We start from the raw sequence: 288358 nt of genomic DNA on the forward strand, positions 1-288358 counted from the left end.
AACTGTCATTGGATCAAAGAGATATTCACAAGCAGTTTCCAGAAGCTTCTGCTAGCACCAGATGGAACTATGGGTAGGTCAGCCATAAAAAAACAGGAAAAGAAAGGCTGAGGCCGATAAAGATGGAGCAGACGTAATCACAGTCAGGGGACCGGAATCTGGCAGAGGAGCTGTGTATTTCTAGCCCATAACATAGCCTTCCAGGGCATCCAACTGCAAGATGAATATATCAGTGTGATACTGTGATGTCATAAGAAATATATATTTGGTCTTTGTTCTCAGTTCCTACCACAGCGCTCCTAAACGCCTTGTAATTTTCTGAATGATAGGGGTAATAGAAGCATCTTCTGTTATCATATTTTGTCTTAGCCTCTGGTTCCGGACACAAAACCTTCTACCACCCTTGCAATCTCCACAGTAATAAGAGTGTCTTTTCATATGCTAATGAGATGATTCGTGGCTAGGCTCTTAGATAGCTTTAGGATGGGAGGCTGGTCACCAGAAAGACAAAGGCCGGGTATCAGCCCCACTCCCCAAGCTCCAAGGAGAGGAGAGATTGAATTAATCACCAGCAGCTGTTGATTTAATCAATCATGCCTACATAATGGAATCTCCATAAAAACTTTGAACAGTGGGGTCGAGAGAACTTTCAGAATGTGGAACACATTTGGGAGGGTGATGTGTTCAAGAAGGGCAAGGAAGCTCCATGGCCCCCACTCTCCACCATACCTTGTCCTATGCATTATTTTGTTTGGCTGTTCTTGAGTTATATCCATTATAGTAAACGGGTAATAGTAAGTAAACTACCTTTCTGAGTTCAGTGAGGTTCCTAGCAGATTACTGAACCTGAGGAGGGGTTGTAGGAATCCCTAATTTATGACTAGTCAGTCAGAAGTTTAAAAGGCCCAGACACATGACTGTCTCTGAAGGGTAGCAGTCTTGTGGAACTGAGCCCTTAAACTGTGGAGTCTTCACTAAATCCAGGAAATTAGTATCAGAATTGAATTACATTTGACACCCAGTTGGTGTCTATAGAGAAACTGAAGGATTTTTTTGGTGTGGAAAACCCCCACTTTTGGTGTCCCAAGTGTTTTGAGTATAAATGGATCATATTAATCAGCGTCTTAAGCTTAGAGCCAGAGAATCTTCTGATCGTCCAGCTCCCCAGGTTCTGTGTCCAGGCTCACTATGCCCTCTCTCACGGGTTGCCTACAAGAGAACGACATGCCAGCTGAAGGACACTCTCTTCAATGAAGCCTGTCATTGCAGTTCTTCCAGAAGCCCATGACCTCTGAGGTAGGCCACTCAGCCATAGTTCACACTTCTTTCTCACCATAGAGCCTTCTGCTTAGCTGTTTCAAGCAGAGAGTAGGAGCTGATAACAAGTCCATAGCCCAAGAGGTTTCTATCATTGGACAGGATTTCTCATGGTTTTCCATGAAGTTTTGACCATAGGAAGTGAATGTGCCGAGTGAATATTGAGATGTGACATTCAGAGTTGAGTGACCAGCAGAACTCATGGACTCTGCTTGGGCCCAGAAATTAGATTAAACAAAGACTTCCAAGCAGCTATTATAAATATATTCAAAGAATTAATGGAAACTATGATGAGAAAGACTGCATATATACAGAGCCTTGATAGAGAAGGTAGAAACTACTAAGAAGAACAAAATGGGACATTCATTTATGGCATGATGGAGTGAGGAGGTCAACACTTCCTCTCACAGAAAATATCAATCAGGACACAACTGTCAAAACATATACATTTACTTCTTAAAACTGAGGAACCCTTTGCTCAAACAGAAATGTAGATGGCAACTCACTTGGTAAATGGAACAAATGAAAACCCCTGATGGTGAAGCAGATCACCCCCTACCCCCAGCTTAACTTGCTGCCTCCCTTGATTAATCTGCAGCACCCTTCTCAGAACCATGGCAATGAACCAGTAAACTGACATTTGGGAGTCGACCTCAGGTTCTTAGGGCCTTTAAAGCTGAGGGTCAGGTTCTGGATTGTCTAATAATAATCCCACCCCCCACTGGCCTTGGTTTAGCTCAGTGGATGTCATTAGAACCTGTTCCCCCATAGGTCTTTTTAGAAATTTGCAGTGACTTTTGGGGTAATCTAACGGTTGGAGGGTACTGCTGGCCTGCAGCAGGCGAGGGCCAGCATTGCTGAGCACACTAAAATGTGCGGAACTGCGCCCCATGTGAAGAATTGTCCTGCAACCTTTGCAACTTTTTTTTTTTTTTTGAGAGAGAGAGAGAGAGAGAACGGGGGAGGGGCAGAGGGAGAGAGAAAGGGAGAGACAGAGAATCTTAAGCAAGCTCCATGCACAGTGCAGAGCCTGACATGAGGCTCCATCGCATGAACCATGAGATCATGACCTGAGCTGAAACCAGGAGTCCAACACTCAATGGACTGAGCCACCTTGGCATTCGCCCCACCTTGAAACTTTTGAATGTCCTTTCAGTCATTCATTAGGTGAAAATTTTGTTTATAATTATTTGAACCTAGAACCAAACGTACCTCATATATAACAAAAAGTATTTTTTGCAGAATTTTAATAGACACTGAATTGCTAAGAATGAGACTACTACATAAATCAAGGTAAGTTGTATTTTTTTGTTTTGTTTATCACTTAGATTGTTTATCATTTGTCATTTCAGAAAGTCCCATCACAAAAAATGCCATGGCCTATGGAATTCGAGCGGCCAATACCACACACTGGATCTGTGTGCTTTGTCTCAGTAGTTCATTGTGGCTTCTACAGCATTGGTGACAAATTTTTTTTGTCATATTGATATACATATTACATATTGATATACATATTGATATACATATTACTTTACATATTGATATACATATTACTTTATCATAAGTTGCTTTTCCTTTTCTTCTCTTATACCACAGCAAGGGCATTGAATTGATAAATAGATGACCCTTGAATAACACAGGTTTGAACCGCATGGGTCCACTCATATGCAGATTTTTTTTCGATACAGTATGGAACTGCACATGTATTTTCTCTTCCTTATGATGTTCTTAATAATGTTTACTTTTCTGTAGCTTATTCGATTGTAAGAATACAGTATATAATACATGTAACATACAAAGTATGTTAATCGACTGTGTATGTTATTAGTAAAGCTTCCCGTCAACAGTAGGCTTTTAGTAGTTACGTTTTGGGGGTGTCAAAAGTTACACAGGATTGTCAACTGGATGGGGTTGGCGCCGCTAACCCCAGCATTATTCGAAGCCCAACTGTATTTTGAAGGTATATGTGTAGGCCAGTTACCATATCTATGAATGTCACACTAGATAAAGGGGTGTTACGGAAGTATTTCTTATAAAATGGGTTTGTTGGGTTAGACAGAGCTGAGAACCACTTACCTGGACAATACTCTTATCATGTCCACCTTCCTTCCACTCCTTTCACCCAACAGGGGACCTAGACAAAACACAAACTAATGAGAAAATGTAGGGTGTTTCAATTAAATGGCAGAATAAATGGTTCCGACTGGGCATCCGGGAAGAATCCTTTGGCAAGGCTGTTGAGTGGAGGCTGGAGTAACTGGGGAGGTTCCCCGGGGATGGACTTCAGCAGGACTGGGATGGGGAGTGGGACTTGGAGCAAAGGAGAGGAGCCTGCCCAAGTCTTGCACACGGGGAGAACTCCATACAAACTTGCCGAAGGCCAAGGAAAGAACAGTCCTGGCCCAGACAACGTGCAGCACACGCCGGGCAACCACAGGGAGACACGGGGCTGCTGCGTGCGTTCGACTTCCTTCGACTCTGGGGATGGCAGTCAGTTACGGATTTCACTGTAACAGCACTTTGATGATTGTTTCTCAACTTAGCCTGTCCCCACTGTGAAGGAGTAAGTGTTTCCTTTTCTAATTTAGAGACACTAAAAATGGTAGTATTAGAGTCGTTCATTTAAGTATAAAGGTTGCAGATCCTGGTGATAATGGCAGTAGACACTCAGCTTGTAATAACCTACTGCTTTTTAATAATTAACATTTCAAAAAAACACATTTAACATTTCCAAAAACAATCCTTTGAATGTTTTGTAATTGTGCCAATGGCATATAAGGCTCTGACTAGTTAGAACCCCATGTCTGGATGATTTTGACTGCATATATTAAAAAAGAAATTGATTTTTAAAATAAGGACTATTTATACTGTTCCAGAAGAGAACTCCAGAAATAGGGCAGTCCCAAGGCTGGTAAAATCAGTGATTCAATGCAGTTCTCAAGGATCCTGGCTCTTTCCACCTTTTTTCTTTCTTTTCTTTTTTGAACGTGATTTTAAAGATTCATATTTTCTTAGTTGTTTCCAAGCGTTCGAGTTCTCGGTCAGACTTGAAAACACTTTAAAACAAGTCCTTGGGGGGCGCCTGCGTGGCGCAGTCGGTTAAGCGTCGGACTTCAGCCAGGTCACGATCTCGCGGTCCGTGAGTTCGAGCCTCGCGTCAGGCTCTGGGCTGATGGCTCGGAGCCTGGAGCCTGTTTCCGATTCTGTGTCTCCCTCTCTCTCTGCCCCTCCCCCGCTCATGCTCTGTCTCTCTCTGTCCCAAAAATAAATAAACGTTGAAAAAAAAAATTAAAAAAAAAAATAAAACAAGTCCTTGGCAACCTTCAAACTATTGTTGGTGACCTGGATATCCTTGTGGCCATAATCTTGGGACAAGAGGGCATATAAAAAGTCACCTTTCCATCTCTCCTTTCAGTGGTCCTTGCTATTTCTGAGAGGCCTCTGAGGCTGGCTCCCTTCATGGTCTTGAGATGGTTGCCACAGCTCATATTTAGAAGGCCAGAAATAGAAAATGGAATGTTGGTGTCTTGGTTATCTTTTTAAGCTTAAAACAAATCCTTCTAAAAACCCTTCTGGAAAGTTTCCCCTCAAATTTTAGTGGCCAGAATTGCATTACATGCTCGTGCCGAACCAGTGGCTTAGCAAAGGGAATGAGACCAGTTGTTTGGTTTCATTCAATCACTATTCACCGTCTGGAGCTGAGGAGGGGTCCAACCCGCAGGGAAGGAGAGGGCCACTCTGGACAGAGTGAACAAATCAGGCTTCCGACAGCAAGGAGGAAGCAGGGAAAGGCCCTAAAGGTGGCAACAGCATTGTCTGCCACAACCAGGGATTTCCAAGTTGGTTTCTACAGAGCATTTTTTGAAGGAGAAAGGAATTCTTCGGTCAAATAAGTGTGGGAAAGAGTTCAGCAGATCACCTTCATGGGATATTACAATATTACATCATGTTAAAGGCTCTGAGAAAACCTATACTTCGTGTTAAACCCAGAATTTCCCAGATGTACTTGACCATGTAAACGTCTGTTTGTGAATACCTGTGAACAATCCAACAGAAGTAATGTTTCATGAAACGCCTGCTTGTGAGATACCGGGTTGGATACTGGATATCTGTTCAGCTTTTGTAATAATATTTTAAGTTGGATTTGGATGTTAATGAGTTTTAGGTGCCAATGCCCTTTTAAGAAAATTTTCGACAGTTTTAATTTAGAAAGTTTGCTTCAAGAGCAAAAACATTGCAGAATTCATTTGTTCCCTTCTCCAAATCAGAAAGGGTGTGGTGGTGGTAGACTGGAGACTGACTTGTTTGTTGAAACTAGAGCTGGTGTAAAGATCTACATTCTAGATCTATTGTTTTCATTACTTAGCCTTTGGAGCAAACAAAACTTAATTCCGTTGGCCAGGGTCAGCTCCAGATAAGATGTTCAGACTTACTCTTATTTTGTTTTCCCGCAGAACACAGGGACAGGAACAATCCAAAGAGACTATCCAAGTCACGTGGCACCTAAACCACTCCAAGGACAACATAATGGTTAAAAGTTTCCAAAATGAGGGTGTGTGGCCTCACTTAGGTCACCAGCCAATTAGAAAGTCTTAATTTAGGAAGTTGTTTCATCTGCTCACTCTGAATCTTCTGTAACTCACTAACAAATGTCATTCAATGTTCATTCCATGCACAGGGCCCTGGGAATTTCCAAGGTGAACAAAACCAGAGGCGTTGGTCTTGCTTTAAACACGTGCACTATCTAGTTGGGTTCAAGATGCAAGTCCGAGTGTTAAAATGATACCAGGAGAGCTAACTGGTGCCGGGCAACTTCACCAGAGAAGTTACCAGAGACTATTAATCATGACTACATGAGACACACCCTGAATTTCTGCCTAAAAACTTATTTTCCTTCGTCCAATCCTCACTGGAAATAAAGAACATGTTACAACAAGTTGTACAAGAATTTTTCACATAACTCAGTTGAACCTATAGAGGTTCCTAGAAGAACCTGTAGTTCTTCCTTGGATCATTGTTGTACGCAAGTTCCTATGAGTGACAAGTAATTATATGTGAAATCTGTGTACACACATATATTACAATCAATGCTAAGCTCTTTGTTCGTGCCCAAAGAGCTTTTATATACATAGTGTAGATGGGAAAGTGAACATAAATCATTCTCTTGTTTACATGGAAAAAACATGTGGAATTTTTTAAGCCACTGGAAAAATCAAGAAAGTGTTTTTTGAAAAGATTTTTAGATACATGTGTAGAATTCAAATGCTCATGATACAAATATCTTGTGGCGGGGGGGGAATATCTTTGGATTTTCTGGACCCATCTCCTCTGCTCCCTTCCCTGTTTTCATTGGGACCTTCTTCTCTTTCCTTTGGCCCCGTAACCCATGCCCTGCTCAATTTGGATGATGCTTCCGGCAGTTTCTCCTAAGCGCAGGGCTTTCTGGAAAGGAACTTTGTTTTTTTTGGTGTAGAGTTTGGGCCCAGACGGCTCCAACTCTATCAGGTTTTTCCTCCATGGCACTCTCCAGCCTGGAGTCTGGGAACTGCCAGACCCGCTAAAGGCTGCTCTTCTCAGGGGACCCCTCCTGTTGTGTCTGTGCAGACAGAGGATTTCTTTCCCTCTCTCTCTCTTCCCTCCTGTCCCTTGAGTGGCAGAGACCTTCCAAACCCAGCCTTGGGCTAAAAAGGCAAAAGTCAAGAGCTATTTTTATTCCTGGTGATCTTTCTCATATGAAGCATACAAAAGTATTGGTAGCTGAGGGGTCTTGCAAATCTCTGGACCATGCCTTTGTGAGATATGATCACTCAGGAGTTGAAAGTACAGATGGCGCTTATCGGAACCACGGTGGGGAAATGGAGGAAGTATGTTCTCTTTGGATCCAGACGATGTGGGCGGCTTCTGCTTTATGCTGTAATTGCGTGTCCAGAAAAGACAGTTGCTCTCATTGGTCTAACTACAGCTATAAGCGGCATGGAAACTCAATTTAATGAACTTATTCTCTTTTTAAAGGTTTTTATTTAAATTCCAATAGTTAACATATAGTGTAATATGAGTTTCAGGTGTACAATATAGTGAGTTGAACTTCTTTTATTTTTTTAATTTTTTTTTTTTTTAATGTTTATTTTTGAGAGAGACAGAAACAGAATGCAAGTGGGTTAGGGGCAGAGAGAGGAGACACAGAATCCGAAGCAGGCTCCAGGCTCTGAGCTGTCAGCACAGGGCCTGATGCAGGGCTCAAACTCACGAGTTGTGAGATCATGACCTGAGCTGAAGTCAGTCGCTCAACCAACTGAGCCACCCGGGCGCCCCTAGTTGAACTTATTTCTTATTGCGGTAGGAAAAAAAGAGAAAAGGTAATGGGTGATGCCACTGAAACACAATGAAAGAGTCCCTTGGTTTTTGATCGTATTTCATTAAAGAATGAACCCAGTGCCTGTTACATAGCCCTCTGCTTATAAGAGTGCTCCTTGCTATGACAGGTGGCGTCCTTCTTGCCATTCAAATGGCGGACGGGTAACCTGCGCAGATACAGATGTGTCATCCTCTGTGAAAAGAGAGATCATCAAATGAAGGAGATAAAGGATATTAAGCTTCCTACTTATACTACGAACACACATTCAAGCATATAGAAATTTCAGTGGGAAGTGAAAACCAATGGAATCCACATTCCCTGAGAGCCTACTATGAGGCAGGTGCCCTGCTGGACACAACGCATATTATGTCATTTAATCCTTAAACTGTATGAGGTAGATGCTTTTTTTTTTTTTGGCATTTTATAGGTAATAAAGTGAGATCAGAGAGAGGTTCAGTAACTTGTCCAAGGCTCCACAGCTCAGATGTATAAGTACTAGGTTTCAAACCTAAGTTTGTCTCCAAAACCCATGTTCTTTCTGTCATGCCATGTTGATATGACTGACGGGGAGGTGAATATCACGACTCAATAACTACTTGACACTATAGATGATAAGAATTTGCCCTGTGATTTTTTTTTTTTTTGAAAGTAATCTCTATGCCCAACATGGGCCTCGAACTCACAACCCTGAGATCAAGAGTCTCATGCTCTACCAACAGACCCAACCAGTTGCCCCAGCCCTGTGATATTTAGCCAGCTAGTTTTTATGGGGTCTTTTCTGCAATGTGGTGAAAATACAATGGGAAACACCATGAAATCAAATCATGGGGACCTTTGGTCAATCAAGGTTTTCTGTTCTTGGACATAAGAAAGGTACTCCCTCCTCCAAAAATGTCAAGGTCAGAGATTAGTTTCCCCCAAACACTTCTTTTTTTTAATGTTTATTTATTTGTGAAAGAGAGAGAGAAAGAGAGAGAGAGAGAGAGAGAGAGAGAGAGAGAGAGAGAAGTGGGGGAGGGCAGAGAGGGAGACACAGAATCCGAAGCTGGCTCCAGGCTCCGAGCTGTCAGCACAGAGCCCCACGTGGGGCTTGAACCCACGAACCATGAGATCATGACCTGAGCCAAAGTTGGACGCTCAACCGACTGAGCCACCCAGGTGCCCCTCCCGCAAACACTTTTGAGGTTACCACTTGGGGTAACTACAGATCTCTTCCACTCCTACACCTATCATCCTTGTTGATGTTCGGTACACTGGCACCACAGTGCTGAGACGTATACAGAATTTCAAGAAAAATGCACAATTTAGGAAAGGATTGTTAGTAACAAAAGCTGAAGAAGACTTTGTATTTCATGCTCAGTAAACAAATACAAGATTTTTATACTTCTAGAAGATAACCTATTTGCTTCTCCTTACTTGTAAAGAATGAGATTAGTTTAGCACTCAAGCACCACATGGTTGCCTGGCAAATTCAGAAGGGTTAGACTTGAAAACCCACCCCCAGAAAAGGAGGGTCAATGGAGCCAAAGGCCATGCAGAAGAAGGGGACGCCCAGGAGGGCAGGTAAAAGGACAGAAATGGACTCGCACTAAAAGGAGGACCAAAATAGTTTTTTAAAGCAACAAGACATGACTCTCTGCCTATCAGATTGTAAATCTGTAATGTAAAGATTGCTCAGTTTTAGGAGGGCGAAGGGACAGGGGCGCTCTCATATACGACTGGCGAAAGTAAATTAATACAATTCTTGTAGAAGGTGATTTGGAAATCTATGTGAGAAGTGTATGGTACAAGCCAGTGGTTCTCAAACTTTAGTATGCATCAGAATCACCGAGAGGCTCATTAAAACACAGCTTCCTGGGCCCCACCCCTAGAGTTTCTGAGTCAGCACTATGGGGGAGAATCTGAGAATGTGCATTTCTAACAAGTTCCTGCAAGATGCTAATGTGGCTGGTCCAGGGAATACATTTGGAGAACTACAGGTATAAAGGGTTAGGCATTTGGCTCTGATGCTTATCAGCTGTGTGACTTATACAAGTTACTTAACCTCTCCCTCTGTTTTGTTTTTCATTTATTAAAAATTGGAGACAATGGGGTGCGTGGTCAAACTCCACCCTGGGTGTAAAGATTACTTAAAAATAAAATATGTGGGGGACGCCTGGGTAGCTCAGTCGGTTAAGCGTCTGACGTCAGCTCAGGTCATGATCTCATGGTTTGTGAGTTTGAGCCCCGTGCTGGGCTCTGTGCTGACAGCTTTGGAGCCTGCTTCGGATTCTGTGTCTCCCTGTCTCTCTGACCCGCTCTCTCTCTCTCTCTCTCTCTCTCTCAAAAATAAGACATTTTAAAAGATAATAAATTATTTTTTAAATCTGGGGACAACAATAGTGTCTACCTCATACAGCTGTTGTGAGAAGTAAAAGAGTTAATAAATGTAAAATGCATGTAGGAAGTGCTGTGTAAATGTTAGCTCAATACATGTTTTCATAATTTAAAATGCTCATTCTGGGGCACCCGGTGGCTCAGGCAGCTGAGCATCAGACTCTTGATTCTGGCTCAGGTCATGATCTCACGACTCATGAGATCGAGCCCTGCGTCCAGCTCTGCACTGGCAGCACAGGGTCTGCTTGGGATTCTCTCTCTCCCTCTCTCTCTGCCCCTCCTGCTTGTGCACTCTTGCTTTCAAAATAAATAAACATTTTTTTAACGCTCATTTCTTTTGACTTGACAATTCCAATGTCTAAGTATATATCTTCAGAGAAACATTTATATCACAACCTAGATGCAATAAATTCCTTAAAAAAATTTTTGTTTAATCTTTATTTTTGAAGGAGAGAGAGAGTGCAAGTGGGGGAGGAACAGAGAGAGGGAGACACAGAATCTGAAGCAGGCTCCAGGCTCCGAGCTGACAGCACAAAGCCTGACACAGGGCTCGAACTCACGAACCGTGAGATCATGACCTGAGCCGAGCTTAACCGACTGAGCCACCCAGGCGTCCCAATAAATTCGTTTAAAATACAACTTTATAAAATGAACTCAAAAACAGCAAATCTGTATGGCTCTATAACCTTTAAAGTAATTCAATTTGTAATTAAAGTGTTTCTCATAGAGAAAACTCCAGAAGTCCTCACTGGTGTCTTCTACCAAACCATTTAAGGAAGAAATAATACAAGTATTGCACAAACTCTCTCAGACCACAGAAGATAAAACATTTCCCTGATATCATTTTATGAGTCCTGCATAACCTTGACACTAAACTTGAAAGGAACATCACAAGAAAATTATAGACCAATATCCTTCATGAATATAGATATGAAAAGTCTTAAAATATTAGCAAATCTGTCGTCGAAAACCAACCTCTGGAGCCAAAATATGTAATGGGAAGACAGAGTTTGGGTATAAAGAGGAATAATAGCTTTATTGCTTTGCCAGGCAAAGGAGGCTGCCTTCAAAACTGCAAGCCGGCCTCTAGGAACGGGCTGTGGGTTTTATAAGGAAATACAGTATCTAAATGGTTTTGACAGGAATTTTGTACTACTGCCAGATTCCTCTGTCCTGTCTTCAGGGTAGTATGGGGTTCCTGAAATGAAAGGAAAGACAGGAGGAAGGGAGGCTGGGGGAAGAGAGGGAAAAGATTAGTGTAAAATCAAGCTTTGCTGAAACATTAGTGCAGCCATTTTGACTTTGGTTCCACTTTATGCTTTTAATTGGTTTCAAATCAAACCCAGTAAATTAGGAAGACGATAATACACCATGACCCAAATCTGTATTTGTTTCCTATGCCTGTTGTAACAAATTACCACAAATTTGGGGGCTTAAAACAACAGAAGCTTATCCTCAGTTCTAGAGGCCAGAAGTCTGAAGTCAAAGTGTCAGCAAGGCCACATTCCCTCCTGAGGCTAAAGGAGAATTTATCCTTGCCTCTTCTAGTCTCTGGGGGCTGACAGCACTTCTTGGCTTGTGGCTGCATCACTCCAACCTCTGCTTCCATCTTCACATTGCTTTCTCTTTGTGTTTATCCCAGGAACGCAAGGCTGTTTTAACATTCAAAAATCAGTCAGCGTAGCCCCAGATACACATCCTATATAATTCCCCTCACTTGAGCAGGACTTGTGAATATGATGAAATAGTCATATCAGTGATTACATTATATTATATAAAACTCTGCTGTAGCAGACTAGGTAGGAATTTTCCTGATGACCTTGAAGAAGCCAACTACATGTTGTGGATGGAGCAGGCCACATGGCAAAATAGTCTCTAGGAGCGAAGGATGGCCCTCCACAGACAGCAGACAAGTCCTATAACCACAGAAGCTGAATTCTGCCAAAACCTAGTGATCTTGGAAGAAAACCCCAAGCCTTAGATGAGATCAAAGTCCCAGTTACCACCTTGAGATCTGGTAAGACCATGAGCAGAGGACCCAGTTAACACATGACCACACTCCTGACCCACAGAAACTGTGAGATAATAAATTTTGTGTTGTGTTAAGCCAAAAACTTTTTAAAGTTTATTTATTTAAGTAATCTCTACACCCAAAGTGGGGCTCAAACTCACAACCCCGAGATCAAGAGTCACATGCTCCTCCAACTGAGTCAGCTATCCACCCCCTGCCAAAAAAATTTTTTAAGGTAATTCATCATTGTAACAGCCTAAAGGAGAAAAATCATGTAATCATCTCATATGCAGGAAAAGGGATTTCACAAAATGCAGCACCTGTTCATGATTAAAACTTGTCAAAATAGAAGTAGAAGGAAACCTCCTCCATTTGACTAAGGGCATCTATGAAAAACCTTTATCTAATACTACCTAATGGTGAAATATAGAATGCTTTCTGAGGCAGAACATTACAAGGTGTTCACTCTTACCAGGTCTATTCAACATTGTATTGGAACTGCTAGCCCATGCATTTAGGCAAGAAAAGTAAATAAAAGGTATTTAAGTTGGAAAGGAAGAAGTGCAACTGTCTTTATTCACAGATGACACAATTGTATATGTAGAAAACCTAAGAGAATCCTCTCCCACAAAACAAAAACAAAACCACAAAGCTATTAGAACAGTGAATTTGGCAACGTCACAGGATATAAAGGCAATATGCAAAATCCAATGTCTTTCTCTAACAACAAATAACTACAAAATGAAATTTCATCCATCAACAATTCTACCTTCCATAAAACACTAGAGCACAATTCAGCCAAGTTATTTGGAAATCTGTAACAAGGATTGCCTTTTCTCCAGTCTCCAATTACCTGTTTCTTATTTCCATATGATACCTTTACCGTCCGTATTTCCTTTTTTTTTTTTTTTTTTTTTTTAATTTTTTTTTTCAACGTTTATTTATTTTTGGGACAGAGAGAGACAGAGCATGAGCGGGGGAGGGGCAGAGAGAGAGGGAGACACAGAATCGGAAACAGGCTCCAGGCTCCGAGCCATCAGCCCAGAGCCTGACGCGGGGCTCGAACCCACGGACCGCGAGATCGTGACCTGGCTGAAGTCGGACGCTTAACCGACTGCGCCACCCAGGCGCCCCATTTACCGTCCGTATTTCTACCAACATTCTGTTCGTGATTATTGATGTGTTCCCTAAGAAGATTCTCTAAGAGGACCTTTCTCTCCAGCTCTCTTCTTTTCTTTCAGAGCAATCACCAGAGTTGCCTCTAACATTCCATGTTTCTAGCCTATGCCTCAGATTCCTCCAACCTCCCCCCACCCACCAGTTCTAAAACCGCTGCCACACTTTTAGGTACTTGCTACAACAGCACCCCATTTCTTGGTACCAAAGTCTGCATGAGTTGCTGTAACGAAATACCATAGGCTGGGTGACTTAAACAATGAAAACTTACTTTCTCACAGTTCTGGAGGCTGGAAAGTCCAAGATCAAGGTCTGGCGGGATTTGGTTTCTGGTGAAGGCTGTCTTCCTGGCCTGCAGATGTAGCCCTCTTGTTGTGTCCTCACATGATGGGGAGAGAAGGCTGTGGGGAAAGAGAAGAAAAAGGGGGGAGGGGGAGGGTGGCATGCAAGGAAAAAGGGAGAGGGGAGAGAGCTGTCTGGTGTTTTTACTTACAAAGAAACTAATTTCATTAGATCAAGGTCCTATCCTTATAAATTCACTTGACTTTAATTACTTCAATAAAGGCCTCATCTCCAAATATAGCCACACTGGGGATAGAGGCTTCAACATAAGAATTTTGAAGGAATAGCAATAGCATCTTTACATCACATCAAAATAGCATCTTTATGTGAAAAAGCTCAGCAGTACTTTATGAAAAAGTCTAAGCAGCAGAAAAAGTCTGAAAAAGAAAAAGGAATGTACTTAATACATCTTAATGTTTTAAGTCAGTATTTTCTTTTCTTTTCTTTTTAATATGAAATTTATTGTCAAAGTGGTTTCCATACAACACCCAGTGCTCATCCCAACAGGCGCCCTCCTCAATGCCCATCACCCACTTTCCCCTCCCTCCCACTGCCCATCAACCCTCAGTTTATTCTCAGTTTTTAAGAGTCTTATGGTTTGCCTCCTTCCATCTCTGTAACTTTTTTTTCCCCTTCCCCTCCCCCATGGTCTTCTGTTAAGTTTCTCAGGATCCACATAAGAGTAAAAACATATAGTATTTGTCTTTTTCTGTATGACTTATTTCACTTAGCATAACACTCTCCAGTTCCATCCACGTTGCTACAAAAGGCCATATTTCACTCTTTCTCATTGCCAAGTAGTATTCCATTGTGCATATAAACCACAATTTCTTTATCCATTCATCAGTTGATGGACATTTAGGCTCTTTCCGTAATTTGGCTATTGTTGAAAGTGCTGCTATAAACATTGGGGTACAAGTGCCCCTATGCGTCAGCACTCTTGTATTCCTTGGGTAAATTCCTAGCAGTGCTATTGCTGCGTCATAGGATAGATCTATTTTCAATTTTTTGAGGAACCTCCACACTGTTTTCCAGAGCGGCTGTACCAGTTTGCATTCCCACCAACAGTGCAAGAGGGTTCCCATTTCTCCACATCCTCTGCAGCATCTATAGTCTCCTGATTTGTTTAGCCACTCTGACTGGTGTGAGGTGATATCTCACTGATGAGGAGTGACGTTGAGTATCTTTTCATGTGCCTGTTGGCCATCTGGATGTCTTCTTTAGAGAAGTGTCTATTCATGTCTTCTGCCCAATTCTTCACTGGATTATTTGTTTTTCTTACTTGACACATCTCCAAAGGCAAGGGAATTAAAAGCAAAACTGAACTATTGGGACCTCATGAAGATAAAAACCTTCTGCACTGCAAAGGAAACAGTCAACAAAACTAAAAGGCAACTGACGGAATGGGAAAAGATATTTGCAAATGATATATCGGACAAAGGGGCTAGGATCCAAAATTTGTAAAGAACTCACCAAACTCCACACCCGAAAAATAATTCAGTATTTTCATTTCTTTCCCTTATATTCTCTCATTTAGAACAAATGAACAAATGTTCCTGTTAGGCTTTTGCTGGTCCAAGCTGGCTTTCTACTGCCTGCAAAACAGATTGATGCTATTTGAGGCTTTAAAATTCCCACCATTTAAAATGATCCAGCATTCTTCAGATCTAGAACAAACAGTCCTAAAATTTGTCTTATCTGGTTACAACCAGAAAAGAACCCGAATAGCCAAAGCAATCCTGAAAAAGAAAACCAAAGCCGGAGGCATCACAATCCCAGACTTCAAGATGTATCACAAAGCTGTAATCATCAAGACAGTATGGTACTGGCACAAGAACACTCAGATCAATGGAACAGAATAGAGAACCCAGAAATGGACCCACAAACGTATGGCCAACTAATCTCTGACAAAGCAGGAAAGAATATCCAATGGAATAAAGACAGTCTCTTCAGCAAATGGTGCTGGGAAAACTGGACAGTGACATGCAGCAGAATGAAGCTGGACCATTTTCTTACATCATACACAAAAATAAACTAAAAAAAAATGGATGAAAGACCTAAACACAAGACAGGAAGCCATCAAAATCCTAGACGAGAAAGCAGGCAAAAACCTCTTTGACCTTGGCTGCAGCAACTTCTTACTCATATGTCTCTGGAGGCAAGGGAAAGAAAAGCAAAAATGAACTATTGGGACCTCATCAAGATAAAAAGCTTCTGCACAGTGAATGAAACAATCTGCGAAACTAAAAGGCAACCGACAGAATGGGAAAAGATATTTGCAAATGACCTATCAGATAAAGGATTAGTGTCCAAAATCTACAAAGAACTTACTAAACTCAACACCCCAAAAACAAATAATCCAGTGAAGAAATGGGCAGAAGACATGAATAGACACTTCTCCAAAGAAGACATCCAGATGGCCAACAGACACAGGAGAAAATGCTCAATATCACTCATCATCAGGGAAATACCAATCAAAGCCACACTGAGATACCACATCACACTTGTTGGAATGGCTAACATTTTTTTTTAATTTTTTTTTTTTAACATTTATTTACTTTTGAGACAGAGAGAGACAGAGCATGGACGGGGGAGGGTCAGAGAGAGGGAGACACAGAATCCAAAACAGGCTCCAGGCTCTGAGCTGTCAGCACAGAGCCCGATGCGGGGCTCAAACTCATGGACCGCGAGATCATGACCTGAGCTGAAGTTGGACGCTCAACCGACTGAGCCACCCAGGTGCCCCGGGAATGGGTAACATTAACAGCTCAAGCACCAAAAGGTGTTGGCAAGGATGCGGAGAAAGGGGAAATCTTTTGCACTGCTAGTGGGAATGCAAACTGGTGCAGCCACTGTGGAAAACAGTATGGAGGTTCCTCAAAAAACTAAAAATAGAATTACCCTACAACCCAGCAATTGCACTACTAGGTATTTATCCAAAGGATATAGGAGTGCTGATTCAAAGGGGCACATGCACCCCAATGTTTATAGCAGCACCATAGACAATAGCTGAAGTATGAAAAGGGCCCAAATGTCCATCGACTGATGAATGGATAAAGAAGATGTGGTGTATATATACAATGGAGTATTACTGGGTAATCAAAAATAATGAAATCTTGCCATTTGTGACAACATGGATGGAACTAGAGTGTATTATGCTAAGTGAAATTAGTCAGAGAAAGACAAGTATCATATGACTTCACTCATATGTGGAATTTTAGATACAAACAGATGAACATAAGAGAAGGGAAGCAAAAATAACAACACGGAGGGAGACAAACAATAAGAGACTCTTAAATACAGAGAACAAACTGAGGGTTGCTGGAGGGGTTTCGGGTGGGGGAATGGGCTAGTTGGGCAAGGGGCATTAAGGAGGACATTTGTTGGGATGAGCACTGGGGTTATATGTAGGTGATGAATCAATGAATTCTACTCCTGAAATCATTATTGCACTATACGTTAACTATCTGGTATGTACATTTAAGAAAATTAATAAATGAAAAAATTGAAAAAAGAAATGATCCAGGAAGTCTATGCCAAGATACAAAAGTGATGCTAATGACGTGTCCTATTGTCTGCTCTGTGTTGGGCATCACGACAGGTGCTGAAAGTGCAGAAGGAATGGAATCCAGGCCCCCTGTCCACAAAGAACTTACAGTCAGCTATGTACATAGTCCTGTACTTTCAAAGTTACTTTCCTAGGAATGGTAAGGAGTTTATACAGTCATGCACTTTCTCTCATCCAGGTGGCTGGTTAGAAAGGCAGCTATGTTCAAAGAATAGTATGCCAAGAGAAGTTCTACCCTACAAATAGCACGGTATTGAATAGATATGGTCAAGGCCAAGCAGTGAAGCAACCGGATGGGTGCTGTTATCTATTTTAAAGAGAAATGGAAGTTCTGTGTTTGTGCCATTTAAACATTCTTGAGTTCACTCCATGATGCCTTTGACTATTGGAGTAACTGTATTAGATTCATCAAGTAAATCATAAGGGGCAGTCAGGTAAAACAGAATGTCCTTATAAAAACGGGAAAAAAAATCCAATGCCACTCTAACCCACAAAATGCTGCCTATTTTGTTTTTTCTAAAACGTCATTCTAATTTTCATTTTTTTTTCTAGAAAGGATGTTTTCCTTAGAAATGTTTTCAAAACTACTGCTTTGCTTCTGAGGTATCTGTAAGCATTGCATCTGTGGTTTGTGACATCATAAGCATCCTGAATAAAATAACATATTGCAACTCACAAGGAGACTGCATCTCCGCAGGACAATTGTCATCTGAAAAGCTTCTAGGTGCACAGATACAATTTTAACGCCACGACTTATTAACAGGAGTTTTGCTGTACTTAAAAAAAATCCACATAGAAACAAAGTCAATTAAATTTTATTACAACCAAGAATATAAAATAAATGCAATGTAATTTATTTTAGTTTTAACAGTCATTTCAAGAAGGATGTCAGGACAACTCAAAAGCGGGAAACACTCAGCTCCAAAGCGGTTGCCCTCCTGCACCCCACGGAACACGCCCCACCGGAGCGCAGCCGGCTCTGAGCGTGCACCTCGCAGCAGAGTGTAAAGCATATACACAGTCATCTCTATAATCATAGAAAGAGGGGTGCGTGCAGAAATGGACTGAAAAGAGAGACAAAGACAGGTACACTTCACAAGTAGGAATTATGAGAATTACAAACTAGGCAGTTTAGAAAGGGTATATACTACATAACATATATAAAAAGTACTTTAAATTGTTGTTAAAAAGGACATCTTCAGTCCAGATTTTGTGTAATACTTTTAGTGTCTACACAGACAAGTCTTTAAAAAAATTAAATAGTATTAATTTACTAAATATTTAGGAGATAACAGTGCATTAAGGATTTTTTTTTTCATATAATACATACATATCACTCCTTTGCAGTGATAGCATAGAAGAGTAAGTATGGCCTTAGGTACAACACATTTTTAAAAAATCCTAAAACAATGAACTTTGTTTTATGACATCTGTGACTACTCTTGAAGATTACGGGGGCCTAAACTGCTATGTTTGATATAAAACATTACTTATATTTGAATCCTTCAAGCCTCCTTTAGGCTACCTGCCATTTCGCTGCCTTTCTCCACTCCCTAGAAAGATATCGCCAGAGTTTAGGATTTGCAATTTTCATAGAATTCTTCCTTCATCGTATAGTTTCTGCTCCATGGTTTTATTCAAAGCAGATTAAGCTGCAAATCTTATCATCCAACATTTTTTTTCTTTTACCCTTAGCAGAGAAAACAGCATCGTTTTAGAGGCATACAACCAGCAGTTGCTTCCCTGGGGATGAGGCAGGGAACATGTAGGCAAATATTGTCCCTTTCCATTCTTACATGTAAATTATGTTTATAAGAGCAAAAGAGTAGTGCAGAAGACCAAAGTTCTAAGTACTAAAATTTTAAAACCACACAGATATAAAAATATACATGTCCTTGGCTTTTGTATGTTACTGCAGGATCCACTTTCATCACAAGGATTGCTTCAGCTCATAGTAACAGCCCTGCCGCCAGACTCCCTTACCCTTGAGCTCAGCTGTCCTGAAACTTCTAGAATCCCTTTATCCCAAACACACTTCTCACCAGAAAGCTAATTCGAAAACTGATTTGAATATGGAGGGCAGAAAACCTTCACTTTTATTCCTTCCTTCCTAATTTTTTTAAATGTTTATTCATTTTCGAGAGACAGAAAGACAGAGCGCCAGTGGGGAAGGGGCAGAGAGAGAGGGAGACAGAATCTGAAGCAGGCTCCAGGCTCTGAGCTGTCAGTCTGGAGTGTGGTGTGGGGCTCAAACTACTCACGGAACTGTGAGAAGTCGGGCGCTTAACCAACTAAGCCACCCAGCTGCCCCTCCTTTTTTCCTTTCAATAACCTTTCTTGGTTTGGGTGTTCTCATGGGCTGAGGGATGTCCCCCTCCCCCTGCATCCTCAGGGAACATGACAGTAATAAGTTTTCTGGAATGAGGTCACTTGGGGACCACAGAGGTAAATTTTAACGTCAAAAAGCTTCACAGATCTCCCCCGAGGTCCCAGTTTAGGGTCCATACATATGTTAAAGGCTTTGTTCCCCTTTACGGGGAAAAGGAAATCATGAACCACGACTATTTCAAGGGTAATGGGCACCAGTGGGCATCGCCAACTCCAAGGCAAGAACAAGAAGAAAAGGGCCAGTATGAGCACAGTGACCAGAGGAACGGGGATACCTGGCTGTATCTTGGAGAACACTGTGTATTAGGAAAAACTGATGAAATCCCCTCACGGTTTGCCTATCAGTTCTGACAATAAAATTAGCTATATGCAAGGAAAGCAGGGTAGTCCTGTGATTATACAAACACATATCACAAGAACTGTATATCAAAGTTGCTTATAAAGTATCAAGGGGCATGGTATTTTGGTCCATGCACATATTTTATTTGGGCTTTTCTCTTGTTAAATGTAAGGGCCCCCTTAGGGCAGCAACAGGGCTTCTGCTTTCATTTAATTTCCTACAACCGCTTAAGGAGTGCGTTCTGCCTATAAGGTCCACCCCATTGTTGTTGAAAGGCTGCTGTGAACATTTCAAACCTAAAGTAATGCCTGTTGTGCTATTTCATCGCTGGCTTTCTCAGAGGTGGACGAACACCTCTTGGTAACAGTTTATTACACAGCAGAATTTGGAATAACTCTATCCAAGTGAGTTTAGAAGTAAACAAAAGGACCTCCACACTCATAAGCCATTCCTATCATCCCCGGAGAACTTTCTGTCATGGAATGGATCATAAGTTCCTCAAAGACAGGAAGCATGTCTTGCCCTTTGTGGCTTCCACCCAGCATGGCATTGGGCACATGGTGAGGGTGCAGTGAGCATCTGATGACCAATAACTCTGGACAGTGAGGCTTCAGGGCACAGGACAGAACTATATACAGGTAGCTACATTATGCGGAGGGCTATTAACTTCTCCTTAAAACAAACAAACAAACAAACAAACAAAAATGGAAGGGGTGAATTATCAGAGAGACAACTAGAAATTCCTTCCAATGGAGTATGTCAACTGTTTCATCTTCAATGTTTGATGAGTGTCACTATACAGCTTTTATTATTAATAAGCATTATTCTGCTGAGATCAGTAAGGTCCTTGCTGGCTACAGTATCACATCAATAGTGCAAAATGTATACTGGCTTCTGTCTAAAATCTTACTTTACTTGTATATGGACCCAGAGTATCATTACCAGGTAGATAAGTTCACAAAGAATCGTTTAAAAAATGCATATAACTTGCATATACAACAATCAGCTATTTCTTCTAGCTCAAGAAAACGTTTAAAACAGGGCTAGTGCTGCTAGTAGCATTCAGAAGAACACAAATTTCTTGCCCCTTACATTACAATGGGAGCTCTAAGACTCTATATTTCCTGTGACTCTGGGGGGTGAGGCGGTCCTTTCACTGGCTAAAGAACTCAGCCTCTAATTCATAGATCATGGAAATGCAAATATGCACTTTATCTCGTATAGTCGTGTATACTATCTGCCCATAGTTTTTTAGGCACAATTATTAAGTTTTCTCCTAGGGGCAAAGAAAGCATTCAGTGCAATGAAAAGATTCTTGATAGAATTAAGTCTCAGTAACAACAGCAAAATTATGCATACATAATACATACTTCAAACATGAATAAAACCTAAATTCTTAACATGCTTTAAAAATAGTCACTCTATGTCTAATGCAAATATGAATGGAGAACAACTGCTCTTAATTTTAAAAGCAGATTAATTTGCAAATTAATTTTGCAGGCTTCTATTTGAGTACTCTTGATTATGTAAGGAAGTGACTCAAGCTGGCCCAGATGCGAAGAAACCAACAGTTCTTTAGAGAAGCCAACTTTATGTACAATACACACTCAAAGCTTTTCCTTCAAAGGTAAACGATACATCATCCTTTGATCAACATTACTCCTTAAAGAAACCCTAGTGCAGTTAATACTCTCTTCCACTTTCTGGTGTGGGGCACCAGAGGGCTGTATTTCATCGAAGCTCTTGAAACCCTTTTTCAAGGCAGACTTAGCTACATGAAGGTTAAATTAGAATTCTTACTGAATACTCTTCAGAATAAGGTGATTCTGGGAACTACGTTCCATATGGATGATTGATTATGTCAAAATTACCACACAATTCAGTTCTTCAGAGCATAAAGCATAGTAACTGCGAAGATCTAGGCTGTTTTTGGTTGTAGGTTCCCTCTGTCCCACTGTGTGTCTTTTCTTAGACCTTCCCTGAAACTAGATAAATAAAAACATAACAGCAAAGTACTTTGGGACAGTAACAGTTTCTGTTTAAGACTTCCATGAGCAAAACAGTCATATTCTGTGAAAACAACGTAGTGCTTTAAAAGGTGCATTTTTACCTGTGTTGCTAGATCAGTTCATGAAGTAGAAAACTATACACCACTGGAGTCTTGTTTCTAAAACATTAAAATCCTATTAAAAGAGCTTTGAAAAGATAAATCATAGTGATTGCTACAGCATGAGAAAGGTGCACCAGGAAATCCTTCCAAAAAATGCTGAAGGTTACAGAAGTTAAGTGCTGGGATTAGATCAGACGCTGTATCAAAGTCACAATGGAACACATGCAGGGAAAGGGTGTCGGGGAAACTTCACAAAAATCTTCTTTAAGTCAGTAAAGAAGAGACGTCCGTCCGTCCTGCAAAATGCTCAGTATGTAGTCTTCCGCCCAAGTGGGTGAGTTTTAAACGGCAGCATCGTCTGCATTTTTGGTTGCTTTCCATGCGGACATCATATTGCTGGGGTCTGTGCCCTGGGCCGCGGCGGTCAGTAGCGGTGGCCCTGGTGAGTCGGGTGGTACTGCGCGCTTTGCTGGGACGAGGAGGAGTAGCCGAGTGTGCTCTGGGACTGGGAGGATCCCTGAACGCTGCTTTGGTAATTCAGGCGAGAACTGGAGTGCTGGGGGAAGGAGAAGGAAAAGGGAATCACCGGCTCAGGACTTAATCACAATAGGATGGGCACAGGAGCCATTTTCAGAGGCCCCTGGTTCCCATCCACGGCAGCTGACAGCTAACTTGAGCTCCTTAATATGGTTCGCTTCTTTGAAATGACAGGGTGCCCTCACTGTAACATGTTCTGGCAGGCATGAAGTTTGGCTGGATTTCTTTGGGACGTGAGCTGCACTGGCAAGAGAAAGGCAGAGGGGAAACCTGTGCTGACCCACTGTTCTTTATACGAACTCTGCCTATTCTCTGTAAAACTGAGATTTGCAAACGAGAATGATCGATTTGGCACACTGCATTAGTATTCATAGTGCATACTGATATGCTGTTAATTTTCTCGTTATAAATAACAACGCTATGATCAAGAAGTCATTTCTAGAGAAGAGAATTTTCAGAGGTAGAGGCTGGAGTGGCAATCGCCAACACGACAAAGCAAGGCAGGCTGGGCAGGATGTGGCGGCAATAAGTGGGTTTTATAAATTTCAGGTAATATTTAGAATAAAGAAAAAATGTTCGTACATGAAAATGCCCTTCACGGAAAGCAGAGACAAATGTATTTCAATTCAATGTCTTGTTATTACCTTAAATGGAACATTTACCTTCATGGCGCCAAGGGCAAATATGAAAAATTATGCAAAAGGAAGAATTCATCTATAGAATAAGAACATGGGGTCTAGTTAAAGGTAAGCATAGCTGGAGCCTGTGTCCTTAACTAAGCTCAGAACGCTGGTTCTTTCCATGAGCAAAGTGGAAAAGATCTTACTAATAAAATTATTACTTGGAGTAAAAAATATAAATGACCTTGAGGTGGCACTATGGATTTAAGGAGGGACAAATCAGCAGGGTTCCCCAACTCAGTGTGCAAAGGCTGCCAAACATGATGTGGGAAACAAAGGTAAAAGAAAAAAGTAAATTTCCCTACAACCTACAGCCCACTGACAAGTCCTTGAGACAGGCAGAGTGACCTTACTCTAGGAACTCAGTTGCCTGGATGTTAACACTTTGCTAAGGGCAAAAGGCAACCTTAGCTTAACATTATCCCAACCTCTAGGATCCTGTGAGCTACTTTAACATATAAAAATGCCTTTGGAAACTTCCTTTATCTCTACTCCCCAAGATATATGTTAGCCATCATCCTCCAAGCATATGGCCCCCTGGTATACATCTGAAGGGTCTCCTGACTAAGGTTTTACTAGACACTAGTAAATGACCTTTTCCTAACAATAGTTAGCCTGCTCAAGGTCCTGAAAATCTTGCTTCCAAATTCCTTAGGGACTTATGCTATCCGTAACCCCCTCCCAACTTGAAAGTATGCAATCATTCACCCATCACAACCCCAGTGCAGCTCTTTCTACCCACAGGTCCTGTCCCTGTGCGTTAATAAAACCACCTTTTTGAACTAAAGACTGCTCAAGAATTCTTTCTTGGCCATTCACTCCAAACCCCAACATTTCCACATCATTTTGGTGCTCAATGTGGGGCCTGGGTTTTCGCATCTGGACGCCAAGCCTCGGTGCAAACTTGGCACCAAGTACTTGGGTAAGTACTTCCTTTTCTCTTCCTTTACTCTCATTTCAGGGGCTTTTCAGGGAGTATGGTCTTATTGGAAAACTTTCATGTTGATTGCTCAGGCTGCAATCCTCTGTGGCTACTACTCTATGGGAAGGAGAAAGCCTACCTTTTGGATGAAAGTTAGTATCATGGCCGAAATGATAATGAGACTCAGAAACTTGATGCCCTCCCTTTATTCCTATCTGTCTTGGGCACGGGACAGCCACCTAAGTCACTAGCACGGTTGCCGATCTTAAGACTTCTCATTGGTCTAACCAGATCCCCTTGACATCCCTGGTCTAGCTGCTTCTGGCCAGAAGACCTTCACTTGGAGCCAGCTGAGAGCAGTACCCAATTTAATTAAAACCCAACTGGGACTGTTTCCTAGGGAAGCCGGCTGTAAAGACTACGTGTGTTGGGATGTCGCTTAGACCATGATGGATTTCTTTTAAAAAAAACCCCTTTTTAAAAAATGTTTATTTATTTTTGAGAGAGAGAGACAGACAGAGGGGCACAGAGCCTGTCAGCACAGAGCCTGACACGGGGCTCAAACTCGTGAACCCCGAGATCATGACCTGAGCTGAAGTAGGACGCTTAACCGACTGAGCCACCCAGGCGCCCTCTGATGGATTTCTATCTTTACTGTTTTCTGTCAATGTCTTCTACTCACTACTTAAACTAAAATTGGGGAATTTCTCTTTGTGAAACTTTTCTAGTGTTTTCCATGGGTTAAAAACAGTGGGTTCTTCATGGCAAGGCAAGGCACAGCCTGGCCTTCACAGAATGGCAAGGCAAGGCCCAGTCTTCATGCCCTTCACAGCACAGCAAGGCATAGATACCATGGCAAGACAAGGCATGGCACAGCACCTCAGTCCATATGCTGGCACCCGTTTCACAGTCTAGAATGTGATGGGGAAGCAGGAGGATGCTAGCCTCCCTCCTACAGGGCCTTTACAGCAGGGCAGTGATCATAGCTATTTTATTTGAGGAACTCTCCAGGTGGCTTTGACACCAGGAATCTCTGGCATATCCTGCATATGGAATGCCACCCAGGAGTCAGGGTGGATTTTCTTGGATATAGACCTTCTTCTCTCTTCAGTTCCCAAGGATTCTTCCCTTGCAATGAATACCTTTTAACCTACTGGGACTAGTTTGTATTGTAAAATTTAAGAAAGGAATGATCTCCTGTAACAAGGCATGGCTTCAGTATGATCTATCAGATCTCTTTTGCAGGAAAACAGGGTAAATGGATGGAGATACCCTAGGTCCAGGCCATCATGGCTCTAATCAGCACCTGGACTAAGGGCCTCTTTGCAGAGCTTGTTTGCTCATTTAACCATGCCAGTAAATTCCCTACTGATATACTGGATGATAAGTATCTAAATAGGGTTACTGCTAATAGAGCCCAAATTGCTGAAGGAAATAAAGGCCATCCCTAATGAAGGGGATGCTGATTCTCTCTCATTGTCCCTCCTCCTAATAGATGTGGGGGCTTCTTCCTCATTCATTTCCTGGGTTAATGGCTATAACTGGAGCCAACTGTGGTTAGTCTAGCTCAGGACAGGGACATTAAGGAGTATTCTCAAGCAGCTGCCTCAACTCCCTTTGTTTCAGGGAAACTCCCTGTCTTCTTCAGGGAAGTTCAGACTTGGACTGCATATTTCTACATTGGTGGAAAAAAACATGGCGTCTGCTCATCTGTCCAAGCTGACCAGGTTTACAACCAGGAACCCTCTTTCTCTGTCGTCTGGTAGCACCTCACCTCTTTTGCCTCCCCCTGCTCCTGTTTCTGCACCACCTTGGGTGCGGTCTGTATAACTGGTTCCTATACCATCCTCGGTGACTCAGGCACCATTGGCCCCTCCTTTTATCCTTACTGTCAAGAAGCAAAGAGTACCCCCTTGGACCACCCACCTCAGATTTCCCCACAGGTGCTCCAAGTAAAAATTGACTTTAAGTAGAACATAATTTGGTATTTAAACTAATTTAAGTTTGTTGTTTCATTAAAATGGACATGTCTTTAGAGTTACCAGTATTAAATACGAAACTTTTATTCTACCAAGGTTTACTAAGGTAAAATAAGCTCACGTTAGCTCTGTTGCAATTTGTTAGCAAAAAGATGACTTAGAATGATGGTTAATTTTGTCTGTCTCAAAGTTTTCATGGGTAATTGCTAAGACAGCTTTCAAAGTCTTTGGTAACCTAAAACTTTAAAAGTTTTGCTTGGATGATAAATGGGATTGAATTCGTTGGACATCTAGGTCTTTCCCAAATAGGATAAAGTGCTAAAGCACTGGTTACTGAACATAGGTTTGCACTTTTGACTTCTTATTGTAGAGAAACTAAGGATATTTGGGTCTGTTGGAAAACATGCTGTGTATTTAAAAGTATCCATAAATTTGCCATCTAAAGAATTCTGGTGTAACAGTCTACAATTGGTTACTACTTAGTTTTCATTGGAGACTAAGGTTTTTAAGAGTTAAAATTTTGCTAAATGTAATTAAGACTGATGGAAATAAGGGCAGCAATGCTGTATGTGTAAGAAAGATATAAGGAATGGAAATACATTTTTGTTGAAGGTAAAAGAAGGTAATTTTGTCCTAAATGAGACTGGTTGTTTGGAAAGAAATGGCTTGGGATAAAATGTGAATGCAAAGGAAAGTTGTACAAGGTTTGTGAAGGGAAATCTTTGGAAAGAAATTTTATGCATGGTCAGGACTAAGGCTGAAATGGATGGATTTTTAAAAGTACACTGGTATAAGATTGAAAGTCTGCTTTCTCTCTGTTAAAAAGACAAAGTTTTCTTGGAAGTTGGTCTGCTCTTGATAAGAAAGTGTAAATAAAGTTGTTTCTCCTTTGCCCAGAAAAACCAGTTTCTATGTTTTGTCTTTATCAGGTCTTTGATGAGCTGTAATCCTATTTAGACACGTGCGTTAAAACTTTCTAGGTTTTAACAAACTTCCCCAAGATTTAAATCCTAAACGAAGTATCTGGCTAATTAAGTCTCTGACTAATTAGGCTTATTTGGTATGTTACTGTTCTGATATAAGGTCATCACTCAATATTCTAATTACTGAAGTGTTATGTATCACAGAAATAACTGGATTCCTTGTCAATTGCATCATAATGAGCTCTCCTATCAGATCGTTAACAGTGTCCATTTCTAGTTTTTTTGTCATTTATAGTTACTGTTCTGATGCTCTTGCAAAATGAGTTTTACCTTCAAGGAGATTCATAAAAAGATTATTTTTTGATGAATACAGGTATTTGATATCTTTAAGATCAAAACTGAAATGGGTACGAATTTCCAGTACTAAAAAGCTGCATTCAAAGTGAACAAGAATTAATAACATGGCACTAAATGAACCAAAGATGATTACAGTATTGTGTGTGACTCTTGTTTGAAACATTGCTGGTTCTCTAATGTTTGCTCTTCCAGGTTAAGAAAACCTTCTCTTAAAATATCTATGACTTATAGAAATGGGAGAAACTATTCATTTGTGACCAAAGTGAAGCATTTAACTTTTCTCTCTACCTGAACCCTCTGAAATTCAAAAGGCCTCAGTAAGTATTCCTTCTTCCATGGCAATCATAGTTATTTATGTAAGTTTAATAAGAATCTGTTCTCCTTGCAATAGGACACCAATGGAAACATTGGTTATTTTACCAAGGCCTTGACTGGAATGTCATATTTGAGAGAGGCATGCATAGACTCAGATATGACCAGACAGCTCTAAGGAATGGAGCCAACAGAGTCCATTAGAAATGCTGGCCCGATACCTTGCTTACAGAGTTCCCAGCGGCTTTACCAGGTGAGTAAAAAAAAAGTCACTTTCTGGCAGGTGCAGGAACCTCAGGATGCTTTGGGGACTTTGGGAAGAGGGATTCACCCAATTCTACAGGTATTGTAGGCATGTCTGATGGCAAATATTTGGCTCAGCTTCTGGCCTAGAGGGACTACTAAAAGTTCAATCAAGATTCCTTATAAAAGTTTCCAGCAAAACAAGATTTTAAAAGATCTGTATCACTATCCTTGCTGACCTTATGTAAATAATTAGGCCAAGTTGGTTAAAATTGGAACTGTTTTATGACCAAATTAGTCTTAATTTGGCTATCTCTGGAAATAAGGGTGATTTTAGAGAGAAAAATTATGTGGATGTTAAATTCTAGTTCTGATTGTCTTTGCAAATGTTTGTTGTTTGTCTAAGCTAGACAATTTGAGGTAAACTTCAGAGAAATTGCCACAATCATTCATGTATAGACAATCTTTGTGCTTATTATTCTGTGGAGATAATAACAGGACCCCATGTGTATATGATTATTTAAACAGCTGGAAAAACAGGATGAATTCCCTAACAATTGTATAACTTAACTATTACCTTGACCAATTCTGTGTGGATGGGATGACAAAATCACTCCTTAAAAGCCCAAGTGTACCCCACTCCGTGGAGTTAACTATGGACTTGTGGAAATAATGGATGGCCCCACTTTCCCTATGACTGAATTAGATGATGCACTTGGGAATGCCCTTATTCCCTGAGACAAGTCTTCCATTTGCCAGCGATTCCTTGTAATTAGGATGTTATTTAAGGCTAGACATCAAACAAAGAGGGATTCTTGATGGTTTTATCTCTTAACCATATTTGTTCCAGGAACTACCTCTATTGATGTAAAATTGCAAAATTCTTCTTTCTACTAGCCCTCCTGGTAGAAGAGGCCTCAAAATTTACTACATAGGCCAGTCCTTGACAGTAATGATCCCATATCAGGTACAGAGTGTTTTAGAGACCAAAGGCCACCAATGGATGACAGGAGGCCAACTTATTGAATAACAGACTACGCTTAAGGTACACCTGAAATAATGTTTAAAACCTGTCAAATTTTAAACCCAGCTACTCTTATGCCTGGGCCTGACCATCATACTTCCATGTTAAAACATGACTGCTCAAAGATTATTGATCTTGTTTATTCTAGCTGATCAGACTTAAGAGACTCCCCTATTGAAAATGCAAAAGACAGTTAGCTTACTGGTGGCAATAGTTTCATAGAAAAGGGGATAAGAAAAGTTAGGTACGCTATAGTCATCTAACTCAGACTGTTGAGGCCAAAGCCCTCCAAGCAAATACATCTTCCCCAAAAAGCAGAGTTAATAGCACTCACTCATGCTTTACGATTGGCCAAAGGCCTAAAAATTAACATTTATATTGACTCCAAATATGCTGTTCTGGTGCTACAAGCACATGAAGCAATTTGGAAGGAAAGGGGGTTATTATGAAGCCATACTTCCCCAATCAAATATGGGCCTCAAAGTATTACTCTTCAGAGGTAGCTGTCATTCACCTCAAAGGACATCAAAAGGATATGACCTTAGCATCTAAAGGGAACAATTTAGCAGACCATGCAGTCAAGCAGGCAGCACAAAATAAACAAATATTAAGTCTTATACAAGTCTTAACTCCAGTAAAATCCATAATTCCAGTCTATTCAGACCAAGAAATCCACATAGCCCAGGAATGAGGATATTCAAAAAATGCACAGGACTGGTTTATTAATAATGAGGCAAAAATCTTTATATCCAAAAATAACCAATGGAAGGTAATACAGGGTTTACACCAGGCTACTCATTTGAGTAATAAGGCCACCAAAATGACAAAAACTTTGTGAAGAGAAGTTGTCCCTAGATTTGGACTCCTTTGGTTCCTACAAAGTGACAACAGATCGTCTTTTATTGCCCAAATAACTCAGCAAATAGCTTAGACTTTAAAAATTAATTACTATTTACATTCGGCCTGGCATCTACAATCCTGTGGGAAGGTGGCCCTCTAAAACTGAGAAGTCCTTGCTATCCTGACTGCAGTTCAAGGAGGCCCAGGATTAGATGGCTGGCTCTTAAGGAGACCCAATGGCTATGTGGCTCTAACTTGTGTCCATGGCTTCCCCCAGGCTTGACAGACTGCTGTACTTTGGGTTTTGCTCGGATGCACTGGTGCATTATTAAAACCATTACCAACTCAGCTGACCTTCCAAATTTAAAACAACAGTGGACACATTCTGTGTTTCATTGGGATGACCACCCAGCATCCATCTTTATTCCCTCTTTAGGACTGGAGGATGTCGTTTGGCACATGGAAGCTCTTAATTTAGGCTCACAGCCCTCAATGGCATTCACAATAGCATTTCTCTATTAAATATTGAAGTAACACAGATGCGTAAAGCAGTTTTACAAAACAGAATGGCATTAGATGTTTTAACTGCTGCACAAGGTAGAACTTGTGCTATCATAAAAACAGAATGCTGTGTACACATTCCAGATTACCACAAAGTATTTCTGCATTTCTAACTGACATGAATACTCAATTGGTGCTTTAGAAGATTCCTCTCTTTCTTTTAAAAAAATTTTTTTTTTCAATGTTTATTTTTGAGAGATAGAGAGAGACAGAGCACAAGCAGGGGAGGGACAGAGAGAGAGGCAGACACAGAATCTGAAGCAGGCTCCAGGCTCTACACTGTCAGCACAGAGCCCGACGCAGGCTTGAACTCACCAACCATGCGATCATGACCTGAGGTGAAATCAGATGCTTAACCGACTGAGCCACTTAGGTGCCCTGATTCTTCTCTTTCCTTTAATGATTGGTTAAACTCGTGGACTAGAAGAGAATTTTTGTCAACTACCAAACGACTCTTATTTGGGCTTCTTTTTGTGTGTGTGTTTCTAAACATGATTTACTGTTTTTTTCCCATGTTTTTTCCCTTTCCACGTGGTGTCGAGACTCCTTCAGTGGTATAACTTCAAGTTGAAAGATGATCCTTTCCGCTTGGGAAGATCCATACATGCAGTCTCCCTTGGGCCTTTCGTAACTTCTGTATATATAAGTCCCCAACTGACCTATGTTGACCCCTAGGCAGGGACATCTCTATGCCCCTATTCATCAGGAAGAAGTTAGAAGACAAGACTTTCACCCTCAGCAACCATGAAGATTTAAGGGTCAGAATTGTTCAGGGGGGAATAATTCGGTAAACAAAGGCAAAAAAAAAAAAATTAATTTCCTTACAACCTACATATAACCCATTGACAAGTCCTTGAGACTGGCAAAGTGACCTTCATCTAGGAACTCAGCTGCCGGATGTTAATACTTTGCTAAGGAAAAAAAGGCATTCTTGGCTTAACATTATCCCAACCTCCAGGATCCTGTGAGCTACTTTAACATACAAAAATTCCTTCGGAAACTTCTTTTATCTCTACTCCCCAAGATGTATGTTAGCCATCATCCTCCAAGCATATGGCCCCCTGATACACATCTGAAGGGTCTCACCACCACGGGTTTTACTAGACAATAATAAATGACCTTTTCCTAACAATAGTTAGCCCCCTCAAGATCCTGGAAACCTTGCTTCCAAAATTCCTGAGAGGACCGTGGTCTTCGAATTTACTCTTTCAGATTTTGATTTTCAACAAGTGGAACCAATGAAAGTGCCATTATGTACTTCTCTGCTTGCAGGGACTCTTCCAAGAGAAGATTTCAGGGAAGTGGTTGTGTGAAAACACATGAGTTTGTAGAGATGTATTCAAAATGTAAAGCCAGTTTAGGCAGCTCTTTATTATGTCTTTCTTGTTAATGTTTCTCTCGATTCCAGTTCCTTATCAGTGAGTTTATGGCTCCCTTGCCGGTGGTTTTGTTTTGTATTATCTCCATGCCCCCCTTCCACTAGAACCCTGAGGTTCTAATTCTTTTTTTTTTTCACGTTTAAGCCAACCCCCCCCCTCCCCCCAACTTCTTAGATCTTAGCTGGTTACTATCCTTGAAATTTTGGGTGTTTTTGTGTGTGTGTGCAAGATTCCCTATGCTTATCACAGGTATTTTTACCTCTCTCCCCAAATACTAATCCTTACACTTTTTTCCCCTTTAATTTCCCAAATTAGCAGTACAATGTATAGAGGCCGCTTTTAGACATCAGCCTTGAGCAATGGAAACTCATCAAGGCAAGAGGGCCCACAGCAACCCCCTGGATGAATATAGACAGGCCCATCAGACGACCCACCTCAAAATATCCATAGGCCACAAGTGACCAATGGGCTATGTACAACCAGGCACGTTACCAAAAAAAGGGAGAATTCCTTACACCCCCATCCATACCTCCTCATCTTCCCCTTTTTAAAACAGCCCCCCAGGGACACCTGAGTGGCTCAGTCGGTTAAGCTGTCCCACTCTTGATTTCGGCTCAAGTCATGATCTCAGTCGGAAGACTGAGCCCCATGATGGCCCCCTTCCTAGGCATGGAGCCTGCTTAAAATTTGCTCGTGATGCTCTCTCACTCTCGCGCCTCCCCCCCCCCACCATGTTCCTCTCCACCCCTCCCCCCTAGCTGGCAGTCCTCTTTCTCAAAAACAAAGCAAAACAAACAGCCCCCACCCAGTGCCTCCAGGCTGTCCTGCCTACTGCTCTGTACTCAATACCCACTGCCTGGGGCAGACAGTCTCTCCCCTGTGGTCCAGGCTGCTGCTCCCTGGAGGTGGATCCAATAAACCTCTACCTCCTTTGTTCTTTCACCACACCAGTTTCCATCACATGGGGTCCCACATCTGGCGGCCCCCATCCCATCAAGAGAGATACCACATTTAGACAGCTGTAGTTTTTTTTTTAATCTTAATAATAAAAAGTGTCTTCTACTCTCAAAAATGCTTCTAGTGAGATTTAACACTGATTTCTGAGAAGTCGCAATCTTAATCCCTTTCTGTGTTTACGCTACTTCCTATTTCCTCTCAGTGGCAGCAAATCTTTCTCTCCCTGTTGTCGAAAATAAATCTTCCTCTTACTGTTGTCTCTCTTCCAATTGCTTGTCTAGTTCTCTTTTTCTGACCCCAACCTGACTGACAGCTGGAAGGGGAAAATGAGAAATTTTCTTTGAGGAGGAAGAGGCCTGTCTCACCCTCTCTCCTCAGGATGTCAGGAGAAGCAAGTCAAGAAATGAAATGTTCTCCAGTTACATGAAATACGACCCAAACCCTCATTTTCATGTCACGTCCTAGAAACAGGATTGTACCATTTGCACAGTGAAACTCTGGAGTTAAGTACTACTTAATGCTAAGAGGATCTATTACAAAATCCACTTCCCATTTCTTGTTTGAGCGTGAACAAGAACAAATTCGGCGCAGTACCTGATAATCTGCCGGCATAACGGGCCCGCCGGAGTTGGCGCCCGAGGGCGCGAGGCGGGGCTTCTTGTTCGGAGGCACCTGATTGAGGCCCGAGTCCTGACTGTGCTGCAGCCCGGCTCCCGCACCCCCGGCGCCCGCCCCGGCCCCGCCCGCGGTCCCGTTGGTCTGGGTGCTGTTCTGCTGCGGCGGGGGCGCCTGCGGGGGCGCTGCTGCCTGCTGCGGGGGAGCTGCGGGCTGCTGATGTTGGTTCTGCTGCTGCTGCTGGTTCTTGTAAGAAAAAGAAAAAAGGCAAACTTGGTATGGTACTAAATCAACAGGCCACTGCTGTCGTTTACTTGATGGGCACCCGCGACGGCCCGCCAACCTGGGGAGCGACCTACGGGGGACACCAAAGTGACTGCCAAGACCAGAGAAGGAAGCAGACCGTGGGGGGGGGGGGGGGGGAGGCGGGGAGGCGGGAATACAGCATCCCCAAAGGTCAGAGCACTGAGTCCTGAACGGGATTCATTCTGTAAAGTTCATTTACATTGCACAGTGGTCCTCCACATCAGCCACAGACATCCCACTGGAGAGCACACAGGGCACACAGGAGAGAGTTCTGCATTCATTAAAACAGCTGTGGGTGCCTGGGTGGCTTCATGTTAGGCCTCCCACTCTTGGTTTTGGCTCAGATCATGATCTCAGGGTTGGTGAGATCAAACCCTGCCTCCCGCTCCGCTCCGCGCAGAGAGCGTTAAGTAGGCCGAGCCAGTTTGGGATTTCTCTGTCTCCCTCTCTCTGCCCCTCCCCTGCTTACTTGGGCGCTCTCCCCCAAAATAAATGAATAAACCTTAACAAATAAATAAATAAAACTGCTGTTAATAGTCTTCTCGATCATGATTTTGGAAGAGTGGAGGGATATGAGCAAAGAACAGAATGGTGCTTTGAAGGAAGCCTGAATCAAGCCATGGTGATGACACTGAACAAACAAAACACAACCATTAAGGATCGGGGAATAAAATAGGCTATAAAACAAATCAGAAGTTCATTCATCTGTAAACTCATGATATTTCAAATTGCAAAGTACATCTACAATAAAGTAAGCACATAATTAAAATAGAAGGCAGCCAAATACATAGGAATCATTAAATTGTACTTCCCTAAATTGTCTTTTTGCCTCCCTTACTCCCTGGAAATAGAAGTGTACCGCGTAGCTTATACCTTGTCGCCTTTCTCTTCAGGTTCATCTTCATTAAGGAATTCTCGTTTGGGGTATGGAATCTGGCAGCCAGCAAACACACTAAAAAATCATTTTTTTAAAAAAAGAATACATATCAGGACCTAAAATCCACAGTATCATTGACCTTGTTAATTTAAAATTCCACTTTTTTTTCCTTAACATATTGCCTACTCTTCATCAATAGCTACTGTTTGCTGAATGTCTCCCAAGACAACTTAATTTAAGCAAATAAAAAAAGAATTTTGGGGGGTATCTGGGTGGCGCAGTCGGTTGAACGTCAGACTCTTGATTTCAGCTCGGGTCCTGATCCCAGTGTCACGGGATAGAGCCCTGAGTCTGGCTCCACACTGACCATGGAACCTGCTTAACATTTTTCCTCTCTCTCTCTCTCTCTCTCTCTCTCTCTGCCTCTGCCCCTCTCCCCTACTTGTGCACTCTCTCTCTAAAACTTAAAAACAAAACAAGAATTTGTTGTCTAAGTCTTAGACTAATTACCGCTTTCAATAATAAATCTTAACTGCCATTAGATAGTTGACGTATATGATGTAGAGGTTTCTCCACACAAACTTAATTAGTACTAAAAAATAACTGAATTTGTAATTGCCTCAACAATGAAAATACTTTTTTTTTCTTCAACAAAAGCCACATCTCTAATAAATACAAGCATATGGGTATAACAAGGGTGGGAAAATGCAGGGGTTTTGGTAGCACAGTGGATGCACAGACTTTTAAATTCGCAGTTCCCTACTGATTTGGTTTAAACTCATCTGCCTGGCTCTAAACATCCCACCTGTTCTCAGCTGTAGTTTTCCCTGTAACACTGAATGATGGTCATTCCTAAAACACCTGTTTTCATTCACGCCTCTCTAGAGCACTGCCTGTTTCAGAATATAGTCCCTTTTGGGGCGCCTGGGTGGCACAGTCGGCTAAGCGTCCGACTTCAGCCAGGTCACGATCTCGCGGTCCGGGAGTTCGAGCCCCGCGTCAGGCTCTGGGCAGATGGCTCGGAGCCTGGAGCCTGTTTCCGATTCTGTGTCTCCCTCTCTCTCTGCCCCTCCCCTGTTCATGCTCTGTCTCTCTCTGTCCCAAAAATAAATAAACGTTAAAAAAAAAAAAAAAAGAATATAGTCCCTTTCTCTCCAGAAGTTCTTCTCTAAGGTAGGATTAATGGAAAACTTCAGTAACCCTATAGGAACAAGTGCTTCTCTTACTTTAGTCACCATCTGACATCCTCAACCCGGAGCAAAGGACACGGAAAATGTAGCATACATACTCTAACGTTGGCAAGGGGTCCTCCTGAAAATAGGGATCCTGTAGAGCTTGCTCCGAGGTAATTCTCTTGGTTGGATCCATAGTAAGGAGTTTCTGAAGCTAAAGTAACACATAAGAAATCGATAGCACATGGAAAGGTTGTTTATAAATCAATGTTTTGACTTTTTGTATTAATGTCTAGCAGGATTAATATCAAATGTCATTTCGTATAGCTCACCACAGATTAGTATGGAGCAATTGGCACACTATATACATTTATGTAAAATTGGTAGAAATCATTAGCATTAAAGCCCTTTTGGTATGTCATTTTTTTTTCTGCTGATAAATCAGAAAAATTGGAAAAAATTAAGTCTGGAAGTCAAGAGTGACATCTCAAAAGAAAAATATTTGATTTTGCCTTAGCATCCACCAATTTCTTTTCTTTCTAAAAAGGAGGAGGGGGGCCTGCGTGGCTCAGTCGGTTAAGCATCTGACTCTTGATCTCAGCTCAGGGCTTGAACTCATGACCTCATGAACACCATGCTGGGTGTGGAGCCTACTTAAAAAAAGGTGGGAGGTGCCTTGGGGGGCTCAGTTTGTTGAGTGACCAATTCTTGATTTCGGCTCAGGTCATGATCTTGAAGTTCATGGGTTCAAGCCCCACACAGGGCTCTGCACTGACTGCTCAGACCCTGCTTGGGGGTGTCTGTCTCCCTCTCTCTCTGCACCCCTGCACCCCCCCCCCAAATAAATAAATAAACTTAAAAAGAAAAATCACCAGTTTGGGGCACCTAGGTGGCTCAGTCAGTTAAGTAAGCTTCCAGAGTCTTGATTTCAACTCAGGTCCTGATCTCACGGTTGTGGGATCAAGCTCTGTATGGGGCTCCCTGCTGCGTATGGAGCCTGCTTAAGATTCTTAAGATTCTCTGCCCCTTCTGGGCTCACGCATATGCATGTGTGTGTGCATGCATGCATATACTCTCAGAAAGGAAGGAAGGAAGGAAGGAAGGAAGGAAGGAAGGAAGGAAGGAAGGAAGGAAGGAGAAAGAAAGAAAGAAAGAAAGAAAGAAAGAAAGAAAGAAAGAAAGAAAGAAAGAAAGAAAGAGAGAGAGAAGGATAGCTAGGACAATTCCATGAATGAGACAAGATGGGTCTGTGCTATGGACCCAACTTCCCCATCTGGCAGAGAGGCACCTACCAAGAGGAACACTTTGCTGTCAGGCTTGACCTTGTGTTTCTCCATGTACTTTATGAGGCTACTGTTGGCATACCTGCAAGAACATAATAATCACACATCACGGGAAACACTCACACTTTTTTTTCAAATAATGTTTATTATTGAAGTACAGTTTACACAATAAAACTCCCAGATTGGTTTTCCTATAAGGTACATGTTTAGGCCATTGTCTTTTCTAATGATTAGTGAAAGAATACGTAACCAAATATTGGTAAATGTGTGCAGTGGGAATTGTTAAACACCGTATGTAAGAGTTTCTATTGTTATAATCGCTTTGGAAAATAATTACACATTAACCACTAGAGCTGAAAATGTGAACAACCTATAACCTAGCAATTCCCTTCCTAGGTACATACTCTAAGAGATTCCTTTGTGCATGTGTATCACAGGATGTGTGAACAAGAATGTTCTTAGTATTCCTGTAATAGAAAAAACTGTAAACAACACAAACGTCTACCAATTAAAGAATGGGTACATTGTTACATATTCACAGAATGGAATATTGAACAATAGTTAAAATGAATACAGAGGTTGAGTGGGAAATAAAACTACAAAAGAAAATACAAACTGTAATATAATTTATATGAAGATAAAAGATATATTAAACTGAGCAATAATTTATTTGGAATACATAACACCTGTAGCAAAACTATAATGAAAAATGTGGAATGACAAATACAAATTCAGAATATATGTTCTTTCCTATATACGAAATATTTCACATTTAAAAAGGTCAAAAAATAAGTAACATGTATGTTCATGGTAGAAAATTTAGAGAATATAGAAAAGTATAAAGAAAAAAACTGAAATCACTCGTAATCAAGCCACTCAATGATTAAAACAAACAAAAAAACACTGCTGAGATTTTGCTAATTTTCCTTTGACATTCTTGCTATGCTTTTATATATATGACACAGACACAGAGGGATTTCTGTTTTGTTTTGTTTTTACAAAATTGGGATCACACTATACAAATTGTCCTCTTTTCACTTAATATTGTTTCATAAACATTTTTCCTTGTTCAGTGCTCTCTAAACTACTCATTTGTAGTGGTTATATATGTATATTCCTAGTGTTACTGACGTTGTTTGTTTCACAATAGTTAAATACAGGTCTTTGTAGGTTAATCTGGTCCACATGGTAGGGAAACAATACTGCACATAGTTGGGAAACAGAGATCCCTTCCAGACCCTGACTCAGTCATTTACCAGTTGTGTGACCTTGGGCAGTTAGTTAACCCTTATGAAAGCCTTAGCTTCGTCATCTGAAAACTAAAGATTACAATTATACCTCTCTTATAGAGTGTCGTGGGGACCATATGAGAAAATGTAGGTAAGGGCTTAGCACCACACCTGACACATAATAAACACTTGGTTAGCTACCTGTAGCTGCTCTGATTGCTTCCACAGGATAAATTCTTGGGTTTATTAGGTCAAAGAGTATGTGCATTGCAAAGCCAGTTTTATGTGCTCTAAAACCTTGCTACATGAACCTGGCCCTCAGATCAGCAGCATGGGCCCCGAGAGCCCACGTTAGAAATATAGATTCTCAGGCCCTATCCCAAATTCTGAATCAGAATCTGCATTTTTAACAAGGTCTCCAGGTGATCTGTAGGTACATTAAAGTTTGAGAAACATTTTTATCACCAGTGGCATACAAGGAAGAGGGCCCATTTTATCATACCCTTGCCAGCCCTAGGTATGTTCATTTTTAAAATCTTTGCCATGTGAGCCTGGGTGGCTCAGTCAGTCAGTGTCTGACTTTGGCTCATGTCATAATCTCATGGTTCATGGGTTCGAGCCCCGTGTCAGGCTCTGTGCTGACAGCTCAGAGCCTGGAGCCTGCTTCAGATTCTGTGTCTCCCTCTCTCTCTGCCCCCTCCCTACTTGAACTCTCTCTCTCTCTCAAAAATAAATAAAAATTAAAAGAATAAAAATAATAAAACAAAATCTTTGCCATGTATATATAAAATTTTTTCGGGGCTCCTGGCTGGCTCAGTCAGTAGAGCATGCAACTCTTGATCTCAGAGTTATAAGTTTGAGTCCCATATTGGGTATAGAGATTGCTTAAAAATAAAATCTTAAAAAAATTAAAAAAAAATTTTTCCCTCCAATACTAGGAACATTTTTATTAGCAAGGTAACCACTAAATTTATTAATGGGAAGAGATTTTAAAGTTTATGCAGAAATGTAGTTTGTCTACATACATGTCTTTGGTCTTTCTGTCGAATCATTGATTTCTCTGGGTTAACTCCAGATTCTAAATTATTTGTTTCTATCATAAGATCAGACCATGCTTATTGTAACATTCAATTTAAAGTCAACTTCTAGATTTCCTTTTAATCCTATTTTCACGTTGCCTTCTACTTAGCTAATAAAAGCTGACACTTTAGAAAGATTACAGAAACTTCTATCACTATTCTTCCTGATTCACTTTAAGAGTAATTTTTTTGGTTCTTTTCATCTGATATAATGAAAACAAGTTATTTTTCCTTTATTTGAGATAATTTTTTCTGGAAAAAAATTTTTTTTTAAAATGTTTATTTATTTTTGAGAGACAGAGAACGAGCAGGGGAGCAACAGAGGGAGAGAGAGACACAGAATCCGAAGCAGGCTCCAGGCTCTGAGCTGGACTCAGACACAAAGCCTGACGTGGGGCTCAAACCCACGAACCATGAGATCATGACCTAAGCCGAAGTCAGTTGCTCAACTGACTGAACCATCCAGGTGCCCCCGGAATTTTTAAATAATATTTTACTTCAGTGGCTTGTATGTACTACTACATTAGATTTAGCTAATTAAAAATTTTTTTTTAATGTTTTATTTATTTTTGAGAGAGAGAGAGACAGAGACAGAGTATGAGTGGGGGAGGGGCAGAGAGACAGAATCCAGGAAGCAAGAGCCTGACGTGGGGCTCGAACCCATGAACCACGAGATCATGACCTGAGGCAAAGTCAGACACTTAAACAACTGAGCCACCCAGGCGCCCCTAGATCTAGCTAATTTTTAATAAACTCCTTTCATCTTATGTATTAGTAGCTGCTTTCATGGGGTACAATTGTTTGCTTAAGACATATGGGCTCTTATTGCTGAGCTTTTCCTATGACTTTTCTGAGTTTCATTTATCCTTTAAAGCTCTCCTTTTATTTCTAGTTACTGTAAACACTGTAATTTTATGTGAAAATTTTCCTTTGGTCTTTAAACAATAAGTGTTCACTGCCGACATTAATATTCTCCATCTTTTATATTATTAGCATGTCTTCAATTACTTGAACCACTTTCATATAATGTCCATTTGACAGTAACTAATGAGCACGTACTAAGTACCAGGCCTGGGTATACATATAATGATGGATAAGAAAGACATAACCCATACTATCTAGAGGGAAGGCAGACAAGTATTCAAAAGCTAACTGTAGGGGCGCCTGGGTGGCTCAGTCAGTTGAGCGTCCCACTCTTGATTTCGGCTCAGGTCATGGAATCAAGCCCCACATTGGGTTCTGTGCTGAGTATGGAGTCTGCTTGAGATATTCTCTCTCTCTCTCTCTCTCTCTCTCTCTCTCAAAATTTTTTTAAAAAAAAGGTAACTGTAGGGCAAAGTCATCAGTGCTGAGAGAAACAGCCCAGGATGCAAGAGAGGAGTACGTGACTCAGACCTAGAAGGTCAAGGGAGGCCTCAGCAGGCAAGTGATGCCCAAGGCAAGGCCTAAAGGACAAGTAGAAAGGAAAAATAGGAGTTAATCTGAGGAAATGAGTGGGAGTAAAGTACATCCTAGACTGAAGAAACAGCATGTGTAAAAACCCAGAGGTCAAAAAAAAGCTCTGGGTTTTCAAGCTTCTTAAAGAAATTCATGCTGTCTAGGCTGTAGAATACAAAGTGGACAGTTGTGTAGGAGATGAATTTGGTGATGTAGAAGCCAGAGCTCTGTAAGCCATACTAAGGAAGTGAGAGCAATAGTGAATTGAGAGCAGCGAGGAGACCAACAAGATCAAATTTGCTTTGGGCAATGACTGTGGTATAGACAGTGAGTTGGAATAAAGACTGGAGGTAGAAATACCACTTAGGAGGCCACTGCAGGACCCTAAGCGAGAGAGAGGTCGGTCTAGACTGTAATAGTGGCAGAGTAGATGGAGAGAAATACAAAGAACTGACTAGATTTACTAGTTTTTTGGATCCTGCAGGGTAACATGGAAGAGAAGGCGATAAAAGAAGGATCAGGGATGTCAGGTCTTGGGCTTGAACAACTGGGTGAATCATGGAGTCGTTTCCTAAGATTGGAAATACAGCGGGAGGAAGGTATGGGAGGATAGATGATGAGTTCAATTTTGGACATTTAACTTAACGTATTTATAGAAATTTCAGGTTGGGATTCCATGAGGCAATTAGACAAATGGGTCTGAAATTTGGAAAAGAGATCTGAGTCGGATGCATAAACTGGGAATTATTAGCATCATCGATGGTAAATTGTGGCCAATAAGATCAGAGGGACTGCCCGGGACAATGTCCAGAGTGAAAAGACAGCCCAAGACAGAACCTTGAGCAATACCAGTGCCATCTTTAAGAGAGAGAGACAGGAAAAAGACCCCACCAAGGACTGTGTAAAAGAGGGGCCAAAAATGACAAGTGCCATTCCCTCCTCCTCTTTATCATGTCTGCTTTTGTTCCTACAAGATATCCTGTCTTGAAATTTCCTGTTAAGTCGCCCAGAAGAAAACCTCTTACACCTCTTCCTCTAGGTGTGTGCATTTGTAACAAACTCCTCGCACTCTGTCACCTTTATTCCCTCACTCCTACTCAATATACACATTCCCACCAGTGTGTTTTACCCCGCTTCCAGGCCATGTGGCCTTCCTTCTGTTGTCCTTCCTGGTTGCCTCACCCGGCATTTCAGTCACTAGTCATTATTCAGATAAAGATCAAATCACAGTTGTAGCCTTGAACTGAGCCCTCATCATGCTAAAACAGGAGACACATTTAAACATGATACTGACCCTTAAAATTCTCAAAAGTTTATAAAATACTACAGCCTAAGCCTAACATGTATGTTAGCAACATCTGGAAAATCTTCTTTAAATCATAAGCATAATTAATATATTAAAATCTAATTTTCTGGTTTAAATACTAATCTATATCTGTTTTTTAAAGGATTAATTTTAATATTCCCAGTGAAGTTACTACTTATATTTAATATGAAATTACTTACGTTGTTCTTCTAAAGTCTTTCTGAAGTGTAGGGTATTCTGGCATCTTTCTAATATCTTCCCAATCTTTATCTTACAAAAAAATATCAAATATTGTTATAGAAAATAATGTTACTTCTATCAAAAATCTATTTTAGCTTAAACATATACATAAAAATACTCAAAATATGCTTTTGAAAAGGAATTATTTTCAAATATGACTCAAATATTATTTTGAAAAGAAAAATAAATTACCTGCAGGAAACCCCATGACACTAAATATCCGATCTAGTTGATCATGATGAAAGGGATTGCTTGTTTTTATATCTTCCTGACGACAGTGAAAAATAGGTTCTGAAGTCAACAATTCAGCAAATATGCAACCTATTGCCCATATATCTATGAAAGAAGAAGAATAAGTGTTTGCACACATTTATTATATTTCTTGGGTTATAACTCCTAGGTATAATCATAACCTACATGTAAAAATACTTTTCAGTGATGAAATATACAAAGTATGATAACTATATTAAGAAAACATATATATGACATGAAATAGCTGTATCATCATATAACAGATTGAAAGCCAAATAAAAAACATTTACTTGTAAATTTCCTAATGAAGATACACTTGGGAAACTCAATTTAGCAAGCAAGGAATTTACATTTAGGCAAAGCCTTTCTAACCACTATTAACAATGTAGTCAGTGAAGCATTCAATTGAAAATCTAATACAGGGTATAAAATTCATGACCTGGCAGACTAAAACAATATCATCATCAGGTATATAGCGATTCATTCCTTTAAATCAATTACCTGCATAATGATAGAGCATAATTTCTGATTTAGGAGTCTAGACAACCAGGATAGACCATATAAAATGATTTGCAAAAAACAACTTTTGTTTGAAAGACTACCAACTTCAGTTTTTCCAACAAATTGTAAGGTCTAGAAGCTAATAAATACAAGTATATATGGGTACAGCATGACACCAGGAGAGAAGTTATTTGAACATAATCACTTGGATTAAGCTGTTCCATTGCTCCAATATTCCAGGAGAAAGTTAGGCATCTTTAAAAGTTTTACTAGCCATTTCAAATCACCAGTTTTAGATTATTCTATTTGGATTTTACACATTGAAAAATTGTAATTTAGATTCTAAGACTATAATATTATATTTACAATGCTTTGCCAAATGTATAAGTGAATTTTTATAAGATCTATATTCACACTTGCCCACTTAAATAAATGCTATGTCGTATTTTTTTTTTTAAATAATAATGCACAGACTACAGTATCGGATAGAAAAGCAGTGTTTAGTAGCCTACTAAATGTGGGAATCACATTCTGTAGACAAGCTAATTAAGAAAAAAGTCTAATTATAGCCATTAGCTAGAATTAACATTGGTATGTTATTTCATAAAACAAATTGCTAAATGAAAAAAAAAAACATAGTGTAATGTCTCACTCCATTCAGGAACAGTTTCCTTTCACGTAAGTTAGCCTTTTGGATAACGGAAACAAATCACTTCAACACCCATTTTTTATCACACCATTCATTACCTGCCATCTTAAGAGGTTATAAAATATCATTTACTCTTTCTTAATGACTCAGAAGGGTCATCATCATCATAAGCATCCATCATGAAAGAGTAGAGTAATAACTCTTCAGTGTCTACTATTAAATTCTTTTCTCTCTCCCACATCATGTTGTTGTCACTCTTGCCTCTGACAGAGCTGTCTCTGACAGTCCCATCTCTCTTCCTGCTGGCTGCCTCTACTATGCAGTCGGCTGGGACTAGTGCTGCATGTTTCTGGTCATGCCAATTTCTGGTCTGCCTTCCATTTAAAGGACAGGAGCCAGGATCTAGATCTCCTGAGAACTGCTAAGAGAAGGAACCTCAGAGTAGCAGGTAATGTTAAATTTTAGGGTTTCTTGCCTCATATTAGCCTCTAATTTTAAATGGTCATCTGGTTCCTGTATCATCTATACCCATTTCTCAGCTCTCAGATCTCAAGACTGTTCCTCCCTCCTTCCTTCCTTCCCTCCCTTTACACACACACACACACACACACACACACACACACACGCTGTCATTCCCCAACCCCCCTAAATGTCACTCCATAAAACTTCACTGATATCAAATCACCGAACTCTTTTTTTTTAAAATTTTTTTTTTCAACGTTTATTTATTTTTGGGACAGAGAGAGACAGAGCATGAACGGGGGAGGGGCAGAGAGACAGAGAGAGACACAGAATCGGAAACAGGCTCCAGGCTCCGAGCCATCAGCCCAGAGCCCGACGCGGGGCTCGAACTCAAGGACCGCGAGATCGTGACCTGGCTGAAGTCGGACGCTTAACTGACTGCGCCACCCAGGCGCCCCTTCTTTTTTTTATATGCTCTGAATAGAAATAATACTCATTTCTGACATGAACCAGCTATGAAGAAGAGTAAGAATAAGTGAATGGCTATGTATTTACTCTATGTATTTATGTCTGCTAGGAATGTATTTCAAGCCTGAAAATAACTTATTTGGGGAATATTCTTTCTCTGGGTCTTCTTTCTTAGTTTCTATCCAGAAGAGATAACTGCAACTTAACTAAAATTGAAAATCAGTGATTATATTTTTATCTTTATCTGTAAGTTGTAAACTCATTTAAACTTAATTTCAGTTGTCCTTACCCTCAGGAAATAGGAAATATAGTGGATTTCTAATTCATACTCAGCTTTACTTCCCCCAAAGATATCTACTTTTATTTCAATGGTAGAACAGCTAATCAGAAAATATTCATAGAACTGTGCTTCTCAACGTCTGGGCTGTCAAAGTGTGTGGACCATGTGCAACAGAACCATTTAACGGCACGTACTACATATGGGACTTACTGCCACAGATTGGCTCTATCAGAATCTCTGAGAGTGGGACAGGCTTTGGTGGGAAGTCACTTAGTTTAACAGAAGGTTTTGGCTGAATCTGCCTTTTCTTACTGGAAATCTCCCTTGTAGATCTAGACTGTGAGCTTGGTAAGAGCCCAGCGCGTGTGGATTTCTACTGTTAGCACATCCCCTACTTGCTGCCTTGCGTTCTGGGTTATCTCATCATCAGTTCTGTGCTGAGGCACCAACCTGGTGCTGCTCAACTAACATGCCTCTTTCTCTGGCGTCTCTTCAGTCTCCTGCTATCCCCCGGTGCCTTCTGAGACTGTCTAAGAGACTTTACTGCTCTGATTGAGAGATCTAAGAGAAAAAGCAAACGCAATTCTCAAAGTTTCAAAGACACAGCTCCTCAGTAAAAATCACTCCCTGGAATGTAAGTAGAGTCAGGTTCTGATTTTAACCCCTCATTCTGAGAGCCCTCTACTCCTTCCGTCTGCTTGTGCAGTTCTGAATTTTTCACAGACAGCTGACCCTGTCCGTGGCTGAGAGCGTGGCCTCGGTAACCTCTGAACGCAGCCTCACTGTGGGCTCAGCTGCTGGTGGAAGGGTCTAAGGTCGGTCTCAGACTCCTCTACTGTCAAACACTCATGGGATTTTTCACTAATTGAACAAAATCTTTCGGCAATATTTACAAAGTATTACAAGATTCCAGCCCCTTGCTAGCGTCGCCATCCCTGGACAAAGTATATGTACGCTCGGCGTCTCAGTTTTGCAGAAATCAGACCTGATGAATAAGGACATCACTATATTTTACTTTTTGTTTCTCCTTTTACCCACGTATAGGTTAGTTATCTATCGAATCTTTTCCAACATGGGAGCTTCCTTTGTAGTTCTTTGCATGTTACCAGGTTTTTCAGAAGTTTAACAGAGAAAGGTTTGTGCTCATCTGTTTTTAATAATTTCGTATTTTTGGTGCCTTTATTAAATAGAACTCAACAAATGCAGCTAAATGTAGTCAAAACTGGTACCAGTCTAATACCAGTAAACAGAAAATTCCACACAAGGAAAATTTCAAGAAATACACGCAGGAGATTTCGGCACCTCATAGAACTAGCCCATCATAGTGACAGTACTACCCACCTCCTCTCTTTCCACCTCATTTTGAGAAATCTCTAGGTTTGAGTACAGCTCCCTCTTCCTGACTCCCTCAATTTGTAGCTGGGCCCACTGAGGACACTGTAGTCATCAGGTAGTAAAACCCTTGTCTGTTCTGGAGCAGACTTTAAATCCTACAGAGAGTGTATTTATAACAGGTTTTCTTACCCCATTTTTTCTCTTGGCAAAATGGAAAGAGGCTCAGCACAGCTAACCTACCCAGACTCTTATTTCCTCCTGTAATGGAGAAACTGCTATTCTGATCAGCGTCATGGCGGGAGAGAAAAATTAGTCACGTTACTTCTGGTTTAGGAAAGGACGGACGGACTGACTTTCCCCCAGTAGAAGGGCCTTTTGCCAACACCACACTATTCTTGTTTTCTGTTTTTCTTTTTGTGGAGAAAACAATTCTAGAAATCTCTCCAGTTCTTCTGATCAATGGTGGGTAAGTGCAAAATAAAACTTGTATGTTATCATTTCCGTGGCAATTCAACAGGATCAGATAACTCTATTCTCTAAAAGAAAATGCTTTCTCCTTTTACAAGAACCATATTCTCCTACACGGTTAAAAATCCTAATCTACCAGAATATAAAATGCAGGAATACAGATGACAATAGGACTTTTACAAAGAGATATAAAGCGGTTTTTACAAAGCAGCTTCATAATTATGACACCATTTGGTATTTATGATAATTTGATGCTAAGATAGTAAATCATTTTAGACTAACTTACCAATGGCCTTTGTATAATGTCTTGCACCAAGCAGAAGTTCTGGAGCCCGATACCAAAACGTCACAACTACTGGATCCAAATCTGCTAGTGGCTTTAGAGGAGAATTGAATAATCTGGCAAAACCCATGTCCGCTAAAAAATGAAATAAGTTAATATAAAACTCAGTCTGGCATACTACTAGAACCATGCAAGGTTGATGACAACAGCCACTATTGAAGACAATAACTTTATAAAGCAATCCTTTTATTCCTTTTCAACCAGGGGTCTGCACCAGGCACCAGATCCCCCTTCTGAGTAGATATTATTATCATGCCTATTTTACTGATAAAGAAACCGAGGCCTAAAGATATTCTGACTTGCCCAAGGCCACAGAGCTAGTAAATACAGAGTCATAATTAGAATCCAGGTCTGACTTCAGATCCCTGGCTTTCAGAGACATAATATTCTTAAATGTTTTTTTAAACTGAAACAGTCTCAAAATTTCCATGGTTAATTATGACCTCTGGACGCCTCTGCATCTAAACACTGACTATATCTGAGTGTGGCGTGAGCTGGAATTGGCTCGTGGATGCATGAGAGCCAGTTTGTACACATTTCTCCCCAACACTGAGTTGAGTGATGTCATGCGACTTGAAATTGGCTATCATGGGAATATTTACATCATAGAAAACAACAAACGCTACACACTGGGGATTTTTTTCCACCCAGGGAGCCATTGTTGGATAATTACCAGCACACCGTATACATGTTTCCAGGAAAATGTACACGATATGTACGAGGTAATTTGTTATAATTTGTTATAATTCAGGGTGTAACAAAGGTCTATGCCAAAGCTAACTGAGTTAAATATTAGAGGTGTACACAAGTAGTAAAAAGAATATTTATTACTCTAATAAGTTCCTGGGTGCCTGGCTGGCTCAGTCGGGAGAGCATGTGACTCTTGATCTTGGGGTTGTGAATTTGATCCCCAGGCTGGGTGTAGAGATTACTTAAAAATAAAATTAAAAAAACAATCTACCATATAATAAGTCTTTGAGACTATCTAATTTTCTTAAGATTTAATAAATAACAAATACCTTTCATTTATCAAGTACTTCAGAATTACAGATGGTTTTCACATATATCATGTATCACTTCATCTAATCCTCATGCTGGTTTAATAAGTATTTTGTTCCCCACCTCTGAGATGAAGAATCTAAAGTCCAAGGCACTTAAGTGACTTTCCCAAGGTCACAGGGATAGCAGTAAAAATGCTAGTATTCAAACAAACCATGTTATAACTTAGCAGCTATATTCTTAATCATTGATCTGACATCCAATAGATTATACGTATGACAATCACATATCACAGAGGTCAAATCACAAGAATGAAAAACCTCCGTAATTTGAAATATGTAATGTACACAGTATATTTTGCAGTATATTTTGACTGTATAAGGGGTCCCAATGAACTATGTAATAGCACATTAAGGTTTAATGTACTATTTAATCATTTAATCTAAAACTGCATGCTATAACATACATTAAAATTTTAATTTACAGTGATTTTGTTTCTTTAGAATTTGAATATTTTACAAGGCTTTCTGAGAATGCTTTGGAGAACACAGGTCATAAAAAATAAGGCTATCCAAAGAAGCCTGTGCTGATGCCTACTGTTTCCTAACTAAATTTCCCCCATAGCAAAGACATTCAAAATCTTTCTACCAATATTACGCCTACTTCAAAGCACTGCTTTATGTATTTAATACATGCTGATTGTTGCTGATGGCAAAGTAATGTGATGAAATGTTTCACCCATTGAAAAGTATGTTATTTTTAAGTAAAAGCTGAAGCCAGTATTTCTCCCTTTATTCCCTACCTTCTTAGTTTTATATAAGCCTCATCTATTCAGTGTCAGATGAAATCAAGTCCAAAGGACACCATAAACATTCTTAAAAATAATTCCTGTCTATTATTTGAACTTTAAAGGAGTTTCAAACCATTTCTCAAATAATCACCAATGTCGACAAAAGGTAACTAACCTAAAACCGTTCCATTCAACAGATTGCAGTGATAAAATTCTGGTGTGAGTGCTAATGAGACAGTATCAGATGATGAAGAAAAGCAGGAAAACCATGGTGTCTACCACCAAGGAACTGACATGAAGGTGAGGTGACAAAATACACAGAGTAGATAAAAACAGAAGTGCTGAAGACCAAAGGTGAGTTACCACTGGCTTCTACTAGACTCTAAGTCCTATGAGGGGAGGGCATGTATCTCCTTCCTGGCTCTATGTGGCACACTGGTAAACATTTGTGGAAGTGGACCAAACTGAACATGGAACTTGAGCTGGATCCTCAAGGGTGAATCACTGAACGGTAAAAGTGGCAGGAAGCATTTCAGGTAAGACCTGAAGTCTTCAGGTTGCTGGGGAGGGGGAGGCTTAGGCACAGGGAAGGGTGCAATGCATTTCTCATTTGACTGTGCTTTTCTTTTCACTCAAAAAAGGACTGTGTGGGGCGCCTGGGTGGCTTAGTCGGTTGGGTGTCCGACTTCGGCTCAGGTCACGATCTCGCGGTCCGTGGGTTTGAGCCCCGCGTCAGGGCTCTGGGCTGGTGGCTCAGAGCCTGGAGCCTGCTTCCGATTCTGTGTCTCCCTCTCTCTCTGCCCCTCCCCCGTTCATGCTCTGTCTCTCTCTGTCTCAAAAATAAATAAACGTTACAAAAAAAAAAATTAAAGAAAAGGACTGTGTTAAAGTGTTAAGCACAGGCATCAGAGCATTACTAAGTTTTAAAAAGTAATGTGCTATTACAACAAAAATCAAAAGCAATTTACTCAACTAAATTGTTTTCTAGACTGCTGGTATTACTTCTTGCTTACTTTTAACCCTGACTGTATTCCTAATGGTGAACAGAATTACCATCCTAAAACTCTGAACAGTAGGGTAACCAACTGGCCTGGCTAGAATACAGAATTTCGGGTGAGGAGTACTAGAGATATCTGGGAGTAGTAAGAGAAAGACAGTGAGTGCGAGGGACCAGGATAGAGGGGATGACTGGTACAAACGAGGGGAGAGTACAAGATGACCATGATGAATTTGGTTTGAAACAATGGAGCAGAGGTTGCCAGCAGCACATCCAAATTAAGGTAAAGATTCTGGCTAGGGGGAGAGAAGAGAATGAGACTCAGATCTTAGAATGATTTTTACAGAATCCAAGATTTTTAGGCCACACTCATCAATTCCTTAAAGTCGCAATTGTAGAGAGAGGCCACGCCCTGGCCAGTGCAACACAAGGTTAATAGGAGTAGAAGCCAGTAATAAATAAAATGCAGAAGTAAGAGCAAAAGTGGTAAGTAGAAAAACAGAATTATGTGATGTCACGTAGACCAAGGAAAAAGACAGTCTCAAGGCCAGACTGGTCAGAAGAACAAATGACTAAGGCAATAAAGGAAAACCGTGACTAAATACAGGCCACTAGATCTGATGAGACAGAGGTCGTAGGTGACCTTTTTGGAGAGCAGTTTCGATAGAGGGACAGAATTAGAGGACAGATTAGGGTGAGTGGAACCAGTGGGTGAACATCGTATGTTCTAGCAGTAGAGGAACAAGGAGGGGAAATTGAATGAATAGTAAAGAAAACAAAATGGGTATGAGAAGATTTATTTTAGAATTGGAAAAGGATTATGAAGGTTTAAAAGTGAAGAGGAGAAACTGGGGAAGCAGAGAGTGGAGACACTGCGGTGTGAGAGTTTAAGTACAATGGGAAGCTATTTAGAAGCTAGGGGGACCCCACATAGGTAGGCCTCGGGAGGGGAGAGTCACTCTTTCTCTGAGACCGTTTCAAAGGCAGCGCTGTGCCGACAAAAAGTGGTCAGTGAGGGTACAGCAGACAGCTTTGATATGGCTGGGCAGCAACATTTGTAGGGAAAGAGACTTTGGACTTGAGAGGCTGAGTAAGCCACAACCTCTCTAAAGTCAGCTCTCCTTCTCTGGAACATCCACCTTACAGGGTGGTTGTATAAAGTGAGGGAACATATGAAAGCGTTTATGACACTGGGTAGTAAACTAATTATTTCACTGTCTGTCACAGGGAGGGACTGCCCTTTACCACCCTTTCCCTTTCACCAATGTCTAGCAAAAAGTAGGTCCTCAAATGCCTATAAGGAAAAAAGAGTGCGAGCGTGAAACAGAAAAAAAGTGAGGAGTGGTAGAGAGGGGTGGGGAGGGAAGCAAAACGGAAGGGGGGGTAAAGGAAAGCAGCTACTTGGTTCTTAGTGACCATCAACAACATTTTTTATGACTCTGAATCTCAGTAAACTTAGCGTAGAGGTTGAAAGGAAAGGAATTTGGTTTATAACCAACCAAATTTGGTTTATAACCAACCAAGGAGGACGCTTGGGTGTAGTAGGACAGAATGGATGTGCAATAGGTCAAGTTAGCACAATTCTGCATCACCCCTAGCATGACATATCCTAACAGCAAAGAAAGCAGGTTGATGAAACAATATTTATTTTAAAATCCTTCTGAAAACCATTGGAACATTTAATAAATGCAATTTCTATTACAAAAAAAAATTAGAATGAAGCATTTCTTCACCTCATTCTCTTCCCAAATACGTCAGAGGTATAAATGATGCCAATTTCTTCTAGAACGATCTTCAGGGTTGCAAAGGGAATCTTAATAAATGGGAAGGACTCCTGTGGGTGCCTTAACCTAAGACCACCACATAAGAGGGTTTATAAACATGTATATTTCATTTGGAAAAAATATGTTGGTACCTGGCACGGGCATGCAGGGCGCGGGGGCAAGGTATGTGGGAAGATGTGCGTGTGTTAGGTCAGGTGGGAGAGATGCCTTCAGGGAAAGAACACTGGTGAAGCGGAGACAAAAGCAAGACTTAGAAGATGACATTTAGGGCAGCTGTGCAGGAGAGCAACCACGGCAAAAACACGTGCTTGGGTACTGTATGAGAATGAAATTTTTGTGTGCTTGCTTGCCTCAGCTTACTTGGGGAAGAAACCTGAGGCGTTTTATCAACTATCTACCTACACCTCCCGACATATTTTCTAAAAACATGACGAGGAAGTCATTTTAAAATGAACTGCTTAAATAAGAGTCTTAAAAAGGGGAAACCATCTTTGAAGTCACTTCAGTTTCTTGATAAATTATTTGAGAAATAATTACCTACCTATTTTGACTCTCCCCCTTTCAGGGCCTTCTCCCATTACTAGGATATTTGCTGGTTTCTAGGAATAAAAATAGAGCATTCAAATTACTATGTTTATTCTTTTGACATGCTCTAAAATGGAGAAAAGTTCTTAAAATATGAAAATATCACTTCTGTATTTTCATCAAAACCATAATACAATATTAAATACCCTCTATATAGTTAAAGCATTTGACATACTTGAAGTTAGCACTAACCTTCTATAAACATCTTTGCTTTGAAAACATTTATTTTCAAAATTATACAAATAATTACAAAGAAGTTGAAGCTATCATTTCTGTTTACCCCACAGCAGTCACAAGTGATGTATTTTTTTTTAAAAACCTACACATATTATAACTGTCCACTTGCTGCCCACAAGAAACAGTTTTTTGTGGTTGAAAAATGTTTTGTAAAATTTCAAACCACAGTATAATTACCTTCATTTAAATGAATTCAATGAAATATTCCTTGCTAAATATTTCTTAACTACTATAGGAAAACATGATCAACATTCAACAGACTCCATTCATATCCATATGCATTTCAGCTGTAGTTCATGCAAAAGTGCAAAATTCCAAATATAATTTCAAGATGTAGGAAAATAAAAATCAAGGCTAATACAGAACTGTATAAAGAAAAGAATAGATTGCAAATGTATCCATTGCTTTTAAGTCATCTTCATTTGTAGATATTTGGAAACAGAGAACTATGGAAATAGGCTTTTGGGCAAGTCAGTCTCCTCTGTAAACTAGCAAGAGAGAAAATTTCGGATTCAATCAATGAACATATTTTTGTGTCTTAGGGACAAAAAACATATTGACAATCAAGAGGAAAAACAAGCACATGATGAATTAAATCCCTAGCCTCCAGATGCTCTTTACATAAGTAGAAAGAAAAAAACAGAAGCTTTGTATAATATTAGAAGCTAATGCTATGTGTGAGCTATAGAAAGGACTGACGTCTTGGGTTAGAGGTTAAACCAGATTACTTTTAGATCCCTTCCAATTTGCTGGCTCTTTTTTAAGTTTCAAAGAAAACAATTAGCACTTAAAAAAAAAAAGTTCAAAGGAGGAAGTGATAACTAGAGTTTCCACTGTTGAGGGAAATGTTCATTGGAGGGGAGGCGAGGGTGGTGTCCATTATCCAGATCCTGAAAAATGAACAGGAACTGGCATGTCAGGGTAGAAGGACAAGGGCGGTGGAGGAGGTGAAAAGGCTATGAACAAGGTAGGCTTAGGAGACAGTAACCCAGACAGAACTCTGGACAGAAACCAGAGGACCCATGTTGGGGGTAGCAAAATTAACCTAGACTCTGGGTAGTCTTAAATGCCAGGTGAAGTAATCTGATCTTTAAATGGCAGGCTGTGAGATCCCAGGAGACGGGGAGCTATCAGAACTAGGTATAAGATAATAAAGGCTTTGTCCAAGGCCTTCTAAGCTGAAATGGAGAGGGAGTTATGGAGCTGAGTAACATTTTAAGGGAGAAATTAACAGGACTTTGTGACTAGTTGAAGTCAGAAGACTAAGACAAAGGGTGATAGAAATTTCAGCAAGGTTTTGAGTTTCTGCAACTAAAAGAATGATGGTGCCTTTATTGTGGAACAGTTATGAGAGGTACTGGTGAGGGAGGGGGAACAATGTGAGATCCCTAAGTCACACTATTCAGAAGAGGATTTGGAAATTATTGTCACTGGAGTATGAGGACTGAAGACACCAGACAAAATTAGTTTATCGCAGCAGAAAGAGAAAATAGCATCGGTCGAAACCCAGAGCTTCAAGATTCAAGTTTGATAATGATTTATCAAAGATCCATTATAGATAAAACACTATACTGCAGACCTTCAGGAAATAAAGAGAAATAAAACATGAAGCTCAAGACTTCAAAGAGCTTCAAAAATCTAATAAGGAAAGAAAGACAAACTGCTTTTTAGAATACAAGGCAGGTTATGAAAAGTACCAAAACAGCAAAAGAAAATGTCAGGAATGAATGATTCTTCTCACTGAATATCAGGATAGACTTTAGGAAAAAGACTTTGGATGAATGAAGGATGACTAAGATTCTGATGGGCCTAAATGAAAGAATGACTTTTCAGGCTCTGAGAACTCTGTAAGTAAGGGCACAGTCACATAAAAATAGAGACGTGGCATACTGGGAGAACCTGCACTAGAGCATAGGATGCTGGAAAGGGGCACCTGGGTGGCTCAGTCAGTTAAGCGTCTGACTTCGGCTCAGGTCATGATCTCGCGGTCCGTGAGTTCAAGCCCCACGTCGGGCTCTGTGCTGGCAGCTCAGAGCCTGGAGCCTGTTTCAGATTCTGTGTCTCCCTCTCTCTCTGACCCTCCCCCGTTCATGCTCTGTCTCTGTCTCTGTCTCAAAAATAAATAATTAAAAAAAAAATAAGACTGGAAACTACACTGGGAACAAAATGCCACATTAAAGAAACTGGAATTGATTCTATAGGCTAAGCCAAGACAGGACGGTGAGATAATCAGATTTATATTTAGGAAAAAAACTGGTAGCAATGTGAAGGCTGAATTGGAAAGGGTGGATGGATCACAAAGCAGAAACAGAAACCAATAGTCTAGGGAAAAGTAAGGGCACCCTAAATTGTGACAATGGTCATGGGGGAACATATAAGAGCATTTTAAGGTAAAAGTTCAAGACTTGGGATTGCTTTTTTATACCACCCTCTCCACCCTCCATAGTCATGCATTCAACAAATATTGATTAAGCATATTCTATGTATCAGCCTAGATGCTAGAGATGCAGCAGTAAAAATCCATCTAGGAAAAATCCTTGCCCTCATGGAGCTTACATTCTAGTGGGAACAGAAGGGCAGTAAATAAACAAATGTACATTATATCAGATATTGGAAAAGAAACCAAGGAGAATACAAGAGATTTCCACATCTGATATTATGGCCGACTAGGTGCTCTAGGGGACCCTGCCATTACAGAACCATATGCTGCATAAGAAACCTCCCTTAAAGGATTCCTTGATCTCACAAGAGGTCAGGGATTATCTACAACTCCAAGTGCGGGCCCAAATAATGTATCCTTGTAGCTAGAGACTAAAGGAAAGTCAGGATGGGCCTAAGAACAGATGCCAACAACACTTCAATGGGGATACTGAATCATGGGCCACCAGCAAAGTAAGAAAGCTGAGCCTGCGACCACAAAGTCAGCTAAGACTCTCAAATGGACTAAAATAAACCTAGATACTACCAGTAGAAGCAAAAGAAAACTCTCTCTGGAGGAAAAACTTCTTAATTTAGGCCTAAGGACTAAAACAAAACAGTTTCCTGCTAAAAGCAGATTATTTCCATTTTGAATTACAAACAAAATCTATTCCTACACTATTTACGAGAGATCCACCTAAGCACAAGGGCCATAAAACCTGAAATAAAAGGCTATTAAAAGGTGTATCAGGCAAACTGCTAAGAGTTAGATCAACTATTAGTAATGTCAGATGGAATAGCTTTTAAGATAAAAGCATTATTAGGAATACAGATGGTCACTAAATAATGATACAAGGTTCAATTCACCAGGAAGAGGCAACATTCCTAAACTTGCCATGGACTTGAAATATATATAAAGCAAAAGTTGATATAACTTCAGGGAGGGAAGAGAACAATGATAATGTTAAGATATAGACTATCCAGAAGACACAGTTAACAAGGTTCATCTAGTGGGTATATACACAACTTTTTATTCAATAATTAGAAAATACACATTTTTCTCAAAGACACATGGAACGTTTACAAATGTTGATCACATACTAGCAAGTCTCAAGAAATTTCAAGGAATTGTTATCAAACAGGCTATGTTCTCTGACTACAACGCAATGAAGTTAAAGGTCAATCACCAAAGTATAAACTTAAAACTCCATATATTTGGAAATTTAAAAATACTTCTATTGTGGGTGGCTCAGTCGGTTAAGCATCCAACTTCGGCTTGGGTCATGATCTCAGGGTTCACAGGTTCGAGCTCCGCATCGTGCTCTGTGCTGACAGCTCAGAGCCTTGAGCCTGCTTCGGATTCTGTGTCTCCCTCTCTCTCTGCCCCTCCCCCGCTCATGCTCTGTCTCTCTCTCTCTCTGTCAAAAATAAACTAAAACAACAACACCACCAACAACAACAACTTCTATTGTGTGTCAACTATACTTCAATTAAAAGAAAGAAAGAAAGAAAGAAAGAAAGAAAGAAAGAAAGAAAGAGAATCAAGGCAGTAGCATTTAGACTGGTGGCCACTGTATTCTTCACAGCCATTACCCCATAGGACAAACAGTGCAACTTAATTAAGAATATCCTTGATGAAAGAGTAAAAAATATTAATTAAATCTCAAACCTTGAGTATACGTATCTTTTTAATACTCTGATAAAATGAGATGTATACATAAAGCATTTCTGTTGCACTATGAAGCCAACAGTTGTCTAGAAGAAAAAGGAGTTGTGCAGTTGTATGCTGCCTAGTTGTTTCTCACTAAATATTTTTGTTTTATTAGATATAGTTATATTTTTAAAGATTTTATTTATTATTTTATTAAAAATTTTTTAATGTTTATTTTAGAAAGAGAGTGCAGAGTGCATGGGGGGGGGGGGAGAGATTGAGATTGAGAGAGAGAGAGAGAGAGAGAGAGAGAGAGAGAGAGAGAGAATCTGAAACAGGATCCAGGCTCTGAGCTGTCAGCATAGAGCCCAATGCAGGCCTCAAACTCATGAACTGGGAGATCATGACCTGAGCTGAAGTCAGATGCTTATTAACCCACTAAGCCACCCAGGTGCCCCTTAAGATTTTATTTTTAAGTAATCTCCACACCCAACATAGGGGTCAGGCTCACAACCCTGAAATCAAGAGTCATATGCTCTACTGAGGGAGCCAACCAGGTGCCGCAATAGTTATTTTTAGTAAAATATGTTATTTCGTTAATAGGAAAAAAATTTCCTCTAAATCACTCAGAGGTAAAAGGAGAATCTATGAAGAAATTAAAAATACTCAGAAATGAAATAATGTAAGTATTACCTATCAAAACCGTGAAATGAAGCTAATGCAGTATTTACAAGGGAAATTTATAGAATCCTTAAATATTTATGTTAGGAAAAAAGGAAGGCTGAAAATAATGAGGTACCCAAGCTAAGGGGAGTGGTGGGGGGCGGTGGGGAGCTCAAGAAAATACACCAAAAGAAAGTAGAAGTAAAAAGATAAAGGTAAGGGCAGAAATCTATGAATGAGACAGGATTTATGAAGCCTCTAGGACAACTATTATGAGAGGACAGAAGGTGCAAATAAACATTACAAATTACAAGGAGGATCATAAATCTAGGGCCAATGGAAGTTAGAAAGATAACCCCACAAAGAACTTTATACTGATTATTCTTAAAATGTATACAAAATGGACAAAGTTGAGAAAATGTAACCTACAAATTGACTCAAGATGAATTAGGAAATCTTAACAAACCAATAAGTGCTAAGTAAATTGAAACTATATTTAAAAATCTCCCTACTAAGAAAACACCAAACCCCAAATGACCACAGATGCAAGTTCTCCACAAATTTTCAGTGAACAGGTTATTCAATCTTATTCAAACATTTGCAGAGAACAGAAAAAGAGGGAATGCTCCCAATAAGTTCTGGAAGGACAGTATAATCTTGGTAGCAAAAACAGACAAAGTATGGGAAAGAAAAAAATTTCAGGCCAACCTCACTCACAAGTATAGATGCAAATATATTAAACAAAATGTTATTAAGCCAAATCCATTAACAGGAATGCCAGGATGGCTTCACATGAGAAAACCTACATAAGTCCCTCAGCATATTAACATATGAAAAAGGAAAGATGATATAATTATCTCGACAGAGGCTAAAAAAGCAGTTAATAAAATTTAATACCCATTCATGATAAAATCTTTCAGCAAGTTAGACTAGAAAATTACCCTCTTAACCGGATAATGGGTATATATCAAAAACTAAGAAAGTAACATTGGAAGGATTCCCTTTAAAATTGGGAATAATGCAGTGATATCCACCATTACCACTTCTAAAATCAACATCGCACTGTAAGTCTGGTGCTATAAAACAGTAATTAAAGGGATACGAATTGGAGAGGCAGGAACAAAATTATTGTTATTTGCAAATGATGTAATTATTTACATAAAAAACACAAAGTATTTACAGACAAATTATTAGCAATAGTAAGGGAGATTAGTAAGATGTTTGGCTAACTGAACAATATGAAAAAGTCAGCTGTATTTTTATATACCAGCAAAAGAAAAAAAAGGGTAGGAAATAAAATTTTTCAAAGGCAGCATTTCTACAGTAATAAAAAAAAAAAAACTATAAGGTACCTAAGAATATATACACTAAAGGATGTAGAAGATATTTATACAGAAAATCTTGAAACTTTATCTTAAATGACATTAGTAACTCTCAAATAAATTAAGAAGTCATGTTTATAGATAAGAGGACTCTATATAGTAAAGACATCAATTTTCTCCATTTTTATCTATAAATCCAGGGAATCTGGCTTAGGACATGACATCCAGATTTATTTTATTATTTTTTCAAGTTTATTTATTTATTTTGAGAGACAGAGAGAGAGAGAGAGCAGGGGGTAGGACAGAGAAAGAGGGAGGGAGACAGAATCCCAAGCAGGCCTCGTAGGGCTCCAACCCATGAACCGTGAGATCAAACCAAACCGTGAGACCTGAGCCAAAATTAAGAGTAGGACACTTAACCAACTGAGCCACGCAGGCGCCCCCAAGATTTATTTTAAAGCCATAGTAAAGACAGTATGATACTGGTACAGAGATAGACGAAACTGATCAATGTGATAGAATGGAGAACCCAGGCGGAACCATGATGCTGTGAGAAGAGCAACTTCAGAGTCAGTGGAGAAAAAAGGAACTAGTCAATAAATGGTGCTGGCACAACAGGTATCCCAGTGGGAAAAAAAATAAAATGAATCTTTGTAATCTTTGTCTCATATCATCCATACAACAGTTTCGAGCAGATTAAGGAATTAAACATGAAAAGCAAAACTTTAAAACTGTGTGTGTGGGGAGGGGGGGGGGATGCAGAATATAGCTAATATCTTTCTGACCCTCAGGTAGGAAAGAATTTCTAAAACGAGATATAAAAAATCATCCCGAAAGAGAAGACCGACAAATCTGGCTATTAAAATAACTTTCAGGGGCGCCTGGGTGGCGCAGTCGGTTAAGCGTCCGACTTCAGCCAGGTCACGATCTCGCGGTCCAGGAGTTCGAGCCCCGCGTCAGGCTCTGGGCTGATGGCTCAGAGCCTGGAGCCTGTTTCCGATTCTGTGTCTCCCTCTCTTTCTGCCCCTCCCCCGCTCACGCTCTGTCTCTCTGTCTCTGAAAAATGAATAAACCTTAAAAAAAAAAAATTTAAAATAACTTTCAACCACCAACAATAAAGAAAAGAAAAAGACAAAGCACAAATGGAAGAAGTTTGCAACAGATAAGTAACAAAGATTCTGTATCCAGAATAAAGAACTCCCACAAATCAATATAAAAACAACCTAATAGAAAATGGGCAAAATGTCCAAACGGGCATTTAACAAAATAAGAAACATTTAACCATTAAGCATATGAAGATGTTCAGTCTCATTAATAAAGAGGGAAATGTAATTAAAAGCAAAATGAGATACCATTTTATACCTAGTATATTGGTTAAAAATTAAGAACTGCTGAGTAGGAAGTCAGGGGGAACTCCAAAACATTGTTGTTAAGAGAATAACTTGGTACAACTTCTTTGGAAAACAATGTGACATCATCTTGCAAACCTGAACAATTGCATACCCTTCGACTCAGTTATTCCATTTTTAGACACACCAGAGAATGTTCCTAGCAGCATAGGTTGTCAAAAAAAAAAAAAAGAAAAAAAGAAAAAATCTGAACACAACCCAAATTTCTAGCTAACAGGAAAATGGAGAAATTAATTGTGGTAGAAGCACACAATGAATTTGAAAACAGCAATGAAAATTTGGAGGTTACTAATAAAGGTAAAAAAACATTTGCGTCTTAGCAGCATTATGCTGAGTGAAAAAAGCAAGTTTAGAAGACTATATACAGCAGAATGCCATTTTCTTAAAACTTAAAACCAAGCAAACCTAAGAATATACTATTTAGGCACACATACAAATGTGATAAACCTATTTTTAAAAAGGAGTGCATAATGTAGGGATGCTTGGGTGGCTCAGTCAGTTAAGCATCTGCCTCTTGATTTCGGCTCAAGTCACGATCTCATGGTTTGTGAGATCGAGTTCCTCCTTGGGCTCTGTGCGGACAGTAGAAATTGGGATATTCTCTCTCTCTCTCTCTCTCTCTCTCTCTCTCTCTCTCTTCCTCTCTGCCACTCGTGTTCTCTCTCAAAATAAACAAACAAACAAAAAGTAGTAAATAATGGATTCAAAACAGGATATTTGTTTTTCTTGACAAGGCAGGAAGATGGGATGGGGGGAAAGGCATAAATAGAAGCAAGCTATGGGTGATGTTCCAGTTACTGGGGTAAGTGACAGGCTCTCCAGTGTTACACCTTGTAAGGCACATAGTCTTTGTAAAGACAAAAAATAAAGCAAAGAATGGGGATATGCACTGCTGGGAGGGTGTCATTTTCAACAGTAGTAAGTGCTATTTAAATTGCTCAGAGAATGTCTCCTTGAGAAGGTAACACTCGGGATAAGACCTGAAGAAAGTAGAGTAATAAGCTGCTGGAATATAAGGGAAGGGCAGTGTAGGCAAAGAGAAAGAGAAGCTGGAAAGGCCTGAGACAGGCGCTTGCCTGGAGAACTGGAGACTTGTGAGGGAGAACAACGGGCATCAGGAAGGACAGAATGATAAGGCACTGATGATTCTAGAGACAAGGAAACCAAACAGAAGTCCGGCCTGCTGTTCCCAATGCTTCTGCTTTGGGCACACGTCACTTGCGTACCAGACTTGGAGCAGTTCTTGAGCACTGTCTGGCCTGCACTCTGAGAGTAGGTGAGGGCCCCCAGAAGATCTGCAGAAGGGCAAGGCCATGGTGGATAGCAGTGAGAGGAAACCTTGGTGAGCTAGCAGGCTGGCTAACTGGAGAAAGAGCAAAGAGGTCAATGCAGCTGGACTCAACATGACAGGAGAGTTAGTATAGGAGAAGCAGCGGAGAGGTAAGGTGAAGATGGGCGGGGCTGTCAATCATACAGAATGATGGTTTTACATGACTAGAATTGGCATCATTTTATATTACTTCATCTTACCCATAATTTTTACAGGTTGTACAATGTGGATTTTGGCATTTTGCTAAATTTCTGAGAACAGAATATGGAGAGATTATCATTTTCTACATTATATATTTTTATAATGTTTGATTTTATATTTTTTGGTATTGTTTCTAATTAAAGAAATGGCATTTTTTAATAAAAATGAATAATGCTGAGAGGAATAAAGGGTGTTTAGAGGAAAAAGAGCCCAGGGAAAAACCTATGAAGGAGGAACCAAGGAGAGAAAACAGCATACGGTTCTAGAAGCTAAGAGAGCTTAAAAAGGAAGAGGTGGTCTTCAGGTGCAATAGAATGAAAGATAAAAAAAGGCAACTTCCTGGCATTTACAGAAGACAGACACAGGGAAAGAGACCCAAATAAGTGGGAAGAAGGTAAAGGCAGAATTAGAGTATACTTTGGAAGGCCTTAGGGAGAATAGACTCTCTGGGATATAACAATTCTTGGGGTACCTGGCTGGCTCAATCAGAAGGGCATGCGACTCTTGATCTTGGGGTCATGAGTTTGAACCCCACATTGGATATAGGGATCACTTAAATTAATAAAACGTTTAAAAAAATCTTAGAATTATCAAATCAACCATCTTATATATCTTCTGCTACATTATTTGTAATCTTACATTTTGAGCTTAAATCCTTCCAAAATAAAGCTGTAAGATAAAAACACACAGTATATGATACGGGAGCAAAGTTGATTCACGTAAGAAATGAAAATAGATGATGAGCATTTGAATGGCAGAAGAGCAGGAAGCTGGTCTTAGATCACTGTTAGCTAACTCTCATTAGAAGTTCCTGCAGTCATGCTGTGTAGAAACAGAGAATAGCTTTCAACGACCCCTTCCACAGTGGAATGAGGATACAGAGAGAGAGAAACAGGGATTCTAACTGGTACTGAAGTTTGTAGAAATATCTTTTTTTTTTTTTAAGTTTATTTATTTTGAGAGAAAAAGAGAGAAAGCACGTACAGGAGGGGCAGAGAGAGAGAGAGAGAGAGAGAGAGAGAGAGAGAGAGAATCTCAAGCAGACTCCACCCTCAGCCACACTTGGAGCTTGAGCCCACGACCCTGAGATCATGACCTGAGCTGAAACCAAGAGTTAGGGCACTTAACCGACTAAGCCGCCTAGGTGCCCAAAAATACCTTTTACAGAGGATACTTGAAGCCTATGGAATCTCTAACTGTGGGGTCCCCATGTACAGTGGGGAGCAGTGGCTATAAGCTCTTTCATACAGTCTGAGAAAGGAATGCAGAGTTTGGGCAGTATCCACAGAGAAGGGCTCCTGTAGTCAGGTGACGATCTAGAATTGCACAGGATGTTATTTTTATTTATTTATTTATTTTTTTTTTTTTTTTCAACGTTTATTTATTTTTGGGACAGAGAGAGACAGAGCATGAACGGGGAAGGGGCAGAGAGAGAGGGAGACACACAGAATCGGAAACACAGATGGCTCCAGGCTCTGAGCCATCAGCCCAGAGCCTGACGCGGGGCTCGAACTCACGGACCGCGAGATCGTGACCTGGCTGAAGTCGGAAGCTTAACCGACTGCGCCACCCAGGCGCCCCACAGGATGTTATTTTTAAATGCACACCTTGGGGCACCTGGGTGGCTCAGTCAGTGAAGCATCCGACTCTTGATTTGGGTTCCGGTCACAATCTCAGGGTCGTGGGACTGAGCCCCACGTCAGGCTCCAGGCTGAGTGTGGAGCCTGCTTGAGATTCTCTCTCTGCCCTTCCCCCACTCTCAAAATAAATAAACATTTAAAAAATATATACACCCCGTAACTGGGATTACACATAACAAGTAAATAAATGTTAAGAATAAGTAAATACATGTTCAGCTCATAAGATATTTGATGGTTCAAAAGAACAATAACAACAAAATAAATGTCATGACCACCAATAAAAAGGATTTAAATATTCAAAGCATTTTCATATCAATCATTTCCTTTTTTATAACAGGAATTCTCCAAGGCCCACAGGGCTGGGGCAAGTCTCAGAACTCCACCTAATCTTCAAGATTCCAAATCAAGTCATTTTTCCAGATATTATGCTTAATTTTCAAAAGATTAACTTTAATAGTGATTGATCTAAGTGAGCGTATACCCTTTAAAAAAATATAAAGGGAACTGCAGCTCACGCACATGCACCTACACCCACACACACCAAAAAGAACGAGGAGAGGATACCAAAGTCGTTCTGACCTACTTACATCCCAATTAACACAGACTATGCTTTACTAAAACTCCTCTTACTGCGAACACAAAACGCCAGCTGTGAAAGAAAGTGATACTGCTGGGTTTGCACACTTTAGTTACCATAGAAACCGCAGAAATGGCAGGAGTTGGATGCTTCGCATTTAAGTTATCAGCAATAAAATCGGATAGACACATCAAGGCCGCAGGGTTCATTTTAGTTAAATTGCATTTTAAAGGCCAAAGTCAGGGAAATCATGTGATAAGCAATATGATTACTTAAAAACTATTCTTGAAATACCTGCATTTTAGCAGGATTTAGTTATTAATTCTTGAATTTACATTCATGAGGCTTTACATGTACTTCAGATTTGCTTTTTCCTCCTATAGAATCAGTTTTTTTCCACAGGGTTAAATTTAATTTTAGTTAATTGGCACCTCATAAATAGAATGGCCTAAAGATACACAAATGCCCTACTACATTTGCTTTGTGCTCCCCACCCCAGGACATTTGGGACAAAAATATGAAGCCACAAGATGACTCTTATCAGCACCAATAAAGAGAGGAAAATACAAACACAACTGTCTACAACCCTGAATAATAAGGACAAAACCAATCAGAACATCAATCAGACTAGTTTTTAAACAATGAATAGTGCTAACCTAGTATTGATGGCTACAACTATTCTTTTATTTAAATGTAGTTGGGGTGCCTGGGTGGCTCAGTCGGTTGAGCGTCCGGCTTCCGCTCAGGTCATGATCTGAGTTTGTGAGTTCGAGCCCCGCGTCGGGCTCTGTGCTGACAGCTCAGAGCCTGGAGCCTGTTTCAGATTCTGTGTCTCCTTCTCTCTCTGTTCCTCCCCTGCTCATGCTCTGTCTCTCTCTCAAAAATAAATAAACATTAAAAAAAATTTTAAAAATAAATAAATAAATAAATAAATAAATAAATAAATAAATAAAAATAAATGTAGTAGCACACAACTCTCCTCACATCTGATACAAAACTACATTCCAGGAGAAAACCATCAGTGTTTGTGCCTTTCTTTATTCTGTTCTCCATTGTTCAACTTGAACAAAAAAGATTCTGTGTTGTAACAAACCGAGCAGCGAACTAAAGGGGAGATAAATATGTTGTTGTTTTTTTTATCATTTAGCAAACACAACAGTCATTTGCTAATAGAGTCAGTTTATCATCACCGTTTACCCCTTAAAATAACCTCATTGATAGTAGAGGGTTTACAAATATGAAGAATCTGATCATTATGACTGGAACCTCCCAAAGGGCAGGGAGGATATTTCTGTCACTGCTTTTTGTATCTGCTGAAATCCAGGGACTTAACATTTAATAAACATTTATTGGATGAGTGAATAAAAATTGTCAGTGGTTAGTACGCATGGTCTTTTGGTAGGCAAGTTTTCAATTTTTAAAAAAAAATTTTTTTTAACCTTTATTTAGTTTTGAGAGACAGAGACAGAGCGTGAGCAGGGGAGGGGCAGAGAGAGAGGGAGACACAGAATCCAAATCAGGCTTCAGGCTCTGAGCTGTCAGCACAGAGCCCAACATGGGGCTCAAACCCGTGAACCGTGAGATGGTGACCTGAGCCGAAGTCGGCGCTTAACCAACTGAGACACCCAGGTGCCCTGAAAGTTTTCAATTTTTTTTGGAAAGTTTTCAATTTTAAAAGAAACTGTGGGGCACATGGCTGGCTCAGTGGGTGGAGCATGTGACTCCTGACCGTGGGGCTGCGAGTTTGAGCTCCACATTGGGTGTGGAGATTACTTAAAAATAAAATCTTGGGGCGCCTGGGTGGCTCAGTCGGTTAAGCGTCCGACTTCAGCTCAGGTCACGATCTCGCGGTCCGTGAGTTCGAGCCCCGGGTCGGGCTCTGGGCTGATGGCTCAGAGCCTGGAGCCTGCTTCCGATTCTGTGTCTCCCTCTCTCTCTGCCCCTCCCCCGTTCATGCTCTGTCTCTCTCTGTCTCAAAAATAAATAAACGTCAAAATAAATAAATAAATAAAATCTTAAGGAAAAAATAAAAATATAAATGAATGCATGAATGAAGTTGTAAGAAACTAGAGTCAGTACCTTCCCCAAAATATGCCAAGCTCACTTCTGAATATGGGTATCCCCTGCTTTTCAAAAGTTCAGTTACACCACTTTACTTTCACAAAAAATCTGCATTAATACCTATTTCTTTCGAACTGAAAGATACATGAAGAGGATTTTTGTTTTTAGGAAAAAAGGTGAAAAGTGAAAACAGCATTTAGCATTTGCTTTGCAGCAGCCCTCACAGAGCCAGCACGCCCCGGGCGGGGAGACGGCCCCCACCGGGCTCCTTCCCCAAGACCACACTCAGCATCAGCCTGCCATAGCTTTCAACTAGGAACATCTGTTCTTTCTCTGGATTTATTTTGTGCATCTGTTAGCGAGATGTGTCCTAAGGCATCAGAAAAGCCTAAGAGAGGTTATTTTGGGGGTCTGGGAATGCTCAAAAAATTTTCCATGTAAATCAGTGGTTAGTACTTCTTCACTTTCCTCCATTTCAGCTTCCAAAAGATTTCATAGGAACACTCTGTTTGTGGATAGAACAGGTTTTTAAAAAATCTGATTTTGGTTTATTCTGGAGTTTCAGCAACCACCCATATGCTAATGACTCTCGAATCCATAACCATACATCTCCAAACTTCTATATGGCTTACGGTTACGTCAAACGGTACGCTGGCCTTCTCCACAATCCTCTCAAACTTCCGCTGGCCTTCTCCACAATCCTCTCAAACTTCGTGTGTTCAAACTGAATTTTTCCTGTTTTTCTGGTATTCTCTTCTCAGTCAACAAAAGCAGAAGTCGGAACACCCTGTCCTTTATCCCTCACATCTATCTAATCCTCAGATCTGATTATCTTACTTCCTAAATATTTGTCGACTATTTCCCCTCCTCACTTGATTACCTCAGCCAGGCCTTCATCATTTCTCAACCCGCTGATTACAACAGCCTGATAAAACTGCCATCCCTGCACCCTCCGACCCACTCTCCGTACCCCGGTGTGAGTGGTCTATCCTAAGCGGCAACCTGACCGGCTCAGCTCCAACTGACCACGGGAAAAGTCCATGCTTCAAAACATGCCGGTGAAGATTAACCGTGATTGGGTCCCTACTTTTCTCTTCTGCTGCTTCTTTCACCATTTCTTGCTTTGCTTCAGTGATACCAGCGTGCTTGCAGTTTCTTACCCCGTGCCCTTATTTCAGCTGTCTCCTCTGCCTGGAATGCCCCCTTCATCTTCTAAATATCTACTCATCCTTTAGATTCAGCTCAGTGTGAGTCCTCAAAGACGGCCCCCATCCCAACTGGTCAGGTGCTCTCCTCCTGTGCTCTCAGTACTTTATGCACAGCCAATCCCTGACTGCACCTCATAATGTCTTTTCAAAACCTTTCTGTTTTATGCTGATCCGTTTGTGTATCTTCTCCACCATGCATTCACTGAGGGAAGGGATTGTATTTTATTTATCCGTGTATACCCAGTGCCCAACATGGCGCCCGGTACATATTAGGAGGTCAAAGTGTTTGTACAGCAAATATTCTTAACTCTGTAAACCAGCACTTCCTTCACAGAAATCCTGTTATAAATAATAATGTAGTTAAAATGACAACTAGGTTTCAGAGTTCTATAAGTGTCACACTTTATAGCTATATTGTGGGTTGAACAGGCCTTTGTATTCAGAGAACGTAACTGTTTCTAAGCAAAAATGCCTTTCTCAGTTCAAAATTACGTATCTACAACTAGGTGCAAGCTATCTGTAACTCAGGAGTAGACTATAATATTAAATGCTGTGATTCCTTTCATGTTACCTTAAAATGGTCTAGGGGGATCTGTAGTAGGTCAATCTGAATAATCTATGTTAATCAAACCTGGGTGTTCATAATAAACAATGCCTGCCACCCCAGCACCAAACAACAGTTAACAATACACTTCTTTGTTCCAGCCTTTTAGGAGTGGTTATAGGCCTGAACAGCAGAGATAAGGTTTTCTTTTCTCGAACAAGAACCAATAAAAAGCAGCCATTATAAAAAAGCTTAATGCAAGACAAACACAGGTATCTAGAAGGCTATTTACCTAACTAACTGCAAGGTCACTAAGAGTATAATCAAGATAAATCCCACACTGATGGCAATGCCAGCACGAGTGCTGCACAGACATTCAGATTCTATCTTACTCATTAATGGGTACAATCCGTCCTCAGAGAAGCAATGCTAGTAGAAAGTAGTTTTCGATTTACATTTGTGACATTCATATTCAAATCAAATAATTCAGTCTTATTATCATGACAATTAAGAATGTCAGAGGTAGAGCTCCTTTCTCCTTTTCTCCACCACGGTGATGGGTGCTGGGTGCGGATGACTTTTCCTGGCCAAGTCTTCTCACGAGACTTTCAGAATCAAAAGCAGAATTGTCCCATTCCCCAGTGCCTGCAGGTGAAAACTGGAGAGAAAATCAGGTGCGGCTCCAAAAGGAGACATGAGAGAAGAACCAACCTGGGTCTATATGGGATTGCACCTGTGTTTCTGCTGCATGAAGGTCATGTGCTCACATCCTCTCACTCTGTAAACATCACGCCTACCTGAACAATAGACATGTTTTATCCAGGAAAATGATCGTTCTCTGTTACTATGCTTTTGCACCAGTAGGTTGGTTCAGTAATAAATATGTGAGAACTTTTGCCCCAAAAAAAAGGATGTCACAGGTAGAAATTATGAAACTGAGCCCTCTTGCGTCACTCATGAAGACACCAAGGGGAAAGACCTACAACCTTAACCAAGCTCACTGTCCCTGGACAGTGGCAGATCCAGGATTAGAACTCAAGTCTCTAAGAAATGCACTGCAGGCCAGGGTTATGAGAACAAAAGCGGACCTGGAAAATGCACAACACTTAAGTGATTTATGGCCCTCACCTCCAGAAGGCTTCTACTTAGGTGAATGCTTAGTCGAGAATCTTATCACCCAAAATAATCACCATATGCAATCTCCCAAAGAAATAATCAGTTCATGCATATAAGATCCCTTCTTGATGAAGACACCATCACTTTCAGTAAGAGATCCTGAATCATCCTACGGTGCCAGTCACACAGGATGCCTGTGGTAGTGATCACCCTGGTATATACATTTGTCCAAACTGATCAATTTGTAACTAAAATGGGTACATCTTGTTATATGCAAATTCTACCTCAATAATAGTAATTTAATAAAATAGTATGCCTGAAATGGTTCTTCAGTTTCAAACACAGGCCTCAAAGTGCTGGGGGTCCTGTCTGTAGCCCTTGATTCTTAACCAGCTCCTGCTATTCCTGCCACTGTGGAATGTATCTGGACTATCACCTCTTAGCGACTTTGAAGTTAGTTTGGCAAACCACCTTCTAGATACGTGGGTTTGTCAGTACAGGCTACGGTACTGTGTTTGTCTGACAGGGATCATCAAAAGAGCCCTGTCCCTGAGCTGAACCTTAAGAGGCCTCATCCCCTTTGAAGCTGGCCCTCTTAGAAGTGTAATTCTTCGTGTGTATCACCTGTCTACGGAACAGATGGGACATTACACTTCAACTCAAATGGACAGACGTGTATTCTGCAGAACACTCCCATGACTGGGCTGTGGGTGTGGATGGCGGAAAACCTGTCATGCCAAAAAAATGACAGCCCACCTGTGACACAGGTATATGTCACAGTATCTAGAGCACCTTGAGAAACACTATCTCACCTGATCATCACAAGGCCCTGTGTACTGGCAGAACAGGAGTCCCTGCACAGGGATGACATCACTACCATCAAAGGCCTTCAGGCTGGAGACATGAACTGCTGGGCCACAGACTCTCAAGGGCCCAGCTCTAAGGAACTAGTAAGGAACCAAAGGTCACCAGCAGCAACCCCAGTGTAATTCTTCAGCATGACAAGATCTATAATTGTCCAAAGTCACCTGAAATTGCAAGTTAGAAAATAACCAAGCCATATTTTCCTTTTTTGTTGTTAGCTCTGAATTCTAAATTATAATGATTAAGTCATATTAAAATAAATACCTCTTTCTGCCATAATTCTTTAATTAGCATGTTAATTTAATAAATCAAATAAAAAATAATAAACAGATAGGGCTCCACTTTGTAAAGAAGAAAGGGCTAGAGTTGTAGGCTAAAGGAACTGTGGTGGCGGGGCGGGGGGCGGGGGAGGAGAGCGGGACACCTGGGTGGCTCAGTCAGTTGAGCATCGGACCTCAGGTCATGATCTCACAGTTCGTGAGTCTGAGCCCGGCATCAGGCTCTGTGCTAACAGCATGGAGCCTGCTTCAGCTTCTGTGTCTCCTCCTCTCTCTGCCCCTCCCCGACTCTGTTTCTCTCTCTCTCTCAAAAATAAACATTTGAAAATTTTTTCAAAATAAAATTAAAAAAATAAAGGAATCCTGGGAAAGGCAGTTGAAAGAATGGGCATCTCTGGATTGCTGGTGGGATCCAGAATAATGTACAGAAGCTTCTACAGAATGGAAATTAGGAGGAATTCAGGAACTCTGGAGCTAAGACTAGGAGATGAACAACTGTACAAAGTCCCTATCATTATTCCAATTTTATAAATGAGTAAACTGAGGCTTATGGATCAAGATTAGCTTTCCTAGAAATGTATGTATGTTTTTTAAGTTTAAGATCTCCAAGCTCCCATTTCGTAAGAACTAAGCAAGGCTAAACTCTGAAACAGTACTAAAATTCTTCAAAATGCCAGCATGATGGCTCCAGTCAGATTTTAAGGGTGTCTTTGCAGTGTGGCACATTCACCTTGTCAGGCCCTCTTTAGTATACACAAAATTAAAGACTTAATGTACCTCCCTGTCGGACAAGGTATGAAGAGCTGCGCACAGATATTTCTAGACCATTCTCCAACCGCCAAGCACTTATTTTAATCAAACTTTCACAAAGATTAACAGTACAGTACTTCTTCCCCAGCTGAGTAGAAAAGAGGCCATCTGTGAGTTTTGTACATTGGGCTTTCATACATGACATTCCTAAAGAGTCTTCAAATGCTCTCTCTTAGCTGAAGAACTATAACATTTCTCGTCAGCTACCTGTTACAACTCGGCAGCACTAGCGACCGTGGGAAACTTAAATTTTTCTTTGCATTTTTCCCTGTTTGACACAAATGCGAGAAAAAGAGAATAGAAAGTAGCAGTGATAAGCGTAGGCCTCAGACAGTTTAACAAAGATGGGATCTCTAGATAGGTTCAAAGTGAAAAATCCTGGATCTCCGTTGAACACACCCTCTAGATTTAAGATTAAACTTGTGGTTCAATAATGGGTGCAGGAGGAATGGAGGGCACAGGAGAGGAGAGGAAATGCAAGGAACATATGCCAAATTCTGGAAATAAATCACTAAAGAATGTTTGTAAAAGGGAAGGGATAATTGGTACATTATAATATTTTTTTAGCTCTTTAGAACCAGAACTATCCTCTTGCCACTCAAGCAACTTTTTAATATGGAAAGGAGGGACTTGTATTTTTCTTTTATATTTCTACTAAATAGGACAATAATAGGATCCATTTTAAAGTCTCTTAAAGTTGGTGGTAGGCAGCTTCGGACATGGTTTCCAATATCCCTGCCCCCAGTAAACACACCCTTGTGTAATTACTTCCTGTGAGTGTGGGCTGTAAAAGTGACCTCTGGTGATGGGATGTCACTTCCATGATTCACTAACAGAAGACTGCGACTTCCATCTTGCTAACACACACTCTCCACCATCTTGTTTGCTCACTCTGGTGAAGAAAACTGCCATGTTGTAAGATGGTCTGTGGAGAAGCTGAGGTGGCAAAGAACCAAGGAAAGCTTTCACCTTCCACCGATCAGCTCAGGAGGAAATGAAGCCTGCTAACAACCACGTGACTGAATAAGGAAGCAGATGCTTCACAGTCAAGACTCCAGGTGACTGCAGTCTTTTAAGGAGACTGTAAAACAGGATCCAGATAAGCCACACCTAGATTCCTGACCCATAGAACCTAGGAGATGATAAATATTTAAACGTCTTGAAAGCCACTGAGTTTTGGGGCAAATTGTCATACGACAATAGGTAACTAATACAGACTTACAACATACATAGCCAACATGTCATAGACAACCCAGAATGCTGTTAAAAAATCAAGTATTCTGGGGGTGTCTGGGTGGCTCAGTCGGTTAAGTGTCCGACTTCAGCTCAGGTCATGATCTTACGGTCACGAGTTCGATCCCCCCCCCCGTAGGGCTCTGTGCTGACAGCTCAGAGCCTGGAGCCTGCTTCGGATCCTGTGTCTCCCTCTCTCTCTCTCTCTGCCCCTCCCCCACGCATGCTCACTTGCGCGTGCGCTCTCTCTCTCTGAAAAATAAATAAGCATTAAAATAATTTTTTAAAAAAATCAAGTATTTTGCCTGAACGAGCAGGTATCATGAGGAAAAAAATAAAACAAAACTAAAATAGCTCTTCATTAGTTAGTATGACAAAGTATCCAGGGTCATACACTACACATTTCTCTATAGCTAGAGTATCTATTACATCATTTCCTTTAACCAGCTGAATTACATTTGACTCTAAGAATTGGCAAGTTTATTATTATTATTATTATTATTACTACTACTATTAACCTCTAATAGAATAAATAAGTCTTTAGGTCTGTGTCAGAAGTGATTTTTTGACAATCCAAAAGTGCAGTAGATGGTAACTAATAACAAAACCCAAAAGATTACTGGCTACAAAATTATTTTCTCCCTCAACTAAATTTCCATGTACCATGTTTGCAAAAGATATAGTTATCTGTGCTCATAGACTTCAAAAGAGTACAAATTCACCCACTATTATGGACAATAATTACCATTCAAAACTAAAGTTAGAGTTTTGGTTTGGAACCACCACAAATATTTTTTAAAAGTCAGAGCAGGTCAGGGCCCTAGAGCATTTACTCAGATCTTTCATTTGATAAAGACCTAGCATTTATCATGTTTTAGGTACTGAGATATGATAAAGTGATGAAGAGATGGTTTAACGCACAGTTCAGTTTATGCCACTGATCCAGTAGCAAAACTCATAACCAAGAAGCCGTAAATCTACTTAACAATACAACCATTTAGCCACTATTTCTCTTTGCTAAAGAATAACGTGCAATTGCCAGATGCCTTGCTGAAATTCAAGTAACTTATGAGCACAAACAATATGCCAACACTAGGAATACAAAAATTAGTAAGATATGATCCTTACTCCCCAGGAGCTCATAATTTTGAAAACAGGATCAACTATTTATCTTGGCATCCTTCCAACCTACCCGAACAGTAATCTCATAAAAGTGAGTCATCCTATATTTCATCTTCTTACTCTTAGCTATATCCTGCTATAAAATTAAAATACATCTTTTTTCCCTTGGTGTTTACAAGTTCCAAATATTTATAGACTTATGTCTCTACTTCATTGTCTCAGCCAAGATAAATATATTTAGCTCCTCTTCTCCTTTCTTTTTAAAGCAATTCCTCAATGTAAGTAATATTTTTAGTGACTTTGTTTAAATTCTCTACTTCTGGTAAATTTTAGGATCCATATGACATAGCTAACTACTATTACAGATATATAATCAATCACAATGAAAAACCCCAACCTTGGGGCGCCTGGGTGGCTCAGTCGGTTAAGCGTCCGACTTCAGCTCAGGTCACGATCTCACGGTCCATGAGTTCGAGCCCCGCATCGGGCTCTGGGCTGATGGTTCAGAGCCTGGAGCCTGTTTCCAATTCTGTGTCTCCCTCTCTCTCTGCCCCTCCCCCGTTCATGCTCTGTCTCTCTCTGTCTCAAAAATAAATAAACGTCAAAAAAAAATTTTTTTTTAAAAAGAAAAACCCCAACCTTCTTTGATGGTATAATGCTTCTTTTGTAAAGTCCAAAACACTGATTTTTTTATTTACTTTTTAAATTTGGGGGGTTGTATTATTACATTGCAAATTCACATTTACTCTAACACCTTTAACTCTGGATCTTGCAGAGACAGTATATACTCTGAAATAATTGTGACTAACAAATAGTGTAAAGGCCCAATTTCTTATGTCAATGGGAAATGAAGCATTAAGAAAAAACACTCACCGACTGAAACTGCAACTCTATTGCACAAAAAATAATTTTTTGCATGTCCCCATCATGCTTTCAACACCACATTCATATGTGATACGCTTTGTATTTCTATACTTACTAGAGAATCTATCTCAAGTAAACATACAGTTTAAATCTTCTACTCCTGAAAATACTTTGGCAAAACCATGACAATGTGGTCCAGCTATCAGTACTCATGATCAGCGAGAAGAACTGAGTAGGCTCTCACAGGGTAGATTCCGACTTCAACGTCTAGCTCAAGTGGCAGCTCTCTTGAAACTTTCCCTCATCCCCTCCTCATAACCTCTTCTAAGCTTGAGTAGCATTTAATCTGTGCCTATCACGTAGCCATGATCACCATCTTTCTCACCTATCTTACAGCATAACTGTTTATGCGTATGTCGTGTTTCTTCTCTGAGAGTAAACTCCGGAGAAGGTCTTTAATGCAATCGTATGTGTACTGTCCCCATATATCCTTGCTTTAAACACACAAGGTAATAATAAATGTTTATTGAGGACAGTGTGTTGAAATATAAATATGTTACTTGATCCAGAAGCATACCGTAAGAATCTATTCTTACTCATATTAATTCACTGAGGAAATATTTACTCAGGACCTGTTGTGTACTCGAGTACTGCTAATGTGCCAAAAGGATTCGTAGACCCTGCTCTCTCAAGAAATGTATGGTCTAGAAGATGATCTAAGACAGCCACTATAATACTAACAGATAAGTGCCGTAAGAGAAGTAAAGAAGTACCACGGCAACCAACAAGAAGGAGAGATTATTGGGGCGCCTGGGTGGCTCAGTCGGTTAAGCGTCCGACTTCGCCTCAGGTCATGATCTCACAGTTTGTGAGTTCAAGCCCCACGCCGGGTTCCGTGTCCAGAGCTTGGAGGCTGCTTTGGATTCTGTGCCTCCCTCTCTCTCTCTGCCCTTGCCCAATTCACACTCTGTCTCTCTCGTTCTCAAAAATAAATAAACATTAAAAAAAAAAAAAAAAGGAGATCTTATTTCCAAGTAGGAATGGATATGAGGATAAGTTTTAACATTTGTGCAAGTCCTCACAGACAAGTAGTATTTGAATATGTACAGATGGGGTAATAAATAAAGGTCATTGAGGCAGGAAATCTCAGGATGACACAGGGGACAATCAATAGTTTAATGGTATAGTGTAAGTGAAAGATTACAGGATTGGGATAAAGAAAAATTCTAAAGACAGTTGGAGCTATATCTGCTATGACCTTGAAAGCCCAATAAGGAACTAGAGCTTTGGTCTGTAGGCAATGAGGAACTATTTCAAAGTTCTTGATCAGGAGCTGTGTAATTATCCAGAAGGTCTACAGTGGATGGAAGGGAAAGAGATTGTTTGCAAGGAGACAAGTTAAGAGGCTAGTACCATACTGCAAGAAAGAGATAATAAAGGCCTGAACTAGGAATGAGGCACTAGAGATGGAAATAGACAGATGGAAGAGAGAGCTTAGAGATGAAACTGACAAGACCAGGCAAGGCCTAGATGTACAGTGCAAGGGTTTGCAAGGGGTAAAAGAACCTTCTAGGCTGAGAAAAGGGTGATGCCGTAACTAATATAGACATTAAAGCAGCAGCAAGCCAACAAAGAGAAAACCAGGTCCTAGTCATCCTGAGTTTTAGTCCCAGTGGACACTCAGGCGACAACATCAGAAATAAAATCTGTGAATCTATGCTATTGAGAATAAAATACACAGTGTTGTGAAAAAAGAGAAGAGTTGAAATTAGTCTTCAATAAAAGATTTTGATCGATGATTCAAACGTGATCATGACCTCAAAAATAACTCACATAGCTTATGTTAATTACATAAAAAATTAATGAAGGAGAGGGTTTGATTTAGAACAACCTCATGTAACCACAGAAAAATGTGCTGATTCATGGTTAATAGTAAAGTGGATAGGTGGAAGTCTTTGAGAACTTTACAGTTCAGAATTATGAGGTGAAATGCATCTGTTGAAATGGTAAACCCATCTTTGTGGTCACTGGCATTTGGCTCCAATTTATCTTCAATGCCACGGCAACAGACGGTCAAGTCAGATGACAAGGCCTGACAATGTAGCCACAGGTACTAACTAGATCTTCTTGTGTATTCATTCCTTTCTATAATAAATACTTTTCCTCAATTAGTAAAACTGAGTTGACCTAGATTCATCCCTACCATATCCCTAGAATCTCCAAAAGCCTAAGAAATAATGATCTTGAAACCATTTTTTCAAGGAGAGTTAGGAACAAAACTTCCAATTTTAAACTCATGATTATTACAACTATTCAGTACCCATATTTTCTTACAAAGAAACAAAAAAAAATCTCATCAACATAAACTAAAATAACAACAATGCAAAGATAACTGGCATGGAATCTGACACGAACAAATGTTTGTTACATGTGTACTGAAAAAAAGGTAAAATCAAACATTTGATTTGTTCATAATACTGATAACAACCTTTATTGATAATACTGACAGCGTTCTATTTACTGGATGCAGGGTCATTATTTCCGTTTAGCTCTTAAGGGAAAAAAACAGTAAGAACTCAATCTTTAATTAATATTTTTACTGAAAATGAGCAATAATGTGAAGAACAAAATGGACTGAAAGGTACTTATTTTACATGTGACTATTCCATTAAGATTATACCAATTATGCATTGAAAACCACACAGACATTTTATAGCTATGCATAAATGTAATGAAAGAACATATACCAAATGTTAATAAGGGTACTCTTTTAAGCGTAGGCTTATGGGTGATTTTTATTTCCTTCTTTTTTGGTTTTATGTATTTTCAAAATTTTCTATAATCAATGTTCATAATAGTTGTACCAAGAAGAAAAGGTATTTTTAAAAAGAGGTCAAAAAAACCCATATTGATCAATTTAAAAGAAACATACTTACCAGATCTCTGTGAAGCACCCAATTTGCATGGAGGTAATGGATACCATCAAGAATCTGGTAAAGTAATGATTTGACCATAGATCTTGGCAACTGCATGGGCTTTTTATTTGCTTTTGATGCACGGTGAAACTTAATAATGTGCTAAAAATTAAAAAAAAATAAAACATACTATTATATAGTCTCTGCTAATATTTGTATCAATAAAACACAATCAAGTCTACAATAAATTCTCTACATTTAAAAATTACTTATTAAAGGCCAATAATGACACAAAGAAAAATAATTTGAATGATAAGGGACCTATACTGGGGGTGAGTGTGACAATGTTATTGTGGGTATAATAACTAGATTTACTGAAACCAGTAAGATTTTCATTAAATAGAACCAAAAGGTAAAAAGCACTGATACTTAACAGACTGCATAAAAACAGTACTAGTATTTTTTTTTGAAAAAAAAAAAATAGTATTGTATTCTCCACTGACAGAATGAAAGATTAAAAGAGAAGAAAAAAATACTCTATAATTCTTTACTATATTTTAAAAAATATTTTATTTTAAGTAAACTCCATGCCACACATGGGGCTCAAACTCATGACCCTGAGATCAAGAGTTACATGCTCTACCAACCGAGCCAGCTACATGCCCTTAAATCTTCACTAGTGTATAAAAAGTTAGCACTTAGTAAATTTGTATAATCTCACTGACTATGTGTACATTTGAATTATTGCAAAAGTCCACCTTCTTTTGGCATAGGATGAAATTAGGATATATTCCTAGTAGTTAATATTAAATAGGAAATCACTAGAAAGGAGGAAGGAGAGAAAAAGGCGGAATTCAACCTCATTGAAATAAATACAACTGGATCACTATATTCAAATTTTTATGACCACATGTTATTTTGTAGGTTATGATAACATCATTTTGATAGGGAAGATATGCTACCTGTCCCCCAAACCTCCACCTCCATCTTTGCCTCACCCCTGTGCAAAATACAACATGATGGGTATTAAAGGTCATGTAGGGGTGCCTGGGTGGCTCAGTCGGTTGAGCGACCAACTTTGGCTCAGGTCATGATCTCACAGTCCGTGAGTTCAAGCCCCACATCTGGCTTTGTGCTGACAGCTCAGAGCCTGGAGCCTGCTTCAGATTCTGTGTCTCCCTTTCTCTCTGCCCCTCCCCTGCTTATGCTCTGTCTCTCTCTGTCTCAAAAATAAATAAAAACATTAAAAAAAATTAAAAAAAAAATAAAGGTCATGTAAACCCCTATTGAACAACACTGGTAAAGCTGTCAGTAATGTTCCACTAACTTAAAAATGGCCAAATGGCATAGAAAAATTTTAACCTATTAACAGAGCTTTCTTGCTTTTTCATAAGCTGTTTAACAACATGTACTTTATTTAAGGAACTAATAGAAAATTAGGGTTTATGTGGAGGGGCAGTATCCAGAAAATATATAATAGGAGCTACACATATATAACTTTCAACATTTTATAGCCACAGCAAAAGAAAAAAAAAAAAAAAAGAAACAGGTAAAATTAATGTAGTATATTTTAATTAACCCAGTTTATTCAAAATATTATCATTTCAACACAGAATCAATATAAAAAATACTAATGAGATTTTTTTTTTCATACTAAGTCTTCAAAAGTCCATGTGTATTTTATATTTACAGTACATCTCAATTTAGAACAGCTACACTTCAGGTGCTCACTAGGCACACATGGCTAAGGGCCATCATGTTACAAACGACATGGTTCTACAGGACCCGATCAGTCCAATGCACTGCATGTTCTTTCATCATACCACTGATGTTCAAGGTGAAGTACGTACATTATCAAGTAAGTCTTGGATCCAAACCCATAAAGAACCCGGAGAAATGGGGAAAACATCATTTTTATGAATATCCATGAAAAGAATGGAGAAAAATTCACTGGACACTGTTATCAATATGCTGTAATAGCATAAACTCTGAAAGCTCCTTAAAGACAGAGAAGTCTGTCAAAGTTATTCCTAAACAGATGTGTGACTTTATGTAGATGACAAACCGCACTATGTTAAGTCAGAATTTAATTACCCAAAATTTGAACTTCTGGCCAAGTTTTTTTTTTTTTACTTTTAGCAACTCCTTGGATAAAATGTTTAAGCATCTTGATTCCCAACTCAAAAACTTTAGAATTGGAATTTGGGGCTAATATTTCTAAAACCATGTATGTACCTCTATTTTGTGGAGTCGGTTTTAAATGCCAAAATGTTGCAAGAGATTGACCTTAACTTAGGGAAATTATTCACAAGTATATAATTGGTGAAACTTGAACTACAGTGTGTACCACAAAAGAAAGCCATTTTCACTACACATATCAGTAAACTGCCATTAATTACTTGCATAAAATCACAGTTTCATACACATTAACACTTTCTGAAGTAAAATTTCTGAATATTACAAATACTATCTTCTCAGTATAATAACATGATAATGTTCATTGCTCAAATTCTTTTAAATCTGCATTTGCATTTATTTTTTTAAAATTTTTTTATATTGCATTTGCATTTATTATATTTATTTTGAACTCTGGTCAACAGAGCAAGTTTTGTTTTACGTGCATTAGTAATATGCAGTGCATACATTTGTTTCTCCATACCCAGATGAAAAGAGTCCTAAAAATAAAGTGAATTTAAACTTACCCACAAATCATGTTCTGCATAATCAAAGAGCAGCCACACCTTCCTGTCACTGTGAGAAAGGAACACCTTCTGCAATGCGATCACATTAGGGTGCTTCAATTCTCGCAAAAGCTGAATGCAAGAGAAAGAAGAGGGGTCACTCTCCTGCTAGCAAGGAGGGGGGAATGATGAACTTTCTATAAGTTGAAAGTGAAATCTTTGAAAATTTAAGCAAAATAAAAGGAAAAAAAAAACCCTACTGGGGCGTCTGGGAAGCTCAGCTGGTTGTCCGACTCTTGATTTTGGCTCAGGTCATGATCTCACGGTTCCTGGGTTCAAGCCCCACATCGGGCTTTGTGCTGACAGTGTAGAGCCTGCTTGAGATTCTCTCTCCTCTCTCTGCCCCTTCCTACTTGTGTGTGCTCTCTCTCTCAAAACAAATAGATAAACATTAAAAAAAAAAATACCCCTACTCAGAGATAAGTTCTGTCAACACCTTGGTGCATATCCTTCGATTCTTTTTCTATGTGTATGTTTCTAAGTGGGATCACTTTGAGTCGCCTGGGTGGTTCAGTTTGAGCACCTGACTCTTGATTTCAGCTCAAGTCATGATCTCAAGGTTGTGAGATCAAGCCCCGCAGCGTGGAACCTACTTGGGATTCTCTCTCTCCCTTTCTCTCTGCCCCTCCCCTGCTCATGTTCATGATCTCTCTGTCAAAATAAGTAAATAAACATTTTAAAATAAATAAAATAAAATGGGATCATTTTAAGTAGTAATATGTAAAATGGTAAACAAAAGTAATATCTTATCACTAAATGATTAAATATATTTTGGAATGTGCCTATCTTTTTTTACTGTTGGGGGACAGGAACCACATATTAATACTATCTATATCTACTCTAACACAGTATGTGCTCAATAAATATTTGACAAAAGAAGGAAAGATATTTGACAATCCCTACACTAGAGCATGTGGTTGAGGTTTTTTTTTTTATGAAAGCAGTGAGTATAAGATAATCTCTCATACCCACTGATTAAAAAAAAAAAACAATTGGTGTGGAGAAGAGGTCCTATAAATAGAGAAAGGATAAGCCCGCACAGAGTAGAAGCTGCACCGTGATAAACAAGGAAATCATAAAAAGATAGACCAGATCAGCAAGTGAAAACTTAGCACCTGGCACTTAACAGGCAGTTGCCTGATAAAATATTTAGCAACAATAACTTTATCTGTCCAAGATGAAAGCCTATAAACATGCCTGCCACAGGCTGTCCTTAACCAGGGTTCAGATTTAACACAAACATATTCAATTTGATATTTTGAATGTCTTTTATTTATTTTTTTGATTTTTTTTTAACCTTTATTCAGTTTTGAGAGACAGAGAGAGACAGAGCATGAATGGGGGAGGGGCAGAGAGAAAGGGAGACACAGAATCCAAAGTAGGCTCCGGGCTCCGAGCTGTCAGCTCAGAACCTGACGTGGGGCTCAAACTCACGAACAGTGAGATCATGACCTGAGCCAAAATCGGACGCTTAACCGACTGAGCCACCCAGGCGCCCCAGTCTTTTATTTATTTTGTATTTTATTTGAGAGAAAGAGAGAGAGTGTGTGCATGTGAGCAGGGGCAGGGGCAGAGGGAGAGAGAAAATTCTAAGCAGGCTCCATACTCAGTGCTGAGCCTGACACAGGGCTCGATCCCACAACCCTGGGATCCTGACCCAAGCAGAAATCAAGAGTTGGACACTCAACTGACTGAGCCACCGAGGTGCCCCTGAATGTCTTTTAAATATAAAACTCTGTGGCAGATACAAAAAGGGAGAGGGAGCGACATTTCTACTGAATACTTTGTAAGATGATTACACACACACACACACACACACACACACACACACACACACGTTTTTCTCTCATTTAATTCTTACAACTACCCTATGATGTACATGGAACCTGAAATCCAGTGTAATAAAAATAACTTGACTAATATCAAACACCTAGAAAGAGAAGAGGTTCGGATTTAAATAGATCTGCCTAATTCCAAAGTCCATGCTTTTTCCATTATGGCTGAAGTCCTTGTCTTCAATTCCTACAGTGTACTGGGCAAGACAGACATATAAACAGATCAACGAGACAAGAGAAAGATGAATTGCCTACCCATTCTAATAACTTTAAATGAGTAAAGTATACCTTGCATGCCTGTGCTGGAATTCTGTAAAAATCGTGTGAACTCCATCTCTGGAACTTTTATAAATTACTTCCCAGCTCCCTAATTCTTCACTACTTTTGACGTCAGGTTTCCCAGTTCTTCAATTCTCTTATTTTGGCTCTATACTTCAGCTCTTTCTCTTCACCTGCACTTTGACCACCTTCCTGGAAGGTGCTCTACCAGCTCTAATCTGGGCGTGGTTCCCAGATATGACTCCCTGGGTTCTCCCTCAAACCACATGCCCCGAAACAGAGTTAGGATGGACTGAGCTGCCTAGACAGCCGTCTACTTTTCACAGTCTGCCTCAGGATTCTATCCGTATTTCCTATCGGATCTAGGTAGAAGGAGGAGCTGGAAGGAAATATCCGGGGAAGTTATAATAGTCCCACTACCTTGGTGGGGAGGGAGAGAGGAGGGCGATTAAATGGGTGCTCAGCTATCAGCTGCTATCTGTTCCCTCTGCCTCAGAAATGTTAAACAACCCTGCTTCTTGCTTCAGATGCAAATATTCGACAAAACAGGCTCCTAATTAATGACTGAATCAGAGAAAGTGGCATTTTGGAGGGATGCAGAGCTATATCCAGTTTCCTGCTTTTGAATATTTTAGGCTCCCAGACTCAGTGGGTTAATACATTTAATGACCCCACTTGCCATGGTCAACCTTCAAGCGCTTGAACACTGGTAAAAAGCCTCACTGCAGGTGCAATGCCTTGTTACCCTCTCTTTCTCTCGATACTGATGAACTTAGAAAGTTTGGCTTTATTATGCCTCTACCCAAAATACATTGTCTTTGTTGCTTGCAGTGGAAGGGAAAGTGAGACTCACTTCTGCATCTAAACCAGGCTCTGACTTGTATGGGGGAGGAGATATCACATGTAGCAATATTTAATCAATATCTCTAAAAAATTATGTTTTCTGTGACTACAAATTGGTGATCCCTCTACAATGAAGCCACTTTAACTCCCATATTTCAACATTATTTTGAATAGGTAATACAATCCAAAAATCAAAAGTACTTAAAAGATACCTCATTACCACTCCTGCCCCTAGTGACCCTAGTCCCTCTTGCCTGCTGGAATTAACAACTTTTATTAATTAATCCTTCCAGTGTTTCTTTATGGAAATAAAGCAAATGGAATACATACTTTTAATCTGTTCTTATTTACTCAAAAGATAGCACTTAACTTTTTCTTAGCACAATCTATCTTAGAAATCCCTCAATATCAGAAATCGCTCAATTGATCCCTCAATCCATCAATGTTAGTATGTAGAAATCTTTCTTTATCTTTCTTACAGCAGCAATGTATTTCTAGGTCTTTCGCTTTCTAGGTTCTTTTTTTTTATTGTGGTAAAATATACATAACACAAAATTTATCATTTTAACCATTTTTCACTGTACAGTTCAATGGCATTAAGTATATTCACACTGTTGTGCAACAATCACCACTATCCTTTCTTCAAAACTTTTTTAGCATCTCAAACTGAAACTCAGTACCATTAAACAATATAGCCCCTGAGAAACTCTACTTTCTACCTCTATGATTTGACTATTCTAGGTACCTCATGTAAGTGGAATCATACAACATTTGTCTTTCTGTGTCTGGCTTCTTTAACATGTCTCCAGGGCTCATCCATGTTATAGCATATGTCAGAATTTCTTTCCTTTCAAAGGCTAAATAATATTCCATTGTATGTACATACCACATTTATTTATCTATCCATCCCTTCCATCATTCCATGGATATCTGGGTTGATTCCACCTTTTGGCTATTATGAATGAATAATGCTGCCTTGAACACTGATGTATAAATATCTCTTAGAGTATTTTCTTTTATATATCCAGGAGTAAAACTGGTGGATTCTATGATAATTCTATGTTTAATTTTTTGAGAAACCACCGTACAGGTTTCCTTTTAATATGACCTACAGAAGAGAAAAGTGTAGAGTTTTCAACTGCATGCATTTAGTAGAAATTTTTTCCTAATCCCCAAATTTGCATTTTCTAGCACAGCAATATATACTTTGTATTTCTGCAGATCTGCCGAGTCTTTCCTACCCTACAGGTCTCTATAAGTCACTAACATCAATGTGAAAGCAGATAACGCAAAGAAATAGCAAGCTAATGTTACTTATGCCTATTCTGTTCTTTCTTCAAATTTGTCCTTTAATCGACAGCCAAAGTGGTGTTTCAAAGATACAATACTGATCATCTCCAACCCCAGGGACAGGTCTAAGGAAGTAAAACAAGAGATAAGGCAAAGGCCAAATACTGAGGAACCTTGCAATCCATGCAGAAGTGTCACCAGTAAGGTTCTTTAATATCACTGGAAACTTGCTGGGCACAGGGGGTTAATGGAGAAACCAGCTGACACTAAAGGTACCACAGTCTGGCTTTCTTCTGTGTGTGTCTCATGGTCAGACCACCGAACAAGCAAGTTTGAGGGTGAGTTTAAGATGACTGTCAGATTTGGCCTCACGGGATCATCTGCACTTTATGTATATTTATATTCATATATTTTTATATTGCTTTAACGGTTTACAACTGCCTCCCTCCTTAAGCCTTGAGGACAATTTTTAAATTATACCTATATCTCCAGGGACTAAACACAGCCTGAAACATAAAAGGAGCCCTGTTTTTAGTGATCTCCTCTAGTTTGAGGGCTTCAAATGTCACCTATGTGCCTGAACTCCCAGATGTTTATCTCTAGCTCACACCTCTTCCCTGAACTCCAGCAATGTGTATCAACATCTCTACTTGAATGTCTACGAGCCAAAACTAGGGTAATGATTTCTAGGTACCCTGCCCTCTACCTCAACTGCTCTTCCCCAGGCTCAGTTGATAGCAACTTCATCGTTCCAGTTACTCAGGTAAACAACTTCAGACTTTAGCTCTATTTGCAATATACCTCCCCAGTGAGTCCTTCCCAGGCCTTCTATTTGAAATTATAACCTCCCTCGCCACCTTTATTTTTTTTTTCTACAAAGTACTATCACTACCAAACATATTACAGCTCTATACCCCTTATCTATAATTCTAAAGAGCTTGGAAAACCTAAAGCTTGGGGCACCTGGGTGGCTCAGTCGGTTAAGGATCTGACACTTGATTTCGGCTGAGGTCATGATGCCACAGTTTGTGAGACTGAGCCCTGCATCAGGCTCTGTGCTCAAAGTGCAGAGCCTGGTTGGGATTCTCTCTCCGTCTCTCTCTGCCCCTCCCCTGCTCACTCTCTCTCTCTCAAAATAAATAAATAAACGTTAAAAAAGGAAGGAAGGGGGGCACCTTGGTGGTTCAGTCGGTTAAGTGTGACTTTGGCTCAGGTCATGATCTCGCAGTTTGTGAGTTCAAGCCCCGTGTTGGGCTCTGTGCTGACAGCTCAGGAGCCTGCTTCAGATTCTGTGTCTCCCTCTCTCTCTGCCCCTCCCCTGCTTCTGCTCTGTCTCTCAAAAATGAATAAATGTGAAAAATAAATAAAAATAAAAAAGGAAGGAAGGACGAGAAACAAAAACTTTCTAGGAACTCATGTAGGAAAAACAAATTTAACTTCAATGGTAAAATAAATCCACTGTCAAGGGCACATCCTTTCAGGTTATCAGATTCTGATTCTATGGAAGCTGTTTTACAACTCTGTACGTTATAGCTAACTGATAATATGCAGAATAATTCTTGTCTATACATATGCAAATTGTCCTGTCCAGTAGAGGTTCATTGACTTCCCTCTCTCATTATGGAAGAGGCCAGTTTTGCCTCACTTGCACATCATTTTAACCTTCCTGATCCATAAATATGCCTGTTCTAGGGAGTCTCCTTTTAATATATATATTTTAACGTTTATTTATTTTTGAGAGAGAGACAGACAGACAGAGCATGAGCAGGGGAGGGACAGAGAGAGAGAGAGAGAGAGAGAGAGGGAGACACAGAATCTGAAGCAGGTTCCAGGCTCTGAGTTGTCAACACAGAGCTGGACGCGGGGCTCTAACTCACAGACTGCGAGATCATGACCTGAGCTGAAGTCAGACACTTAACCGACTGAGCCACCCAGGCGCCCTAGGGACTCTCCTTTGAATGGGCTATACCATCTGCTTGGTTCCTTCATTTAACAAGTTAAATAAAACCTTGAAGATGTGTTCATCTTATATCTGTATCGCATCATAATTTAACCTTTTTTTTTTGAAAAGTATCCTTTAATACTCATTTTGCAGAAATATCTCACTTGCATTCACATGAAGCTGTTACAGTCTTTATTCATCCAAGTGTGAATGTTCATACTTCTATACTAAAGAATATTAATAGGTTTGATTACTGCTTCCCTGGGGGTTAGATAACATAATATATATACCATATTATCTTTCAAAAATCTTTTTAAAATTTTTGAATCTAAAATACATCTGTTCCTGGGGCTTTATTTAAGAAATTGTGGACCTAGCTATTGTTTATTTATTTTATCTTGTTTATCATCTGTCTCTCTCCATTAACATATAAGCTCCCTGAAGGCGAAGTTTTTGTTGGTTTTATACCCCCAGTGCTTAAAATGGTTCCTGGCACACAGTGAGCACTCAAGAAATGTCAAATGTCAGAAGAATTAAATCTGCTGAACGTACCTGGTTTTTACAAAATAAACCAGTAAAGAGCTTGGAGTATTGTAAGACTTTGCTATCGTTTCAAAAGGTGTTTTGAATGATTCTGTTTTTAATAAACTGAACAGACTGTGTCTACAAATAGTTTTTCTAAGGATACTCACTTTCCTCAAGCTACATTTATTTTAAGCTTAAAAAGGAATGGTTATCTCCACCAGCGCCCACACTACCAGAAGTACAAGTGTGGGGCCTTACTGTAAAGAGCAGAAACAAGGCTCTTAATAGCTCAGGGTGAAATATTTAACCTGCATAGAACCTGAAAAGCCAAAGGATATGATGAGGGTGTTTCCTGAAAGGGAAGCACTACAAAATTCTAAAGAAAATGTACACAGGAAAAAGGGACACAGGGGGACACACGCGAGGAACTAAAGGAAAGATTTATCCAATCACTGGTTACCCTCAAGGTGACTTTACTAACCAAATGCTGGACCCGAAATAATTGCCACTCAAGAGTGTATTCTCTACCCTTATTTACGGAAGCAAACAAATGAAAAGAAGGAAATTTCTCAACCACTATTTACTGAAGAAACAAATGAACAAAAACAGTAAATATAAATGTCCAATAATAAGAAGACTGAGAAGTAAACTATGTGGATATCCACATATTGTTGACTCATAGGCATATGCCTCGAGTTTTTAAATACATGAGAAAACACTTATACAATAATATCGTGATGTAACATAAAAGGGCTTCAAAATAGGAGCGCCTGGGTGGCTCAGTCGGTTGAGCATCCGACTCCAACTCAGGTCATGATCTCACAGTTTGTGGATTCGAGCCCCGCATCAGGCTCTGTGCTGACAGCTTGCTCAGAGCCTGCAGCCTGCTTCAGATTCTGTGTCTCCTCCTCTCGCTCCGCCCCTCCCCCGCTCATGCTCTGTCTCTCAAAAATAAATAAATGTTAAAAAAAAAATTTAAAAATATTTTTAAAAAAGGCTGCAAAATATTAAATGTTTACAAAATAGAAAATAGATCAAAACATTAATATAGTTATGTCTGGATGGTGGGATTACGTGTGACTTTTAGTTCTTTCTATTTTTCTATTTTACAGGTTTTCTATAATGAACATTACTCTTGGGATTTAAAAACTCACACACATGCACGCACACACACACACACACACACACACACCCGCAAAAGGCAGTTCTTTCTCTCCAGAAATCTACCTGCTAAGATAAGATGACTATCAAACTATCACAGCTTCTTATGTGGTTGATCTGAAAAGGGACACAAAGAAAGAAGGAGATGGTCGTGCTTTTACTACCTTAATTCTTGGAAATATCAGATTTTACCAATGGTACCTGTGACAGATATGCAGAAAACTAAAATGATCTCAAAGGAGCTAATGAAGAATGTGCAGTAAACATGCCAAGATTTTATCTGATCTTCCTTCAAGGGCATATAAGTGATTATAAAGAGTATCCAGTTTTCACTGTTCTAAACATATAATAATTCAAAGTTATAATACTAAACTTTTATCTCTAAGTCACTACTTAGGATCCTGACTCACTACAAGGAGGCTTGGGCTAGACTAACAATTACAGAACCCAGTTTTTATTTTTATCCACACATCTTTCTTCCCCTCTTATCCCCTCTTTCTGTTCTCCAAGTCTCTGATGCCCCCACGGTTCCAGATTCCTCTTTTAGGGTATCTGAATGGAAAGGGTCCTCTTATACTTCAATAACTCACTTATCTCAAAGTAAATTCAATTTTCGATTCTTATTTGATCTGTTGAAAGTAACTGCAGGATTCATTTGACTATCAATCTTTCCCCATAGTGAACATGGCTTTCCTTTAGGAAGCACTGAGTATACCATTCTTTTTAAGTCTCTCTCTCTCTCTCTCTCTCTCTCTCTCTCTCTCTCTCTCTCTCTCACACACACACACACACACACACACACACACACACACACACACGAAACTGTTTATTTTATGGCAAACGGGATTCACCTAACTCCAAAATGCCCCAATATTCCTAAACTGAAATCTAAGAATTAGCATTTTGAAATCTGACACTTGCACATCTGTGACAGCAGCCCTTCTGGAAGCTGGTCTTTGCAAACACAGAGATACATTATAACCTTCCAGCAGGTGGCACTCATACTCTGAAAAGGGGTCTATAAAACAGTAACCCAGCTCTGGTTAAAGGTGGCCCTACATTTTCTTGCTTTATTTTACCTTAGGGACACTACTTAGGTACCAGTCATAAGCTTCAGGAAGGTCAATGATCCACTTCCACAAAGAGGAAGTGACAGTGAGGCAGCAGGCACAAGGCAAAAAAGTACAGGTTTTAGAATTCTGAGATCTGAATTTGAGTCCTGACTGATTAACTATATGACACAGAGCAAGGTGATTTAAAAATCCTTCTGGGCCTCATAGAATGATAAATATCTACAGTGAAACATAAACACAGTTTCTGTAAGAATTAAATGAAATACGAGCACATTATGTAACATAATGCATAGGACATATTAAGAACTTGATAAATTATAGTTATTACTCTTATTAATTAACTCTTATTAACAAGAATGTGATGAGGACTACATGACATAATATATGCAGAAAGCCTGGAATACTAGAAGTTCTTGATGAACAGTAACTGTTATTGTCATTACATATAAGTGGAAGGGACTGACCACTCCAGACAGAGACACCTGTTAGAGGGAGATGTAATGAGATGGGGAATGCTATAGCATTTCCTTACCAAATTTCTGAAACTCTCCCTGGGTAGAATCTATTATAATACTACGGCTATGGGAAAGTTACTTTCCTTTCCATTCTGCAACAATCTGGTTTCCTCTTCTCGCTGACCTCAAGCACAACAAGGTACTTAACGACGGAGCCATTTTTGAAACCAAGTGAGGTCTGTAATAAATAAATAAATAAATATCTCCTCAATTATGATAACATATATGTTCTTTTTAACGTATGAGTGTTTGGGGGTGCCTGGGTGGCTCAGTCGGTTCAGCGCCCGACTCTTGATTTTGGCTCAGGTTATGATCTCACAGTTCATGGGTTTGAGCCCCTTGTTAGGCTCTGCACTGACTGAGCGGAGCCTTCTTATGATCCTTTTTCTTCCTCCCTCTCTCTGCCCCTCCCCTGCTTGTGCTCTCTCTCTTAAAATAAACTTTAAAAAAATTTAAATAAATAAGTAAAGTATGTGTGTTTAATCTTGCATGTAACATAGTCCATAGGAGAAAACCACATATTTCTTATAAATCACTGGCACTCTGAATATATAAGGTTTAAATATGAAACATGAAACAGATGGAAATCAAAATGAAGAGTTTACAAAGTAAAACCTAAAGAACTACAATTCTCAAGAGCTTTCTGATTCTTTGAGGAGGTAATCAGAAAATCTTTTCATGTTTTGGGGCGCCTGGGTGGCTCAGTCGGTTAAGCGTCCGACTTCAGCCAGGTCATGATCTCGCGGTCCGTGAGTTCGAGCCCCGCGTCAGGCTCTGGGCTGATGGCTCAGAGCCTGGAGCCTGTTTCCAATTCTGTGTCTCCCTCTCTCTCTGACCCTCCCCTGTTCATGCTCTGTCTCTCCCTGTCTCAAAAATAAATAAAAACGTTAAAAAAAAAATTTTAGAAAATCTTTTCATGTTTCAATGCTCTTGGCTGAAAATCTTCCCTACATTCACAATTATTGAAACTAAATTTGTCTTTCACTCTGGACATTGTTTTAGTGCCTTGGGGTTTCAGTAGTTAAAACTCTTAACAAATGTTTATTTCCTTCTCATCTATCCTTTTTATCTCCTAGAAATAAAATGAGGAAGGAAGAAAACTAATTTAAAACTCCTTATTTAGGAGGCACCTGGGTGGCTCAGTCTTGCTTAGGAGTCCAACTTTGGCTCAGGTCATGATCTCACAGTTTGTGGGTTTCAAGCCCCGCACCAGGCTCCGTGCTGATGGTGGGAAGCCTGCTTGTGATTCTCTCTCTCCCTCTCTCTGCCCCTTCCATGTGCTCTTTCTCTCTCAAAATAAAAAAATAAAATCAAAACTCCTTATTTAGACCCTTGCTTTTTTTTAAAAAAAGTATGTTTTATTCCCCATAATTCTATCTCTAGTTCTCTTTTCCTTTTCTATTCCGCAGTCTCTCTTGACATCTTACACGTGTCTGAGGTTTAGCTACTATTTTTATAGAGAATCCCAAATCTCAATCTCTAGCTCTAATCTCACTCCTAAACTCTGACATCAAATTCCAACTATGCATATATACATCCACATGAAAATCCCACTGTACCTTCAAATCCACAGATCCAAGACTGAACATAGCTTGCCCACCTCAACCTCTTAGTGTGTCCACTATCCTTGCAATTACACTAATATTTCCTAATCACCAAGGCAGGCTCATAACTTACAATCAGTCAGGGCTCAGCCGCTGGACAAGTGCTACACACTCTGTCCCTTAAATATCACTCATGAATTCGCACCTTAATAATTAAAAGAAACCTTTAACTAATATTTACACATGTGCTCCTGTCTCTGCCCAGAAAGATCTTCCCCATCCTCTTTGTCTGATTAATGCCTACTTGCTTTTTCAAAGGAGTAATTTATCCCTGCTTAAGAAGCCTTCTCTGAAACTCCTAGTCAGAAGTGGGTGTCTCTTCTGTTTCCATCCGTACTGTATATTTCTGTTAACATACCACTAATTAAATAAAATTATGATGTAGTTTAATTATCTATCTCTCTTAATAGATTGTAAGGTTCTGGAGTGCAATGACTATGCCTTCCATCTCTACATTTTCATTGTCTTGTACAAGCCAGACACATGGTAGGTGTTCAACAAATGTTGGCTGAATTAATGAGGGATGACTTATCTCCTACCTCTTCTTCTAATACATCCTATGTATTGACATCAGAATATCTTCCTAAAATAAAAAGTCTGATGATGTTAACTCTCCCATTCCAAAATCTTAAATGGCTTCAAAGTGAAAACTCCTAAGTAGGACATTCAAAACTATCCACCCTAGGGACACCAGGGTGGCTCAGTCGGTTAAGCATCCAACTTCAGCTCAGGCCATGATCTCCTTGTTCATGAGTTCAAGCCCTGCGTCAGGCTCTGTGCTGACAGCTCAAGAGCCTGGAGCCTGCCTCAAATTCTGTGTCTCCCTCTCTCTCTGCCCCTCCCCCCATTCGCACTCTGTCTCTCTCTCTCTGTCTCAAATATAAATAAACGTTAAAAAATTTTTTTTTAAAAACCATCCACCCCAAAGGCTAAATCTATTTTTCCAGAAATAATCTCTTTGGTGGGGGTGAGGGTACTGGGGGTGGGGAGCTGAGACTCAAGATAAAACTGCATTGTAAATGAGGCAGGTGGATAGGATAGGACCCAAATTAAGGACTAGTGAGCTTTTCCCTGATAAAGAGAGTATCATAATTGCCATATGTTGTAGCCTTCACCTTAAGGATATTCCCTATGCCATCATCATGAATGGGCAGAATATGCATATACAGCAAACCTAACCTGCTCTGGAAAGTCCCAGAAGGTGCTCCTAATGAAGTATGCTTGTTGGAAAGAGAACTGAGAAGTACAGAGCCTCAAACAGCAAGGCAGAGCACTAACAAGTATTCTCATTATGCCATGGAGACACCAGTTCTAAGGACTCCTTCACTATTCATCTTTTAGGAGCAAATATCAAATGAAATCCCTATTCTATTCTAAATTTGCTGTGGCAGACTTCTATCACTATGTAACAGAGATGTTGCTTTTTTTTCCCCCAGATGAATATTTATAAAACCACCTAGCACTGAACCTGGCACAAAGTAGAGAGAATCCCATCAAGTTTTGTTGAATGCAAAAATGAAAGCAACAGAACATGTTTGAATTGGGTTTCAAATACATTGGGTAAATGACATGTATTCCACATTGAAAAAAATATTATTTTTAAAACTAAGAAAATTTCTAATAAGGAATTTAGGAAGTCTGGAAATTGAAACTAGAGCCTTTGATTAATTAAGCAAATAAAGTAGTAATTCTATCCTAAATGGCCATAATAAACTTCATTTTTATCTCAGTGCACTCTGATGCTATCTGGGTTCACACCTAACCCATACTTATACTTCTAAAATATATGGTTTAGGGATCCCTGGGTGCCTTAATCAGTTAAGCATCTGACTCTTGGTTTCAGCTTGGGTCATGATCATGCAGTTCATGAGATCAAGCCCCATGTCAGCCTCTGCACTAAGAGCATGGACCTTGCCTGGGATTCTCTCTCTTTCTCTCTCTCTGCCCCCCACCTTAAAATAAATAAATAAATAAACTTTAAAAAATAAATAAAATAAAATATACGGTTTGTATTTTCTTTAGTAAAAGCAGGCAACCAAATAGCCCTGAAAGTCATCTCCTACCCAGTTCCAACCTCCACCCTCCCTTCCCACCCCTTGCCTCTGGCTAAGGATCTTCAGAGAGAGAGGGGTCTGCTCTCTGAAGGAACTTGTTTAATACATGTTGGATGTTTTACTTTTCAGAATTATTGGTATTATCAATGGTCAGACACCCCTCCCATAAAACTATAAGAAATTGCACTAACGTTTACAATTTATAGCTAAGGGTTTTGATTAATTATTAATAGCTAAAATACCAATACCAGTAACTCAACGTATTTCACATCACTATGCTTCTAGAGAAGATAAACACAATGAAGTCAAGGCTCAAATAAATTAATCATTTATAGCTCCTGAAGACCTCACAGGAATTTAAACAGCAGTAATAAGTAAAGCTACTAAACGATCTGACCAAATCCAGGAAATGTCTACTGTATTGTTTCCATTAAACAGAAAATCAACTTCCTTCCTACTCTGTTAAAAAACCTTTGTATGTATTATAAGCAAACACAGAGGGGGGTGAGTTTCCACAATGAAATAAATGACTCCTTTATATTAAACATCTACTAGAATTAATAAATCCTAAATATTTCCACTGAGTATTAACTTTAACATTTAAAAGAGCTTCATTGTGACTAATGTAGCTTTTATGAAAATATGTTAAAACAATGAGGGGGGAAAACTAGTAATTATGATATTATAATAGTGAAAAATAATCCAAATACTATAACTTTCGATAATGTTGTGTTTAGGGGCACCTGGGTGGCTCAATCGGTTAAACATCTGACTTTGGCTCAGTCATGATCTGGCAGTTCACAAGTTGGAGCCCTGCGTCAGGCTCTGCAGTGCTTAGTGATGTGAAATACGTTGAATTACTGGCATTGGTATTTTACCTATTAATAACTAATCAAAATCCTTAGTTTTGTGGCACAGAGCCTGATGAGATTCCCTCTCTCCTCTTTTTCTCTGCCCTTACCCCACTTTCTTTTGCTCTTTCTCCAAATAAATAAATAAACTATTTTTTAATGTTTATTTATTTCTGAGAGAGAGAAAGAGAGAGTGAGCATGAGTGGGGGAGGGGGAAAGAGAGAGGGAGACACAGAATCTGAAGCAGGCTCCAGGCTCTGAGCTGTCAGCACAGAGCCCGACGCACGCCTCAAACCCACGAACCATGAGATCATGACCTGAGCCAAAGTGGGACGCGTAACTGACTGAGCCACCCAGGGACCCCAATAAATAAACTTTAAAAATAATAATAATATTGTATTTAGCAGAGCACATATGCAAAAAGGACAGCATTAATTTTAAAGTAAGCTTTCTTTGAATAATATTGGAACTTTGAAATGTCTTGATTCAAGACTGCTTGAAAAAATACATATGAAATTCACATCTCACTAGACTCTCCTCTTTGAAATGTTATTCTCCAACATAAGTTCTGGTCACACTTAAAACAAACATCTGCTATAGGGAAATCTCCTTTTAAATAAAATTCACAGGGAAAAGGTCAATAAATTTGACTACAAAACTATCTTGTACAGAAAATACACCCTAAACAAAATCAAAAGGCTTACAACAAACTTGGAAAACATCACCAAATTGTAAGACACCAACATTAAAAGGCTAATTTGCTTGATTTGTAAAGCTTACAAAAATCATTAAGAAAAAAATACTTCAATAAAACAATGGGCAGAGAATATGGACATTTCACAAGAAGAAATACAATCTAAAATAGTCAAAAATTATATGAAAACATAATTATCTTGCTTAATTGAAGAATGCAAATTGAAGCAATGTTTACAGCAGCACTATCGACAATAGCCAAAGTATGGAAAGAGCCCAAATGTCCATCGATGGATGAATGGATAAAGAAGATGTGGTATATATATATATATATATATATATATATATATATATATATACACAACAGAGTATTACTCGGCAATCAAAAAGAATGAAATCTTGCCATTTGCGACCACGTGGATGGAACTGGAGGGTATTATGCTAAGGTGAAATTAGTCAGTCAAAGAAAGACAAAAGTCATATGAATTCACTCATATGAGGACTTTAAGATATAAAACAGATGGACATAAGGGAAGGGAAACAAAAATAATATAAAACAGGGAGGAGGACAAAACATAAGAGACTCATAAATATGGAGAACAAACTGAGGGTTACTGGAGGGGTTGTGAGAGGGGGATGGGCTAAATGGGTAAGGGGCACTAAGGAATCTACTCCTGAAATCATTGTTGCACTATATGCTAACTAATTTGGATATAGATTTTAAAAAATTAAATAAATAAATAAATAAATAAATAAATAAATAAATAAAGGTAGTAGAAGGGGGGAAAAAAGAATGCAGTAAGAAATAAGACAAATCTGTATTGCTGGTGTGGAAAGATTATCAAGACATTATATTAAGTAATAAAGATGGAACAGAATATATAATATCTCTTAGTACTTTTAGAAGATATACATATGCTGGAATATGCATAAAAAAACATTGGTAAGGCCATAAGTAGTCATTTATAGTAGCTACTTTTGTGCAGAAGGACTAGGCCAAGGAAGACAGAGGTTTAAAGTTTTTTTGTTTTAAATCTTTCTATATATTTTGAATTCTTACGCATATATGTCTTCATCATTTCTGAAATATCAACAGTTGTTACCTGAAGGAACAAAGTATGCATAATTTGAATTTGCTACCTTGTACGGCTCTGCATTTTTTAAATTAATTTTTGTAAACACCTACTCTAAGATACTGTTTTTCTCCTGCAGCTTATAACCATTAATAGATTATGGAATCAGTTTAGTGAGTTGCAACCAGCATTTCCCACCCACCAAGGGAAGTCACTGCAACCAGACTACCAGACTAGAAAATCACTGAAGACACCAGTGCACCTCATAGGTTACGAGCAAGAGAGAGCCAGACCAAGAGAGGATCACAGTTGAAAAAAGCCTGAAAACCACTGCTCTAGGATAGTATGTGAACTGTATTTTGAATCAGGAAAAATCTTAATGACCTCATAATTACCATCTCAAAACCAAGAATCATTTTATACTAAACTGAGTTTTTGTATGTCAATTCTTAGTATGACCAACTTGAAAAAAATACTATTAGTTGAAGTGATAAGAAAAAATATAATTTCTGAAAAATCTTAAAAGATGTTTTTAAGCCTGTCTTCATGTATATTATATAGATGTCTTACTAATAACAAGACATCTATACAATATACATGAAGACGGGCTAATTTTTAAAAAATGAGTAAATTTTTAAAAAAATGAATCTACATACATATATTAGGAATAGCCCCACATTATAAGTTATAAATATTAATAATCTCTGAAATTGATAAGGTTGAAATTAAATAAGTTTGGGTCACCTGGGTGGCTCAGTCGGTTGAGCATCAACTTTTCATTTCGGCTCCGGTCATGATCTCACGGTTCGAGGGACTGAGCTCCGTGTTGGGCTCTGTGCTGACAGTGTGGAGCCTGCTCAGGATTCTCTCTTTCCCTCTCTCTCTGTCCCTCTACTGCTCATGCTCTCTCTCTCTCTCAAAATAAATAAACATTTTTTAAAAATGAAATTAAAGAAGTTTGGTTAAGATTGTTTGTCTATAAAGAAATCACCAAAATAGCAGACGTCTTAAAAATGCTAGGCTAGGGGCGCCTGGGTGGCGCAGTCGGTTAAGCGTCCGACTTCAGCCAGGTCACCATCTCGCGGTCCGTGAGTTCAAGCCCCGCGTCAGGCTCTGGGCTGATGGCTCAGAGCCTGGAGCCTGTTTCCGATTCTGTGTCTCCCTCTCTCTCTGCCCCTCCCCCGTTCATGCTCTGTCTCTCTCTGTCCCAAAAAAAATAAATAAACGTTGAAAAAAAAAATTAAAAAAAAAAATGCTAGGCTATCAAAGAATTTCAGAATATTGACAAAAGACCACATGGCTCAAATACATATACAACAGATTATTTGTGAGGTCATGCATTTTAAAGTTCTTTTTCGTATCAAAGGATGTGTTGTTTTTTTTTTAATTTTTTTTTTCAACGTTTATTTATTTTTGGGACAGAGAGAGACAGAGCATGAACGGGGGAGGGGCAGAGAGAGAGGGAGACACAGAATCGGAAACAGGCTCCAGGCTCCGAGCCATCAGCCCAGAGCCTGACGCGGGGCTCGAATTCACCGACCGCGAGATCGTGACCTGGCTGAAGTCGGACGCTTAACCGACTGCGCCACCCAGGTGCCCCTCAAAGGATGTGTTTGTTCTGATTACAAACACAGTCTATTGCCCAATCACCTGTTTGATCAGGGTAGATAACTAAAAAATTATTAGCCAGGATTAGGAACATAGTTCAGTCACTAAATTAGGTACAACTAAAGAACTACAGGAGAATGAAACCAAAAGACCTTGTTTTCACTAACATGGCAACCAAACCATGTATATTACGCAGTCACTGCATCCATAGAAAACTTATTTTTTTGTAATTTCACAAACTAATTTCAGGTGTCTTTACTACTTGCATCTTTTTCTCCCTTTCAGCCATGCCCCATCCTCCACTAATCCTTGCTTAGCTTTTTGCTTCCTTTGTTCCTTTCCATTCATTAAGGGCTTTACTGTTAATGATCTCTCACTCTTCCAAATCCCTCTGGCAATTATACATACCACTCTTTTGGAATTTAACATACAGTTTCCTGTATTATTTACCTTTTTATACATATCCTAATATTGTTACATATAGTTATATACTTACATTAACTATTTGGTAAACTATATTGTCATTCCATATGATGAATGAGTAAATATCAATAAACACTTTTAGTTGTATTTTTAAGTTCTCATATAACCTAGAAGCCAAAAGTTGTTCAGGGCATGGGTTCCATGACTAAATAGATTCTGGTAATCCACATATGTCCCAGAAGTGTGGGACCATAAGCCAAAACTAATTTTGGAAGCAGTGAGTCCAATAAGTCTAAAAAAGAGAGTCAAGGGGGGCGCCTGGGTGGCTCAGTCGGTTAAGCATCCGACTTCGGCTCAGGTCGCGATCTCACGGTTTGTGAGTTCAAGCCCCCCGTCGGGCTCTGTGCTGACAGCTCAGAGGCTCCTGCTTCGGATTCTGTGTCTCCCTCTCTCTCTGCCCCTCCTCTGCTCATGCTCTGTCTCAAAAATAAACAAAAACATTAAAAAAAATTTTTTTTAAATAAAAAAGAGAGTCAGGGGAGGAAAGATATTACTGGACACAGACAATGGCAATAAGGATAGGAAGAAGGTGAATAAAAAAAAGGGCAGGACAAAATTAATATGATAGGCTAAAGGCAAATGATCCAGGATGGCACAAGCCACTGAATAGACAGTGGTGCAAATGAGAAACAAGGAAAATAGTATAGCTTTGAGGTGGGGAGAAATGTTCATTTTAGTATCAAACATTATCAAGTTTGAGATGTTTGTGGGGCACATTGATAGCAGTCTTGGATATGTGGATGTGGAACTCAGGAGAGTGTGAGCAACTGAAGACCAAAAAACAAAAACAAAAACAAAAACAAAAAACAAAAAACAAAAAAACCGTGGAGTCATCAGCACAGAGTTGCCCCAGAAGCATTTTGCATGAAAAGATGAGAAGGGCAATTAGCAGAGAGCACTTCTAGGAAATAAAAACCTTAAGAGTCTGTAAAAGAAACATTTAAGAAAAAGGGGATCACACACAGACTCAGAATGTGTGTACTCAGAAGAAAACTTTCTTCTCCCAGGAGCGGATACTGGTATGAAAACTAGAGGGTTTCCTTCCTCTCGCAAAGGGGAACAGATAATGATTTCGAGTGTTGATTTGTTAGCCTCTGTTAGGCTCTGTTAGGCTCTGTTAGATTTGTTAGCCTCTAACGGAGGTATTTAGGAAGCTTAGAAAGCACAGTTTTCTCCACTGAAACTAAATTCCACAAGGAAAGGTCTCACACCTGTCTTGTTCATTGTTATTTACTGCGTGGAGAACAAGGACGGAAGGGGGTGGGCATCAGAAAAGTATTTTTTTTTTTTTTAACTAAACTGAAAGTGGAAACAAAGTCAGATTGCAAGGAAAGCTGGGCTGCCCTTGACAGTGAATGGTGAGGAGAAAACACCGGGCTATGAATGAGGGCACTGAGGGCTCGAGGAGATGGTTTTATGCTGTTTTGCTTTGTATGGTAGAAGAGTCTTCAACATTTTTTAAGGATGGAGAGAAAAGAATCCATGGGAAAGAAGGAAAAAGTAGACATCTGCCCAGACTTCATATATGACCCTTCCCAGAATTATTTGCTAAATTTAGCCCAAATGAATATCTAATCGGTTGAAGATCTGAAATTTTGTTTTAATAAGTAGGAAAAAAAAAACGCACCATAGGATTATGATACAGAACAGAATAGCCTCCTTAGGAGCGGGTGAACGTGGCAAAACCAGCTACTACACCACATCTTTTCCCCAGCTTCCTCCCTTCCTTTACTTCTCCCTCACAAATACTTTAAAGGTGTCCCTATCGTAGGGGCAACAAGACCTTGTGGGAGTCAGAGCTTGGTAAAGGTGGGGTGGTAAGAGGGGCAGAACTAGGGATAGAGAAGGAAGAAGGATCAGAAAGATCCTTCAGGAAGGCTATTCTTAAATAAGGAAACAGACCAACACAGTTTCAGTTGTCAATATAGTGATATGGTAAGATCCACATCATGAAAGAAAGGAGAAGACCAGACCAGACCAGACCATAATCTCATATAAACTTCCATGGTTCAGAACACCTCAAATCTAAATCTGTGGAATCTATTAAATGTGAGCACTTTTTTTTAAGGTTTATTTATTTTTGAGAGAGAGAGAGTGTGCGCAAGCAGGGGAGGGGCAGAGCGAGAGGGGGACAGAGGATCTGAAGCAGGCTCTGTGCTGACAGCAGTGAGCCCAGTGTAGGGCTGGAACCCACAAACCGTGAGATCATGACCTGAGCTGAAGTCGGATGCTCAATCGACTGAGCCATTCAGGTGCCCCTAAATGTGAGTACTTTTTAAAAGGTCTGATCAAACAAACAAACAAAAATGGTCAGCAGTTTCTCTTATCCTAAAAATATTTTGGAAAGCATCAACACTGAAGTTCCTTGCCCTGATTCTCCAGCATTCCCATTGGCTGGCCTCTTGGTTGTATTCCACCTCAAGCCATACCAAACCACTTTCAGGCTGTCCAGTGCACCTTCTGGGGCCTGCTGCCTCAAACCACGGCTGCTTCACTTCCAGAAAGGCCTTGACCCCAACCTGCAAATACTCAGACACTCACCTTTAAGATTCAGCTCCACATCCTGTCCTTGGGAAAGTCTTTTCCCGATAGTCCCCTTTCACCTTTCTCTGCCCACCACCCACCCTCCCTCAAAATAGAACTGACCACTTCTTCATTGGCACCCTGTGCCCACCTACTTCTATCACACCACTTATAACATCTTACTGTTCTAGTTGTTTAACTGCCTACCTGGCCAGACTGCCACCTGAGGGCTGGAACCCCCTTTCTCACTCATCTCATTCCCCAGAGCCTAAAATAGAACCTGACACATCGTGTAAGTTTGAAGCAAAGTGAAATATAAAAAGATTGCTGCCAAAAAAATTTTGAAAATCCAAAATTCGAGGCTATCCACCAAAGCAATACCCTAACTAGACATCTATAGCTTTGCCAACAATCTACAACACCATTAGAGCTACCGAATTTGAACCCCAGAAATAAGCAATCACAAACAAAACCATTTCCAAACAGAATTAATGTACCCTTTTGCCCAGATTATGAAGGACACAAGTTAAAACATAACTTGCCTTAGTCTTCCCAGATATAAATGTGATTAAAACTAGAGTTCTACATTTAGGACTGTGTTTCAATTACATTACTATATTTCCATTGGCCTAAATTTTACAGATTTTCTATAACCACAAAAATAGTTGTGCACCTCTAATAACAGTGATGAAATCCGTGTTAGAAGTCATCCACTTACCATGAGTCATTTTTTGTGTAGCTGGTATCATCTTATGTTAATTACTTAGGCACACAGAAAGTTTTAAGCATTTTAAAACTATGGATGTATTATATGTTCAAATGCAATGCCAGAATCAGGAAACATAGAAAAGTACGAAGAAGAAAACGCAGACCACCTGCAATCCTACCAAAGACAACTTCTTAGTATTTTTTTATGGACTCGTAAATTTTCTCCTATGCACATCTACATATGATGACAGTAACGATCACCATGACCATGAAAAAGCTGCTGCTTGATATGATCTTATCACAGATAATACAGTCACCCAGCTAAGCAAGTCAGCCACATTATTTCATTTAATCTTTAAAATAACCCAATGAGATGGGACTATTTTTAATCCCTCTTTTACAGTGGAAAACCTGAAGGGGCTGAGAGGTTAAGTAACTCACACAATGTCACACAGCTAATAAATGGCAGGATGAGGATTAAGATAAATCTTTTAATGCCTAAATTCCAGATCCATTTATCTATGTACGTGTGTATGCACACACACACACACACACACACACACACACACACACACACACCTTTCAAATATTTACACAAAACTATGGCAACACGCTAACCACATGGTTTTGTAACCATTCTCTTTTCACTTACCATATGGGAAACACTTTGCTACATAAATGTCTATCTACATCAGCAGTTTTAATGGCTGCATACTATCCAATGTCTGAGTATGGAATAGACTGCTTTAAACAGTACGTTTATGTTACTCCAATATTCTATACGCTGTTTGATATTATAAACAATGCTGTGATAAATAGCTTTTGTCTGATCAACTTCTTAAGATAAAAATAACCAAAAGAGGAAAGCCTTTTTTTTTTTTAATGTTTCTTAATGTTTGTTTATTTTTGAGAGAGAGAGAGAGAGAAAGAGAGAGAGAGAGAGACCAGAGGAAGGGCAAAGAGAAAGGGAACACAGAATCTGAAGCAGGCTCCAGGCTCTGAGCTGTCAGCCCAGAGCCCGACACGGGGGTCGAACTCATGATGAGCTGAAGTTGGACACTTAACTGACTGAGCCACCCAGGCACCCCAAGGAAAGCCATTTTTAAAGGCTTTTGGTAGCTATTCAGTTCTTAGCTCCATTTCAAGTGCTCAGAAGTTCTGTGACTGTGGCTTCCATACTGGACAGCACAGACATTTCCCTAATTGCAGAGTTCTATTGGACAGCACTGGCCTAGATCATACTAGATCATGCGGATCTGAATAGGGCAGTCTCCCCGTTCAGCCTGAAGCTGGTAGCAGTAGGAAACTCCTCTATAGTCACTTAACTACTGAGGACCATACTCCACGGTGACTTCTGCTCTGACCCTACAACTACAGCACACAGGATATACACTGAAGAGTCAGCTCCCTCCTGCAGCCCCGCCCAGGGTAGGATACAGATTTTACCTACTGATTACTGATTTCACTGTTCCCGTTTTTGTCTCCAGCCCTAGGTCCCAGCCTGGACATGTTACTAGGCTTAAAAGGAGAAACAGTCTTTCTGACCAACCCCCTTGGCAAATTTCCACTGAATGTGCCGGCTGGCAAATTGCAGGCTGACGTGTACCCTCACCCTGCTCTTACCTTTACTGTTTCCTACCAAAGGTCTTCAACAGGAGGATACTGGGAATGAGACTCTTTGTTAATTTTCCAAAGGTGATACAAATTTTTCTGCATTCTACCATTTGGGTTGTTTCCAAAGGAAATTGGTAAGAGGGTGAAAATAATAAATAATCACCACCACAGACTCAGAAGTTAAAGCTTTTAAAGTTCATAGATATTACAACAGTTTTAAATAACAACTTGATATCTCAACAATCTCTCTCTACCTTACCATTTAGAATCTGCTCAAGAGGGGTGCCTGGGTGGCTCAATCAGTTAAGTGTCTGACTTTAGCTCAGGCCATGATCTCACAGTTCATGGGTTCAAGCCCCACATGGGCTTTGTACTGACAGCTCAGAGCCTGGAGCCTGCTTTGGATTCTCTGTCTCCCTCTCTCTCTGCCCCTCCCCCACTCACGCTCTGTCTCTCTCAAAAATGAATAAACATTAAAAAAGAAATTAGAATCCACTTAAGAAATAAGTACCTATGGGGTGCCTAGGTGGCTGAATCAGTTGAGCATCGGTCTCTTGATTTGGGTTCAGGTCATGATCTCATGGTCCTGAGATTGAGCCCTGCATGGGGCTCTGCACTGTGAGCACAGAGGGATTCTCTCTCTCCCTCTCTTTCCGCCCCTCCCCTGCTCATGCTCTCTCTCGCTCGCTCTCTCTCTCTCTCTCAAAAATAAACATGGAAGGGAAGGGAAGGGAAGGGAAGGGAAGGGAAGGGAAGGGAAGGGAAGGGAAGGAAGGAAGGAAGGAAGGAAGGAAGGAAGGAAGGAAGGAAGAGAGAGAGAGAGAAATAACGAACCTAGAAAGGTCTGCCTTGGCAAAGCGTCAGATTATATTAAGCAAGAAATAGTAGACTGTCACAAATTTATTACGTAAACAGCAACTAGACTTTACATGAGATCTTTATTCATGGCAATGCAATTTCTTTGAAGTACAAAGGAAAGAGGTATTTTCTAATTTTCAACGTAAAAAAATACCAGTCCACATGTAATTACAGAATAAAAAAGGAAAGACTAAAAAACAAGAATTATAATTCACAGTTCTCACTCACAATCATGCTAGAAAGCCTTTTTTAAGAAGCTGTATTACTCTTTAAATTTTTACATACCATCAAAATATACATACAAGAGTAGAATCTGACCAAAACGAACATTAAAGATAAAACTTCCTATGGGCAATTATCTATTTGCTAATGATATGTGTATATATATGTATGTATGTATGTATATACACACATACATATGTGTGTGTGTATATATATATATATATATATACATACATATATATGTATATATATAAACACATATATATGTATATATACATATATATTTATATATATATTTATATATATATTTATATATATATTTATATATATATATCTGTGTATCAGCATGTGTTATTATTCCAAACAAATAGGATTTTGACTTTAGGAATTCATCATCACAAAAAAAGATTAGAGTATCAATTCTAATTTCATTCTCAAACCCACTCTAAGTCAGACAACAAAATATGTACAGAACTGAAAATATTATGACGAATAGCTAGTAGATCACATATAACCATGCAAAGTACAAGACACCATTTGAGAAGGTGCTCTTGCCTACAGAAAGCAAATACAATAGAAAAAACATTAATTCCTAAGCATACAAAATTAGTCTCAAAGCCAGCTCAAACAAAAACAAAAAGCCACTTGATGCTTTGTCAACGTGCCAAGACTGTCTTGGTGAGAGAAGACCTGTTCTGGTTCTTAAAGAACTCATCTGGGAGTCATCTTTATTTCATCTGGGAGATGCCCTGAAAGCACCATGTTCTATCACTGCCAGAGGTGGCTCACTTGTGTGGGATCAGGAGCCAACCACGTAGAAACAACTCTGAACAGAAACCTGGGTCATCAGTCAAAAGGCAGAGCAGGTCTAAATGGAAATATAATACATCCCTAAAACATGCAAGAGGAATCCAATCCACAGTGCCTGCCATAGGCCTTATTTCCCTCATTAGATTCAAGCACTGCACCTAAAAAAAACAAACAAACACAACACAACAAAGGGGCAAGCCACAACAATCTAATCTTATCCTGTCTGTAATAAAAGAACTCACAAATTATTTATGAATATTAATGATATCTATTATAAACTATAAAGTTCTCAAAGACAAGAAAGACAATGTAATGAGAAGCATTTTATAGATAAAAGAAATTCAAGTACATGAAAAGGCTAAAACCTTTTAAAGCTAAAATCCTACACTAATTACACCTAATGAAAAAAGAAGTAATGATACCTACTATGTATTTCTTAGGAATATATTGTGATACATAAAATTAGTGTCTACATATTTATATGTTAATAATGGATAAATGCTGAGTTCCAGCTGTTTTCTGTAGAGAAGAATTAACAAAGTAATTGTTTATTTATTAATTGTACCTTCTATGTCCAAGGCTAATTACTTCTTTAAGAAAGGGCTTGTCTCGACAAAAATTCTTACTAAATGAAAACATGACTTGGATTTCAAAGGGTGTTTGAATTATACAAGTCTTAAATTTTATACTAGGCCCAACAAATACTTGTACTACAGCTTTAACAGAGGTTATTTCTTTATCATTTAAAACTGGGGCACCTGGGTGGCATCCGACTTCTGCTCAGGTCATGATCTCACAGCTCGTGAGTTCGAGCCCCACGTCGGTCTCTGTGCTGACAGCTCAGAGCCTGAACCTGCTTTGGATTCTGGGTCTCCCTCTCTCCTCTGCCCCACCCCTGCTTGCACTCTGTCTCTAATAAAAGTTTAAAAAAAAATAAAAATAAAATAAAAATAAAACTGAAAATGCTCTAAGTACTTTAGTCACCCTTCAAAACAATATTTTGATCTGATTAAATAAGAAGGAGCAAGAAAATCAGTGAAAGACAACAATCTGACACTTGTAAGGGAAAAAAAATGAGGTCTACCTTGAGAATTTATAGGATAACTACATGCATATAATGTATATTAAATAGAACATATGAACATCAGGTAGTTTTTGGTACTAGCTGGTAAAAGTAGCTCCTTTTTGGAATTAAAAACAAAAAAAATCATATAACTATATGTTAACTAGAATTAAAATATGTACATGCATACATATAAAAATAGCTACTTTAAAAAAAAAAAAAACTCAGTTGCACAAATTTACAATGCTCTAAGACAGTGTCTTCCCAACTGATGTTATTATGTAAGATATTAATAGCTATGCTGTCACTTCCCTCCCCACCAAAAGCTCTGGGCTCAAATAAGTTTGGAAATGCTGAGTCAAATGAGTTTCTTGACTACTACATTTCAGAGTACTAAGCAGGCTAAGGTATGCTATGGACCTCCAAGAGGGGATAAGCAGCTTTTTCTAAATACATTTGACCAGAGGATGCTCCCCCTTCGAAAGCAGAGCTTCTAGTATTATTTCCAGGGACTACTATTCTGTGGAATATATTTTGGTAAAGAAATACTACTCTTAAGACAGCTTACATGTTCTACATTGAGTAAAAACATAAATTTACTTTCATTCAGGTCATGATCTTATGGTTTGTGAGTTTAAGCCCCCACATCAGGCTCTCTGCTGTCAGTGCAGGCCCACCTCAGATCCTCTGTCTCCCTCTCTCTCTGTCACTCGCATTCTCTCTCTCAAAAATTAGTAAATATTAAAGAAGAAGACAGGGCCTTTGCTTCATTAGCTCTCATTCGCCCTTCCTCCTTGTTCCTGTCTTTGGGGTCTTTGCTGTCCAGGTTTCTTTGGTAAGGTCGAAGACGTGAGGATGCCGAAACATAAAAGGATCTAGGTAACTGACCACCACCGTGGGAAAGCAAGATAAACAAGGTGCTTATCTAAAATGGCTGGAAACAGTGTCATTGAAGGAGCAGGTTAAAAATAGAGAGCCTATGAATGCTAACTGAGCAGAATACAGCTTTGTGGGGTTTTGTTTGGGGGGGGGTTCATTTGTTTGTTTGTTGTTGTTGTTTTGTCAGAAAGGCACGCGTGAAGCTCACAACAGTAAGAAGTCAAGCAGATCTCGAATGAGATGGCAAGGAAGTGTACGAGGTTGAGACATACTGCCCGTGACTGAAAAGAGGGCCAGCCAGTTAAGAACATACGAGGCACAGTGCCCGGCATGAGACTGCCTTGTACTGTTTTATTCTACCTAGCAACACTCCTCTGAATGAGGCCCAAAACACATATATCTTTTACTGAAACCTGCTCTAAAGAATACTTATTTGACTTCAAATATATTTTCACCTAACGTAATGGTTTGTGATTTTTCTAAGCAGAAAATAACAAACATGGAAATACAGTTTCCTTAGAGTTTAAAATTTTTACTTTGGTAATATTCACGAAGATAAGAATTACAATCATACTGAATATTCTTTTTTTTACTGAGCTAAAATTCCTAGAATATAAACTTTACCAGTTTCAAGTTTAAATTCAGTGACTTCCAATATAACCATAATGTTGTACAAACAGCACCACTAATTCCAGAAAACTTTCACCATCTCAAAAAGAAACCCGATACCCATTGAGCCACTACTCCTCATTCCTTGCTCATCCCAGCCCCTGGCAACCATTAATCTGCTTTCTGTCTCTACAGATTCATCTATTCTTATCATTTCTTATAAATGCAATCACACAATATGTAGCTTTTTGTATCTGGTTTCTTTCACTTAATATATTATTAAGGTTCACCCATATTGTAGCAAGTATCATCACTACTTTGCTCCTTTTTATGGCTGAATTACATTCTATTGTATGGATAAACCACATTTTGTTTATCCACGCATCAGCTGATGGACATCTGGGTTGTATCTCTTTTTTGGCTATTATGAATGGTACTGCTACAAATATTTGTGCACAAGCTTTTGTTGGAACACCTGTTTTCAGTTCTCTTGGGTATTTACCTATAGGAGTAGAGTTGCTGGGTCATATGGTAATTCTATGTTTAACTTTTTGAGGAACCACAAAAATGTTTTTTTCACAGCATCTACACTATTTTAGGTTTCTACCAGCAATATATGAAGGTCCCAATTCTCCACATCATCATCAACAGCTGTTATTTTCTTTTTATTATTATTATTATTATTGCCATTCTAGTGGATAAGAAGTAGTATCTCATTATGGCTTTTAATTTCCTTATAACTAATGATGTTCAACATCTATTCATGTGCTTATTGGCCATGTGAAAAGCTCCCTGGAAGAAATGTCTATTCAAATCCTTTGTCCATTTTTAAATTAAGTTGTCTTTTTTGGTGAATATTCATTTTTAAATCTATTAAGCAACTATCTTTTCTTTAATTCTTCAGGTCTACAGACTGGCTTTATCAATAATTTGGTAGGATATTTCCTGCTTTCCTCTAATATTTAATACTTTCTTCACCCTTCACCAAGCTTACATCTTACAAATGCCTTCTGGGGCACTGAGGACCAGTTCACAAGATCTAACATATCTCAGAGTAGCTTACTAAGTAAAAAAAAGGCAACATTATGTTATTAGTTTAACTAATTAAACTCAGCCAACATTTTCTGAATACTCCTATATACAAGGCACCGCGTGGGCTTTGTTAAATTACTTAATTAAGGGGTGCCCGGGTGGCTCAGTCGGTTAAGGGCCCAACTCTTGGTTTCAGCTTAGGTCATGATCTCACATTTCATGAGCCCTGCATCTCGTTTCCACACTAATGGTGTAGGGCCTGCCTGGGATTCTCTCTCTCCCTCTTCCTCTGCCCTTCCCCTGCTCTCTCTCGCTCTCTCTCAAAAATAAACTTTAAAAAAAATAATAAAAATTAAAAAAAATTTAAAGTACTTAATTAATTATAATTCTAATGAGTATTGAAAATCTTCACGATGGTGCTACCATTCATTTCGTGTGTTCAATTCCTTGGCAAAAACTGTATTTAGATGATCCAATCAAATCTCTGAACCCTGAAATGCCATGTAGTTTGCTTTTCACAGTACTTTTATGTGATTAAGTAATAGACTAAAAACAATGGAACATCTTCCTAAGAATAATCTTAAAGTATTTTTGGATTGTAAATATTTTTATTTTAGTATCCTAAAATAGTTGGCACTACTCAATGACATTCTTCATGAACAAAAACATATTATATTTATTTAAAAAGCATACATTTTCTCTATGGAAGGAAATGCAACAATGCTAATTGTGTTTTAAATCCATGGGGACCATTAAAAAGAGTTACATAAATAATGCCGTAACTTTTCTGAGCTTTCAGATAGCCAGATTATGAAAAAAAATAATTAATTTACAGATGTAAAACATTTCCTTAATTCCACATCTACCATTTAATTTTTTTGTTGTTTTTTAATGTTTATTTATTTTTGAGATCGGGCGGGGGGGCGCAGAGAGAGAGGAAGACAGAGAATCCCAATCAGGCTCTGAGCTGTCAGTGCAGAGGCCAATGCAGGACTCGAACTCAGGAACCATGAGATCATGACCTCAGCCACAATCAAAAGTCGGATGTTCAACCGACTAAGCCACCCAGGCGCCCCAACACTCAACTTTTAAGAACTTTTTTTTAAATTTATTTTTTTAAGGAACTTTTTTTAAATAAAGGATGCTCAAGTATAAGGAAATCACAGATAAAACAACATATGTTATCATTTTTATAAGAGTGTGTAACATGGTATTATACCAGAGAATTAATAAGTACTCTCTGTATAAAAAAATAAATCAAGTCATAAAATTCATACTTCATCCATTTATAAAAAGTGTCCATCACTGGAAAACCTATGAGCTCATACATTTTATCAAACTTGAATTTAAAAAACATGATGGGGGAGGGGCACCATGGGGGCTGAGTCAGTTTAGCAACTGATTATTGATTTCAGCTCAGGTCATGATCTCATGGTTCCTGAGATTGAGCCTTGTGTAGGGTTCTATGCTGATAGAGTGAAACCTGCTTGGGATTCTCTTTCTCTCCCTCTCTCTCTCTCTCTGCCCCTCCCCTGCTCGCTCTCTCTCTCTCTCTCAAAATAAATAAATACATAAACTTAAAAAAAAAAAAAAAGCATGACAGAGGCACCTAGGTGGCTCAGTAAGTTAAGTACCCAACTCTTGATATCAGCTTGGGTTGTGATCTTGCAGTCGTGACACTGAGCCCTGTGCAGGACTCTACACTGAGTGTGGAGCCTGCCTGGGATTCTCTCTCTCCCTCTCTCTCTCTCTCTGCCCCTCCCCTGCTCATGCTCTCTCTCTCTCTCTCTCTCTCTCAAAGTAACATTTTTTAAAATAAATAAAAAGCACGACAAAGAAGAATATCTAATGAACAAGGGAATGACGTATACCGTGTAATCCCGGGTAATGCTGGCACTGAGGATTCAGGAACCACACTCTGAGAACCACTACCTTAGATCACGGCAAAGAGTCTTTCTATACAAAGATTCATTTAAAGAAGTATTAAAGAATCTTTCTAGGAGAGTTAGCCAGCCATTATTTGAACATGCTTAGGATGGTTGTAGGCTTTGATAGACTTCTCAGGTTAAACAGGAAGGAGGGGCTGGAAGATATCAGTCTGCAAGGGCTAACTATTATCAAAATAGCACTTTTAATCTTTTGGTTGAATAAAGCAATCAGTCAGTAAGAATTTAGAGCTTTGGACCTATTACACACTCCAACTAACATTTATAATAGCACTCTGGAAATCTCCCGAGATGGAGAAATAAATGTCCTGTTTTCAAGATTCTCTCACTTTTTGTTTCCGACTGTTAAACACATGTTAAACAGGGATTCTGAAAAGACAAAAAGGAAGATTCCCAGGAGCCAAGAACACAGAGAAAAATCGAATCAGAGCCAAAAGGACAAGCTGCTGTACACCCCATGTTGAACTGAGACCTGGATACGGGCCCTAGGAGCTGGGGTTCTAAATCCCCACGGGAAAAAGGAAGACGACATCTTAGGTGTCTAAAACCGGGGTACTGGGACCAGCGCCTCCGCAGAACCCAGAGCCCAGGAGCCACTTCAATGAGAAGTCAGTGAAAAGAGGACCAGAAATGCTGTGCCCTGGCTGGAGAAGCAGTAAACGAGCGTGCTCAATGTCCTGGGCCCAGTGTTGTGCAGTGTGCAGGACATGTCAAAGGCAAAGGGAAAACCCTAAAACCAGAGAGAAAATGGACGACCCAGAAAGGCAAAACCATTACGCTGATAGCAGACATGACATCAGCCCAAACCAAGGCCAGACGACCATGGAGAAATCTTCAAAGTGCTGAAAAAACTGATTTCTAATTCTTTATCTACCTAAATTACATTTTAAAAGTGAGGGCAAGATAGACATTTCCAGCCAAAGGTAAAAAAAAATTGGTCAAACAAGCCCTTGCTGAAAGAACCACTAAAAGCATACCTCAATAAGGAGAATATGCAAAAAAAAAAGAAGAGTCATATAAGTAAATCTAAATAAATTCTGAATGTAAAGAAAACCTAAAATGTACAAAGTTTGGGTGGGGAGAAGACAGGGTAAGTAAAAACAATAACAGAAACAAGAGGAGGGAGAGAGCTGAGTTAGAGTTTTGAAGTCCTTCTTGGAGGAAGTCCACTTGGAGGAAACTGGGTGAATTTGACAATTTAAGTCAAATATGCATTTAAAAATGCATGCAGGGGCACCTCGGTGGCTCAGTCAGTTGAGCATCCGACTTTAGCTCAGGTCATGATCTCACAACTCTTGAGTTCGAGCCCCACGTCAGGCTCTGTGCTGACAGCTCAGAGCCTGGAGCCTACTTCGGATTCTGTGTCTCCCTTTCTCTCTGCCCCTCCCCCACTCATGCTCTGCCTCTCAGTCTCTCAACAATAAATAGATGTTTAAAAAAATTGTTTTTGGGGCGCCTGGGTGGCGCAGTCGGTTAAGCGTCCAACTTCAGCCAGGTCACGATCTCGCGGTCTGTGAGTTAGAGCCCCACGTCAGGCTCTGGGCTGATGGCTCGGAGCCTGGAGCCTGTTTCCGATTCTGTGTCTCCCTCTCTCTCTGCCCCTCCCCTGTTCATGCTCTGTCTCTCTCTGTCCCAAAAATAAAAAATAAAAAATAAATGTAAAAAAAAAATTGTTTTTAATGCATGAATTTAAGAGTAATTGCTAAATTAGAAAAAAAAGATGTGGTTTTCAAACCGTAAGTTCAGAAAAATGAAAGAAATAAAGAAAACTCAACCAATACTTCAGAAGTCAGAAAATAAGGGGGAAAAACATCAAAGCGTGAGCCATACAAAACACAAAAATTAGAAATAAACTGAGATATATGAATAAGCACATTAATGTAAACATAGTAAACCCTCCCAACTTAAAAAGGATGCTTAGATGACGAAGGATATTAAATTTAAAAGAAAATTAAAATTAGGGGCGCCTGGGTGGCTCAGTCGGTTGAGCGTCCGACTTCGGCTAAGGTCATGATCTCACGGTTTGTGAGCTCGGAGCCCCGTGTTGGGCTCTGTGCTGACAGCTCGGAGCCTGGAGCCTGCTTCGGATTCTGTGTCTCCCTCTCTCTCTCTGTCCCTCCCCCACTTGTGCTCTGTCTCTCTCTGTCTCTCAAAAATAAATAAATGTAAAAAATAAAAAAAAAGAAGGAAAGAAAACAAACATTAAAAAAAATTTTAAGAAAATTAAAATTAATTACACAAAAATCGATTTCAATTAGAAGAGTACTAGTTTTTTCTCTTGAATAGAGAGTGGTTTAGCAATCCAGTAGATTCCTACAAGTGTTCTGAAAACTCTGATTCACAAAGTTATGTAACAGCAAATGGAATCAGAATTCCGCAATGCTTTGAAACTTGTTCTTTGGAGAATCAATGAACTTCTCTGCAACAGAAAACAACCTTATATTCCACTCCCATCTCTCAAGAGAAGCTCTTGACAAGGCAGTGATTCAAGGCCCTGACTGGGATAAAGTGTGACTTTCAGGACACCGGACAAGACTTCTTTCATGATCTTTGGCAGAGTCTTTGATGCTAATGTAAAAGCAATGATTCAGAGAGACCTATGGAGCTTCTTCCTTCATCAAAACAGCAAAACCAGATGTGTTACCAGGTATTCCATCAGTTTTGATGGCAAGCCACTTTTCACTGTTTTATCTCTCAATGGTCTTTCCAGTTTCCAAAATAGGTTCACAAAGCAAGAATCTTGATGACATTAGCATGCTCTTCAAGGACAGAGAAGAGAAACAAGCTTTACTAAGAAACATCAGAGTTTCATTTGGTTACACGCTGCAAGAAAATGACATAACTGCTAATTCCTTTAAAACCTAGATTTGAGAGAAAACAAGGACAATATGTCAACGGTTCTAGAACAATGTCATCTGAAAGAAGACTTCATTGTTTGGCTCTCGGTCACAACCCATCAGGAGTTCAGAAAGCACCACTAAGGCCTCTCCAATCGTATCACTACTTTTGCTTCCAAGATTTTGTAAGATAAGGCTTATTTGTGCTGGGGCAAATCCAAATTTAGGTAAGGTTCAAGACTTTTCAAAATAAGCCACCTTCCTGTCAAAAGAATTCACACTACCCACTATGTTTCCGGCTGGGCAGACATAGAGGCTCCTTCAGCTTTGCTGGCTTCAGGATTCCATTAGCAAGAATCTTGCCAGAGAAAAAGCATGGCTTTGTATCTCTGCTCAGTCAATCTTTAGACTAAGATCAAAGGATGCCCAAGTTTTGTCCTACTTTTTCTTTTCTTTTTTTCCTTTCCTAGTCTTTTCAATTTTTTTTTTAATGTAGACTCTGCATTAATACAGATAGCATGATAAATTTGTATTGATTCTTATCAATGGGACACTGTTTGACATTGTCTCCACATTCAGCAACAATGAAAACTGAACATAATCTCACTGGATACACTGATGATCCACCACACTATACTTGTTTAAAGTAAGAGAAGAAGAAAAAATACCTAAGCAATTTTGACTTTAAGAAGCAGGGAAAGGGTTTTAAAAAGACAATCATCAGGGGAGCCTGGGTGGCTTAGTCAGTTGAGCAGCCTACTTCAGCTCAGGTCACAATCTGGCAGTTCATGAGTTCGGGCCCTGTGTCAGGCTCCGTGCTGACAGCCCAGAGCCTGGAGCCTGCTTCAGATTCTGTCTCCCTCTCTCTCTCACCTTCTCCCCTATTCACACACACTGTCTCTCTCTCTCTCTCAAAAATAAATAAACATTAAAAAAAATTTTAAAGACAACCATCAAAGTAATAGACAAATATACTTTTTAAAATCTTTTTTTTTTCATGTTTTCAACCTCCAGTTCACAGATTCCTAAAGTCCTAAACTCCATTCATGTAAACAGGTAAAGAATTCCTGGCCTTTACTTTCTTACACCATACACAAAAATAAACCCAAAATGGATGAAAGACCTCAATGTAAGACAGGAAGTCATCAAAACCCTCGGAGGAGAAAGCAGACAAAATCCTCTTTGATCTTAGCCACAGCAACTTCTTACTCGACACGTCTCCAGAGGCAAGGGAAACAAAAGCAAAAATGAACTACTGGGACTTCATCAAAATAAAGGGGCTGGGACTACACTGGGACTTCCTTCTGCACAGTGAAGGAAACAAGCAGCAAAACTAAAAGGCAACCGACAGAATGGGAGAAGATATTTGCAAATGACATATCAGATAAAAGGTTAGTATCCAAAATCTATAAAAAACTTATCAAACTCAACACCCAAAAAAAACAAATAATCCAATGAAGAAATGGGCAAAAGACATGAACAGACACTTCTCCAAAGAAGACATCCAGATGGCCAACCGACACATGAAAAAATGCTCCACATCACTCATCATCAGGGAAATACAAATCAAAACCACGATGAGATACCACCTCACACCTGTCAGAATGGCTAACATTAACAACTCAGGCAACAACAGATGTTGGCGAGAATGTGGAGAAAGAGGATCTCTTTTGCATTGTTGGTGGGAATGCAAGCTGGTGTAGCCACTCTGGAAAACAGGATGGAGGTTCCTCAAAAAACTAAGAATAGAACTACCCTGCGACCCAGCAATTGCACCACTAGGCATTTATCCATGGGATACAGGTGTGCTGTTTGAAGGGACGCATGCACCCCCATGTTTACAGCAGCACTATCGACAATAGCCAAAGTATGGAAAGAGCCCAAATGTCCACCGATGGATGAATGGATAAAGAAGATGTGGTACACATATACAATGGAGTATTACTCGGAAATCAAAAAGAATGAAATCTTGCCATTTGCAACTACGTGGATGGAACTGGAGGGTATTATGCTAAGTGAAATTAGTCAGAGAAAGACAAAAATCATATGACTTCACTCATATGAGGACTTTAAGAGATAAAACAGATAAACATAAGGGAAGGGAAACAAAAATAATATAAAAGCAGGGAGGAGGACAAAACAGAAGAGACTCATTAATATGGAGAACAAACTGAGGGTTACTGGAGGGGTTGTGGGAGGGGGATGGGCTAAATGCATAAGGGGCACTAAGGAATCTACTCCTGAAATCATTGTTGCACTATATGCTAACTAATTTGGATGTAAATTTTAAAAAATAAAAAATAAAATAAAATAAAATATATCAATAATAAAAAAAAAGAATTCCTGGTCTTTTATTTATTTTTATTTATTATTTATTTACTTATTTATTCATTATTTATTATTTACTTTTATTATTTATTTATATGCATTTGAAATGAAAAATACTAGCAAATATCGGACTTGACTACTGTGGCAGAATGTATCTTCCAAAGATGGCCATAACAGTATCTCTGGGACCAAATGCTCTCTAGAAATTGCCACCATCCCAGCAAGAGGTGAAGTCTATATGGATGCAGATATGCCTCACTTGTAACCAACCAAATGCAGCAGATATGAAATGCATAGCTTGTGAGGCTTTATCCAAAAACAAAACAATGCAACCTTCTTCTTGTTCACACTGACACTTAAGCTTGATCTGCCTATGCTGAGGCCACCATGTTGCACAGAAGCAAGGCCACATGTATGTACTCTGGTCAATGGCCCTCGTCTCTTCAAGTCCTCCCAGCCCAGATGCCAGATATGAGAGTGACAAACTTTAAAATTATCAAACATTTATCCAAAGTATTCCAGCCCCCAACAGTTGATCCCAACCTTCAAATTTTTTCAACTGCAACCCCCATCATCAGAAGAGCTGAGAAAACTTACCCTCACTGTGCCCCTTTGGAGTTCCAAACTCATAGTACCTATGTGCATAATAAAAAGTGTGTTTTATGCCACTGAGTTTTGTAATAGGTGTTAGGCAACAATCCTTACTGGAATAATTATCTCAAGGGAAGAGAGGGGGAGTTAATCTCATTTCTAAACTTGCATGTTTTTAACCTAAACAAAGTTAGTCTTCCTATCTACAAAAGACTGGAAAAGTGTGATAAAATTATGTCTACCACCAAAATATTTAAATAAATAAATCAAAACTTACACTAACCATTCCTGATTTTCACAAATGACATTAAAGGTATTTTATGCTTCAACTCTTAAGTAAGTCCCACAGAAATTATATGAATAGGTCATAAGCTAGATAAGTTGCTTATATAAATTGTGATTTCTTTTCCCTTGTGAGAATTAGAATAATCTCTTCCCACTATTTAGAAAGAATGATTAACAAAGTGCAACAACACCTGATATATCTTCTACATGTAGTCTACAATTGATGGTGAACTTTTACTGCACAAGCTAAAAGACTAGAAAATATATAAACATTCTAAACAAACTAGTTTTAAAAGAGAATAATAAAAACTAGCCATTATAAATGCAAAAAAGTAAATGAAGTCTTACTAAAGTGTAATCACGGACTCAAGGCAATAGAAACTGGTTCGGAAATAACCCATCTAGCTCAATTATCCAGAAGATTCCTATCTGTTCTAGTGTCTGGAAATAAAGAGAGAAAAAGAAAAAACACACATCAAAGAAACAAGTACTGGGGTGTCTGGGTGACTCGGTTAAGCATCCAACTCTTGATTTGGGCTCAGGTCATGATCTCACAGTTCACAGGATAGAGCCCCGTGATGGACCCAGCGCTGACAGCACAGAGCCTCCTTATGATTCTCTCTCCCTCTCTTTCTGCTCCTCCCTGCCCCTCTCTCTCTCTCTCAAAATAAATAAATAAACTTAAAGAAAAAAACAAACAAACAAGTACATAACTTGGTGAGGACTGAAAAGCATCACTAACCTGGGGTGGCTATGGCTCAGTTGGTTGAGATTCTGACTTTGGCTCACGTCATCACCTCACGGTTCAGGCTCTGTGCTGACACCTTGGAGCTTGGAGCCTGCTTCAGATTCTGTGTCTCTCTCTGCCCCTCCCCCCCACTCTCTCTCAAAAATAAACAAACATTAAAAAAAAAAAAAAGCATGACCAACCACTGGCCTGCTGATCCTCAGGCACAACAAAGTTGGGTTGCCCATCCCTTCCTCCTCCCCAAATCTTAACAACATATGGTTCTTGTTCCACTGTGGAGTAGGGAAGGGATACGATCACATCTACAGTTTAAGAAGACTAATCCAGTGGCTGTGTTGAGGCCAGGACAGGCAAGAAGGGAGAATACTCTGCTGCTAAAGTTTAGGCACAAAGAGGGCTTAGATGAAGGCAGTAAAAATAAAATGAGAAAGGTGAAGAGGAAAAACTTTTTGAGAGAAAAATTAACAAGGTTTGGTAATCAAGTTGGGTACATCTTGAGCTATTACAAAAAAAGGCATCAGAGAAGATACATAGTTAGATAAGATTAAGTTTTGGTTTCTGTGCCTGAATTAAATATGACTGAAACTATAGTGCAACATCAGAAAGTACTAATATATAGACATCTAGCTAGAAAATGAAATATATGAAATCCCCCAGAATTCTAAATTATACAGACATGAAGAAGGTATCAGCCAGTGGGGTCTTCCAAATTGGCACTGTGAAATATAGAGATATGAATAGAGAGCCAAGTGAGCAAAGGCAAAGGGTATTCACAAAAAGTATTCAAAATAGTAAGTCTCCAGCTGAAATCCACTTTGTAAACTCCATCAGGACAGAATTATTACTCTCAGTGTTGTTTTTCACTATTATATCTACACATATGGAATTTATTGAATGAACCAGTAATTGAAGTACATTAAATACAACCTCCATAAATGTATCTATACCTCCAAAAATATAATCTACGGTGGCTTCAAAGGATTTCTTATGGATTCAAACCTTTCAAAAATTCCAGCAAGAGAATGGAAAGAGAACGGTAGCCAAACTAGAACATATGCTTTTGGAATTTTGAAAAAGCCAAAAATTCTCAGTTAATAAGAATTAAACCAAATTTACAGCAAGAAAAGTAATTAGAGAATATAGTGTTAAGTAAGTCAGAAAAAGACAAATATCATATGACTTCACTCATATGTGGAAATTAACAAACAAAACAAATGAGCAAAGGGGAAAAAAAGAGGGAGGCAAACCAAGAAACAGACTCTTAATTACAGAGAACAAACTAATGGTTACCAGATGGGAGGTGTGGGGGTAATGGGGGGAACAGGGGATAGGGATTAAGGAGGGCACTTGTGATGAGCACTGGGTGATGTACGGAAGTGCTGAATCACTGTACTGTATACATGAAACATACACTGTATGTCAACTGAATTTAAATAAAAACTTAAAAAAAAAGAAAACTAAAGTAACTAGAAGAGGAAAACATGGATTTAATAATTTTATAAACATGATGTCTTCCCTAAACCTTCTTCAAAAAATAATGAATTAAATGCTGAGATGAAACGGAGTATCACCAAAAGTCAACAGATAGTAAGAAGCAGCTTAAAATGGATGATCTAATTTTATAAAATTTAAATGTAAAAATATTTAAGGGGCACCTGGGTGGCTCAGTCAGTTAAATGTCTGACTTCAGTTCAGGGCATGATCTCACTGTTCACGAGTTTGAGCCCTGCATCGGGCTCTGTGCTGACAGCTCGGAGCCTGGAGCCTGCTTCAGATTCTGTGTCTCCATCTTTCTGCCCCTCCCCTGCTCACACTTGGTGTCTCTCTCTCTCTCTCTCTCTCTCTCTCTCTCTCTCTCTCTCTTTTTCTCTCTCTCTTTTTCTCTCTCTCTCTCTCAAAAATAAACATTAAAAAAACATTTTAGTAAAAAATACTTAAAATTACTTGACATCGCTTTTACAAATGGGCAGACACATGCACACACAAATTAGAAGAAAAAAGAAAAGAAATCAGAGGTATAGATCCTGAACAAAATCTACCATGCCGCCTAAGAGGTTGGAAAATCATTACAAGAGTATTATGGGCATTGCTCTTGGCTCAAACAATCTTATAAGCAGCAGACAAACTTCTGGGTACAAGTCTTGCATTAAGAAGAACTTAAAAATTATTTAACTGGAATTTTGAAGGATTTCCGTTTTTTATTTAAGCTGTTCAAGTCTAATTATGAGGGGCAAATGTCAATTTAATACAAATTCAAACCTGAACTTTTACATAAGCAAGAAACCCACTGGGAAGCTCACTTTACGTCGATGTGTAAAATCCTCTGTTACAGTCTGCTTAAAATGCTTTTTTAAAAATAAACAGTTATGTTCTGTTGGCTTGATTTTATAAATAAACTCTTCCTGAAAGCATTTCTCTTTCTCAACCCAACTTGTGAAAGACACAGTGTTTGCCATAAGAAATTGGTAAGGTGTTGCTATGGGAACAATATTTTAATACCATTTTAAAACACCAGTAGCTTCAAAGAACAATGAGGTAAAGAAAAAGTAAAGAGAAAAGGGGGGTGGGAAGAGTACCCGAATATTTCACATTGCAACTATTATAATCATGCTGCAACAGAGCTTCATACACCTTTTTCTTCCTGTACATGGTAGGGAAGGTAGTAGGAGACATTTTAGGAGATAATAGGAGAGTAGTAGAGAAGGCAATTGATGCCAGCTGTTTTGAGTAAACAGCTGTAATCAGATCCTTCTTCCAAGAGTTAAAGAAGAAAAGGACAAAGATGTAGGGGAAAACTATTAAAAAGCCATTCCCATTCATAATTTTGGAAAGCCCTCAGAATCAAAGTAAAGTATTCTTTCAACTCTAGCCTGAAGAAAATTGTGCTGGGGGAATTGATTAAGTAATAACTCATAACAGGTAAAACCTGAATATGTTCCCTACCTAATGAAAGCTATTGAAGTGGGTGTTTTCCTTAAATCTTATCTTTATTGGGTAATCAAGAAAAAATTTGTTGTTGTTGTTGGTTTAATGTTTATTTTTGAGGGGGGAGGGTGCGGGCAGGAAGAGAGGGAGACAGAAAATCCAGAGCAGGCTCCTCGTCATCAGTGCAGAGCATGACTGGGGGCTTGAACCCACCAACCGGGAGATCATGACCTGAGATGAAACCAAGAGTCGGAGGCTTAACCAACTGAGCCAGCCAGGTGCCCCAAGAAAAATGTTTTCAACTAGTGGCTTAAGTTTATTTTATCTATGTTAATAAAGAACTATATATTTGCTTATAGCAAACAGTTTATACTTAAGTGAAAAAGAAAGAGCACTATACACTTCCAAAATATATCTTGCCACAAAGAATGACGCTCTTCAGATCCCTAAAACAAAGACTTAGAAGGAACAAAGTCCACTGATGGCAATCTTTTTGCTATAGAGCAAATATTTACTTGCATGTTCTAAATAGTAACATGGTTGGGGCGCCTGGGTGGCTCAATCAGTTAAGCATCCAACTTCAGCGTCATGATATGTTCGTGGGTTCAAGCCCACATTGGGCTCTGTGCTGACAGCTCAGAGCCTGGAGCCTGACTCTGATTCTCTGTCTCCCTCTCTCTCTGTCCCTCCCCTGCTTGTGCTTTGTCTCTCTCTCTCACTCAAAAATAAATAAATGTTAAAAAAAAATTAAAACAAAATAGTAACATGGAACATATGAAAAGGTTAATAACAATATTTTATGCTAAAGTATTAGCATAAAACCATAAAGTCTACAAGGTACTCTGATATAAATTAAATCAGATGCCATTTTTTCCCTAAAATATCAAGCTGGAAAGGATAGCCATTACTACATGGCATATCTGAAAAGTATTAATAACCATATTACAGGTCAACAATATAATACTGAGTTTAAACAATATGAACTTTTAAGTAAGCAGGAAAGGCAGAACCATATAAGATAGAATTATGTTATAGAAGACAATTTCTCATGAAGGATATAAAAACACATGATAAAAGTCAACTTAGATATAGAAAACATTTGGTTGAGTTGTGATTAATGATAATCTAATACTAATATTATCTATGAAACTTTGAGAACCCCATGTCCAAAGTAGCCTCACTCCACTTACTACTCTACTAGTCTTTCAGAATTAGTAACTGACCACCCAGACCCCTGCCACCCCCTCCTTTCCACTGACTACCTTATTTCCCCACTTACTGTTAGAATGCTTTCCTGTCCTCCCCACACTCCTCATCCTTTAAAGTCCATCTTAACTACTTTCTTACCTGTGAAACTTTGAGAACACCATGACCAAAGTGGCCTCACTCCACTTACTCTACCATTCCTTCAGAATGGATTCATTCACAACCTGGTAGCATTTACTATACTCAAAAATGTGTCTTATCTCACCTAACCAGCATATGACCACATATAAGCTCAGTGAGGGAGAGAACCAGGTCATATATTGCTGTCTTTGAATAGGATCTCCAGGTCATATGTAGGCCCATGAAGTTTGAGAATTTCTGGACTATAGAATGATGAGCTATGATGATAATGGAGATAGGCTAATATAGAAAGAATACAGGCAAATCCATAAAGACAGAAAGTAGATTAGTGGTTGCCAGGGCTGAGAGGAATGGGGGAAGGGAAATGACTACCACTGGGAGGCGCAAGTTTTCTTTATGGTATAATGAAAATGTTCTGGAATGAGACAGTAGTGATGGTTGCACAACTGTGTGAATATACTAAAAATCAATGAACTGTGCACTTTAAAATGATGTGTTTTATGGTATGTGAATTATATCTCAATATTTAGAAAAGAATATAATAGCACTGGGCTCTTTGTAGTCCCTCCCATAAGGGAGTCTGATAACTTCAATACTCTATGGTTGACTATTAAATTAAATATGGAGGGGCGACTGGGTGGCTCAGTCAGTTAAGCCTCTGACTTCAGCTCAGGTCATGAGCTCACAGTTCATGAGTTCAAGCCCCACGTCAGGCTCTGTGCTGACAGTGCGAAGCCTGGAGCCTGCTTTGAATTCTGTGTCTCCCTCTCTCTCTGCCCCTCCCCTGCCCCTGCTCACACTGTCTCTCTCTCTCTCTCTCTCTCTCTCTCTCAAAAATAAACACTAAAATTTTTTTTTTAATTTTTTTTTCAACGTTTATTTATTTTTGGGACAGAGAGAGACAGAGCATGAACAGGGGAGGGGCAGAGAGAGAGAGGGAGACACAGAATCGGAAACAGGCTCCAGGCTCTGAGCCATCAGCCCAGAGCCCGACGCGGGGCTCGAACCCACGGACCGCGAGATAGTGACCTGGCTGAAGTCGGACGCTCAACCGACTGCGCCACCCAGGCGCCCCTACACTAAAATTTTTTTTAATTAAATATGGAGAGTTACCTGGAAAACCATTCTCTTGAATAAAACCACCCAACTTCCTCTTTTCTATTTGTATAAACTATCTTTTTTTTTAAGTGGTTGTATTTTGTATAGACTATGAATGGCAAATCATGTATGTCTGAAGAGAAAAGAGAAGGGTAATGAACAGCTTGAGCAGAAAGAAAGAAATAATAATTTAGACTGTAATAATTCCTTGAAATTTTAGTCTTATTATACTTCTAACTATATTACTATTATATCATCTTTTGTATCTTTCCCAAAACTAAGCAATCAAATCTGTGAAATCAGGTCACCATCTTCCCCTAACCTCTGCACCTCTTGCCTACCTCTGCTCTTCTGCTCAGTATATCATGCCATCAACCACCTAGCTGATCAAGAGAAAAACAACGTGGTCAGCCTTGTCTTCTCTTGCATTCCCCATCACTAAATGTCTGCTTCCTCCAACCCCTTTATTACACTCCAATACAAACCACTATCATCTTTCATTTTGGCTTCAGCAAAAGCTTCTTAACAAGTCTCCCTATGTCCATTCTTGCCCCTCTCCAGTGCACTGAGAAGGCAAGGATGGTTTTAAAATCGAACTTAATACTGTCTCTCTTAAAAACCTTCAATGGCTTCCTGATATTCTTAGGATAAGTCTTAGTAATTTACAAAGTCATTCGAGATGGCCCCCGCGTAACACTAACATTCCTACCTCCAGCTCTTCCTCTCGACCCAACCATATTAGACTTCTTTTGTTCCTGTAATGCCTCAAACTCTGTAGCTTTTATTTTGTGTTTTTTAGACTACTAGTATTTTATTGAGGGATGATTTACTTACAGTAAAATGCATAACTCTTAAGCGATCAGCTTGAATTCTGACAAACAAATACAGCTATTTAACCATCAACCAGATCAAGACAGAATATTTCCATCACGCCATAAAGTTCCCATGAGCCCCTTTCCACTCAACCCTTCCCCCAACTCCAAGCAACCACAGTCCGATTTCTATCACAATAGGTATTTCTATCATTCCTGAATTTCATAAAATGAGATCATACGCATACGTATTCTTTTGAGTCTGGTTTCTTTTATCCAACTTAACATTTCTGAGATTTATCCATGTTACTGTATCAGTTTTCTTTTTTCCAGTTGAGTAGTAATCTTCTATAGATATACTATAAACTGTTTATTCATTTTCCTATTGATGGACATTTGAGTTATTTTTTGATTGGGGCTATTATGAACAAAGCTGTTAGGAACATTCTTTACAAGTATCCTACACGCATAGGTGTTATTTTTCTTGGATATATACACCTACAAACGGAACTGCTGGCTCATACAATAGGTATATGTATAAATTCATCAGAATCTGCCAAATTTTTTACCAGAGTGGCTACACCATTTTATGCTTTCACCTGTACCAGTTACTCCAATATGGAGGATATCTCCCCAACAACAGTATAATCACTCTTCTGAATTTTAGCCATTCTTTCATTTTTTTCATCAACATAATATATTTATAGTGTTCAAAAACAAAACAACATAGCAGAGACTATAATTAAACAGTCCTCTGATCCACCCCTCCCCTTCCCTATATTCAACTACTTTTAACTTTTTCTGGTTTGGGTTCTCTGGATTATTCCCTATTTCTAAGTATTTATTATCACCATATTGACTTACCAACTTTAAACATTATTGATTTTCTGATATTTTCAGATGGAACTACAGTTCACTTACCACCTCCCATCGCCATGTTCTCTCTCCATCTTCTAATACTCAGGTGATCCATTTTAGTTCATCTACTGTTACTTAAAAAACTATCCTAGGGGTGCCTGGGTGGCTCAGTCGGTTAAGCGTCCGACTTCGGCTCAGGTCGCAATCTCGCGGTCCGTGAGTTCAAGCCCCACGTCGGGGCTCTGTGCTGACAGCTCAGAGCCTGAAGCCTGTTTCACATTCTGTGTCTCCCTCTCTCTCTGACCCTCCCCCGTTCATGTTCTGTCTCTCTCTGTCTCAAAAATAAATAAACGTTAAAAAAAAAATTATCCTTAACACCAATTTTTTGTTTCAACTTTGGATACTACCTTCATTATTCATACAATACTGAAGGTGACCCTAGTTACTGCAGTGAATAAAATAAACCCCAAAATTCCAGTTGCTTAACACAACAGAAATTTGTATAATGCTGTTATACTAATTAATTAGGCTTAAAAGAATTAAAACAGTATGCTTCTCCACAGTTGTTCATAAAGAAAACTAAGAGCATGCAAGCCCACTCTGTCTCACTTCTGGGCCTTCCTACATATTGTTTCCTCAGGCCAAATGCTCTTCCCCACTCCCTCCTTCTTCCTCTACCCAGCCAGCTCCTATGTGTCTTTCGAACGTATACTACCACAAAATCACTCTGGAGCCCTCCCAGAATCCCGAGAATGGGCTAGGTGGTCTTCTGGCGCTCTGCGTTTAACTGTCATAGCGTTGACTACATAGTGCTGAAATCTGTGTTCTCTTATCCGTCTCCTCCAAAACTAAACTTTTTGAGGGAAAGGGAAGATTTCTCTTCATTACTTTTTCCTCACTACTTACACAATGCCTCGATTCCAACAGATACTCAAGTATTTTGTGAAAAATCAAACTTATTTGAATAATTATTCATATAAATATTATTTCTATTATTTATCCACTAAATCACACATGTATAAGGGAAGGAGAATCAAAATGGATCCCACAGGGCGCCTCGGTGGCTCAGGTGGTTACGCGTGGGACTCTTAATATTGGCTCAGGTAGTGATCTCACGGTCATGGGATCAAGCCCTGAGCCACAGAGAGCATGAAGCCTGATTGGGATTCTCTCTCTCTGCCTCTCCCCCGTTTACGCTCTCTCTCACTCTCTCAAAATAAATAAATAAATAAATATTAAAAAAAAAAAAAAAAGAATGGATCCCAAATTTTAGATAATACAAACAGTCCACAAAATCTAATTTTATATTTCAAATAATAATTAGCCTAAGCAGAAAGTTTAAAATCTACTACTGGGAAAACATCAGAACAAACACCACAGCCTTCAACTGTTAATACTGTTAAAGTAACAAATGGAAATAAACTTGCATTTATTTAATAATTTATTAAGAGCCCACTTTGTTCCAAGCACTGTACTAGACAGATTCCAAAGATTCAAAAGGGAATATATCAGACACAATCCCTGACCTAAATATTATGAAGGCAGAGCAAATCTATACTAAAAATAACTTTAAAATGCTAACATATACTAAAAATACCTTTAAAATGCTAACGTATGAACAACAACAAAACCCCGCAACAACGAAAATCTCAATTCCAAAAAGTCCAATGGCTGGTTAAATTTTTGTTTTCAAGAAAGCATTTCAAATTATTAATTAATAACTTAATTGAGCAATTGTTTATGTAATGAAGGACTTTCTCATGCTTCTGGGAAGTTTTTGAGTATGAACCTACATACCTTACATAACTGGGCAGATAGGAAGACAGTCCTAGATAAGAAGAAGAAAAACAGATAAAACAAGTACAAACAGTCTTTGTGGAATCGCAAACAGCTACAGTCATGGAACAGACCTGCTATTAGCAAATGGTAGAAAAAAAAGATGGAAAATACCTAAGAAGTAAGGCAGAAATACAAAGAGGAACAACAAATGGGAGAAGCAATAGGAGAAAGAGAAGTGAAATGAAACAGCGAAGACGAGATAAAAATATTTAGCATACAAATAAGCTTCACACTTACATTCTGGATTCAAGGTAAGAATCTGGGGAACAGTTAGAATTTCTTTTCAGAATCTCCTACTGAATTGGGAAGCCCACAAGTCAAGCAATTTACAGATACCACCGTATACATTTAGCACAAAACAAAAAACAATGGTAATTCAAAGGTACCCCAAACCACATGTGTATCACACCTCAATTACATACACGGTCCACAATTAGGTATGCATCTCGGATCTGATTAGCATTTAGATATTATCATAAAAATGCCTGATTCTTAATAGACGTAAATAGGTTATGTCATCTATGAATTTCAGTTCAGGGTAGTAAAGGGAACTATAGAATAATTCTTATAAAGGGAAAATTAGGTCAGCTGGGATTGAGAAACACTGCTATAGTTACTGGACAACAAGGTATGTGTATCTTAACTTCACTAGACAAACTGTTTTCCCCAGTGTTGTAATAATTTATAATTTCACTAGCACTGTATTACAGTTCCAGTATTCCAAATCATTGCAAATACTGGATACTGTTACCAATCTGGTGGGCAAAAAAGTATATCTTATTGTGGTTTTAGTTCCTATTTCTCTGACAATATAATTGAGTATCCTTTTTATTTACTGGCCATTAATGTTTCACTTTTTTTTTAAGTTCTCATTTAACTTTTTAGCCTCTTTTTCTATTGGATTAAAAATACCTAACTTTAAGAATTCTTTCTGAGGGGAATAAATTAAAGTGAACACCATGCCAGCAATATCCAAAGAGCAAAACCACAAATAAAATTAGGCTTATTAATCAGATCATTTTAATAAAAGGTGGTATGCACACTTATCAGAAAGGGAGACAATCTGGAAGGAAAAAAAGCTTCTATTTTTTTAAATTAGAACTTAATTATAGAGGAAAAAAAGTGATAAAACAGCTTATACTCAAACCTCAGTTGCTAACTACACTGCAAATAAGATTTTCAAATATCTTTTTCTTTTCTTGATATAATTTTTTAAAATTTCTTTTAATGTTTTTATTTATTTTTGAAGGAGAGAGAGACAGAGCATGAGCAGGGGAGGAGCAGAGAGAGAGGGAGACACAGAATTTGAAGCTCTAAGCTGTCAGCACAGAGCCCAACGCGGGCTGGAACCCACAAATTGTGAGATCATGACCTGAGCCGGAGTTGGATGCTTAACCGACTGAGCCACCCAGGTGCCCCTTTTCTTGATGTCATTTTAATAAAGAATACCTAGCATGTTCTTGGGCAAATTTTAATCCTCTGGCAATTATTTTGTTTCAAATGCTAATTTACTTTCAACTACCTGAATGCTATATTGTCTAACAATATCAGTAAAATCTGTAAACTGTAGAATTTCCAATTAATTAAAACAAATGTCTTCTAAGAAAAGTAGTCTATTCAAAGTTGCTCTTTGAGTATGCTCAAAAACTTGTAAAGCAACATTTATGTTCTATCAGTTTATCTCATTCCCATTACATGCTGCCCTTTATAATAAAATAGAATTATCTGCTTTTGAACAATAATCTCCATCCTTTCAAAATACAGTCTATTAACTCTAGCTTGTTATCTGTTCAAGTTCTACTTTATCTTGACTTTGCAACATTCTGATTGGTTTTTTGTCATTTAAGTGAAAGACCTATATTAAAAATGTGAACAGCTTATGTCACCAGAAAAAGAGATATAAAGCTAAAGGAACAGAATAACGTGAGACTATGTCATTATGATAATCCAGTGGTACTTGAAGTAACTAAATTCCTTTACCTAATTATGCTAACTTCTTTGCGGCTTTCCCCTGTTTCTGATGCCTATCACTTTAGATTACCCTGTTCACTAGCTCTCTCCACTGACTCAAGACAGCTAGCTACTGACTGGCCAGGGACCTCCATTCCTCATTTACCTGGTTACTACCTGAAACCCCACCAGCTGCCAGGTCCCCTGGACTGCCGTAGCTCCCTCATTATCCCCTCCCTCCTTTTTTCCTCCCAGGCAAAATCCTTGTCCCCAGTCCTCACTGCTTGGATAATACAATTTCTATTCTTGCCTCTGGCTGCTGTAAAACTCCACAACCTCTGACTAATCTTCTCCAATCCCTACTCTAGTTTCTAATGCCTCGGACCCCTGGCCAGGGACTTGGACCTGAAGAGCCTGTTTCCATTTAGAAAACTATGACAAGACACAGCCTCACGTGTAAGATTTTAATTATGAACATGTTTCTCCACCGAAACAATAAGTAGTTCTCGTACTGCAGTACTAGAGTACTATAACTCAGTTACCTATAGGCTAAACAGGTTTTGGTGTGGTAGGCTGGTAACCTGGGCATGATTTTTATCAGTGTTCCCTGAGGCAAAAGGCATTTCAAACAACCGGCTTAAAAATAAAGCCTTCCACCTTCCCCAAAATACCAGTTCTATATTCTCTCAACAAGCAACACTATGTTACAAAGAGTCGTAATCAATTTCTGTTAATTGACTGAAATACTGGAAGGAATGGGGGGGGGGAGGCAAAACCGTATCTGCTGCTATAAGTATATTGTAAATATAATTCAGCATTCACAGACCACAATAAAGTAACTGAATTTTTAAGGGCATATTTACTGGCCCTCTACTTATTATTATTGATTTAAGCTAAGGCCACCAACAACTTCCTTTCCTATCACATTAACAAATTCAATTTTAGAAAAAGGAGGAAACCTAACCTTCACTGAAACTGACTATGAACCAAAAGGCTTACGGGCTTTATCTTTACTACAGTTCTGTGATACTAGGTACCATTAATCCCATTTTAGACATGAAGAAATTAGGGTCCACAGAAATCAGATACATTCACAGTTGGTTTATAGGATTAATAATTTTTATTAGGCCAAAAAAGAAAAGAGAGATTGGATGTTTAATTCCAAATCCAAATAAATCAGAATAGTCTGAAGGATGAATTAGAAATAAAATTATAAATTAGACATATTTTAACCCAAAAGTTTGGGTGCATTGTGCACCACTAAAATGCATACAAGGATCAGACTCTCTGCTCCCAAAGGCAACTCCTCCCTCCTAAGAACTTTTAAGATTCTTGAACATATTTGGAAAGAAACACTTTGTCAAAATACTTTGTGCAATTTAGCTGATATTCCTGTTATAGGGTAGAGCTGAGAATGACCTAGAACATTAGCAAGAACCTCAGAGAATCTGAGAAACCCAGACAACCTGTGGACTGTTGTATGGCCCACTTCCTTGGAAACGTCAACCCTAGAAGCAAATCAAGATGTAAGCTGATTCCCTGTTAAAATAGCTTCATCTTTAAATCCCAAGTATACTTAAATGTAATTAATTAAAATGGTTTCATTTCTATAGCTATCTAGAAAATGGGTCCTTGTACTAAGAGCCACTTGCTCAAGATGTTCAAAAGTAATGGTGAAGTCTAGACAGGACTCCAAGTCTACCTGAATCCAAAGTCCGTATTCTCTCTCACTTTACAATCTGAAACCAAAGGCTTAGGTCTTAAAATACTGTGTTTTCCTACGTCGATCTCTTATTCTGAATCTAGAATTACCAAATTTATGTTAGATTTTATAATTTTGTATTTTCTACAGTAATACATTTTAAAACTTAAATGTATAGCCTCTCACAAATAATCCACTTTGGGAGCACCTGGGTGGCTCCATTGGTTAAGCATCCGACTTCGGCTCAGGTCATCACCTCATGGTTCATCTCATCTCACAGGTGGTGCAGAGCCAGCCTGGGGTTCTCTCTCTCCCTCTCTCAGCCCCTCCCTCACTCTCTCAAAATGGATAAACTTAAAAAGTAAGAGTAATGGGGTGCGTAGTTGTCTCACTCTTTTTTTTTTTTAATTTTTTTTTTTTTCAGTTTACTTATTTGAGAAAGAGTGCATGTGCGAGTGGGGAAGGGGCAGAGAGGGAGGGAGAGAATCCCAAGCAGGCTCTGCTCTGTCAGCACAGAGCCCGACCCAGGGCTGGATCTCACCAACCGTGAGATCAAAACCTGGCCTGAAACCAAGAATCAGACACTCCATTGACTGAGCCACTCACCTGCCTCTAGACGATTATGACAGACGATCATGTTAAAAATCTACTGGGGGAAAAAAAAAAAAAAAACAACTTTCTACCCTTAGTGGTTTTCACAAAAAATTTTTAATACTATACTTTGACTTTGTCTCCTTCATAGAAAGGATCAAATACCTGAATTACACATCTATTTGCACAAATCTATACTTCTATCGAGCTGGACATATATTTAAGGAAAAAAAATCTGTATTCTGTACAACATAAAAGCAACTGAGATATAATTTAAAAATCTTAATGAGAATAAGCAGCTATTTCTCGACTTTCAATATATGAAATTTAACGAAATAGTTTTAAGTTTAACAAAAAGAGCGGGCCTGGGTGGCTCAGTCATTTAAGCGTCCGACTTCGGCTCAGGTCATGATCTCACAGTTTGTGGGTTTGAGGCTCACGCCTGGCTGCACGCTGGTGATGTGGAGGCTGCGTTGAATTCTCTCTCTCCCTCTCTCTCTGCCCCTCCCTCACTTGTGCTTTCTTTCTCTCTCTCAAAAATAGATAAACCTGAAAACAAAAAAGTTGATGAAAAGAAATATTTTAGTAAGAATTGCAGCCTTACCCATAGACATGTTAAAGTTTTTCTCAAGGAATCCCCAGCAAACACACATTTTATCAATTCCAGTTCATAAAGTTAAGAAAGCAAAAGCTTGGGGTGCCTGGGTGGCTCAGTCGGTTAAGTGTCCAACTTCAGCTCAGGCCATGATCTCGCGGTCCGTGAGTTCGAGCCCCGCGTCGGGCTCCGGGCTGATGGCTCGGAGCCCGGAGCCTGCTTCCGATTCTGTGTCTCCCTCTCTCTCTGCCCCTCCCCTGTTCATGCTCTGTCTCTCTCTGTCTCAAAAATAAATAAACGTTAAAAAAAATTTTTTTTAAGAAAGCAAAAGCTTATTCCTTGATGACAGGGGAGAGTTCCAGGCATTCCACTGAGGTTTACATAGTGGCCTGTTACATCACCAGCGTGGCAAGGGAGGTGAAGAAATGGTGGCAAGTCTTTTAACTGCCACTCCACTGTGCCTGCTCTGTGCTAGGCAGGGGCAGTCCACCTGTTATAGGAGAGCATCAATGCTGGGGTGCCAGTGGTTACATACGCTCTGGAAAAAACTGTACAGAAATGAATGAGGAAGTGGCAAACGAAAACCAGCAGTCAGGAAGACAGCAGTCTGACAGGAAGTCAGGTTTTCTCGAGTTCTCTTCCCGCCTCAGCCAATGCCCTCTGCCCTACTTCCCCTGACTAATTTTCCTGTAAGTCTGTCTTCACTTTCTTTCAGAACATCTCAATATTTTGGAGAGTACTCATGAGGGTTTTTTAGTTTTTACTTTACTTTTTAAAGACTGTATTTATTTTTAAAAATGTTTATTTATTTTGAGAGAGATAGAGTATGTGTATGCAAGTGGGAGAGGGGCAGGGAGAGAGGGAGAGAGAGAATCCCAAGCAGACTCTGTGCTGTCAGTGCTGAACTCAACGCAGGACTCAATCTGACGAACCATAAGATCATGATCTGAGCCAAAATCTCGTTGAAACCTTAACTGGCTGAGCCACCCAGGCACCTGAAGATTTTATTTTTAAGTAATCTCTACACCCAACATGGGGCTCGAACTCACAACCCCAAGATCAAGAGTCGCATTCTCTACTGACAGCCAGCCAGGTACTCCCTCGGGAGTTAGATTTTTAAACCTTTCTTACAGCCCACAGAACCTAGTATGATGAAGAAATGTTCTACCAATTTATTTTGATAGTTGAAATTTACCTTTGTATCACTCCAGATAAAATTACATGTTATATAAAATTAATGGAATCTCCACTCTTATGGGGAAAAAAATCTTCTATATTTTTGCAAAGAAAAAAAGTCTAGAAGACTATACACAAAATGTTACTAGTATGTCTAACTTAGCATAATAGATGCTTTCAACATGCTTTTCCCATACTGTCTGAGAATTTTATTTTCTTTCTTTTAAGTCTATTTATTCAAGTAATCTCTACTCCCAATGCAGGGCTCAAACATACGACCTGGAGATCAAGAGTTGCATGCTCCTTAGACTGAACCAGCCAGGCACCCCCTGTCTGAGAATTTTATAATGAACATATCTGAATTTCATAACCAGGATGCAAATTAATGAGATGTGAATTAATGGCATTCACCACATTTCTAATCCAGCAACCTTATGATTACATAAGACACAAAGGTAATAAACTTTACATTAGAACTTCCCTTTAATCTCAGGCTAAAAATGTTAATGTTCACATGTTCCTGATATGTCCATCACCCAGAATTACTCCCTGTGATGGCATATCATAAACTGGAAGCACTATACACAAGTACAAATAAGGTTCAAATGAAATTTAAATGTGATATGGCTGGGACGCCTGGGTGGCTCAGTCAGTTAAGCATCCAACTGCGGCTCAGGTCACAATCTCACAGTTCATGAGTTTGAGCCCCGCATCAGGCTCTGTGCTGACAGATCAGAGCCTGGAGCCTACTTCAAATTCTGTGTCTCCCTCTCTCTCTGTCCCTTCCCTGCTCACACTCTATCTCTCTCTCTCTCAAAAATATATAAACATTAAAAAAATTTTTTTATGTGATATGGCATTCTTTATAAATGAGACTTGAAGTAATAACACATTTTAGTTCTTTTTAAAAAATTTTTTATGTTTATTTATTTCTGAGAGAGAGAGAGAGAGAGAGAGAGAGAGAGCATGAGCAGGGGAGGAGCAGAGAGAAAGGGAGACACAGAATCTGAAGCAGGCTCCAGGTTCTAAGCTGTCAGCACAAAGACTGATGCAGGACTTCAACCCATGAGCCCTGAGATCATGACCTGAGTTGGAGTCGGACACTTACCTGACCAAGTCACCCAGGCACCCAACACATTGTAGTTCTTAAACATCTTCCCATTCTGTACACATTCTTCCAAGTTCATTCCATGGCTGCAAGTTCTTTGACTTCTTTTCTCATCTTCCAACCCTGCTCTCTGAAATTCTATGGACAACAGTTCCACTATTTTGAGTAGTGAGTGAAATGCTCCTAATGTTCTCCACATGAAGAGCCTCTTGCCTATGTGAGACTATATGAACTAGAAAATACTAGGAGTTATATATATCATGGGATAGAAAAGAAAAAAAGTAGAAACAAGCTCTATCTACACTTTAATTTATGGTGTTGTCTACATTCTCCTCCATCTAGCCGTCCCTCTTTACCCCTTGACTCTCAACCAGCTTACCTTCTCTGTTCTACCAAGTCAAACAGAAAAATCCAATTCTGCCTTCTTACACTGGGCTGCTAACGAAGAGAACTGTACAATCCTGCAGACTGGTCCCATGACTCACCACCTACTTTAGATGGACTACAATGCTTCTATAATCTTATCTTTGATCAGCAAATTTTCACATATCCTTCATCAATTACCTCAAAGGCTCATCGCTTAACAGCACACCCACAAGAAAGAGGCACACAAAAATGTAACTACCTCATCATCCCCCTAGCAAACTGACAATACGTTGACACTATCCTGTCTTCTTTCACTGGAGTTTCAGAAGACAAACTAGCTGTTCCATTTCCTATTCAAGGTCAAGACCTCCAGCTATGCTTGTGATCCACTGGGTTTTACAAATTCCTCATTTACAGACCCTTTACCCACTAATAAACCCATATAGCTTTATTGGTTCTCCCCCAAATTTTAAGCATAGCATTTATGAGCTTTTTTTGTACTACACACCCATGAAACCATCATGACAATCAATATGATGAAGACTTACATTCTCCAAAGACACCTCATACTCCTTTGTAATATTTCCTCGTTTCCATTCCCATCCTCAGGCAATCACTGACCTACTATCTACCACAATAGATTACTTTACATTTTCTCGAATTTTTTATAAATGGAAGTGGGTAGGAAAAATATAACTAGGGGAAAAAAAGACTGTTAGCTATGCCCATGTGCAGAGCTGTGGGCATGTCCAGGAAATAGCTAAAAAAGGCTCTAATTTCTCACCTCTTAAGGCTATACCAACACGATATGAAGGCTAGAGCAGAGTCTCAAATTAAACAGCAATAAGCCACCACTACATACCTATTAGAATGGTTAATATCCAGAACACGATGCTAGCAAGGATGGAGAGCAACAGGAATTTTCATTCATTGCTGGTGGGAATACAAAATGATAGAGCCACTTTGGATGATAGTTTTGTGGTTTCTTACAAAAGTACACAAACTCTTTCCATACAATCCAGCAATTGTGCTCTTGGGGGTTTACCCAAAAGAACTGAAAGTTATGTCTACAAAAAGCCTGGACACAATGTTTACAGCAGCTCTACTCATAATTGCCAAAACTCGGAAGCAACCAAGATGTACTTCAGTAGATGAATGGATATACAAACTATAGTACACCCAGACAATGGAATATTATTTAGTGCTAAAAAGAAATGAGCTACCAAGCCATGAAAAAGATGGAGGAACGTGAAATGTCCATTACCAAGTCCAAGAAGCCAATCTGAAAAGGCTACATACATACTCTATGATTCCAACTATATGACATTGTGGAAAAGACAAAACCATGAAAATAGTAAAAGGATCAGTAGTTTCCAGGGGCCAGGGAGGGGATGGGGGTAGGGGTATAGGATAAACGGCAGAGCATAAATGATTTTTAAGGCAGTGGAACTATTCTGTATGCTACAATAATGGAAGATACATATCATTAAATATTTGTTCAAACCCATAGAACATACCATACCAAGAGTGAACCCTAATGTAAACAATGAATTCTGGATATCAACATAGGTTCAACAATTATAACAAATCTACCACTCTGGTGGGGGATGTTGATAATGACGTAGGCTATGCGTGTGTGGAATAGGGAATATATGGGAAATCTCTAGACTTTCTACTCAATTTTACTGTAAACTTAAAACTGCTCCAAAAAATAAAGCCTGTTAAAAAGAAACATACAGCAGGGCACCTGGGTGGCTCAGTCAGTTGAGTGTCTGACTCTTGGTTTGGGCTCAGGTCATAATACTAGGGTCATGGGATTGAATCCCACATTGTACACTATGCAGAGCAGGGAGTCTGCTTGAGGCGCTCTCTCTCTCTCTCTCTCTCTCTCTCCCTCTCCCTCTCCCTCTGCCCCTCTCCCCAGTTCATGCTTGTTCTCTCTCCCTCTCTAAAAGAAATTTTAAAAAAAGAAGAAGAAAGAAGCATATGGCAATTTTGGAGTTGAAAAGTACAATAACTAAAATAAAAATTTCAGCAGCATATTGGAGTGGGCAGAACAAAGAATAAGCAAACTTGAAGGTAAGCAATTTAAAGTATCTGTACGATAAATAGAAAAATATAATTAGGAAAAACAAACAGAGCCTCTGAAACCTATAGGACACCATCAAGCCTATAAACGTGTATATGATGGGAGTCTTAAGAAGAAAGGAGAGAAAGAAAGAGGCAGAAAGAACATCTGAAGAAATGATGGCTGAAAACTTCCAAAATTAGATGAAAAACAGTAATCTACACATTCAAGAACTCAACAAACTCCAAACAGAATCTACACTTACACACATATAATCAAACTGTCAAAAGACAAAAAGAGAATCTTGAAAGCAACAGGAAAAATAACTCCTCATGTACAAGAGATTCTCATAAAATTCACTAGTGACGTCTCATTAGAAACTATGAGGACCAGAATGCAGTGGGTTAATATAGCCAAAGTGATGAGAAAAAGACTGTCAAACAAGAATTCTGTATCCAGCAAAACTATCCTGCAAAAAATCAAAGGAGAACCAGGTGAGGAAGGAAAACAGAAGAAGCAATTATGACATTCCCAAATACAAAAATGAGAGACAATTCATCACTAGCAGATTTGTTTTATAAAAATATACTAAATGGACACCTTCAGTTAAAATGAAAGGACTACAGACATTAATTCACCTACACAGAAAATAAAGAGCTCTGGTAAAGAGGAAAACATGGATTAAAAAAAAAAAAAGCACATATTTTTGTTTGTAACTTTTTTTTTCTTCTGTATGATTGAAAGACAACTACATAAAGTAATAATTATACAACTGTGTTAGCAGGCTTATAATGTCCAAAGAAGGATGTATGCACTTAGCCACTACATAATAACATCCATGTTAAACTTGTGTCAAAATCACTATCACATTGGGGCTAGGTCACTTAGGTAGTGATAAAATACTATTCAATCTAGAAACTACATACTTTCTGAAGGTCTATTAAGCAAATTCTCAATAAAAATATGAAGACTGTGAGGGGTCATGCTTTTCCAGCTTCTGCACAGCAAAATAAACAATCAACAAAATGAAAAGGCAACGTACAGAATGGGAGAAAATATTCACAAACCATACATCTAATAAAAAGTTAATGTCCAAAATATATCAGAAACTCCTACAACTCAATAACAAAAAAGAAAGAAAAAATAGGCAGAGGAACTAAACAGACGTTTTTCCAAAGACAAAATGCAAATGGCCAACAGGTATATGAAAAGGTGCTCAATATTGTTAATCATCAAGGAAGTGAAAAGCAAAACCACAACTAGATACCACTTCACACCTGTATAATGACTACCATCAAAAAGACAAGAGAGAACAACTGCTAGTGAGAATGCAGAGAAAAGGTAACCCATGGAGTCCTCATCATAGAGAAGTCTCTGTTTCAAAAAGAACACCTACAACTGGGTTTTCACTTCCTAATAATTAATACCTTACATATCAGGGTTTTTTTTTTTCCCCAATGAACTTAGAAGAAGTGAACTCATGTTATACTCAGTTATGGTACAATAAAATAGCAAAATTGCACACCATATTCATATTGGTTGAGATAATAATGTTTAGGATTTTAGAAAATTAAAAATCACTTACCAAATGCTTATTCTGATAGGCCATTACAAATACCACTTAATAGTTAATAGAAAACTGCCAACTTGGAATTTTTTAAACAATATACTCTAAAGCAAACTCAGGATCATGGACTGCCAGTAGAATTTTTTTTATTGATGGGGTGCCTGAGTGGCGCAGTCGGTTAAGCGTCCGACTTCAGCCAGGTCACGATCTCGCGGTCCGGGAGTTCGAGCCCCGCGTCAGGCTCTGGGCTGATGGCTCAGAGCCTGGAGCCTGTTTCCGATTCTGTGTCTCCCTTTCTCTCTGCCCCTCCCCCGTTCATGCTCTGTCTCTCTCTGTCCCAAAAATAAATAAACGTTGAAAAAAAAATTAAAAAAAAAAAAGAATTTTTTTTTATTGTTTATTCATTTATTTATTCAGCAAACATTTATGGACCACCTGCTATATGCCAAGCACTATGGTAGGAATTGAGGATGAAAAGACAGAGTCCCTGCTCCTTAAAGTGTGCACAGTCTAGTGAGAAGTTCCCATTCTGAAAGCAAAGAGTTTATGACTAGAAGAGACTTTATAATTCCCTTATTTCACAAATAAGGAAACTGGCACTCATAGCTAAGTAGCCATTCAGGCCAACAGACACTTAGGTCTACAGATTTCCTGCCTCATGTGTTCTTTGCACTACACTTTTCTTTGACCAAGAGTGATGATGGAGTACATCCATTTGCGTAATAAGAAACATGCAACTGTGGGCAGCATACGCAAGTCACCAAATTAGAAACAGAAATACCTAATGGATATAGACAATATAAATATTTAACAATTTAGAGACAAAAATCCCTAATAGATGCGTTATCATGATAAAGTCCCAATAAGAAACTGAAGAACTAAAATAAGAAAGAACTAAAATAAGATAATAGTAAGCCTTCTAAGTCATAATTATGGTTTTCCCTCTGTTTATTGATCTGTTAAATGGGCATATTAAAAGTACTTATTTCATAAGATTGTTGTGAAAATTAAATTAATTAATTAATACTTGAACGCACTTAGTAAGCCTGGTACCTACTGAATACTTAGTAAATGTTAGGTATTCTTATGGACAATCATTTCTTAAATGCACAAGTATGTCATATAAAGACAAAAAAAAAAAAGAAATGATCTTTCTTTAAGAAATTATCCTATTATTATGACAGTCTTATTTTTCTAGCAACTAGTAAAATCTAGTACTAAAACATGTATTTCAGAAAAAATAATTTATATGTACAATATCTAATAACATCACTCCTTTCTCTATAAACATATATATATCAGTCCTAAAATTATAAGGAAAATGGACATTAATTAAATTATTAATTTAAATTATTAATTATAGTCATTCATAATTTAAATTAATGAAATCATCATTTAGTTCAGTATTCCCAATATTATACATCCTAAATATCATTAAGAGAATGTTTAAAGATAACTTTCAAGTAATTAAAAAGTTTATGCAACTTTTCTCATATAAAACATCATTAAGCTACTTGACATCTTTGAAATAACTATGCATGGAAAACATCAATGAAACTATTTTATATTAATATCACTCATCATCCAATATCCATAACAAAATAAATAACACATTGATATCCACTTACTGCAATCTCTCTACAAGCCGACATGGATATTCCTGTGCCTTCAATTTGCTTCAATGCATATTCCTTTTCATCTTTTCTGCATATGAACAAAAAAAATTATTTTTTCTAAACATTATTTTTAGACTCAAAATTATAACTACAAAAACAATAAAAATGCACTAGTCTCTCAGTGATATGTAAACACTCTCACTATGCATGCACTGCTTACTGCTTCTGATAATATTTCAACTACAGAAATATGAAATAACAAAAAAAAAAAAAATTCATGTCACAATGAAAACACTAGACAGAGCCAAAATACAAAATTCAAAATTGAAACAGGATACTAAACACAGCACTAGTTTCAAAAAATAAACAAGCATAAATATAAACGCAAGCATATTGCAAGATAATTCTACTGCTGTCTTAATTATCTGGAATCTATGAAAGCATTCTGTTATAAACATTAACTGCAAAAATAAATGATAGATGCAAACTTCTATATTTGTTTAAAGTAACTTTATAGTATAAGATCTATTTAATAGGAAGGAAGAGCTATAGCCATTTGGACACCCTAGTTCTAACCTAGGATAGGGGGCGTTCAAAAGCCATAAGACCTCAACCAAAAGCCTTGGAAAGACTTTAAAACTCTAGCCACCAACATCTCATTCTCAAGAACTCCAGGAAATCCTAGTAGTTACAGCGAATTTTCCAAATAATGTAGGTAGGTTTAGGAATTCTGGGAAATGCCAGTAGTTACCAGGGTGCTCAACCAAGGGAAGACAGCAGTTCAATAACAATAATAATAATAATAATAATAATAATAATAATAATAATAGTGACACCCTCCATGAAAAAACAGTATCACATGAGCAGCCAGAGAACACAATATCCGTGGAGTATTGACACCAGAACCGGCCACAGCGAAATGTCAAAAATGTGGTTCATATTGTGGGTTGTTCTAATAAAAGTATTGTCCGTGCCCTCTGAGTTTTGTCTTTGATTATACTGGAGCCTCAACAAGCTTTATCATGTCACGATGGTTCTCTCAAATGATAGCACCTAAATGGTGCCACCTTGGTGCTATGTACCTATTCCTTATTTTCCCCATTCTGTGTTTACTAGCAGATGAAGCAGTTTAAGAGGTTTTTGACAATATGCATTTTAAAACATCATTTTACGCGCCTTTTAAAGATTTTCACAATCATCTGTTTTGGGCAAATAAGTGAATTATAGTTACTTCCTCCCATAATCCGTTTGAAAATTACATCCATTTTTCTTCCACTATATGGCATTCAGGAAATAATTAAGCCTCATTTTAACAAACAGAAAACACACCAGATACATCAACAGAATAGACTGTTATGCAATTATTAAAACGATAATCATGACTGTCATCAGAAACATGGAAAATGTTTACTATGTATTAGTGAGAAAACACATATTTTACCATATAAAAATATACATATATATAGACATATGCTGAAAATGATATAAAAAATGAAAATCAGTTGTGTTGAATGTAGGAACTTAAGCTAATTAACTTTCGTGCTAATGTTATATTGTCTTTTAAATCAGAATTAGAGGGAAAAAGAAAAAAGCCAAAATAATTTGACCCTCTGAAAACAGTTCCCTATTAAAACAGTCTTTAGTATTTTCAAAGTAATATCTTATTCATGTTTTAAAAAGCAAAGTCAAAACTAGGGAAAGTTTAAGTGATCATTTTATCCTTTTTCTCTATCCTGTTTCCTCCAAACATAAAGCTAGACTTTTTTCAGACCAGCCAGAAGCCACTAAGAAGTACACACAGCAGGTGACTGAATGTAATTAAAGCCAAATGTCCCCACCACCTTAAATGTATGTGTGGGTATGCGTGGAGAACACTTATATCTGAGATGCTTAACGCAATGCTTACAATGTGAATTTCACATTTAGTAATTAATTTAACTACCAAGTATATATTGCTAAATATTTAAGAAATGTATTAAATTCTGAAAACAAAATTACATAAGCTTTTTGGCAAAACTTTCAATGAAATCATAATTTTTTCAAACAAAAATATTTCAATCCCCAGTTCCCTAAATGAAGTGCTCCAGAAGCTCATGTAATTGCATGGTTTTATTTTTAATACAGTAAAGAATATTACACAATCTGGATAGGTTATCGTTGCTATGGAAACTATAAGATTTTTTTTTTTTTGCAGTAAGTCAAAAAGTGCAAAATTAACACATCACATTAATGACTTTTGAATTTCACATCCAGTCTGTCAAAAGAATTTGAAAGCTTGAGCAGAAGAAACTGAAGCATGGGCCTTTACTATGAATTATATGGATGGGATCTAGGAACAAACCCGGTAATTATTTCACTTAATAAGTTTAAATATAACTTCCATCTGCTAAATTAGCTAAATACTCAAAGATCTGCAAACTTAAGATTTATCTGCAGCTTTGGAATTGAGGGGGAAAAAAGTGCGTGTATCCTGACCGTGTCTCTTGTGTATTAACTGTCAGACAATAAGTGATAATGTGGCACCTCTGAGGTTCAAAGGTTACAAAGAAGTGGCAGAACCCAGCAGGCACATGGGACTCACGTTCACCACTGTACTATGTCAATGCCAGTCTTTGGTCAGATGCCAATAACTTAGTTTTGAAAACTACAGATGCGTCCTTTCCCACAATGCCCACAAACATTTCAATGATTATTAGCACATGGGGCAGAGACGCTTTATTGCTCTCAGTCGATGGGAGTGTTGCCCCTCTTGGGGACCTTCTCCAAGTGGTGACAATTCATACCCCACAGCTTATGTGTCTCAGACACACATAACATTAAGTATCATAAAGATATAATTTGTTCTTTTATATGACAAGGCTGAAAAGCAGGTGAACCTAGTGAACCTGCCCTGCACTGCTATGACAGCCTGGCTTTTAGAGGCAGCTTACTTCTTTCTTAAAAGTATTTCAACATTACTTTTACTTTTAAATAAAATACTTTATTATTGGGGTGCCTGGGTAGCTCAGTCGGTTGAGCGTCCGACTTCGGCTCAGATCATGATCTCGCGGTTCCTGAGTTCCAGCCCCGCATCAGGCTCTGTGCTGACAGCTCAGAGCCTGGAGCCTGCTTGGGATTCCGTGTCTCCTCTTCTCTCTGACCCTCCCCTGCTCATGCTCTGTCTCTCCGTAATAAATAAATGTTAAAAAAAATTTATAAAAAAATAAAATACTTTATTATTTACTGTAATAAAGACAGACAAAGCAATTGCAAAATCTTCAGAGAAACTGCTTTCTAAATTTTAGTGCACATTAAGTATTATGGTTAGAGTAACTGCTTATTGAAAATAATCAAAGGAAAAAAAATTTTTAAAAAGGTGGGGGGGAGGTGGGCACTGGGGTCTCTCAGGTGGTTAAGTATCTGACTGCAGCTCAGGTCATGATCTCCCAGTCCGTGAGTTAGACCCCCGCATCAGGCTCTGTGCTGCAGCTTGGATGGAGCCTGCTTCAGATTCTGTGTCTCCCTCTCTCTCTCTCTGCCCCTCCCCACTCATGATCAGTCTCTGTCTCTCAAAAATGAATAAATGTTTTAAAAGACTAAAAAAAAAAGAAAAAAGAAAGGAGGTTACTAAATAAATCCAGGAAGAATCAAAAATATATAAATCTTGGGGCACCTGGGTGGCTCAGTTGGTTAAGTGCCTGACTTCGGCTCAGGTCATGATCTCACTGTCTGTGGGTTCTAGCCCCGCATCGGGCTCTGTGCTGACAGCTCAGAGCCCAGAACCTCCTTTGGATTCTGTGTCTCCTCCTCTCTCTGCCCCCCCCCCCCATGCTCATGCTCTCTGTCTCTCAATAATAAATAAATGTTAAAAAAATTAAAAAAAATATATATATATATATAAATCTGTAACATAAACATGGATATATTTAATATGTAACTTTTTAAATTTAAAGACATTTCTTCTATATGGCTGTAATGTATATCAAAACCATGTGGGCTTCACTCTCAGTAGTGACAAAGAAAAACAATTATTCAACAGGAACATTATGTAATAAAATAGAAAAACAAATTTGGCAGAGACTGCAATTCTATTAAATTTTCCATCGGAGACACTATGTTCTGGAAAACCCATGATGCAAGCAATTCTATAGTTAGTAGAAAATATAAGAAGCACGTATTTGCGCAAATTGTAGAAACTGTTGTCTTAAAATGAAAGCTTTGTCCCAGGCAGAAAACCAGGCTCAGTAGAATTTAAATGTAATTCAGGGAAGAATTTTTCAAGCCTAAAGAAGCAAGTTCAGGAACATCTCTTAAATAAAATATTAGGAACTGGTTTAACGAAAAAAGATAGTCTTATACCTTTCATTCATGTCCCAATTTGGTAGCCAGCCTCCAATCACTTTTAGCAAGGTGAAGCACCATTCAGCAGCCTATATGTACAAGTATAGTTAAGGTCTGGCCAAAACTTTATTTCTTGGCCCAAATCATGGCCCAAAGCTTTTTGATTCCTATCAATAATACTACCAGGGCACCTGGGTGACTTAGTTGATTGAACATCCAACTCTTGATTTCGGCTCAGGCCATGATCCCAGGGTCGTAGGATTGAGCCCGCATCAGACTCCACACTGAGTGTGTAGCCTACTTAAAATTCTCTCTCTCTCCCTCTGCGCCTCTCTCCAACCTGTGCTTTTTCTCACTCTCTAAAAAAAAAAAAATAATAATAATAATAATAATAACGTGTCCAGATCAGCCCTGGACCATCTTTGGTCCTAAGGATCTATGACAGACAAAAAAAATTAGAAGCATCTTTTAAGATAAGATGAGGAAATTCAAACTCAAGCAAGGCTGAAATAAAAATTTAAGTCTTCAAACTAACAGAGTTAAATCCCTTTGTTGTTGTTGTTGTTTAGAAGGAAAGCCAAAAAAGGCTTACTATTTTAACATCAGCCAACAAACAACTACTGAGTAAATATTACATGTCCCAGTATGTGCCAAATTCTAAGGATGAACAAAATTAGAGACTGACTACCCAGACATCATGGAGTTCACAATCTACCTGGAAAGAGATTCTGGGTGGGTAGGAAATATAAACAAATAACTCTGATATGACTTCCACTGTATCCAAGAGGTATGCATAACAGGCACGGAGAGAATGAGAACAGTATTTCTTTCAGAGCTTTAGGGAAGGTAACTTAACTACACAAGTGATGCCTTTAGGGGAGGAGTTTCCCCAGCAGAGAAGTGATGAAGGGGTCAGAGAATTGGAGGCAGAAGTATAGCATGAGAAAAATAGCAGAGGAAACTACTAATATTCAGTATGGCTGGAAGCTGGGTCATGATACCAAGGAGCAAGAGAAGGTTAGAAAAGTAAAGGGAAGGGACCCTGTGAGTCCTGCAAAAAAGCCTGTGTTTCATATATCAACAGTGGGCAGCAAAATGTTTTTAGAACAAAGTATGTGTTAACAGATCTTTGCTCAGAAAGATAACTGTGGTAACTACAAACTGGTGGCAAAGCAAACATTTGGGAGTTTGCATCAAATGTCCAGATAAGAGAAGATGAAGAAGCAGATTAGAACAGTAGCAGAGGAGAACAAAATGGACTCAAAAGACATTTCTGAGTCAGAACTGACAGAACTTAGTACAAATTTGATTCTGTAGGTGAAAGGAAGACTCTGAAGACAGATAAAGTTTCCAATTTGTCTAATTATGTAAACAACACCCCCACCCAGAAAAATGATGGCATAAATAAATGGAGACCAGGGAATATCAGATTTTATTGTAAAGACAATGAAAGTCATGTATGAAGATTAATCTTATTAGGAAGGACTGAGATCAGAGGTGTGAAAAACAATTAGGACATTGCAGCAATGTAAGTGTGAGCAGGTAAGGACCTGGAATAGTTTTCTACACCTTAGCTCCAAAACAGGTTTAAGACAACTCTGTTAAACCCTCTTCCTTTTATTTTTTTTTTTTATTTTTATTTTTTTTAATTTTTTTTTCAACGTTTATTTATTTTTGGGACAGAGAGAGACAGAGCATGAACGGGGGAGGGGCAGAGAGAGAGGGAGACACAGAATCGGAAACAGGCTCCAGGCTCTGAGCCATCAGCCCAGAGCCTGACGCGGGGCTCGAACTCACGGACCGCGAGATCGTGACCTGGCTGAAGTCGGACGCTTAACCGACTGCGCCACCCAGGCGCCCCTAAACCCTCTTCCTTTTAAAGATGGGGAAGCTAAGCAAGCAGCCAGGAGAAGAGCTGAGACTAAATCTTCCAGTTCCAAGTCCAACACTCTCCCTAACAGAGTGGTCACAGTAAGACTGGAGAAGAGAAGGGACACTTGTGACCGTCATTCTATTTTGTGTTTGTTTTGTTTTCGTTTTCGTTTTTTTAGAGAGCAAGAGCATGAGTGGAGAAGAGGGGCAGAGGGAGAAAGAAAGAATCCCATGCAGGCTCCACACTCAGCATGGAGCTCGATGCAGGACTTGATCCCACAACCCTGGGATCATGACCTAAGCAGAAATCAAGAGTCGGACACTCAACTGACTGAGCCACCCAGGTGCCTTGTGACAGTCATTGTAAAAAAAATTTAATGTTTATTTATTTTTAAGAGAGAGACAGAGACAGAGTGTGAGTGGGGGAGAGGCAGAGAGAGAGGGAGACACAGAACCCAAAACAGGCTCCAGGCTCTGAGCTATCAGCACAGAACCTAATGTGGGGCTCATAAACCCATAAACCGCAAGATCATGACCAAAGCTGAAGTCGGATGCTTAATTGACTGAGCCACCCAGGTGCCCCTTGTGACAGTCATTCTAAAAGAGGAATTGGTAGGACCAAATTAGTAAGTAATGAAGATGAAGAAGGCTAAAGCAAGAAGTGTGAGGTTCTGGGCTTGGTTGATGATATCATTAATAACAAGACTTGGGCAGATCTTAGAAGGTTCTTCAGCTCATTAAGGATTCTTTTAGATAGAAAGAAACTCCAGTGGGGCAACTGGGTGGCTCAGTCGGTTAAGCATCCAACTTCAGCTCAGGTCATGATCTCACGGTTCCTGAGCCCAAGTCCCACATCCAGCTCTGCACTGACAGTGAGTAGCCTGTTTGGGATTCTTTCTTTCTCTCTCTCTCTCTCTCTCTCTGTCTCTCTCTCTCTCTCTCTCTTTCTCTCTCTCTCTCTTTCTCTCTCTCTCTCTCTGTCTCTCTCTCTTCTCCCCGCCCCCCCTTGTGCTCTCTCTCTCTCCAGATAAATAAACTTAAAAAAATGTGTTTTAATAGGGGCGCCTAGGTGGCTCAGTTAAGTGTCCGACTTTGGCTCGGGTCATGATCTCACGGTTCATGAATTTGAGCCCCGCGTGGGGCTCTGTGCTGCCAGCTCAGAGCCTGGAGCCTGCTTCTGATTCTGTCTCCCTGTCTCTCTGCCCCTCTTCCGCTTGTGCACTGTCTCTCAAAAATAAATTAATTTAAAAAACATTTAAAAAATTTTTAATAAAAAACAGAATTCAGATAATGACATCATCGGAAATACAGTATCCAAGATAGTATAGTATTACCAGTTTTTATGAGTAGGTGCTATCAATAAGGCACTCTTCAAACAATATGACACCTGAGTCTTGCCAACAAATTTTTCTTCAAGAATGCTGACATAAATCAATATCCTATCTCTTTCTTTTAGTATATGGTAATTTGGCTTAGCAGATTGAAAGGCTTGCACATCACTCATGGAAAAGAAAAAGATACATGGAATAAAATTTGGAAAAACAAAAACCAAAAAAGATCATTTAGCTTTATGTTGGTATCATTCTGAGTGACCCGATACCATTGATTCAGTATTCAGCCAGCCTAATAGTAACAATTCCTTATTTGGAAACTCTTTCCTTTATAATACCATAACATTTTTAAATTTCTTACCATGAAATTTTCCGAAAATGAAAAACAAATGGCAGTGATATTCTATGTATCTGTCTACACAGCTTCAACAATTATCACCACATGGCCAGTCTCACTTCCACTGCCTCCCCTCTTCTTGATTATTTTGAAACAAAACCCGGCATGTCATTTCACTCATAAGTAGTTCAACACCATAATATTTTTAATTTATCAGGAGTATTTTTGTTTAAATAATACACTTAAAAGAAGTCTGAAATATTAAAGATCTTGTTAACACAAGTTACTCTTAATATTTTGTATTCCCCTTGGCACAAAAACAGACACATAGACCAATGGAATAGAATAGAAACCCCAGAACTAGACCCACAAACGTATGGCCAACTCATCTTTGACAAAGCAGGAAAGAACATCCAATGGAAAAAAGACAGCCTCTTTAACAAATGGTGCTGGGAGAACTGGACAGCAACATGCAGAAGGTTGAAACTAGACCACTTTCTCACACCATTCACAAAAATAAACTCAAAATGGATAAAGGACCTGAATGTGAGACAGGAAACCATCAAAACCCTAGAGGAGAAAGTAGGAAAAGACCTCTCTGACCTCAGCCGTAGCAATCTCTTACTCGACACATCCCCAAAGGCAAGGGAATTAAAAGCAAAAGTGAATTACTGGGACCTTATGAAGATAAAAAGCTTCTGCACAGCAAAGGAAACAACCAACAAAACGAAAAGGCAACCAACGGAATGGGAAAAGATATTCGCAAATGACATATCGGACAAAGGGCTAGTATCCAAAATCTATAAAGAGCTCACCAAACTCCACACCCGAAAAACAAATAACCCAGTGAAGAAATGGGCAGAAAACATGAATAGACACTTCTCTAAAGAAGACATCCGGATGGCCAACAGGCACATGAAAAGATGTTCAGCGTCGCTCCTTATCAGGGAAATACAAATCAAAACCACACTCAGGTATCACCTCACGCCAGTCAGAGTGGCCAAAATGAACAAATCAGGAGACTCTAGATGCTGGAGAGGATGTGGAGAAACGGGAACCCTCTTGCACTGTTGGTGGGAATGCAAATTGGTGCAGCCGCTCTGGAAAGCAGTGTGGGGGTTCCTCAGAAAATTAAAAATAGACCTACCCTATGACCCAGCAATAGCACTGCTAGGAATTTATCCAAGGGATACAGGAGTACTGATGCATAGGGCCACTTGTACCCCAACGTTCATAGCAGCACTCTCAACAATAGCCAAATTATGGAAAGAGCCTAAATGTCCATCAACTGATGAATGGATAAAGAAATTGTGGTTTATATACACAATGGAATATTACGTGGCAATGAGAAAAAATGAAATATGGCCTTTTGTAGCAACGTGGATGGAACTGGAGAGTGTGATGCTAAGTGAAATAAGCCATACAGAGAAAGACAGATACCATATGGTTTCACTCTTATGTGGATCCTGAGAAACTTAACAGGAACCCACGGGGGAGGGGAAGAAAAAAAAAAAAAACAGGTTAGAGTGGGAGAGAGCCAAAACATAAGAGACTGTTAAAAACTGAGAACAAACTGAGGGTTGATGGGGGGTGGGAGGGAGGAGAGGGTGGGTGATGGGTATTGAGGAGGGCACCTTTTGGGATGAGCACTGGGTGTTGTATGGAAACCAATTTGCCAATAAATTTCATATATAGAAAAAAAATAAAATAAAATAAAATTTACATCACAAAAATAAAAAAAATATTTTGTATTCCCCTTATTAATAGAAAATGTCAAATACTACTAGCATCTTCTTTATGCTTTCATCTATCAAATATTTCATCTACTCATTCTCCAAATACCACCAAAATACAATAATAGTCCCCTTATTCAAGTTCAGGATTCTCTTGCAACACAGAAATTTGACAACAGTTTTTGTTTTTGTTTTTGTTTTGCCTTCATTCTTAGAAAAATTGCCTTTATTTAGGTTCTTTTCTCAAAAACGATTAATGCATCTCTTTCTCTAAAAAAACAATCCTCATTTTATACTATGCCTTCATTTAGAATTCCAATTCCGATAAACATTTACTATTTAATTTAAAGGCTCTAAAATGATAAAATTTCAGAAACTCCTATTATGGCAAATTCTTATTGCTCAGAAGTGATTTTAATTAAAATAGAGCTACAGTAATGCTTTAAGATTTAAGGTGTCAAGGTGTTAAGTTTAAAATATAAATAACTGGGACGCCTAGCTGGCTCAGTTGGAAGAGTCGTGACTCTTGATCTGGGGACTGTGAGTTAGAGCCCCATGTTGGGTGTAAAAATTACTAAAAAAAAAAAAAAAATTAAAACATAAATAAGGACTGTATTACACAGAAAGCGATTATTAGCAAATATGTAGTGTAAACGAAAGCTTTAATATATTATCTTCCTAAGGAGAATTCATGAATCTCAAGTCATACTTCCTTGCTAGAGTTTAATATGGCAAGTAATGCCAGACTCTCCTTCCAGAAATATTTTACTAAGAATGTGCTATGCGCCAGGCATTGCATTGCGCTGGGCTCTAGGAACAGTAGATGAACAAGATGATCCTTTCCCTTGTGAACCTTTACACTGAGACACACAAGCAAGTGACACGATCTGATAAGCACTATAGAAGATGCATATGCAAAGCACATCAGATAAAGAATGGAAAGAAGGCTTTGGTTCTGGTGGAGGGGATAGATAGAGGGCTATCAGCTACATAATTTTCAAAGGGAAAATGTGAGTGGACCTTAAGAGATGAGCAAGATTTCATTAAGCAAAGAAGAGGTGCCAGGGCCTTATGGACACCAGAAATGCAGGGACAGTCCGAAGATTAAAATCTATGCTATGTTCAAGAAACTGGCAGGAGACCTGCATAGCTAGAACATAATAGATGAAATAAGAATGAAAAGAACAGAATAGAATTAGCAGAGTCTTATACAGTATGCTCATAAGTTGGCATTTTTACTGTATAATGGGAAGCCATCAGAGGCTTCCAAGCAAGAGAAACATATGATCAAACAGGTATTCTCAACAAGCAGATAGTGTGCAGGATGGATCAGCAGATTTAAAACCAGAGGTTGGGAAAACATTGTAAAAGTTCTGGCAAGCATTGATAAGGACCAAAATCAGAGTACATATAGTTAAGAATGGAAGGAATGCATGCTAGAGGCATTCCAGAGATAGACTCATCTACTGTGGCCAAATATATATAGGCACACTGTAGGCATTAAAGAAATATTTGATGAGTAAATGCGCATGCACATGTGTGTATGTACATGAGAGAGAGCTGAACAGCCAGAAAAGCAGCTGAAGATCACTGCCGTTCCTAGCCAGTGTTGTCACAGTGAAAACAGGGCCATTTATACTATACCTTCTACAATCCGCCTCCTCAATAAATAATAATACCGACAATGAGCCAGTTTGCAAGTAGAGAATAAGTTCATTTTGGACATGGTGATTCTGAAGTGGCTACCGGATAGCCAGAAGAAGATGAACAAAAGGTAATAACAGAAATGGAATTGGGAAAAGAAAATATTACTACACAGGCAACTGTTAAAACTATAGATGTAAATGAGATTACAAGTTGGGGCGCCTGGGTGGCTCAGTCGCTTGAGCGTCTGACTTGGGCTCAGGTCATGATCTCATGGTTTGTGAGTTCAAGCCCCATGTTGGGCTCTATGCTGACAGCTCCGAGCCTGGAGCCTGCTTCAGTTTCTGTGTCTCCCTCTCTCTCTGCCCCTCCCTTGCTCGTGCTCTCTCTCCCTCTCAAAAATAAACATTAAAAAAAAATTAAAAAAAAAAAAGTAAATGCGATTACAAGAGAAAGTGCTCAGTAGAAAAAAAGAGCTGAAAATGGTGACCATTGCTCTTTCACATCATGGTACCTAATTACCAGGGTAAACTGACAGTGTTCATGGCACAGGTAAAGGGACTCATAGGCTTCCTCTGCTCCAAAACCCGCTGGTGGCCAAAGAACTTGAAGAATTAATAATAGGACCCATAACCCATTGATAGCACCCATGCCCCTGGGGTTGGTAAGCCCTTCTCTAGTAAATGCCACCTTCTAACAGGCTGCAGGAGGAGAAACGTTCAAAAGACCTTGATATTAGGCAAATCTAGATGTGAGACACTCTACAAGAAAATTGGCCTGGCTCCTAAAAAGAAAAAAAAAAGGGTAAAATGGGGAAGGAGTCTATTTAAGACATGTAACAACCAAATATTGTGTATGAAAATCTTGACTAGACTGTGGTTCAAATAAAAACAGCTACCCCGAATAGCCAAAGTAATGCTGAAACAGAAAACCAAAGCTGGAGGCATCACAATTCCAGACTTCAAGCTGTATTACAAAGCTATAATCATCAAGACAGTATGGTAATGGCACAAAAACAGACACATAGGTCAATGGAACAGAATAGAGAAGCCAGAAATGGACCCACAAACGTTTGAGTGCCGCATCAGGCTCTGTGCTGACAAGTTCAGAGCCTGGAACATGCTTGGGATTCTGTCTCCATCTCTCTAAGCTCCTCCCCAATTCAGGCACGCGCTCTCTCTCTCTCTCTCTCTCTCTCTCTCTCTCTCTCTCTCTCAAAAATAAACATTAAAATTTTTTTAATTAAAAGAAAAAAGAAATGGACCCACAAACATATGGCCAACTAATCTTTAACAAAGCAGGAAAGAATACTCAATGGAAATAAGACACTCAGTTCAGCAAATGATGGTGGGAAAACTGAACAGCAACATGCAGAAGAATGGATCTGGACTATTTTCTTACACCATACACAAAAATAAACTCAAAATGGATGAAAGACCTAAATATGAGACAATAAACCATCAAAATCCTACATGAGAAAATAGGCAACAACCTCTTTGATCCAGCCACAGCAACTTCTTACTCGACACGTCTCCACAGGCAAGGCAAACAAAAGCAAAAATGAACTTCTGGAACCTCATCAAGATAAACAACTTCTGTACAGCAAAGGAAATAATCAGCAAAACTAAAAGGCAACCAAGAGAGTGGGAGAAGATATTTGCAAATGACATATCAGATAAAGGGTTAGTATCTAAAATCTATGAAGAACTTACCAAACTCAACACCCAAAAAACAAATAATCCAGTGAACAAATGGGCAAAAGACAGGAATAGACACTTTTCCAAAAAAGACATCCAGATGGTCAACCAACACATGAAAAGATGCTCAACATAACTCATCATCAGAGAAATACAAATCAAACCACAATGAGATACCACCTCACACCTGTCAGAATGGCTAAAATGGAAAACTCAGGCAACAACAGATGTTGGCGAGGATGCAGAGAAAGGGGAACCCTTTTGCACTGCTGGTGGGAATGCAAACTGGTGCAGCCACTCTGGAGAACAGTATGGAGGTTTCTCAAAAAATTAAAAAAGAGAGCCACCCTACAACCCAGCAATTGCACTAGTAGGTATTTATCCAAAGAATACAAAAATGCTGATTCAAAAGGGCACATGTACTCCAGGTTTATAGTAGCACTAACAACAACAGCCAAATTACAGAAAAAGCCCAAATATACATTGACTGATGAATGGATAAAGAAGATGTGGTAAATATATACAATGGAATATTACTCAGTAATCAAAAAGAATGAAATCTTGCCATTTGCAACAACGTGGATGGAACTAGAAGTGTATGATGCTAAGCGAAATAAGTCAGAGAAAGACAAATATATGATTTCACTCATATGTGAAATTTAAGAAACAAATCAGATGAACATAGGGAAAGGGAAGGAAGAATAAGATTAAAAACAGAGAGGGAGGCAAACCATAAGAGATTCTTAAATACAGAGAACAAACTGAGGGTTACTGGAGGGGTGTTGGGTAGGAGGATGGGCTAAATGGGTGATGGCCATTAAGGAGGGCACTTGTTATATATAAGCACTGGGTGTTATACGTAAGTGACCAATCACTAAATTCTACTCCCGAAACCATTATTACACTATATGTCAACTAACTTGGATTTAAATAAAAGGAAAAAAAAAAAACAGCTAAAAAGGTTTATTTGTAGGACAGCAGTGAAAATCCATAGACTAGATGTTATTTTATCGTGGCTAATTTAATTTTTTAATTTTTATTTTATTAATTTTCTTTTTTTTTTTAAGTTTCTGTTTATTTATTTTGAGAGAGAGCAGAGGAAGGGCAGAGAGAAAGGGAGAGGGACAATCCCAAGCAGGCTTCATGCTGACAGCACAGAGTCCAATGCAGGGCTCAATCCAATGAACTGAGAGATCATGACCTGAGCCAAAATTGAGTCAGATGCTTAACTGACTGAGCCACTCAGGCACCCTGTGTTTTATTAATTTTCTTAAGTAGAGGATAATGGTATGATGGTTATACAGAATATCCTCATTGTCAGGAGATACACATTCAAGTATTTTGGGGTGGCATGTCATGACACTGGCAGCTTAATTTCAAATGGTCAATGTCAGCAAAAGACACACACACACACACACACAAAATACACACACACACACACACACACACACACATATATATATATATATGTATGTATATAGACACAGAGTGAGAGATAAAGAAATACAGAAAAATGGTAACAAGACTGAAATCTAGGTGGAGGGTGTGTGGATGTTCATTGTTCTACAGTTTAAACTTTTCCGCTTTTACAAAACTTTTCTTAATTAAAAAAAAAAAAAAACAAAGAACAAAGTAACAAGCAGTAGTTAGCAAGTTAAAAGAAAAATAAGGAAGTTGTATACAAAAGCCAAAAGACAAGTATTAAAACGTAACTGGGCAAAAGCATCCAATGTAGAAGCAAAGACAAAGAGGAGGGAATGGAGGAAAGCTGGTCGTATTTGGCAGCTGCTGGTGTTTGACGAGACCATGGACCAGTAGATTATGCACTTTGCGCTCAAACTCTCTCAAGGACTGTACTGTACTCTACTTTGTTATTAGAATTACTTGGAATTGACTCATGTCTTTTTTCCCCATCTCCAAATGAGGAAGGAGACTATCTTACTCATTTCTCTTTATTTTTTAGGAGCTAACAAAGTGCCTTGCAAATAGTAGAAACTAAACATTTGTTGCACTGAAATAAATGTTTTTATTAGTCTCGATCAACTTAAAAAATATTTTCAGCATAACAGAAAATCTGGAAAATTTTATTTCTTTAAAAGTTTATTTGGAGAGAGCAGGGGAAAGAGAGAGAGGGAAGGAGGGAAAGAGGGAGAGAGAATGAGTAGGGGAGGGACAGACAGAGGGAGAGAGAGAGAACCCCAAGCAGGCTCTGGGCTGTCAGCACAGAGCCCGATGTGGGGCTCAATCTCATGAAACCTGGGATCCTGACCTAAGCCGAAATCAAGAGTTGGATGCTTAACCAACTGAGCCACCCAGGCTCCATTTAAATTTTTTTTTTTAAGTGAACTCTACACCCAGCGTGGGGCTTGAACTTATAACCCCAAGATCAAGAACCGCATGCTCTACCAACTAAGCCAGCCAGGCACCCCACAAACACCAGTAGTTTTAATGGAAAAGTCATCATATCTAAAAAAAAAATAACCAGAAAGCAAACTATCTCCTTCTAGGAGGAAAGGAGAAAAATAGAAATTACTTTCTCATTCTCAAATCTAGCACTGTCAGGTGAGATACAAGAACAACTTGCTCCTTTTAGGCACATTTTCCTATTTCTGTCTTCACAAGATCATCCCAAATCATAAGTCTCAATGAAAAATAAATACTCAAAAGACAAATTAAGAGTCAAGATTGTGACCGGGGCACAGGGGTACAAGAGCACCTGGCTCCAGGGGTCCCAAACAGAGCAGGATCGGCCACATGCCGATCTCTCTTTCACCAGAGAAAGGGAAATAAGTGGTGAGGAACAAGAAAGGAATTCCATTCCAGGAGGCCAATGCCCAGAAGACAGCGGACTAGCATCCCGAAGACTGTCGCCAAAGTGCTGAAAATACTTCCAGCTTTATATAGGGAAAATGTGGGGCAAAGATGGGCGGGTACGTGCAGGTGGGCAGTGAAGGTCAAATCAATCACTGCTGGAGTCAATCACGGGTGGGGGTTTGCTGGCTCAGGGCTGCCCTCATTGCTCTAGCGGGTTGTTTCAGTTCCCATCAGAGGATGCTTTGCCCTCAGGGTCTTCCGCTTGAGCCACAGACAAACTGGAAAGAACCCAACTGGAAAGTTTGAAGTCCAACCGGAGGCAGCCAAAGTCCTCTTTTAAGATGTGAAAATCAACACTTCAAATTGAAATACATGTTTTTCACCATACTACTTAAGTTTCTGCCAAACCTATACCACTGAGGAATCTTCTTTTGAGAAAATTTCAGTTTCGCATGTTTTCCTGGCTGACCTTAACTACTGTGATAATAGAAAATGTGATATTGTGATATAATAAGAAATATATATTTTGGTCTTCCTCCAGGATTCCTGGCTCATAGCTCCTAAAAGCCTTGCAATTTCCTAAGTGTTTAGAGCATAGAGTCATCTTTTATTATAATATTTGGTTTGTGTTCCTGGAATAGCTCCAGAAGGATAAAAGTGAAAGAACCGCTTTTGTTATTCATAACAAGCCCCTTTCAACTACACTGCGTTAAAGAGGTGATGCTTAGAAAGTCCCTGGATAACCACTGGATGGGGGCTGGTTGATAGGGGGAAAACCAGGTGATGAGAACTTTCACTCCACCCCTCAACAGTACCCACATCCCCAAGAAGTTGGTTGGAAGTGGAAACCAATGGTCAACAACTCATTCCATCATGCCTACATAATGAAGCCTCCATAAAAAATCTCTGAAGTACACAGTTCTAGATTGGTCAACGGGAATACATCTGCTTGCCAGGAGGGTGGCACACCTCAAAACTCCATGGATACAAAAGTTCCTGTACTCCAGACCTTCCAGACATAGACCTAGCTCTATTTATTCTTCATGTGGCTGTTCGTTTGTATTCTTTAATATATTCTTTGTAATAAAGTAGTAATCTAGTAATGAAACTGTTTTCCTGAGTTCTGTGAGCCATTCTAGCAAATGACTGAACCTGAGGAGAGGGTCCTTGGAATTCTCAATTTGTAGCTGAGTTGGACAGAAGTTGTGGGTGACTTGAGAACCCACCACCTTCTACTGGGGTCTGAGGTTGGGGGCAATCTTGTGAGACTGAGCCCTTAGTCTGTGGAGTCTGCACCAACTTCAAGCAGTTAGTGTCAAAATTGAGTTAAATTGTAGGATATCCAGCTGGCGTCGGAGAATTTGTCAGGATGAGGGAAAAAACCCACACATCTAGTGTCAGAAGTGTTCTGGAAAGTGTCGGATTTAAGCAGAATTGTGAATAGAAAGAGAAATAGAGTTTTACCTTTCAGACAGTCTATTTAATAACATAGTGAGTATCCCTGCTAGAACCCAAACCATTCAAACCATTATAATCCACAATCTCTGAACTACATTTGAAAGAAAAAAGAGAAGTCCTTTAAAGGACTTTACTTGAAACTTTAACCAGCAAGGCACATAAATCATAAAGTAAAAAGTCAGCTCTTAGCTATTAAGATTTAATTTTCTGGAGCACCTAGGTGGTTCAGTCAGTTGAGAGTCTGACTCTTTTTTTTTTTTTTTTTTAATTTTTTTTTTCAACGTTTTATTTTATTTTTGGGACAGAGAGAGACAGAGCATGAACGGGGGAGGAGCAGAGAGAGAGGGAGACACAGAATCGGAAACAGGCTCCAGGCTCTGAGCCATCAGCCCAGAGCCCGACGCGGGGCTCAAACTCACGGACCGCGAGATCGTGACCTGGCTGAAGTCCGACGCTTAACCGACTGCGCCACCCAGGCGCCCCGAGAGTCTGACTCTTGATTTTGGCTCAGGTCATGATCCCAGGGTCTTAGGATCAAGCCCTGCATTGGGCTCTGCACTGAGTATGGAGCCTGCTTAAGATTCTTCCCCTTGCCCCTCTCCTCTACCCTTGTTCTTGCTCTAAAATTTAATTTTTTTTTTTTTTTTTTTTTTTTTTTAGTGAAAAAAGAATTAGGGGCATCTGGGTGGCTCAGTCAGTTGAGCGTCCAACTTCGGCTCAGGTCATGATCTCGCGGTCTGTAGATTCAAGCCCCATGTTGGGCTCTGTGCTGACAGCTCAGAGCCTGGAGCCTGCTTTGGATTCTGTATCTCTTTCTCTCTCTCTCTCTCTCTCTCTCTCTCTCTCTCTCTCTCTCTCTCTCTCTCTGTACCTCTGCTGCTTACCCTCTGTCTCTCTCAGAAATAAATAAATATTTTTTTTAAAAAAAGAATTAATTTTCTTTTAAAAGTTTCCATGAACAAAAACTAATTGGCTTGTATAAAACATCAGGTAAACCTAATGTTGTCAAATGATCCATTTCATAAGAATGTCAACCTAAGATCAAATTTTAGTCACTAAAAAGCTAAAAAACAAGAAGTTAGAAATATAAAGCTGCTGTTCATCCAAGAAAAAAGATAAATACCAATAATAAGAGCCAGCCAAATCAACTTAGAGGGAAACAATATTTTTTCTGTTATCATTACATCACCTTCAAAACATAAAAATTAATATAATCCAATAGCACAGCACATTTATAATAAGAGTTGTAATAATAGTTACATTTATATAGTACTTAGTACGAGGCAGGCACCACTTTAAGAGTCTCAACTGTATTGACTCTTCTAATCCTCACAATATGCTATGAAGCAGATACTATCACCATCTCACTGTACAGAGGAGGACACTGAAAACAGGGAGGTTAAGTAACTCACTCTAGATCACACAGCTAGGTAAGTGGCAGATTCAGGATTCACCTGGATCCAGGAAGTCTGTGCCCAGAGTCTGTGCTTTTAATCACGATAGCTTCATTTCTTGTTCCCCTTCTGGAAAAAGGGAATAGCGTGTGTCAGATGCAGAAGAGTAAGATGCATTGGAAGTTCAGTAAGGCTGGTTGAAAACAGGTGAAAGCAAGTTAAAGCTGAAGGAGAAAAGAGGCAGGGCCAGAGCAAACAGAGCAGGTGAACCACATTAAGGAAACTGGACTTAATCCAAGAAAAGAAGGTTTTAAGCAATCTGTGTGTTTGATTCCGTGTTTCAGGTAAGTTGAAGTTGAAAGGACTGTGGTGTTGTCTAAATGGAGATGCCCAAAAGGCATTTGGATGAACCAGTATCTTAGAAGGGAGATGTGGACAGGAGATGGAGAGGTGAAAGCATTTAGAAAATGAAAGCATGAGAATAGCAGAGGACAGAACCCTGAAGAACATCATTTAAGAAAAAGGATCCTACAGTATTAACAATGTAAACTACGTGATTTGGTGCTTAGCACTGCTAAGTGGTTTCTAATTCTTTACTTTACGCTTCTCTTTCCAACTAAACACTAAGTTCACTGAAAACAATGAATGATACCTCCTATAGGCCTTTGCAAATCCACAGCATTTAGCATATTAATGGCTATTTGTGGGATACTTAACTAAATGAGATACAGCAAAGGGATAAATACTTGATTTTACTTGATTTTAGGAAAATCCTTTTTAAAAGATTCCTTTGATCTTCTATTCCCCCCCCCCCCCCCCCCAGGCTTTTGCTCTTTCTGCACTTGCTACACTGACTGCTCTAACCCAGCAAAGATAAGCTTCGGGACTGAGGACATGTTCCCATGCAGTGGTTCTGTGATCCACTCTCATACTCAAAACCTAATAAGCAAATCCAGTTGAAATGATTTTAAGAGGAAAATGGAGGAGAGGGGTTCTCATTTAAAATAAAAGACATGGGGGGCGCCTGGGTGGCGCAGTCGGTTAAGCGTCCGACTTCGGCCAGGTCACGATCTCGCAGTCCGTGAGTTCGAGCCCCACGTCGGGCTCTGGGCTGATGGCTCAGAGCCTGGAGCCTGTTTCCGATTCTGTGTCTCCCTCTCTCTCTGCCCCTCCCCCGTTCATGCTCTGTCTCTCTCTGTCCCAAAAATAAATAAACGTGGAAAAAAAATTTTTTTTAATAAAAGACATGGGGCGCCTGAGTGGCTCAGTTGGTTAAACACCCGACTTTGGCTCAGGTCATGATTTCACAGTTCTTGAGTTCAAGCCCCGCGTCAGGCTCTGTGCTGACAGTTCAGAGCCTGGAGCCTGCTTCAGATGTTGTGTCTCCCTCTCTCTCTCTGCCCCTTTCCTGCTTACGCTCTGTCTCTCAAAACTAAATAAACATTTAAAAAAAATTTTTTTTAATAAGTAAAAGACAAAATTTGTTCTATTGCATTTTTCTACTATAGCAGAAATTTTTCTTACATTTTTATATTATACTGTCAAATCACAAAATACCTCCTGTTTGTGGCCCTCTGTCTTTCCCATGGTTATGAATCCCCCTGATCTGTCTTTCCCCTTATTAATCCTATCCATTAAGACAAGGTCAAGCTTTTCAGAAATTTTGTGAACACTTTATCTCTTCTCTGCATTCACCAAGCACATCTCTGTACTATACACATAACATTCATCACATGCCACTTCATATGGTACTTTTCCACAATGTGTGACTTAGAGAGCATGGGATATGGAATTATACACCTATTATATATACTAAGTCACACAGCTAATAAGTTACTTACACCCTCAGGTTACCAGTTTTTGCATTTATGAATTGAGAATAATAGTAACAACACTACACAACTATTTTGAAAATAATTGAGATCACATATATAAAATGCTTAGCATGTGTCCAGCTAGAGGCTCAATAAATGTCAGTTCTTTTTTTTTTTTAAGATTTTACATATATGCGCAATCTAAAAACCAAAACAAATGAAGAAATAACCCCTAAAATAAACTTAAATACAGAGAACAAACTGGTGGTTGCCAGAGGGAAGGTGGGTGGGGAGATGGGTGAAATAGGCGAATGGAATTAGGAGGTAGGAACTTTCAGTTATAAAATAAACAAGTCATGGAGATTAAAAGTACAGCATGGGGGGGTGGGGCGCCTGGGTGGCTCAGTAGGTTAAGCGTCCAACTTCGGCTCAGGTCACGATCTCACCGTCTGTGGGTTTGAGCCGCGCGTCGGGCTCTGTGCTGACTGCTCAGAGCCTGGAGCCTGTTTCAGATTCTGTGTCTCCCTCTCTCTCTGCCCCTCCCCCGTTCATGCTCTCTCTCTGTCTCAAAAATAAATAAATGTTAAAAAAAAAAATTAGGGGCGCCTGGGTGGCGCAGTCGGTTAAGCGTCCGACTTCAGCCAGGTCACGATCTCGCGGTCCGTGAGTTCGAGCCCCGCGTCAGGCTCTGGGCTGATGGCTCAGAGCCTGGAGCCTGTTTCCGATTCTGTGTCTCCCTCTCTCTCTGCCCCTCCCCCGTTCATGCTCTGTCTCTCTCTGTCCCAAAAATAAATAAACGTTGAAAAAAAAAAATTAAAAAAAAAAAAAGTACAGCATAGGGAATACAGTCAATATTTTAATAACATTGTATGGTGACAGATGGTGACAACACTTATCATGAAGAGCACCGAATAATGTATGGAATTGTTGAATCACTATGTTGTCCACCTGAAACTAATATAACATTGTATGTTAATTGTACATCAATTAAAAAAACATATAGTGCAGTATGGGGCGCCTGGGTGGCTCAGTTGGTTAAGCATCCAACTTTGGCTCAGGTCATGATCTCCCAGTTTGTGAGTTCGAGCCCCGCGTCGGGCTCTGTACTGACAGCTCAGAGCCTGGAGCCTGCTTTGGATTCTGTGTCTCCCCCCTCTTTCTGTCCCTCCCCTGCTCATGCTCTGTCTCTCTCTCTCAATAATAAATAAACATTAAAAAAATAAAAAAAAACATATAGCACAGTAAAGCAAAACAAGAATTCAGGCACCATGGAAATTCACCCTTTTAAAATGTATATTTCAGGGGCGCCTGGGTGGCTCAGTCCATTGAGCATCCGACTTCGGCTCAGGTCATGATCTCACAGCCCGAGAGTTCCAGCCCGCGTCAGGCTCTGTGCTGACAGCTCAGAGCCTGGAACCTGCTTCAGATTCTGTATCTCTGTCTCTCTCTGCCCCTCCCCTGTTCATGCTTGCCTGCTCACTCTCGCTCTCTCTCTCTCTCTCAAAAATAAGTAAACATTAAAAAAATTGCAAACTTTCCTTAAGATAATATGAAAGAAGCAGCCTGTGAGTAAACATTTCAATTAGAATGCTTAGGAAGGGATACAGGAATATGAGTTTTTGGCAAATATCAGCAAAAATGAAACGTAACATTTGAAATTAACATTTCCTATATGGATAATAGTTTTCTGAGTGGAGGTGTCATCATGTGTGCCTTCACAGACATCACAATACCTAGCAACTAACAATGAAATATTTTATGGATTAATTGATCAGAGGGCTGATGTTATTGGTTATCTACCTTTTCTAATAAAATGGAGGTTTACAGTAAGAGTCTCAAATTAAGTTTTTCATTCAACAAATAGTTTTGCCTATGGCAGTGCATATTGGACCCTATAAGGATTATAATAATATATTGAGGTAAAATCTTCGTCCTACAGAAGTTCACAAAAGAGTGGAGGAACTAAGTAATGTGTGCAGTTACGATATAACATAAAATATAAAAAACTGCCTGAATCCCATGATTTAAAATATTTTTAAAACCATCGATTTAATCCTTTCTTACAGAAGATTCAATGAGAGGAAGAGAGTGGGAGGAAGAGAAAGAGTCCTCCTATGACCTAATATGAGCAGTACATTACATCTCTTATACTAATGATTAGGATAATCTATTAAGATTGTTATACTCCATGGAAAGAAACTAGATGGCTTCCCTAAGATCAGAAAAAGGCACTCCTATTCAATATCATACTGGAAGTCCTAGCTAATACGGTAAAATAAGGAAATAAAAAGTATACCAATTAAGGAGGAAGAAATAAAACTCTCTGTTTACAGATGATATGATTATCTTTGGAGAAAATACCAAAGAATCAACCAAAAAAAAGAAAAAAGAAAAAAAAACCTCCTGGGACAAATAAATGATTATAGCAAGGTTTCAGGATACAAGGTTAATATACAAAAGTCAATTACTTTCTTGTATATCAACACTGAAAAGTTGGAGTTAAAATTAAATTTAAAACATAATAACATTTACATTAGCTCCCCCCAAAATGAAACACTTTTGTATAAATCTAACAAAGGATGTACAAGATCTATATAAGGAAAACTGAGGAAAGAAATCAAGAAAGATCTAAATAAAGGGAGAGAGATTCCATGTATATGACTATGAATACCCCAATTGACAAGATATCTGTTCTTCCCAACTTAATCTATAGATTCAACACAATCCCAATCAAAATCCCAGCCAATTATTTTGTGGACATTGACAAAATGTCTCAAGTTGACATGGAAAAACAAAAGACTCAGAATATCCAACACAATTTTGAAGAAGAAAAAGGCAAAAGACTGACATTATCCAACTTCAAGATTTACTATAAAGCTACAGTAATCAAAACAGGGTAGCATTGGGACACCCGGGTGGCTCAGTTGGTTAAGCATCAGACTTTGGCTCAGGTCATGATCTCATGGTTTGTGAGTTTGAGCCCTGCATTGGGCTCTGTGCTGACAGCTCAGAGCCTGGAGCCTGCTTCAGATTCTGTGTCTCCCTCTCTCTCTACCCCTTCCCTGCTCGCACTCTGTCTCTCTCTCTCAAAACTGAATAAACGTTTAAAAAAAAAAAAAAAAGACAGGGTAGCATTGGCAAAAGAATAGGAAATAGATTGACAGGATGGAATGGAGAGCCCAGAAATAGACCAACACAAATACAGTCAAATGATCTCTGTCTGACAAAGGGACAAAGGACAACATGAGAGAAAAAACAGTATTTCAACAAATGGTGCCTAAACAAATGGGACATCCACATAAAAAAAAAATTAATCTAGACACAGACCTTACACCCTTCACAAAAATTAGTTCAAAATGGAACACAGATCTAAATGTAAAATATAAAACAGTAAAACTCCCATAAGACAATGTAGGAGAAGATCCAGATGATCTTGAGTTTGGAGATGACTTTTGACTAAAATTAAAAATTTCTCTGCAAAAGATACTTTCAAGAGACTAAAAAGACAAGTCACAGACTGGGCGAAAATATTCGCAAAATATATATCAATTAAAAGACTGGTATTCAGGGGCGCCTGGGTGGCTCAGTCGGTTAAGCGTCCAACTTCGGCTCAGGTCATGATCTCGCGGTCCGTGAGTTCAAGCCCCGCATCAGGCTCCGTGCTGACGGCTCAGAGCCTGGAGTCTGTTTCAGATTCTGTGTCTCCCTCTCTCTCTGACCCTCCCCCGTTCATGCTCTGTCTCTCTCTGTCTCAAAAATAAATAAACGTTTGGGGCGCCTGGGTGGTGCAGTCGGTTAAGCGTCCGACTTCAGCCAGGTCACGATCTCGCCGTCCGTGAGTTCGAGCCCCGCGTCAGGCTCTGGGCTGATGGCTCAGAGCCTGGAGCCTGTTTCCGATTCTGTGTCTCCCTCGCTCTCTGCCCCTCCCCCGTTCATGCTCTGTCTCTCTCTGTCCCAAAAATAAATAAACGTTGAAAAAAATAAATAAATAAATAAATAAACATTAAAAAAAAATTAAAAAAAAAAAGACTGGTATTCAAAATATACAATTTGATATTGTTAAAACTCAATAAGGGACCCCATTTATTGAGGTGAAATGACCCCACTTTAAAATGGGCAAAAGACAGGCACCTGGGTGGCTCAGTCAGTTAAGTGTCTGACTGGGCTCAGGTCACGATCTTGTGGTCCGTGAGTTTGAGTCCCACATCGGGCTCCATGCTGACAGCTCAGAGTCTGGAGCCTGCTTCGGATTCTGTGTCTCCCTCTCTCTCTTTCCCTCCCCAACTCACACTGTGTCTTTGTCTCTCAAAAATGAATAAACATTAAACAAAAATTTTTTTTAACAGGCAAAAGACCTACACAGACATCTCACCGAAGAAGATATGCAGATGACAAATAAGCATATGAAAAGATGGTCAACATCATATGTCATTACAGGGCTGCAAATTAAAACACAAGACAAGATAGACCCACTTAAATATAGTCAAATGATCTCTGACAATGGGACAAAGGATATACCTATTGGAATGGCCAAAACCCAGAAAATCAAATGCTAACAAGGACGTGAAGCAACAGGAGAGCCACTTAATTGTTGGTGGAAATGCAAAATGATACAGCCACTTTGGAAGAGTTTGGCAGTTTCTTATAAAACCAAACATTCTCTTATCATACGATCCAGCAATTACACTCCTTGGTATTTACCCAAATGAACTAGAAACTATGTCCACACAACAACTGGCACATGAATGAATGTTTACAGTAGCTTTCCTCATAATTGCCAAAACCTGGAAGCAATCAAGATATCCTTCAGTAGGTGAATGGATAAATAAATTGTGGTCCATCCAGACAATGAAATGTTATTCAGCACTAAAAAGAAATGAGCTATCAAGCCATAGAAGGGCATGGAGGAAGCTTAAATGAAGGAAGCTAATCTCAGGCTACATGCTGTATGACTACAACTATGCCATTCTGAAAAAGGTAGAACTATAGAGACAGGAAAAGATCAATGGTTGCCAGGGACCCAAAGGAAAGAAGCCAGGGATAAATAAGTGGAGCCCAGGATATGTTCAGGGCAACAAAATCACTCTGTTTGATATCATATTAGTGGATACATATGATTATACATTGTCAAACCCACAGATTATACAACCCAAAGAGTGAACCTGAAGGTAAACTGTGGGCTTTAATTAATAATAATCTAACAATACTGGCCCATCAATTATAGCAAATGTACCACACTAATGCAAGATGGTTAAGGTGGGGGAGTAAGGGGGTATATGAAAACTCTCTGTACTTTCCACTCAATTTTTCTATAAACTTAAAACTGCTCTAAAAAATAAAGACAATCATTTTTGAAAAAATATTTTAGAACCATCTATTTCATCACATCCCATCTCATAGAAATTGGGGGATAAGGACATGGGGAGGAGAGTCTTTCTCTGCCTTGATAGAAGCAGAACTTTTATCTTTATAAAAGTTCTTTTGGGGCGCCTGGGTGGCTCAGTCGGTTAGGCGGCCGACTTCGGCTCAGGTCACGATCTCGCACTCTGTGAGTTCGAGCCCCGCGTCAGAGCCTGGAGCCTGTTTCAGATTCTGTGTCTCCCTCTCTCTCTGACCCTCCCCTGTTCATGCTCTGTCTCTCCCTGTCTCAAAAATAAATAAACGTTAAAAAAAAAAAAATTAAAAAAAAATAAAGAAAGAAAATAAAAGTTCTTTTATCTTTGACTTTATATCTTATATCTTTTATGCTAGTGCTTAGGGTAATATATTGAGATTCTCAACTGGTAACAAAATATACCACACTCAGGTTAGTTAAGCAAACATAAGGCTGCATAATTCAACAGTAGTGAATATAGCCAACTAGCCTGAAAATGAAGCATGAAAAGGCCTTCAAGAAATTACTTCTAATATTGTCAGTAAATAGAAAATATCCTCCAACCGGCCACTGAAAAGTAAAAGAAAGGAGAAATGGCCTAAGGGGTAAAATTGCAGCTAACTACAATAAACGGTCTGAAACTCATTTATCTCCCCATTAACTATCTCCTAGTTAATAAAAGCTTCTCTGAATAGGAGGAAAGAGAAAGAAATAGTTACACTCGGTTGATTATAAAATGGAATGATCCGGGGCGCCTGGGTGGCGCAGTCGGTTAAGCGTCCGACTTCAGCCAGGTCACGATCTCGCGGTCCGTGAGTTCGAGCCCCGCGTTGGGCTCTGGGCTGATGGCTCAGAGCCTGGAGCCTGTTTCCGATTCTGTGTCTCCCTCTCTCTCTCTGCCCCTCCCCCGTTCATGCTCTGTCTCTCTCTGTCCCAAAAATAAATAAATGTTGAAAAAAAAAAAAAAATTATTAAAAAAAAAAAAAAAAAAAAAAAAAATGGAATGATCCTGTGTTGGGCACAGAGTAGAAATTTACCAAATATGTACTACCCTAACTTTGCATAAGGTGTACAACCTGCATTTAAAATATAAGATATAGGGGTGCCTGGGTGGCGTAGTCGGTTAAGCATTCGACTTCAGCCAGGTCATGATCTCGCGGTTCGTGAGTTCGAGCCCCGCGTCGGGCTCTGGGCTGATGGCTCAGAGCCTGGAGCCTGTTTCCGATTCTGTGTCTCCCTCGCTCTCTGCCCCTCCCCCGTTCATGCTCTGTCTCTCTCTGTCCCAAAAATAAATAAACGTTGAAAAAAAAAATTTTTTTTTAAAAATATAAGATACAGCCACTACAGATGAAATTTCCAGAAGAAATAAGAAAGCCATTCCTCTAATCCCATTCAGAATCTATCTAAAAACTAGCCACATTACGAACATTATGTCTAAGAGTACAACATTTTGTCAGCTGCTATAGATCTTTAAAAGCAAAACAAACGACAACAAAAAGCCTCTATTCAAGCATCATCGAAGAAAGTTCGTAAGTGGTTTTACAAATTCACAGAAAGTACTATCTATACTAACTGGCACATAAAAGGTAAAACATTTCTATTGTTTAAAAAAAAAAAAAGGGGGGGGGCGCCTGGGTGGCGTAGTCGGTTAAGCGTCCGACTTCAGCCAGGTCACGATCTCGCAGTCCGTGAGTTCGAGCCCCGCGTCAGGCTCTGGGCTGATGGCTCAGAGCCTGGAGCCTGTGTCCGATTCTGTGTCTCCCTCTCTCTCTGCCCCTCCCCCGTTCATGCTCTGTCTCTCTCTGTCCCAAAAATAAATAAACGTTGGAAAAAAAAAAAAAGTCAAAGGAGCATTACCCCGGAAAGGTGTGTCACATTATTTTCTTTAAAAGTAACTCATTAAGAAGGTCTCTATAAAAACATATTTTACAAATATGTGGGATGTGTTTGTTTCTCTCCTGAGACAAGAACTAACTTGAGAGAAGAGCATATTAACACATTCTGAAGAGAGAAGTAATTAACATATTGGAAACTAACATTTTTGGCACATGGGACCTACAGCAAGAATGTCTATCCTCTAGTCATGAGTCATGGACTAGGCTGCCTCTATTGTGAAGCAATCTTTCAGTAAAAGGAGCAGCAGGGAAGAATACAACATATGAATAATGCCTTGGACAACTTCCCAGGAAGAAATCATCACGAAGCTAGGTCTGAGAAAGCGAGGCAGTAGAAACCATACATTATGATGCTCTCTTTTCTTAATCACTCCTACTCTTTAGTTAACAGCAGAGAGTGAAATTCAGTCTTTAGTTCTATCTAAAGTTTTATATTTTGTACGGATTTTAATAATACTAAATAAAATTATAGAACCTGGTCTTTAATTTTGCGAATTATTTAATGCATCATTATAAATTATTTTGTGGCGACATTTGTGACGAGTTCTCACCTGTCACATACCCACCCCAGCACACACACACAGTGACACCAGAAGGCAACACTCTGCTTTACCTTCTGCTGAAAAGTCTGCTACCTCCAACGCTTGAGGTCCATACACGAAGCCCTCCTGGAATCTATGAACACAGCAGAGGCAAAAGGCAGAGAAGTTTATGTAGATTTAAAGTTACACTGCCCAAAACATAAAATGCCAAATGCCTATCACAAGTCTACATATCTGCCAAGGAAATCAGATCTCAGATTTGACAATGAGCAAATCAACAGTATACTGATAATATTCAGAGTTCATTATATGTTATGCAGCTAATTGCATGAAAAAAAAAAAAAAAACAAAAGTTGAGCCTTATTTAATTTATATTCTCACCAAAAGAAGTGACTTGTACTACTGGAGACACTAAGAGGAGCAACAAGGTAGGAATTCATATATGCCAAAAGTAACAAATTAATTTTTAAAGTTACATGAGAGAGGGGGGGCCTGGCTGGTTCAATTGGTAGAGCATGCAACTCTTGATCTCAGGGTCCTGAGTTCAAGCCCCATGCTAGATGTAGAGGTTACTTGTAAATAAATAATAAGTATTAATAAATTAATAAATAATGAAATAATGTGAAGAGCCAATACATACATTAAGAATATAAGAGCAGTTAAGCAGAAAAATATTCTTCACATCATGAAATGTGATAGACCCTACAGCTCAAGGTACATTCTTTCTAGGACCCGAGATTGTTGGGGCTACAGAAGAAAAACAATTAGAAACAGATCTGGAAGAGGACAAGGCAGAGGAAAAAGGGAAAAGTAGAACCGTAAAGATATTCTAATGCCAAGATTTAATTTAAGTTGGACAGTAATGTTGAAATGAGCAAGGTACTACATATGCTAGGCAGTAAGGGAGAAATCTACCTTTTCCAATATTATAAAATAAATGTAAGTATGAAACATGAAAAGCTTTTCAGAGAACACCCTTGTAAAAAAAAATTAAGGATATAATCAGGTAAAATCTTTAGAACTCAGATTTCACTCATTCTTTTCTTTTGTAGGATAAAAGACATACAAAATGCAGCTGATGTAGATGGGCAGGAATTAGATAATTTTACTAGCTATTAAATTTAAAAGGGGGGGGGGGTGCCTGGGTGGCTCAGTCGATTAAGCGTCCAAATTCGGCTCAAGTCGTGATCTCACAGTTTGTGGGTTCAAGCCCCGCACTGGACTCTGTGCTGACAGCTCAGAGCCTGGAACTGTTTCGGATTCTGTGTCTCCCTCTCCCTGCCCCTCCCTGGCTCACACTCTGTCTCTCTGTCTCTCAAAAATAAACATTAAAAAAATTTCTGTTTAATTTAAAAGAGGGGGGGCATGTTATTTTTATGTAATATTTAGAAATCCTTAAAAATGTCATCAAATAATTAGGGAAGAAGAAACAAAGTGTTGCCTTAAAACATGTTATGTCAAGGAAGAAATAATATTATAAAACATTTGCCCTAAAGTCAGATGGCTTCCGTTCAAGTTCCAGATAAACCATTCAATTACTTTGAGACATCAAGCAGGTCACTTAATCTCTTAGCACAACCAGAGTTGTTCAATGAGGACTCCTTCACCATCTCACAGATTTATACTGAATATCAAATGAAATAAGATATTAAAAATCACAGAATGCTATATTTTGTAAAAATTTAAATCGGTGCATCTGACTTAAATTACCAACTTAATAAAAGCTGTTATAGGGGCACCTAGGTGGCTCAGTCGGTTAAGCATCCGACTTCAGTTCAGGCCATGATCTCATGGTTCATGAGTTCAAGCCCCGCATTGGGCTGTCTGCTGTCAGCTCAAGAGCCCACTTGGAATCCTCTGTTTCCCTCTCTCTCTGCCCCTCCCCCACTCATTCTTATTCTCATTCTCTCTTTCTCTCTCAAAAATAAGTAAGACTTTTTTTTTTTAAGTTGTTAGAGGGAATACAGAGCACCAAACCAAGGAATCTGGGGAACCAGATGGGGAAGGAAGCCCAAAGCAAAAAGACTAAGCTGACCAGAAGAGCCTAGAGTAGTTGTCAGGGCTAAATGGCAGCCTGAAAAATCACAGTCCCCAAGAGACGGTTGTACCATATTACTAATTTAGCTATTTGCCCAACATTATCTGCTTCAGATTTATCTTCTCTTAATTCCCAAAACAATCTTATAGACTGCACCCTCCGCTAAAACACTGCTTGTGACATTCTAAGCTAAGGATCTAAGACACTAAGTTACTTACTTGCATATTGCATATATTTCTAAAAACCAAGCTGATAAAATCCTCCCCCCCATAAAACAATAAGGGCAGCAAAGTCTACTATGAGATGCATGATGTGCCACGAACAATTCCAAGAGCTGCACAGGTATTAAGTCATTTGGTCTTCACAACTCTGAGATATTATCCTCACTTTACAAATAAAGAAACTGAGACACAAGACCTTAAGAAACTTGCTTAAACACACACAGCCAGAAGTAGCAGATGTGCAATTCAAACAGACTACTTAGTTACCGTATCATCCAGACTATGGAACTAAAATCATATAAACCAGGCACTTCTCTATATGTAAGAAACCAAACAATTATAAATGTTCGTAACTTCAATCATGCTATATAGATTCTTCAGCATTTGTAACATTTTCCTGGGAACTTAAAATTCAAATGATTGTTGTACAAAACATGTTAAAAAAAAAAAAAGGGAAATGTTTATGACTCCAATCATGAGTAATACATATATGGTCATACATCTCCAAATAACATTAAAATAATACTGGTGTTAGAGTAGCACCGGTGATTTTGTTCCATTTTTTTAAATCGCTGCCATATGGGGCACCTGGCTGGCTCAATCAGTAGAATATGCGACTTGATCTCAGGGTTGTGAGTTCGAGCCCCATGTCGGGCAAGGAGCCTAAAGTTAATTAATTAATTAAATAAAACTGCCGCCATGTGATTATATAACTCACTCTTAAATATTTTATAAGCTTTAAAAAAAAATTCAACACCAAAGCATAAGAGACTCTTAAAAACTGAGAACAAACTGAGGGTTGATGGGGGGTGGGAGGGAGGGTGATGGGTACTGAGGAGGGCACCTTTTGGGATGAGCACTGGGTGTTGTATGGAAACCAATTTGACAAGAAACTTCATATATTGGAAAAAAAAATTCAACACAATGAGATACTATCACACGCCCATTAAGATGGCTACTAACAATTTTTTTTTTTTTTTAAGGTGGAAAATAGTGTTGGTGAGGATATGGAGAAATTGGAATCCCTGTGTGTTGTTGGTGAGAATGCAAAATGGGGTAATTGCAAAGAAAACAGTATGGCAGTTCCTCAAAAATTTAACAATAAAATTACCATAGTATCCAGCAATTCTACTTCTGGGTATATAGCCAAAAGGATTCAAAGCAGGGACTCTCAAAGAGATATTTATATGCCCATATTCATAGCAGCATTATTCATTATAGCCTAAAACTGGAACTCAACCAAGTCTCCATTGATGGGTAAATGGATAAACAAACTGTGGTATAGTTGAGGCATACCTCCTGTAATCTCCAGTGATGGAGGCACCCACTTCACTGGGCACATCATACAAGCCTTAATGAAAGACTTGCAAACTTCTCTGAATTTTCATTGCCCTTATCACCCTCAGTCATCAGTCAAGGTTGAAAGAACTAATGGGATCCTCAAACTTAAAACTTCTAAACTTGACGAAACTCCTGGACTTTCCTGGCTAAGCTATTGCTTTTGATCTTGCTGACTGTTCCCAGTTTCCCCTTTGGAAAACAAACTCATTCCACATGAGAAAATCACCAAGAGACCAATGTCTATCACCTTCTGCTGATCCCTTGTTATTTCAGCCTAGTATGACCAGCTACTATAAGTCTCTAATGTCTTACGCTCAAGCCTATCATTAACAGGTTAAAGAAGCCATCCCAGATCCCAATTCAAAGGATCCCATTGGTCACATTCTAGGCCTGGTGATTCGATATTCCAGAAACATCATCAGAGGACACCAGCCCTCAAACCTCGTTGCAAGGGACCTTACCAAGTGCTCCTGACCACGGACACTGCTGCAAAATTAAAAGGTGTTGAGCCTTGAATACACATCTCACAAAAGGCTCCACCCGACATCCAGTGCTGCACAGACAGGGGAAACCCGCCAAATCAATTTGATGAGGAAGAGAAGTAGCTGACATCAGCTACAGTCTTGTTACTGTAACAGTCAGTAACTAACTGACTAACAGTCTTGTTACTGCCCAGGACCATGGATCAAGATTTCATACTTTAACTAAACATGAAACTCTTTCTTCTCTTCCTTTCCTTTCCTCGGGCATTGGCTTGGAAAGATAACATACTCATCTTTACCTCCCAGGCCATAACTAAGGAGGTAACTTCTGGAAACTAGAACAACCATTTATATCAGGCTAGGAGAAAATCTATGCCTCTAACTTTTATTAAGCAAAATAAGACATCTCACTGGCAGGCTCCCCTATACTTAACATTGCTGACTTAAAAAGGAACTAGCAGGAGATATTCACGATTCAGGATTCACTTCTTTGACAGGTCCCTATTTCCCTGGTTAGGGATAAATGTAATGAGGCTATGATCAAGAACTTCTCCTTAATTCTTAAAATTATTGCAAAATCTGCAAAAGCAATAGCAGCCCAAAAGAGATCCTTAGACTTTCTAGCCAGAGTTTTTCTTGATAATAGGATAGCTCTTGATTATCTTTTAGCTGAGCAAGGAGGTGTTTAGGCTATAGCCAATACCACTAGTTAGTTATACCTGGATTAACATTTCTGGAGAAGCTGAAACTTAACTACGTAAGATCACTGGGCAGGCCACGTGGCCAAAAAAAAGGTGACTCATTCAGCAGGTCTTTCTTTGATCCATATGATTTAATTTGTTTGGGTCTTGGGGACCATGGCTCCAAAATGCACTCCAAACATTAGAAATTATCCTGTTTATAGTAATCGTAATAATCTTACTGGCAAATTGCATTCTCAAAAAAACTCTAAACGCCTGTTAGCAGCCACTAACCACCAAGCAAATGATCTCCCTAAGATGGGGATGTCAAGAAAAACAACAACAACAACAACAACAACAACAACAAGGATGACTGACTTAAAAACCGCAAACCTGAAGCTGTTACTTGTGAATATCACAGAGATTAGGCCAAAAACATGACCTATGGATACCACACAAAGAAACAGCAACAACAACTGTGGGAACTTGGCAGAGCAATAGCTGAGAGTAGTGCCAATGCCTTAAATTTTGAGCACATCTCTCAGTTAAACTGAGAGTCTAATCCCAAGGAGGTAATTATTAAAAAGAAAATCAAAAGTCCTAAGAGGCATCACTTAGTTTAAGGCCCCAAGTCAATAAACCAGGGCTTAACACCAGATCTAAATGTAGTTTCAACTTCCCTAGAAATGTAAGTCTTAACTAGTCAGTCAAAAATTTTCTGATCATCACCACTGAGGTGTGCCACGGGCCTTCTCCATCCCTCAAAAGAAGATATGGTGATCTGCATAATAAGACCTCCAGCCCATTCCTTTAAGGACACATGATCTTGCCTGAAACAGTCCTTTCTTCTGTTTTGCTTAGAACTCTCTTGCCCCACCCTCTTTCCTATAAAAACCTTCCATTTTGTTCAACTCCTCAGAGCACCTCTCTGCTTGCTGGATGAGATGCTACCTGATTCATGAATCATTTAATAAAGCCAATTAGATCTTCAAACTTTTTTTTTTTTTTAATTTTTTTTTTCAACGTTTATTTATTTTGGGGACAGAGAGAGACAGAGCATGAACGGGGGAGGGGCAGAGAGAGAGGGAGACACAGAATCGGAAACAGGCTCCAGGCTCTGAGCCATCAGCCCAGAGCCTGACGCGGGGCTCGAACTCACGGACCGCGAGATCGTGACCTGGCTGAAGTCGGACGCTTAACCGACTGCGCCACCCAGGCGCCCCCAAACTTTCTTTTTTAATGTGGTATAAACTTGGGGCACCTGGGTGGTTCAGTCAGTTGAGCACCTGACTCTTGATTACCACCCCAGTCGTGATCTCCTAGTTGTGAGATCAAGCCCCGAGGGGGCTCCACAGGGGGCATGGAACCCGCTTGAGAGTCTCTTTCTTCCTCTCCCTATACCCCTCCCCCACTCACACTCTTGCTCTCAAAAATAAATAAACATTAAAAAAATAAAATAATGTTTTAAAATGTCTAAATGTGGTGTATGCTTTCCGACACATACTACAACATAGATTAACCTTAAGGATATTATGCTAGATGCAGTAAGTAAGTCACAAAAGGACAAACACTGTGTGATTCTACTTCTATTGAGGTAGTGGGCAAACGCATAAAGACAAAGTAGGATGGAAGTTGCCAGAGGCTGGGGGAAAGGGAGAAATGTGGAGTTATTCTTTAAAGATACAGGGTTTCCGTTTTGCAAGATGAAAAGAGTTCTGTGGATGGATGGTGGTGACAGCACACAGAACTATGAATGTACTTAATGCCACTGGACAGTTAAGAATGATTAAAATGGTAAATTTTGTGTGCATTTTACCCCATTTAAAAAAAAAGTCACAACGTGCCAAGTGTACAAAACCTAAAGTATAGAGCAGAAAAATAAAACCACTCATTATTTCATCTTCGAGAAAAACTAATTGCAAATCCCCTTTGAATGTATGTTACCCAGTTGAAAAAGCCACGTTGGATAGTTTTTTGGAATGTAATTCCTATCGATGCCATTCTTATCAATGTTCCTCGTTAGTACCGAAATCCTTAATTTTTCTAAAAGCGTGGAAAGATTTGTAACTCAAGGATTAAAATCATTCAAGCACGATTTTTACTCCCAGAACTTGAACAGTATGGTATCAAAACCATGGCTTCCACCCTCTAGGTTTCCCCGCAGAATAGCTTCTCTACTTAGTTACCAAACAGTTACATTTCTTGCATATCAAGACTATCAACCAAATCTCTTCTGTAAGAGACTAAGCTACTACTACTTAGCAGCTGTACTAAATTGGTCTCCCCACCTCCAGTCTCAATCCTCTCTGTGGCAGACACTGCTGGTGGTCTATTCTCCCTTTACTGCTCAGTAACAGACTCTGGTTTTATCCTGGGCACCATGCCCCCAAGTAATAGTGTACCCTTTCCAGCCTTCCCAGCTGCTAGGACTGGCCAACGAGCTGTAAGTGGAAGTCATGGATGTGACCTTCCAGAAAGGCTACTTGAAGGGAACAGACTTGGCTGGGAGTGTGTCTGGTACTGGGACACGATGGGTGGCACTCTGGCCATCATTTTGGACTGCAAGGTAATAGAAGCAATGCCAACGGACGGTGAAGCAAACAGAAGGAACTCAGTCCTTGATGATCCCAGCTTCATCATACAAAGAACAACCTGTAGGCTTCTCATACCACCCTGCCTTTGCACAGGTGCTTGCAATGGCTTTCTCCCGAACCTTCCTCCCCTCCCCTCCTTCAAATCCCAGCTCCTCCAAAATATTCGCCTGCTGCAGCCACCACCAACACAGGTACAGACAACACATTCATGTACCAAATGTGAATAGAGTCTTCCTATGTTTACCTTTTCTAGGCAGGTACTACAATATTTCTCCATTATAATATACGGTTGGTTTTCTTGTCTGCCTTGTCACTAAAGTAAAATTCCCTGAGGACAGAGACCATCAGAAATTCTTTGGCTTTTGATAGCCCTTCACACAGGGTCTAGACTATACAGAAGTACTCAATAAATGTCAGGTGAATGAATCAAGTTCAGAGAAATAGTCATTCTTGAGCCCTACAAAAACTTCATATTCTCAAACATTTAAAAGCACGCTATTGCCTTCATTTCAAGTCATAAAAACTCTGATAATAAGGAATATATCAGAAGACATCAGGATTTTAAGCCAGTTGGTAATACTGTACTTAATTTCCTTAACTATAATGTATCATTTCTCTTCCAAAACAAACCAACTATCCTGAGAGGATAAATAAATCTATTTTTTTTTCAGTACAACTTTTGAGGTGTTCAAGAGGAGAAAGCAATAGAGAACATTTTCTCTCTTTGCAAGACATCCCTCCGACAAATAGGACCATTTCTGTGCCAAGCATTATACTAAGCAATTAAAATACAGAATAACGAGCTCTTTGAAAGAGAAAAAGCCCCAGGGTATTATTGTGAGTGCATCTATCCCCATCTCCACAAGATGAGAAAGCCTAAAGGAGATGGCATTTAGATTTTTTTTTTTTATTTTTAAGGGAAAAAATGAAACTTTTAAGAGATTTTGGTTTCCCACTTTTTATGAGCTCAAGTTTGTTTTTATGTAAAACAGAAGGAGCCAGTGTCTTTTAGTGCCCCCTATATATCACTGTACCAAGTTCTTTATATACATAATTTCAACTAAGCCTCATAAAACTTCTGTGAGATAGTTCTCCACCTCATTTTAAAGGCTTCACGAAGTACGTGATTTGTGAAGTTAAACAGCTAGGATCTGAACTCAGAAATGCCTGCTTCTAACAAATGCTGTCCATTACATGCTAGCTCATAAATTCTTAGATATAAACATAAAATACAGGAGCCAAGAGAAAGTTATCAGTAAATAACTCACCAGTTAACTAAGCTTGCATATGCTTCATCGCTGTTTATCACTTTTTGGTTGGGTGCAAGGAAGCCACTTTTTAAATGATGAGAAAAAAACTGACTTTAAAGAGTGGCTCAGCCAGTAGAGTATGCAACTCTTGATCTTGGGGTTCTGAATTCAAGCCCCACACTGGGTGTGGAGTCTACTTAATTTAAAAAAATGATAATAATAAGTAAATAAATAAATAAATAACACAACTGATAGAACCAAAATTCAAGTTTCTGAAATAAGCTTTAGAGTATAAACAAAAACCAACAGCAAAATTTCAAAATGTATCTTTCTCATTACTATCTTAATTCCTTCCAGTATAAATACAAGAAAACATTGCAGGGGGCAAGGTCTCTCCTAAATCCTAGGTATCTGTTATACAATTTCAACCCGTGACCCTAAGGAAAGCCTGCCTATTCTCACACATACTATTTAGAATAATACCTCAGGTGAGTAACTACATCCATTAAAAGGTTACTAAAAACGGTAGTAATAATTATAATAGAGATAAAGCAAGAATATAACTCCAGGGAAAAAGATTAACTTAACACTGTGTTATAATTCAATAACCTTCACCCATGTCTTCTCAAACCTCTATCCACATCTTCTCAAACCCCAAAAGTAGTGTATTACTGCGATACTACATGTATATTCCAGGCAACATTTCATAAGAGGTTCATGAAAGGATATAACATAAAACTGAACAAGAAGTGTCCTGAAATGGCAGCATTTCAGCTAGGTTAAAAAATGTCCCAACAATGAGGGCTGCTCAATGCACAGATAAAAAACCAAAAGAAAAAAGGACTGAAATTTCCTTCTATGGGACCATTTAAAATGCAGAATTTCTTATCTGTATGAAAGTTCGTGGTTAATCCTATCTGAAAAAGCAAGAGAGGTCGGCATTGGTGACCTAAGTCTTTTTCACCAGGAAATGAATGCCTCGGTTCCAAAAGCCCCAGCCATCAACCAACCAATCATCTTTTAGTTACCTGGATACTGTGGATCCTTCACTGTGTCCCAGAACTCAGAGTCTATGCTAAAAAAAAGCCTGGAAACACAGGATGAATGTAAGAACTACGGACACACTTCCCAGTCGAATTATGCCATTGGCAAAACTGCTATTTTCCCTTTTTATACCACTTCAAGTGACCCCACAATTTGATCCCAAGTTCTGAGAAATCCACTTAACCACCATTCCGGCCACTTCTCTGGGGGATCCTCCAGCCCATTCATCCAACTGGTCATTGAATCCCATCTATCTCCTAAACAGCTCTTGAACTGTTACCCTAGCCTTGCCCATTTCCTACTCCCACAGCTGCTACTAAGAAATAGGTCATCATCATTTCTCACTTGGACCTAACAGCCTCCTACTTCTACTCTCACCCTCTTGTCTTCTCCACCATCCACACCACTGCAAAACTCATCATGCAATTCCCCACCATGAGGCTACACACCTAACTGCTAGCAGTGGAGAATTCACTCTCGTGAATGAATGCCTACTTTTTGTACTATTAATCTGCATTTTACAACAGTATGTTGTTCCTTTTACAATCAGAAAAAAAATCTACTATTTCCATTTGGGGAAATATTAGAATCTCTTCCATGTGGAATCCATTGCTCCACTTCTCCATCAGGCTAATGGCCAAATTCTGAAGTCAGGCGCACACCGATCATGTTCTGCCTTTCTCAAACATACTTCCAACCTCCATCCCAAGTACCTACACAAGCCATCCTGAATTACTTGCTGTTGTGTTTCTTTTTTTAGAACTTTATACATTTTGCTTATTCTGTGTAGAATACAGAGATGTAACAATAATCTTGAGTCTGTTCCTAATAATCGACCTGCCTCCTACTGGTAGTTATTATCAAGACAGTAATCTAGAAGAAAATACTCTCATTTTTACCTCATTTTGCGCATGCTATTCCTAACTGTAGCCTACAGTCCCACAGCTATACCAACACACCAAATTCTTTCCTTGTAATCCAGAAAGCTGATGTTTCTAAAAGGATAAAATAAGATGATGCTTAGCATCTGTAGCCTAAGAGATAATATAAGAGGAAGACAACACAAAGTGCTGAATCTGGGAAGAAGATGCCAGTGGAGTGGAGAAAAATAAAGCAAGGACGCTGGACAAATGTGCAGCATAACTTTTCACAGAGTAGAGGGTTTTACCAGAAGTGTTATAAATTTTCTTATCAAGTAAAAGCACATTAAAGTTAAGCTTGAAAACAGTGGGAATACCCATATTACTTGCCCTCCTTCTTTTAGCGTGAAAATTCAAAAGTCGGCCACTTTTTAAACGCACATGATTGGCTTTACCTTCCTTCAGTTCCTTCCACTACATAACAAGTACCAACAATCAAATGGAAATCAGACACTATGTAAGATCGCTTCTTTTGATTATAAATTACAAAATTGTCTCTTTCAAATCATATAAAATATAGAAACAAAACCCAGATTTTAAAAAATACAAACCAAACACATGAAAGAAATCACAACATTTCCTTCATTTGATTGTGCAATTGGGTCAAATGAAAGCAGCAAACAGTGTGACACAATACAAATATCTACCTAAAGAAAAAGATAGGAAAAGAACAGGGATAAAGACAGTTCAATGGGTTACAATGGTTGAGAAGCAAATCTAAGGATTTTCATACTTTATGTGCTACATTACAGGCTTGGTTCTGTTACAAATTACAAAATTATAATGTTCTTAGCTCTAATGATGATATTATGGTTATGCAGAAAAATGTGTTTATTTTTATGAGTGCATACTAAAATGTTAAAGTATATAGCACCATGATGATTGCAACTTAACTTTCAAGTGGTTCACAAAAATATAGATGCATACATAAACACATTTACAGAGAAAGCAAATATAGCAATCTGTTAACTGTTTAATATGGATCCGGGGAAGGCAAACTACAGCCAGGCCAAATCCAGCTGCGCCTGTTTTTGTAAATAAAGTTCTGTTCAACACTGCCATGTCCATTCATTCACCTGTTACATGGCTGCTTACTCACTACAACTACAGAATTGAGTAGTTGTGACAGAGACTGGCCTCTAGAACCTAAAATATTTACTGTCCCTTTACAAAAATACAGAAAATATCTAGCCTTTCACAGAAAAAAAAAAAAAAATTTGCAAACTCCTAATCTAGACAGTGAATATACAGGTGATCATAGGACTAAGTCTTTAAACTTTCCCGTATGTTTAAAATACGTACAATTTTATACACGAATCTTTTGATTTCTCAAGAATACAGATGATTATAGGGGCACCTGGGAGGCTCAGTTGGTTGAGTGTCCGCTCTACACTTTGGCTCAGGTCATGATCTCAGGGTCATGGGATCAAGCCCCACGACAGGCTCCACACTGAGCATGGAACCTGCTTGGGATTCTCTCTCCCTCTTCCTTTGCCCCACCCCCCCCCCCCCCGGATGTGTACAGGCATGCATGCACTCTCTATATAAAACAAAAAGTCTTTTAAAAAATAAAGAAAGGAAAAATACAGATGAATACAGAAACAGATCATTGAGATGGCTTGGACGCAATCATAATCCTGATATGACACTGAAAAGAGTTATTATGCAGGTTATAGTACAAAAGGAATGACTCTTTAAAACAGCAATTCAGTGATATCTATTTTCACACAGAGCTATCCTAGTAGGAATTTGTCCTATAGAAATACATGAGCATGAAAAGACTAATAGTAATAGCAGTGCTTGTTATCTGCCAGACCCTGTTGCAAGCACTTTGCCCATCATGCGATCCTTGCGACAACCCTACAAGGTAAGTACTACCATTATCCCCACTTTACAGATGAGGAAACTAAGACACAGTTAACCTGCCCAAGTCAAACAGCTAAAAAGTGGTATAGCTGCGATTATGAATCCAGATAATACAACTTCAAAGCCCAATCTTAATTGCCATACACACTGCTTATTGAAAAAAGCACAAAGGAAATGAATGCAAAATACCCAAAAGATGAATACAAACAGCCAATACACAATGAAGGCATTTAACTTCCCTAGTAATAAAACAATAATAATATAGATAAAGGCAAAATATCATCTGCCTATGAATTTAGGTAAGCAAGCAAAAGCCACGTGGGCAAGGACAAAGAGAAAGAGAGAGCACTGAGCCCTTTTGGTAGTGTAAGTTGGTTCATCCTATGTGGAGAAAGTATTTGGCAATACATTGCTAAACGGGCAAACCCTGTGATTGAACAATTCTGCTTCTAAGAATTTATTATAAAGGAATAATGAGACACAAGTGGGCAAACATACTAAGCATTATTTATTCAGTAAAAATAACGAGAAAACAACATATTCATCAATAGGGAATTAATCATATTAAAATATTGCCAGACAATGGAATACCATAAAGCAAAATGATTATATGGATCTATATTTGCTAACACAGAAAGATAACATCATTTAGCGTTTAGATTTTAAGAAATAAGATTAGGGGCACCTGGCTGGCTCAGTCAGTAGAGCATGTGACTTTCGATCTTGGGGTTGTAAGTTCAAGCCCCACGTTGGGTGTAGAGATTACTTAAAAACTCTTTTTTAAAAAAGATTGAAACTGGGCACCTAGGTGGCTCAGTAGGTTGAGGGTCTGACTTTGGCTCAGGTCATGATTTCACAGCTCATGAGTTCGAGCCCTGTGTCAGGCTCTGTGCTACAAGCACAGAGCCTAGAGCCTGCTTCGGATTCTGTGTCTCCGTCTCTCTCTGCCCCTCCCTTGCTCACTCTCTCTCTCTCTCTCTCTCAAAATAAACATTAAAAAAAAAGAAGATTAAAAAAAGATTACCATTACACATGTAAGATAATCTTATTTTTTTAAGTTGTTTTTGTAAAGGTGAATATGTGTGTTTGTGTACGTGCCACAAATGAAAAGACAGAAAGAAGGAAATGCACCAAAATATGAAGTAATTATCACTTGGTGGGATTTTGAGTGTTTCTTACTTTCTTTCTCATAGCTTTCTTTACTATTTAATTACTTTTGCAGATTATATGACTTCTATAATTATTTTTTAAGCAATTTTTAAGTTTATTCAGAGAGAGCGTGCACACACAAGTGGGGGAGGGGCAGAGAGAGAAGGAGAGAGAGAAACCCAAGTTGGCTCAGTGCTCCATGCTGAGCCTGATGTGAGGCTTGATCTCGCAACCATGAGATCATGACCTGAGTCAAAACCAAGAAGCGGATGTTTAACCAATTGAGCCACCCAGGCACCCCTTATAATTATTTTAAAAACCATATTCAATTTAAAATATTTGCCTTTTACAGCTCAATAATCATCAGTTCCATATATATAACATGCATAGCCATTTCCTTTTATAATATGTGGTGTGTTTTTAATTAAGAAATGCAGAAGAAAATAAAAAGAAATTCAGAACAATTTGTCTTAAAGACTTCATGATACTCTAAAAATAAAAGACACTATGGGGCGCCTGGGTGGCGCAGTCGGTTAAGCCTCTGACTTCAGCCAGGTCACGATCTCGCGGTCCGGGTCACGATCTCGGGGTCCGTGAGTTCGAGCCCCGCGTCAGGCTCTGGGCTGATGGCTCGGAGCCTGGAGCCTGTTTCCAATTCTGTGTCTCCCTCTCTCTCTGCCCCTCCCCCGTTCATGCTCTGTCTCTCTCTGTCCCAAAAATAAATAAACGTTGAAAAAAAAAATTTTTTTAAAAAAAGAAGGACACTTGTTAGGGTGTTATATGGAGGGGATGAATCACTTGATTCTACTGCTGAAATCATTATTGCACTATATGCTAACCAACTGGGATGTAAATTAAAAAATAAATAAATAAATAAATAAATAAATAATTTTTTTTTAATTTAAAACTTTTGTGCTTCAAAGGACACCATCAAGAAACTGAAAAAGCAATCCACTAAATGAGAGAAAATATTTGCAAATCATAAATCAGTTAAGAGCCTAGTATCCAGAATATATAAAGAACTCTTACAACCCAACAACAAAAAGAATAAAAAGAAAACCCAATGAAAAAATGGGCAAAGGGCTTAAATGAACACTTCTCCAAAGAATATACGCAAATGGTCAAAAAAGCACAGGAGAAGATATTCAATATCACTAGTTATTAGGAAAATACAAATCAAAACCACAACGGAATTCCAGTTTTCGCCCACTAAGATGGTTAAAATCAAAAAGACAGACAATACCAAATGTTGGGATGTACAGAAATTGCAACTCTCACATTGCGCATGAGAATGTAAAATGGTGCAGCTGCTTTGGAAAACAGTGTGGTAGTTCTTCAAAATGCTAAATACAGGGCAAACATAACCCAGCAATTCCACTTTTTTATGCCCAAGACAATTTAAAATATAAATAAGTAAAAACTTCTGCACAAATGTTCATAGAGAATTACTCGCAGTAGCCAAAAAAATAAAAACAACCCAAATGTTCATCAACTGATGAATGCATAAACAAAATGTGATCTATGCATACAATGGAGTACTCTTCAGCCATTTAAAAGAATGATGTGCAGTTGACCTTCAACAAAGGTTTGAACTACGTACGTGGCTCCATTTATATGCGGATTTTTTCAAATATATGAATAGTACTGAAAATGCATACTCTTTATGGTTTTCTTAACTTTTTCTTTAGTTTATTGTAAGAATACTACATATTAAACATAGAACATACAAAATATGTGATCAACTGTTTATGTTATCGGTACAGCTACTGGTCAACAGTAGGGGAGTAGTAAAGTTTTAAAGAAGTAAAAATTCTAAGTGGATTTTCAACTGCATGGGCGTTGGTGCACCTAACCCATGCATTGTTCAACAATAGTCATACATTCTACAACATGGATGAACTCTGAAAATATTATGCTAAGTGCAAGAAGCCAGACACAAACCACATATTGTATGATTTCACTTACATGAAATGTCTAGAAGAGACAAATCCAGAGACAGAAAGTAGAACAGTGTTTCCAGGAGCTAGGAGAATGGGGAAACTGGGAGTGACTGCTAATGGGTACAGGTTTTTTGGGGAGGGGGCATGAGGGGGGAATCATGAAATGTTCTAAACTTGGTGGTAATGATTACACAACTGTGAATACACTAAAACCACTTAACTGTTGTGGGGAAGGGAGCATCTGCCAAGATGGATCTAAATAAATATTTCATCAGTGAAAAATCCAGTACTTATCAATCAATATCTTAGAAAAATTATAGAAAAGTGCACCCTGACAAATGATGATAATTAATTTGCCGTCATCAATCTCTTCATTAAAGATTATGGACGGGGCGCCTGGTGGCTCAGACGGTTAAGCATCCAACTTCGGCTCTGGTCATGATCTCACAATTGGTGAGTTTGAGCCCCATGTTGGGCTCTGTGCTGACAGCTCAGAGCCTAGAGCCTACTTTGGATTCTGTGTCTTCCTCTCTCTCTGCCCCTCCTCTGCTCACACTCTGTGTGTGTCTCTCTCTCAAAAATAAACATTAAAAAAAATTTTTTTTAAGATTATGGATACTCAGGGTGCCTGGATGGCTCAGTCAGTTAATTAAGCCTCTGACTCTTGATTTGGGCTCAGGTGACTATCTCACAGGTGTGACCACAAACCCCACTGTCAGTCTCCCCACCAGGGATGGAGCCTGCTTAAGACTCTCTCTCTCCCTCTACCTCTGTCCCTCCCCGACTCAGTCTCTCTGCTCTCGCTCTCTCAAAGTAAAACAAACTTTTAAAAAATCCATTAAAATAATAATTTTTTAAAAAAAGAGAAAGATGCCATTAAGCTCTAAAAGCTTATGTTGTGTTTTTATTGCTACCCATAAGTACATCCAGGAAGAAATCTTTTAAGTTTTTAATCATATAAGTTCTTAAAACCCCTACTTTATGCAGATCAACAGAGTAATACTAGGAAACACTAGTCCACTTTGAAGTTTCCTAATGGTGATCTCCATTTTAAAGTCAGTTAAACACACTTTGATTTATGTATTCTTTCCTTTCACTTTATGTATTTTTTTGATTTTTTAACGTTTATTTTTGAGAGAGAGAGTGAGAGAGAGAGAGAGAGAGAGAGAGAGAGAGAGACAGAGAACAGGAGAGGCGCAGAAAGAGAGGAGACACAGAATCTGAAGCAGGCTCCAGGCTCTGAGCTGTCAGCACACAGCCCAATACAGGGCTTGAACCCACAAACCATGAGATCATGACCTGAGCCCAAGTCAGACACTTAACTGACTGAACCACTCAGGCGCCCCACTTTATATATTTCACTTTAGAAAATTCCCTCTCAGAAAACCAAAGTTTTAACTAAATATCTGTTGATCATAGTGTTGTCTGTACTAATAAAAAGTTACAAACAACATAAGCATCGATCAACAGAGTTACACAGTAAACAAATAGTGGTACATCCATACAGTGGAATAGCATCACCAAAAATAAAGACAAGGGTTTTCGGAGGAAGGAAGATGAGAAAGCAGACTTTTTTACCCATACCCTCAAGAATAACTGCATTTCATTAATGATATTATTGGTAGAAGAGTTGTATATGCGAATTGTACAATTTTGTTTTGTTTTATTTATTTTTGAGAGGGAGAGAGCGAACAGGAGAGGGGCAGAGAGGGGGGACAGAGGATCCCAAGCACCTGTCAGCACAGAGCCCAACGTGGGGCTAGAACTCATGAACTATGAGATCATGACCTGAGCTGAAGTCCAACACTTAACTGACCAAGCCACCCAGGCGCCCCTCCATTATATATTTTTAAATGGAAAATTAAGGTTACCAAAATCATGTAGAATACAATCACATTCTTGAGAAAATAAAAGCATATGTTGTCCAGAAAAACATATAGAAAAATGTATACCATACCATTCATAGTGTTCACCTATGAATTATTTTACTTCTTTTTGCTTATCTTTATTTTTTTCCAGCTTTGAGACATAATTGACATATAACACTGTTTAAGTTTAAAGTATATAATGTGACGATTTATGTATGTATTGGGAAATGATTGCCACAATAAAGTTAGTGACATCTGTCATCTCATAGTTACATTTCGTATGTGTGTGTGCTTATCTCTACTTTCTAATTTTTCTTAAACGTGTTCTATTTATCATAAAAGTTTTTAATTTAAGAAAAAATAAGGTTCTCCTCTTTCATCTGTTTTCTTTATTTTGAAGGCTTAAAGTAAAATAGCCCATCACGGAACCCACTTTTCTTTCCTAATATGATAAAGTTTTTTTGTAACAATTCATTATAAACGGGGAAAAAATTCTGTCTTCCTAATGAACCTAACAAGGTTAATCTTCATTCTCAAAACGAAGGTGAATTTTCATCAGTACCCCCCCCCCTTTTTATTTGCTGATTTAATCTTCAGGGAAATTTATCCTCGAAATCCCTTATATATTTGGAGAATAAGTAAACGAGTACTTTGCTGGGGACTTTTATACATTATGATTTAATTACTCCTCAGCAACCACCTGAGACTGTAATTTATCATCATACAAATTTTAACAGGTAGGGAAATTAAGGCTTAGAGCTATTACAACAATCTCATAGCTAGCGAGTACTAGCTCAGATTTGAAGGGTTCCAGTTCCAAGATTTCCTGACACCACAGTCGTGCTTGTCATTTATACGTATATTCGTGGAGGATCCGAAGTAAAAACCCCTCATGGAGAAAGGAAATTCAAGTAGTTCTTTAAGAAGGAATAAGTTTATTTAAATCATTTGGACCCAAAAGTACTTTGTTTATTCAAATGTCATCCTGACAAAAGTACTGAATCTGCAACCTTGATAAAGTAAACAAAGAAGCTTAGTTAGTTGGCCTAGAGCAAAGGTCACATGTAAAATGTAATATAACTAAATTCTGTCCTCTTTTAAGTACCAAATTCTCAGTTGTATTTTCCTACCATTTATATACAGAGATAAGGACTCCCATAATATCATATGGCTTTACTTAAGAGCCCATCTTTATCTCTCTAAATTTTAAACCTCTCTATGGACTTGAGAGTCCATTTAACAGGCCCAAAATAGAATCATTTATGCTATGCCTCATATCACCCAACTAGTTTTATTTAATTACAGTTTAGGTTCTCCCAGAAATGGAATCTTAAACCAATGAAAAATCTTTTAATCAGCACTAGTTAGAGGTAAGCTGCCTGTTAAACCCCTGCCATCCCCTAAAGGAAAGTAACCTTGCCATAACCAACCCACTTTTTTTTCTGCTATAACTTTCTTGTTCCCTCTCCAACCTGCCTATAAAAGTCTTTCCTTTTGTACAGCTTCTCAGAGCTCCTTTCCACCTGCTAGATTGCATGCTGCCCAATTCATGAGTTGTTGATTAGGGTCAGTAAGATCTTTAAAATTTACTTGGTTGAGTTTTGGTTTTTAACAGCTTAAAATTAATTCAAAGGTTTCTTTCTCCTTCACCACCTCAAAGTGAACTCTGTCCCACGTTGTGTTACAAGTTATTATTAACTAGCCTCCCAGAAGCCATTCACAATCTGCTTTTCTTTTGCTTTCCTCTATTCCGGAGAAGGCACTTGCTTACCACTTGATGGGCACAGCCCCTTCCGTCTTTCAGCCTTTGCCTCTTCCCCTGCTTCCTACCTAGAACTTGGAATCAATACCTGGAGGTACAACAATCATTGACCATGTGTACAAAAACCACAAAACCGGGGGAAGGAGGTGGATCTTTGGTAATATTCTTGGCTAGCTGCACCCGCACTGTACTCTCCAACTCTGGACTTTTTGATACAAGAGGAAAATAAACCCTTTACTGGTTTAAGCCATTATTGATTGGTTTTTCTGTCATATGAAGTCTGACACAGAAACACATCTTAGACATGGAAACACATTCTTTCCAGCATTTAAAGGACAGCTAGATCTGCTTCTCTTTCAGGTAGTTTAACATTTTGATAATTTCTATATGTAAAACACATGTCATTTTCTTGGACATGCAAGTAGGAAAAACGTGGATGTTAAGATTACTTAAATACATCGTTTTCCAAGTGAAAAAAATTCTTTTTCTTCATAGCCAGAAATATTTATCAACTATAAACTGGATAAACACTGGTGACACAGGTAGAAAAAGAAGTATCTCAACCATGAACCATAATCCCCAAGGAACTAAAGAGAGATGTAAATTGTAAAGCTGGCCAGACCTTTAACTGAGTTTCAGGCAAAGGATAGAAAAAATATCCCTAATTCCTATCAAGCTAAGACAGAAACCATCACATCTATCAAACTGTGATTAAGAACATTCAAAATATGAAAAGTATTTGAGTTGGCTGGGAAGATGATAGAGTAGGAGAACCCTCATCCCACAGATATGACTAGATAACACTGACATCAGCTTAAATAACCCAGAAAACAATGGAAAGACTAGCGGAACAAACTCCACGACTAAAGCTAGGGAACAGGCCACATGGAAAAACATAGGAAGGGCGAAGACTCGGTCTGGGAGGACAAGACAGGACCTCTTCTTCATAAGGCTATTATCCTTAAGAGCAAGAGAAGTAGTTGACATTCCTAACACACACACACACACACACACACACACACACACACACACACACACACAGAAATAGAAAGTTAGACAAAATGAAGAGACAGAGAAATATCTCCCAAATGAAAAAACAGGACCAAACCACAAGAGACCAAAGTGAAACAGATACAATATGCCTGATAGAGAATTTAAAGTAATGATCAGGGGGGAGGAGCCAAGATGGTGGAACAGCATGGAAGCTTTTTGTGTGTCTCGCGTCCATGAAATAAAGTAATGATCATATACCTATCAAAATAACACCAGCATTCTTCACAGAGCTAGAACAAACAATCCTAAAATTTGTACGGAACCAGAAAAGACCCCAAATAGCCAAAGCAATCTTGAAATAGAAAACCAAAGCAGGAGGCATCACAATCCCAAACTTCAAGCTATACTACAAAGCTGTAATCATCGAGACAGTATGGTACTGACACAAGAACAGACACTCAGATCAATGGAACAGAATAGAGAACCCAGAAATGGACCCACAAGTGTATGGCCAGCTAATCATTGACAAAGCAGGAAAGAATATCCAATGGAATGAAGACAGTCTCTTCAGCAAATGGTGCTGGGAAAACTGGACAGTGACATGCAGAAGAATGAACCTGGACCACTTTCTTACACCATACACAAAAATAAACTCAAAATGGATGAAAGAACCTAAATGTAAGACAGGAAGCCATCAAAATCCTCAAGGAGAAAGCAGGCAAAAACCTCTTTGATCTTGGCCACAGCAACTTCTTACTCAATATGTCTCCGGAGGCAAGGGAAACAAAAGCAAAAATGAACTACTGGGACCTCATCAAAATAAAAACCTTCTGCACAGTGAAGGAAACAATCAGCAAAACTAAAAGGCAACAGACAGAATGGGAGAAGATATTTGCAAATGACATATCAGATGAAGGGTTAGTATCCAAAATCTATAAAGAGCTTATCAAACTCAACACCCCAAAAAACAAATAATCCAATGAAGAAATGGGCAAAAGACATGAACAGACACTTCTCCAAGGAAGACATCCAGATGGCCAACCAACACATGAAAAAATGCTCCACATCACTCATCATCAGGGAAATACAAATCAAAATTACAATGAGATACCACTCACACCTGTCAGAATGGCTAACATTAACAACTCAGGCAACAACAGATGTTGGCAAGGATATGGAGAAAGAGGATCTCTTTTGCATTGTTGGTGGCAATGCAAGCTGGTGCAGCCACTTTGGAAAACAGGATGGAGGTTCCTCAAAAACTAAAAATAGAACTACCCTATGACCCAGCAATTGCACTACTAGGCATTTATCCACGGGATACAGGTGTGCTGTTTCAAAGGGACACATGCACTCCCATGTTTATAGCAGCACTATCAACAATAGCCAAAGAATAGAAAGAGCCCAAATGTCCATCGATGGATGAATGGATAAAGATGTGGTATATATATACAATGGAGTATTACTCGGCAATCAAAAAGAATGAAATCTTGCCATTTGCAACTACGTGGATGGAACTGGAGGGTATTATGCTAAGTGAAATTAGTCAGAGAAAGACAAAAATCATATGACTTCACTCATATGAGGACTTTAAGAGGCAAAAGAGATGAACATAAGGGAAGGGAAGCAAAAATAATATAAAAACAGGGAGGGGGACAAAACAGAAGAGACTCGTAAATATGGAGAACAAACTGAGGGTTGCTGGAGGGGTTGTGTGGGGGGGGGATGGGCTAAATGGGTAAGGAGCATTAAGGAATCTACTCCTGAAATCATTGTTGCACTATATACTAATTTGCATGTAAATTAAAAAAATAAAATTTAAATAAATAAATAAATAAATAAATAAATAAATAAATAAAATAAAGTGATGATCATAAAGATACTCACTGGACTTCAGAAAAAGAGTGGAGGACATCAGTGAGACCCTTATACAGAGATTTAAGAAAAAAAAAAAAAAGGAAGACAATAAATTAAAAATACACTTGATGGAGAAGTGCCTGGGTGGCTGAGTCATTTAAGCGTCAGACCTCAGCTCAGGTCATGATCTCACAGTTCATGAGTTCAAGCCCCACATCAGGCTGTCTGCTGTCAGCATGGAGCCCACTTCGGATCCTCTGTCCCCTTCTCTCGGCCCCTCCCCCACTGGTTCTCCTTCTCTCTCTTTCTCTCTCTCACTGTCAAAATAAATAAGCTTAAAAAAAAAATACACTTGAATAATTAGCAGGCTAGATGAACCAGAGGAACAAATTAATGACCTGGAAGACAGAGTAATGGAAAGTTACCAAGGTGAGCAAAGGACGGAAAAAAACTACGCATATTGAGAACAGTCTTAGGGAACTCAGTGATTCCATCAAGTGTAATAACATTCACATGATTGAAATCTCAGAAAAGACAGAAAAGGGGGCAGAAAATTTATTTGAAGAAATTATAGCTCAAAACTTCCCTAACTGGGGGAAGGAAACAGATACCCAGATGCAGGAGGCACAGAGATCACCCAAAGATTCAACCCAAGGAAGTCCACACCAAGACATATAGTAATTAAAATGGCAAAAAAAAAAAAAAAAAAAAAAAAAAATAGAAACAGAAAAAAAATTTAAAAGCAACAAGAGAAAAGAAGACAGTTACATAAAAGGGGAATGCCATAAGCTATCAGCAGATTTTCCAGCAGAAACTTTGCAGGCCAGAAGGGAATGGTATTATCTATTCAAAGTGCTGAAAGGGAAAAATCTGTAGCCAAGAATACTCTATCCAGCAAGGCTATCATTCAGAATAGAAGAAGGGAGAGAGTTTCCCAGACAAACAAAAACTAAAGGAGTTCATGACCACTAAACCAGCCCTACAAGAAACATTAAAGGGGACTCTTTAAGTGGAAAGGAATGACCACAAGTTAGAGTATGAAAAGTACAAACAACAAAAGCAGTAAAAATAAATATTTCTGTAAAAGTCAGTGAAGGGATTCATAAAATAAAAGGACATGAGGGGCACCTGGCTAGTTCAGTCAGTAGAGTTTGTGGCTCTTGATCTTGGGATTGTCAGTTCAAGCCCCATAGTGGGTATTCAGTTTACTTTAAAAAAAAAAAAAAAAAAAAAAAAAAAAAAAAAAAAAAAAAGATGCAAAATACATACCTAAAATGGAATGGGGAGAAGAGTAAAGAATGGGTTTAAATTTAAGCAAACATCGGGACGTCTGGGTAATTCAGTCAGTTAAGTGTCCGACTTTAGCTCAGATCATGATCTCACAGTTCATGGGTTCAAGCCCAGCGTTGGGCTCTGTTCTGACAACTCAGAGCCTGGAACCTGCTTCGGATTCTGTGTCTCCTCCCTCTCTATGCCCTTCCCCGCTTGTGTGCTTGCTCACTCAAAAATAAAACATTAAAAATATTTTAAAAACAGGGGCACCTGGGTGGCTCAGTTGGGCATCTGATTTTGTCTCAGGTCATGATCTTGCAGTATGTGAGTTTGAGCCCCACGTCGGGCTCTGTGCTGACAGCTCAGAGCCTGGAACCTGCTTTGGATTCTGTGCCTCTGTCTCTCTCTGCCCCTTCTCCACTTATGCTCTCTTCTCACTGTCTCTCAAAATAAAAACATTAAAAATTTTAAGAAAATTTTAAAAATAAAAAATTAATTTAAATTAAAAATTTTTTAAAAAGACTGTGACAGGAGACAAAGAAGGACACTGTAATAATAGAGACAATCCAACAAGAGGATATTAATAATAATAAATATTTATGCACCCAACATGGAAGCAGCCAAATACATAAAACAGTTAATAACAAACATAAAGGAAATAATCCATAGTAATATAATAACAGCAGGGGACATTAACACCTCACTTACATCAATGAACAGATCATCCAACAGAAAATCAACAAGGAAAACAGTGGCTTTGCATGATACACTGAACCAGATGGATTTAACAGACATATTCAGAACATTCCATCCTAAAACAGCTGAATACACATTCTTTCCAAGAGCACATGGAACATTCTCCAGAATAGATCACATATTAGGCCACAAAACAAGTCTCAACAAACTTTAAAAAATCAAAGTCATGCCATGCATCTTTCCTGACCACAATGCAATGAAACCAGTAATCAACCAGAAAAAAAAAAATCTGGAAAGACTACAAATACATGGAGGTTAAATAACACGGTACTAAGCAATGAGTGGGTCAACCAAGAAATCAAAGAAATCAAAAAGTACATGACATGGAAACAAATAAAAATGAAAACACAACAGCCTAAAATCTTTGGGATACAGCAAAAAATGGTTCTAACAGGAAAGTTCACAGCAATACAGACCTACTTCAAGAAGCATGAAAAATCAACTAAACAAGGTAACCTTCACTTAAAGGACCTAGAAAAATAAAAACAAACAAAACCCAAATCTAGCAAAAGGAAGGAAATAATAAACATTAAACCAGAAATTAATGATATAGATACTAGGTGTGGTTGGCTGGCTTAGTCAGCACAGCATGCAACTCTTGATCTCAGGGTAGTGAGTTCAAGCTCCATGTTGGGTGTGGAGCCTATTAAAAAAAAAAAAAAAAAGATAGAAACTAAAAAAAACACAGTAGAGCAGAAACCAGGAGCTGGTTCTTTGAAAACATCAACAAAATTGATAAACCTCTAGTAAGACTCATCAAAAAAGAGAGGATCCAAATAAATAAAATCACTAATGAAAGGGAGAAATAACAATCAATACCACAGAAATACAAACAATTATAACAGAGTATTATAAAAATCTATAGACCAACCAACTGGACAACTCAGAAGAAATGGAAAAGTTCCTAAAAACATAGAACCTACCAAAACTAAAGCAGGGAAAAAATAGAAAACTTGAACAGACCAAGTACTAGCAATGAAATTGAATCAGTAATCAAAAAACTCCCAAAACACAAAAGTCCAGGATCAGATGGCTTCAAAGACAAATTCTACCAAACACTGAAAAAGGAGTTAATACCTATTCTTCTCAAACTATTCCAAAAAATATCAAAGGAAGGAAAATGCCCACATTTATTCTTTGATTCCAGTATCACCTTGATACCAAGACCAGATGAAAACACCACGCAAAAAAAGTGAACTAAAGGCCCATATCTCTCATGAACATAGATGCAAAAATTCTCAATAAAATACTAGCAAACTGAATCCAACAATACATTTTTAAAAATCACACAACACAAACAAGTGAAATTTATTCCCAGGATGCAAGGGTAGTGCAATAGTCACAAAACAATCAATGTGATATATCACATCAATTAAAAAAAAAAAAAGGATAGGGATACCTGGGTGGCTCAGTCAGTTAAGCGACCAACTCTTGATTTCGACTCAGGTCAGGATCTCACAGTTCATGAGATTGAGCCCCACATCAGGTTCTGCACTGGCATCTTGGAGCCTGCTTGGGATTCTCTCTCTCCCTCTCTCTCTGCCCCTCCTCTGCTCACTTTCTCTGTCTCTCAAAATAAACTTAAAAAAATTTTTTTAATAAAAGAAAGGATAAAAACCATATGATCATTTCAATAGACGCAGAAAAAAGTATTTGACAAAGCACAACATCCATTCATGATAAAAACCTTCTGCAGGGAGGTCCAGAGGGAATATACCTCAACATAATAAAGAACAGATAAGAAAAACCCACAGCTAAAATCATATTCAAATGGTGAAAAACTAAGAGCTTTTCCCATAAGATCAGGAACAAGACAAGGATGTCCATTTTCACTGCTTTTATTCAGCATACTACTGGAAGTCCTAGCCACAGCTATCATACAGCAAAAGAAATAAGTTATCCAAATTGGTAAGGAAGAAATAAAACTCTATTTGCAGATGACATGATACTATATAGAGAAAACCCTAAAGATTCCATCAAAAAACTTCTAGAACTGTTAAGTGAATTCAATAAAGTCATAGAATACAAAATCAATGTACAGAAATCTATTGCATTCCTATATACTAATAATGAAGCAGCAGAAAGCGAAATTAAGAAAACAATCATATTTACAACTGCAGAAAAACAATAAAATGCCTAGGAATAAACTTAACCAAAGACGTGTGAAAGACCTGTACTCTAAAAACTATAAAATACTGGAGAAAGAAATTCAAGAAGACACAAAGAAATGAAAAGATATTCCATGCTCATGAGTTGGAAGAACAAATATTTTCAAAAGGTCTATACTACCCAAAGTAATCTACAAATTTAATGCAATCCCTATCAAAATACCAACAGCATTCTTCACAGAACAAACAATTGTAAAATTTGTATGGAATGACAAAAGACCTCAAAGAGACAAATCAATCTTGAAAAAAAAAAGAAACCAGAGGGGTCACAATTCCAGAATTCAAGTTATGTTACAAAGCTGCAGCAATTAAAATAGTAGGGTATTGGCATAAAATCAGACACACTGATCAGTAGAACAGAACAGAAAACCCAGAAATAAACCCACAATTATACGGTCAATTAATCTTCAACAAAGGGGAAACAAATAGAGAATGGGAAAAAGTCTCTTCAACAAAGGGTATTGGGGAAACTTGACAGCAACATGGAAAAGAATGAAACTGAGCCACTTTCTTTCACCATACACAAAAATAAAATGGATTAATAAAAACCTAAATGTAAGACCTGAAACCATTAAAGTCCTAGAAAAGAGCACAGACAGTAATCTCTCTGACATAAGCCACAGCAACATTTTTCTAGCTGTGTCTCCCGAGGCAAGAGAAATAAAAGCAAAAATAAACTGTGGGGACTATATCAAAATAAAAATGTTCTACATGGTGAAGGAAAAAATCAACAAAACTAAAAGACAACCTACTGAATGAGAGAAGATACTTGCAAAAAACGTATCCGATAAAGGGTTAGTATCCAAAATATATAAAGAACTGACACAACTCAATACCCGCCCCTAAAAAAATAATCCGATTAAAAAATGGACACAAAACATGAACAGACATTTCTACAAAGAAGACATACAGATGGCCCATAGACACATGAAAAGATGCTCAACATCACTTATCATCAGGGAAATGTATATCAAGGCTACAATGAGAAGGGTGCCTGGGTGGCTCAGTCAGTTAAGCATCTGACTCTTGATTTCAGCTCAGGTAATGACCTCACAGTTGTGAGACTGAGCCCTAAGTCAGGCTCTGTGCTGGGCATGGAGTCTGCTTAAGATCATCTCTGCTCCTCTCTCTCCCTGCCCTCCCCCTCCTCAAAAAAAATAAATAAATAAAATAAAAAACTACAATGAGGTAACACCTCACACCTGTCAGAATGGCTAAAACAACAACAACAACAACAACAACAACAACAACATAAGTAACAAGTGTTGGTGAGGACAAGGAGAAAAAGGAACCTTCCTGCAGTGTTGCTGGGAACATAAACTAGTGGGGCTACTGTGGAAAACAGTATGAGCTTCCTCAAAAAATTAAAAATAGAACTACCATACAATCCAGTGATCACACTACTGGGTATTTACCCCCCCAAAAAAAAATAATAATAATAACATGCACCGGTTTGTTTATTGCAGCATTACTGACAATAGCCAAACAATGGAAGCAACCCAAGTGTCCATAAATAGATAAATGGAAAAGATGAGGTACACAGATACAACGGAATATTATTCAGCCATAAAAAAGAATAAAATCTTGCCATTTGCAACAACATGGATCAAGCTAAGTCAGTAAGAGAAAGACAAATACCATATGATCTCACTCATATTTGGAACTTAAGAAACAAACCAAATAAGCAAAGAAAAACAAAAAAGAGAGACAAAGAAACAGACCTTTTTAAGTTCTTATTTTAATTCTGATTAGTTAACATACAGTGTTATATTAGTTTTAAGCGTACAATATAGTGATTCAATAATTCCATATATCACCCAGTGCTCATCACAGGACAAGTGTGTTGCCTAATCCCCATCACCTACTGAAACAGGCTCTTAACTACAGAGACACTTACCAGAAGGGAGGTGGGTGGGAGGATAGGGAAAATAGGAGATAGAGACTAAAGAGTACACTAATCACAGTGAAAAAAAATAAAATAAAACATTTATAAAATAAAATAAAAATGATTTAACAAAAGAAAAAAGAACATTCAAAACTACTAAGGATGAGATGAGAGAGGCACATATGTACTATCTATGGTGGTGAATAAAACTATATGTGAAAAGCAATTAGGAAATATATATTAAGAGCCTTAAAACAATACATTTTGACACAGTAAATTTCTTTATAAGACTACTGTAAGAAACAATCAGATATATGGACCAAAATATACATACAAAAACATCTATCAGTGTTGTTTGTATTATCAAAATACTGGAGGGGCACCTGGGTGGCTCAGTTGGTTAAGCATCTGACTTCAGCTCAGGTCATGATTTCATGGTTCATGGGTTCAAGCCCCGCGTCAAGTTCTGTTCTGACAGCTCAGAGCCTGGAGCCTGCTACGGATTCTGTGTTTCCCTCTCTCTATGCCCCTCCCCCAATCTCTCTCTATCTCTCTCTCAAAAATAAATAAAACATTTAAAAAAAATTTTTTTTTTAATACTGGGAAGAACTTAAATGTTCACTAACTAGAAAGGGGTAACTAAAGCATTACATATCCACATGATAAAAGAACATAGACATCCATTAAAAATCAAGTCTTTTGGGGTGCCTGAGTGGCTCAGTCGGTAAAGCGGCCGACTTCGGCTCAGGTCATGATCTCGCGGTCCATGAGTTCGAGCCTCACGTTGGGCTCTGTGCTGACAGCTCAGAGCCTGGAGCCTGTTTCAGATTCTGTGTCTCCCTCTCTCTGACCCTCCCCCGTTCATGCTCTGTCTCTCTCTGTGTCAAAAATAAATAAACGTTAAAAAAATTTTTTTAAAAATCAAGTTTTTGAAGGAAATTTAATACGGGTAAAAATTCTTCATATCTTAAGTAAGAGGATCCCAAACTTACACCCAGTGATCTTAGTATCTTAATAATTTGTTCATGACACCTCTAGGTCAAAAGAGACACCTAATAATTCCAGTTTGGAGGTTCCTCAATTGGTAAAAGTAGAACAATAAAATCTAGCAATTCCACTTCTTGGTATATAGCCAAACGAAATGAATTGCCATCTCAAAAAGATATCTACACCCCCATCTTCACTGTAACATTATTTACAATGGCCAAGACATGGAAACAACCTAAGTTCCACTGGTAGATAAATGGATAAAGAAAATGTGGTATACGAGTACAATGGGATATTATTCATCCATAAAAATAAGAAAGAATCCTGCCATTTGTGACAATACAAATGGACTTTGAGGGTATTATGTCAAATGAAATAAGGCAGAGAAAAAGAATCTCACACTTGTACTGTAAAACCTTGGGTTGTGAGTAACTTGTTCTGCAAGTGTTCTGCAAGATGCACAAACATTTCTAGTTTTAACTTGATAAACAAGCAATGTCTTGCAATATGAGTAGTACGTGACGCCAAATGTCACACGATCACAACTGAGCCAATGGTTCTTGAGATTCGCTTTGATAAACAAGTGCTTTGGATTATAAGCGTATTTCCAGAACGAATTATGCTCACAAACCAAGGTTATACTGTATGTGGAATTTTAAAAAACTAAAATGAAGAGAACAAATTGATGATTGGGGGAAGAAGCAGAGCACTGAAAAGAAGGTTAAAAGTAGTCAAAAGACTCAAATTTATAAGATGGATAAGCTAGGGGTGCCTGGCTGGCTCAGTCGGAAGAACACGCAACTCTTGATCTTGGGGTAGTGAGTTCAAGCCCCACATTGGGTATAGAGGTTACTTAAATAAGTAAAACTTTAAAAACTTATTTTATTTTATTATTTTTTTTTTATTTTTTCATTTTTGAGACAGAGACAGAACATGAACAGAGGAGGGTCAGAGAGAGGAAGACAGAGAATCTGAAACAGACACCAGGCTCCGAGCTGTCAGCACAGAGCCCGACATGGGGCTCGAACTCATGGACTGTGAGATCATGACCTGAGCTGAAGTCGGACGCTTAACCGACTGAGCCACCCAGGCGCCCCTAAAAACTTATTTTAAATAAATAAGTAAGTTCTAAGGATGTAATGTACATCATGATGACTATACTTAACAATACTGTATTGTATATTTGAAAGCTGCTAAGAGTAAATCTTAGAAGTTCTCATTACAAGATAAAAAAAATGTGTAACTATGAATGGATGATAACTAAACTTATTATGATAATCATTTCACAATATATACATATATCAAATCATTATGCATTATGCTATATATGTTAAATTAATACAATGTTATATGTCGGTTATATCTCAATAAAACTGGGAGTGGAGGGAGAGAAACCCACAGTGAGATAACTACTTTACACTCACTAGAATGGCTATAATAAAAAAATAAAATAAATTAAAAAAAAAACAGAAAATAGCAAGTGTTGGTGAGGTTTTGGTGAAAACAGAACCCTTATATACTGTAGATGGGAATATAAAATGGCACAGTTACTGTGGAAAACATTGGCAGCTCCTCAAAATGTTAAACAGAATTACCATATGACCAAGCAGTTACACTCCAAGAGAACTGAAACCAAGTTAAAACAAAAACTTGTCCACAAATGTTCACAGCAGCACTACTCACAATAGCCAGAAAGTGGCAACAACCCAAGTTTCTGAGTGGATGAATATAAACAAAATGTGGTATATCCATACAATGGTACATTATTCAGACATAAAAAGTCATAGAGTACTGATATACACCACAACATGGATGAACCTTGAAAACATTGTGCTAAGTGAAAGCCAGCCAGCCACAAAAAAGCCATGGACTGTATGATTCCATTTACATGAAATATCCACCACAGGCAAATTCATAGCAAAAAGCAAACAGTGGTTGCCAAGATCCAGGGAAGGGGAAATTGGAGAATGACTGCTTAACAGATATGGGTTTCCTTTTGGTGTAACAAAAATGTTCTGGAACTAAAGTTTCTCAATAAGGAACTAAGTGGTGGTAGTGGTTGCACAATGCTATGAATATACTAAAACTCACTGAATTGTACAACTTTAAAAGTATGAACTTCATGTTTCGTCTATTTTACCTCTAATAAAAAATAATTACACATACTTAACCGGTAGAAAACACCAGGAGAGAAGTGGAAGGAATTGGAGGAAGGTGGTCAAGAGGTACAAACTTCCAGTTATCAAATAAATAAGCACAGGGACAACACCATGACTGTAGCTAACACTGTTGTGTATGACATACAAGAAAGTTAAAAGAATAGTTCCTAAAAGCTCTCATCACAAGGAGAAATTTCTATTGTACCTTTATGAGATGATATAGTTAAATACACCTATTGTGGTAAATCATTTCACAATACATATAAATCAAACCATTATGCTATACACCTTACCATTATGCTACATACCTTATTTTTTTAAGTTTTGTTTATTTAAGTAATCTCTGTACCCAATGTGGGACTCAAACTCACAACCCCAAGATCAAGAGTCACATGCTCTCCCAACTGAGCCAGCCAGGCACCCTATGCTATACACCCTAAACTTCTACAGTAATATGTGTAAATTATTTCTCAATAGAACTGAAAAAAAAAAAAACAGCAGGAGATAAATATTCCAAAATATTATCAATGCTCATCTCTGAGTGGTCTTATTATGAGTGATTTATGTTTTCTTCTTTATGTTTCTATAATTCCTAGCCTTTCTTGCACGAACACATATTGGATTTTTTAACACACTGATTTGTATAAGATAATAAAAGATATATATATATATTTAAGATATTTGCCATTTTTTATGCCTAGCTGGCTCAGTCAGTAGAGAATGCAACTCTTCGTCTCGGGTTCATGAGTTCAAACCCTCTTTGGGTATAGAGTTTACTCTAAAAAGAAATAAATATTTATTAAAAAACAAAAAATAGGGAGCACCTGGCTGGCTCAGGTCAGTGGAACTTGCGACTCTTGATCTCGGGGTCATGAGTTCAAACCCCACTTTGGGCATGAAGCCTACTTAAAAAGAATAAATTTTTAAAAAATTAAAAATAAAAAAAATTTTTTACGGTATTTGCCTTTTTCCCATAAGTTATATATACTCTACAGTTTAAATATTTTACCATTTTAATAAGTAATATAAATATATTAAAATAATATGTATAGGTATTTTTCAAATAACACATGAGTATATACTTTTTTCAAAAAGTCTTCCTGTCAACCCAAATTTCCTTCCTGTAGACAATCACTATTAGCAATTTGTTGTGAATACTTCCAGTCTCAGTTTTTGCAGTCTGAGATGACATCTCATTTATCCTTGTATCCTCGCATCTATGGCACAATACTTGGCTCACGGGAAGGAATCAAATGATAAATAGTAAACAATGGAATAATGAAAATAGCCAGAAAAATGAAGACAGATGAAAAGAGATAATAGGTGGACAGAAGATAGACAGATGAATAGATGGATGAAAATTTGAATAGAGATAGGTTGATGAATATGTGAACAGATGAATGTTGAGAATTTACTATTAAAGTAACAGTAAAACCAATATAATTTCTCTATATATGAAAACAGAAAAACATTTCCATTATCTTGGTCTAGCACTCAGATTATAAGAAAAATATTAAGAAGGAAAAACTGAAAATAGCACATGGTACACACACAAAAAATAACTTAAACACTAAAAACAAGCTAAATATTAATAGGGAATTTATTTACTTTATTAAACCAATGCCCTATTGAACTTAGGCAGTTAGGCTTACACTGAATAAAAGAATAGCAATCTCAATAAAGACCAAATTGGTAATCTAGAAGATTCAATAAAGGAAATCTTCCAGAATGTAGAGAGAAAAAAAGAGTTGCAATTTTTGCAAATGAATTTAAGAGATGTGGAAGACAGAGCCTAAAAGGTCAACATTTCCTAATATGTATATTTGAGGAAGAGAACAAGAGAAGCAACAGAGGAAGAAGGAAAAATAAATAAATAACAGGTAATAAAAATTGCCCTAAACCAAAGACAAAAGAGAAAGCTCAATAAAGATTCCTAAGAAACCGGCAGGATTGGAAAAGGGGAGTGAAAGAGTAGGGGATCAGTTAGGAAGAGTCCAACTGGACTAAATACCACTTTTTACCTGTGAAGTTCAAATTATATGAATGGGTTATCTATTCAAACAATAAATACTTTGTTAAAGATGCAGAAAACCTAGCCACATAAATCAGAAAAAAAAAAAAAGACCTACATTTTTGTTTTTATTTTTTTTAATATTTATTCATTTTTGAGAGAGAGAGAGAGATAGAGCGTGAGTGGGGGAGGAGCAGAAAGAGAAGGGGACACAAAATTCAAAACAGGCTGTCAGCACAAAGCCCAAAGCGGGACTCAAACTCCCTGACCACGAGATCATGACCTGAGCTAAAGTCGGGCACTTAACCAACTGAGCCACCCAGGCACCCAACCTATATTTTCTAGGTAGACTTTGGTGAAATTTTAGAATGCATAAAGTAAAAAATCCTGAGATTGCAGACAAGCTTCCAATAAAGAAACTTCCCATAAGCAACAAGAAATAAATGAAGCAATAGTTTCGGGTTCTGAGACAAAAATTATTACTTTTTAAACGTTTATTTATTTATTTTGAGAGAGAGAGAGAGAAAGTGGGGAGGATGGGCAAAGACAGAGGGAGGCATGGAATCCCAAGCAGGCTCCACACCATCAGCACAGAGCCTGATGTGGGGTTCAAACTCATAAACTATGAGATCATGACATAAGCTGAAATCAAGAGTCATGTGATTAACCAACTGAGCCACCCAGGGACCCCTCAAAAATTATTCTTAAAACTATAAATTCAGCCAACCTATTAATCAAGTATGAAGTCAAAACACATTATCAGACACACAAGAACTCTGAATATGCACACAAATCCAAATGAAAAAGCAACTCAAAAAGATGTCCTCATCCTCAACAAGATATTAGCCAATCGGATCCAACAATACATTAAAAAATTATTCACCACAGCCAAGTGGGATTTATACCTGGGATGCAGGGCTGGTTCAATATCCACAAAACAATTAATGTCATTCATCACATCAATAAAAGAAAGGACAAGAACCATATGATCCTCTCAATAGATTCAGAGAAAGCATTTGCCAAAATACAGCATCCTTTCTTGATAAAAACCCTCAGGAAAGTAGGGATAGAAGGAGCATATCTCGAGATCATAAAAACCATATATGAACGACCTAACGCTAATATCACCTTCAATGGGGAAAAACTGACAGCTTTCCCCCTAAGGTCAGGAACAAGACAGGGATGTCCACTCTCGCCACTGTTATTCAACATAGTATTGGAATACTTAGCCTCTGCAATCAGACAACACAAAGAAATAAAAGGCATCCATATTGGTCAGAAGGAGGTCAAACTTTCACTCTTTGCAGCTGACATGATACTCTATATGGAAAACCCAAAAGATTCCACCAAAAAACTGCTAGAGCTGATTCATGAATTCAGCAAAGTTGCAGGATATAAAATCAATGCAAAGAAATCGGTTGCATTCCTATACACCAACAATGAAGCGACAGAGACAGAAATCAAGGAATCGATCCCATTTACAGTTGCACAAGAAGCCATAAAATACCTAGGAATAAATCTAACCAAAGAGGTGAAAAATCTATACATTGAAAACTATAGAAAGCTTATGAAAGAAATTGAAGAAGACACAAAAAAATGGAAAAAGATGCCATGCTCCTGTATAGGAAGAACAAATACTGTTAAAATGTTGATACTACCCAAAGCAAGCTACATATTCAATTCAATCGCTATCAAAGTAACACCAGCATTCTTCACAGAGCTAGAACAAACAATCCTAAAATTTGTACAGAACCAGAAAAGACCCCAGATAGCCAAAGCAATCTTGAAAAAGAAAACCAAAGCAGGAGGCATCACAATCCCAAACTTCAAGCTATACTACAAAGCTGTAAGCATCGAGACAGTATGGTACTGACACAAGAACAGACACTCAGATCAATGGAACAGAATAGAGAACCCAGAAATGGACCCACAAACGTATGGCCAGCTAATCTTTGACAAAGCAGGAAAGAATATCCAATGGAATGAAGACAGTCTCTTCAGCAAATGGTGCTGGGAAAACTGGACAGTGACATGCAGAAGAATGAACCTGGACCACTTCCTTACACCATACACAAAAATAAACTCAAAGTGGATGAAAGACCTCAATGTAAGACAGGAAGCCATCAAAATCCTCAAGGAGAAAGCAGGCAAAAACCTCTTTGATCTTGGCCACAGCAACTTCTTACTCAACACGTCTCCGGAGGCAAGGGAAACAAAAGCAAAAATGAACTACTGGGACCTCATCAAAATAAAAACCTTCTGCACAGTGAAGAAACAATCAGCAAAACTAAAAGGCAACCAATAGAATGGGAGAAGATATTTGCAAATGACATATCAGATGAAGGGTTAGTATCCAAAATCTATAAAGAGCTTATCAAACTCAACACCCAAAAAACAAATAATCCAATGAAGAAATGGGCAAAAGACATGAACAGACACTTCTCCAAGGAAGACATCCAGATGGCCAACCAACACATGAAAAAATGCTCCACATCACTCATCATCAGGGAAATACAAATCAAAATCACAATGAGATACCACTCACACCTGTCAGAATGGCTAACATTAACAACTCAGGCAACAACAGATGTTGGCAAGGATGCAGAGAAAGAGGATCTCTTTGGCACTGCTGGTGGGAATGCAAGCTGGTGCAGCCACTCTGGAAAACAGGATGGAGGTTTCTCAAAAAACTAAAAATAGAACTACCCTACGACCCAGCAATTGCACTACTAGGCATTTATCCACAGGATACATACAGGTGTGCTGTTTCGAAGGGACACATGCACTCCCATGTTTATAGCAGCACTATCAACAATAGCCAAAGTATGGAAACAGCCCAAATGTCCATCGATGGATGAATGGATACAGAAGATGTGGTATATATATACAATGGAGTATTACTCGGCAATCGAAAAGAATGAAATCTTGCCATTTGCAACTACGTGGATGGAACCAGAGGGTATTATGCTAAGTGAAATTAGTCAGTCAGAGAAAGACAAAAATCATATGATTTCACTCATATGAGGACTTTAAGAGGCAAAAGAGATGAACATAAGGGAAGGGAAGCAAAAATAATACAAAAACAGGGAGGGGGACAAAACAGAAGAGACACATAAATATTGAGAACAAACTAAGGGTTGCTGGAGGAGTTGTGGGAGGGGGAATGGGCTAAATGGGTAAGGGGCATTAAGGAATCTACTCCTGAAATCATTGTTTCACTATATGCTAACTAATTTGGATATAAATTTTTAAAAATAAAAAATGAAATTAAAAAAAAAAAAGATGAACCAAAAAAAAAAAAAAATCCAAGAAAAAGCACCTAAGAGATATAAAGAAACACTATTAGCTAAGTATGATCCAGATACTTGAAGGGCAAAAGAACTTAAGAAGACCCATTAGGCCTTAATACCTGGAAGACCAGCAGCAGTTATTTAATGCACAAGATTATATTTCCTTCTCCACGGGTCTCAATATACTAATTCATCCCACAACAAATACTTTCACAATCATAATATTTTAAGGCTATTAAATGGTTTTCAGTGTTCACTTTTTAGAATCAACTCATAGACAAAAAGCAGGATGCTATAAATGTCTACTTTAAAAATTGGAAATTTTATTAGAGATAGAGAAAAAAGAGTAAGAGAAATATATCACTTTTCTTAATATCCATATCAGGAAGACAAATAGTATCTAAACTGATAAATCAAGAAAAAGAAATCTGGGCACCTGGCTGGCTCAGTCTGTAGAGCATGAGACTCTTGATCTTAGGGTCATGAGTTCAAGCCCCATGTTGGCTGTAGAGATTACTTAAAAAAAATTTTTTTTTAAATAAAAACAGGTTTAAAGCCTCTATAAGAAGGGTGTGTTTCTCCTTTAGAAAGACTTATTATATCAGAAATTAAAGATATTTTAGAAGAACACCAATTATTTTTTTTAAAAAGAATAAAAGAAAAAAAGAAAGAAAAAGAAATTTAATGGAATAGCTGACTAGCTCAGCTGGTAGAGCATGTGACTCTTCATGTCAGGGTCGTGAGTTTAAGCCCCAGGTTGTTGGGTGTAGAGATTACTTTAAAAAAAGAAAAAAAATGTTAAAAAAAAAAAAAAAAGAATAAAAAAATTTTTAAAGACAGAAAGAAAAAGAAATTTAATGGAGTGCCTGGCTAGCTCAGTCAGTGGAGCATGTGACTCTTGATCTCAGTCCTGTGATCAAGCCCCACGTTCAGCAAGGAGCCTAATCAAAATTAAAAAAAAAAAAAAAAAAAAAAAGATTTAAGTTTATGATTTAAAGTTATAAAAGTATTTGCCACAAAAAATGTAAAATAACAAAGGTAATAAATTTGAATGTTGAGATGGGAAATTGCTCAGCTTTTCTAATGGAAAATCAACAAAAAATGCCTAACGTTGATAAGTCAGAACATAGAATTATATGCATATTATTTTTTACATGCATATTACTTAAAGTTATACTAGTAAGCACCAGCAAAACTTAAAACAGAAACAGTCAACACTGGCTATCTTTGAAAAATGAGGGAAGCTTGGGAGTGGACAATAAGAAGGAAGACTTTTACTTTTCATTTTATATATAGTTTAACTGTTAGAATTTTTTAAATCATGTACAACTATTATCTGATAAATTTTAATAGCATAAAAATAAAAATATTTCCACTTTGACACAAATATATAGATCAAAAGATTGCTGAGAAATCAGTGAACAGAACTCTGGTTTTATAAGTTACTAACATAAGTTCAAATTACATATAATTTCTTCAGAAAAAAAGGAAGCTCACATTTTTTTAAATTTGCGCCTAAATCCAAAACAACTGGATTCACTCAGTGTCTAAGTCACTCTTAAAATGCAAGTATAATAATTACATTACAAAAGGGAAAGAGAAAAAGGAAACTATCTTTTGTAAAAAGCAACACACTTTGTGCCCCAGATCACAATCCTAAGGAGAATAACTTTCCCACAGAAAGATGCAACTAGCCCACCTATAAGGCAAAAGTTTTACCTTACTTTTCCAGCAACCATGAACTCACCTTTCTGTCCAAACGTATATATCTACAAATATCTGCAAAATAGTTTGCCATGACACGGTTTTGGTCTGTGGTCACAATAAAAACAAAATTAAATCCATTTCTTAATCACGTTCCACTTGGTAACTGTCACAGAAATATTTTTAGATAGAAAACACACAACAGGTTTAAAGCCTCTATGAGGAGCATGTGTTTCTCCTTTAGAAAGACTTATTATATTAGAAATTAAAGATACTTTATAAGGACACCAATTATTTAAGGACTTTACAGGGTTTTACTTCTCTTTGATCATTCACTCACTTTTGGATAAGAATTCACACCCTCAATAAAAAAACTACTGCCGCACACTTGTATCCTGAATTACATCCTGTCTTCTCTCTTGAGACTCTCTTTTATCCTGCACAATGCATGCTCAAAAGGGCTATTACAGGAAGTGTTGAACTATCAGCTATTTATAAATGGACAAGAATCTTCAAATAGCTTTGTCGGCTACCTCTTCATGGTTCTAGCCCTTAAAAACTACCTGCTTTTTAAAGAAATAGTCATGTTAATAATTCAAAATATTAAAATGCTCTCTTTAAAATATATATATATATATATATATATCTTGTTCCTTTGTTTTGGAATCCAAAAGCAGCACTAACATACAGTCCCGACGTCACAAGAGAACAGGCTGATCTTTATATACACATTAACCAAGCAGTCTTACTCTCATCCTTTACCACCAAGAAAATTTCGAATTGTACTATATTGCCTTCAAGTCTTCTATACTGATGTCTAAACCTCATTACACTAGTTAAACATTTTGCAAACCAAGCACACAGTTTAACATCACATACTAATTTTTTACCCAGCATATTCAGTCCAAACATATAGCACACAAAAGTAAAATTCCTTAATTCATCAATACTGACACCCCTATCAAAAAAACCTTTCCATAGATCTACTTTTTGCCTGCATAAAACTCAGAGGCAAGCCTTTCTCGTGCTGCTAAAACGGTAACTTGTATTTCCTATGGAAACTAATGATTTGGAACTCATTTTTATGTATGAATAATTATTTTTAAAGCCTTTAAGGAATAAGACTTCCTTATTCTCAGCCCCATTGTTTTCAATCTTTAGTGATTTATATCTCATATATCACCATATTAGCAAATCATTTCAAGCCAGTACTTCCAAAGGTAAATAGCTTACAGGAGTTTAAATTAGCTACACTAATACACACAAAAACTGTACCTACTAGGTACAGTTCACTACAGTGTTAGTACTAGCAAAAGACTAGTAACAGCCTAAATGTCCATCAAGAGGGATAGTTAAGTAAATTATGTAAGTCAATACAGTGGAATACAAGTGAAACTATTATTAAGAGGAACCAGGCATCTCTGCATATCAATTATGTAATGATCTTCAAATTACATTTAAGGTGAAAAAAATATAGAGAAATGTACAGTAAACTATTTACCATTAAATACACACACCCCAAGAAAATGTCTAAAAAGGAAAACCGAGAATGGCCGTCTTTAGAAAGGGAAAAGGGTGGTTGGGAAAGGGAAGGCTTACTACCACATTGTATATCTTCTTATGCACATGCACGTACTACTCACTGAACAACATTCTTTTTTTTTTTTAACAAAAATACTTTTTTCAAAAAGTGATCAAATATCCTTGATTCCATTCACAAATTGACAGTTTATGGATTCGAGTATCGGTTTGCATTCTCAAACTGTTTCAGCCTCAAAATTCTGCCTGTAACTGAAAAGACATGAGCTTTGTGCAGGTTTTGGCAGAAAAGAGAAAAAAAAAAAAGAAAAGACGTGGGCTTTCCTATTTCATTTGTCCACACCGTCAATTACACATTTTTATTAAAAGTTCTCTTCAGGGGCACCTAGCTGGTTATGTCGGTGGAGCATGCAACTCTCGATCTCAGGGTGCTGAGTTCCAGCCCCACATTGGGTGTAGAGATTAACCAAGTTTAAAAAAAATTAAAATGTCACTTCATGGATTTGAAAATTACAAATGTTGTTGCTAAGCTACTCGTCCCCAAGACTAAACCTTCCGAGTCCAACATCACAGCTACTAGCCAGTGTCTCAGTCACAGTAATCACATTCCTTGAGCCACATATGGCTAGTGGCTACCATACTTTACAGCATAGACGCACGTTCATCATTGCATGAAGATCTATTGGACGTCACTGTTCTAGACTAAGCAGGGCAAACTACAGCCTGCCCGCCAAAGCGAGCTCACCGCTTGGTTTTATAAATAAAATTCTATTGAAACACATTCTAATTTGTGTTCATTTACACATTTGTGTGTGGATACTTTTGACACTACAACAGCAGATTCAAGTAATTATAACATATACTGTATGGCCCCCAAGGCCTAAAATATTTAGTATCTGCCTCTTTGTAAAGAAAGTTTGTCGACCACTGCTCTAAACAATCAAATTTTATTGAAAATATTTCTTTTCCTGGGCTTCAAAAAGTTCTTGTAATACATAAATGAAGAACCAATTAAACATAAACCAATGTTTATTTGATTTACTAAGTGCTAAAGATACTAAATTTATTAACATAAACCCGTAAGATCAATAAATTTCGTAAAATATGTTCGAATGCCTACATTTTTTTTAATGTTTATTTACTTTTGAGAGACAGTGAGAGAGCAAGGGAGAAGCACAGAGAGAGAGAGAGGATTCCAAGCAAGCTCTGAGCTGCCAGCGCAGAGCCCAACATGAGGCTCCAACTCACAAACTGTGAGATCATAACCTGAGCCAAAGTCAGATGCCTGACCCACTGAGCCATACAGGTGCCCCAAATGCCCACAATTTCTAAGCATCTCTATAAAATAGATAGTGAAAGCAAAGAACGCAAGATTTCTATAATAATTTTACAAGAGCTGGCCTAAAAGGGAAAAATGCTTAACTCAAAACAAAAAAATTACATACGTTCCTTATCAATCTACTAAAAGAAATGTATCAACTGTCTTAAAAAGCAGCACATAATTTCTTAGAAAAAAATTATACTAGATCTAATTAGTGCTAGAAAATTATTTATGGTAACCACTTATGTAACATCACTGCATTGCAGGCTTTCAAAACAATTACTGAAGGGGCACCTGGGTGGCTCAGTCAGTTAAGCATTTGACTTTGGATCAGGTCATGATCTCACAGTTCATGAGTTCAAGCCTTGTGTCAGGCTCTGGGCTGACAGCTTGGAGTCTACAGCCTGCTTCAGAATCTGTGACTGCCTCTCTCTCTGCCCCTCCCCCACTCATGCTCTGTCTCTGTCAAATAATGTTAAATTTTTTTTAAAAAAAACAAAACAATTACTGAAAACATCAGGGCAGTATTACCAATATGGGACCTTTTTTTTTTTTTAATAAAATTTCTGAGTGTCCATTATATGCCAAACTCTGTACAAGACTCTGGAAATAAATGATGACCCATTTGTAGCTAATAGTTTATGGGGCAGATTAATATTACTTATAGTGATATTATACACCTAAGAACAAAGAGGGGCACAAGCACAACTAATAAAGTGAATAAAGGAAGGCTTCTAGAAGAAAAGCTATCTGAATAGGGTATTGAAGTATGAGCAGGAGTTGGCCAAGTTTATGGGAGTGAGGAGAAAAGGGAGGGAGGAATGGTAGAGCAATACCACTTTACTTTGAATGTAAAAAAAAAAAAAGACATGAAAAAGACTTAGTAAGTGCTAAAAAATGCTACAGAAACATGGCTTGCACCAACTCTGGGAGTTGGTGGCAAGTATAAAGGCTATAAAGACGAGAAAACTTTAGGATCCTAATGCAAATAGCTTTATATGCCAAAGTAAGGAATTAAAATTGGATATGATGGTTTGAAAGATAGAGAATGTAGTTTTCCAAGATGTTTCATCATTGATTTTATTTGCAGAAAAATGACCCTGAGCAACTTGGATGTTGGACTATCACAAGGAAAGACTAGCCTAACAGCAGAGACCAATTCAGCTACTATGCAAAAATGGTGGGTTTTTTTTTTTTTTTTTTGAAAGATGGTGGCCAAAAGTAATGATAATGAGGATGAAGAGAAACCTGATGAAGAAAAGCAACTACACATGGTAGAATCTATAGGCTGGCACTCCTTCTTTTTTCTTTTTTTAATATCCATGCAATATTTTCCCTTTTCCATATTTGTTGGTATAGATATATCCTTTGCATGGAAAAAGCTTATACAATAAGTTTGTCAAAACTGGAGGTTTAACGTGGCCTTTTTGGGTTTTCCCCGTATGGTATTAAGAAGTAGGACACATTAGAAAATGCAACAACTCAGTCAGGAGAGCTGGATTCCTACTATCTTGTAACTTCTGTGAGGCTTGTCTTTGCTGTGAGACTATGGGCATGATAACCTCTAAAAGCTCTGGTTTTCTCATTTGTAAAGAAGTGAGACTAAATGATCTAAAACTCTTGAAAGTTCTAAAATGCTACGATCACAGTGCTACATCTTTAATCTTTGTACATTCCCCCCCACACACACAAAAAAATGCAAATACAATCGTCTATTCTAACTACAAACCAAATATGAAAAATCCATCAAAGCCAGGCAGATAGATCCATACCTATTATTTACCTGTATGCATCCATATGTACCTACACTTATTTGTGAAGGATTTTATGACATATATCAAGATGTGTAATCACCAATTACTCATCTAAAACTTTATACACTAAGATGTATAGTCACAAACTACTCATCTGAAACCCTAAGGCAAAACTGAAACTGTTAAGATGTCAGCCATTTCACTTTCAATTATGAAGTATCTTTTAAAGACATCTCAAAAAGGAGTAATCTTTTATTGGAGTGGTTCAAAAGACTAAATGAATGTCTGCAAAACTGAATAGTAGTACTGTTTGGTGTAACAGTTTTCAGACATATTATCCTATGGAATCATGTTTGTTTGACTCTCTTATTGACAAAAGAACCTTTTAAAATATTCCTTTATCAATCAAAGTTTTTCAAATTTGAGGAATATGGTCTTGAGATTTGTAACCATAAACTGTTATATATCCTTTTTTTACAAATTTTAAAAGGAAAACTATTACAAATTCTTGTTCATACTAAAAAGTCTAGAAATATTCTGAACTTGTTTCTCAGGAATAACATTTAAGCCTGATTTATTTAAAAAGGATGGTTGGGTCAAAAGATTCTCTTCCTTCAAAACAAAAAGAACAAATGACATTTTTATTAAAGGTGAAAAACCCAAATGTAATCTTTCATTTCCACTGTCACAAATTTACATAGTATAATTAACACAGCCCAAGTTAAAGTCATTATTTTAATGGAAATATCACTCTAAGATTTTTTTAAAAGGTAGTACTAAACTATAAACAGAGGCTTTTCTTTTGTAAGTTACATTACTTCTTCCAGTGTTTCTTCAAAAGACCCAAATGATTTTGGTTATATACTACATTATATACATCAGAATAACTTCTCTTAAATGTACGCACGTGATTTCTTTCTTGCTCCCTAAAGTAGCATTATACATTTTTTTCTGAATTAACCAAAATAAATTCCGGAAAGAGCTAAACTGTAACTAACTATGATCAGAGTGTAAAATCTTTACTATGCAAATCTGCATCACAATTTAGAACGATCACTAAAAACTTTAAAAACTTTTTGTTCTTTAAAATCATCGCTACCAACCCACAAGAGATGTGCTATTAACATAGAGCCTCAAATCTCAACTAGACCCCTAGTGCAAGGAAACCTACCTTTATAATGATTTTTCTTAGAATATAGTGATATCAACTAATGCTTTCAGATCCTAAAAATTTCTTTAAAAAGCATATTTTGAAGATACACAGACTGATCTTACTATATTAAAGAAACTTTATTAATTCTAATCAAACAAATTTCACTCAAGAAAGTGCAGTCGAATCAAAAACTTTATTAGAGGGGAAAATATTCAAAAAGAACAATTAGAAGCAGGAATTAAATTATGCTTTTTGTTTTATCCCATGCTATCAAAATACAATTCAGAAGCAGATTTTTCTTAAAAGTTGCCTACTAAAAGGAAGTTATTTTAACAACAAAAAAAAAGAAAATACATTTAAAAAATTTCAAATCAAGTACATTATAAAGTTAGCATGAGGAGTATGAAAAACACCACATATAATTTGTTTTGTAATGCCAATGTTCAAATAGGAAAACTAGATGTGCTTTCCTCAAATATATCTGATAATAGTCCCACAGAAACACCAGTATAACAAGTAAATATTCCAAAAACAAAATACAAGTTAATTTTAAGTACCTGACATTCCAAGATACTCATTCAAGGACACCTGGCAATTAACTAAAAGAATTATGAGAGAAGTTTCCAACTGACTACTATGGAGCCCTTTCAGTTATAAGACCAAAACTACTTGCAGTAACAATCCTTTACACGTGTATAGTACCTTGTGATTTTCACCATACTTTATGATAAAACAATTTGTAAAGTTGTGTTTTCATTCTCTATGAAATTAGCACACACACCTTAACAACTTTCGTCCTCGAGTTCATAAATCAACTGTATCAATTACAACAGAGTGCGCAGAACGTTAGGCAGCATTTCAAATCTTACTAATGTCATTGTGACTGATATTCACTTTATTCAGAAATGTTCCGCTAGGATGCTAAAAACTCTCTTTCTCATACTTTTTGACCGTCTTTGAAATCTAAGCGGGACAGGTAGATAAATGTTCCTGGGCTCCCTTACTCTGGGGGAGGAGAATTCCTCCCAGGAAGGGCGGTGAGCAGGTGATTGGTTTAAACCTACCCTTCGCCGGCAGCTGGTTCCACCTGTCCTAGAGCCCGTCTGCCCTACAGGACGAAGGATAGGCGTTCTCAATACAGAATCCAGCTCGCCATCTCCTAAGAGAACAATCAATAAAGGCTTCCTAAGAGGTTACTAAGGTTCTCCCTCAAATCCCAGGTAAACAAAGATTCAGGCCCAGATCTCTGTCACTCTGCATTCCGTTCCGGATAATCTAGGTGCTGGATAAACCCCAGCACGCAGTCATTTAGCCAGGGGATGGAGTGGAAAGCATAAGAATATCCAACAGGGGAGGGGGGGGGGGGGAATACGAGTTACCAAAAAACTAGGCGAACTCTGAAGTTCTGCGGGCAAAACGCGGTTAGTCTCCGAGGAGGTCCTACATTCGAGTTAAAGTGCGGAATTCAGAATGTGAAAAAGCGAAATCGGGGGCGAATGAGCAGGGATCCAGAAGTCGCCGAGTATAGACAGGGACGCGGGACTACGCTGAGAAGCCAATGGGCTGGCTGGCCCCAAGGGCAGAGATGCGCGGTGGGTCAGACCCTAGAGTCTGGCTAAGACCCCAGCAGCCCGACCAGCTCCTCCGCTAGGTTTCAAACCGCCGCCCCCGGGAGGCGCTTAGCCGATTGGAAGTTCCACAACGACCGTCACCAGCCCAGGGCCGGAGCGGCAACTCGGCAAAGCTCTCCCAGCCCTCGGCGTCTCCCCAAGAGACCAGACCCCACAAACTCCACCTCCAGCCGAGGTCCCAACTCGAGTCCCGCCGCCAGCTCCATGCACGCGGAAGGCGCCCTCCGGAACCGGACCGACGCCCCCCGACTAGGCTGCTGCCGCTGGAGTTCGAGGGGCGCGACGGGGCCGCGCGGGGAGGGCAGTCAGAACCCGCGTCCCTCAGTCCGCGCTGGGACGCGGCCCCGCGACCACCTCCGCCTCGCCCTTCGGGAACGGCCCGACCCGGCTCCAACCCACCCATCCCGCGCGGTCGCGGGCAGGGCGAGGACCCGAGCGAGCCTACTCCCCCCGCCCCTGCTCTTACCCATCTTTCCGCCTCGCCTTGTAGACGTGCCCGTAGGTGCCGCGTCCCACTTTGCACCCTTCGTACTCAAACAAATCCTCCACCCGCTCCCGCTCCGCCGCCAGCTTCGCCTTGAAATCATAATCCATTGTCTGCTTTCCCCATAGAGGCACCGGGACGCGGGGGCCGCCGCCGCTCAGTCCCTCCTCCTCCTCCTCCCCCCGCGACCGCCGCTCCACTTCTCCAACAGCCGCCTCTCGGGCGCGCGCGCGCCGCCCGCCGCCCCGCGGTCCGCCTTCAGCAAGGGACTCCTCGGCGGCCGCGGCAGCCACCTCCTCCTCCTCCTCCTCCTCCTCCTCCGCGGCGGCGGCGGCGGCGGCGGCTCCCGCAGGCAGCCCCAGTCCCGCCTCCCCCCTTCATTTCCTTGTTTTGGAACCTGGTGGGCCGCGCCGCGGCTTCCTCGAGCTCATTAACCAACCATCCCGCCCACCTCGAGGCCGTGGGAGCTGCGGGGAAATGTAGTTCCGGAGGCTACAGGAGCAGTTCAGTTTTGCCAGCAAAAGAAATACAGCACCCAGGATGCTTTGGGCCGCTACAGCCCCGCCTCCACAAGGCATGCACGCCTGCGCACTGGGGCTGCCCCTCCCCCTCAGGTAGCTCCGGACTGCCAGTTCCTGTGAAGGTAGAAAGCTCAAAGTTACTGTATTCTTTCTGCGAGTCTTTGGGAGCTGGTGGAAAGAAGGCCCTTGTTCTAGTATGAGGAAGGTACTCCAGTGTAACTGCCCCCGGGCTAGAAGGAAAGTGGAAAGTATTTAACAAGTGCTTTGCTCAGGAGTTTGCTCCAGTGGTTTGAGAGGCGAGGGCTGTGGTTAGGACAGTTGTGCTGCAGATTGTTTGTTTTTCTGTGGCAATTGGTCCGCCCGTTGCCCCGCCCCCTTCGCCCAATCTCTCATTGGCTGAGACTTAGAGAATGACGTCCTCCTTGGTGCGTGGGTATCCCCTGGCTTTGGCTCCTTTCCCGTTCTTGATTGGTAATTGGATGTGCTCCGTTGTTCCTGATAGGTTAATCTTTTTTCTTTACGATGCAAAAACGGTATTTCAAAAGCTGAACCATCAGCGGTTTCCTAGTTCTAGCATCCGTCTGAGGAGAACTTCTGAACCCTAGCAGCCAATCATCCTTTCCCTCGCGCTCTAGTCATGGTCTCCTCCTACACTGTGCGGTTCCCATAGCCAAGGTTTGGCCATCTGTCTAAGGACAATTAAAGTGCCAGGATGCATCGTTTTAAAAACAATCATCAGGGTTGGATTGTAAAAGATTTTTTACGGTCTATGCATAATGATGACGTTCTCCTAGAATGTTTAAGAAAGTTTCTTTCATCAAGGTGAACATTGATTCATTTAATTGTTGCATACTTAACGTGTCAGATGCTTGGGATACAATCCTAAACATGATTGGTGCTAGGATAAGACTAATATACCACATTTATTGAGAGCAAAAAGGAGGAAATGGTCACTTTTATCTAAAGTGATAAGGAGGGGCACCTGGGTGGCTCAGTGGGTTAAGGTTAAGCTTCCCACTTCAGCTCAGGTCATGATCTCATGGTTGGTGAGTTCCGTTGGCATCTGGTTCTGTGCTGACAGCTCAGAGCCTGGAACCTGCTTCAGATTCTGTGTCTCCCTCTCCCTTTGCCCCTCCCCTGCTCGTGCTCTGTCTCTCTCTCTCAAAAATAAGTAAACATTTAAAAAGTTAATAATAAAAATAAAGTGGTAAGGAGAATTAGTAGTGACCTGCCTGCTAGGTTTTGGCAGAAACCTGGAAAACTTGGAGTGTTGGGGAGATCATTTATTTACAACAGTAAATTTCCTGAGAAACTAACTCAGATCGTGAAGTCAATCGAAAATATCTGAGTATATGAGTGTCTCTTATTTCCAGGAACTATGATAAGTGCTGGAGATACCAGATGAAAATGGGTCTCTTTCCATCGGAGAACTAAAACCTATTGAAGAAATAAACATGCAAGCAAATTAAAAATAAACTATGTGGGTACAGAGAACAATAGTAGAATAGGAAGAATTCTAGAGGAGTCAAGCTAGGCTTCACAACAGAGGGAAATTTTGAGCCAAAATTTAAAGTACTTTATGTGAAGGGCAAGTAGGCAAGTAGGGAGCAGAAATTATTTAAGGCAGGATGGCTGAATCATGTATCATGAGAGAACATGATATATTCTGAGAAATGCAACTAGTTTGAATGTTACAGATTAAAGCAGGGAAAGGGGATATCTAAGAAGAGATTGGACAGATAAGTAGAGGTCAAATTATGAAGATATATATATATATATATATATATATATATATATATATATATATGACTAGTGGAAGTTTTAGATTTCATCATTCTATAGGCAATAGGAAACCATTGAAGACTCTTGAGCTAAAGAGTAATATAATCAGTGTCGTGATTCAAAAACTCCTCCTGACAACAGTGTTCAGGATAGATTGGAAGAAGGTGAGAACAGTAAAGAAGTTACTGCCTTGGATCATCTGGCTGGCTCAGTCGGGAGAGCATGTGAGTCTTGATCTCAGGATCTTGAATTCAAGCCCCACATTCATTATGGAGCTATTTAAAAACAAAAAGAAGAAGAAAAAGAAGCTATTCCCTTAATACTTACAAAATACAGAGATTAAACCATCAAGTGGCAGTGCTGATCATAAGAAAAAGACAGATACCAGAATTATTTATGAATCAAACTCAACAGAACCTGAGGATTAATTAAATGTGGGTTTAAGGGAGAGAAAATAATCTGAAATGACTTACAGGGTTTTGACTTCAACAATAAGGGAAATAAAAGAATAGGAGCAATTTTTAAGAGAAAAATGATGAGTTTCATTGGGGCATGTTGTAATTGAAGTGCTTGTGGGGCATCAAGATGGAAATAAGTATTGGGGTGCCTGGACGGCTCAGTCAGTTAAGCATCTGACACTTGATTCCAGCTCAGGTCATGATCTCATGTTTTGTGACAGTGTGCTTTCTCTCTCTCTCTCTCTCTCTCTCTCTCTCTCTCTCTCTCTCTCCCCCCCCCCCGCCTCCTGAAAATAAATAAATAAACATTAAGAAAAGAAATAACAAGTAAGCAGATGAATATTTGTACCTGCCAACAAAAAGTCTGTATAGATTTGGAAATCATCAGTATGTGACGGTGGAGTGTGGAGAATGTTTATCCATTGGTTGCTGGGTTTTTTTTTTAATTTTTTTAAATGTTTATTTATTTTTGAGAGAGAGACACACAGAATACAAGCAGGAGAGGGGCAGAGAGAGAGGGAGACACAAATTCTGAAGCAGGCTCTAGGCTCTGAGCTGTCAATACAGAGCCAGACGTGAGGTTCGAACCCACAAACCCTGAGATCATGCCCTGAGCCGAAGTTGGAGGCCCAACCAACTGAGCCACCAAGGCGCCCCTGTTGGTTGCTGTTTTTAAACATGGAGTTTTGCATTCATTTTATCCTCAAAATATTCCTATTAGGTATGTTGATTTAGAATTCTTATTTTACATATGAACAAACTGAGACAACTAGTAAATTGCAGAGCCAGAGCTTAATGAATATGTACTAGGGAGTGAGTGGAAGGTAGGAAAATGTGTAAGTAAAAAATCAAATGTAGGTTATGAAAAGGTTAACTAAAAAAAATCAAAAGTTTTGGGTGCCTGGATGGCTCAGTCAGTTATGCATCTGACTTTTGATTTGGGTTCGGGTCATGATCTCACAGTTGATGAGATTGAGCCCTGTGCTGACAGCAAAGAACCTGCTTGCGATTCTCTCTCCCTCTCCCTGCCTCTCTCTCTATCTCAAAATAAATAAATAAACTTTAAAAAAAAAAGCTTGACCACACGCTGTGTTACTAAGGATATGAGAAAACAGTCTCCTGCCTTGCTGGTGGAATACACGTTCACAAAATATATACCAATATATACATTAGATTTTGATCTTGGCAGCCTCTATCATTCTTTAATTTTTTTTTAACGTTTATTTATTTTTGAGACAGAGAGAGACAGAACATGAATGGGGGGAGGGTCAGAGAGAGAGGGAGACACAGAATCGGAAGCAGGCTCCAGGCTCCAAGCTGTCTGCACAGAGCCCGACGCGGGGCTCGAACTCGTGAACCACGAGATCATGACCTGAGCCGAAGTCGGACACTTAATTGACTGAGCCACCCAGGCGCCCCTTGGCAGCCTCTATCAAAACCACATAGTAGTTTCCTACAATTATACTCCTTGTGGTAGATACTATGATATGTCTCTCATAATGGACAAAGTATGGCACATCCTTCATTGGATTATTATGCAGCCCTAAAAATAATATGAAGGCTATGAAATATTCCTCCCAGATGTCTTCCCTGAAGGGAGGGTCCAGCTTCTAAGCCCTGAATCTAGCACTGCATTTGCAATGAGGCCAAACTCTCCATGGGCTGCTCCCAGCCAATGACTGAGCACAGCAGGAAGTTCACAAAGGTCCACTCCTACAGGATACAGGATTCCTCTGATGTGTGACTTTGTCTTAAGGAATCCCCAGGTTTAAGCCCATCTGAAACTTTTTTAGAACTATGGTGCAGTCTTAGTCCCTGCCTACCCCAACCCTCATGCCTTCCTTCCATCCTTCACAGGGCTCAGATCAGCATCACTATCTGATTCATCTCCAGCTGCCTCCTTTTCTCTCTCAAAGGCATTTCCTTTAGTAAGTCTCTTGCATGTCTAATCCCATCTTGGCACCTGCTTTCCAGAAGACTTGAAACAATGAGAAAATTGTTTAGACACTGATACGAAAAGACCTCCAAGACATATTTTTAACTGAAAAAAAAAAAAAAAAGCAAGAATCAGAAGAGTGTCCATAGTATGCTAAAATTTTTATACAGAAGGAAAAATACATACTTGCTTGCATATGCCTAAACCGATATCTAAAAAGACCACAGGAAACTCTTTGCTCAGGGAAGGGAAACTGTTTGAGAATCAAGGATAGGAGACAGAATTTCTAATGTATGCTTTTTTGAATTTTGATCCAAGAAATGTTGCCTTTTCAAAAGGTAAATAAATAAAATTTAAATGAAAAAAAGGGGTGCCTGGGTGGCTCAGGCCATGATCTCACAGTTGGTGGGTTCGAGCCCTGCTTCAGCTCTGTGCTGACAGCTCAGAGCCTGGAACCTGCTTCAGATTCAGATTCTGTGTGTGTGTGTGTGTGTGTGTGTGTGTGTGTGTGTGTGTCTGCCCCTCCCCTGCTCGTGCTCTCTCTTTCTCTCTCTCTCCCTGTCTCAAAAATAAACATTAAAAAAAAAACTTTATAAATGAAAAAAAGTAGGAGCTTGGCTGAGAAAGGAGGAGGATAGGATTTTACCTATTTTACCTCAGGAGAGGCTCAGAGTTTAGTTTTGTTATTAGTTCATTTTTAATAGGAGGAAGAAGCTTTTCATATACTGGGGGCAAAGAACCGGTAGAGAAAGAAAAGGTAAAACTATGGGAAACATTGGGGCTAAAATATGGAGCTAGAAAACAAAATCCAAACAGAGGTGGCTTCACACAGAAAGGAAGAAATCATCTTCCGAAGGTGAGTGGGGAGAGTAAGATTGGGCCCACATGAAGAAGAGGGAATTGAAGAGCTGAGAGAGTCATAGCCCCATTATAATAAAAATAAAAACTTTCCTATATGACCTAGGAGAATGATCAAATATAGAGAAGGAAAAGCAATGGGGCACCTAGGGGTCTCAGTTAGTTAAGCATCTGACTCTTGATCTCAGCCCAGGTCTTGATCTCAGAGTTGTGAATTCAAGCCCTGTTTTGGGCTCTGTGCTGGGTGTGAGGCCTACTTTAAAATTAAAAAAAAAAAAAAAAAAAGAAAAAAGCAATGGGGCTTGAAGTAATGGTGGTCTTGATATATTTTTTGGCAAGTAAGCAGAGTGAGAATGAAAGCTAACATTTATTGAATCCTAGGTATTTTATATAAATTAGCTAATATGATCCTTACAACCGTCCTATGAGGAAGATATGTATTATCTCCATTTTACAGATTAAAAAAAACCCCGAAGTTCTAAAAAGATAATTTATAGTGTTACTATCACTGATAGGATTTAACCCCAGGTTTCTATGATACTGAAGAACAACACTGCCAAGTATTAACTGTCCCATTTATCAAGATCAAATGATCCTACTGAGACATTCCGTCCTCTTTGTCTTAAACTCTACTTCATATTTGTTACAATTACTACCTCTGCTTCCTTTACTTCATATTTGATTGATGTCATTTATCTATTTCTGTTTCTCAGTGCACAGAAGAGTCATAGGGCTTATGCAATGTAGAGAATGAGCATTGCCACAGCCATTGAGATGTTCATTGTCTTAGTATGTTAAAGAGCCCTTCCTTGCCTTTGCTTTTCCCCCCCCCCCCAAACAGCAACAGATCTCTGGCCTACCAAATTTCAGAGTATGAATTCCCATCTAAATACCTGTTACTCTTCTGGGAGCCATGTTCAGACTATTTAAACATTGATTAAAGATCTGAGAAGAAAGCTCTTTTTATTTTTTTTTTTTAAGATTTTTTTTTTTTTAAGAGAGAGAGAGAAAAAAAAACATGCTCAAGCAGGGGAGAGGGGCAAAGGGAGAGAGAGAGAGAGAGAGGGAGAAAATCTTAAGCAAGCTCCACGCTCAGCACGGAGCCCAACGTGGGGCTGGATCCCACAACCGTGGGATCATGACCTGAGCCAAACTCAAGACTCTACGCTCAACCAACTGAGATACCCACACACCCTGAAAGCTCTTTTTTTTTAATAGTTTTTTTTTTTTAATTTATGTTTATTTATGTTTGAGAGAGAGGAGCAGAGAGAGAGGGAGACAGAAGATCCGAGACAGGCTCTGCACTGACAACAGTGAGCCTGATGTGGATGTGGGGCTCGAACTCACAAACCACAAGATCATGACCCGAGCCAACATCAGACATTTAACCGACTGAGCCACCCAGGTGCCCCAAAAGCTCTTTTTAATAAGGATGGTCTAAGCTAAAAGGCTGGTGGAGAAACAGATTCTAGTCTCTTTTGTACAGACTCGGTGTCAGGGAAGCTGAAGAAGAGGAATGGGAGGCAATGGGGTTAAGAATCAGACCTCTTCCTGCTAGATCGGGGTATAGACGGAACTAAGGGAGGGATACCCACCTGCTGCTGATAGGGCATGGGAAGAGCTGGATGCCTCTGTCAGATTAGGACTGCTGTAACAGAGTAGCATAAAACAATAGGAATTTATTCCCTCACAGTTCTGGAGTCAAGAAATCAAGGTGTAGGCAAGGTTGGTTCCTTCTGAGAGAAGCTGATACATGCCTCCCTCCTAGTTTCTGGTGTTTGCCAGAAATCCTTGGCTTTCCTTGGCATGTGACAACATAACTCCAATCTTTGCCTCTGTTTCCACATGGCCATCTTCCATCTGTGCCTGTGTCCAAATTCCCCTCTTCTTAAAAAGACATTAGTCATATTGGATTTAGGCCCCACCCTAATTCTCATTGTGCAAGTTACAACCTCATTGTAACTTTTATACATTGGCAAAGATCTGATTTCTAAATGAGATCACACTGTCAGGGTCCAGGTGGGCATGAATTTGGGGGGAACACTATTCAACCAGGAACAATGCCCAGTTTTGACTGTCACTGAATGAGGGGCTCTCCTGAAAAAAAGGAAGAGAATGACCTTTTCCCTCATCCCACACAACATTCAGTGGAAATGGGAGGGAGTTTCTGGGATCCCCAGTCTGGGCTTTCTTATTTATATTTTTCTTTTCATAAAGAAGAGTCTAACTATAGGAATGTTATTAAAACACTCCCTCTCCATCTTTCAGCCATATTTCTCTGCTCTAATGACAAAAACATGTCATGGTAAATAAATCTGATTCTTAAAACTTAGCCTCGTAGGGGCACCTGGCTGGCTCAGTTTGTAGACTATGCAACTCTTGCTCTCAGGATCTCAGGGTTGTGAGTTCAAGCCACATGTTGGGTATGGAGCTTACTTTAAAAAAAAAAATTAGCCTTATAGACAGATTACAAGATCTTCTTGTTCTTTTTATTGTCATTTTTTAGTAGATCACGTATGGGAAAATATAGAATATCTTCAAATACACAGTAACTACAATATGCTATAAAATAACAATGAAGTAGGTTTTCAGTCCCACTATTGAGCTGATGCTTATTTCAAAGAGAGCTGGGACATATTTTTTTCATTCAGGAAAGGAAAAAATCAAATTCCTTCCAAGTAGGAGCAAGACTACCCTATTTATCTTTTTGGCTTACTGTGTTTTCAGAAAAACAGAAAAAGAAATAGAAAGTCCACAAGTACGACTTTGCCAATTACACTTTCATTCTTTAAACTTCTTAACCCGAATATAGCATGAATTATTCTCTGATATCTGAATGTAGCCTGCCCTAGGTTCTAAGAAAAAACATATAAATGATAATCACACAGAAATTAATAAGACCTAAATCAAATGCCAATAAAGGATTTGAAAAGTTTGCTCTAAACATTTTAAAAAACTTGGCACAAAAACAGACACATAGACCAATGGAATAGAATAGAAACCCCAGAACTAGACCCACAAACGTATGGCCAACTCATCTTTGACAAAGCAGGAAAGAACATCCAATGGAAAAAAGACAGCCTCTTTAACAAATGGTGCTGGGAGAACTGGACAGCAACATGCAGAAGGTTGAAACTAGACCACTTTCTCACACCATTCACAAAAATAAACTCAAAATGGATAAAGGACCTAAATGTGAGACAGGAAACCATCAAAACCTTAGAGGAGAAAGCAGGAAAAGACCTCTCTGACCTCAGCCGTAGCAATCTCTTACTCGACACATCCCCAAAGGCAAGGGAATTAAAAGCAAAAGTGAATTACTGGGACCTTATGAAGATAAAAAGCTTCTGCACAGCAAAGGAAACAACCAACAAAACGAAAAGGCAACCAACGGAATGGGAAAAGATATTCGCAAATGACATATCGGACAAAGGGCTAGTATCCAAAATCTATAAAGAGCTCACCAAACTCCACACCCGAAAAACAAATAACCCAGTGAAGAAATGGGCAGAAAACATGAATAGACACTTCTCTAAAGAAGACATCCGGATGGCCAACAGGCACATGAAAAGATGTTCAGCGTCGCTCCTCATCAGGGAAATACAAATCAAAACCACACTCAGGTATCACCTCACGCCAGTCAGAGTGGCCAAAATGAACAAATCAGGAGACTATATAGATGCTGGAGAGGATGTGGAGAAACGGGAACCCTCTTGCACTGTTGGTGGGAATGCAAATTGGTGCAGCCGCTCTGGAAAGCAGTGTGGAGGTTCCTCAGAAAATTAAAAATAGACCTACCCTATGACCCAGCAATAGCACTGCTAGGAATTTATCCAAGGGATACAGGAGTACTGATGCATAGGGCCACTTGTACCCCAACGTTCATAGCAGCACTCTCAACAATAGCCAAATTATGGAAAGAGCCTAAATGTCCATCAACTGATGAATGGATAAAGAAATTGTGGTTTATATACACAATGGAATATTACGTGGCAATGAGAAAAAATGAAATATGGCCTTTTGTAGCAACATGGATGGAACTGGAGAGTGTGATGCTAAGTGAAATAAGCCATACAGAGAAAGACAGATACCATATGGTTTCACTCTTATGTGGACCCTGAGAAACTTAACAGGAACCCATGGGGGAGGGGAAGGAAAAAAAAAAAAACAGGTTAGAGTGGGAGAGAGCCAAAGCATAAGAGACTCTTAAAAACTGAGAACAAACTGAGGGTTGATGGGGGGTGGGAGGGAGGAGAGGGTGGGTGATGGGTATTGAGGAGGGCACCTTTTGGGATGAGCACTGGGTGTTGTATGGAAACCAATTTGTCAATAAATTTCATATAAAAAATATATAAAAAAATAAAAAATAAAAAATAAATAAACATTTTAAAAAACTGAGTTCAGGGGCACCTGAGTGGTTCAGTCAGTTAAGCATCCGACTTTGGCTCAGGTCATGATCTCGAAGTTTGTGAGTTCGAGCCTCGCATCAGGCTCTGTGCTGATAGTGCAGAACCCACTCCAGATCCTCTGTCCCCCTCTCCCTCTGCCTCTCTCTCTCTCTCTCATTCTCTCTCAAAATAAATAAACATTTTAAATAAATAAATAAGTAAACCAACTGAGTTGATTTGACACAGGTAGGAAACCACAATGAAAGAAAAAAAGTGAGGGGCGCCTGGGTGGCTCAGTCGGTTAAGCGTCCGACTTCAGCTCAGGTCATGATCTCACAGTTTGTGAGTTTGAGCCCCGCACCCGGCTCTGTGCTGACAGCTCAGAGCTTGGAGCCTGCTTCTGATTCTGTGTCTCCCTCTCTCTCTGCTCCTCCCCCGCTCATGCTCTGTCTCTCTCTCTCCTTCAAAAATAAATAAAAACATTTTTTAAAAAAGAGAAAAAAAATGATGATGGTTTCAACCATTTGTTCAAGTCAGAAGAAAAGGTAGGTATGCCTCACTTCCAATGGATTAGTCATGAGGATACCTGAGCTGCAAATCTTGCAAATCAGGTTCAGTACATAGGTGATGGAAGCAGTAAGCAAAATTGTTGACTATTTTTTAATGCTTATACCATTAGTCATCACCATTTATAAGCTATGTGAAAGTCGAATTTGAATTTGGAGATAAAATTTCTCTTTCCACAGTCTTATCTAGGTCAGTGAAATTTATTGAAGAGATTTACCAAGTTGTTTCCTCATGGTTGAAGGCTCAACCCAAGATCATCTTCAAGAAGTCTTTTCTGGCCTTTCCAGACTGGGTTGGGTCCCCCCTTCCATGTTGGTAACACCTGTGAGACCTCCTTACACTTTCTTACCTTATGTATATCATGTTTACCTGTCTTTCTTCCCAGATAGGCCTGTGAACTTCTCAGTGAGCAAGGATTTGATTGGCTGCTTTCCAAACTACGTGTTTGATTATTTTTTGGCTGAATATACAATTCCAAGTTAAAAATGAATTTTTCTCAGAACCAAGAGGGCATACCCCCACTATTTTTTAACAGTTTTTCGAATGTGATAGAAGTCTGTTTTCCCCTTTTTAGGTGTCCTAGTTTTTCCACAGCACTGTTTAGGATCTATTCTTTTTTTTTTTTTTTTTTTTTAAGTAATCTTTGTGCCCAACGTGGGGCTTGAACTCAGGACCCCGAGATCAAGAGCAGAATGCTCTACCAACCAAGCCAACCAGGTACCCCAGTTTTTATTCTTTTAGTAGACTTTAATTTTTTCAAGTTTATTTATTTAGAGAGAGATAAAGAGGAGGGGAAAAGGACAAAAAGAGAGGGAAACAGAGAATCCCAAGCAGGTTCTGCACTATCAGTGCAGAGGTAAATGCAGGACCTGAATTCAGGAACTGTGAGATCATGACCTGGGCCAAAATCAATAGTTGGTCATTTAACCAACCGAGCCACCCAGGACCCCTGATAAGCTTTATTTTATAGAGCAGTTCTAGATTCCCAGCAAAATTGAAAGGAAGAACAGAGATTTCCCATGTATCTTCTATCCCCACAAATGTGTAGCCTTCTCCATTATCAAGAGATAAAGAGCTAGTTTTGAGAATGTAAATACATCTAGAGAAATTAAACAAATACGGGGCACCTTGGTGGCTCAGTCGGTTGAGCGTCCGACTTCAGCTCAGGTCATGATCTCATGGTTCGTGGGTTCGAGCCCCACATCGGGCTGTGTGCTGACAGCTGAGAGCCTGGAGCCTGCTTCAGATTCTGTGTCTCCCTCTCTCTGCTCCTCCACCACACTCTCTGTCTCTCAAAAATAAATAAACATTAAAAAAAAGAAATTAAACAAATATGATTCTACTAGAGAAAAAAAAGAGTGCTTCAGGTAGCCTAATTTTAAGAACTAATTAAACTGAAATTGAAGAGAGAACTGAAATTGAGAGAGAATCCCAAGCAGGCTCCGCACTGCCAGAGAAGAGTGAGACATGGGGCTCGAATTCATGCACCGTGAGATCATAACCTGAGCCCAAATCAAGAGTCAGATGCTTAACCGACTGAGCCACCCAGGTTCCTCTAAAGTTGTTTTTTAAAACAAGACTCATGGGGCTCAGTCAGTTAAGCGGCTGACTTCAGCTCAGGTCATGATCTCACAGTTCATGACTCCAAGCCCTGCATCAAACTCTGAGCTGACAGCTCAGAGCCTGGGGCCTGCTTCAGATCCTGTCTCCCTCTCTGTCCCTCCCCCTTTCACTCTCTCGCTCTCTCTTTCTCAAAAAAAAAATAAATAAACAAGGGCGTCTGCGTGGCTCAGTTGGTTAAGCATCCAACTTCGACTCAGGTCATGATGTCATGGCTTATGAGTTCGAACCCCACATCGGTCTCTGTGCTGACAGCTCAGAGCCTGGAGCTTGCTTTGGAGTCTGTGTCTCCCTCTCTCTCTGCCCCTCCCCCGCTCATGCTGTCTCTCTCTCTCTCTCTCTCTCTCTCTCTGTCAAAAATAAATAAACATTAAAAAAAAAAGTTTTTAAAAATTGAGGATCGCGACAACATTTGTGTGTGTGTGTGGGGGGGGGGGGTTATATTTATAAATATTAGGCTCTAGAAATAGACCCTAATCAAATTTCAACTCAGGTCATGATCTCATGGCTCATGAGTTCGAACCCTGTGTGGGGTTCTGTGCTGACAGCTCAGAGCCTGGAGCCTGCTCAGATTCTGTGTCTCCCTCTCTCTCTCTGCCCCTCCCCCACTCACACTCGATCAAAAATAAACAAACATTTAAAAATTTTAAAAAAAGGAAATAGACACTAATAATATTTAAATAGTTTTTATCCGAAAATAACAATAATATGTGTACTAGCACATTTATATAAAAAATAACTTTTCCAGGGGGGCGCCTGGGTGGCTCAGTCAGTTGAGCATCCGACTCTTGATTTTCGCTCAAGTCATTATCTTGTGGTTCATGGGTTCAAGCCCCTCATCAGCCTCTGCACTGATAGTGTGGAGCCTTCTTGGCATTCTCTCTCCCTCCCTCTCTGTCTGCCCCTCCTTTGCTCACACTCTTTGTCTCTCTCAAAATAAATAAACTTAAAAAAAAATACAATAACTTTTTTTTTTAATTTCTTTTTTCAACGTTTATTTATTTTGGGGACAGAGACAAAGCACGAACGGGGGAGGGGCAGAGAGAGAGGGAGACACAGAATCGGAAACAGGCTCCAGGCTCTGAGCCATCAGCCCAGAGCCTGACACGGGGCTCGAACTCACGGACCGCGAGATCATGACCTGGCTGAAGTCGGACGCTTAACCGACTGCGCCACCCAGGCGCCCCTACAATAACTTTTCTAAAACAAAAATAAAATTAGTGAAAAGAATGTCAGTGTACCTGGTTGGCTCTGTTGGTTGAACATCCAACTTCCATTCAGGTTATCATGATCTCATGGTTTGTGGGTTTGGGGTTTGAGCCCCATATCGGGCTTGCTGCTGTCAGTGTGGAGCCTGCTTCAGATCCTCTGTCCCTCCTCTCTTTCTGCCCCTCCCCTGCTTACTCGCATGATCTCTCTTCTCAAAAATAAACATTAAAAAAATATATAAGAATGTCATTGTTCTACATGTTTGTAAATCTCTGTATCCAGATATTACAGAATACAGGCAAATTTCCATATCTGTTTTTTAATTCATTCTGTTTGGCTATATTTTGTTTTGTTGATTATGTTTTGCAATGAAGAAAATCTAGCATCACACAGACATATAATTTTTTAAAACGAGGGGCATCTCTTTTTTTTTTAATGTTTATTTTTGAGAGAGAGAGAGAGATAGAGAGTGAGCAGGGTAGGGGCGGAGCGAGAGGGAGACACGGAATCTGTAGAGGACTCCAGGCTCTGAGCTGTCAGCACAGAGCCCGATGTGGGGCTCGAACCTACGATCCGTGAGATCATGACCTGAGCTGACCTTGGATGCTCAACCAACTGAGCCACCCAGGTGCCCCAGGAAGGACATCATAATAGACTCTTCAGATAATTATGTGGATATTATTCTCTGATACTGTATCAGAACTTAACAAGTGGTGGTTTATTAAAGGATAATTACAGTGTAGAATCTGAAGCCAATAGCAATGAGGTTTTCATACTCCATTATCTAGAAATCAACGTTGGTCTATCTTGAACTTGAATGTATCTTTTTCTTAAACATTAATTTGTAGCATCATACATTAGTCATTTGGAAAATGTTTCCTGGAGTTATGTAGATCCAACAAATGTTGATGCATTTCATGATCATAAAAATCATATTTGTTAAAAAAAAATCACATTTGTTAATATCACCATGGCTCTCATCAGGAAACCCTTTAAGCATTGGGACAATACCAAGCTCACAGCATCAGATAAGTTTTTCAAAATACTAATTTTTTTTTTAAGTAGGCTCCACACCCAGCATGGAGCCCAACACGGGGCTTGAACTCACAACCCTGAGGTTTAAGACCTGAGCTGAGATCAGCAGGCAGACATTTAACCAACTGAACTACCCAGGCACCCCTCAAAATACCAATTTGTGCTTGAAAGCTCAACTGCTTTCATTGGTAACAAACACCATCAACTCTTCTCCTTGAAGTAACAGTCTCATTTCACTCATTTCTAAGAAAATGCCCCCAAATACCCAAGTCCGAATAATCATAGTGTTTCAGGAGGTCATTCTTTAAAGTAAAAATGATAGTCTGTGGGAAAAAGTGGTCATTTTAACTCACAATTCCAGTGATTACACAAGTGTTTTCCTCAAGACAACCATTACACTTCAATGTGCAGAAGTACTTTGTCACACAAAATAAAAAGATATGTACTCTAAGGTCAAGATCTAATAAAGCTAATAATTTTTACGCTGCCCCTTCAGTATGGCCTGAACTTCCCTTTCCATCTCTTTACTTCCCATGAGTAAAACTTGAGAACATTCATTCTTTTCTTAACATTCTGTTCCCCACCTGTGTGTCCTCTCATGCTCTTTTCTGTGCCTAAAAAGCCTGTCTCCATGCCCCGATCTCTGCCTGTAAATCTCATACCTACTTAGGGGATAATCCATCTCAAAGATACCGTCAAAGCAAAAGAGACCAACATTTGCTAAGTTCCTACTATCTTTTGGGTGCTGCACTAAGGAAAGCCACATAAAATATGTTTAGACTGGCATTTTCTTTATTGTGAGTGTGGCAGTAAAGAATTCAATGACTACTGGTAGAGTTTGGTGCCACTGTCTCATACATGCTGAGACAGCAGCAATTTTACCCACCATTGATTGCTTTTGAATCCATCCTGAAACATCAACACAGTAAAAAGAGGGGAGGGGAGCAAATAGAGTCAGAATATCATTATAAAAAGGTTGCTGCTTTATAAAAAGGTTGCTGCTTTAAAAAAAGAATTTAAGGTTTATTTTACTTTTGAGAGAGAGAGACAGAGCATGAGCAGGGGAGGAGCAGAGAGAGAAAGGGAGGCACAGAATCCGAAGCAGGCTCCAGGCTCTGAGCTGTCAGCACAGAGCCCGATGTGGGGCTCGAACCTACGAACCGTGAGATCATGACCTGAGCTGAAAGCAAATGCCTAACTGACTGAGCCATCCAGGCGCCCCTAGTTTACTTTTTTTTTAATGTTTATTTTATTTTTGAGAGAGAGACAGAGCATGAGCAGGGGAGGGGCAGAGAGACACAGAATCTGAAGCAGGTTCCAGGCTCTGAGCCAGCAGCACAGAGCCCAAGGCAGGGCTCGAACTCCTGGACTACAAGATCATTACCTAAGCTGAAGTCAGCACTCAAGCAACTGAGCAACCTAGGTGCCACCCCCCCCCCCCAGTTTGCTTTTTTTTTTTTTATGTTGTATTTATTTATTTATTTTGAGAGAGAGAGAGAGAGAGAGAGAGAGAGAGAGAGAGAGAATTCCAAGCAGGCTCCACACTGTCAATGTAGAGCCCCATCAGGGCTTGAACTCACAAACCATGAGATCGTGACCTGAGCTAAAACCAAGAATTGAACACTTAATCACCTGAGGAGCCCCTATTATGAAAATAGTTTTAACCTTATAGAATCCCAGAAAGGGCATTAGGGATTTCCAGAAGTCCATGGTCCATACTTTAAGAACTGCTTGGGGTGCCTGGGTGGCTCAGTTGTTTGAGTGTCCAACTTCGGTTCAAGTCATGATCTCACAGTTCACAGGTTAAAGCCCCATGTCAGGCTCTGTGCTGACAGCTCAGAGCCTGGAGCCTGCTTCAGATTCTGTATGTCCCTCTCTCTCTGCCCCTCCCTGACTCGTGCTCTGTCTCTCCCTTTCTCAAAAATAAATAAATATTGAAATATTTATTTCAATAGATCTAGAGGCTAAAGGTCTAAAATCAACAAAGCAGTAGGGCCATGTTCCCACAGATGGTTCTTCCACCTTCTGGTGGCCCCAAGCATTCCTTGGCTTAGGACAGCATACCTCCAATCTCTGCCTCCACCTGCACATGGCTTTCTCTGTGTGTATCTCTGTGTGCTCTCCTCTTCTTATAAGCACACTGGTCATTGGATTTGAGGCCCACACTAATCTAGCATGAATTTTGGGGGAAGAAAAAGTTTTCCTTGACCCTCTTAGGGTCCCTAGCTGGGTCTGAAAATAACTTTCACGTGACACAGGAGAACTTCATGAGAAAATGAGGACCCATAGAAACAGACCTGAGATTTTTATGCTGGATTTGATGAAGAGTAGACAATTGGGGAAGAGTATGGTAAGTTAAAGAGTATAAGTATAGTAAACTGGGGGAAATTTAGCAAAGCCTGTCTGTGCACATTCTTCTCAGGGTCCCTTTGTTTTCCTTCAAAGATAAGGATACTCCTTTCCTCTGGGTACAGGGAGGCCTCCTTTCACATGAGAGTTTTATGATCTATTTCAGAGGATGAGAGAGGGTGGTCGGGATGACCTTTCTGCTTCTGCTGTTTTCTCAGACTCCTTCAGCTTAAAGTATGAACTATGCCAAGGTGTCATATTTTGAGGCAATGTGTCCTAAACCCTATCAACCTCACCTTAACTAATAACATCTATAAAGACCCTATTTTATTTTCTTTTTTATAAAGTTTATTTATTTATTTTGAGAGAGAGAGAGTGGGGAAGGGGCAGAGGGAGAGGAAGAGAGAGAATTCCAAGCAGGCTCTGCACTGTTAGCACAGAGCCCAATGCAGGGCTTGAATTCACAAACCATGAGCCACCCAGGGCCCCAGATTCTGATTCTTAAAACCATGCTTTCTACATTGTGTTACACAACCTCCAAATTTTGACTGCTGGAGTCATCAGCAACAACTGCACCTTATTCGAAGCATGTTTCTAGGGCAATGCTTCTCAAACATTAATGTACAAAGGAACCACCTGGGAATCTTGTTAAAAGGCAGATTCTGATTCAGTAGGGCTGGAGAGAGGCCTAAGAATCTGCATTTCTAGTTGCATCCAGGTAGTGCTAATGCTGATGCTGTTGATCATGGGCCACACTTTGAGTAGCAAAGTTTCAGAGTCTGTTAACACTGGAGTGATCCTAGTAGTTACTATTTCAAAGCTATAAAATCAAATATGTGCAATATCTCTAAAGTTGCTAACAAAATAATCAACTAATGCAACTGTGCAGTGACTATATACAACTTAGAGAATCCTGAGGCCTTACTGGCCTGTGTTTAGCAGCCTTACTGAACACCCTTACTAACCTTTGGAGTATTACTCCCAAAGCAGGTGATTCTTTAAATAACTGGGAGAAAAGTCCAGTTAACTAAAAAACCTCATTTCCTATCATGTTGGTTAAGTATATTATTTCAAACCTACCAGCTTTCTGGATGAATTCAGCATTCATACAGGTGACTCATGCTACCTAAGCTCCAATTATGATTACCTCCCTGCATTTCAGCCACCCTGGCAGTAAAGGAGATTAGAGACACAGAATAACCCTCTCATACAAAAAAAAAAAAAAAAAATTCTCAACAGGACATAAAAAATGTCTGTTGAAATACATTTCTGAGATACCAAAAAGTTAAGGAATACTCAGAGACCAAAAATCAAGGGAAAGCAGAAATCTGGAGAGGTAAACAAGCACAAAAGGAAGATTTTATGGGACTTGAGGGAGGTGTCTTCTAAACTCTAGTGAGCGTGGACTAGAGTTCTAATGGCTATGAAAGCTATGAAGAGACAAACCCAAGACTCCCACTAAGGTAGGGAGTCTAATAGGAGATGCTTACACAAACACAGACACATGCACAAACTGGAACACAAAGGTCTGCGCTTTCATCAAACAAACAAAAAACAGCTGCCATATACCAGAGGATAGCAAGAAAATGTATCTGTCTTGATCTTGATAGAAGATAGAAGGGAGGATAAAGCTACCTTAATAATTTGCCAAACACAGGCATAGGTTCATGGCCCAATTCAAATTATCTATTGTTAGAAGACAATTCTTCATGAGTTGCTCAAGTTTCTGCACATCTTATGAGCAGAGGTACTGACTGTCTTTGTTCCAGACTCTTTTCAACAATTTATGTAGTGAACAGTCTTAGAAGATAATGATGGCATCTCCCTCTGGACCTGAAGGCAGATTTGTGTACAGCCTCGTAAGATAGCCATAAAGTCTTCCTCTGGAGAAGAAAGTAGGCATGCTTATGGCCCATTTTAAAATATGCAAGCTCTGTAAGTTTAGTGTTCCTTTCCTGTCATACAACCAACTGCATATATAGATGTCACCTGGCCTGCTTTGTGTTGCCCTGTGGAAACTGAGCCTAACATATTCACAGGTTCTGAGGATTAGAACATGGACATCTTTCAGGGTCCATTGTTCCAGTACCATTGAATCTACATGTCCAAGAATCCCAATCAATTTTAAGGAGAATAAAAAGAAGCCATATCTAGTCAAAATTCCCACCTACTTATGTCATGATGAAGTCTCAGAATGCCAACAACAAAGAGAAATTCTGAAAACAGCCAGAGAGAAGAGAGATTTCCTGCAAATGGACAATAACTATAGTTGACCAAATAGCTACAACTAAAGTCAGAAGAAAGAAGCATAATATCTTCATTCTGTTGAGAAAAACTATTGGTCAACCTACACTTAATGTCCCAAAAATTATACTTTAAGAATAAGTGATAAATAAAGAAACTTACTGTATAAACTCAGAATTTTCCACTCAAAGATTCTCAGGATGTTCTAGAGGGCAAACATTAGGCTGAAAGAAAGCACACATCAATCTGAAATGTAAGAAGGAATGATGAAGAAAGAACTGTAAAATATGCATTAGCCACACTTTTACTACAATATGCTGCGTAACAAACTACACCAAAAACTCAATGGCTTACCAACAATAAGCATTTATTCTAATGTTTTCTGGTGTGCAGGCCCACTGTGGTTTAGCTGATCTAGGTTGACTTAGCTCTACACCACACCTCAGGCTGCAGGTTGGGCTCAGATTTGCTCTTCTCTCATTTTGGGAGCAAGAGCTGACAGGGAAGTAGCTATTATTTAGCAGTGTGTGTGTGTGTGTGTGTGTGTGTGTGTGTGTGTGTCTACCACAAGATCATAAGTACTTTGGGAAATGGGAGGAGCATACTTTATTCATTGTTGAATTCCTGGTAGCTAGTACTTTACCTAATACGAAGTGGCAGTTCAAGAAGTTTTTGCCAAAGAAATTCGTAAATCAACTATAATTGCCATTATGAATTACAGTTATGAATTGCATTCGTAATTGCCAAAGAGCCCAGCAAGTATTAGGTACTTTGTAAACGTTTAATATTTTTAACCACATTAAAGGAAGGATGGAGGGAAGAAAGATGTATAAAGGGAGACACTGAAATCTGATTGATTCTTTAAAAAAAATTTTTTAGTGTTTATTTTTGAGAGAGAGAGAGAGAGAGAGAGATAGAGAGAGAGAGACTGCGTGAGCAGGGGAGGGACAGAGAGAAAGACACAGAATCTGAAGCAGGCTCCATGCTCTGAGTTGTCTACGCAGAGCCCTACTCGGGGCTCGAACTCACAAACCATGAGATCATGACGTGAGCTGAAGTCAGATGCTTAACTGACTGAGCCACCCAAGCGCCCCTGATCAATTTTTTTTTTAATTTTTTTATGTTTATTTTTTTATTTTTGAGAGAGAGAGAGAGCGAGCATGAGTGGGGAAAGAGCAGAGAGAGCGAAAGACACAAAACCCAAAGCAGGCTCCAGGCTCTGAGCTGTCAGCACAGAGCCCGACACAGGACTTGAACCCACGAACCGTGCGCCTGATCAATTTTTTTTACGTGAATATATCTAAGATGATCTATACTTAGCTATTAAACCTTTCAATCCATTTAACCTGTGAATAACAAAATAATTTCTTATGTTATTATGGCCTTTTGAAAATAGCTGTACAAAAGACAAAGAGTCATTTTTTTAATTCCTAAGTTACTCCTCTACTTCTGTATTTGTACTTAAGATGTTTTTTTAAAGTTTTATGGGAAGTTCTGAAATTGGACTTTATAAATTTACTTTGAAACATGACTGTTTATGCCTGAAGGCTTTTTTGAAATTAAAAACATAATGAAAATCTCATTTTGCTTTTCTCTAAGCAAGGGTTTTTAGTTTTTATATATTTAGTTTTTAGGTTAATATTTTTTTAGGTTAATATTTTTATATTACCTAGATTGAAGCTACCTGATTTCTCACAGAATCACTGAATGTGAAGGTTTTCCCTCTACCCCTGTTCCCCCTCCATTTATCTTTCACAAACATTGCCCTTCAATAAATCTGTTGCATTCCTAACTCCTTCTTGACAGCTACTTCCTGGAAGACCCAGTCTTCACAGGCACTGACCATATTTTCCTTATATAGTAAACTAACTCTCAAGAAGGGAATTTGAGGATTGGGTTGCTCGCCTAGTACAGCACAAATGAAGTGAAATTGGGATACTAATGATCCATGCAGGGCTGCTTCGTGGGTTGATGGGCCTCACATTCAGAAAGGCCTCATACTTAATTTTATATTTGAACTTGGGTTTTGTGAGTGAAGTTCGGTAGGGCAATGAAACATTGTTGTGAGCAACCAAAATACACTAGGAGGGAAGGAGGCAGCATGTGCAGAGAAGGGGTCAGACCCGTGGGCACAGCAGGCCATTGGGGTATTGAGCAGTTGGTCCAGCGGCCCAGTGCACATGCTATGCCTGGGCCAGGGTCTGGGCCCAGACTGGTGTTGGTGATAGTCCACAGCAGCACGAGAGATGAGGTGGCAGCACATATTGTCACCAAATTACTACAAAATGAAAGTGTGCCTGTGGATATTGTAATAAAACATTTCAGAGACTTATTAAAGTCTTTAAGAGAGTCTAAATTTCAGAGGTTTGAAAACAACAGTATTGCAAAGCAAGTATTCATGGGTTTACAAATAAAAACTTAATTTAAAATTTAAAGATTGTCACATTTGATGGAAAAGAACACTACTTTCTTTTTTTTTAATATGTATTTATTTTGGAGAGAGAGCGAGAGAGAGAGAGACAAGAGTGTGAGCAGGGGAGGGTTAGAGAAAGAGAGAGACACAGGATCCGCAGTAGGCTCTAGGCTCTGAACTGTCAGCACAGGGCCTGATGTGGGCTCAAACCCACAAACCCTGAGATCATTACCAGAGCTGAAGTGGGACACTTAACTGACTGAGCCACCCAGGTGCCCCAAGAATACTACTTTCATATGAAGCTTTAAGTGAACAAATTATTAAGGAGGAAGAAAAATTGAAAGTTAATTTTTCCCTTTTCATTGAATATACAATAATAGAATGCATAAACATTCTTGGGTTTATAACCCATTCTTGTATATAACCCATCATCTTGGGTTATATACAAATCACAAAGCCACTTTCAATTTCTTGTATGACCATTACAAATTCTAGTTATGTCAGAAGAAACATTAAAATACCATTGCATAAATTTGCATTTGCAATTAAATTCAGACTTACATGAAACTGATATATATGTAGAATTACATCTTTTTTTTTTTTAGTTTATTTATTTTACCAGTAATCTCTGTACCCAATGTGGGGCTCGAACTTACAACCCCAAGATCAAGAATCACATGTTTTTCTGACTGAGCTAGGCAAGTGCCCCATAAGTCTTTTTAGGAAAATTATTTCATGCGAGGGGTGCCTGGGTGGCTCAGTTGGTTGAGCGTCCAACTTCAGCTCAGGTCATGATCTTGCAGTTCTTGAATTTGGGCCCCACATAAGCCTCTCTGCTGTCAGGGCAAAGCACTTCAGATCATCTGTCCCCCCCTCTCTCTGTCCCTCCCCTGCTCGTGTGCACTCTCTCTCTCTTTCAAAAATAAATAAAATTTTTAAATTAAAAAAAAACTTATTTCATGTGAATCATTAGCTCTAAGTGAATTAAAATAGACATTTCACGGGTCATGAGTTCAAGCCCCTCATTGGGCATAGAATCAACTTAAAAAATATATATCTTTTGACATCATGTTAATGTTTCCACTGCTACCATGCTAACACCCAAGTAAAACATCCTGTTAACTGAAAAGGTTCTGACTCCAGAACTTCTTTCTCAGTTTCCACTGTTTTGGGAGAGTAGGGAAAATGGGAATGTATGGGTGTTAACAGCAGCAAAAAACACCATATTTTTGTAACCTTTCAAAATTCAAAAATGCATTTAAAACTAAGTAAATAAGACAAGAGCCTTTCTGAGGGAATACTTCCCCATATATATATACATATACATATATGTATATATGTATATATATGTCTGTCTATATATACACATATACATACACACATATATATATATCTTTTGGGGCACCTGGGTGGCTCAGTCGGTTGAGTGTCCAATTTCGGCTCAGGTCATGATCTCACAGGTTGTATGAGCCCTGCGTCGGGCTCTGTGCTGATGGCTCAGGGCCTCAAGCCGGCTTCCAGTTCTATGTCTCCCTCTGTCTCTGCCCCTTCCCCACTCGTTCTCTGTCTCTCTCTCTCAAAAATAAACATTCAAAACAAAATTAAAAATATATACATTTATTTATATTTATACTTATATATGTAAATAAATACATATAAATATTTTCAACATAAATTATCAGAAATTTACCCCAGTGTTGTCAAAGTCTATAAAACATTTTTTATTTTTTTATTTTTTAATTTACACCCAAGGGAGTTAGCATATAGTGCAACAATGATTTCAGGAGTAGTTTCTTTAAGGCCCCTTACCCATTTAGCCCATCCCCCCCCCCAACAACCCTTCCAGCAACCCTCTGTTTGTTCTCTATATTTAAGAGTCTCTTATGTTTTGTCCCCCTCCAATTTTATATTATTTTTACTTCCCTTCCTTTGTGTTTATCTGTTTTGTATCTTAAATCCTCATATAAGTCATAAGATGTTTGTCTTTATCTGACTGACTAATTTCACTTAACGTAATACCCTCTAGTTCCATCCACGTAGTTGCAAATGGCAAGATTTCATTCTTTTTGATTGCCAAGTAATACTCCAGTGTGTGTGTATGTGTGTATACCACATCTTCTTTATCCATTCGTCCATCGATGGACATTTGGGCTTTTTCCATGCTTTGGCTATTGTCAATAGCACTGCTATAAACATTGTGGTACATGTGCTCCTTTGAAACAGCACACCTGTATCCCTTGGATAAATATCTAGTAGTGCAATTGCTGTATCATAGGGTAGTTCTGTTTTTAATTTTTTGAGGAACCTCCATACTGTTTTCCAGAGTGGCTACACCAGCTTGCCTTCCCATCAGCAGTGCAAGAGATCCTCTTTCTCCGCATCCTTCCCAACATCTGTTGTTGCCTGAGTTGTTAATGTTAGCCATTCTGACAGGTGTATGATGAGGTGGTATCTCATTGTGGTTTTGATTTGTACTTTGCTGATAATGAGTGATGTTGAGCATTTTTTCATGTGTCGGTTGGCCATCTGGATGTCTTCTTTGGAGAAGTGTCTATTCATGTCTTTTGCCCATTTCTTCACTGGATTATGTTTTTTGGGTGTTGAGTTTGATAAGTTTTTTATAGAGTTTGGATACTAACCCTTTATCCGATATGTCGTTTGCAAATATCTTCTCCCATTCCGTCAGTTGCCTTTTAGTTTTGCTGATTGTTTCCTTCACTATGCAGAAGCTTTTTATTTTGATGAGGTCCCAATAGTTCATTTTTGCTTTTGTTTCCCTTGCCTCCAGAGACACATTGAGTAAGAAGTTGCTGTGGCCAAGGTCGAAGAAGTTTTTGCCTGCTTTCTCTTTGAAGATATTGATGGCTTCCTGTCTTACGTTTAGGTCTTTCATCCATTTTGAGTTTATTTTTGTGTATGGTGTAAGAAAGTGGTCCAGGTTCATTCTTCTGCATGTCGCTGTCCAGTTTTCCCAGCACTATTTGCTGAAGAGACTGTCTTTGTTCCATTGGATATTCTTTCCTGTTTTGTCAAAGATTAGTTGGCCCTACGTTTGTGGGTCCATTTCTGGGTTCTCTATTCTATTCCATTGATCTGAGCGTCTTTTTTTGTGCCAGTACCATACTGTCTTGATGATTACAACTTTTAATACAGTTTGAAGTCCGGGTTTGTGATGCCTCCAGCTTTGTTTTTCTTTTTCAGTATTGCTTTGGCTATTCGGGTTCTTTTCTGGTTCCATAGAAATTTTAGGATTGTTTGTTCTAGCTCTGTGAAGAATGCTGGTGTTATTTTGATAGGGATTGCCAAAGTCTATAAAATACTCCTAATAGCTCCAGTAACAGTTGCATCAGCAGAATCCTTCTTTTTTTTTTTTAATCTTTTAATGTTTATTTTTGAGAGAGAGAGAGAGAGAGAGAGAGAGAGAGAGAGAGGCAGAGCATGAGCAGGGGAGGGGCAGAGAGAGACAGAGTCACAGAATCTGAAGAAGGCTCCAGGCTTTAAGCTGTCAGCACAGAGCCTGACGGGGGGCTTGAACTCATGAGTGGTGAGATCATGACCTGAGCTGAAGTCAGGCACACAACCAACTGAGGCACCCAGGTGCCCCAGGATCCTAATTGAAAATTATCAGAAATTATCAATCTGGCATTTGCCAAGATCAACTGATGTTACTTTCCATTATACTGATTAAAAATAAAGTTGCTAAAGGTATAAATTTTGATGACCTAGCAAATGAATTTGCAGAAAAACCTTATGATCAATTAAGATATCATATTAATAAAGTATTATTTATTTAAAATTATGACACCAAAAATACATTTTTATAATTAGTAAGTTTATGTTCTTACTCATGTACTATCGACTCCATATGTTTTATAAATAATAAGGAAAATTTTAAGTTTATTTATTTATTTTGAGAGAGAGAGAGCACAAGTGGAGTAGGGGCAGAGAAAGAAGGAGAGAGAATTCCAAGCAAGCGCCACACTATCAGTGCAGAGCCTGCTGCTGGGCTCAAACTCACAAACCATGAGATTACGACCTGAGCCGAGATCAAGAGTCAGATGCTTAACTGACTGAACCAACCAGGCACCCCTAAATAATAAAATATTTTTTTAATGTTTTTACTGCTTATTTATTTTTGAGAGAGGGAGAGAGAGACAGAGCATGAGAAGGGAAGGGGCAGAGAGAGAGGGAGACATAGAATCCAAAGCAGGATCCAGGCTCCGAGCTGTCAGCACAGAGCCTGACATGGGGCTAGAACTCACGAACCGTGAGATAATGAACTGAGCCAAAGTAGGATGCTTAACCAATTGAGCCACCCAGGTGTCCCAATAATAAAATATTTTTAAAGGAAAAAGTTTTCTATTTTAATATCTTTAATGGCACTTGTTTCCTGCTTTTTTAATGAGGGTCCCTATATTTTCATTTTGTAGCGGGCCAAACAAATTATATAACTAGCTTTGAATCAGCAGCATGTGTACCAGGGTTCTAAGGTACCAAAGAAACAGAATCTATTATATCTATTTCTCTAGTACTTATATAAATATATATATTTCAAGGAACTATTACTTTAAGCAGTTTAGGCAGCTGGCTGGGCAAGTCTGAATCTATAAGACAGGCAGGCTCTCAGGGTAGAAATTCAGGCAGAAACTAAAACTGAAGTCCATCCAGTGAAATTTCTTCCTCAGGCACTTTGCTCTCAAAGGCAGTCAACTGATTGGATGAGAATAATTATCCAATTAAATAATAATAATAGAGAATAATCTCCTTTACTTAAAGTCAACAATTATAGAACTTAATCTCATTCCCACCTACAGAATTTGTGGATTAGTGTTTGAATAACTGGGTTCTGTTGCCTAGCCAAGTTAATGCATGAAACTAACCATTACAACACGGGATGACATCATGATTTCTCAAAATGTGATCTGTTTGGGATGAAGGGTCTGAAAAGGGCAAGGCTTTGAGAATTCAAGTACTGACTAGCCTAGTGTGATGATAAAGATGGACACAAAAACTGAGAGGTGAGATTTCTTCTAGTTACACTAGTCAATAAAAGAATATTAAGTAAAAATAAGAAAATGTCGGAACACTGAGGTCTGAGCTCAAGAAACAGGTAGAAAACCACAGAAATTCTATGATAACCTTAAAAGAGTTAACCTCTTGCAAGTGTCTGGCAGACAAGGCCCCAGTTTAATTTTGCAGATGACAGCATTATAGCAGCACATACAACCTCACCAAGTCTTTTATGTTAAGATTAGTATATTAGTTGGGAAGGAGGGAAACCCTTGAGACTTGAGTTGGAGATATTTGGATGTGATGAGGGAGCATAGGGCAAGCTGAGGGCAAAGTACAGGCTAACAGCCCCCCCCCACCCCCCCACCCCCCACACCCCACCCCCGCCCCGTCCCGATCCAGGTGAGATATGTGTGATATTCCTCAAACACTCCTGGCTGCCCAAGAACAGGGAAAAGGAAAGAAAGCAGATGGTTCACTGATAGAGATCACAGTCATCCAGGACAGGAGTCTCCTTCAGTTTACAGATAACTTAGTAAAAGGCTCTCATCCATAGCCTAATCTCCAGAAATCTGTAGACTCCGTTTCCTTGAGCCCTAATATGATCCTCATCAGGATGTAAAGGGGTTTAAGTGCTTGCCATGGTGATGTGGGAAATAAAGACAAATGAAAAATTAAATTCCCTTACTACCTACAGCCCATTGACAAGTCCTTGAAACAGGCAGAGTAATCTCCCTCTAGGAGCTCAGCTGCCTCAGTGATGACACTTTGCTAAGGGCAAAAGGGAATTTTGGCTTAATATTATCCTGACCCCCCCAGAATCTTATAAGTCTACTTTAACATATAAAAATTCCTTTGAAAACTTCCTTTATCTCAACTCCCCCAAGATATATGCTAGCAATCATACTCCAAGCTTATGGCCCCCTGATATACATATGAAGGGTCTCATGACTGAGGTTTTACTAAATGGTAATAAATGGCATTTTCCTAACAGCAGCCAGCCCCTCGAGGTCCTGGAAACCTTGCTTCCAAAATACCCTAGAGACGTACTCTATCCCTAACCCCCTGCCAACCTGCAGATATATAATCAGTTACCTGTCACAACTCCAGTGCAGCTCTTCCTGCCCACGGGTCCTGTCCCCGTGCTTTATTAAAATCACCTTTTTTGTACCAAAGACATCTTCAAGAATTCTTTCTTGGCCATCAGCTCCAAACTTCCCACCATCACCCCAAAACCCCATCAGATGGACTCAGGCAGAGCTGGGAGTCTTGTATCCTCAAATTCCCCTCAACCTTCCTTGCAAATGAAAACAGAACTTCCTTCTCTGCCTGAGGAAACTGATTTCCCTTGTTTTGTTTTGTTTATTTAAATTCAAGTTAATTAACCTATAGTCTGGGATTGGTTTCAGGAGTAGAATTTAGTGATTCATTACTGACATGTAACGCACAGTTCTCATCCCAAGTGCCCTCCTTAATACCCATCACCCATTTAGCCCATCCCCCCCCACCCAACTCCCCTCCAGCAACCCTCAGTTTGTTCTCTATAGTTAAGTCTCTTATGGTTTGCCTCCCTCTCTGTTTTTATCTTGTTTTATTATTCCTTCCCTTCCCCTATGTTCATCTGTTTTGTTTCTTAAATTCCACATATATTTGTCTTTCTCTGACTGACTTATTTCACTTAGCAAAATACACTCTAGTTCCATCCTCATTGTTGCAAATGGCAAGATTTCGTTCTTTTTTTTTTTTTTTTTTTTTTTTTTTTTTGAGAGAGAGAGAGGCAGAGCATAAGCTGGGGGAGGTACAGAGAGAGGGAGACACAGAATCCAAAGCAGGCTCCAGGCTCTGAGCTGTCAGCACAGAGCCCAATGCAGGACTTGAACTCACAAAGTGTGAGATCATGACCTGAGCTGAAGTCAGACACTCAACTGACTGAGCCACCCAGGCGCCCCAAGATTTCATTCTTTTTGATTGCGCTGCTGATGAGGGAGCATAAGGCAGGCTGAGGGCAAAGTACAAACTACCACATGCCCCCACCCCACATGGGATATGTGTGATATTCCTCAGGCACTCCTGGCTGCCCAAGAACAAAGGAAAGGAAAGAAAGCAAATGGTTAAATGATAGAGATCACAGTCACACAGGACATGGGTCTCCATCAGTTTACAAATAACTTAGTAAATTACAAGAAAAAAGCAATCTAGACTAACCTAGACTCCAGGAACCTGTAGACTCAGTTTCCTAGAGCCCCAACATCACCCCTCCACAGTGATGTGGGGAACAAAGACAAGAAGGAAACGGCAGGTTAAATTTCCTTATAACCTGCAGCCAGCCCTCTGACAAATACTTGAGGCAAATACAGAGTATGATATTTCTCCAGAAACTCCCTACTGTCTTAATGTTAATGCTTTGCTAGAGGAGAAAACAACCTTAGCTTGACAATAGCTAGGTCTTCAGTAATCTGTGAGTCTTTAGCATATGAAAATGCCTTTAAGAAACTTCCTCTTGACTTAACCCCCCCCCCAACTCCATAGTATATAACCAATCATTCTTCACAACCCCAGTGCAGTTCTTCCTGCCCACAGGTCCTGTCCCCATGCTTTAATAAAATCACGTTTTTGCACCAAAGACGTCTTCAAGAATTCTTTCTCGGCTGTCAGCTCCAAACCCCACCATCACCCCAAAACCCCATCACTGCTGTAAATATTGGGGTGCATGTGCCCCTTCGAATCAGCATTTTTGTATACTTTGGATAAATACCTAGTAGTGTAATTGCTGGGTAATAGGGAAGTTCTATTTTTTATTTTTTGAGGAACCTCCATACTGTTTTCCAGAGTGGCTGCACCCCTTTGCATTCCCACCAACAGGGCAGAAGGGTTCCCTTTTTCTCTGCATCCTCACCAACATCTGTTGTTTCCTGTGTTGTCAATTTTAGTCATTCTGACAGGTGTGAGGTGGTATCTCAATGTGGTTTTGATTTGTATTTCCCTGATGATGAGTGATGTTGAGCATCTTTTCATGTGTCTGTTAGCCATCTGGATGTCTTCTTTGAAAAGTGTCTATTCATGTCTTTTGCCCATTTCTTCACTAGATTATTTGGGTATTCAATTTTATAAATTCTTTATAGATTTTGGATACTAACCCTTTATCTGATATGTCATTTGCAGATATCTTCTCCCATTCCATTGGCTGCCTTTTAGTTTTGTTGATTGTCTCCTTTGCTGTGCAAAAGATTTTTATCTTGATGAGGTCCCAATAGTTCATTTTTGCTTTTGTTTCTCTTGCCTCCAGAGACATAACTACTAAGAAGTTGCTGTGACTGAGGTCAAAGCTGCCTGTTTTCTCCTGTAGGATTTTGATGGTTTTCTGTCTCACATTTAGGTCTTTCATCCATTTTGAATTTATTTTTGTGTATGGTGTAAGAAAGTGGTTCAGTTTCTTTCTTCTGCTTGTGGCTGTCTGGTTTTCCCAGCACCATTTGCTGAAGAGACTTTCTTTTTTCCATCGTATATTCTTTCCTGCTTTATTGAAGATTAGTTGGTGCTACATGATTCCCCATGTTAAAAGACTCTGTAAAACCTTACTGACCTTGGTAGAGGATACCTATTTTCCTGAAGACCCATCTGCACCATCCCTTCCTGCCTCCAGAAATCAGTTGAATTTCCAGGGCACCCTAAGAGGAAAACTGCATTTGTGTTCCAAGAAGATAAGACTTTACATGCCACAATAATTGCAAAACCATGCAAGTTTGTATTAATAGGAAACTGGGAAACTTGTGGGAATGGATTCTAAGAGTGTTAGTACAAGGAAGATAGAATATAAGCAAAATTAGGCAAAAGTTATCAGTGTAAGAACTGACTTGATATCCTGAATTTAGTGTTCAAATTGGAGTGGCTGAGATAGTCTAACAATTGGCTTTATTAGTTGACTGAAACCTAGATTGAGTAGTGGTTATTATTTGAAAAGAAGACTTCCTGATTTTAGTTCTATTTGTGATTAATTTTAAAAATATTCCTAAGCAGTTTTTAAAATACAGAAGTAACAGGGCACCTGGCTAGCTCAGTCAATAGACGTGCAGCTCTTTTTTTTTTTTTTTCAAGTGTTTATTTTTGAGACAGCATAAATGGGGAAGGGTCAGAAAGAGGGGAACAGAGGATCTGAAGTAGGCTCTGTGCTGACAGACTGACAACAGCAAGCCCCATTTGGGGCTTGAACTCATGAACCGCAAGATCATGACCTGAGCTGAAGTCTGATGTTCAACCAATTGAGCCACTCAGGTGCCTCAACATGCAACTCTTGATCTTGGATTGTGAGTTCAAGCCCCACATTGGATATAGAGATTACTTAAAAATAAAATATCTTTAAAAAATACAGAAGAAACATGATCTTTGTAATACCATTCAACTAATAAAAACTTATATAATATTTAAAAAAATCAAAGTCAGGATTGGATACTCCCAATCCCACTCCCCAGAAGTAGCTACTGTTAACCATTTGGTGTGTATTTTCCCAAAATTTTTAAGTGTATATGCAAATGTAAGTACATATTCTTTGAGCACATTTCTAAGACAGAATTGTAGGGACTGAGGTTAAGAATTAATAACATACCACCAGGAGTGAAAAATCAAGAGTAAAAGGAGGGTCATCCCTGTAGGGACTGTATATCCCAAGTAATCTGGGCTCAACTTGATTTCAATGTTCTGCCCCATTGTTGGACTATCAATCAAATCATATGTCCCAAGCTTAGATTTGGAGAATACAGTTACCATAATTAGGCCTCAGAAACAAGAAACATACTTGTCTCACATAAGCAGAGAGAGTGAACAAGGTGGTATCTGATAAGTGACATTAAGTAAAACAAGGCAAGACAATGAAATGGTAAACTCAGAGAAGTTTGTGCTTGATTTATTAGATGCATTGGAACTACTAAGGATCTGAGAAAGGATGTTGGTCAGTTAAATTCATCAAATAGTTATGAAGTATTCCCTGGGTCCAAGCCTTACTATGACAAAAGAAACAGTCCCACCTCACAAACACCTGCACATTGAACCTTCTAAGTGGGGCTCAAATAATAAGTTGTGAACTTTTGGTTAATTTTTAATCTCTCTAAGTTTCAATTTCCTCCTTAATAGAAAAGTCTAATAACACCTACATCACAGTGTTAATGGAAAGAACAAATGAAAGGATATTTATGTGAAAATGGATGTGCAGGGGCGCTTGGGTGGCTCAGTTGGTTGAGCATCCCACTCTTGATTTTGGCTCAGGTCATGATCCCAGGGTCAGGGGATCGAGCCCTGTTTCAGGCTCTGTGCTGAGTGTGGAGCCTCCTTGAGATTCTCTCTCTCTCTCTCTCTCTCTCTCTCTCTCTCTTGGTCCCTCTCCCCTTCTCACGCTCTCTCTCTCTCTAAAAAATATTTTTGGGGCGCCTGGGTGGCTCAGTCGGTTAAGTGTCTGACTTCGGCTCAGGTCATGATCTCAAGGTTTGTGAGATCAAGCCCCGCGTCAGGCTCTGTGCTGACGGCTCAGAGCCTGGAGCCTGCTTCGGATTTTGTGTCTCCCTCTCTCTCTGCCTCTCCCCCACTCATGCTCTGTCTCTCTATCTCTCTGACAAAAATAAACATAAAGAAAAACTTTTTTCAATTTTTTTGAAAAGTTGGATGTTAAAATATAGTCACAGAAATAAAGGTCTTTATTATCTCAATATTACTTTATGTAATAGTAACTTACAATGAGTGCTTACTATGTGCTATGCACCCTTCTAAGGGCTTTATGTGTATTAACTCTTGGAATTAGCACAAGGCCTAATACAATGTTCAACAGTTACTTACTGTGAAGACTCTATCTCAGTAAATCTTCAAAGCAACCCTGTAGGAAGTTGCTACTAATAAAATCTCCTTGAAGATCGAGAAGCCGAGGAATAGAAAGGTCAAATAACTTGTACAAGATCACTTACCTGGGAAGTGGCAGAGCTAGGATTTGAATCCACCTGCTACGGTATCTACTATTTTATGTGCAAATTATGTGAGCCAGGGATCCTGAAAATTTTTTTTCTATATTTCATAGTATGCTTACTTCTGTAACTTTCTTGTGAACAAGTAGTTTATTTGGAAGTATTAGAAAAATAAGCCCAGGAGCACCTGGCTGGCTCAGAAGAGCACACAACTCTTGATTATGAATTCGAGCCCCACGTTGGGTTAAAAATTACTCAAAAAATAAATAAGCTTTAAAAAAGAAAAAAGAAAAAGAAGCCCAAATTTATTTGTTGGATGATGTCATAAAACAAACCTAAATTTCATTCTACATTTTTGTACATAGCTATAATAAAAATATGTTAGCTTCATTATTTCTGGCAAGAGATAATGTTTTTCCAAGTTTTCCTAATGGGAAAGCTTATCTAGGAGAAAATTAGCAACAGAGATTCCTGGGCCCCAATCAAGTCTTAACAAATCAAGATGTCCACAAGAGAGACCTGATAATGTGCAGATTTGACAAGTGGCACCAGTGCTAGGGATGTTTGGGAAACCCTAGTATAGAGGAAATGGGCTTCTGGATCCTACTGGCCCTTAGGTTTGCTTAAGATTTGCATTCAGGGGTGCCTGGATGGCTCAGTCGGTTAAGTGTCAGATTCTTGGTTTCAGTTCTGGTCATGATCTCACAGTTCATGAGATCCAGACTCACATCAGACTATAGGCTGCCAGTGTGGAGCCTGCTTGGGATTCTCTCTCCCTTTCTTTCTGCCCCTCCCTTGCTCTCTATCTCTCTCCAAAAAAAAAAAAAAAAAAAAAAAACAACTTTAAAAAAAAGATTTACGTTCAATTATATAATCTTAGCATTCTTTAGAGATGTGAACATTTATTTCATGATTTAATATGGTCTGTGATGGGGGCTCCTGGCTGGCTCATTGGAGGAGCCTGCAACTCTTGATCTTGGCTTTGTGAATTCAAGCCCCACATTGGGTGTAGAGATTACTTAAATAAACAAATATATTAATAATAATAATAATATGGTCTGTGATGAAGAGCTGATTTTAAATATAAAATATTTTTAAAGGTGCCTGGCTGGCTCAGTCAGTAGAGCACATGACACTTGATCTCAGGGTTGTGAATTCGAGTCTCATGTTGGGTTTAGAGATTACTTAAATATGTATATGCATATATATTTTAAACATTATTGGCTATTTTTATTAAAAATAGTATTGGGGCGCCTGGGTGGCGCAGTCGGTTAAGCATCCGACTTCAGCCAGGTCACGATCTGGCGGTCCGTGAGTTCGAGCCCCGCGTCAGGCTCTGGGCTGATGGCTCAGAGCCTGGAGCCTGTTTCCGATTCTGTGTCTCCCTCTCTCTCTGCCCCTCCCCCATTCATGCTCTGTCTCTCTCTGTCCCAAAAATAAATAAACGTTGAAAAAAAAAATTTTTTTTTTTAAAAATAGTATTCAAAAAAATGTTGGTTCAGGGGTGCCTAGGTGGCTCAGTCAGTTGAGCATCTGACCCTTGATCTCTCAGTTCAGGTATTAATCTTGAGGTTACAAGGTCAAGCCCCACACTGGGCTCCACATGGGGTGTGAAGCCTACCTAAAAAAAAACAAAAAAAACCAACTTGGTTAATTTTAATATACTATTTAATAATATCAATCACATACATGTACATGTTTGAGGGAAACAAACATTATTCCTCTTCCCCACCTGAGTTCTAAATGTGAAAAACCAGGATATCTTTTATTAATGCTAAAAGCAGATATTAGAGAATATGACTTATATTTGTGGGCAGGTGGACTTCCTAATGCTGACCTCCAAAAGTAGGCAAATTTGCCTATCTTGTCAACAGGTAATGCTGAAAAACTCCAGGCTTCCCTTGAAGAGACGAGCCCCTTCACCCATATGACAATACTTGGATGTTCATGAAGGCTACCAGTTATCAGGAGAATGGAAGTAGTGAATGAGATATACAAACCCAGTTTCTTTCCTCAAATCTATCAGTCAAATCACTTGCCTTTGCTGGGAAACATAGGGGAGAATCAAAGAGATTGTTAGCCTAGTGAAACTGTCTTTACAGAAAAGGAAACATTTCCCATTTCACAAGAGACATACGCTATTCCATTTACTTTAAATTCATTATGTTAAAAAAAACATAGTTTTTTGATTTAAGAAAATCTTTCACATGTTTTTGTATTTAGGACAAAATATGTATACAATATAGACTGAAATTAAACTTCATGTTATCATGTTACAAGTGGCTAAAACCAAACTTGCTTTTATGTCCTGAAATATGAATTCATGAATTTTGCCCTTAAAAAGTAATGCAGTTTATTTTTATAATTTTAGGTATTCTGTTTCTAAATGCTGTAAGAGAAAAGGTTTGAATTCGAGATTTTTTTTTTAAGCAGTTACTTTTTTTTTTTTTTAACATTTATTTATTTTTGAGACAGAGAGAGACAGAGCATGAACAGGGGAGGAGCAGAGAGAGAGGGAGACACAGAATCCGAAACAGGCTCCAGGCTCTGAGCTGTCAGCACAGAGCCCGACGGGGGGCTCGAACTCACGGACCGTGAGATCATGACCTGAACAGAAGTCGGACGCTTAACCGACCAAGTCACCCAGGCGCCCCTGAATTTGAGATTTTTAAGCACTCTTCTGTGATTAATGCATTGTGGATATGGGTGGATTTTATTCCCAATAAATGAGAAACCAAACTACATTTAGTAAGCTGTAGTTCTTTAGTTCAACATTTTTAAATGTTACAGGCATTTTGCTGTACCATACAAAATTTTTATCAGATAAATATACCTGAAGTTCAAGGGAAATTGTAGAGCAGAGTGATTAATGGGGAGAGTTCTGGAGATAGACTGTCCGGCTTTGGTTCTGTAACAGTTCAATAACTGTATGACTTTGCCAACTTACTTAACTTTCTTTTTTTTTTTTTTTTAAGTTAACTCTATGCCCAATGTAGGACTTGAACTCACAACCCCAACATCAAGAGTCGCATGCTCCACCAACTGAGCCAGCCAGGTGCCCCCCGCCAACCTTTTTTTAAATTAATTTTAATTTTCTCTCTGTCTTAAAAATAAATAAACATTGAAAAAAAAATTAAAAAAAAAAAAAAAAAGGGGCGCCTGGATGGCGCAGTCGGTTAAGCGTCCGACTTCAGCCAGGTCACGATCTCGCGGTCCGTGAGTTCGAGCCCCGCGTCGGGCGCTGGGCTGATGGCTCAGAGCCTGGAGCCTGTTTCCGATTCTGTGTCTCCCTCTCTCTCTGCCCCTCCCCCGTTCATGCTCTGTCTCTCTCTGTCCTAAAAATAAATAAACATTGAAAAAAAATTTTTTAATTAATTTTAATTTTATTTTGCTTACTTTATTTATTTATTTATAAACAACAGGAATTTATTGTCTCAGTTCTGCAGTCTGGAGTCTGGAATCAAAATGTCAATAGGATTGGTTCCTTCTTAGGGTTGTGAGGAAGAATCTGTTCCATGCCTCCTTCCTAACTTTTGATAATTTGCTGGCAATCTTTTGCATCCCTTGGCTCGTAAAAGCACCACCCCAATCTCTGCTTTCATCTTAACATGGTGTTGTTCTTGTGTGTCTCTGTCCACATATCTCCCCATTTTTTTTCAGTGAAGTGTAGTTGATACACGATATTATATTAGTTTCAGGTATGCTACTTGTATATACATTACAAAATAATCACCACAATAAGTCTAGTTACTGTCACTGTATGTAGTTCTTACAATATTATCAACTATATTCCCTATGCTGTATGTTACATCCCTGTGAAGTTTATTTCATAACTGGAAGTTTGTACTTCTTAATCCCTTTCACCTATTTCACCCATTCCCCTACCCTTCTCCCTCTGGCAACCATGAGTTTGTTCTCTGTATCTATGAGTCTATTTCTGTTTAGTTTTGTTTTTTTAGATTCTGTGTATAAGTGAAATGATACGGTATTTGTCTTTCTCTGCCTGACTTATTTCACTTAGCGTAATAATACCCTCTACTTCCATCCATGCTGTCACAAATGGCAAGATTTCATTATTTTTATTCTTGTATGTGGTAGGAATTTTTAAAATTTTAACTCCAGCATAATTAATACACATACAGGGTTATATTTGGCTCAAGTTTACAGTACAGTGATTCACCAATCCTATACATTACTCAGAGCTCATCACTGTAAGTGTACTCAATTCTCTTCACTTATTTCACCCATTCCCCTACCCACCTCCCCTCTGGCAACCTCCAGTTTGTTCTCTATAGTTAAGAGTCTGGTTTTTTTATTTGGGGGGGCGGGGGGGGAGGTCTGTCTCTTTTTTTTCCTTATGTATTTGTTTTGTTTCTTACATTCTACCTGTAAGTGATATTGTATGGTATTTGTCTTTCTCTGACTGATGTATTTCACTTGGCATTGTACCCTTTAGATCATCCATGTTGTTGCAAATTGCAAGATTTCATTCTTTCTGTAGCTGAGTAATATTCCGTTGTGTATATATATACCACATCTTCTTTATCCATTTATCTATCAATGGACACTTAGGTTGCTTCCGTATCTTAGCTATTGAAAATAATGCTGCAATAAACATAGTGGTGTTTATATAACCTTAGTTTTACTATTTGTAACGTGGAGATGATGACAGTATCTACTTCTTAAAAATTAAAGGAGATAAAACATGTAGTATTTCACACGACTCCAAGTTGTATAAATTAAGTGGTCAATAAATATTAGCATTATTCATATATTTTAGGCGTACAAGTTTTCCAGGAAAAAAAAAAGGAAACTTATACTAGATAAAGAATATGGAATGGGTACGCAAAAATAAATAAGAGGTATAGCTCACTTTAAACAATAATGTGCTTTTTTCTTTTTCCTTTTTCTTTTTTCTTTCTTTCTTTCTTTCTTTCTTTCTTTTTTTTTTTTTTTTTTTTAGTGAGCTCTACTACACCCAGTGTGGGGTTTAAACTCATGACCCTGAGATAAAGAGTTTCATGCTATAAGGACTGAGCCAGCAAGGCACCCTCCCTTTTTAAAATAATCTCTATGCCCAACAGGGGCTCAAACTCCCAACCCTGAGATCAATAATCATGTGCTATACTAACAGAGCCAACCAGACGCCACAATGTGCTTTTTAAAATATGTATAAATTGGTTAAAGTCAAACCGAGAGCTTCTGTTTAAAAGGGAACTCTGGGGATGCCTGGGTGGCTCAGTAGGTTAACTATCTGACTTTGGCTCAGGTCATGATCTCATGGTTCATGGGTTTGAGCCCTGCTTCCCACTCTGTATTCACAGCTCAGAGCCTGGAGCCTGCTTCAGATTCTGTGTCTCCCTCTCTCTCTGCCCATCCCCCACATTCTCTCTCTCTCTCTCTCTCTCTCAAAAATAAGTAAACATTAAAAAAATTTTTAATCTAGTAAGTTATTTATTTTTTATAATTTACATCCCAGTTATTTAACATATGATGCAACAATGATTTCAGGAGGAGATTCCTTAATGCCCCTTACTCATTTAGCCCATCCCCCCTCCCACAACCCCTCTAGCAACCCTCTGTTCTCTATATTTAAAGTCTCTTAAGTTTTATCTCCCTCTCTGTTTTTATATTATTTTTGCCTCCCTTCCCTTATATTCATCTGTTTTGTATCTTTAAGTCCTCATATGAGTGAAGTCATATGATTTTTGTCTTTCTCAGACTAATTTTGCTTAGCATAATACCCTCCAGTTCCAACCACGTAGTTGCAAATGGCAAGATTTCATTCTTTTTGATTGGCAAGTAATACTCCATTGTGTATACCACATTTTCTTTGTCCATTCATCCATTGATGAACATTTGGGCTCTTTCCATACTTTGACTATTGTCGATAGTGCTGCTATAAACATTGGGGTGCACGCGTCCCTTCGAAACAGCACACCTGTGTCCCTTGGATAAATACCTATTAGTGCAATTGCTGGGTTGTAGGGTAGTTCTATTTTTAATTTTTTGAGGAACCTCCATCCTGTTTTCCAGAGTGGCTACACCAGCTTGCCTTCCCATCAGCAGTGCAAAAGACATCCTCTTTCTCCGTATCCTCGCCAACATCTGTTGTTGCCTGAGTTGTTAGTGTTAGCCATACTGACAGGTGTGAGGTGGTATCTCATTGTGGTTTTGATTTGTACTTTGCTGATAATGAGTGATGTTGAGCATTTTCTCCTGTGTCGGTTGGCTATCTGGATATCTTCTTTGGAAAAGTGTCTATTCATGTCTTTTGCCCATTTCTTCACTGGATTATGTTTTTTGGGTGTTGAGTTTGATAAGGTCTCTATAGATTTTGGATACTAACCTTTTTATCTGATATGTCATTTGCAAATATCTTCTCCCATTCTGTCGGTTGCCTTTTAGTTTTGCTGATTGTTTCCTTCACTATGCAGAAGCTTTTTATTTTGATGAGGTCCCAACAGTTCATTTTTGCTTTTGTTTCCCTTGCCTCCAGAGACGCATTGAGTAAGAAGTTGCTGTGGCCAAGGTCGAAGAAGTTTTTGCCTGCTTTCTCCGCAAGGATTTTGATGGCTTCCTATCTTACATTTAGGTCTTTCATCCATTTTGAGTTTATTTTTGTGTATGGTGTAAGGAAGTGGTCCAGGTTCATTCTTCTGCATGTCGCTGTCCAGTTTTCCCAGCACCATTTGCTGAAGAGACTGTCTTTGTTCCATTGGATATTCTTTCTTGCTTTGTCAAAGATTAGTTGGCCATATGTTTGTGGGTCCATTTCTGGTTTCTCTATTCTGTTCCATTGATCTGAGTGTCTATTTTGTGCCAAAAAACTGTTTTCAAATAAATGGAAACTCTGGTAACTTCTTCTGTGACATACTGTATTTTCTAATATGTATCATGTTGCTATTCATGTTTAGACTTCCTCCCCACCTCCCTTAATAATTGGGAAATATCTGTTTTGTAACCCATAGGTATATCAAATAAAGTCTTTTATACTAACTTATATTAAAAATAAAATGCAACAATAATAAATGATGCAAGGAATTCCTGATTTTGATCTCTATACCTGTTCGTTTTTATAACAAACTTCTTATGGAAACTTCACAATATCATTGTAAGAGTCTCAATAGTTACGACCTAATAAAATGTCATAGTAGGTATGCAGTGAGTAGTTGTTGGATGAATGAATGATTGAATTAATTAGTTAATTAATTCATGGGTACATAAAAATGATACCTAAACCTAAAAGTATTCTGGGAAAAAAATAAAACTAGCAAGAAAAATTCATAGGTATAAGTAACCATGACATTCTTTAACTACCTGACTTTTTGAGCTAACAATTGAAGATAGTAATTCTCTATTTTGCCTCTCTGTATCTCCATAATATTATATTGTATTATTATACTGTATTTTGTATTATACTGTATATTGTATTAATATACAATAATAGTATGTATTGTGTGTGTGTGTGTATATATATATATATATATATGTATATATATATATATATGTAGTCTTTTATTGTATCATGGAATGACTGTGAACCAGCATAAGGTTCAAGGTTGTGTCATCTCATAGGCCCACCACACAACTGTACCCACTGTGTTACTTAGCAACCTTTCGCTGCTGCCCTCTCTCGCCTCCTGTTGGGAAATCTGCTCAGAGGCTGAGGAGCTTGTCAGGGGTGAAGGGACATCCAGTAACTGATGCTTTGTGTCCAAGAATTTTCAGAGGCTATGGATGACTCTTGGGTTTGGATGGTGATTTTTGTTTTTCTTTCTAGCTACTTTTTTCTACTTTATTTAATAATTAGAAGCTATATACTAGAAAGTTTACTTCAAAATGGAAGATGCAGAACAGAAACATGTTTGACTGGAATAGGGTTCTGTAGCACTGGCGATGCCACACCTTAATTGCTACAGACACTGCTGTTGAGAAACACTGACACTCCCCTTCTCACACTTTGGGTTACAGTTAAGCAATACACTGCTTCACACTGGAGACTGCATTTAAATGAGCTACAACTAACTTTTATGTAGGTCAGCAAGGTATATGAAAAGGAAAATAAATGAGTACACAGGAGAAAGGAATCACTCTTTTCTATATATTTCCTGGGTGGGAGTATAACGTGAGCAGATAAAGGCAATACGCCTTCAGTGTAATTATAATTCTGAGTGTCTGAAGTGCATACATTAATACCAGCCTATTTGGACAAACCTAAGCTAAAATTACTGTAATACTTTGTTCACATAATTGCTTCCTTAAAAAAATGAAGCTTTAAAATACTTATTGGAAAATTAATAAAAACAATGATTAGATAAATTGAAGTGATTAATTACCTCCTTCAGTATTGTTTTTCTTAGGCATATTCTTAGGAAAACCTAAGCTTGTAAGTATCAAAAAGCTTACATTTTTAAATTTTGTTAAGTTTTTAAATTTATTTTTGAGAGAGAAAGAGAGAGAGAGAGAGAACAAGCGGGGGAGGGGTAGGGAGAGAGAGGGAGACACAGAATCAGGAGAAGCAGGCTTCAGGCTCTAAGCTGTCAGAGCAGAGCCCGACGAGGGGCTCAAACACCTGAACTGCAAGATCATGACCTGAACAGAAGTTGGATGCTTAACTGACTGAGCCACCAAGGCACCCCAAAAAGCCTATATTCTTTTTAGGGCTAAATGAACATAATACTAGATATGAAATAGATTGTAGAAATATCAAAATGAATGGAAAACTTTCACATTTCATTTAGGTATATAACTAAATAAGCCATACTGTGACTGAACTATTCAAAGTAGATAAGAATTAGCTTGTCATATGTAGTTCAACCCATAAAATATTCAAAGTTTTAATTACCTAAAAGCAGAAACAATTTAATTTCTTTCATCTATGATGATGACTATTGTCATTTTTGGTCCACCATACTTTCATAAGGATTTAATGATTGTAAACAGTGTGACTGGCATATAAATAAATGTATGGTTTTTAGTATCTCAGAATTTGAAAGTCATTTAAAGAGGAATCTACTTTAAAACTGCATAGTTTCAGGGACTCCTGGGTGGCTGGGTCTGTTAACCTTCTGACTCTTCATCTCAGCTCAGGTCTTGATCTCAGTGTTGTGATTTCAGGCCCTGTACTGGCCATGAAGCTACCTCAAAAAAAAAAAAGAAAAAAAAAGAAAAAAAGTACATACTTTGTGATATGACCAGATACGAGAGTACCCATAATTATCTGATGTTTGCCTATACAAAAAGTTATCTACTCTTCATAACAATGTGATCTCCCTTATTTCAAATTTTTGTAAGTTATATTTTGTGGAATGAAATTCATTAGTTGAGTTTATACTCAACTAATATGATCCTAATGGTTTGTGAGCTGACAGTACAGAGCCTGCTTGGGATTTTCTCTCTCTCCCTCGCTCTCTTCCCTTCCCCAGCTCGCTCAATCTCTCTTATTAAAAAAAAAAAAAAAAAAAAAGTCTGCTGAATAACAGACTGAGTCTTGAAGAGATTGATCATTTAAGCACCACTGAATTCCTGTAACTAGAAAGATCCAGGCATCCCTTCTGTAGGACATTGCAAGGAAATGTCTTTTCTCTGATATTTCCCCTGATCCCAACTAACTTAAAACAGAGTACAGAGGACCTGTAGGATCCAGATGGTTACAGAGAGGTATGAAACAGTAGAGTCGTGGGGTGCCAAAAAAGAACTTTTAAAAACTATTGAGTCAGAGATTCTTTGGTTACAAGCCAAAAAAGGAAGCTATCCAAATTAACTCAAGTAAAAAGGGGGTGTTTAGAAGTCCCAGAGGGGAATTTCATTGTTCCCAACGCAAATATAGAAACGTCCAAGTTGTCAGACCATTATTTCTCCATCTTTCTCTAGAGCTGTAAGGTTTCTGCTTCCTTTGGCACATCCAGGTTATGGCTTATCTGTCTGAAGGCAGATTTCTCAGTTTATTTGCATGCATACAGCAAAAAAAAAAAAAAAAAATGGCTGCCACTCCTGAGCCTACCTGATCTTATAGCTGTAGTGTCCTCCATATCCTCCATACTGGCTCAATGTCTAGGTCTCTGGGTTCACATAAACAAGCAAAAGAACCTTATTGGATAGGTGTTCTCCCCTTGTCCAGTCAGCCACAGCTCAGGAGACAAGGTCTTATGGAAGTAGAGCTGCCCCTTCCAAGGACTGTGGGTATGGCAGATTCTCTGAGAAAGGGTGTGCGTGGGGATGAAACAAGTAGTACCTCAAGTTATCAGATACCAGATAGGTTGAAACTGGACTTTGTCCGTTGGTTATTATTATTTTTTTTTTAGTCTCTTTCAAGTTGGGAGTTCAGGCTATGGATGGCAGAAATGTCAAATAGTATCAGCATATTCTTCTTATTACAAAACAAGGTAGGCTTTGGGTATGTGGCAGATATAGTTGGGCAGATTAGGGTTGCCTGGTTGGCTCAGTGAGTTGAGCATCTGACTCCTGATTTTGGCTCAGGTCATGATCTCAGAGTCATGGAATTGAGCCCTATGTTGGGCTCTGCACTAAGCATGGAACCTGCTTAGGATTCTCTCTCTCCCTCTCTCTGCCCCTCCACCCCCTCATAAAACAAAAGCAAAAAAACAAATAAATAAAAATGGGAAGGGGGGGGGGCGCCTGGCTGGCTCAGTCTGTAGAGCATGCAACTCTTGATCTCCAAGTTGTGAGTTCGAGCCCCATGTTGGGTATGGACATTACTTAAAACTAAAATCTTTTTTAAAAGGGGGGCAAGGTATAATAAAAGTTCTTGGTTCCCAACCACCTCTCTAGCTTCCAGAGTGAGTGGAAGCTTTGAATGACCCACTAAAACCTGTTTCCAGGTGCCAGAATAGCTTTTGTTCTCCAGCTCCAAATAAACATATCCTAAAAGAGATAACATTTATAGTGATAGTTTATTGCTCCAATTGTCCAATTGTTCCAGTTACCATCTTTCTCAAACAAGGAGAGTACAATAAACCATGAAAAGAACTTAAACACTTCATTAATACTTTGTGCCATTGCTCTAATTGTGATACCATTCTGTGTATAAAAACAGAACAATCACATTTTACTTCTGATGTTTAATAGTTTGTAGAGATCACTTGCTTTTCTTGTTAATAGGTTATAATAAGTTGCTTTTTATAATTTGCTTTTACTAACGCCTTGCATTAAAGCATGATATATTCAGTTTAGCATCATGCCTATCAAGTAACCTAGGTACTAATATACAGCACAGTGGCTATAGTCAATACCATATTGTATATCTGGAAGTTGCTAAAAGAGTAAATCTTAGGGGCGCCTGGGTGGCGCAGTGGGTTAAGCGTCCGACTTCAGCCAGGTCACGATCTCGCGGTCCGTGAGTTCGAGCCCTGCGTCAGGCTCTGGGCTGATGGCTCAGAGCCTGGAGCCTGTTTCCGATTCTGTGTCTCCCTCTCTCTCTGCCCCTCCCCTGTTCATGCTCTGTCTCTCTCTGTCCCAAAAATAAATAAACGTTGAAAAAAAAATTTAAAAAAAAAAGAGTAAATCTTAAAAGTCCTTATAAGAAAAATTTAAAAAAATATTTTTTGTAACTATGTATGGTGACAAGTTATAACTAGACTTGTCATCATTTTGCAATGCATACAAATATTGTAAATCATTATGTTGTACACTTGAAGCTAATATATATGTCAATTACACCTCCATTTAAAAATAAATAGGGGGTTGATGGGGGGTGAGGGAGAGGGGAAAGTGGGTGATGGGCATTGAGGAGGGCACTTGTTGGGATGAACACTGGGTGTTGTATGGAAACCAATTTGACAAAAAATTATATTTAAAAATAAAAATAAATAACTAATTAACAAAAAAACTAAAGATAGGAATCTAGGTGTTGCCTGAAACTGCATGTAGTATAGAGCTCTTTGTTAAAAATACTTTTTCCAGGCCTCCTGGGTGGCTCAGTCGGTTAAGCATCCGACTTGGGCTCAGGACAGGGTCTCAGGGACATGGTCACGTGGTCCACGAGTTCGAGCCACACTTCAGGCTCTGTGCTGATCCTGTGGAGCCTGGAGCCCACTTTACGTTCTGTGTCTCCCTCTCTTGCATTCCCTTTCTGCTCATGCTCTGTCTCAAAAAATAAATAAACATTAAAAAAAAAAATACTTTTTCCAGGGGTGCCTGGGTGGCTCAATCAGTTAAGCATCCAACTCTTGATTTCAGCTCAGGTCATGATCCCAGCATCCTGAGACTGAGCCCCGTGTGGAGTGAGCCCTGTGTCATGCTGAACATGGAGCCTACTTGGGATTCTCTCTCCTTCTCTCTCTCAAAACAAATACTTAAAAAAATACTTTTTCCTCAACATGTTGAAGGTATTTCTCCATTGTCTTTAAGTTTCCAATGTTGCTGTTGAAAAGTCCAATGATTTCCAGTTATTTATCCTTTGATCGAACCTTTCTTGTTTCTCTATGTGAGCTTTAAAAATCTTTTTATTTTTTTATCTTTTTCTTTTGAGAGAGAGAGGGAGAGCACAAGGGGGGAAGAGGGGCAGAAGGAGAGAGAGAGAATGCTAAGCAGCCTCTATGCTCCGGGCAGAGCCCGACTCTGGGGCTCAGTCCCACAACCCTGGGATCATGACCTGAGCTGAAATGAAGAGTCAGAAGTTTAACGGACTGACCCACCCAGAAGTCCCTAAAAATCTTTATTCAAAGTATCCTGAAATTTCACAAATAGGTGCCTTAGTTTGGGTCTTTTTTTTTTTTTTTTTTTTCATTCATTGTGTGGAGCACCAGAGAGCACTTTCAGTAAAAACAAAATTCACTGTTCTGAAATGTTTTAAATTATATTGCATTATACTGTTTCTTTGATGTTTACTTCCTCTCTTCTTTCTTTCTTATTACGTGGGTAGGGGACTCTTGGACTGATCAACTAATTTTCCTATCTTTCCTCTCCTATCTTTCATCTCTAGCTTATCCTGCCTTCTCAGAGATTTCTTCAAATTTATCTCCCACCTTTTTTTTTTTTTTAATGTCACCTGTCTTATTTTTAATTTTCAAGCACTCCCTTTTGTTCTTTAATCATTTCTTGTTTAGTATTTTGTTTTTGTCTGTTTTGTTTGTTTTGTTTTTGTGGATAGAGCAATTCCTCTTATCTTCATGGTGTATAATTACGGCCTTTTTTTCTTGGACGTTTACTTCTACTCGCTACACTATTTCTGTTTCTTCTGGTTTCTTTTCTTTCCTATTTACTTTGATCTCTCTTTAAATGTTGAAGGCTCTCATCAAATATCTGATACTTGGCTGTAAGTATTTAAGCACTCCAAAAAGATTGTAAGCTCTTGGCTCCTGAACTTAAAGCCTTCACCACAGAAAGACCAAGTTGAGGGTTTTTTTTCCTCTTGAAAGGAGCCTCAAAAGTGAGTATGTTGAAGAGATCTTTGATTTAGATCTATTCAGGTTCTACAGAGTAGAAGCCTCCAAATTTGAGAAATCTTGATTTGCTTTTTGAAATTAGATGTTTGACCCGAGAGAGGCAGAAAATAGGGCTAATTTTCCCATAGAACTTAAAATTAAATATTCAAAAGAACTCACTGCCCATTATACTTGACTTAAGAATTTACTGTAAGCAATAGACACAATAACTGAATTTCTGTAAACATTTCCCTTCAGTGAATGTAAGCTTTTTTATTTTTTTAAAGTTTATTTATTTATTTTGAGAGAGGGAGAGAAGAGAAAGAGAGAGACAGCATGAGTAGGGGAGGGGCAGAGAGAGAATCCCAAGCAGGCTCTGCACTGACAGTGCAGAGCCCAGTGCAGGGCTTGAACTCATGAACCGTGAGATCATAACCTGAGCCAAAATCAAGAGTCAGTAGCTTAACTGATTGACCCACCCCAGTGTCCCCGGGCTTTTTTATCTCAATGTGACAGGTTTTTTTTGAGATAGAGTGGCTGGTGGGACCCAAAACATTAAAAATCTCTAAGAAAACTTTATGTCTAGTGGCATAAAAGCACTAGGGAAGAGTTGGAGGGTTGGGGCTTTAAGCCCCTATAAAAAGCTGTTAGAAGCTAAAGTCCAGAAATAATAATTCTGTGAACTCTGGGACCAGTACCTCACGCCCAGCAAGAAGGGCCCTGCCTTGGACCCTGCATGTTACGAACATACCCCAAAAAGCATTTAATAAAATAACATATGGGTACCTCTGTCGTGTGAAATCCAAGGCACACTGTTGGCATAGTGTGGCTCATAAATGTATTCTCCACTCCTGCAAATAACACCAATCAGACCCCAGGGAAATACTTTTACACATGTCTTGCCTTATGTTCATTCACAATGCAAAAGCCAACTGAAGACAAATGTCATAAAGGTTTATGGTTCATAGTGCTGTTGACATAGAAGAAAGACTTTGCTTTGGAATGTGGGGAGGATTTGAATAGCAGAAATGGATAAGAGAAAAGACAAAATAATTGTCAAATTCTTCCTCTTATTGTGAATGCAATAGCTTTGGACCTCATGAAGTATCTTTTCCTGGTGCCAAGTATCCATTTTCTTGCTTGTCTCAGGACACCAGAGATACTCACAAATTAGAGTGAAAATTCAGACAGTTCAATATGGTGGCTGAAGACCATTTTACAAAACCAAACACTTTTATATTATTCTTAAATTTATGTATAGGTAGGTATAGACATAACATACATGAAGTGTGATACAGACCCTTTACATTAGTAGCAAAATGGACATGTTATATGAGATTGCAAATAGTTTAATTTTCATGAAAATGTTGAATGTTTCATAAATTTGTAAAAATTAGTTTTAAAAACGTATCTGTATAAAGTTAGGAATTGTTATTATAATTCATATATTTGTGATAATTCATGTATTTGTCTTTAATTTTAACAGATAACTATACGTTTTGGAAAAAATAGCTTTCTGAAGTATCTGAACAGAATTTTAATTCGTGATTTTTTAACATTTAATTTATACTTCATACATGTTCAAAACACTTTTTTAATCTTTTAGATGACAAATGAGTACAAGTTGAGATCATGACAGAAAAAGAAAATACAAAAGTGGAGCTCAAAACCAGTAAAAAAAAAAAAAAAACTCAAAAGAAAAAGGAAATTAAAAAAAAAAAACCCTTTGAAGAGGCTATCTGCCTACATATTTGAAAACTGAAATAAGGTGTTTATGAACCACATGAAATTTACAAACAACACATTACAAATTCTTTGCTTACTGAACATTTAATTACTAATGAAAATAAATAAGAAAATTATGTTAGCATATTTTGTCAGCACGATGGCCAATACATTGTTTATAAAAGGCTCTGTCCAATTCCATTAAGGTCATTGTCTATCTTTTCTTATTTTTAACTTTATATCTGTTGTTAAATATTTAATTCACCCTAGGAAACACCATCACTAAATTTGTTATATCCTGAGATTCTTGTTCTCTCTTATTAGTTTTATTTTATGTTACTTGTCTTTCCCCCATGTCTCACTAATTGAAAATCAACACAGAACTTTAAGGGGAATCATTCCAAATAAAACTGCATTTTTCACTTTTGGCATATCTTCTCTTATTCACATTAGTCACACCAAAGAAGTCAAACGGCTTTTAGGTTAGGCCAGATTATATCTGGGCACTTTTGTTTCACAATTTAATGTAAAACACATCAGGTATTTCAAGGTTGTTCTTTTTCTCAGTACCTTTGCTTCTGTATTTTGCAGTGATAATGCCATATATGCTGTTCTACAGTTTCCAAACCACACTTATCACTTATAATCCCAGAGGAAGTCCACAACAGCCGTGGGTCATGGAATTCACATTTACATTAGAGAAATCCATGTTTTCAACACCATGAAAGTGACAAATTTGTGACAAGCAGTGGTATGCTGGTAAATGTTTAACAATGGACTCTTAGAAGGTATGGAGGACCCCAATTGTAGAGTCTGCCAATTTCCTTGAAATAAATACTCCCATTCTGATCCATTCAACCTACGTCAACTGGCTCTTAAAAGTCCTGAAAACTTAACAAATGGCTCTTGCAAACCGGAAGAAGTCAGCTCCCACACACCACCCAGGCACTTTCAATTCATTCCCAAAGTATATGAAAACTTACATATGTGCCTTGTTTTGAGATTGAGATATCAAAATAAAAGATATGGATGTGCCAATTTAGTTGGCACATTAGACCAACAATGAAGCTATTAAATGTTAAAGTATGTAGTCCTAATGATAAATGTTTTTGACGTTCCCAGCGGGTAGCGAGTGTGATGATGGTGGGTTCTAAACTCAGCGATCCCTGACTCCCAGCATTCACACCCTTATGGCATCCACTCCCTTACAGTGGGTAGAACTTGCGACTTTATTCTAATTTTCTTAACCAGTGGAACATGACAGTGGTGTAAAGCTGATGGAATGCCATTCTGCAATTGGTATATCACACTGTAACTTATGTCTTACTAGCAGAACTCTGTTTCTGGATGTGATGAAGCAAGCTACTATGTTCTGAGCTGACCTATGGAGAGGCCCGCATAGCGAGGAACTGAGGCCCTCAGTCCAATAGCTTGAAGGAACTGAATTCTCCCAACAACCATGAGAACATGGAAATGGCTCCTTTCCTAGTCAAACCTTTAAAGGAGACTGCAGCACAGACTTGCTTGATTGTGGCCTTGTGAGAGACCCTGACGCAGAGGACTTAGCTGAGCCATGTGCAAACTCCTGACCCACACAAATAGTGACATAATATGTTTGCTGTTTTAAGCAACCAAGTTTGTGTAATTTGTTACACACCAAGAGATAACTAATGCAGTCAGTATGTGCCAGAGTACTGTCCTAGAGAATGTTATGTGGAATTATAGCTGGTGTTAGAAATTGAATAAGATTTTTTGAGTGCAAAGAATTGAGTGCAGGGCTTTGAGGGAATGTTGGGAGATAAGACTAGTTTGAAAGATCAGGATCTATTAGAAGGGCGCTTAAAAATTCATGTAGTCAACTGGGGTGCCTGGGTGGCTCAGTTGGTTAAGGGTCCAACTTTGGTTCAGGTTATAATCTCACAGTTCGTGGTTTCGAGCCCTGCGTCAGGCTCTGTGCTGACAACTCAGAGCCTGGAGCCTGCTTTGGATTCTGTGTCTCCCTCTCTCTCTTCCCCTCCCCCACTCTCACTGTCTCTCTCTCTCTCTCTCTCAAAAATAAACATTTAAAAAAAAATTTTAAATTCATGTATTCAACTAATACTGATTGAATATATTATGCCAAATACTTTTTGGGGGCAATGCTATCCACCTTAAGCAAAGACAAACAAGCTGTTACATGGCTTAAAATCTGAGGGTGAGAGACACATGACAATCAACAAGTAAGTAAATACAAGAGAATAATAAGAATTATGCAGAGAATTAGGTGGCTCAGTCGATTAAGCGTCTGGCTCTTGATTTGCCGCTCAGGTCATGATCCCATGGTTCATGGGTTTGAGCCCCATGTCAGGCTCTGTGCTGACAGTGTGGAGCCTGCTTGGGATTCTCTCTCCCTCTCTCTCTCTCTGCCCCTCCTCTGCTTCTCTCTCTCTCAAAAATAAATAAACAACAACAAAAAAGAATTTTGCAGAGAATTAAAGCAGAATGGTATGTTAGGGAGTGACTACTTGGCTACTGTAGGTTAGAAGGTAAGGAAAAGTATGTCAGGCCTGTAGAATGTCCTTCACATCCATTCTCTCCCTCCTTCCTCTTAAGTCATAGAATCCCCCAAGTTTTGACCAGGCAACTAGCTACCCAAGTAGGAATCATACTTCCCAGCCTCTCTTGCAGCTAGGTATGAACACATGACTAAGTGAGCAGAACTGATAATGCAATTTCCAGGTCTCATTTTCTTAGGGAAATTGTTTTTTTCTGCACTCTCTCTTCTTCTTCTTTTTCCAGGCTGGAATGTAGACATAAGTGGACCAGCCTTAATCATGTGAGTGAAGATTGCACCCTATGGTAAGAACAGGGTAGAAGGAACCAGGGTCCCTGAACGATCTCCCAGAACAGAGCTGCCCACTCATCCTTTACCACCTCCCTGCCTCTGGATGTTATGTGAGAGAGAAATAAACTTTAATCATTTTTCGAGCTACTGTATTTCAGAATCTCTGCTATAGTAGTCTTAGCCTATGCCCTACTACTACAGGTGACCTCTCAGAGGTGGGGACATGACATTTAAGCTAAGAGCTAAGTGAAAAGAATGAAAAAGCTATATAAAGTGGAGAGAGAGCATTTAAGACAAATGAAAAAGACCTAAAAAGAGAAAGGTCAGTATGGCTAGGGCATAGGGAGATGAACTTGGAGAAGAATTAGGAACAGATCATGTAGGAGTTTGAAAACTAACGTAAGGAATTTTGATTTTAAGTATGAGGGGAGAGCACTGGAGTATTTTTAAATATTAAGAGAAGTGTCATAACTGGATTTAGGGTTTTTTGTTTTTCTTTTTTTCCCCTGGATTTATGATTTAAAAAATCACTCAGACTGCTCTCTGGTAAATCATCTGAGGGGGCCAAAAATATGTTTTGGACATGTAAAGTTTAGCAAAATAGTTGAATAAGATTAACTGACCAACTTAGTTATTAGTACAAAGGACTTTGAGCCTCACGCTAGTAATGATGCTTAAGAAAAATAATATATTTTACAAATGACCAATCCAATTGGTAGACACTATTTAAATTATCCTATGTCAAATTAACAAGAACTTACCTTGCCAAGATTCTTGGCACTTTTATATTAACTTAAATTGCATTGGGAAAAAGCATAATAGTAATTGAAAAGCAACTAATTATAAGCAATTATAAGTCAAATTATGTTTACACCACAATTAGTGTTTGAGGTGGTTTAGTAGACATTCTTCATTTCAATAAGCAACCATCAAATAACTGAATAGCTTGTAAAACACATAAATACTTCTTTTATCTTTATTCCAAGTAAAACCACCACATTCACTTTGAATTGTTATTATCATAAAATAAGCAACATTTCTCTTTTGTCCCAATTCCCAGTTTGAGTTGGATGCTTTTAAAAACATGGCAAGAGTACTCTATGTACCTACCGCACAACATAGCTTCTTTCAACAGTTTTCATGGAGAAATGTGAACAAATTCACGTTCTTGTAAGACAAGTACTACCCTGGAGGGAATCTAGAGTGCAAATTCAAACCACATCTTTTTCACTAGGTTTTCCACACTTACAACATGATCTCATTTCACTTTTGGTTGAGGGAAGTCTTTCTCTAAGGATGATAGGGAAAAGTCTTTTGTGTTGTAAATGGTAATTTTATGACCAGCTGGGTTTTTTCCTCCCATATTCTTGAGTGAAAGTCATAACTGTTACCACAATTTTGCAACCTCAGGTTAAACTGTTTGACTACACCTTAACAACTATTTTACAGTTTACATTATTCCTGAAGTATTAAATATATGGTTCTTTATTTTAAAAATTTTTTAAATTCATGGTTCTTTAAATCACCGCTAATGATAGGTCAGAAATCTCTATTATATAAATTTCCATGTAAATTCTTTTGAAGCATGTGAGATGATAGCACTGTAAATTTTGGAGGTGGGGGCCCCCTTTCAACTAGCTCACCAGTTTGAGAACATTGAAAAAAATATTATGAGACAATTTCAGGTTATATTTATTAAACCAGTTTCTAGAAATAGTTTTAGAAAATAAATTCCCACCCGTTGACCTAATCGAGCACGGAGTTGCCAGTGCTTCACGGCAGCCGCTGAGCTCGGCCAACTCCAAGGCTGGGCGAGCCACATGGTTGGAGGTAGGTAGAGCCCTCCGAGGCTGGGCGCCACGTTGCTTTTCCCTTTTTAAATAGGCAGACAACGCTTCGGGCTATTGTGTAAACGGATCGAGAACTCCTTTTCCTCGAACATCAGCTAAGGCAGGGGCAGAATTAAAGCGCCTTCTAATCCGACCCTCGGCAACATGTGCGTCACGGACAAATACTGAGTTTTAATGTGTGGCTTCTTTCGTCCTGAGGAAACACATACTTTAGAGAATGGCCAAGTACCACGGCAATCGCGGTGAACTGCACAGGATCAAAACCACCACGCCATCCCAGCAGTGGCCACCGCCCCCGCCGAACCCCGCCAACCCTAAGGATCCACCCATGTTCTCTGCTAACCAGTTTAACGCAGCGCGGCGCACCCTTTCCCCACTCCGTTCCCGTTCTCCCCACCCATTCTGCATTCGACCCCAGGCTCTCAGTCGCCAGCCGGACAACACAGCGCCGTCTCCCGCCCAAGGGACAGCGCGAACCCAAACCGCAGCGCGGCGGGTAGCTCTCCGCGCTCCCGGCAGGCGGGCCGCCAGCCAGCCGCAACTCAGCGGCTGCTGATTGACAGGCGGGAACACCTATGAGCCTCAGGGGCGGGACGCTGCGTCACTTCCTGGCCTTTCGGGGGAGACGGCATATATAAATGCGGAGCTCACGCAGCGCCCTCGCTTCCACAGTATGGCCGGCGACATTAGCTAGCGCTCGCTCTACTCTCTCTAACGGGGAAACAGCGGACTACAAGAGACTGAACTGTATCTGCCTCTATTTCCAACAGACTCACGTTCAACTTTCGCTCACAAAAAAAAAAAAAAAGCCGGGAAAATTTTATTAATCCTTTTTTAAAAAAAAGTTAATATAAAATTATAGCAAAAAAAAAAAAAAAAGGAACCTGAACTTTAGTAACACAGCTGGAACAATCCGCAGCGGCGGCGGCAGCGGCGGGAGAAGAGATTTAATTTAGTTGATTTTCTGTGGTTGTTGGTTGTTCGCTAGTCTCACGGTGATGGAAGCTGCACATTTTTTCGAAGGGACCGAGAAGCTGCTGGAGGTTTGGTTCTCCAGGCAGCAACCCGACGCAAACCAAGGATCTGGGGATCTTCGCACCATCCCAAGGTGGGTGCTGGGGGCTGTCGCTGCCTGGAAGGCACCAGCCACGGGCTGGGGTCGGGGGCCCCGGGTTCCCGCAGCCTTCAGGTGGGGGTGGGTCCGCGGGCGGGGCTCGTTTCGGCTGCCGTGGAGGGGGGGGGCTCGGTGCTGGGGGGAGCGGCCGCGTCCACGCGTGGCCCGAGCCGACTTCTCCCGCCGCCGTTGCCGGACCGGGCGCTGCCCGGGGGGAGGGGGAGGAGGCCGGCGCGCCGCGTGCTCAGGTAACGTCCCCCGCGCAGCGTGCGGGGCGGCGGGCGGCGCCACTCGGTGTGGTTTGTGGGCCCGCGCCGTCCGACTTTCCCCTCCGGAGTTGGCGGTCGGGACCCCGGGTGGGGGCGCCTTGGGGCCGCGCGGGCTGCCTCCCGGCAGGTGTGGCTCAGAGAGCTTAGTCAGGCGCTACTTCGGGCGTTCCCCTCTCGGGGAGCGGGGAGGGAGGGAGTGGGTTTGAAGCCGGGCTCGTTCTCTCAGCGTGCTTCGGGAGGTGGGGGCTCTCCCGGTCTCGGACTGAGGGTCTGGCGCGCAGGCCTCCCGCCCGCGGTCGGCGCTGGCAGCATGTGGCGCCCGGGCGGCGGGGATTGGGCGGGAGCAGTGGTGTCGCAGTGGCTGGGCCCCACCGCCGCCCTAACGTGCTCTGCACCAAAATCCTTTTCGGGGCGGCCCCGGAGCCCACCGAGGCTGGCCCCGGAGACTCTTGACCTTGGCTGTGTTACCTGCTACCGCGTCGGCGGGTTCCGGGCGAGGTGCGGGGTGGAGAAAGGTTTGTCTAAATTTACGGGCTAGAGGCCCGTCCGAGCCAGGACATAATACCTTTAATGCCTAAGCCTGCAAAGGAATCTGGGGCCCCAGCCTCCCACCCCCGGCAGTCACGCGAGAGCGCTGGGCTGATCGCGCAGAAAAGAAGAGGTCTTCTCGTGGTCTTGGGAAAGCAGAGAGCAAATGGAAGTACAGGCGGTGGCGAAGGTGCCTGGGCCTTTCCCGTGGCGCTCACACCGCTAGGCACCCCTTGCCTTTCCGCGCACAAGTGCGGCGAGTGTGACGGTGCGGCGGAGGAACCGGCGCGGCTGCCTCGTTGAGGCGACGACCAATGAGCTCCTGGGCCCGACCGAGAGCCTGGCCCCAGGGTGTGGGCCAATGGGCGTTTCAGGAATGTAGGCTGCGCTCGCTGCAGTCCCTGACAAAAAGCAACTGGAGAAGGGAATCCAGGCGGACACGTGCTGCCGGGACTTTTAAGGCAGTAGGTCTGTCTTGAAGGATCCTCTTGCTAAAAGCGTCGTGTTAGGTAGAATGTGACAGGTCTCATTTTTCAAGCTTTGTTCGACACTTAAAATGTCTAACGTAGACCTTCACTATGTGCCAGGTTCAGCTTTAATCACTGTGTTATAGGAGGCAGTTACTTACAAATACTGGGAAGCTTAGTATTTCCTCCATTTCACAAAGGGGGAAACTCCCTGGTGGTGATATGCGTCTGGTGAAACAATTGTGATCAGATAATCTAGAAAATCGTGTCATTGAAGAACTAATGAATAAGTCTCTCATAAGGTGGTTAACAAACGGTTTTGCTCTGACTCTTTAAATGTTCTGAAGCTTTATTTGTAAGCTCACATTCTTAATAAAGGGAAGAGGGCTTTTCTTCCTTCCAAGTTCTTAGGCAGAAATGCCAGAATTTAAGCTTGGGCTTTTTTGCTTAAGTTCCCTGAGTCAAGGAGGAGGGAGAAAGGGTTATAAAAGGGCAGTTTGCTTTCTGTAAGTAAGAACCACTGTTCCTTTGTACTTTGGTCAGCAGAAATTGTTTTGCTCCCGCAGTGTGGCTCTTAAAATGATGGCAAAAGTTAAACCTTCAAGGACAGAATATTGTTTTGTTCGTGATTTGGTGCGGTAATTTTATAGACCTTTAACATTCGTTAAATCACTATCTTGAGAGATTATACCACACTTAAGCTGTTGTAGATAGAGCAAGTAAGAACTGGAAAATCTGTTTAACTGAGAGGTCTTTTGGCAACCTTGGTAGGAACTTTCTCTGTGACCTGTCAATCAAGCATAAATGATTTGCCTCTGGAATATCTAAATTTGAATTCAGCATTTAATAACTAGCTGTTTGATGTCTCTTCATCTCTAAAATGAAGACGGTACTGGTACCTACCTTCATGGAGTAGTTGTGAGGATTAAGTGGGTTACTTTAGGTACACTACTTTAAAAACTGACACATAGTAACCACTCTAAGTTATTATCTTTGGGGGTTTTTTGTTGGGGGGGTTGGGGTTTTGGGTTTTTTTGCTTTTTAAAGGCCATTTTTTTTCCTTTTCCCTCTTTTTAAGCAAACAAGGTTGTAGAAGAAAATATGTCAGATGGTAGTCTAAAAGACTACATATTAAAGGGTGTCCTAGCAATTTGATGTATTTTGACTCCAGTAGAGGAGATAGTGTCATTGGGGAGTTTTAGATTGCACCATTATAATACATTCTACGAAGTATTTTATCTTTGTAGCCTTATTTTTATTTAATAATAAAATTTTATTTAATGATAAAAATGTTGAAGGCAGAAAGACCTTATCTCCACTGTCATCATCCATTAAAATGCCGACAGACATTTTGTGTAGTGTTTTGTGTCAACATACCACAATTTTTTCATTCTGTTAATGATCTTAACTTAGCAGGTTTGCATCCTATTTAAGATATCTTTACTCACTAGAGGTTAATGAAGATGTGCTTTTTCCCTCCTAAACTTTGTTTTGCTTTTTGTATTTAGATCTGCATTTCCATCTGGAATTGATTTTTATTTTTAATATAGTATGAGGGAATACAATGCACTTGAAGCAAAATTGGCTCATCTTTCCAAGCTTTAACTCCCAAGTTCATCTAGAACTGTTCTGTTAAACATTTCCTACTCTCCTGTAGGCCATTTAGTAGAATTCACCTTAAGTTTAATCTGAAGAAAGTATGTGATATGGAGAATCTTTTTACTAACTTCTCAAAGGAGACATGGAGCACACTATACAGTTTTTGGTTTTGTTATTTTAAGTAGGAAAATCCTGTCTGGACTGGGTTAAAGAATGCTGGTTAACAATATGGACAATATGGGATTTTTTTTTTTAAGAAGATCATTTTCTTTTTAATGTTTATTTATTTTTGAGGGAGAGACAGCATGAGCAGGGGAGGGTGAGAGAGAGAGGGAGACACAGAATCTGAAGCAGGCTCCAGGCTCTGAGCTGTCAGCACAGAGCCCAACATGAGGCTCGAGCTGACAAACCGCGAGTTCATGACCTGAGCTGAAGTTGGACATTTAACCCACTGAGCCACCCGGGTGCCCCGCTTAACAGTATGTTTAAGAAAAGCAGCATTCTGGGGCACCCGGTTGGCTCAGTCAGTTGGGCGTCTTCAGCTTAGGTCATGATCTCGCGGTTCGTGGGTTTGAGGCCTGCGTCAGGCTCTGTGCTGGCAGCTCAGAGCCTGGAGCCTGCTTCGGATTGTGTCTCCCTCTCTCTCTGTCCCTCCCCCTCTCTCTCTGTCCCTCCCCCTGCTCATGCTCTGCCTCTCTCTCTCAAAAATAAATATTTTTTTAAAAAGCAGTGTTGCATATCAATAAAGGAATAGATGATGTGTTCTAAAACTGGCTTATTTCAGACATTATAGGAAATGGCTGCTATGGGGAGGAAGTCTGTTGGAAAATTAGAAATTTTGAGGAGAGGAAAGGTTTTTTGCTTTTGAATTCATAGCCCTGAGCTATTATTCTTAGTAATGAAGTGGGTTCAGATGGGAAATTGTAGTGGAGGTGAAGAGAATAAAAATTATGGGAAGGTTAGAGGTATTATTTGCAGTTAATGTGAAACTATAAAAACTACAATCTATGGTGGTCATGTTGGAAACAACATTAGGACAAAGTGGGATGTTCTGCCATTTCTCTCCTTCAAATTTTGTAAGCTGCAATTTAAATCACTATCCGTATAATTACTGCTACATTCAGTTGATTACTTTCAACAGGTGCACTTTAAAAAGGGTGGCTTGGAGATAGCAGTTTAAACTTTTTCAAAACTTCTTTGAGAAAGGTAACAAGAGAAGCTTACTTCAATAGGAAGCTTTTCTACTTCAAACCTTTTTACACTAAAAGGTTTCTTGGGTAGGGGTTGTAAATTCCTTCAATGTAAAATTACTGATTCTGCAATAATGTGCCAGTGATGTAGTCAAGTAAGGCAGGAGTTTTGGGAAAGTTAATTTTGAGGTATGACTTAGAATCCTTGCAACCAGCCCTCATCCTTTACAAAAAATTAAATTGTAGTTTATAGTGTCTGATCTACTGCATCTTAGTAGGATCCAACTCTTTGGGTGACATGAGTGATAAAACTGCTCTGAAGGGTTTCTTCCACCTGCGAGCAGCATTCTGTTCCTTCAGACATTTACTTTGTAAAATTGAGATTAAGAAACATCTAACACATGGAGCACTTGGGTGGCTCTGTCGGTTAAAGTGCCCGACTCTTGATTTCAACTCAGGTCATGATTTCATGCTTTGTGGGATCGAGCCCATGTCAGGCTCTGCTGCACTGCTAGCATGGAGCCTACTTGGGATTCTCTCTCTCTCTCTGCTCTTCCCGTTTGAGCTCTCTTTCTCAAAGTAAATAAATTAAAAAAAATTTTTTTTAAGCATCTAACATTAAATTTACCATTTTAACCATTTTTTGTAATTTTCTTTTTTTGAGAGAGAGTGAGGGGGGGTGCAGAGAGAGTGGAATAGAGGATCCCAAGTGGGCTCTGCTCTCAGCCCAGAGTCTGCTTCACATCTTCTCTCCCTGTCTCCCTGCGCCTTCCCTGCTCCTGCTATCTCAAAAATAAACATTTAAAAATATTTTTATAATTTTAATTTTTTTTAATTTTTACTTATTTTTTTAAAATTTACATCCAAGTTAGCATATGGTGCAACAATGGTTTCAGTAGATCCTTTAATGCCCCTTACCGTGTATCCCATCCCCCCTTCCACAACCCCCATTAGCAACCCTGTTTGTTCTCCATATGTAAGAGTCTCATGTTTTTGTTCCCTTCCCTTTATGTTCATATGTTTTGTATCTTAAGTCCTCATATGAGTGAAATCATATGATGTTGGTCTTTCTCCGACTGATTTCGCTTAGCATGATACCCTCTAGTTCCATCCACGTAGTTGCAAATGGCAAGATTTCATTCTTTTTGATTGCCAAGTAATACTCCATTGTATGTGTATGTGTGTTTGTGTGTATATACCACATCTTCATCCATCCTTTGGTGGACCTTTGGGCTCTTTCCATACTTCGGCTATTGCTGATAGTGCTGCTGTAAACATTGGGGTGCATGTGCCCCTTCGAAACAGCATACCTGTATTCCTTGGATAAATACCTAGTAGTGCCATTGCTGGATCGTAGGGTAGTTCCATTTTTAGTTTTTTGAGGAACCTCCATACTGTTTTCCAGAGTGACTGCACCAGCTTGCATTCCCACCAGCAATGCAAAAGAGATCCTCTTTCTCTGCATCCTTGCCAACATCTGTTGTTGCCTGAGTTGTTAATGTTAGCCATTCTGACAGGTGTGAGGTAGTATCTCATTGTGGTTTTGATTTGTCTTTCCCTGATGATGAAGGATGCTGAGCATTTTTTCATGTGTCAGTTGGCCATCGGGATGTCTTTGGAGAAGTGTCTATTCATGTCTTTTACCCATTTCTTCACTGGATTATGTTTTTTGGGTGTTAAGTTTTTATAGATTTTAGATACTAACCCTTTATCTGATGTCTATGTTGTTTGTAAATATCTTCTCCCATTCCATCGGTTGCTTTTCGTTTTGCTGATTGTTTCCTTTGCTGTGCAGAAGAAGCTTTTTGTTTTGATGAGGTCCTAATAGTTGCTTTGGTTTCCCTTGTTTCTGGAGACATATTGAGTGAGAAGTTGGCTGCGGCCAAGATCAAAGAGTTTTTGCCTGCTTTCTCCTCTAGGATTTTGATGGCTTCCTGTCTTACATTTAGGTCTTTCATCCATTTTGAGTTTATTTTTGTGTATGGTGTAAGAAAGTGGTCCAGGTTCATTTTTCTGCATGTCACTGTCCAGTTTTCCCAGCACTACTTGCTGAAGAGACTGTCTGTTAGATATTCTTTCCTGTTTTGTCAAAGATTAGTTGGTCATACGTTTGTGGATCCATTTCTGGGTTCTGTATTCTGTTCCATTGATGTGAGTGTCTGTTCTTGTGCTAGTACTGTACTGTCTTGATGATTACAGCTTTGTAATACAGCTTGAAGTCCGGAACATTTAAAGATATTTTTAAATGATGTGTACACCCAGCATGGGACTTGAACTCCACCCTGAGTTCAAGGGTTGCACACTCCACCAACTGAGCCAGCCAAGTGCTGCATTGGGTTATTTATTTTTGTTCTTGTGGAAGTTCCTTATATATTCTGAATGTTTACCTTTTATCACCTATTTGATTTGCAAATATTTTTTCCGATTCTGTATTGTGTTTTCACTCTTTTGAATGCTTTCCTGTGATGTGCAAAAGTTAAGTTTGATACAGTCCCATTTGTCTTTTTTTGCCTTTGTTGTCTGTGCTTTTTGTGTCATATCTAAGAAAGCACTGACAGATCCAGTCTACTGAAGCGTTTCCCCATGTCTTCTAGGACTTTTGTAGCTTTAGGTCTTAATTTTTGTCTTTAATCTATCTTAAATTAATTTTTGTAGATGGTCTTAGGAAGGATCCAACTTTATTATTGTGTGTAAACACCCAGTTTTCCTAGCACCATCAGATGACTCCCCCCCCCCCCAACCCCCAATTTTGTAGTCTTGGCACCTTTGTTGAAGGTCATTTGAGGCATTTACTTACTATATTTAAAAGTATGGTCAGTTGTCCATTTGGGGTCTTGTTGAATCAGATAACAAGTCGTTTTAGTTGTTTCTTTTCCCTTGTAAACACTCCGGCTTGTTCTGTTTTCATTAAATCACAGACTCTTTAAGAAAACTTTAAATATAGGGGTGCCTGGGTGTCTCCGTTGGTTGCCTGACTCTTGATTTAGGCTCAGGTTATGGTATCACGGTTAGTAAGATGAAGTCCCGCTTATGGTCACTATCAGCACTGAGCCTGCTTGGGATTCTCTCTCTCTCTCCCTGTCCCTCTGTCCCTCCCTGCACATAAGTGCACTCTCTCTTTCTCTCTCAATAAATAAACTTTTGGGGTGCCTGGGTGGCTCAGTCAGTTGAGCGTCCGACTTTGGCTCAGGTCATGATCTCACAGCTCGTGAGTTCAAGCCCCGCATCAGGCTCTGTGCTGACAGCTCAGAGCCTGGAGCCTGCTTCCGATTCTGTGTCTCCCTCTCTCTCTGCCCCTAACCTACTCGTGTTCTGTCTCTGTCTCTCTCAAAAATAAATAAACATTTAAAAAACTTTATTTTTTAACATTTTATTTATTTTTGAGGGACAGACCAAGCACGAGCAGGGGAAAGGCAGAGAGAGAGGGTGACTCAGAAACCAAAGCAAGTGACTCAAATCCGAGCTGTCAGCACAGAGCTGGACTCTGGGCTCAAACTCATGAACTGTGAGCTCATGACTTGAGCTGAATTTGGATGTTTAACTGACTGAGTCCCCCTGGCGTCCCTTAAAAAAAAAAAAAAATTAAATATAAAATATAAAATTTTGCTTTTCTGGCATAGTGATCTAAGATTATTCAATCCATGTACTGTTATTAGTAAAGAGTATCCTATTTTGGGGTGATACATGATCTGGTTGTCTGGGATCCAATAAAGCTTTATTTACAAAAGGAGGCTTGGGGCGCCTGGGTGGCTCAGTTGGTTGAGTGCCCGACTTTGGCTCAAGTCATGATCTCATGGTTGTTGAGTTTGAGCCTTAGGTTGGTGTTGGTTTTTCACCTTTCTTTTCATATACATGTATTGACATTTTCGGTTTTATTTCTTTCACATCTTGCCCCTTGATTTATTCATTCTTTGAAAGCCTGTGGGCTATTCTAAGATTGTCTTTTTGGTTGGATAAACCATCCAGTTGTTTTAACAAGTGTTGTGGGTTTTTTTTTTTTTTTTATGTTTATTTTTGAGAGAGAGCATGAGCGAGGAAGGGGCAGAGAGAGAAAAGGAGACACAGAATCCGAAGCAGGCTCCAGGCTCTGAGTGGTCAGTACAGAGCCCGATGTGGGGCTCAAACCCACAAACCATGAGATCATGACCTGAGCTGAAGTTGGACGCTTAACCAACTGAACCACCCAGACACCCCAAAGTGTTTTTTTGTAATGTTGATTTATTTTGAGAGAGCACCTGTGCATGAGTGGGGAGGGGGCAGACAGAGAGAAGGAGAGAGAATCCCAAGCAGGCTCTGCCCTGATAGCACAGAGTCTGATATAGGCTCGAACACATGAACCAGGAGATCATGACCTGAGCCAAAACCAAGAGTCTAGATGCCCAGCCAACTGAGCCACCCAGGCACCCCTAAAGTTTTTTAAAGCAATTGTGTTCTTTCATACTGTGACTTTGAAAAAATACTAGATGGTTTCTATTAGATGAGGAAGAGCTTGGTTGCAAAAATTATTAACTAATGAGTGAGTGCAAGAGCATTCTGGTGTCCCTCAAGGTGGAATAAGCACACTGTCTAGCATTTACTAAAAACTTTGGACAGAATGCATGTATCAGCTGAGGATTCTGGAAAGTAAATGTTAGCAGGTGAATTGGAGAAGGAAACCATAACTCAAAATAGCACTGAGACAGCTATGATTTCCTGTTTTTTATTTCCTTTGGTTATCTCTTGGGGTGGTCTGAAAAGCTGCCAGAAGCTGCTAACTGCACACTAGGTGCAGACAAAAAGAGCTCCGAAAGAGGGCCAACCTGGTCCAAGAGAGTGGGGGAAAATCTTTTTTGTTTTTGTATTGCTTTGCTTTTTGTGTGTGTGTTTTGGCCAGAAGAACTGTGGTCCCAAAAGTAAAGAGCATCATGGATATATCCCTGTTGATATTTTTTCTTTTCATTTCCCTGTTTGGCTAGAGAGGGACAGATAGTCAAGGCAGAGTGGAGAGAACCAAGAATTGGGCCCTCACCCTGAACCAGAAATTGTCAGCAAGATTATGGGGAGGAGAAAGGTGAAGAAAGTGATCCCATAAAGATTTATATGAATACCACTGAGCTGCTCCTGTATGGATTTGATCACAATTTATCAAAGGCTTTGAAAAGTGATAGGTCACCTCCCAGTCCCAGTCTGGCCACTGGGTGACAAGCAGGGCAGATCTGAATACCATGGCAGGGGCTTTCATAACTAAACAAATCATAACATATAACCCATAGAAGTTGGGTAAAAACTTGAAGACTGAACTTAACCATTTCAATTGCCTGCTAAAACAATTTTTTTTATTACTTTTTTAATGTTTGTTTATTTTTGACAGTAAGAGAGGGAGACACAGAGTATGAGCAAGGGAGAGGCAAAGAGAGGGAGACAAAGAATCCTAAGCAGGCTTTAGGCTCCAAGCTGTCAGCACAGAACCCAACATGGGGCTCAAACTCCCAAGCCGTGAGATCATGACCTGAGCTGAAGTCAGATGCTTAACTGAACCACTCAGTTACCCCTAAAACAATTTTTAAAAATCAGCATGCTCCATAGGATTTAAACAAGATTTAAAATTATATAACATGATCAAAATGCTAAGGATGCAATCATAAATTAATAACAAATCACCAGGAAATTCTCAGCATCCATCAAAGGAAAAAGACTGCAACTTCAAGGTGATGCAGATCAAGATTTACAAACAGCTATCATAACCATTCCATAAGAAGTAAGAGCGATTTTTTTTTTTTTTTTTTTTTTTGTATGTGAGAGAGACAATCTGAGGGGGGTAGGGGCAGAGAGAGAGGGAGACACAGAATCCAAAGCAGGCTCCAGGCTCTGCGCTGTCAGCACAGAGCCTGATGTGGGGCCTGAGCCCAGGAACCGTGAGACCATGACCTTAGCTGAAGTCAGCCATTCAACCAGCTGAACCACCCAGGTGCCCCTTGAAGTAAGAATGAATACTCTTAAAAGGAAAGACAAAGTCTTAGAGAAATAAAAGAAAAAATTTAAAAATACAGCAGGAAAGGGGCACCTTGGTGGCACAGTAGGTTGAGCATCTGACTTTAGCTCAGGTCATGATCTCACAGTTTGAGTTCGGGCCCCACATTGAGCTCACTGATGTTAGTGCAGAACCTCCTTTGGGTCCACTGTCCCCACCTCTCCCCTGTTTGTACTCTCAAAAAACAAAAACAAAAAACCAGGAAAATAACTACTGGAATAAAAAGTTTATTGGGTGGGCTTTAGTAGAATGGAGATGACAGAAGATTGACTGAACTTGAAGATAGATCAGTAGGAGTTACCCAAGTTGAACAACACAGAAAAGATTGGAAGAAATGTCCCAAAGGTCTCTCAGGTTCTGTTCAGACCAAAAAGTTTAATATGTTTGCATCAGCAGATGACCCAGAAAGAGAAGGGTGTGAAAACAGAACTATGTTTATTATAATGAGTAGATTCTACAACTAAATTATTTGGCCGTGAAATGAGTAAGTTTCATTTATGTAGATTAAAATAAGATGGCATTTCAAGTGGAATGATCTAGTTAACAAGATAAACTTGCCTTTTTAATAAGAATTGCCCTCTAAATACCTGAATTATTAGCATGACAAATTTAAACAGTAAAGGATCATGTAACTATTTTAAATTTAAAAATTTTAGGGCTATAGTGGGGGCCTACCTGGCTCATTTGGTAAAGCATGTGACCTTTCGATCTCAGTCACGGATTCAAGCGCCACGTTGGGCATAGGGCTTACTTTTTAAAAATAAATGAAAATTCAAGGCTGTTATTTCTCCAAATGTCCATAAGATCTCATCAGAATAATTACTTATTGCCAAAGTCAACAAATATTTGAGGACCTTCTATGAGCTGGACTAGGCACTGGAGATAAACACAATACAACACAAAGTCCCTAACTACACGGAATGAGTGTAGTGGTATTGGCATGAATACCAAAATAGCCACACAAATACTAGGTAAGCATTCTGAGTTTGTTTGTTTTTTTAAACGTTTATTTATTATTGAGAGACCGAGTATGAGCATGGGAGGGGCAGAGAGAGGAGGAGACACAGAATCCGAAGCAGGTTCCAGGCTCTAAGCTGTCAGCACAGAGCCGGATGCGGGGCTCGAACCCACAAACCGCGAGATCATGATCTGAGCCAAATTCGAACACTTAACCGACTGAGCAACCCTAGGCGCCCCAGCATTCTGAGTTTTAAAACCCTTTGAGGTGCCTGGGTGGCTTAGTCAGTTGAGGGTCCGACTAAGGTCATGATCCCAGTGGGGTTGTTGGATTGAACCCCATGTCGGGCTCTGTGCTGAGTGTGGGACCTGCTTGGATTCTCTCTGCCCCTGCCCCCCACCATTATGTGTGCACGTGCTCTCTTTTTCTCTGTAAAGTAAAAAAACCTTTTAATGACATTTGGTCTGGTGGGAATAGTGAGGTGATTTGAACTAGAAGAAGGGGGCTGAGGACAGGAGTTCTAGGTAGGGGAAATCCATTCCAGCAGTACTCTCACTCCCACATGGCATGATACGGGCAAATTGAGTTTATGGTGCCCTATTTCTAGGAATGGTTGGTGGAAAAGCCCAGTGTGACTGAAATACTGGGAATGGGGATAGAGCTAGTTACCTGTATATTTTGTCTGTGTGTTTTATTTATTTCAACTGTTCTTCTGATACAGTGTCTTTATATTGCAAATTTTGAGTCAAATGAGAAGGGGAATGCCAGGAGATAAGAAGATTAGATAATAGTTTATTCTCTGGGTGTAAAAAAGGATCACTCTGTAATGAGGGGACCTGGAACTGTTGAGGGATAGATTGACTATACTGAAAATAAAGAACGTAAGCTTATAGTGACTGGGATTCCTAGCCCCTTACCCTGTTTTGCCTTCTAGAAATCTTAATGCTCTTTAGGCAAGAGAATGGAATATTTGGGTAATCTGACTTGCCCAGGAAAGAACTTTAAAAAAAAAATAGTGATAGGGAAGGAGTTCCGCAGTGAAACCACCCAGTCACCGTGCCCTGCATAAAGGCCCACAGTAAATACACCCCATCCGGGTGTGTAGACCTTCTGACTAGCTAAGTCTTAGTACCCTATTCTTGGCCAAGAATCACTCAAAAGAAATGTTGAAAGGAAACAGTTGGGGGAAGATCTAAGGATAAATTAATGCATAGAAAACCAAACCAAATGAAAAAGCAGGACAACTTTTAAATCCAGAGAAGAACAAAGTTATACAAGAAAGAAAAAGTTCATGGAGCACAATTAAAAGTCTTAACATACTGTTAACACTGCTGTATGATTCATGAAAGTTAAGAGAATAGATCCTAAGAGTTCTCATAGTGGAAATTTTTTTCTTCTTTTGCTTTCTCTTTTTATTGTATCTGAGATGGATGCTAAACTTACTGCAGTAATCATTTCACAATATGTAAATCAAGCCATTATGCTGTAGGCCATAAACTTACATACAACGATATGTATGTCACTTATAAAACTGGGGGTGAGGGAGTCAGCATGGATAGTGAATAAAAACTGAGAAGGGGTGATAGAACTCAGTAGCATAGCCAGTGAGTGTAGAATTCTAATGGGTGAGCTGAATTCTAATGGGAAGTCATTAGGTAAGATCTAAATTAGATAAGCTCTAAAGAGAGACCCCTGTACTTCAAAATTCGACTTAAAGCTTCTTGTATTTATAGTGTATTAATTATAATTAATATTTATATTAATATTGTATTAACATTATTTACCTTTGTGTTCAGTATTTTGAACACAGTATTTTTTTTAAGTTTATTTATTTTTGACAGAGACAGAGTGCTAGCATGAGCTGGGGAGGGGCAGAGAGAGAGGGAGACACAGAATCTGAAGCAGGCTCCAGGCTCTGAGCTGTCAGCACAGAGCCCGACGTGGAGCTCGAACTCACAAACTGAGATCATGACCTGGGCTGAAGTCGGATGCTTAACCGACTGAGCCACCCAGGCGCCCCAGTATTTGAATTCTTATCATAGGTAAATTTTGTATGCATTATGTAATTTAATCTTTATTAGTCATGTGAAGTAGGTCTTATTGCCCACCAGATATTTAAAAAAAAAAAGCCTTGGGACACCTAGGTGGCTCAGTCAGTTGAGCATCTGACTCTTGATCTCTGGGTTTTAGGGTCGTAGGTTCAAGCCCAGGCAAGAGGCCTACTGGAGAGGGAAAAAAAAAAAAGCCTATTCATGGAATACTGGGTTCCAGACACCCGGGTGGCTCAGTTGGTTAAACGTCTGACTTCAGCTCAGGTCAGCTCAGGTCATGATCAGATCAGTTGGTGAGTTTGAGCCCTGCATTGGGCTCTGCGCAGGCAGCTCAGAGGGTGGAGCCTGCTTTAGATTCTGTGTATCCCTCTCTCTGCCCCTTTCTTGCTGATCCTCTTTCTCTGTCAAAAATAAACATTAAAAAAATTTTTTTTAGAATACAGTGGGTTCTGAAATGCATACATTAGTGAATTTTGAGTCTTAGAAATGGGAAAGCCCAAGCTGTTGCTTGGCTTCCTAAAATAAGAGGATTCAGATGATCAGTTTGTATTGTTCAGAACTGCGTCTTAATTGCAACTTTTTTTCTTTCCTAAATAAAAAATTGTACCATTTAAAAAATTGAAACAAACTGCAAAAATATGTCCCACTCTAATGTGTATTTAAGTTTTTTAAGTTTTTTCAGATAGGTGTCAGTAGTGTTCAATTTAACTAATTTACCCAACGTATTAATGTAATTACTGCCTTCTCTATTGGTCACATAATTGCCCACTGGGCCAGTAATAATCTCTTCTAAAAATGATGAAACAGGCACAAAATGCTGGTAGGATTGATTGGCACCGTGCTTGATTTTTTTTTTTAATTTTTTTAATGTTTATTTTTGAGAGAGAGCAAGCGACAGAAGCAGAGACTGAGAATCCTAAGTAGGCTGCTGTTAGCTCAGAGCCAGAGGCAGAGCTCTATCTCATGAACCGTGAGATCATGACCTGAGCAAAATCAAAGGTCAGATGCTCAACCAACTGAGCCACCCAAGGCGTGCCACCTGTTTTTGTGCTGGCTGTATTGTTGAGGATTTCTTTCTTTCTTTTTTGTATCTTTTTTTTTTTTTTTTTTTTTGTATTTATTTTGAGAGAGAGCACAAGCGGGGGAGGGACAGAGAGAAGGAGAGACAGAATCCCAAGCAGGCTAATAATCCGCATCATTAGTCCAGAGCCCCATCGCAGCCCTCGAGATCATGACCTGAGCCAAGATCAGGAGTTCCACATTTAAAGACTGTGGCACCCAGCACCCCTGTTGAGAATTTCTTAAAGATTCTTAAGTGGATAAGAAAACTAACCATAATATGCTATTTTGGGGGGTATTCAAGAATGATCTGCCAAACATTAAGAGCTTTAAAAACATTTCTAGCCTTGGGGCGCCTGAGTGGGTCAGTCCATTGATCCTTGGTCTTCTGGCTCAGGTTATGATCTCACAGTTCGTGAGTTCAAGCCCCACATGGGCTAGCTGCTGTCAGCCTGTCAGCACAGAGCCTGCTTTAGATCCTCTGCCCCCCCCCCCCCCCCCCCCGCCAACTCTCTGCCTCTCCCCTGCTCATCCATGCGTGCACGCGCGCACGCTCTCTCTCTCAAAAATAAATTTAAAAATACTAAAAAAACATTCCTAGTATGTTTTTTTAACTGGTAATTTTAAGTTTGTCCTGTGGAACTGTTTTATGTATTTCTGTTTATAGTGGGCATGTTAAAGAGGAAGCACTTTAAAACATTTTTTTTAATGTTTATTATTTTTTAGGCAGGGGGAGGGGAAGAGAGAGAGGGAAACACAGAATCTAAGCAAGTTCCGGGCTCTGAGCTATCAGCATAGAGCCTGATGCGGGGCTTGAACCCACAAGCCATGAGATCATGACCTGAGCTGAAGTTGGACACCTGACCAACCAAGCCACCCGGGCACCCCAAAAAGGAATCACTTCTTAGGTCTCAGATAAATTAAAACTACTTTATTTAGTTATGCCTATTTGACTTCCATTTTGCTGTCTATTACCTGTACTTAACAGACTACTTTGTTGAAATGGACATTTCCTGATCCTATTAAAGAGCTTGTAGTGTTCCCAAAATTGCCAGCAAAAGCCATTTTTTCAAGTTTTTTATGCTCTTAGACTTTAGACACCACTAGGTATTATGATCATCAGCTGCCAAATTGATAGAAAATAGTATCTATACACTGAGTACCAGTTTACTTGCTGTCAGGCCTTTAAATCTTTTTGCCAGGCTAATCAGTGAAGAAATGGTGCTCTTTAAATTGTAATTCCAATAGTAAGGTTTAAAAAATCTAAGAATTTGAGGGGCGCCTGGGTGGCTCAGTCAGTTGAGCGTCCGACTTCAGCTCAGGTCATGATCTCGCAGTCTGTGAGTTCAAGCCCCGCGTTGGGCTCTGGGCTGACAGCTCAGAGCCTGGAGCCTGCTTCAGATTCTGTGTCTCCCTCTCTCTCTGCCCCTTCCCTGCTCATGCTCTGTCTCTCTCCGTCTCAAAAATAAATAAAAACTTAAAAAAAAACCTTAAAATCTAAGAATTTGATAGACAAAAAACATCTCATTTTAACTTAATTTCTTTACTGGCTTGCTGGTGAAAAGGTAATGATTTTCCTTGGTTTATGGGCCTTTTTAATTTGTTCCGTGCATGGCTTACTCATTTTGTCATTTGTTTTTTCTTAATAAATTGTAAGTAGTGTATAATTTCCAGTTTTCCAGTTTACTCTTTGTTATTGAGTGGATATGTCAATTATAGATAGACTTTAGAAATAAAGCTAAATATTATTCATAAGAGAAGACGGAACAAGAATGTGACAACATAAAAAAATCCATTGTGTAAATTGTTAGAACATTCAAGTGTGAGAGTTTTATAATTTTTATTCAAGTAGTCAAGTGCTGTTATGACTTAATCACATTTTTTTGTGTGTTAAATAATAGATCCGAGTGGGACATACTTTTGAAGGATGTGCAATGTTCAATCATAAGTGTGACAAAAACTGACAAGCAGGAAGCTTATGTACTCAGGTAAGTCCTGCAAAAACCAGCTTTTTAGCTACCTGATAACAGTCTGAACCATACATTCATTACATGGAATCGCAAATTGTTCCTCTGGATTTTAGTTCTATAATAATTTTTACTTTGAGAAATATAGTATAAAATAAAGTTTTGTTTGTTTAAGTTTATTTACTTATTTTGTGAGGGAGAGAGAGAATCCCAAGCAGGCTCCATGCGTCAGCACAGAGCCCAACACAGAGCTCAACCTCATGAACCCTGTGAGATCGTGACCTGAGTTGAAACCAAGAGTCTGGACACTTAAACTGAGCCACATAGGCACCCCTAAAATGTTTGCTTTAGATGTCCCAGTGTGTTCTGAATTTTTACCTAATAGCTCTTCAAGATGGTTGCCATCTTTACCTCCTTGTAGTTAGCAGAAAGTATCTGTAAAAGGTGGTAGAATGGCATTGTCCTTTTACCCTCAGCCCCAGATAGAGAGGCCTTCCTGTTTAGTGTATGCCTCTCACTGTCAGAACTTCGAGCGAAGTGAAAACTTAGCTTCTTCCTGTAAATACAATTGCTATAATAGAAGAAAGCCATTCAACATGTTTATAGGTACAAAGCTAATTTATTCAATGAAAATACTAATTTCTTATACATGTTATAATGGACCTTGGGGCTACTGGATTAACAAAGTACATAAGGTGTCTGCTTTGTTTTTATCACATGCTTATTATGTGCTAAGAATATAATGGTGAGTAAAAACAAACATTCCTTTTCTTCATGGAGCTTATTATCTTAGTGAAAGAAATAATGAGATGGTTACAGAAATATGTGTGAGAGTGGGTAGTACAAGGTGAGACATGAATTTAGTAAATAATATCCTAAGATAGGTGAGGTGAGGAGGAAAGTTTAACAGTAAAAGGGGATTTGTATAATGAGCTAATATGCTTTGTACCTGATTCAAGACCTGTTTGTGGGGTTCTAGAACCTTAAACTCATTTTTGTATACTAGAAAGGGCGGGATACTGTAGTACATTTTATGCTTCCTTGAGATCCTCACATTTTAAATTAATAGCCAAATTTTAGATTGTAAATGATAATCCAATAGTAGATGAATTGTATCTCAGTAATACATAAACGTCATTATAACATTGTGACTTTTTCCAAATGCAGTGAGAGTAGCATGTTTGTCTCCAAGAGACGTTTCATTTTGAAGACATGTGGTACCACCCTCTTGCTGAAAGCACTGGTTCCCCTGTTGAAACTTGCTAGGGATTACAGTGGGTTTGACTCAATTCAAGTAAGTAATCAAACATTTAATCCTTTTTTCTAGACAAATGTTAGGGTTCTGTGATATGCCTAGTAAATAAATTTTTGTATACTTCTTAGTTGTGATGGGTAGTCACTGATTTTTTTGAAACTAAATGTATACATGTTCTCAAAAATCATTGTTTCCATGCCTATTTAAAACCTCAGATCCAAAATTACTGCTCTAGAAATAATGTACCTTGTTTCTACCGCTGTTAAGACCCATCATGTATAGATTGGGTATTTTTTAGTTTCTAGAAACTCAGAGATGTGATCTGCATTCTTAATACATTGTTGATACTCTTCTCCAGCTTAAATAAAGTTGGTCTGTATGACAGTAATTCATGGATATTGGTCTGAAACCTTGCTATGACACCAGGGCCTTCATTTTTGTTTGTTGGCCAGCAAAAGATCACCTATCTTTTAAACCTATTAAAGGGAAAACATGTTAAATTTCATTGGAGAAAATATTTATAGATTTGATTTTGTTATGCATATGCAGAAAATAGTTGACTAGGAAAGGTGATAGAATTCTGTGTATGAAGTTATCTGTCTTTTTCAGAGCTTCTTTTATTCTCGTAAGAATTTCATGAAGCCTTCTCACCAAGGGTACCCACACCGGAATTTCCAGGAAGAAATAGAGTTTCTTAATGCAATTTTCCCAAGTAAGTTTAAATAGAATTGAAACTTGTCTCCTTAGAGGTTATATCCTTTCAGAGATCTTTTTATATTTGTGAAAGCATATGTATGCAAGGATATATATTAAGGATAAATATGTCAATAAAGTAAATTACAAATTCTAGAGTGTATATATGCACGGTAAGGTCAGTGTTGACAGGATGGAAGAAGAAAATGAATTGATAACTTGCCAGAAGGAGACATGATCTTTGTCTACCCAGTTGCTCTAATTTATATCTAATTTAATGGTTATGAAGGCCGTGCTCTCTTCCTTCAGAAAAAGGTATAGTGACTTCATAAACCCATGCTAAGATGCTGTTCCATATAAGAAACTTGGGCTTGGCATTCTATTCAGGAATTGAACTGGCTTAAAAATGATAAACAGTGAGATCAGAGTGTCACTTCAACCAAATTGGCAAGATTTTCTTCCATTTACTAACTTTTTATTTATAGGCCATCCTTTTTGAGCTTCAAGGTCAGCGAACTAAAAGTTATCTAATCTAATACCCTTAATACACTTATATCCTAGAAGAGGCTGAAAACCTAGGATGATTTTACTAACTTGGCACAAAACCATTCACAGGCATGATTTAAGATTCCCCCCCTCCTCCCTCACAGACATGATTTGAAAAGAAAGTCCAATTTCTATCCTGTTCTTAATCTAATATGAAACTATACAAGGCTGTATCAGTGCCGAGTATAATTTAGTGTAAATATCTTCCAGTTAATTTACTGTGTTAAATGAGGCTTTGGAACAACAATATGGAAGGAACATAATACATAAATGACTTGTATTTACTTGGGAGTGTATAGAGAAACAGGTGATCAAATTCCATTTCCTTAATGGAGTTTTAGGGGGAGAGGGTGAGCCATACTTTCCTCAGCACTCAGACTAACTCCCTAGCTGAAGTATATCTCTAATGATTTTTTTTTTTTTTTTTTTTTTTTTTAATGGGATGATGAGATCCTGCCTGCTTGGGAGGGAAGCACTATCACCCTAGCTATTGGAAGAGTGGAGGCAAAAGTATCCTATGAAATGGAGCTGTTAAATTTATTTTATTCTCCTCCCTTAACAGATGGAGCAGCATATTGTATGGGACGTATGAATTCTGACTGTTGGTATGTTGGACACAGTTTTATGGTTTTTTTTTTTTGTTTTTTTGTTTTTGTCTATATAGGATTTATTTTAAATTGCTATTTGTCATTTTCAGAAACTTTTTTTTTTTTTTTTTTTTTTTTTAACTTTTATATAGGTACTTGTATACTTTGGATTTCCCAGAGACTCGGGTAATCAGTCAGCCAGATCAAACCCTGGAAATTCTGATGAGTGAGCTTGACCCAGCAGTTATGGACCAGTTCTACATGAAAGATGGTGTTACTGCAAAGGATGTCACTCGTGTAAGCATTTTCAGGAATTCTTCTTTAGGACTAAATAATTTTAACTCAAAGTGTATTCTTTTTTTTTCTTTTTTCTTTTTTTTTTCTTCTTTTAATGTTTATTTTTTATTTTTGAGAGAGAGAGACCGCATATGAGCAGGGGAGGGGCAGAGAGAGAGGGAGACACAGAATCTGAAGCAGGCTCCAGTCTCTGACCTGTCAGCACAGAGCCCAATGTGAGCTGAAACTCACAAACTGAGAGCACGACCTGAGCCAAAGTCAGATGTTTAACCGAATGAGCCACCCAGGCCTATAAGTGTATTTTTCGAATTTGTATGTAATTCAGTCTTTCCTTTCCCAGGAGAGTGGAATTCGTGACCTGATACCAGGTTCTGTCATTGATGCCACACTGTTCAATCCTTGTGGGTATTCGATGAATGGAATGAAATCGGATGTAAGTAATATTTTGCTTAATTGTTAAATATTTAAGTGTACCCATTTCATTATTAACATAAAACTGTTTCTCTAAGGGAACTTATTGGACTATTCACATCACTCCAGAACCAGAATTTTCTTATGTTAGCTTTGAAACAAACTTAAGTCAGACCTCCTATGATGACCTGATCAGGAAAGTTGTGGAAGTCTTCAAGCCAGGAAAATTTGTGACCACCCTGTTTGTAAATCAGGTAATTTGTTTTATTACTGACAATAAAATCTTACAGGAAATAAGGATAGTGAATCATGTCATAAAACGTATCCTAAGATGGCATGTAACAGCAGATATCTAGAAGTACCACTGGGTGAGGTTATTAGTAGAAGCGATGCTTTGTTATTGATTAGACTTGGTCCTTGTTTTATATCTAGCCCAATTAATGGGTTCCTTCTGTCCTGTTTTCCCTGTAGACAGATGGGGAGGTGGGGGGACAACGTAGGACGATGCCCCTCTCCATCCACCCACAGGACAGCTAAAGTATTCAAATGCCACAGTTTCTTTAAGATAGTAGTCTTAAATACTTTTTAAGTGACTGTTGTGTTTGAAAATACTTCTGCAGATTGGAAGCACTAATGATTGGTTTAAATTCTTTTCCCCAGAGTTCTAAATGTCGCACAGTGCTTTCTTCGCCCCAGAAGATTGAAGGCTTTAAACGTCTTGATTGCCAGAGCGCTATGTTCAATGATTACAATTTTGTTTTTACCAGTTTTGCTAAGAAGCAGCAACAACAGCAGAGTTGATTAATAAAAATGAAGAAAAAACGCAAAAAGAGAACACACATAGAAGGAGGTGGTGGCTGCTTTTTAGATATTGATACCGGGGGCCGTGCTTTCCATAACCACCACCTTGTAGCTGCAGAAAGCCCTAGATGTAATGATAGTGTAATCATTTTGAATTGTATGCATTATTATATCAAGGAGTTAGATATCTTGCATGAATGCTCTCTTCTGTGTTTAGGTATCCTATGCCACTCTTGCTGTGAAATTGAAGTGCATGTAGAAAAAACCTTTTACTATATGAAACTTTACAACACTTGTGAAAACAATTCAATTTGGTTTACGCACAATGTAATATTTCTCCAGGTATCATCCAAAATTCCCCACAGACAAGGCTTTCGTCCTCATTAGGTGTTGGCCTCAGCCTAATCATCTGGGACTGTTCTATTAAATTGCTGCCAGGATTTTACATCCAGTTACCTCCACTTTCTAGAACATATTCTCTACTAATAGTACTGAAACCAATTTCTACTTCATACAGATGTTTTTTGCAACAGTGATTAAAGTTTATCTTCCACGAGTCGAGTCCTCTTCAGAAAATGATTGCAGTTACCCATTTTGTGTATTACTATTTTAACATTATTGCTTCCTGTACCTGTACTTCCTTTAATTGATTTCATTCCTTGCCATGGTGTCTTGCCTCCCAACCCTCCCCCCCTCAATAAAGCAATATACTGTTACACTGTGGGTTTATACTAATCTTACACCCGGGAGGGGGAAGGGGAATGGACCCTGGGCTTAATTTTATTTAAAGGTCAAAGGAGTTTGTCCTCCTTTTATATTGGCATGGACTCTTTTGGGAGATAGTGACCAAAATAAACCATGGTGATTAGCAAAGAAGACACATAAATTTTATTAGGGTATACTGGCAGAACTGTTCCAGAAACTGTATGCTATTCTGTATTCCCATTAATGAGATTAGCTTCTCATGAGTACCATGCCTTTACTAACTTGCTAAGTGGTTGTGTAAAAGAATTTTTATCGCTAAGTTTATTGGCAAGGAAATAAAGATAAAGGTTGTATTGGATTTAATAAGTCATCTCAGATGATTTACCTTAACTTTTGCTTTTAGCAGCTATCTCCAATAATTTTCATTCACAGTATATCATAAACTTTGGTTCAAAATGGAGTCTGTCTTTGCCATGTTATGACTTAAAGTTCTTTGACTTTGTGTGATGCATTATGATGGTGTTCTGACTTCCTGGTGTTCTTTCACCATGGTTTCATAGGATCAAGTGAAACTTCCCAGACTGAGAACTGTTCAGGATATTCAGACATACAGTGAAGCAGAATGCTATCCATAAGACATAAAATTCCAGACGTCTATGGGAAATGACTAAAAATACAGGCTTTGAGGAGTTGGCATCTTTTAGGTATATTTGCAAATACTGGGATATAAGCAGCTGAGAAAACAGCAAAGTTGACTAAATTTTGTATTCTTGTCCTCAAAGTTTTTTGATTCTTTCTGGATTGTTGCAGTGATGTTTTTTTGTTCCTTCCGTATTTATAAATGAAACACTTTTTTTTAGTGTTTCTAAACATAAAATCTACTTGGTTTGAAATCAAGTGGTTGGAACACAAATTTTGACTTTTATTTTAAGCATGTTGATTCAAAGTTTCATTGAAGAAACTTTCAGTCAATGGATCAGTTTGATTCTGTAATTAGCACACAGTACCTAATTAATGTTTTGTACTGTTTTGAGGACCAATGCTCAAAGTGGATTTTGTTCTTGAACAGTGTCCCAGTAGATTTGATGACATTTGTTGGCTTGAGGTCTGATTTTTTTTTTTCTAATAGATTTAAGATTTCTATCTAATGTTGAAAACTGCACAAATTTGTATGGAATAAAGCCTAGAAAAATTAAAACTGTAGATTGAATAGTAATCAAAATTAATCCTAGTGTGTATGATGGAGGAGGGAAAATTTTGGTGCCATAATTTCTCTCTTCATGGTGTTGGACTTAAATCAGTTGAAATGTATTTCTGTACCACAATTTAAGCTTCAATAAAAGTTTGCTTAATTCATTGTCTAGTGACATTCAAAAAGTTTTTTGTTGATGTATTTTTTAAATAGTATAGACCAAATACTAGCCATCTGCAATTTTTATAATTTGAGGAAATTGGTATTTGGTGGTTATTGTCCAATGTTTGAGTAATCATGAAGACAGAAGATCTTTAAGCTCCTGGGAGAATAA

At 39.1% G+C, this 288358-nt stretch overlaps 2 protein-coding genes across 16 annotated transcripts in view; one reads left to right on the top strand and one right to left on the bottom strand.

Moving 5' to 3' along the window:
- Positions 1-17944: 17944 nt before the first annotated feature.
- CDK19 (cyclin dependent kinase 19) lies at positions 17945-212551 on the bottom strand. Of its 14 annotated transcripts, none has more exons than XM_023254251.2 (16): positions 212186-212551; positions 211153-211247; positions 166156-166217; positions 156520-156588; positions 137872-137947; positions 79320-79430; positions 76639-76779; positions 52111-52168; positions 46943-47074; positions 42434-42577; positions 42202-42271; positions 36960-37032; positions 35784-35881; positions 34492-34570; positions 33292-33558; positions 17945-22539 (listed from the first exon to the last, which is right to left on the bottom strand). In XM_023254251.2, the coding sequence occupies exons 1-16, from the start codon at positions 212304-212306 to the stop codon at positions 22408-22410; spliced, it is 1728 nt and encodes a 575-aa protein (XP_023110019.1). In that variant the 5' UTR covers positions 212307-212551; the 3' UTR covers positions 17945-22407. The 14 variants fall into 14 exon arrangements, with proteins under 14 accessions (XP_023110019.1, XP_023110026.1, XP_023110020.1 ...); XM_023254258.2 differs by lacking the exon at positions 212186-212551 and adding an exon at positions 211884-211912; XM_023254252.2 differs by lacking the exon at positions 156520-156588 and having other exon boundaries at positions 212186-212550.
- A 52430-nt stretch (positions 212552-264981) lies between these two features.
- AMD1 (adenosylmethionine decarboxylase 1) overlaps positions 264982-288358 on the top strand; it is a 24652-nt gene continuing 1275 nt past the window's right edge. Inside the window, exons 1-9 of one of the 2 annotated variants that reach the window (XM_023254260.2) lie at positions 264982-265433; positions 281472-281558; positions 282705-282831; positions 283402-283504; positions 284594-284636; positions 284771-284915; positions 285256-285348; positions 285425-285580; positions 285987-288358. The exon at positions 285987-288358 is cut by the window's right edge and continues 1275 nt beyond it. In XM_023254260.2, coding sequence (XP_023110028.1) covers positions 265324-265433; positions 281472-281558; positions 282705-282831; positions 283402-283504; positions 284594-284636; positions 284771-284915; positions 285256-285348; positions 285425-285580; positions 285987-286127 — 1005 coding nt within the window. In that variant the 5' untranslated portion in view covers positions 264982-265323 and the 3' untranslated portion in view covers positions 286128-288358. Of the gene's footprint in view, positions 265434-265811; positions 265836-281471; positions 281559-282704; positions 282832-283401; positions 283505-284593; positions 284637-284770; positions 284916-285255; positions 285349-285424; positions 285581-285986 lie in introns of those variants that run through there. The other variant, XM_045057914.1, reaches the window with a different exon arrangement.

The sequence above is a fragment of the Felis catus genome, chromosome B2, assembly GCF_018350175.1.
Source record: "Felis catus isolate Fca126 chromosome B2, F.catus_Fca126_mat1.0, whole genome shotgun sequence".
Taxonomy (NCBI): domain Eukaryota; kingdom Metazoa; phylum Chordata; class Mammalia; order Carnivora; family Felidae; genus Felis; species Felis catus.

Coding starts and splice junctions, on each gene's coding strand:
- CDK19 (XM_023254251.2), bottom strand. CDS start 212,306: ATGATTTCAAGGCGAAGCTGGCGGCGGAGCGGGAGCGGGTGGAGGATT. Junction 76,780..79,319: donor ATGCAGAACATGATTTGTGG/GTAAGTTTAAAT, acceptor TTTAATTTTTAG/CACATTATTAAGTTTCACCG. Junction 42,578..46,942: donor ACATTATACAAAGGCCATTG/GTAAGTTAGTCT, acceptor CTTCTTTCATAG/ATATATGGGCAATAGGTTGC.